Below are 219,437 nucleotides of genomic sequence, written 5' to 3'. Positions count from 1 at the left end.
CTTGAACACAGTTCAGTATTACAACTACTTAGGGTCAAACTCTACCCAACGTCCTTATGAACATCAAGCAGGTCACCCAGCAGTTATTTCAGTGCCTTGCTGACTCAGAGGTAATACAGACAAAAGAGGAAACAGGGGAGATTGTGTTTGGATTTAGATTTGCTGTTCAAAAGTGCAGCATAAATGAGGTACTACCAAGATGATATTTCAACTTGCAAAAGAAATAACGTGCAGTTCACAAGCAATTCCTGCTTCTGTAGAAACTTAAATTGCTTTTGGTCCTAATGACTTGGAATTTCTTAAGGGTAATGTGAATAGATTGCAGTTCATCTTAAATTCTAGTTATTCAAAATACATTTTATATTTCTAAGAGCAAGCTATATATTTTCATTAACTGAAGGAAATACTCTAGAAGTAATTTGAGGGCATAAGAATTACCAACATAGACCACATCATCCACAGAAATCTCACCTGTACTGGGTCTCAATAAAATCCCAATATTTAGTCTTAGTTTCCTGTAAAGAAGGAGGCATAACTGAACCCCAAGAAGGTATCTAAAAGAACAGAGGATGACCCCATAAATGTGTGGCTTTTGGGCCACAGTTTTAAAGTTAATGGCAATGTCAAAACATGTGATGCTCAGCCCACGTGAGGGAGGTTTAAAAATGCAACAATCATCCTCATTTGGCCTGATTTAATTTCTGACAACCTATGCAATCCTAAACAATACCGCCAGCCCTTGAGAAAATGTCTGCGTCCCTACACTCAGAGCCATTATTGTCACATATATAGATATGTACTTTTTGAGGCTGATAAATAGTACTTTTTGTATTATCAAACAAATTATATCTACAGCTAAGAAATATCTTCAGGTGTTTCCAAGGACTTTAATCAAAACGCCATCAGAAACAAGATGAATAAACAAAAAGGGGTTCTAAAACATCCCTTAGGATAGACTGGAGGAAAGTTACTGGCGTCACAGCAGCACCCTCTAGTGCTGCTCTCACTGGGCTGTGCCAGCACTTCCCGGATAAAATTCGACATTTCGGTGTCGGGATTAAACTTCTCTTGTCCTAGACACAGCTCACAATGAGGCCAGAATACCAAAAACATCTTATGGGCAAAATGAGACACAGATGGCTGTGGAGACAAATCCACCATTACTAACACATATTTCAAGAGAGAGCTTGCAATTAGCTGTGTTAGCAGCACCTGCAGCCCAGGAACTCCCAGATTATAGAAATAAAGACCAGTGCAAAGGCAGAGATTATTTTCTCGTTGTTCGGTGGAAAAGAAATGAGGCTGCTCCCACAGACTCCAAGTAATGTAGAGCCACAGCCCGAAAGCAACATCTGTCAGACTGCTGTGTTTTACCCCCAGGCAGCAGTGAAGCCCCACAGAGCCTCCTGCTCACTTTCCCTGGTGGGATGGGGGACTGGAAAAGTAAAAGTGATGCAGCTCATTTGGCTTTTCTTTCCCTTTTGCCCACCAAGTAGGGCGAACACCCCCGCCCAGTTCCTGCAGTTTGTATCCCATTGGCCCTCAGCATTCCCAGCCACCAACTACACACACAATCAAGAGATTAATCCTGCCTCAGAGGCTTTACCCTTGTTCCACAACCTCTCTGGCTTGGTGCTGGTACTTTAAGAAGCAATCATATCTTATCTGAAAAGCAGACATGAGCAGTCTTTATTACAGGCATCTATGCAAGCACACATGCCTTGTCACAACCAGCAAGTTGTGACATTTCATACTTACACATGAACAGAAGGGCAACAAATTGAGAATGCAAAAAACTTTATTAGCATAAAAAGTACATATTCAGGAATCAATACTCAAATTCCTTCATGGCATCTGGCGTGTTTGATACATATTCCTGTATCTGCTACAGCTGAAGGAAGACCGGATTGTAAGATGTCGGAAGCTTAAGGTTATTGTTGGGTTTTTGTTTTGTGCCTCTTTTTAAGTTATGTAAACAACTCAGAATGAAACCTGTACAAGCAGAATATTAGCTATCATTTGTACACTTAAAAGTTAAATAAAAGCCAATTTCAGCAATACAAAAAGCAATATAAAAAAGTCCTCAGGTGCATAACATGCATCAGAAGAAAATGTAGAAGAACATGGCAAGTAAGTGAACATGTCTCAAAAGTTAGATCAGTGAAAATTCTCTGTAAATATCTGTATGGCTAGACATGAAAAACACGATAAAATTACATGGTTCCCTAAGAGATCTATACAGTTTCATCTATTTCAACTTCATTAGACATGAATATATTAGAAGGATAAAGTGATTAAAGGAATAAGAAAAGTTTACTCAAGTTTCACATTTCAAGCTGCCTATTTGATAAGGTAACTAGACAGAGGTAGATATCCAGTATTAGTGGCCAAGCTATTCTAACAAGGCCTCTTAGCTGTCTTGTCAAGCTTTTACATTCAAAGCCAATGTGAAAAGGCTTCATAGATGGAGGATGTCTTTCAAAAAGGCAGCCAGAAAACCTGCATTGCTGATGGAAGTAGTGACAGTGAAGGGTGAAGGCTATTTAAGAATAAAACATTTCCCAGACCATTATGAGGACACCACTTACCAAGCAGTAGAGCTCATGCAGCCATTTTAACAAGAGTGACAGTGATTTGCTCATTTCCTATGCCTATTTTAGAAGCTGAACCATTGCTACCTATGTGGCTCATCCCTAGTCCAAGTAAGACTGCAGGGTGCCACGGCGGCGGATGTCACACGTCCAGCAGTGGAAGCCACCTCCCAGAGAATTGGCATGGCGAATGTTCACTTTAATTGTAGAAATGCCTGGAAGAAATATACAATGCACACTTTAAAATTAGACTCTCAGCTTCACGTGGCAAGCTCTGATCAGAGCACTGGATGATACTTTATATACATCATACGGCTAGGTGCAAGTGTGAAAGGTATTTCCTTCTACTTTGTTAAGAATTTATTTTAGCAAATTCTAGGTAGAGAACAAACAAGGAACATCGCTGGCTTGTTTATTCTGGTGATACCCTCAGGAATACACAGTGCCTGGAGCACAGCCAATGTCTGGTGTGTTACGACATGCCAGTAGTAAAAAGATAAATTCAGGTTTTGAGGTGTGTGAAGAATTAGCTGAAATTCTGTGACAATATATGATCAGGACACATTTTCATAAATATGTGTGAACATTTATGGTTCAGACACTGAACGTGCTCTTTCAAGTGCCTTTCAAGAAAAGAAGTATTCAAGGTAGATAGCTCTGACTCACCCTTCTCTGAAAGGGAAAAGTGGCTCTTACAAATACTACCTAGGTTAAGCTTCCTCCCCTTTTTGTTCAGCTCTGATGTTTCAGCTGTGGCTCAGCTTATACAAAGTCCTAACAGAAGGATCAGACAACTCCTCTGTTACAGAGTTTGTCTTTTTGCTTCTCAGTACTTTCAGGAGCTCAGGAGCAGCTCAGTAGAATCTATCATCTAGGTCAGAAATAGTTTTGTTCTCAGTCCTACAAACTTTCTGACTACCAGAGTTTATTTAGAACTTACATAGACTGTGAAGTTCAAGTGTGAAAGATAAGCCATGATTAGCATTAATAGCCTCATTTTTTAAGTACTTTCAAGCATTTGTAAATCCTCAACTCCTTGGTCATGCATTAAAACAACCTAAGACTGAGAAGCTGTGCATGATAAGACTTCCAGATTTTATGTTCAGTTACAGTTCTCCTGTCACTGCATATCTGAGGGAACTCATGAAGTTACATCTCACAGGTCTGAGATTCTCCATAAAGGAGCAGAAATACCTGGGTTAAGTGTCTTCATTTGACATTTTAAAGTACAATGAGTTTGCAACTAGAAAAATCAGAAGCGTTTTGGCAATGACAGCCTGCTCTGCATCATTCAGCAAGAGGTGCACTCAGCCTCTCCAAGACACATGTTGACCTTAAACTGAACAGACAGTTTGCATTAAAAAAGCTCATTCAAAGGCATTCTAGCAGTAACTTTAGTTGCTACTCATACCTTTATGTGCAGCAAAATGTAGGGGGCAAAAGAAGACGGTATTTCTATGACTGAAGTATTCAGGAGAAAAATCACTGAATGATTCTTGCTTGCTGATCCAACTGTGTGAGTCCTTTTCCCAGTGCTGCCTGCTTTGACTACTTTAAGTGAAACCTTCATTTACCCTGGCCGGTGGCACAATAATTTTCTTTTAAGTATATGTGGAAGTGAGTTAGGACATACCCAGCTTTTCAAACATCTTTTGAATTGATGTCTCGTTGGCATCCACCATGACACGTTTCTCATCCAGCATTAGGACATTCATGGAGAGCCATTTAGAAGACATCCACAGTGGGTGATCTAAACACAGGAGAATAAACCTTGTACTGTACCAACGTTACTCCACATTAATACCCTTAAGAACACTCTTGGAATCCTTAGAAAAGGAAGAGTGACTGTACCATCTGGGATGAGGGGCACTGGGGGTTGAATCACAGTCCAGCCGGCTTTCTTGAAGAGCTCAATCTGGAAGAGCAATTTAAATATATTCTCAAGAGGGTTCTTAGAGTATCACATTATGTCCTCCAGCCTTTGCCAGATTTTCCCAGAATATTCCAACATGCATGACATCCCCTGCCCTCAGTTCACTTTTCTGGCCCTCATTCAGGCTTCATCTGCAATCCCCATTCTCAAACAAGCATTTTTTTAAAGTCTTTTTAGATTTTGCATGCCAATAGCATTTGTTTCTCTTGATTTTACATATTCTAGGTATACTAAGGTATGTTAAAGACAAAAGGTAGCATTTGCAGTTTGAGTCTTGTTAAGTAAATGTATTGGTAACAACTGAAACATATTCAATTATCTTTTTTTGTGTCATTTCTTCCCATATGATTGTAAAAGCCATTGATATGAATTACACTGATGTTCCTAAAAGCAAACCCAGCAGAAATAACACTTAATTACCTTTCCTTCACACTTTATAAGAAAATTAATATGCAGTTCATTTAACAAAGGGACCAATGTAAAGGCATCCTAAGGAATAATTTCCGTCTCTAAGATTTACACAGTTAAGTTAAAAATAAGAGGAAGATAATTTGGCTCAAGGAGAATTGACTTTTGAGCTTCATTGTCTGAAGAGCTGGAAGAGTATTCGCGAGTGTCCCAGCGTTACCTCGAGGTGGAGCTCCAATACAGAACACGCCATAACCAGCCTGGCCTGCCAGCATTTCAGAGAAAAGCTCCCTTTCATCGGCACCCTTCAAGAAAAGACCCCTTTCATCCGCACCATTCAGACACACCCCCACCACTTCCCGGTCATGCAGAACTGCCAAACCAGTTTTTATGAAAGCAAGCTGCATTTATCTTTTCTATTGACACGGACAGCAGTTTTCGCTGGAAATAGTTCCAGAACATGGGTTTAATACAAGGAGACCAAAAAACATCCTCTTTCAAGTGAGATTACAAAAAACTGTGGAAGGGGAAAGGGGAGGAAAAACGAAGACTGTTTTTAAAATTAGATTCTCAGAATGGATGCTAAAAGAGGCAGTAATTCAATTAAACCATGTGCATTGAAAGCACTTGCTGAGAAGAGACTAAACACTGGTTTTGGGAGCTGTGCTCTGCACATGGCTCCATAATGTGCAGCACCCAGCTTTATCCCTCTGATTCAGTGTCAGCTCAGCTATTCCCATGTGGTTGTACAGCTTCTGAAGTCACAGGGATCCTCACAAAAGTCCTCAAGCACCGCAGTGCCGGTGACATGACTGTAACAGAGACGAGCTCTCACCCTCTGGAAGGCTTTCTGACCTCATTGTGCTGACAGCAATATTAGCTTTTTCACAGAGTGTAGTAGCAGGTTTTATATGTCTGTCCTCTTCCCTGCTCTTCAGAAGGTATTTCTTGCTCAGTTATTCAAAGCTGAATGCCTGAGCAACTACCAGCTTCCTGCCAATAGTTCAACTAACACCAGAGGAGAGGCTTCCAAAATAGGAACAAAAAGGGAGATTTCTCATCTGAGCAGCAGAAACCCTTCAATTTCTCTTAGGATACAATTCAAGTATTTAAGTAGCAGAAGTGTTCAGAGAAGTAATACATCCCAGGTGCTTGCTTTGATACATTATTAAAAATCAGATTACTTCCATCATATTTAACCATATACCCAGGAAGCAACACACAGTGGAATGTGTGGAAGAGTAGTTGCCCAGCAGGGAACTAACCCAGCTGAGTGATTTTTAAACACAAGCCACTTTCCCCCCTTGTACACCCTCACCTGATGGCAGGGACGGTCCGGGTTAGAGAGCACAAGACCAGGCCCAATGATATTAAAAGTGGCATCAATGTGCATAGGGTTGGGATCCTTAAAGGATATTATGTGCACTCTATAGTCTGGTGCAAGGTGTCGCCTCATCCATTCAATACCCATGTAGTTTGTAACCTGAAAAACAGGACAAATTAAGCTTTACTAGGCTAGAATATAAACTGCACCCAAGTTTAGTTTGTCTAAGGTTTTATTTAATTAAATATTTAAAGCCAAAATAATAGAGAATTTTGTGCCTTTAGCTTACCCCTTCGCTGGAAGGCAGTCTTATCCTGTGTATTAAACACTCTGTGATACATAGCATTCTCTTTTGTCAACACTCTTTATTTTAATGCTGCTCAGGAATTTAAAAAGACAAAATACCAATCATTAATATAGATACCAAAACTGTTGGAAAGAAAGCTTTGTTTACCTGGCTCCTTTGTACAAAGATATCTCTTCCAGCTCTAATGAAGTCAGCAGCATCAAAGCATGGCTCAAATTCAGTAGTTACAAATTTTCCCTGAGCAGCCAGTTTATGCCTGTCTTCAACAGAGTGGATTGGGTAACTCTAGTTGTAGAAAAGAGAACAACACCAACTTTAGGTTGGAGATGTTAAAAGAAAGTTCTCAAATAACTTGCTACTGAAGAGTAATTTGAAATTAGCAAAATGTGTTAATACTGATGGCTAGTATATTCCTTGGAGGTGGTTTTGGTTCCTTCTTACTAGAATAGAAAAGAAAATCTAAATGTGGACATAAAAATGAAAGGCTTTAAGCACATTCAAGAATAGGTCATGAGATAAGAGACAAGAGTTATATCAAGAAATTAATTGCTCTTCAGAATCACTGTGTGGATAATATTCTCACTTCGTGATCAAAAGTATTCATTATTCAGTACTCATGGAGTTTAACTGCCAGTCCAACAAATCACTGCACAGTGACAGAAATGCTGGAATGGAAGCTATTTCCTAATGAATGTGGACTCCCTACTTTTCCACATTTTGGAATGGAGCAGTACTTCAAATTAGAAGATGGATCTTGATTGTAATAAATAATTTTTAAATTAAACAAGGCAATTAAGAACAAGTGAGATGTAAAAATCAGCACAAATGAAAAATACCAGGTAAACAGCTACAGGGTCTAGAAGTTTTCTAATTCTGAAGGTGACTCTAAGGTAATTTTGTTTAACAAAGGCTTCTTTGCATCATTGATGACACTGTTCCCAGAAAGTTGCAATCATTCCATAATGGCATTTATTGGAAATGCCATCACCAAGGTTCTGATGCATTTGGGGGCCTAAAGGAAACTACCAAAATTGTCCAAATCAAAATTATTAGAAATAAAATCAAGAAATTATTCATCAAAATATTTGGAAGGTAAATACAGTTTAGATCCTTCACTATTTCTTTTATGTAACTTTCAAAATACTAATCATCATGCAAAACAAGGATTATGAGGGCTTGGTTTTTTTCTATGACAAAATTTATATTATTTCCCACTTTCTTAATGCACCCAGGACATATGGACATTCTCAGGGAATCTTCATGATTTAAAGTAATCTCTGGGATGTTTTTCTAGCATTCCTTCCTCTTTAGTAATGCTCAGTTACAGCCAGTAACCAAAACAATTCAAAGCAGAGGAATTCAATAGACACAACTTCCTGTTCCTTGTTGTCTAATTGCACACTCTGAGTTTCAGCTGGAAAGGCTACAGCACATTTGCATCCACTAGAAAAAAAACCAAGTCTCCAGAGTTGTTTTGTGTCATTCCCCCCCACAATTCTGTGAATTGTAGATATCAGGTTGATACTATCCACAGAATTCTGTGTAACAAGAACTGAAATTCTGAAGGAAAATTAGAACAGTACCTGATCATAGAGTTCATCTGCCATTGTGGGTTTGGGGGCAGTTGTCCACTTAGCACCACTGTTGAAATAATCTTTGATTAGTCGTCTATATGCCCTGTACTCAAAGAACCGAGCACGCCAAGCCATAGGTGCTTCAATAATTTCATTTCCCACCACTAACAGGATGTCTCTTGGCATGGCAGCATACATACCTGAAAGGAATGTGGCCATTAATGAGACAAATAGATATTTCTCAGCTTTTTCAGCTCATGCACTTTCTATCTTTCTTTTTACCATTATTTCTATCCAAAATAATTGCAAAAATCATTGTTAGCAACGTGAGGAAGCCAGCACAAAATGTCAGGTCCTTACAGTCTTCAGTAATTTTTCAGAGTAACATTTTTTGTTCAAAATCCATGTAAATTTTGCTATGAAGCCTCACTCATAACAAATTCACAGCTAGATGAAAGCCATCCACCATCAAGCCTCCACTTCACAATTCAGTTCATGAAAATTAACTAGACTGAGGCTCATGAATTACCCAGGTGACTTTAAAAAGTGATGATGGGCAGCAAATTTTCCAAGTGAGCATCATTTCTTTATAAACTATCCTTTTAAAAAGGAATAGCAAAGAAGAGGAATTTGATGGAACACAGAACTAGTGCAGAAATAGTCCCATTAGACTTTTCATTATGTGTTCCTTAATGAATTTGAATTTCACTGGAACAATTTAAGAACATATTTTACATGAAAGAAGCCTGAGGACTACACCTGATGCAAAGCTTGGTGAGCCAGTGTGCTCTCACTGCAGATAACCAAAGCCATATGGTGCTGTACATGGAGGAATGTGTGGAGGTAAAGAGAAATTCAAATTTCCTTGATACTTCTGAGGATCTTCCTGGTAAACTGTTGCCTCCAGCTGTTTTGTCCTCCATAGTTTAAGATGGATCCAACTCTAGGATCCAACCAAGAGCTGTCAAGAGAGTCAGAGGGCTTTAGAGCACTTGACTTTCACGTGGCAAGTACAGGACAAAGCAGTAACAGTCTACAGCCCCTTTGAGGGCCGTGACAGATTCACACTTCTTGGCAGTGACAGTGACAACAGAGTGGGAACCTGGCAAGAGATGCTGGTGTGGGAAGTTCAGGTTGGGTATCAGGCAAAGGCCTTTCATCAGGAAATTCACACAGCACTGAAGCAGGTCAGCAAATCAGGTGGCAGAACCTCCATCCCTGGAGATCTTCCAAGCTGTAGCTACAGAAAACAATCACTGACCTCACTCAGTGCTGGTGATAATCCTGCTCCTAGCTGGAAGGTAGACTAGATGACATCCAAAATCCCTCAGACAAGAGCTAAACAGACAAGACCTTCAACAATGGAAGAACATTTACCTGTAGACTCAAAATCAGGTGTTTTATACTTCACAGACCAGTCAATTGGATCCGGCCTCTTAACAATAATACCTTCTCCCTTCAAAATATTGCACATCTCTTCAATTTCAGCAATAGCTTTTTTTAAATGGTCTTTGGGGAAACTCTGGCCTCCAAATTTCTGGTAAAATCCCCAATATTTTTCATATGTGTTTGCCTAAAACAAAAGGACATGAAGTGACAAAGAATAAGCACCAGTTATTTTGGAGTGAAATAGATGCATAAGACACAATTTTTAACATTCAAAGTTTCTTGTTCCTGGTCCTAACATGTTGGAGTGTGCCTTTTATCTGATTCCTGCAATATTTTGACTACATTACACTTCAGTTAGTATTGACTGACTAGTATTGCCAAGTGGCCATTAGATCCCTATTACAGCACACTTGTGCAAACACACCAAACATTGTAGACTCTGCTATTTGATAAAGCTATCAGATATGTTTTTAAATTAAAACAACCTTGAGCTCATCTCCAAAGGGCACACATCTCTAGCCACCTTATTACAACCTCACTTCAGCACCGTCACAATGGTGACATCAGAAATTCTAAAGCCATCCCAAGCACAGGTAACATGCCTTGTTGGCCAAAAGGGGCCACACTTCAGGTGCAGCAGCAGTCTAGAAGAGGCAAAAGATACTAAATTCATCTGCCAGGGTTGGATTAAAGCAAGGACAACTTTTACAGACCTAAATCCTCTGCTGAAATGCTGTGGTAGCCTTTTTACATTAAAACAAATTCAAAATAATGTCCTAGCTCTCATGGGTGAGAAAACCCAGGCATATAGTCAAAACAAGTGATGCTGCTTGGGTTTGATGTGTCTGATGTTCCTCTGTCGTGTCAGGGCTAGCAGAGATGCAAGTGCATATGGAGCCCTTCTGGAATGACAGCAGAACGGGTCAGGAACAGGTCAGCACCATCTCCTTCAGGCAGCATGAGGGACAGCAGTGAGTTGCACGAGAACCTGCCCTTCCAAACATGAGGTTGTCTCCTGACACTGCAGTCCTGACTACCTCGCAGAATGCAATGTTCTCACCAAAATCAGAGCAATAACACTCTTTTGTGCTAGCACTGCCACTGAGCCTGAGCAGGCAAGGCCATCCATCTGAAGGCATGCCTGATCCCCTTTAACAATCCAGGATATTCACCCTATCCTCTACTATTTCTGGGTATTTGCCTCATCCTACAGAGGTAAGAGAGAAGAAAGGAAGTTCAGCCTTAACATTTACACAGAGAGCCTCAGCATGGGCATCCTGCACCTCCAGTACTGAAGCTTCTTCCCATCCTTCCTGAGGGAATTTGTTCTTTTTGTATAAGTTCGGTCTTGGGTAATTTGATCACCTCGAACTTGCCAGCTGGTCAGAAGTCACATGCAGATCACATGAAGTGCTTAACATTCCTATGGAAACATGTTCTGCTAATGAGATAAAGTCCTGTGGAGTGAAGCTGGTTATTTCCAGAGCCAGCTGTGGTGTATGTGAATATCATCAATCCCTAAGAGGTGCAGCTCCTCTCTCCACCACGTCCTCTAGTACTGCTTTTTTTCAAACCTGAGGAACCACACTTGTGTTGCACTAATGGAATGGTGTAATCTTAAAAGTTACAGCAGAATACAGGTTAACACTGTAACACTACTCACATTCCCTGCCTTCTGAATAACTGGGAAAAAGGTGTATGGCTGGGACATGTATTTCAGAGCAAATCATGGTTGACGTTTCAGGCCCCTTTTGTCATACACATACAAGTCAGTTCAGACTGTTCAAAAAGGACCATGGATAGGACACAGAAAAGACAACATTTAAAACAAACTCTTCCTTTCCAGGAAGAAATTTAAGAGCATGCTGTAAGGAAAGATTGGCTTTAAGAAACACCAGTATTGCTCCCTATCATTACTATTTACTTTAAACATTTGTCATGGAAAATAATTAACATTATCAAGATGTACCTTAAACCTAGTAGTGACAGTTATTAAATTTGGGATATTAAAACTTAAGTTCAGATCAAAATTCTTTTTGCCTAATTCCGTAGTAAACACACGTACACAGTCCCATCTTCTCACTCAAGATATAGTGATCTGTGTTAATAATACCTCCTCACTCAAAATGCATTATTATTCACAAAATATACTGAGAAGCAGTGCAGAGTACAAAGCTATAAAGTTCAACTGCTTGACTGTTAACTGCTTCAGAAGAATATATCTCAATTTTGGGATTTTTCACTGAAGGGCTGATTCAAAAAAGGGATCTTCCTAATTAATGCTAAGATTTTTCAAGTTTCCAAATACTGTATTTACCTTTACATAGCCCGTTTCAAGCTCTGAAAAGGATATGCAATAAAGTATCAGCTCATTAATATTCATCAGATATGCAGGGCTCCCTATTCAATTCCTTCCTTCCTCCTTCTTATGCCAAGCACATCATTCCCACATCACAGCAAAACCAGTTGAGTACTCCAAACCCTTGTCTCAAAGTACAATAGAGTGCTGAATGCAGCCATACGACCTGCATTTAAATATTTAGTAAATACACATGCATACAATCTTAAAACACATTCTCAACACAAGTATTTACCAAACTGCTATAATTTGAGATACATTTTTTAGAGTGTCTCAGGTCCAAAGCTTCAAATTTTTGTTATAAGAGCAGAATTCATTAGTTTTAAACTGCAGTTTTCATAAGCAATGACCCTCATGCACTCAGCAGACAGCATGTGATACCCATCAACTCTAGTTTTGCTACTTACGGAGGCAGGAAGGGGGATTTCTGGCTATTTTATTACACTGCAGCAACACACACATACACACCTTACCTTTCAGCCACATGGAGATTTGAACGATCATGAATCAATTAATAATAATAATAATGATGTCAAGATAGGACTGGACTGCTGCTTGGATTATTCAGCAACACCTTCCAGGTGTTACTGTTGTAGTTTCTACAGCAACATTTAAGACAAAAGCAGAGAAAACTAGAGGAAACCATATCTCAGCTGGCTCTGTTCCCATTACCTGTTCTGGACTTGGCAATTGACAGAAGCAAATTCAAAGCTTGCTTTAACCCTAAGTCATAGGTATTTGAATTGCAGAGGGAATCCTACACTTTGACATTCCTCACTGAGCTTTTGATATCACATGTAAGAGAAAGTGAAGTTCTGACCTCACGTGAGTAGTTCTGGCTCCATAGGCAGTAAAACATGCATGTGACACTTCAGCAAGTTGGACACTTGAAATGTTTTTTCTTGTGCTAAAGCAAAGCCCTGTCCACTGCTTAGGAACAGAATTTTGCCTAATTTAATGTTATAATGTAAAATGTTAGACATCTTTTGCCTTACTCTTCCTGTACATTTATTATGTCAGTCTTACATAAATGCACATACATACACTTGTATGTTAGAAATGCTAACCCTCATTCACCTCCTTCTCTGAAGCTGCTAGGATATCTTTGGAGTCTCTGAAAGACATAACCCAGATTCTAAAAAAAAAAAATATATATATATATATATATAAATATAAAAAGGGCTAAGGGAAGAGAAGTCTTCTATACAAGTCCATCTCAAACTTCCCCTAAACAACCATTTCCAGCACTTTAAACATATTTTCGGTATCTTTGTTTGCCATTCTTTCAATGTCAGATAAAAATTCTTTTTTTTCTTTTTTTAACTGAGGTCTTTTGGTCAATTTTGTCAGGATGTCCTTTAAGTTTTTACTAAGGTCTCTCAGGCAGAAGTCGTGTGCCAGCTCATTTTGCTGTGATAGCCATGGATTACATGCTGCCCTGCAGGTAGTACTTGAGTACTGTAACAATGAAAGAGAAAGACTCAAGAACATGCCCACAAATGCAAGTAACATACATACTCAGCAACTTTAAAGTCCAGGTAAAGTATACAAAAATCTGGGGCAAACCCACTATTTGAGTGTTGCTGTTTTAAATACAAGATTCCACAGAACAAAGAAACGTTAATTTATTTAGGTTGCTGACATAGTTTTAGGCACAGAAAAATCCTGAAAAAACAGTGGACTATGTATTTCCACAAAATATTTACTGTAGCACACAGGAGTTTCAGTAAACTACTTCAGAGCTCTCTAACACAAGAGTCCTGTTAGTCTACAGCGACAGAACTCAATCTTGCTCAGACTATTAACTAGAAAACTACGCTTTTCTTTCAAGTGGTAACCCTACTTAGCTTCAAGCCAAATTAAAGTTTCATCAGTCCAACCACCTATCTCAAAAGCTTGTGTGTGTATTTTGATAACATCAGGGCTATACTACTAGAGGAGATTACACATATTAGAGGTTCTCTCCGATAGTGACTTTGGTTAAAACAGCTAATTCAGTTGAAAGTCCAAAGAAAAAAGCACATCCCTCACCAACATGGCTATGCTGTTAAGTTTCACTGATGTAAACAACCATCTTGAAAGGAGAATCCTCAAGAGTAAACACCACACCTTATGCATTGTAAAGCTTAGGAAAATTTTATATATAAATTCTACATTTTCTATTTAAGGCTATTTTTTATTGTTTACCTTCACCTCCACAGAAAAAGGTGGGACACAAGCATTTTCAGCTCTTCCCACAATGACCTCTTCCAGTGGATCCCATTCATTGTATGAGCAAACAAGACAGTCCTTGGGCACAGGGCTTGTAGCCTTGTCATCAGCAGCACAGGTGTTCTGGGAGGCCGTAGCTGCCTGGGTGCTCTGGAAAGTTCGCTGCACCCATCCTGTAAAGACTCCTCGAAGCTTAGAATAAAAATAACAATGAAAGTTATGCTTCCCTTACAAAAGGCAAAAAGCTATGGTCCAGCCCACAAATGCCTTAACACTATAATCCCAAAGCAATGTATGTTATTTGGAGTATTAACAGAAACACGGCTCGTTACAGCCATTCTAATTTATTCACGGCCTGGAAGATACTTAAAGGAAATTTTGCCATTTAAGATACATTTCGTTTAGAAGCGTAAGGAGATCAGAGCACGGCACTGGCAGACCGAGGCGGGGGGATGCTGGGTGGGTGAACCTCAGTGAGAGAAGCCAGCGGCCGTCCCGCACCCTCCCGTCGCGGCTCGGAGCACCCCGGCCAAGGCGCCCCACGGGACCCCGCCGCACGGAGCATCCTCAGCCCCAGCCCCGGGCCCGGATCGGCGCGGCACCAACCCGCGAGCCGATGTAATGCGCTGCCTCGGCTCCCCGGCTGCCCCCGCGCAGGCACCGCACTCGCAGCATCTCTGCCGGCCGGACACCACGGGACGGCTCCGCGCCCGCCCCGGCCCGCCCGCTTTATGCGCGCCCGGCCCGGCCCAGCCCAGCCCGGGGGGGCAGCGCCCGCCTGCGGCTCCCGGCGGGGCCCCGGGCGGGGCCGGCCCGGCTCCCCCGCCTCGGCTCCTCCGCTCCCGGCCCGGCTCCCCCGCCTCGGCTCCTCCGCGCCCGGCCCGGCTCCCCCGCCTCGGCTCCCCCAGCTCCCGGCCCCGCTCCCCTGGCTCGGATCCCCCGGCTCCCGCCTCGGCTCCCCCGCTCCCGGCCCGGCTCCCTGCCCCGCTCCCCTGGCTCGGATCCCCCGGCTCCCGGCCCGGCTTCCCCCGCTCCCGGCACGGATCCCCCAGCTCCCGGCACGGATCCCCCAGCTCCCGGCCCCGCTCCCGGCCCCGCTCCCCGCTCCCCCACTCCGCGGCTCCCGGCCCAGCAGCCCCGATGGAGGAGCGGCTGGAGCGGCCGAGCCCGGAGGCAGCCCCGGGAGACACAGCCCCAGAGCTGACCGACGGCTTCTTCCAGCACACCTGGATTTCATTTCCACGCAGGGCTCTTCAACAGCAACCTGACTTGGAAGATTTCCAGTCACGTTTTAAAATTTTTCTCTAAAAAGTGCACTGAAGTGTATCATATGGTTATTTTTAGTCATCAAATATGCATGTTCTTCAAGAATCCTGTAGTAGACAAATTCAATTTTACCAAAAGTTCCAATATTTCATACATTAAGAATTCAGATTTTTAGGCTACAACCTTAAGAGTTTGTGATTCACCTAAAAAAATATTTAAATACTTTAATTACTGAAGAGGTGTTTCAAGAATATCCCAATTTCGAATTATGGCTTCTCAAAATGCGTATTGTGATATGATGAAAAGTCATCTTAAAATTAAAACCTAAACTGGCTAGCTCCTAATAGACCTGTACTTAAGTCTCCCTGCAAAACCTCTCAGTGATAAAATCAACAGACTTATCTTCAAAAATACCTCTATCTCAACAGAAAGAGTCTACAAGAAAAGTTTGCTACCAGCTCTACTCATATTTAGTGTATCCCCTTCAACCTATTCTGCATTTTTTTTACTTTGCACATAAGTTCATTTTTAAATCATTTCATTTTGCCAAGTAAAAAGCAGACATAGCAAAAAATTACTTTTATCCAAATTATTCTCTTTGAAGTTGTAAAAAATCTGTATCTTTCTTTCAACATGATTTTTGGTTCTGCCTGTATCATCCCTGCAGTGCCTTGCTCAATATTCCTCCAGCTACATATTTTAAACATATATTAAAACATAAGCTATAGCCTCAAAATACAACAAATTAGCCACAGTTTTAACATGCCTTAGATATACAAGTGTGTTCTATTTTACTAGGTAATTATTCATTTAGCAGTTTGTCTTTCTGGCACAGGTAAACACTACACCTTCCCAGGACAAATTACACAGTGTGAGTTCTCCATAAATTTACACAGTTCTCGGAGAAAAGTTAATTATTTTAGTTGACATGATACCAAGTATGCATTAGCCAGTTTCATACAACTGCAGAACTTTCTCATAACTCATTCAGCTTGTTAGGACTCATTTGTAACATAATTGCATCAAACACTACTCTTCTACCAAAAAGTATACCAGGATTATTTTTTCAAGTTCCAAAAAGGAATTTTCTTGATGCTATTTAATTCCTAGTTACCAAATTTTGCCATCTAATTAAAAAAAAAAAAAACCAACAAATAACCCCCCACCAAGTTTATGCTATCTCTGTTCAAATTCTTGCTTTTTGATTCAGTTGATTTTGCTAAGGTCACTCTACTCACATTGACCTTCTAAAAAAATTAATGATTGGCTTGTGGCTAAATCCAAAGGTCTTGCTTCCTTTTCTGTCCTTTTCAACTTATCAGCTAGTTTTGGACCTTTGAATCATTCTTTATCAACTCAGTTTACATAGTTTTTCTGACTCTGCACAATACTTCTTTCCCCACTTACTACATAGGTCTGATGGTTTATAGAGTCCTCACCATCATTCCAAGTTTTTGCTGAATGCTCCACCATTTTAAAAATTTTTCTCCTGGACTGCATTTTTTCTGCTCACTTTTTTTTTTTTTTTTTTTTTTGTGAAAACATTCTTTCCCATATCTCATAGGTCTCTTTCTTCCTTTTTTAGGGGCAGCTCCTCCTGGACACAAGCCAATCTTCATCTAAGTACAATCAAAGCAGCAATTCTTTCCTTTTCCTAACTGGCACATTTGCAGTCTGACCATGAAGCCTTTACTTGTGGTACATAGCATTTTCCTTCCAGCCTTTATACCAGTCATCTGAGCCCCAGACTGCCCTAACCATCTACAAAGCATTCTAGAGGTATCACTATGCTTCTGTCCTGACCTGACCATCCTCTGGATCACTGGGAAAAAAACCTCATTTGTCTCCTTAAGCAGTTTTAAGCAGTTACTCATTATTTCTTTGCTTACATCTTTTTATTCCTTAACATCCAATATGGGCCTCAGACAGTTTGCACTTGTGGTGTTTGAAAGTGTCATTCCTTACAGTTCCCTCTGGCATCAAAACAGGAGTCCTCTTGCTTTTTGTATAGTAGGCAGCTCTTTATACCTTCTTCCTCTGCTTCTACAAGAAGGACTTGATCCAGCAGTGTGCATTTTAATAGAGACATAAATCAAGGAGCAAAACACCAGTAATGATTATTCAAATTTAGAGAAAGCCAAGTTCATTCATTCAAATACAAGAAGTTTATGTAAACATGTGATTGTCTAAGCAGGCACGGAGCTTTTTGGATCAAAAATCTTTTTATAAACATCATGCCATTAATGATATTATATAAATTGCTAGAATTATTATAACACCTTGAAAGCTCACCTCACTAACCAAAAGCTTGCCAATTATTTTAAGATTATGTGCTGATTTAGTAAAGGTACTTTATTCCTCTGCAAACCTCACCTTAGTACGTAATTTTAACTTGAAACAGAAGAAAGGGTTTCATATTGCTATTGCTGAGATTTGGCTAATGAATATTAACTAGAAAGCTGTGATTTGATTTTTTCAGTGGGGCTCTATGCATATTTTGTAACAGTCTATCCATCATTTTTCAATGACACAAGGTGCCTTGCAGGCTTCTATAAAACCACCTCATTCTGATAACTAAGTAATGCATTGAAAACAGTGTGGTTCCAGTCACTGAAGAACAACATTCTGGCCCAACAGCATGAGAGAATAGGATACTAAATAGTAAAAATCACAGAACTAAATAGCAAAACTACAGAACTAGACAAAGCAGCAGGAGACACAGCAGGGAGAAGCCATCCTTGGCAACAAAACCAGAGTTACTGAAGTTCAAAGTATAAACTCATCTATGTTTTAGGACAATATCTCATCCTAGCTTCACCTATCTTATCTCTAACACATCTCTGTTAGAGAAACAGAAATCTCAATGGATTTTGCTACTGCTTAAATGTGAATTTCCATCTGTCCAGGAATTGAGGTCCTCAGTTGTTGTCTAGATTTGTAGCGTGGTACAAATGTGTGACTTGGGGGATATGATATTTAAGGTTAAGAACAGCTTATCCTTTCTTACCAGCATTCCTGCTATATTACTGATTTTTAAAAAATGGTATATCTAGCATGAGCTGGTCTTAACATTTACATCTATTCAAGTTTTTACTTTACTTACAGAAACTTAATCTGCTCAAAAACACAAATGTAAGAGATTTCAGTTCCTTCCTTCTCCTGCCTTGTCAAGGATACATCTTGCTAAATTCCAACAGACTATCACCCCCAGGAAGAGAATTTGGCCCAGCAAATCTTATCTGTTAGCTATCAGAAACACAGAAGAATCCAGTATGCTTCTTAGAAAGCAAGTTTCAAACTTCCTGAAGTTCAAAAGTCTGGACTGTTCCAAATGGAAAGAATAAATGCACCTCAAAACATTAAAATTACTTTTTCCCCCTCCTTTAAGCTCATAATTTTGTAGTTAACTATGAACTCTAAAAACAGTCAAAATATTGTTACACAAAATTAAAACGATTTCTCTAATTTAAAATATCTTACTTTAACTTGTGACTTATTTTAGAGGTAAAGCAGTGTACTATTTTCAAAGTACTTTGACAGATATTTCTATTCTAATTAAATAATATAAATCTTGCTTTATCATTCCTCACATCAAAAGATATTAATTGTGTCCAACTAAACAAGCTCCATATATAAAATGGCAAGAAATTATTTTTCCCTAATCCCAACTTCATCGAACCCAATTAAATCTTTAAATTTCCTAACAAACTCTACATGGCTTCTGCCTATTTATCTTTTATAGTTACTGAAGGATCCTGTAGTTTTCCCCAAATGCCAGTTCCGGGTACTTCTTGGAAGATTTTCTGTTCCTCCTTGTCAGGACATCTTCCCTGTGTGACATGCTAATGCCAAATTCTCCATCAGACTGAACACAATCTGCTACAATGGAGTTTTGACTACAGAATGAAACACTCCTGTGAGCACAAGAACTAAGATGAAACTGATTTCCTGTATTTTCGTGCAATTCGTATGGTAAATGCTAAATCATAAACTGGATGGTATTAACTACAATCACAGATCAGAATTTATAAGGGATCTCCACTATGTGGATACACTGGTATCTAATAGCTCTGCCCCTTTTTGCTAGGGCACTTAAAGGGTCTCTCTATTGCTACCCATTATCATGGAACTCACAGAAACCTAATACCATTGAGACCTATGACCCTTTCCCAAACGTGCCTGAAAGCAGCCAGCAGGTTCAAGTTACAGGGAGGGGAAGGAGAGAACAGACACATACAGAGGCACAGACACAACCCATGGCCGTGTAACCTCATGTTCTTGGAAGCAAGGCTCAAATCTTCCTTGTCTTTAAGAAATCAGACCTTCTTTGATGAAAGCAGATGGCTTCTGAAGATGTTTCCTATATGAAACTTAGGTAGCAACAGATCAAGTTTTTGTAAGATTGTTAAGTCTGTTCGTATGAGGCAATTCTTAGTGCATTATTTTTATTTAAGCAAATATTGTTCTTCGTATCTTTTTGTTAAAATGTCTTTAAAAATTAACTGCAAAATGCAATCAAATCACATATACAATCAAAATGCATTTCAACATATATCATTCAAAATAACATATCAATATTAACATGCACTGCATGAAGTTTCAAGCATGTCTGATAACTTAGGAAATAATTTAACTCCTTTTTTGGGAACCAAGTAGCTGGAATACTAAAAGGATGTAGAGAAATACAGTTATGTAGCCCAACCAAAGCAAGGCTTAGTAAGTGAGCCAAGGAAACAGTACAGGTAGTAGAGGTGCATATACAGGAAGGGCAGAACACTGGCCAGTGAGGAGATAGAAGTTGCATTTGAATAGAAAACACAATAACAGGGCTCTGGTGAGATAATTGTTAGACTAAATCTTTGGCTTAAAAGAAAAAAAAAGTTTGGAACTTTGAGCAAATAAAGTAGTCCTTGTTGACTGAATCCGCCCAGTTTCAGGAAGATAAGAGTTTCCACTGTCCTTCTGGTCACTCAAAAACTACGTTACATCAAAGAAATGACTGATTTAATAATTAATTTCTTTTCCTCCCTGAGTCTGCAGAAATCTACATTCTGATGAGCTGCACTCTACGTGCATATAAATATGATTTCCAGAATACATATAAATACCTGTTTTAATTTTAGATGTCACGTTTCTATTATAGAAAGGTGACAGAGCTGAATAAAGTTCTACGAAGGCAAAGGATTTGGGGGCCATAATCCCTGACATTTTACACTCTGTCATTTTCAGAGGCAGTGCAGTGCTGAGTACTGAAAAATGCTGGAGGTTCATGCAGCAAGAGGCACATCACTTGGTGGGATAGATTTCATTCAGCCCAGTATTTCCATGTGTACAGTAACATGATCTGCCAAAGTTTTCTAGGATCAGTACTGTGACAATACTTTCTCTCAGGGCTGCCAAGTGAACTTCATGGCTCTAGGACATTTGAAACTTCTTGAATCTCAAACATATGGTCTTGCAACATAGCCCACTGTACACCAGCATTTAAAATTTGAAAATTGCTTAAAGAACATTTATAGAAATTGTTAATATGACTTTGCTGTGCCCCTGAAATAACAACTGCATTCAGTTTTCTGCTCACTAGAGTTAAAATTGCAGCCATATCACATTATATGAATTCTGGCTCCTTTAACCATTGTGTGAGTGGCAAGCAAGCTACTGACCTCCGAATTTGAAGGCATTTATTCACATGAAAGAGGCTGAAGTACCCTTACACTAAAGCAGATGTCAGAGCTTGTCTGTTCAGTTTGCTGCAGCCCAGGCAATAAGGCTGTGAGAGCAAAGCCTCTTCCCCCACCCCTCTTTCTAAGAAAACAGTTCTTTGATAAGCACACCCTGTCATCTGATGCTGTTGTTGGCAGCACCTGTGAATGTTGCTCATACTGTACTGCCTTTGAAAATTTGCTGAGCATAATCTTGCCTTGATGGTAGGATAGCAACAAATTATACAAGGAGGATTTGACTTGAGTGTCTCCTTCAGAGGATTTAAGAAATTTATGGGGAGTTTTATGCTGAATCTGAGTCAAGCTTAAATTAGTGGTTAAAAACAACAACACTGGATTTAGACACGTGGATGTCAATTACTCTTCCATCATAAATGAAAAAAAAAAAATGGCAAAGCCAAAATTTGGTAGAACTGAGTAATTTTAAATTCTCAGCTCAGCTTTCTGCTTAATCCTTACCCTTCCATCTCCCTGTGGTCACTTCAGTTCTTGACAGATAAATTCTCAGCAGAGGAGAGAGAAAAGAGCTTGCTATGACTGGGGTGCCTGTACTAACCCAACTAACTGAACTCTGAGTTAACTCTGCCGGCGTAGCTCTGGAACGAGCTGCACTGTGTCTCTGTGATGAACCAACAGAATTCAGAATCTATTTATGGGATGGAAACATTTTCTCAGCTTCATGAAAGAGAATTGAGCAAGGCTCCTTTAGGAGTTTGTCTATGAAGACAGGAGATAATTCCTGAGCTTTGACAGCTCCCTTCTCTGATCCTGGAGAGCACATCTGCTCTGATGAAACCCAACCATGTCTACCCAAGAAAGATGAGGATGGGTTCAATGCCAAGAATTTAGTTACCATCCAGCACCAGGAATCTCACATGTCACTGCAGAATATTAAAATTTTGTTCCTAGAATTTCATAGCAGTTGCTTCTAACACCTCTGCAATAAAAAGATGAGTCTCACTGTGACTCAGACAGCTTCACCTAGAATTTCTTTAGCCAGTCATAAATCAGCAGAGAGCTCAATTAAGTTCACCACTCAACCCAAAACAGTTGAAGAATTTTAGCTTCAACAGCCTAAAAAAACACCATGGTATCAAGCATACCGTCCTCTGACCAGTGGGCTAAACTACAGGTTTAGCATGGTTGGAGTAGCTGAGATCCAGTTAGTAACTGCACACAGAGTAATAGTACTATCATTTTATGCTACCCTAGTCACACACCTCTCATCTTCTGTGGAGTGTAGGGGTTCTCCTGTATGTCTCCACTTTTAGGTATCTATATGTGCAGCACACAAATCTGGACTACCTATATGGCTTTGTCTAATGAGTCATGACATGTTTATTCCCAGTCATGTTGCGCCATTTTATCTTTCAAAAACAACATCATTAACGTAAAGGAACATAAAAGAGCTTGTAACAGAATGCAGCAAAGTAAAGGCACTCTGTAACATCTAAATTTCTTGATTTTAGTAGAGACCTGGGTAATCAATAAGACAAGATTTCCCTGGAAATTCTAGTCACAGGAGTGGCTTGCTCCTTTTGAAGGAGACTTTTTTCGAGGTTGGTGATTGCAAAGTATTCCATGGTGTCAAATCAGCTGCAACTGGACGAGCAAGTCAGCTCACCTGGCTGACCTACCAGACATCCTGATTGATTTGTGAGCATCATCCCTCAGACATGGGGAAAGATATGGAAAAATACCAAAAAACTGCTGATGTTAGCCCAGTTTTAGTAGTGCCAGAGCATGTATTTCACTGACCTTCATCTCCTGAACTTCTGCCAGGCAGGGAGGGTGAAAATGGAATGGCTTGAACTCTGCTGTGAGTAGGTTCAGTGGTTTATCTCTGCACAGACTATGAACCTGGTTCTTGCATTTACAAAAATTATTCTGCCTGGTTAATAGACACTTAACACTCCTTCCCAAGTGGGAAGGGAACAGAAGAAAAATTTGAGATGTAGGCATGTAGGGAAGGGAGATCAAGCTGTTGCTTATTATTTCCTGATTCCTTTCTTTGTATTAGTCCTACTATTGGTACTAATATGACTCCTCAATAAGCCAGTTCTACTCAGTGATTGAACAGAGAACTCACCCCAAAAAATACAGGTTTTTGCTGGCTTAGTGAGCTGAATGAATCACTGAACTATCAGAAGAGCATCAGAGCTGGAGCAAGGGAGGCAGTGGAACTAAAAGGGCACATAAGGCAGACAGGGAACAGCACCAATTAATTAGATCAGGTCAACCTGTCCCATCTGATCAAAACCTTAGAGAAAAACTGTGGTAAAACTGCAAATACGACTTCAATAGAAACTGAAGCAGCTATTAATTTGAAATGTGATAGAAAGACATCTGAAACTGAAAAATGAAGCTTGAAGGCTTCAATTTAGCAATCTTGAAAAATACCCAGCTGGGACTTTCCATGGGAATGGTCAGGTGGTCAAACAAAGAAAGAACAAACCCAGCTGAGCTGTTACACAGGTTCACTGACGCCACAAGTCATCCAGTCTGAATCCCATCTCTGCCATTCATCAGTAATTAGGTAAGTGCTGTTTTGTGGTATGATTATTGTCACTTGAGCTGGCTGGAATGGTGCATTCTGACTTGTAGCAGTACAGTGAAGTCTCCCATTAAACCATAACAAAACAGAAAAAAGAGAGGAGGCTGTCTGCACAGAAAATGCTGCAGCCTGAAGCATCCTATGCCAGCCAGCATGAGGAGTGCTGGGCTTTCCCATGCTCTCTGTCCACCTACCTTTCTCTTAATTACCTGTACATTGAGCCCGAATCCAAATGTAACACAAGCTTCCAGTTACTTGTTACTCTCTGGTGACATCTCGTGGATCACAGCAAGATATCTTTGCCTTGTGGCAACCCCTGCAAAGCCTTGAGCTGAAAACCTTCGTGAGAAACGTGTAGCTGGAGAACAGTGGAAAATGTTTATCTCAAAGGAGTAGCTTAGAAAAACAATATATTGTGCAAAAGCTGGTGAGCAAACCAAGTATTTATTGTGTGAAAATTTTGCAAGTTTTTAAACAAATTAGCCCTGAATAATGAAGCAGACAAAGGTCCTTCAAAACGTTACATTCATGATCAATAAATCTGAGGGTTTCAGCTCTCCAGGCTGCTGCTGACAATTCCCTACTGAAGTTACAGACCTAATACCACTTCCCATGTGAGAAAGTCAGAGACGTAACTGAAGAAGAAAAGGTTACACAAAAAAACTTCTTCAGGAAGCCAATTGCAGGGCCATAGGACAAAACTGCTACACACTCTTACGAGCAGGAAACTGGAATTAGTTATGGAAGTTCAGCAATGCTTTGGAAAGACTGGCTATGACCCTAGCTAAGAGGGTATACTAATTTCTCCTACTTTTCCCAGGCAGTTGCCATCGCATAAAGAAGCTTCCAAAAAATGTTCTACAGTGTTTACAGCTGTGAAGCAACTTCTAAAAAAATCCTAAGGCACCAGTTTGAAACAGTAGCTCTGTTACAGAAGTGTAAAAACCCTCTAATTTATCCAAATGCTAAAGTCTAGCGAGTGTCAAAATATACCCTAGGCATAAATCAGTTAATTTGCACCCCTGCCAGCTCCCTGAAGCAGCTCCTCACTTGGTCCCATGAGTTCTAAGGCTGGTCATGGGAGCAGTGGGCAAGCAGAAAGGCAGCCCTGGCTGGGGCCACCTCCAATCCACCGGCTCAAGTTTCAACTGCAGCAGCTTCCTGGGAGGTCTGACCAGCGCTAAACTGGAGGGATCTGCTCCCTCCCACCCTGCTTGGACATCCAGGGCTTGTGCTGCATTAGAGCTGGCCACAGCTCACCTAGCAGCAAAGGGAATTTACCTGGAGGGGGAAAGAAAGTCTGCACTGAAGAAGTTTCCCAGCAGATCAATGACCTGAATCGGCTCACCTTGTGCTGAAAATTATCAGATTTGACATAAAAGGGCAGCAGAAGGCTAAACAAGAGGGAAGGAAATTGTCCCCTTGGTTGCACATAGCAAAATATGAAATGAAATAATAGTACAAAAAGTGAGAAAGAAAAAGCTGTCCTTATTCACAGTAATGGCTGTTTAAACTTCAGCAAGAAGCACTGAGTCCTGGTCCCTAGGGCCAGTCAGAAGGGGGAAATTCACGGAGTTTGCTTCAAGGTTGTCTGAGTAACTAGGGAAATAAATAAGCTGAATTCAATAATACAGGTTTTATGTCATCAAAGTTACTTATCTCTACAATAAACTATGGATTTCAAAGTTTATTGAAGGGTTATTACCTCAGTGAAAGTTTATTGGGGGTTATTTACCTCTAAGATGCCAGGTCATTAGCTATTTGCATAAGCTATGCAGTGTGCCACACATATCATTAAACACCTTTTTTATTGTTTGCTAATTAAATAACAGGCAATATTTGTAATAGTATGTTGAAAATCTAAACACAAAGGGAAAGTGGGAAGCCCAACAAAAACCTTTCCTAATGAGGTCTGTAATCTCATTGCATACTAACATTAACTCCTTTCAAGGAAAAAAAAAGGAGTTTTTGGCTTCCATTAATCATTCTTTTGCATAGGGGAACAATGGCAATCCATTAATTGACATTCTATTAAAATGGCCAGAGAAAACACTTACCTTATGTGAACACTTCAGCTGCATACCAAAAAGAAGGAGTTCTCTAGAAACCAGCAGACCTGTGCTTTGGGTAGTGTGAGTTTTGGGGGTTTTGTAGCCAAAATATCCTAACCCAAGACAGGTGATCCCCAGGTGAAAGTGTTAATGTGAGTATTTAAAGAGCACCCCCTTTAAAGGTGCACTTAAACTATTGTCTGCAGGGGGATCTATTCACAGGGGTGCTTCACAGATGGTTTGGATCACTGCAATCATACCAGTTCCTCCTTCATTTCAGAAACGTGTTTGCATAAAGAGACTGTCCCAGAGGAAGAACTGCAGTTAGAATTTAGTAAGGAAAAAGGTATCAATCAGTCTCCATAGCACCTTTTGATAACCACAAGCCAGGACAGAGAATCAGGTCCACAGTTTCCTTGCAATTTATGCACATTATTTATCTTTATCCTAATGGTTCAGATTTCTTTCTTGAATCACTCCTTGAAACAGTGTTTTGCAATTCCAGTGTTCCATGCTCATCTTTGACTTCTACTATCTACTGCATTGCCCTCTGCCCTGTATTTCCTGAAAGACATAGAGCCAACATACTTATTCTGCATAAATACACATTCTAGTCTGTTGCTGACAGAAAAGTCTTTCAATGAAGTATTCCAAGTTAAGAAGCCAATATATATTTTAAAAGAGAAAAGATTTTAAAAGATTCTTAGTGTCTAAATACTATTAAACTACATAATAAGAGAAACAGTTGGAGGAAAGGACAGGAAGTGGTGAAAAGATTTGCTAAAATCTTACCATACTTTTGTTACTCACTAGCGCATTAGATATGTTTATAAATTACATATGTCTGACTCAGGTCAGTACTTCCTATTGCTGAATATAAATTTAAACATCTAAGACTAGGCACAAATGGACTGCCATCCTCACTGTGTGTCTATTGCTTCATTGTGTAAACAGAAAGATTTCATAGCACTATTAAAAGTGATATGAAATGTGGTTATCGATTTTTTAGCAGAAATAAAGTGTGAGTATGAGATTGTTTTAATGAAACACAACTATTCCAACTCTACCTGTACCTTAGCTGATGAGCTTAGCTGATGTTGTATAAGGGTCTAGACATTAATCAGGCTCATTATTTATATAAGCTGGGAATAGTTGTTCTGGATCAGATGGAAGATCCATCTGTCTGAGTGCACTGCCTTCAAGATGGGGTGACTGTAGGTGTCTGGGAACAACTGCAAGGAAAGCAGCAAGGATCTAGCAGTGCTTTCCCAGAATAATGTCCTAGTAATCACCATGCTCCCTGACTCAACTGTACTATTTCTGAATTTAAATTTGTCCTTAAGAGATTTCCCCCCCACAATTTTTTATAAACAAAAATCATTGGCCTCTTGTAGCAATACATTTGTTTGCTCTGTGGAGACCCTTTCTTCCACAATGCCCCTTTAGTTCTCTGTTATGAGAGAGAGGGAAATATCATTCCTCCTGCATTTGTGATGTACAGATCTTAGGTAATGCTGAGGAAGGTCACAGGTGCTTCACACAAGGGCAGCTGCTGTTGCAATGTGGTTGTACAAAGCCTGCTGTAGTTGATTAGAACATATGGACTGGCAGTGCTGCTGTGTTTAACTCTGGGAAAATTGCCCTAATGCAGCAAAATCTCTTAGAGAGGCTACATCCTTCTTTTTGCATAGTTCAGAACTAATGTTGGCATTGTCTGCACACACAGATCCTCACATCAGTCTAGCGAGTTCTAGTCAGGTATCAACCCCCCCACCCCCCCAAAAAAAAACAATGGTGCAAACAGAGACCTAAATAGTTTATCCCCTCCTGAGGCCAGCATACTTTGTCAAAGTGGTCCCAGCCTATGAGCTGGAAACTGTTGATTACCAGGACTGATAAGGTAGAAATTGGCATTTTCTTTACCACAGTCTACAAAACAGAAAGTTTCATGCTATATGCCTACAAGATTTATTTGACATTTTCATCTATAAATACATGAGGTTTTCACCAGTAAAAGCAAAGGAATTTTCTCAGTGGTCATTGCCACTGCTTACATTTTGAACAAAAGAACATGTAGTATTGCATGTGAATAAGCAAACCTGTTCCTTCTCTAAGACCAAGCTCTCTTACTTGTTAAACAATGGCTTGCAGAGGACAACAAGGTAGCTGAAGGCCACACTGAATGCTACACTCTGGAAAGCTTGGGACACTGTAGAACTTAATTAGTTTTTTGAAGGCACCTTTTTTGAACATCATCATGTCTTCAGGCAGCCTGGAAAGAACTCTGGCATTTGCACGAGACTCCTTGTCAGCAGCTGCTGCTTTGGGGTTACATTGCTCAAGATTACCAGTCATTGGCACACTGGTGCAGCTAAGGGAACGTGCTGTCTTTTTCTTGCCTTGAACAGATAAATAACTGAATAAAAAAGAGGTTAACTTATGTTTGGTAACATCTTGGACATCTTCTGGAAAACAGTTATCCAGAGGATGCCCTTGACCTTTCACCTGCTGACTAATCACACGTGTACTGGGACTCACTGATGACTTCTTGGGCTGGACTACTGTTTTTCTGGAAGGTGTTTTGTATTTCCCTCCATCTAAATAAAGCTGAGGAACATTACTAATGGCATCAGAACTAGGCTGAACTACTGTAGTGGGGATTCCTGTCCCATCACCAGAATTGATGCAGTGTAACCCATAATTCTGGCTAATGATTTGGGCTGCAGTGTGTTGAATGATGCTCCAGTCCTGCAGAATATCTTCCCTGGTTGTGAACTGAGAGGTTACGGTAAAGCGAATGATGAACTTGTCGTGGATGGTTGCTGGAATGAGGAAGAGCCTGCCAGAACTGCTTAGTTCTTTCAGGAGTTTTTCTGTCAGCCAGTTGGGACCCTGTTTTAAATATGAATAATAAAAAAACCACTATAGTTAGAATTCCCAGTGACATCCAAACATATCTAAGAATTCCAATCACAAATTCTTACACGGAAATTTATTCACAGTTTTTAATGTCTGGGGAGAGATAAGCTGTGGTCAGTTCATTCCAAAGAGACATGCAAAAGGACCAGTCTTTACCTTTAGGCGAAATACAACCAGTCCAAGATGCCTCTTGGCAGGAATTTCAAAGAGTGGATCACTTTTAACCAAGGATTCAAAGAATTTGGCTGTTTCAGTACCCTATAATTAATAGGAAAAAAAAAAGTTATATGTTGGTTTGTAACAAACCTACTGTAAGGCACTAAACTGGGTAGTTAAAAAGAATTCCTTTCCTTCCTAAAACACATCATTCCAATGCATGAATAAGAGCAAACAGAAAAATTACATCAAAGCTAAGAATTTTAAAGTCTGTCTCTATTTGCCCAAACCCTTGACAATGAACATGAGTAACTGGCATATACAGAGGGATTTTCTAGAGGGAGGTTTGAAAACAGAATCTGCCTTCTCATATTAGAGTCCTTTTGTGGCAACCATTGATCCACAAAGTGACCCCTTGTATTTACACTCCATCAGAGATGTAAGCCTGTACATTTTCATAGTGATGGGTTCAGCTATTCATCACAGCCTGCCTCCCAGATAGGTGCCATTTGGCCTCAAAGAAAGCTTCTCCAGATTATTGCTCAGTGAACTGCAGAAGGCAGTGACTTACCAAGCCCCTTTCCATTGCCCAGTGCTGTCAACAAGGGGGACCAGAAATGTTTTGTCTACACAGTCAGTCTTTACAGATTATTTCAGGGTAAAACCAGCACACATTCAGTGTTCACATGCAAGCTTTGCGTGTGAGAGGATTTCTGTTACCCATCTCTGTGTCTCTGAGTTTACTAACCTCACCTACCAAGAACTGAACATAACACACTGGTAATTCACATACGTGTCGGACATGAGCTTGAAGCTTTTTGACCCCAAACGAACGAAGCACAAACCACAGCTTCAAAGAACGAAATCGACGACTCAGTGGAATTTGCCAGTGCTGTGAAAACACAACAGTGCCTCAGTGAGTGCAGAAACAACAGAAAGGAGAGTTCCCCTTCCACTGCTACATCTCTTGCTTCAAACTCAGGTCAGAAACCTCTGTTGAGAGGAATAGTGTTGTCTTACTGAAAATCTGCTAAGCCTAGGAAACAGCCATCAAAGAAACACTGTGTCCACATATTTTTCAATTATTTGCAAAAACAAGATTTTGGCTATTCCCCTTAATCTATGGCCTATCTATGCTTAGAATTTTAAATTAATTACCAGCTAATAACAACAACTGTTTGCATTTAAGAGCATGATCAATTTAAGATGTGGCCATTTACATTCTAGGACTGAGTGTTCACTTCAGCTCCTGTAATTTGCGTATTTAAGTGCCATTCTGAACATTTTCCCAAATCAGCTATAAGCAGCAAGAGCTGATGCGGGGTAGACAGTTCCGGACAAAGTAACATCTACTGCAAGGAAAAGGGTGAGAAAACGTGTAAAGGAGTATTTCAGGGGAGCTGCACAATCACTTGTAGAATCCAATTTAACCACAAGAGGGACTCGGTACCTTTTTTTCCATCCCTCCTTCCACTCTCGTGAAAAGCACTATTGATTTCAAGAAAACAATTATCTTTTCAGGACTAGGGTGAGATCATAGCAGAAATAATTGGCAGTGAATATTCCTTTGTATTACTGTACTGAAACCTGCTGTAAGATGTATCTGAAGTGAAATGCCTCTTGGCTCTCCTATGAATACCTTAATCTAAAGAAAAAATGTAATTCATTCTCCTGCTGTTTCAGAGCATGGTGTTTCCATTGCTTACTCCTTTCTCTCTTTTATTACATACCAGAGAGACAAGAAATCCAGCCAAAATGGCATCAGTAGGAATTACTTCAGCAACACAAGGTACAGAAATGACCCTTTGCATTAGAAAGGCAAGGCTGGATCTCCATCTGTGTAAAAATCTTAAGTACTTCAATCTGAAAGCAATTTTATAATTAATCTTCACAACCAGGACTCACAGCAAAGTTTGACTATTTTCTCTGCATTAGGATGTCAGTATAATTTGGTTTATGTACTGACCAGCTATAAGATAAGCATACTCCGGAATGTGAGAGGAATTTCACACTCTGTTTGAACATTTTATAGGCAATACAAAGTATCATCTTAAATAATAACTTACCATGAAGTCAATTGCAGCTCCTGAATTGGCATGTCTGAGGTAGACAGGGTTAACACTGAAGGTTTGATGTAACTTGTATTTATCTTTAACCCTATCAATTGTAGAAGGAACTAGAGTTAGCAAAATAAATGCAGAGAAAAACTTTGCAATTTGCATGCTATCCTTTTGGTGTTGTTTGTTTTTTGACTATACTCACCAAAATCCAGTGCAGTCAAAATGGACCATCATCCACTTCGAAGGATTAAAAGTAAAGGAATCTGCATATTCAATTCCGTCCAAGAACAATCGAAATTCAGGACATACAAATGCTGTCCCTGCATATGCAGCATCGATATGAAGCCAGAGTCCCTCAGCATCACCTGTTGGAATTGAGATTGTTGTTATGGAAGGGACATAAGGAACCAAAGTGCATGCTTCAACTCTCCTCTCTGCAAACCAGGATTTGAAGGAGGCAGACAAGCAGTTGACAACCTAGTTTGATTCTAAAGGTGTGGATCCATAATGCCAAAATACAGGATAATGCTGAAACCAGGTGGACTGTGTAACAAAAGTCACTGTTCCGTATTTCATGCGAGTGAATCTTTTTAACATTTGATTTCTCTCACCTGCCCTTTCACTAAGTGAAGTTCCCCAGTACCTCTCAGCTGCACAAAGCCAAAATAAAGACATAGTGGCAAGCAACATAGGACCCAGAAACAGAAGCCACAATCTGACCCATAAGAGAGAGCTCCTCAGGACTTCAGCAGCTACTGGTCAGAATTTATGCTGGAATAGAATTTGCAACCATGTCAAATTTCACTGTGAAACTGGTTGATCCAAAGGATGTCCTACCAGAATCTACCTTCAAAACTACTTTGCTAGATTAAATATTAATGTATCCACCCTACAACAGCACCACACAGTCTGTATTTCCTGAATAACCACATGAAAGATTTATCAGTTGGCAAATTTCATCCATCTCAAATAGAATGTATTTTAGCATCCTAATCTAAATCTTACAGACATCACGGCAAAGTCTTTTACTGACTTCAGTGGTCCCTGAAACACGTCTGAAAAACTCAGCTCCCCTTTGTTTTGGCATGAAAAAGTCTCACACTGTCTTTTAGATATATTCACAGTTTAAAATCAGGAAAAAAAAGACACTTACAAACTGGACCCAGTTCTGAGAGATTGTCAAAAGCACAGACACCAGTTGTTCCCAAAGTTGCACAAACCTAGAAAAAAACCCCACCTGTTATAATGGATTTGTTTTCTTTTAATACGTGGATGCAGCACTTTAAAAGTGGGCAGTTTATTGCAGACAGGCAAAACATTAAAATTTTTTATTTAATACAATAGAAATTCTTGTATACATTTGAACCTTCACCTAATGTATTTTAACACAACGAGAAATTTTTCATATGTAATTTCATGTTGACATTAAGAATATAACACTATGTCAATACCCCAACCAGAAAGTTGAACATACAAAGACTGGCACTAGGCCTTTCTTTCTGTCTTCAGCAATGGCTTTCTTCAAAGTTTCACCTCTGAGGGAAAAGTTCTCATCCACAGGCAGAAATTTTATCTTCACCAGAGAAATCAAGCCAGCCTTTTCTACAGAGGAATGTGCCTTTAAAATAAGAAAAACAGTAAGAACACAAGCTCTGAGGCTGAACAGCTGTGGCAATTTATGGCTTTATGAAAGACAGTGGTGGCAAGAAATACAGGGATAACGACCTTATTGTAATCCATATTAATACAACTCTGAAAGCATCTTCTTTGTGAGTAACTGTAAGAAACACTACACTGTAATTCCAAAGAATGCTTAATTTATTTGCGTACTGGTTTCTAAAATATAATAATAGGCATCCTCATCTTGTGTTTGGAGGGCCATTTATCAAAACTCAGCTCTTAAAGGAGCCTCTAGAAATGAATCAACCTCAGTTTATTCCTTCCTCCCTGCCATAAGAAGGTAAATCCCCTGAAGTGTGTTTACTTCTGGATAGAGCAAAACACCTACAAGAAAAAGTCCTTTTAGTTATACTAAGAGAGAATCAGCATGAGTGTCTCTCTTGTGGCAGTTTTCCCAAGGGAATGTAATTGTTCAGCTCAGGAGGCCAAGGACAGAACAGGTTTGCTGGCAGAGGCCAACAGTGGAGCCCACAACCAGGAGCAGCATTTAGGTAACAATGCCTTGAGCATGCCTGTCTCTGAGGGGATAGAGGCTGGGAAGAAACATGAGCTGAAGCAGCATGAGATCAACACCTAGTTCCTGGAGTAAGGCTTTGTGAAAAACAGGAAGGAAGTGCAGAAATCAGTCATGTGAAACGAACCCTTGAGGACTGCCAAGACCCTAAAAACCTCGCCTCGCACTGATTTAGTTTCCCCATTTGCAGAAAGCAGCAGTAGAGGATCTGGTTCATGCTTGTAAGGCATTCCTGTGTTTTCCTCTTTGTACAGAAATGCAACTTCACATGGCATAGGCTGAGTGAGACAACAGAAGCAATTTGTTTTCCTTGTAATCAATCATAAGAACCTACTTGATCAGATGCATAAGCAATGAGGCGAGAATTGAGCGAGGACTCATCAGTGTCTGGCTCGGAAACCTTCATCTCCAGAATTTTGTTCTTCCTTGCTGCCAGCAGTGCAACCAAGGTTGATTCGCTCACAGTGCTCTGCAAAGACATTGCTCATTTACTGCAGCTGCTACTTCATTGCTGTTTTGCCAGGGATCTGCTGAAATCAGTGAAGTGCCCAGCTGCCCACTGGCTCTTTTATTCCTACTCCTGCTTTTCTCTGATGCAGCAGAGTCATTACCTGATGAGCAGCTCTCTGGGCCAGCAACACAAAACAAAGCCTTTTAACTGCTGTATATTTTAATGTGCAGCACTGAGTTCTGCAGAGTAAATAAATCACATTTTCCTTTTGTTCTACAGATCATTTCCCATAAAATTACAAACATGAGCAAAGCCCCTTATAACAAAGATGCAGCACTGATTCCAGGGAACTATTGCTTAGGCCTTCCAGAAGGCAGTAAAGGTTCAGGCCTTGATCTTGCACCTCTCAGAGACAAAAGCAGACAAGAGAAAAAGGAAAAGTAATTTCTTGTGTGGCTAAGGACTATGGCAGAAGGACATTGACAAGAATTCCTTCTCTAATTATCTAAGAATCACTTTAGTGCAAAATCTGGTGATGTCAAACAGATTGGAGAAATGAAATCTGACTTTCATTTTTCCTTACAAAGACCACAAGAATACCTGCTGTTTGTTCATAACACAGCACCAAAGCAATAGCAGTTTCTATTCTATAATCTTCTACATTTAATACTAAAATTTGGGAAAATAATGCCAAATTGGGATTCAGACCCCTACAGAAATTTTTGTTGGTTTTTCCTCTAGCAAAACTATCACCCAGAGAGAAATTCACTTGAAAACAAAACGCTGATGAGGCCATCTCTAATCTCCCCTACCTGTAATACTCCTCCACCCACACTGTCAGGATGGTGGTGCAGGAATTTATCTGGAAGGCCCAGCATTTTAGCCAACCAATCCATCACATTCATTTCCAGTTCTGTACAGGCTGGGCTGGAGGCCTAGAAAAAATTTAAAAAGGAGAATTAGGCTGTATTTCTCCCTGGGGGCTGATCCCTCATCCAGCTGAGAGCTCAGAGAGGCAATGAGCTCATCTGATACAGCTACGTGGAGACCACAACCATCAATTTCATACAGGTTAGTGAGCTTCTTTCCTACACAGAGGCACACGTCTAAAAATCTGGGCAACTTTGCCACTGGGGAAAACACTGGCTTCAGAAACTACTGCAATGTGCAGAATCATAACCAAGTAGTGCTGTGTAGCTGCTGCAGGAGGATACAAAATATGCATATATTCTGGGCCAGGCCACCAAACAATTACTTTCAGAAGAGGAAAAATAGGAAATGGGTTCTCTCCAAGCAGCAGGAGAGCTGGAATGGAGCCCAATCCAGCCCTGCAGTCATGGATGGTGGCTGCTCTACTGCCTACACTGCTTGTGTAACAGTCTTGGCACTGAGACTAGATGACAAGGAACAATGCTCACAGTGGGATATGCAAAGAATTTGAAACCAGACATTTCTAGTATATTTTCTTCATTCACCTCTTACTACTAGGTAATGTTTGTACTTACATATTCTTTTGGGGTTTTTTTTAAGTGACAATTTTCATTTATGCAAACAACATACAATTGGTTAAAACAAACAATTGTATTTACTCAGAGAACAAGAAAGAATGACTATGACCTACTCTAGCATATTACACATAGGAGAGAAATGTCTGAAAAAGCCCCAAAAAATTTACCCATGTGAATCCCAAGCAGTTAATTGCATCAGCCAACATATCTCCAAGGAGTGAAGGCCAGGAAGTTAGAGCTGGGAAGTAGGCATGCATGTGTGGACTTTGCCAGTGGACTACCTAGAACAGAATTATGTAGAAATCTGAAAATGTCACAAAACTCTGCATGAGATGTAGTGGTTAGTATCTGTTTGAAGGGAGGGAAAAGGATTACAGCAACATAATACGTGCAACTATACATCAGCTAGCAGAAAACTGCCGAGATAATATCAACAGGAGAGCAGCACTAGCAGATGATAACATTGTGTCATTAATAGATAAATTGCAAATAACAGCAAAAGCATTTATCTCAACTAAACAGGCAAAGATTCTGAACAGGAAAGAATGTTGTGCCATGTTTGAAAGACCAGAGTCAGAACGATTTATCAAAATATTTATCTTTATAAAGGGAATCCTTGCAACAAAGTTGCTCATTTTGTCAAACAACAGCTTGCCTTTAGATACACACAGCAGTTTACAGCTATATAAACCCTTCTATACACCTGGAGGAGCTTGTGTGTGGGACACCAACATAAATCCATGTAATCTGATTGCCTCTCCTACCAGATGAAGTTTCTGCAAACATCTATTAAAAAATTTGAGAACACACTTTGAAAAAGCTTCTTACACAAAACATGTAATTTAGTAATATGAACTCCCTTAGCAGAATCTGCAGTATTTATGTACAAGAGGAAGTAGATCTTTACATTCAGAGTGCAGGAAAAATCATGAAGTTGGGCAAGAGTTGTTTCACCTTGCTGTGCCCGAGTTTCCACACCTCTGAAATTGAGATTATACAGTTCAGCAGGTAGAGACATTGTGAAGTTAATGATTTTCTGACACTGGTGTATTTGTTTTCCTATAAGAAAATATGAGTTATATACAAAGTACTTTAAAAATACATTCACAATCTAACCCCTATAGTTAGGAACACAACTGTAGACATAACATCTACAAGATTTATTCTACATTTTTGGGTACTTTACTTATTTAGAAGAATGCTCTGCAGAACCTGTGCATTCCCAGGATTAAGTGTTCACCCCAGGTAGTAATGGCTTTGTCCTGTCATGATTATACTTTATTTCTTACCCCTGGCATAATAATCTTCTCTATATCTCCAAAGATGTTGTCCCAGCTGTCTGGGTCCATTGGGGCAGAATCTGGCAGCTGGGCTCTCATGTAACCTGGCTGGACGTCAGGAGTCACCCGTCTCTCTCTCACGCTGCTCAGGTACTGGCAAATGTAATCCACCATCTCTTTCCCTGCAAGAGGCAAACCAGTGTTTTCAGTTTCAGTTACAGAAAAACTAACTAGCAGTACCAGCACTCCACATAGTCAGTCCTTAGCATTGGACAGGGATTGCATTAGCACTGGAATACTGCTCCCAGCTCCCCCCTGCTACACCCTACTTGTCCCATCTAATAATGTAGGGACAGTTTCTAAAACAGGCTCACAGGGCTTTTTTCAGTGTCATCACTGAATAGTTCAAATGCACCTTTAAAACACAATCATGGTACAAGTACAGTTTGTTTGGTTACTGAAAGGTTAGATTTTCTTGCCTACAAATTAACTGAAACTGCATTTCACAGGAATTAAATTTTCATAATGTTCTACACTTCCTTGTCATTATGGCACAGCCCCTTTTGCATCCTCTGAAATCAGCTGCATAGCTCCACACCTTTTCTCCACTTTTTGAGGCAATCTCCTCCAGCCCTAGAACCAAAACTGGCTCTCCATCTGCAGAACTGTCCAAGTATCACTGCAGTCTCAGGGTGTCAGCCAGGGAAGAGCCACTGTGCATAACCCCTTAGCACAAGTTTATTCAGAATTACAGCTTTGCCACAGTATCTTAGATGTAAGACCAAAAAGGCTAAGTTACTCACAGACTCTAAATCCATTAATTTAAACTCAACTCTGGGACACATTTTTGCCTCAGCTGATCCAAGTCTCAAGGACAAGTACACAAATAAAGAGTGTATAGCCCATCCTAATTTTGGGTACCACTTGCAGCCCTACAACAGCTGATCTCCAGAAGCAAATGTTACTATTTGCAAGAGTCAAGGATCACTCACCTCTCTGTCTGTACTCCTCAGGCTCCATACTGATTCCTCAGAAATGCACCTCTTCAAACCTGGGCCACAACCTTTTGGGAGCTGTGGTCAGTTTGGTCTGCTGCCCTGCCAGCTGCTTCCCCCTTTATAGGTCCCTTTATCTCTCAGACTCACGCATTCTGGAAAAGGTTTAACAAGCAGGTTATTGGTGAGTGTTTATCTAACTCCTCCCAGCTGAGGGTTTTACAATCTCCCATGTTCTCATCTGTGCTCTTTTGATGTGTAAGATAGTGTATCACTAAGAGGAGGTGCCTCTGCACTTTCCCATTTTTAATCAATCTTTCAGAAGTCTCCCAGTAATCCATGCCATGAATATAAGGCACATTAATATGAGACCTGTGGGAGAGAAAAAGCTCAAGAGCTTTCAAAACCAAATAAAAGCTAGCAGATGTTACGCCAGCACACCCAGCTACTGTGCTAGCAGTAGCCATTAAAACAAGGTACCAGCACAGAACAAGTTTTGACACAGCAGACAGGGACTTTTCCTAAGAATTCTTTTGAGAACTCCTTTTTCCCCAAGAAAAGAGTATACCTACATCCCCACAAGTCTTCAGTCCTTATGCTGTCAGTCCCATGCTGCTAGAAGGAAAGGCTTTACACTTATTGCCAGTTCCAGAATTACAATATGAAGCAGCAATGATCCTCTTTGTGGATTTCCTGCCCTTCAGATCAGAGCAGGTTACACTAAGCAGGGTGATGTTCCTCCATGGATATCACCCTAGACCAGTGAGCTGGGAAAATGCATCTTTTCCCCTCACTGTGCTTGCTTTTTTCTCCCATATGATATGCATAAGCAATGGGATTTAGTCTTGTGCCTCCAGAATTCCTCCAAGTCCTCCACCTGAGTTGTTCTCAGTTTGAAAGAACAGCCTTATAGATTGTCTTTTGTTCCAGTTTTAGGACCTGAAAACACATCCTGACCTCTCTCTGGCAGCACAATCTTTGACACTACTCAATATTGAATTATCATCTTCACTTGCTCTACACTGCACCAGGCAGCCCTGGGAAAAAAAAGAGGTAGGACTTGTGGACTAAGCACCAGAAAGAGAAATTATTTCCCATACAATAATTCTTGCCTATTTTTGCCATACCCTAGGCTCCTGCTTAGGGCTGGCCCTGCTGGAGACAGGATGCCAGGCTAGGCAGCCCCTCTGTCTGATAACCTGACAGCAGTTTTGCTGTTCTCACACAGGAGAGAACTGGATGCCAGAGCAGCTTTGATTCTCTGCCCCATGTGCTCTAATGCAGCACAGACACTTCCATAGTTCTAGAAAGTTTTTATGTTGTTCTCACAGCACACTGTCTACAGAACAGTGTGAAACCTTTCCTAGTTTCTGCTGCAATTAGATACTTGAGAAGGAAGTTTTATAGATATGAGAAAGATGCTCTGACACACACATCAGATTAAGGTATTGAAATAAAAAACCCCAAATTGATAAAAAGGCATTGAGAGAAGTGCAAAAACTACTATATGCATATTCATCTGTTTTATCTCATAGTGCTCTAGAAACATTAGAAAAAAAGCAACAAGCTGCCCACACACTTAATAGGAATTTAGGAACATCTCTTGGCTGTGCTGTAAATGATCCCATAAAGGGGAACAAGATAAGAAGGGACATGCATCGAGCACAGGACCAACTCAAGAAGAGCCCAAAAGTTTCTCAAAAACTGTGCTTTTAGCTCATTACAAGTGATTAATATGCTAATATATATGGACATCTGTTCAAAGAAACAGATGGTAGCTAATTACATAAATGTTTTTAATTTGGAACAGCAAATAAGGAACACTATTTTTAACAATGTTTTCAGAGCTCAACTATACAATAAATATTTCATGTAACATATACCCTACACTTTAGCTCAAAGGTGACAGTTTCATTGGGTTGGTCTCTTGTTCTGTGCAGAGGAGAACAAACAGCAGGTCCTGTTCAGAACTAAAATAAAATAGGTGATAATGGATTACAGGTAAATATTGCTGGTGATAAATAAGGTTTTCTTATAGCTATGCTGCACTCAGAAGGCTTTTGTTATGGACAAGGAGGAATGGAGTATTTGCTCACAGGAAACAGAACGAATGGAAAAGGCTCATTTCATTGTTTGCTACCAACATCTGCCGTCACAACCGTGGGAAACTCTCCACTTGGATGTGAACGTTACCACTATCACCACTCAGACTAACAGCACCACTCTTATCATTATTTAGAAATCACAGAGATTACACTGTTGTTAAGTTTGTGGGATGTGAGGACACAAACATTTTTTTGATCACAGAATAATTAACTGGAGCAATGCTGAAGCAGCACATTTCCCTTGACTAACTGGTTCCTCAATCTGCTAGTGACATAATGGGTAGTTCCTGAAAAAATCCCTAAAATAGAGCAATCTCCAGTTAACCACTGCACAAGGTTTGCTTCAAGTCCTAGTTCCAGCATGATATCCTTGAAAACAATTCTTCTAAAACCCACCACCATAGAATTTTCATTTTTATCTTTTGATTATTTTTAGACCGAATTTGCCAATCAAAACCAAATTTGCCAAATATGTAACAATACAAAGATACTTAGAATTTTTCCTAACTGCCAAGTATAAACCCAAGTCAAATTTTGACCTGTTTGACAAAGTTTTGTACAGTACAATGCAATTCTTTCCCCATTCCTCCCTCCTACCATTTAAGGCCATTCTATGCCCAAAACTGTTTCTTCATGTTTTTCCAGATGCCTAACACGGAACAGCTTTGACCTTCTCATTCACACACACAAACCAACTGAATTGATTCTACACTATACATATGTGGAAAAGATATTTAATTGTAAAATAGAAAAAGTAGGCCAGAGTACAGTTTTAAGGGTAATTCTTCCGTGTACAGTATAGATAAACCAGACTTTTTGCTTAAGTTTATATAAACAATTCCATAAAAGCAGTGAACATGGAACAACAAAGCAAAGCACAAAGAGTTTTATCTTACAAAAAACAGATCTGCACAGTAATTCAAAATTTAATGTAACACAGCACTGAACAATCTTAAGGCAGCTCAGTCTAAGCACAGGACTAGAAGCCAGGAACTCCTGAGATCCATTCCCAGGTGACCACAGGTTCACGTGGTGTTAAGCCAGTCAGTAACACTCCCTTGTGTTGCACTTATACCAGTTACAGAATTGAGACAATAACACTCACTTACCTGCCTCAGGCAGTGCAGTAAGGGTTCTTTAAAAGATTTTACAATGCTCTGAAGATGTAACGTGCCATATAAATTTTAAGCATAATAGATCACTGCACAGACACACACAAACACAGTATCACAGTGAGAACAATGATGCTGGGCAGGAAGAGCATCGCTACAACATAAAAAAATTACTTGTCCAATTGCGTAATTAAAATGCAAAAGTCCGTTAATAAAAAAGTATCACTGAAGTAATTTCAAGGCTATTGGGGAAGAGAGATCAACAGGGATATTCTAAAATAGCTACTGTTTGTGTTCCAGTGGAGACGTTCTTTTCCATTCATTACTGAACTTTACAATGTTCATACAGAAAAATTGTAAGACACACAAAGTGAAGTTTCAACGCCTCCACTACCAAATTTTGCCTCTTAATATGTAAATTAAGATACTTTTTTTGTTCTTCTTAATTAAAAATTACATTCTTCCAAGAAATATACCATCCACAATAAAACTGGCTGCTAGCTTACTTCAAATGACCTATAGGCTAAACATTTTTCTCATAATTTTTCTCATCTTTGCTGAAAAATACCTATGCAAGATGTATGTGTAGAAATTATAAAAACATGCAGCATATGTACAAACTGAAAAGTTTAAAAAATATTAGCTTCATATACATGTAAATCTACTTGGATATATCTGAAATTAAATATAAAAATTTCACCACCTAAAATAAAAAAAAAAACCAAAAATGGTTTTCAGAGAATCTGAGATAACTACTTAAAGCTGTACAAAGATTTCCACCTGGAAATGTCTTATTCAGACTAGTTGAGTTGTTATCGTGTAGAAATAACTGTTAATTAATTTTGTCACATAATCAAATTCCATATTGTCAGCTTAAATCAACATCACCCTTAAAACTGTTCTGTTTTTCAGAAGTTAGATTCATACTAAAATCAAAAATTTCACAAAAACATTGGCTTTTCATGTTTCTGGATCCCTTCAAAAAGATTTATCAACTCATTTTGAAACTGTAAAAAAACCAACTATTTACAGTATTTAATTTTAAATACTTTTCACAATTTCTAAATTCAGAGTTTTTATGTTACAAGAAATTAATCAGAGCTCACGGCTTAAGTCCAGTTATCAACTTGTAGCATCTTCTCTATCATGAAATCCCATGGCTGTACCTATATAGCGTACAGTTCAAGATTGTACTGCAGGTTTTTGAAAGTAACAGGCTTTGCAGTGTGTTCATTTTTTATTAAACAGCTTCTTTATTAGTCTGGAGGCGGTTCATTGCCTCTAACTTCTGCCGATAGGCCTCTGCTTCTTGTTCCTTCTTTAGAAGCTGCTGACGGTATTTTTGTGCTTCTCTGTTTGCCTCATCCAGCTGTTTCTGAAGAGTTTCTCTTTCCTATTAGAAACAGAACCAGCAATACTTTGTCAAATAAGTATCAAATACAAGTTAAAATGGCAAATACTTTTCCTTTACATGCAGTTCAAGTGTTAGGGTATTGTGTAGAAACTGTTCAGTTCTTACTCGGGCAAACCTGTATGAATGCTGCTGTGCAAATTAGACCCCCATTATCACAGCAGCCAACTCCCCACATAGGGCTTGAAGTGTGGAGACAGTAAATCCCAGTCTACTGAGCTGCAAACGTACCACACAAAAAAGAGCTAAATAAAGATACCATCAAAAAAGAGCTAAATAAAAAAAGTGGAAGCATGGTGATTAAATACTAACAGAATATATTAACATTTCTCCAGTGATTCAATTCCTGTTGTAACTTTTAAAAACTGGAATCTAATCTAACAGACTTGTCCCTTGCTGTTGTATTTCTAATCAAACAGTAAAAATGACAAACTGTTACCTATCAGCCATCTGCACTGGAGAGTGTCAGCTGCCCACTGACCAAAGCATAGAGCTGACTATTTCTAAACAGTGATTGATACTCTGCAATCCAGAGGTCTAATTACATCCCCAAACACACCATATCTTTATGAATTAACAGGCAATTAGCCAGATAAGCTTTTTTTCCTTTTAGAAGCAGCAAGTAAAGAAATCCTTAAGTAACTGCAGAAATCCTGCATACAAGTATGTTGAGGATGGATAAAAAATGGTTTCCAAGCAAAATAATATGGGGAATGCCACTTCCTCTGAAGCTGCCTTAGGAACTATGGAGAACGTATTTCCATCTCCAGTGATGTAGGCACTGTCATTTTGTCTGATGTTGCTCTGAGCCCAATTGAAAAAGCAATTTGCTTGGGAAATAGTTGTGATCAAATACTCAATCAAATACCATTTCATCAAAGTGCATCATACTTTTATGAGTAAGGTAATATTGGATTTAAAATCATTCTTTCCACTGTAATTAGTACATAGGAACAGGAAGGAAGGTTGCCAGAAAAACAAGCCATCCCCCAGAAAAACAAAGCTTATCAAAAAACTGAGGTCCAGTGAAAACAAGTTGTCTTTTTACCGTATTCCCATCCCAGCAGTTCAGTATCACATTCCCATTTAATACCTCTAACAGTTGTTAAAAGTTTCAGCCCCCCACACTCCCGTAACAGCATCCCTATTCTTCACCTCTGATGCACATATTTTCATGGTCAGAAAAATACAAAATACTCTGCCCTCCCTTCTACTTGCTACTGTTCTCAGTACTTGTCACAGTCACATTTAGCAGTCACATCTCAGCTGAATGTGCTGAAATACAATGACAGAGGTGGTCAAATCATTGCTAACAGCAGCACCTGTACAGCAAAAACAACAGGTGAAGGAGATGTTATTAACACATTATAAGGAGACTAGCTAGAACACAGAACAAACTCCAGTAAGTGCAATTTGATTTTCCAAGGGGCTTTAAGAGCTGAAGACAGCAAGCTAGGGTTTGCTTCATTCAAAACATATGCTAATAAAATGAGAGCTCATCTGATTTTGCTTACTTATTTGAAAAGGAAGTTCAGCTTCCATCTCTGAAAATTTGGATTCTTGCTTTTAAGGCAACTTTATGAATGGACAGCCCACATAGCAACTAGCCTGACAGATGCCAAATGAACAGCAGAGCCTACACCTCAGAGGATCTGAAACACACCAGTGAACCTCCAGCACTAGCCCAGCCAAAACATCCTATTTCCAAAAGTTCTCTCTGCAGTATGAGGGGAACAACAGCTTATGTAAAACAGCCTCATGAATTAGAGTGTTGGTGAACAGAGCTACAAGACAGTTCTCAGGGAATTAGTCAAAACAGTTGATCCTTCCACATGTGGAAAGCAGCCTTTCCTTTTTGAGGGCTGGGATATACTGAGCTGGGCATTATGCATCCCATGAATTAGTCTCATAAAAGCCATCAAAAACCTAATACTGGCAAGAAGCAAAGCTGCTCTATCTACTGGCCTGCAGAGAAATAAGAACCACTGGTAGTTCACTGGCCAGAAGTCCTGTGCTGCACTACAAACAGCATGGGGCTATCACTGCTATGGAATGTGTGCAAACATCTGGGGATGGAATCACTGCTGTGGAGTGTGTGCACACCACAAACATCTGGGGACAGAATCAGTACTGTGGAGTGGGGGCATGCTGCAAACATTTGGAGGTGGGGAGGTTCTCGGACCACATCTGAAGAGTATTCCCCACAGAAGAGAGAACTAGAGCTGTGTACCCAAAAGTAGTACAGCACATTAAGAAAAAAAGGAAAAAACCCAAGTCTCCGTGGCATGGCCAGAAGGTAAAACCAGTATCGACTAGACAGACTACCAATACCTGTAGATTAATACAGCAGCTAACAGGTGTAGTTTTTAGACTGTCACAGTCCCAACAAACAGAATGAGTTAAGGAACTGAAGCCAACTGTTCTGTGTGACTAGGCAATGGAAAGAACCCAATGCTTCTGGAGGAGCACCACGTATCTACTGTGAACTCAATGGTCAAAATTCATTTCCTAACTTTGACATCTAGAATAGAGAGGACTCTATCTGATCTAGCAATTTCATCAAACCCAGAAAGTGTTCTTGGGACATTGGTTAGAACACAACCAGAAGCATTCTAAAGATCTGGAGTCCTTTTGTATCACCTCCCCAGGTAAAATTCAAATTAGAGGATTCTCAGTGCTCTAAAGAAATCTTCCATTTTACCAGGGAATTTTCTTCATTACATTTAAGTTTTCTTAACAGTCTAACCACTGACAGTAAGAACACCTGTAACTAAAATAACCAACCACTCTTTTAAACAATACAAAGACTCAGGATATGAATCCATGAATATAATCAGTTTACAATTATTATTTTTTTTTAAGTCTAATGAAATGATTGTCCTGGTTCTAATGCGTGTCACCTTTCAAACATGCAACATGGAAAAAACAGTCAAATAAAGAATGAAAATAAAAATCACTACATGTTAATGAATTATGCATGAAAATGAAAAACAGAGTATCTGTGTGACAGGGTTTTTCTGCTGCCATGCCATGATTAAAATATCAAACTGCTTACGAAAACTGCTGTCACTCTTCAAAATGAGCTGAAATGTTTGAACTTAACATACCCAGAATAGAAAATTTAAAAACACCCCTTCAGCTTTAGTTGTTCCACAATACTTTCACAGAAAAGTTCGTCACCTCACCCGGATGGGAGGATTTTCAACTTAGAAAAACTTTCAAACTACAGTTAACTGTTCACACATTATGCATTTAAAACAGCTGAAAAAAGCATTCAGCCTTGAATCAACTCTTTGTAATAAAATAAAGGAATGAGTTAGCATGAAGCAGAGAAAACAAACAATAAAGGTTTTCTGTATTTCCATATCCTAAAATATTTAAAAATATTTTAATGAGGGGAGGGGTCCCACTCTCTCCAATTTCAAATTATCTACCACTGTCTGTGATGAAGAAATTTGAAGTGAACCAACTTTATGTGCACTTCTTTAATGCCACTGCAACTGAAGTAAGGTAGCACCATACCCCTGTGAACCACAACAAGGCCCTAAAGTCAGCTGGCCTTCACACAGAGGCAGAGGTCTGCATGTGCATTTCCAGTTGTACAGGCAGGGACAAGAAAGTCATCAAAACTTCCACTTGAAAGTAACAGATCAAGTAACTCATCCAAACCAACTTCTTTCGATATTTGAGAAATACGTTTAACATAGATAAATGAAACTGGTAATCCCCTTAAAAGAATTATTGGTATTGTTATATCAATTATCTGTAATTAGGAGCAGGTCAATTTATCCCTTAACCAATCTGGATTTTTTAAAAATTCATTTAATGGAATTACTAAAATACTTAAGGAAATGTAATTTCCTTTATGAATAATTCAGGCAGATTTTTAAAAGTGTGAACAAAAGAAATGCTTTTATTGTAACAGTCATACATTTTTAAAAATGCAGCAAGAAAATTTCAACTGTCAGGATAATCTGTAATGACCACAAAGCTGCAAAGGCTAAAAGTATTGGATGCAACAACTTAGGGACACAGAAAGTAAATGATGAGAGGTGGTAATTACTGTTATTAGACATGGATAACATATAGCACATACTGTACAACAAAAAGCATTCAATTAGGCACAATTTCATAATATGAACAGAAGTTGGAGAATACAACCTTTGATAAATGAAATATCATGGAGTTGACAAAATGAGAACTTACAGTCTAGTCAAAGCAGACAGCAATTTTCATAAACTTTTGACCAAAACTGGTCAGCACAATTGGAAGTAACAGGAAAAGAAATGAGATGGTTGACCTTTTGTGGCTAGCATAAAAAAAGCTACAATTTTAAACTGAACAGCTACATCTATCTGTCTTATGAAAAGGAAAGAGTTCTGAACATTTTCATGTCTTTTGCAGTATAGTTTTATAAAAACCAGATGGTGCAAAGTTGTGTAATAACAAACCACTTTGGAATTAAAAAAAAAGGCAGGGGATATCACACAGATAAAAATTAACAAACGCAGAATCTCATTGTTTCACGCTTTCCATTAGCAGTTATCTAGATACCATGAATGGAAAGGAAACATTGCTAAAAATGATCTCACAATCAGGACAGGCACATGGCTGTAACAGAAAGTTGAGGGTACAGTGCTCTCATTCACTCCTAGCGGAAAGAGTCAAGTCACTCGATAACGTATCAGCACCCAGTTTTGAAAACCAGCTAGTGATCTTCAAGGAAAAACAAAAAAAATATGTTCTCATGTATTTAAACAAGTGTCACTTTTACATGCATGACCACAGGATCAAGCAAAGAGCCCTCCTATTTTCTTTTTACAACAACTTTGTAAAAGATGAATTTCACTTACAGGAGAGACTGAACAAGTTAAATGTTTCACACACTTCATTCTGTGGTAACACAGAAATTAACCTCCTGAACAACACAAAACCCACAACCAGATACTCAGTCCTGAACACTGTTTAACACAGATCATGTAATATACTCCTTACTTCTATTTCTGCAGACTCCACACGATTTTCAACAATCTCAATGCACTGTCTCTTCACTGGCGGTTCTTCACTTATCACAGTTTCTTCAGCAATGTCTGTTGCTGGAACTGTTAACACTGAAAACATATTTGTACACATAAATACATTTACTTCAAACAGTATTTGCACTATGTAAAACTAGTATTATTTAAATAATTTTATTAACAGCAAAAAAATGCAGATACTTTTGCTTACGAAAACACATCTATATAATAAAGTGCACTATAAGTTCAGTGAAAATCTACTAAAAACTTTAGTTGTTTGTATGCTGCTAAAGAATTTTAAAATTCGTTGTTATCAAGGTCTACAGTAACTAGCTCTGGAGTATCACTGCCATTTTTCACAGAGTAAACAGACATGGCAGAGAATTGCAGCAGAGTTACCAGTCTGTCAACTCTAACTTCTGTAGCAGACCATCTATATAACATTTCTTAAAGACATACTAAATACAAATCTTGCTTTTGTTTTAATACGCCTCAAGTAATTAAAAAATCCAGTAGTTATTAGCCATGAATAAGAAAAGCAGGGTTCTCAGTAAATTCATATTCTAATTCCTCACGCAGCCATCTGACAAATAAACGTGACTGTCACTTCAGTTACTATCTACACCCACTCACTCATAATGATAACTAGGTGTACTAGTTCAGGCAGACTGGGAACCAAATAATTTGCCTCCTGTGTACAACTCTTCAAGCTTCACACTGGAGTCTTCATGAAGAAACCAGAGAAGGAATCATTTTTATCTAAATAGCGGCAGAGCATCTTTAAAAGAAACCACCCAAAGCATACACATCACAAAATAGGATTTATCACACTAGCAACTTCTACGAAGTACATATGGCCCAAAAAAAACCTGGTTCTGTCAGTGCTGCTCTAAAACTTCAGGCATGTAAGACCTGACATTTATTCTGTGAAGAACATACTCCATGGGACTTGCACAGATTGCTTCATGCATTAGATTTCCAAACCCAAGCCTCACCTTCCCATAGTACTTCCAGCAAGGCAACAGTGTAAGCATTAGAAGGCGACTTTTGTTTTACTTCATCCTCTAGTTTTTGTAACAAGTTTGCAAAACTCAAACTTACTGAAGGCAAAGCAAGTAGTTTTCACTTTTCTCTTAAATGTCCCATTTCTCCTCCATACAGTTGAGTAACTCTTCCATTCTCTCTCCTAAAGCAGAGGCTCAGCTGACATGTGTTAACACACTGAACTGCACGAGCTCCTGTCTGAGCCTTCTCTAGTATAAGAATTCATAGATGTACATGGAATTGTCCAAGCTATTTGCACCTAACGAGTCATTATTATTACTGCAACTAGAACAGTTTGTCAGGCTGGAATCATACAAGTGTGCACTCACCTTGCTGCCCATCTGGCATGGTCACAATGATGGGTTGCCCTATCCCACTGGTTGGAATGGAATGCAGGTTACCCAGCTGAATGCCATCCGTAACTATAGTAATAACCTGCTGACCTCCAGAACTGACCACTTGCTGAATGGCCCCATCCACAGATTCTGCAGTCACAACTTCTTCTGTGGCCACAACTATCAACAGATTAATAAAGAAATTAAGTTCATTTATAAATGAAGCTTTTATGATTTCAAATACATTTTGGTACAGCTGAGAAAAAATTTCTTCCATGACTTTCAGAACTTGAGCCCCCCAATAAATACTTTACTATATATTATATTTTAAATAGTCTTTCATCAGGCCAACATAAAGCACTCATATTTTGAAATATGGATGCAACACCATCCTTGCTCAATATAATAATATTGATATACACCACTCAAAATTGACACTTTGAGTTCGGTGTTAACAGCAATTAATTCAGCAAGAACAGGAGTTGCTTTTAAGAACACAAATAACTTTCACATTGTACACAAGCTGGACTAAATTACACTGACTGCAGAATAAAACAAAAATTAAACTTGAAATACTACCTTGAAACTACTTCTCAACCAATATCTTGCCAGCTGTACCTCAGGACCCAGCCAGATTTCTCTACTTAACATGGTCTTCAAGATGGTAACAGACTAAAGGACCCCTAGAGAATCTTAAAAATTTTGTCTGTACTACATGGGTACTTCAAACACAACAACTTTATTTCTTATACAAAGTATGAAACAAGACTAAATGGAAAGTTCTGCAGAGCTGACATTTTTACACCTTCGAAGAAGAAAGATAAAGCTTAAGAAGTAAAATAAACATTGTATGTATATAATTTTATAGGTAAAAGTGAAAATTCCACATTAATTATCCATTTCAAATTCTTGATTCAATAATCAGTATAAAGCTGTGAACTCTCACAGTCCTGTATTACTTCTACAAATGAAGGCAAGATAAGGAAAGCCTGCACTCAGAACTACAACGCATACCCCAGCTTCCACTATCTACTGCAAATGGGGTGTTGTGCTACCACCCTTACTTTTTTAAAACAAGATGCAGAGACAAAGAGCAAGATCATTGGTAGCACAATCAAAGAAATTCAAGAACACTAGCTCTGTATTTTATTTTCAATTTGTCAGGGTAAAAGCAAACCCTTTGATTTGAATAACAGATATTAGAGTGCTCTCTATCTAGAGAGATGAAATTAAAATCCTATAGATTGTGTTGTGATGTTCAAGATGAGAGAAGGTAGATAAAACTCTGAAGCTTTCATCTTTTAAGTTAATTACAATATAACATACACAGAAAAATCACTCTGTAATTGAGATAATGACTGCAGACATTGTCTTCTGAAGATCTTTATGTTTAGATTAGTGTCCTATAACACTGCTTAAATATTCAGAGAGTGTTTACTCAGGAAACCAAAACAGCAACTCCCACATGAATAAATGGTGTTGTATTGAAGTTGATTTGGCTTCCAAGTACAGGCTCAGCAGCAAGAAAGGGCACTGTCACAAAAAAGTCCAAATTGCAAGTGCCAACACTAGGTGCTGTGGCAAACAGCTCTGATCTTTCGGTGTCAAATTCAGTTTTGGGGTTTAGCTCTGGAAGGAAACATTGCTAGAACTTAATCAAACCTTGAAAGAAAAGAGGAGATTTTGTCTAAAAAGAAGCTACTCTATACAAAAGAGAAATAGCCCCATAAATATGGTCATTATTCCTTCCTTGTTCTCCTTCTGTACCTATACCCATAGAATCATTATTTTCCACACTACTTCATGTGCTGAAGGAAACTTGAAGTTACGTCCTTTTAATTTATTAAATGAGTTTAAATGACTTGGATTTCTAACCTGGTGTTTCCGAAGAATTAGACAACGGAGCTGATGCTTCTGCTAAAGCTGCCAACGTAGCTAATACTGATGTGGATGAATTTCCAAACTGTACAGCAGACACTCCTGTTTCATCTAGAAGGATGGAAAAAAAATTAGCTGATAAATTTAAAACCAGCAAAGTCCCTTTTTCTATTTTTATTGCACTGAAACTTCTAACACACACTTCATTTTCAGCAGCATTCTGCTGAGCCAAAGTGCTATTCTGACGTGATGTTTGTTAAGCAAATAGAACTTCTGATAATTTATCCCTGTGAAGATTGTCGTTTTAGGTATGTACATATTTACAACACACAAAAAACACGGATGAGGAATATGGTAACTATTCTTACCACTGTTTTTCCTCAAACCTTTTCACTAAATGGTGAAAATCAATTAAAGTACAAAATCCCAGTAGCTATCCTATAGGCATCTAAATACCTGTTCCATTGGATGTATTTGCAGAAGATACCAGACCTGTTAGGTTCACCACCCCTCCAGGTCCGATGATGAACTGCGGTGTTGCTGCGTGTATCGTCACAGTGTCCGGACTCTCGGGATTCGTATTGATTTGGTTCTGCATTGCAATCTGGGAGACAAAGGGAACAACATCATTCCCACTGCAGCTATAAAGAAATTGGCGACCTTGTGTAAGAGCTAGAATTATTGCACACTGCACACAAACAGGGAGGGTCTCCCCCATTATACTCATGCAACACACATACATCATGTCCTATCTCCAAGTTCATAAACTATTTTTTTGGTTGAAATCTAAAGACAGAAACTCTCTTGGAGTGAAAGAGTTTAACAACAAACCACTACTTCTCCCTACCATCTACTGTAAACAAAGAAGACAAGGCCCTTTTGCAGAGATGCAAGCTCACAGATCTAAAACAGAAGTCTGAAGAACCAAGACTGCTGGGGCAGATACATGTCATGAAAAACTGCTCTGACAGCTTAGCAACTGCCATTAAATGTACGTGGCAGTCTTTTTGTCTTTCTATGAATTACTATTAACTTCTACTTACTATACCCTTTCTGCAGTCAGGAGGAGGCTAAAGGAACAGATCCAAAGTTCAGACATTTAAAGACATAGGCAGGCAACAGATTTATCCAGTGGCATAAAGATATTTTTCATTTGCTTTGCATTCCTTTCTCAATAAGACTTAACGCATAATATGCCTTTAACAGCACTATTGAACGGTCAGCACACATTTCCATAGAATTATCTATTACAATCCCAATTACAGTCACTTCTCCAACAATTGAATCCTAGCTTTTCTAATCCTGGAAAAACTGGCTTCTCTTCAGTTTGAACTCCAACTGTTAGGAAATTAACATCCATATATGAAGCTAACTGAACACTAACGTATAGTCAACATATATTATCAGAGTAAGAAATTAATTTTTCACACCTCTGTTGTGAGGAGTCCACCTACCTCTGTGCATTACGTAAGTCAAATTTAAGAAAATAAAGGACACTTATCCTTGACTTTGTAGGTGGTGAAAATGTTCTTTGGCCAAGTTATGTTTACTAACATTAATCTCATTTCCATGTAATGAACTAGGCTGCAGTATTTCATTATCAATATATGGTATCACAGCTGCTATATTAAAAGCTTGGTTTATGACATATCATCAAGTACTTTGCTGTAAGTTCCCTTAATATGAGGAATTAAAGTTACCTGCAATATTTCTGCAATGTCTTCATTTCCATTGTCTACTGCAATATCTAATGCCGTTTTGCAAAATTTACTCTGCGCATGAACATCTGCTCCATATTTTATCAAGAGTTCTACAACTTCTTGGTGGTGATGTTCAGTCGCCCAGTGAAGTGCAGTCATTTTGAGCATGTCCTTCGCATTGACATCAGCACCATGCTACAAACAAGATCATTGCATAAACTATGTCATCAGAAATATCTGAATTAAATAATGCTGGTCACAGAATGAAGCCCAAAATTGTCTTTCTCCATCAGGAATGGCCTGTTATCTTACATTTACTCATTTATTAAAAGTAATCCAATCTAACTACCAAATACTTTATTTACCTCAAAAGGATTAAAGATTCCCTAAAACACATCTTGCTTCTAAAATCTGTTACTAAACACAGGATCAAATTAGGGAGTATTCTTATTTTGAAACAGCAGTAAATAATTCACCTGAAATCATGATGATTTTAATGCTAAAATAAATTACAGTTCAATTGGAAAACAAAGCTCCCAATGCACTCAGTTTAACTATTCATGTAACTACAATGTTGGTTTCATGACTAAAAGCAAATTGCAAATATCTCATCATAAACCATTGCAATAACCTCAGTTCAGACTTGTTTCAGCAGTTCTTACCTTAAGTAAGACTTCTACTATGCTGGCATGGCCTTCTGATGCTGCCATATGTAACGGAGTTCGGTCCACTTTGGTTCTGGCATCCCGACTTACACCTGCTCGCAGCAACACTTCCGTGGTGGAGTAGTGTCCATACTGTGCTGCTAGATGAAGTGGAGATGTTCCCAACTGGAATGGAACACAAAACATGCAGTTCTAACAGATGTCAGTATGAAGCATTTCTTCTTACTCTGAAGCTACCAAATCCAGGTGTCAAGCCACCACTTCAAAACCATTTTCCCTTGCAAGGGAAAGAAACTGTTGGGGCTTTTACAGAATATGAATGGGGGAGGGAAGTTTGTCGTTGCTTTCTTTTTACTGTGTTTTTTCTGTCTTTTTGAAGTGTAACATTTCAAGGGGCCTAACCCCACTTTTAGCATTGGTCAACAGGGACCTTTGGAAGTCAATTAAGTCTAATCTCCTGCTCAAAACAGAGTTAATTTGAAAGTTTGGTCACTAAGCAGATTAAGGCTCTTAAGAGCTTGTAAATGCCCTAGGAATTTTGGGTACCTGACCTCTCTCTACAACCTATTCAAAAATCAGCACCTCCAAAAAACAACTCAGTACCCCTGTATCAGGGAACTCTCAGCTGCACATATTAGATAGCTACGACTGTTTTCATAATTCAGACTTCCTACTATACTAAGTGCATAAGCACAGTAACTAGGAGGATGATTGCTGCTTTTTCCCACTAACCAAAGTTCATCTTAAAAGTCACCAGAATGAGTTCATTCACAGTCTGTTACTAAAATCAGTAGGAGGTCATATGAAGAAACAATTTTAATTTTGAATCAGACATTAGATGATGTGACTGCAGAATTCCAAGAAGAACTGCAATATAAATGCTTAATTGTAATAATACTATTTCTTTCTTTGGGTGAAAAAAGCAAGACAATTTACTTTCCCCACTGCAAAAGTTTTTTTTTACCCAGTCTGTGGTAAAAGGCGCTCCATTTGCCATCAAAATGCGAACTTCATCATCTTGACCTGCTCGTGCAGCTTCTAAAAGTTTCTTTCCCAAATCTACTAGTGACATCTAGTGAAGGACATAAACGAATATAAAGACAAAATAATAACATTAATACTATTTTAAGTACATACATGTTGACTTTTATTATTATTATTATTATTATTATTATTATTGTTTCCAAACTACTCTGAAAAGTTCAAAAACTGGAGTTGGCATTTTAGCCATGAGAACAAGCTTTATTGATTACAATAAGCACTTTGATTTTAGAATTACTTTTGCCAGCCAAACAGAACTTATACCAGGGCAAAGATTTCAGTATTACAATACTGTAACCACAGCAGCTGAAAAGTTAAACGAAATTTTAACTGAACTGGATGTACATTTCTTATAGCAGAAGGTGGTTTAAAAGCTCTCACCTGATACTGCAACCTTTGTCCAGCTTTCAAATGGTACTACATCATGGCTGCTGTCATACATCCCAAGGCATTATATCCACTTACCCAAAATGCCTACATGTACTTAGGAGGTACCACTACGTAAATGCCCTGAGATAGATATGAAACACAACACCTTTCTAACATCTTGTCCATCACTATTTTTGTTCACCCTGTAATGTAATTTCTGTATCCCCAGATGCAAAACTACACAATTAGCAAATTATTGTACTACATACAACAGATACATGAAATAGAATCTTTGCCTGAAAACAAATATTACTACCTGCTTTAACTGTCTACAGTTACTAAAAACATGTTAAGTGCAAAGTTTTGAGACATGACTGAGATACTAGCTGAAAAACCTTCACATTCTGATTGGATAATGTCCCTTTTACACCACAGTTCCATATAGCACTTGCAACAATACACGTACACAATTCACACCTATCTGTTTCTGCTGCATCAAAGATTTCCTAGAAACACAACTTATTAAACTCACCCCATTTCATACTTGCTATTAAATTTGTTTGGTAAAAAATGTTAGAACAAAACCATAACTTATGCTACTAACCAAAAGATACTACTAACATTCTAGTATACCCATAGCTATGTTTTCCAGTAAAAGGATGCTAAAAATGGAATTGCTTTCATCAGTTTAGTTTCCAGTCACAAATAAATTTAAGCCTGTATTACTAATAACAGCAGTTGTGAGGCCATGCAGCCAATGTCCTACACAAAGTAGAGAGTATATCAGTTCAGGAAAGAAATCCCATTAAACATACAAACCTATCACAAAAACAAGTCCCTGGCTCAACTGGCACATTGCCCAATAAACTAAAAACTATTGACTTTGGAAGAAACTAGAAAGGAGACCAAAATACTGCAAATGCAGTACTCGGCACGTATCAGTAGGGCCATGAACTAGAGCAATTACCTCTTTGTCTACAGAACTGACTGCAGGCAGCAACATCCCTGCCACCAAAATACTCCATGTATGTCCATTCTTCTAGTACACATGGAAATACTGATTTGTCTCCAGCCAGAAATGGGAAGAGAAGCAGGAAGGTGGCAGGACAGGACAAATACTGACAATGGGAAAAGGAAGGAAAAAAGGAGCACAGTCAGATGCAGAGGAAGGAACAACTGCTGTCTCTCTTCCATAAAGAAAAGGAGCAAAAGAGAAAATCTAGGAAAGACCCTAAGGAATGGAATAAGAGAAAATCTGTCATACCTGTTAAAGAGAGACACTAGGAGTAACAACATAAAACATAAGATGAGATGGCATTTGGCAAGTGCAGCAGCGAAATGAAGGAATAGAGCACTCCCTTTAAATGGCTTTTTTTCCCCAGTGGGGATTGCAAGTTAAGGAGGAAAAGTACGCACACGGACACACATCTTTTTTCTGGTGGTCTAATACCACCACATCAAGGCCCTCAGAAGCAAAGGAAAGCTGGAACTTAATTCAAAATACTGCAGTTATAAACTAGCTCAGAAAGACAACGATCCATTTTCTTTATTTTTGTTTCAAACAGCAGTAGAGCAAAGGAACTAATAAAACCTCATTTTGTACTTGCAGAATAATTAAGGTTGAAGGGGACCTCTCAATGTCACCTAGTTCAATATCCCAGTCAGAGCTGGCCCAGGGCTCAGTCCTGTTGAGTTTTGAATGTCTCCCTATGGATGAACATCCCATCATTTCTTCAGCCTCATTCCAGTGTCCAACCACCCTCATGGAAGAGCTGCCTTTGGTGTATACCCGTCTTCCTCCACTAACCAAAAAGACACTCATGATAACAAGCTTGTACTTGGTGTCTGCTAAAAAGGTGAATTAAAATAGTCTGTACCTTTAACCTATTCAGAACCCACTGACCACATCTATATATATATATATATATATATATATACACACACCACTGTAATGAGCTGCAAGTTGTTATGAAAACCCTATGCAGCAAAAGTAAAGCCACGCTCCCCTAAAAAAATCAATTATGGTGACCTCAAAATACCAGTCTCACTCCCAGGAGGTGTTAGGGACAAACTTTAGAACACATTTTCAGAGCCTCCTTGAACTATTACTGTGGAGCACAGTCAGTGAAAGCACACCACTTCTCAATGCAAAACTAAACAGTTTTATACTACACTTGATAAAAAATGTTCTAATCAAGGAAAAAAATAACCTTTCATTACCACATACTCCTTACATTAACCAACATTCTCTCAGCTGATATAAAGTGTTTGTAGTTTAAACAAGCACTAAGCCTCACACGAGTTGATATATGCCTCATAATGCAGAATTTTAACTTCAGTTAAAAGAGAAATGAATTAAGTTTCAGTTCTCATGGGGCACTTGGAAGCATGCTTGGGCCATCTAGTGGAAAAAAGAAAAAAACCCAGCAAAATTACACTGTTCAACTAAAATAATAAAAATCCCATTATATGTCACTAATGCACTACCAGCAGCAAATGAAGAGGCCTTTCCAACAAAACTCATGCACGTTTAGTCACTTTTAACCAATGAATACCAGCACTCACAAAATTTCTCAAGAGTAGTCAACCCAAAGCTGATTCCCACCTGGCAGCCTATTCCAAGGACCAGTACTGTAAGAAACCCCTAAGTGACAAACACCATGCCCAACTTCCCCTCTACTCATCCATAGCACTGGGACACAGCAAGAAGGATCTGCAGTGTCACAATCTCCCATCCCAGAAAACCTTTTCAGCTGCTCTCTTGAGATGACTCAGTAACACTACAATAGTGCAGTGATACTATCACAAGCAAGCTTCTCTATATGTAATACAATAATACATTTAAAAGGGAAATGAGATTGCTATTTCAAAGAGCACTCTGCTGCTACTCCACAGTGCTAAAATCAACTCTGCTGAACTGCGTTAGAGGGTTCTCTTCACTAACTGTGTCATTTCCATCAAGCTCTGCTAACATGACAGCTGTGTAACACTTCACACAAGGACTTTTTTGGAGAATAAAAACATCATTGGCTCTGAAATAAAGACTTGAGACTGTTGGAGTTATTCTTATGGCAATGTGATAATGTTTCAGACTTCTAAGAGCTCCTACACAATTGTGTGACTCTAGAGGGTTTCATCTACAACTGAGTAAATAGGGAAAAGCTTCTGCTGGATTTAGACTTTTCCTGACCTTCCACATTACTGCACTGTATTCCGCACAGTATCATTAGCCAGATGCCACAATTAACTGGTAATTCAAAATAACATCAAATTATTATTGCTATTTTACTTCTGTTCAAAACAAAATCATACTACTTTTTTGCATCCATCTTAGGTTTAGGTTTGTATACACTCTATAAAACTTTGAAGATCATAGTGTTACCAGAAGGGTATAGAATAGCACTCAACAGGCACTTAGGTGGAACTGTGTGTGAAACAGGCTCCATGGGAAGCAAGTGGAGCTAAGAACCCTGCAACTTGGGATGCCTGGGCTACCACACCACAGTCTACAGACAACAGAGCAGCAGAGCCTGCAGTCCAAACTAAAATTAGGTTTGGCTTAAAACGTTGCAGCATCTCTCAGACTGGTGTCCTGCCCCCAGGACCCTGCCCTGCTCCTCTTCTATCACTGCACGGCTGAGCAGCAGTTGGTCAAGATCAACAGACACAAAACAGCTGTTGCAGAACATCTGCCAACATGGAGATCTCCCAGCCCAGTGTTTGTCCCAAGGCACACTCCTGAGAGGGACATCCTTACGCTAGAGGAGCATGGACAGCAGCAGTGCAACTTACCCAAGGTAACCAAATCAATGTACGCCCTAGCTCTGATAAGGATCTGCAATCACAGAGTTCCATTAAAGGCTCATTGAACACTTTTCCCTACTCAAGTGACAGATGGCAGAATTGTACTTAGAAGATAGCTGGAGACCCATCATCTCTCACATCCACTACATCTGGAAAAAGAATGTCCTTTCAGAACGTCTTTTTCTTTCCACTGTTTAAGAAAAAACCAATTTAACCTGCTTCACCAGACCTGACCTTCAGAAATGCTGCCACTCTACTGATTTCAACACCTCACAGAATTGCTAGAAATTCAAAATAGCCATTTCTAGCTAATTTTATGTGCCTGTTCATACCAAGGCCAACAATATTTTAAAGTACAGCATAGAGTAGTTAGCATCTCTTAAACACTTTGGCATCATTTTATTGTACATATCAATTAGCAGAGATTATAGCAACTTACATGGGAGAAACTCAGAAAGTTCCTGTCTGGTTTCCTACGTCAATCAAACACCTTTTGACAATGATTTCACATGTGATACTTCGAACCTTAATATAAATATCATAGGCTTAGACTATCCACGTTTCTACTGTAAGAGTGAAAATTACACTAATATGTTAATTGCAGTCAGCTTTAATTCCAGTGCTTTCAGCTTTCCTCTGTGACTGTTGTATTTGTAATTAAATTCTCTCTTGTTTGTTTGAACAGCAACATGACCTTCATGTCAGACATGCATCAGATGAAAAATACCTGATCTGAGAAAAGCAAACATTGTTGAATAGCTTGGTGGCAAAGACAGCCAGGAGTGTTATTAATGCAGGTCTGTCCTCCTGCTAGGTTCACACATTAATTTAAATAAGCACCAATCAACAATGAACTCAATTAAATAACAGAGAGTGTAGAAAAGCCTTTTCTTAAAAAGGAGAGCACAGATTTGGCCATTATCTGTAACACCTAAAGAGTGTTATTATGCAACAAGGGTGAACCACTGGCAGCGAGATTTGGACTGGCACTACCAACAAGCTACACAGTCTTCACAAATAAATTTGGCACTAGTAACCAAAAAGGGTAATTTATAGCAGCTGTGACTGACACGGAGTATCCAAGGACTTGTGATGTAGCCTTTGAACTGTACCACAGCCTTAGGAGGCTGCCTCTGGTTAATTAAACTTGAAAATACCATCAAATAAAAATCATCTGCCTCCTACCTACAGCATCCATTTTATCATAAGGAATCTTCCTCGACAGTTTCTGTCTGGCACATAGGCCTAAAAAAAAAATCCAACTGAGAAACAAAGTGTTTTCAGCAAAGAAAGTGGGTCACAAACAAGAGTCTCTATCTAGTGTATGCTTATCTGCCACATATACTCTTAACCTTACTCATATGGCACACATGTTCGCTAACAAATATTTGTGTGCCTACAAATCTCAGCTAACTGCATAGTCTTACTAATAGTTCAGAAGTAACGAATAACTTAAAACAAAATAGGCCGAAGAACTACAGGATGTGCATTCAGAACTGAGGACATTTAACTCTACTATGAAGCATTTACCGTTAAATCAAAGCTACCTTAGACAGCAGGTTAAACGAAAATACACAAATGCCTTAAGAGCTACCACAGACGACTTCCTACAGGGGATTTCACCAACACGCCACCAGTGTCCCACCAACGGAAACTACTTTGACTACTTGGGGAAAACAGAAAAAAAAAAAAAAAAAAAAAAAAAGACAGTGCGCACTAACACATCGTATCCCACTTTTATGCTCCCATCATACGCTTTATTAAAACTCCAAAGCAAGAGTTACAGACTCCGGGTGAGGGGCACTGCGGAGGGGAAACCGCTCCCTTCCCGCCCGAGCCGCCTCTCCCCAGGGCACCTTTGGCGCCAAGCTCGCGCACGCAGCCCCGCCGCCTCAGGGGCCCGGGCCGCGGCCCCCCCGGCCCCCCCCGGCCCACGCGGGGCCCGGGACCGTCCCCACGCGGCCCACCCCGCGCTGCCCGGCGGAGAAAGCCGCGGAACGAGCCGAGCCCCGCTCTGCCCCACAGCTCCCGGGTCCCTCGCCGGGCGCGTCGCGCTCGCCCGCGCCCCGCGGGCCGCCCAGGCCGCCGCTGCGGCCCTGCGCGCCGCCCGCGCCCCCCGCGCGGCGGGGTCCCCGGAAGGCCGGCCGGCCGCCCGCTCTCCCCGACAGGAAATCCTGGCTGGGCTGGGCGCTGCGGAGGGAGCCGCGGCGCCGGGTTCCGGGGGAAGTGGAATTATTTTTTACCAGCGAAGAGATCAACTTCCACATCCGGTAACAGGGCCCTATACAAAGGCGCAGACTGACCTGGAAAAGCTTGGCCGGCCGGGGGGGGGGAGTGAGGGAGAGACGGGGCGCGGGGACGGGCCCTTACCGTGCTGCCGGCCCGGCCGCCGCCGCCGCCGCCGCCACCGACCCGGGGCTCCGCAGGCCGAGAGCCCCACACGAGAGTCCGCGCCGCGCCCGGCGGAGGGACACGGCGGGCGGAGGGGAGTGGCGCGGCTTCCGCGCGGCTCTGCCCCGCCGCGGGCGCGCGGGCGGGCGCGAGGCGGCGCGGGGCGCCCCGGGCGGGCCCGGAGGGGCGCCCGGCACTTACCATGGGCGCGGGAATTACCTTATTAACACAGACATCGAGGGAAAGGGGCGCGCGGAGGGATACGGCCTCGCCGCCGCACAGCGCGCATGCGCGCCGCCGCGGGGAAAGGCGGGGAAGCGCGGGCTGGAGGGGCCCCGCCATGTTCCGTCCCGCTGCCCGTCCGGCGGGGGCAGGGCAGGCCCCGCGCTCTCGGCGGGCCCGGGGTGGCCTCCGTAGAGGCAGCTTATGGAATAAGAGCAGGGGTCGCTATCCCGGGTTACTCTGTGCCACAGGGTGGCGGGGCTTGCGTTTCCCGCCTCTTGGTTGCTGGGGCTTTGCTTGTGCTCCCAGGTGAGGATGCACTGTCTGAGCATGGACTTCGCTGCCTTGCCTGCCCGAGGCAGGGCTTTAGAGATAATCACGGCATCAGTTCGGTTGAAAAAGACCTCAGATTATAAGAGTCCAACCTGTGACCCAACACCACCGTGTCAACTTAGACCACGGCTTGGAGTGCCAGGTCCAGCCTTTCCTTCAACACCCCCAGGGATGGTGACAGCCCGTTCCAATGTCTAATCACCTTTTCTGTGAAGAAATTCTTAATGTCTAACCTAAGCCTTCCTGGCATAAGTCAAATATACGTTCTCTTGTCCTTGCAATGGTTACCTGGGAGAAGGGGCCAACTCCCTCCCACCTGGCCACAACCTCGTACCAGGGAGTTGTGGGGAGGGATCAAGTCACCCCTGAACCTCCTCCAGGCTGAACACCCGCAGCTCCCTCAGCCACTCCTCAGAGGACTTGTGTTACAGGTCCCTCGCAGCTTCATTGCCCTTCTCTGGACCTGCTCCAGCCCCAAAATGTCCTTCTTGAATTAAGGGTCTGAGAACTAGGCTCAGTACTCAAGGTGTGGATCCACCAGTTGCAAATACAGGGGAAGCTACATTTTGGGACTATAGAGATCGAATTTGATGGGATGACAGCTCCAAAATAGTCTTCAGTCCTTGCTGCTCTTTCAGAGGGCTCTGGCCTTCAGTCCCAGGCTGGTACTGAACTTGACAGCCCAGGCCCTGGAACATTTCTCTCCCAGTTTTGTTTCAACAATGCAAAATGTTTGTGCTCACATTTCTCCCCATAGCTGTTCCAGGTCATAAATCTGCTACCACTGTGAAGCATGGGTTTCATAATCATCATCCTTCAAGAAAACATACCAAGGACAAAATTCCAGTCTGCTATTTTGGAGATTATAATATGCGCTAGATAATCAGAGGAATACCTGTAAGAACATTGTTTACAGAGCCATTCTTACTTGCCTTTGACCTACCTAATGCAGTTTTGTACAAAATACAAATAATGATATTCCACGGAGTAACCAGAAGGCGGCACGAGAGAACAAATCCAAACACCTCGGGGCTGCCACTTGTCACCCAGGGCACAGAAACCTTAAATCCAACCTTCATCACATTTTTCTTTCGTTGTTGGCAAGTGTATGTGTCTCTCAACAAGGATTTAGCTGGTTGTGTTATGGCTGTTCAATTACGTAGTAGCAGTAGACACAAAATGTTACAATGTCCTCACAGGCGTGTGGCAATAAACAGGAACACTTGGTGGTGTTAGCAGTGCTACAGAAAAGCCAAACTTTCCATATTAATTATAATCTTTCATAGAGGTAAAGAATGCAGTCTGCACTTAGTCCATTAGCACTGTGTATCAGTTTTCATTATTATGAAATAATATATATCATTATAGCCATATATATCATATATAGCCATTATTGTTTATTTTTTTTACAGGATTCACCAAAAGTACATGTAAGAGAGACATTGGATGGCTGATGTAGGCAAGTCAGTACACATTTCACATCTGTAAATTACCTGGTTTCTACTTCTATATTTTACCCCGCTTTAGCAGATGTACTCTTTTTTTTAGCTAAATAATCTAATACATTCTATTAAAAAGCACACCAATTCCTACTGTTTAAAAGTATTTTTTTTATTTATTTATTTAATACTGCTACACAAGAACATATGTGCTGATAGGAAAATGTGTTCTAACCCGAGGCAACCACAGCATGTTATAACATAATCAACATAAAACATATTAGCATGTTTTAACAAGCTCTGGAGTGGGGTAAAGCTGATTGCACAGGCAGCTCCTCCCTGACACCTTTCTATATATGGCTGGGGTTTGCCCATACAAATAAGACCAAAGGTTGTATCACACAATTTTTTCATATAAGAGAAACAATAAAAGGGATTCTCTGAGTCCAGTTTGGAGAGCGGTGAGTATGAGCATCAACATCAATTTGTACACATCCCAGGCTCTGACATCAGTGGACTTACCCCTTCCATCTTGTCATAACTTTCTGGCATCGTCCACCCTGGCTAAAATACATAGAGCAGGTCTGAAAAAGGCACTTACAAGAGTGTGGTGTTACTAATATTCAGTTCAGCTTAAAGTTGTTGGAATCTGTTGACTTACTTTGGTATTAATCTCTCTGCACAATATAGAAGACGCAGCACTGTTCTCATTTCTCCCAGAACTTTTCACATGATCACTCACAGACACTGCAAATTAGAGATGGAGGAATTGTTTGAGCCTTTCATGTGCCCAATACCACCCAACGGTACTGTACCACTAGGTGCTGTGATACAGTCCAGCTTCCTGGACAAGGAATCAGAACTATTTTGGAAGGCTACATGGAGATGGGCATCTTGATGTTTTCTAAACCTCCCGTTTTTCTACAGTGGCTGATGAAAACTGCTCCAGCTCACAAGACATTTCTATTGGCAAAATTGAGCACCAGGTTGAAATGTTGTAATTGAATCCCCTCACCCTCTGACACAGTTAGGGGACAGGCCAGGACTGTGGCAGCACAGAGCACCTCTCCTCCATTTGTTTAAGAGCTCTATGGCAGGACCGGTCTCTCCCCTTCTCCCAGCAGGATTACACCAGCATGTCCACACGTACCTGCTATCCCTGGGGAAACGAGGCTTGTAGTAACACCACAAGGTGCACATAAAACACTGTCATCAACAAAACACTTTGAGTGTCCCCTGCCAATCCACTTTTCTCTAGACAAAAAGGATATTTTTATAAGGAGAGGTGTCTCGCCTTCCCACACCAGATTGCACAGCGCCGCAGTGAGCCAGTTTAAGACCCCATACAAACGCTGGATGCCCTACAGAACGCGACAGACCCCAGAGCCCGCTCTTAGTGGCCTGGCCTCGGTAACAAATCTCCCGGTCCCGAGACGAGGAGCCAGGCCCGGCGGGGCAGCAGCCCACGGAGGCCGGCAGCGCACGGCAGGGAACCTCGCGCTCCCCGGAGCGCTCTCCAGGGCTGGCGGGTGGTGTTGGGCCGAGGTGACCCGCCTCTCCCTCCCCTCACACCGCCCCAAGAGCCGTCCCAGCTCCGAGGCAGCTCCACGGCGAGTGTGGGTCTGCGCCCCTCGTCCGACCCAACGCAACCGCGCCGCACGGGGCTCGCAGGACAGCGACAGAGCCACAGCTTCCCCTCCGCCCCCGGGGCCCGAGCTGGCCCCGCGGCACGGATAGGGCCGTGACAGTCCCCGCCCCCGCGGGGAGCGGAGGCCCGGTAGGAGGGAGGGAAGCAGGGAGGGAGGGACGCCGCCGAGTTCCGCCCTAGCAGCCATGGCCGCGTAGCGTCTCCTCGGCAGCCGCGCTCGGACATGGGCCTGCCCTGGGCCGGCGGGCGGAGGCAGCGAGTCCCCGCGGCGGTGAGTGCGCGGCCGGGGCGGCTCTGGGCCGGCGGGGAGCGAGGCCTACGGGGCAGGGGGTCTCCGGCAGTGGCGGGAGGGGCGGGCGCCCTTGCAGGGATCCCCGGGCCCAGCCCCGCCGTGCCGGGGGAGCGGCCCTCGAGGGGCTGCGGAGGACGGGGGAGCCGGTCTGGGCCGCGCAGGGAGAATCGGGCCGGGCCCGGCGGAGAGCCGGCGGTGTGACCTTGGGCCGCCCGCAGTCCCCCAGCCTTAGCTCGGCCAGGGTGAGGAGCGAGCGGGGCCGGGGGAGCCGCCGCCGAACCCGAGAGCGGCCGGAGAAAGATGGCAGGGAAGCGGCGCTTCCCAGAGTGCCGCACTCCTGCGGCCGGCGAGCTGCGGTGTCATGGAGACTGCCACAGCCCGGCCGGGCCGCCGCAGCGGTATTGACCGCCCGCTTAGAAACTTGAAGGAGTTTTCTGCCTCTCTGTCATCTCCCCGGCTTCTTATCACCTCTGCTGTTTGCCTACGCCTTGCAAATGTTCATTTATCTAAATAAGAAGTAGAACTCTTTATATTTTTACATAGATAGGATAACTTTCAAACTTCCTACAGAAAATCCTGTGTATTTCTTTTTAAGAAACTTTATAGTGTCTTTCTTTCCCTTCAGTATCAGTTAAACTGTTGGATGGTTGTCTGCCAAAGGGTTTTCTCACTGTGTGGAGAGAGTCATTGCCAGGCTTGGCGGTGCAGGGTGGTGCAGGTTTCAGCAGGGTACGTGGCCGGAGAGAGACCCATGATGTGTTACTGCCCTGGTGACTGGTGGCAACCAGAAGAATGGTGAAAGTTTGGCTACTCTCTGTGAGCGTAATGGGCTTGCTATGAGAAGCCCCAATGGGTATAATCATCCTATGCACATCAGGTTACAGGACCAAGGCCTGTAGTATTAACAGTACTGGAGCCTGGAAGAGAGCTGGAGGACTCACAGAACTAAATATGCTGATTGATTGTGTAGTTCAGGCATCTTAAAATTCTCAGTCTCTACACTCACACTGATAATCTTAATAAAACCAACTCTTGTGTACTAAGTGCAGACAGTAGAACTTAATTCTGAGAATACTGGTTAATTGAATGCTCATGAGAAATCCGTTTCTCATTTTCTTAAGTGCTAGAGACAAAAATAAGTGAATAATCTTTATTACATACCTGAATTGGTGATGCCCAGTACTTATGTCAGTATTTCACAATGTGTTAGTGTGTGCACTGCTTGGAATGTAACTGCTTCTGTGCATTGTTCTTGCTGTGGTCATTCCACTTAAAGCTTACTCATATCCTTAGTAAAACTGGCATGATAATTAGATGTTGAAAAACCTGTTACCAACAGGTATGTTTCCCTGTCACGGTAAAGTTATCCATTCTAAGTGTGTCAAATGCCCATAAACATAAAAGCATGACTTCACTTATATTTTTGGGATATTGGCCTGGTTTTCAGCACTCATAGATATGAAAAAGGAGCCTGAGATAATACTTCAGCTGGGGGTAGAAAAGGTTCCAGATTTTGAGTTTGATCTTAATTTTTAAGAAAAAAGTTGACGAACCCGAAATAGGTTGTTTCTCATTCCTCATAGGGTTGATTAATAGTAGGTTTAGCTGTTACAACTTCTTCAGTCCCTTGTATTCATGGTTTTATGATCCGGTTTTTATGTTGGCTAGTTCCAAACTGTATTTGTGCAACTTACTTTGCTGGATTCCTCCACTGAGACTAGGCCAGTTAGGAATTGAATATCTGCAGAAAACTGTGTTGAAAATCAGATGGTAATATTTATTTATGAAGGATCTGATTTGGATTCTGAAATCACAGTCTTCCCAAAGCTTGCTCAAAGAGGAAGGAAATAAACCATATTCATTTGAGTATAAGGAGAAATTGAGGTAAAGCACATCTTAAAATTTAGTAGAAGCTTAAGAAGTTTTAAGGGTCCTTATGAGCTAAGACTGAGCAGTCAACTGGCAGTCAACAATGGTCAGTCTGTAGTAACTAAAATCCAGTTAGGGGATTTTTGATGCATAAACCTGAAAATGTTAGTTACAGATCCAAAGTTAAGATTCTGTGTAGAAGAATGAGTTAGAAACTGCAGCTGAAATCTCATATCAACTTGTGACATATGCAGTGTGTATTTCGATTGTGTGGTTGAGAATTTGATTTTTTTAAAAATCTAGAAAATGTTATTCCTTAGCCATTCTTGCTCATTTCACTGCAGCATATTGTATGAATTGTGGTGCTGTGGGAAGTCAAAGAGTAATACTTCATTCATCAGATACTGTGGTTAGAAGCTCATGTTTTTAAAAAAAGGTACAGAAATTTCTTTTAATCAGAAAACAGAAGTTCAGCAGTGAACTTGTGTGGCAGTTTAAAGACCTGCAGTTACAACTTAGTGACCGTAGGAAAACGTGGAAAGAATTTTTGTTTCAGGCCAAAGCTCAGAGCTGGCTTTTATTCTCTAGTTCTGCATTTGTATGGATGATGTTCCAGAAGATCTGCCCTTTTCAAGGTGTGTCAGCAACACTTGAGAATTTACTGACATCATTAAATGGTTCATCTTCCACATAATCTTGGGGCTTTTTTTGCTCATATGCACACAGCCCTCTAATGCTGTGTGCATATCTTATTCACATTGCGTATTTAGTTACAATATTCTGTCAGAACACAACCAAATGCTGCCACTTAAGATTAAGAAAATACTGGTTACATAAGAAACATTGAAGATATATTTGGAAAGGACTTAAAGCTTCAAAGGAAAGTCTATTTACAGTTCCACAGAGAAAAAAAAAAAAAAAGCCAGGTAAAGACATGCTCTGAAGGTAGAATGAGACGAGCAATACTAAAATCTTAATAAGAGTGAAGCCTTTCTTTATGAGGTTGCAAAAAGTATGTCTTTGTTTTAGGCTAAAAGGCTTTTGTACTGGAAAGGTCTTCTTTGGGGCAGGGGGGTGTCTGTGTTTTGTTTCTACTGAATGCAGTTCTGATGAATTATCTGCCTTATTTTCAGCACTTAAGTATCTCCCTGAAAGTTAAAACTGAATATATGACACATTATATAGGAAAGACAGTGTTGTAAGATGAGTGGGGTATGGGATATGTTTTTAATTTTATGTATTAAAGATAGTATTTGAGGACTTTATTGTTTACTTTATAGAATTATCTGGAAATGCGTCTCCTAAAGGGATTTTTAACAAACTTTTCCGTTTTAAAAAGCTGATACCTAATTGGAAATTAGCAAGTACAGCATCTGTGTTCAAGCAGTAAGTTATTTTGCTAGATAATTGTTTAGTCTGACCTTGGCATACCAGACCTTAAACCAAAGGTTTGTGTTAACTTAGTGTCTTTGTTTGATAACCAGTTCCTAGACCAACAACAGTTAAATTAGTAGTAACTCTGTGCAGTAATAACTTCAAGGAGTACAACAGCTCTGAGCCTTGGGAAGGGATCCCATTCCCACCTTCGCTTCTCATTCTTGACTGCACATGCCAACTGCTGCCCTTGCACAAGCTGTGTAGCCTTTCTGCCTCTTCAGCAGCCTGAATTGGCTCAGTAAGAGATTGGAGAAGTACCAGACCAGCATGAGAAACAGGGAAGGAAATTGGGACCACCTCATTTGGTGTGGCAGTCAGCTACAGATGGATTTGGTTGGGTGAAACTGGTTTTTTTGGTCACACTTGTCATGCTGATCATCACCTTGAGAGTGAAAGGGAAATGCTCTACCTTCATCTTGTCAAAAGCCATGTGGTTTTTCTCTGCTGGGAAATAACTTACTTGCTTATATCGTTTGAGTGTTTTCCTTCGAAGGAGTCCCCCTTAATTTCTTCAGTATTGCTCACGTCTGAATGTCCCACCACTTGCTTATGAGGGAGCTCAGTTCCTCCCCTGCCACCCCCAAGGCTAAAATAGCTTACTGTGCACTAGATACGAAGAGCTTTTGTTAGGCTGTCTGCAGGAGACTTCACGGACTTCCCTATCTCAGATAACATGATGTAATAGTCCCTTGTGACCAAACTCTGCTCAACTATTTCATGGCTACCTGCAGAGCACTTTCAAATGAAAGCACAAAGTCAATGCCACCAAGGAGTTGAAGACCTACAGGATGTCCAAGAAATTTCAAGTTGACTTTAAATGGTAGCAGCCTTCCTGTTCTCAGCTTATCTCTTAGCAAGACATTAGAAGTAAATTTTCCAAGGGGTAGTGCGTATTTGCAGAGTACAGACAAGTCAGCTAATTTCTGATAGTAAGCTTGTTGGCATTTCAGTAGAATAAATTTGCTGGATATGATGATTTAAGCATTCTTGAGTCAGCTTTTTCTTTCTTTATTCTTCTGTTAGCAACATATTGCTGGATGTTCTTGGTAAATTACCTAAAGTGATTTTAAATAATTCTGTCACTTTGGGAGGATTAATTTATACTGTTAATTGTTCAGACACTCTGTTTGCCAGCTCACATAAGGTGTGATAAGTTAGGTAATAAACCCACACAGGCAACTATAACTACTGTATTAAAAGTAATTGGAATGTAATTAGGCTCTTCCTACCCTTTTTTCCTCTTCCAGGAAAATATTGATAGAGACTTCTAAGAAGTTGTAACATCCTAGAAAGGACATAAGTAACAACATTAACATGCCTGCTGTGGCATCTGTACCTAAGGAGCTATATCTCTCTACTTCCTTGAAAGATCTCAACAAGAAGACAGAAGTAAAACCTGAAAAGACAAGTACAAAAAGGTATATATATGTTACAATTGATTTTGAATTAATGTTTAAAATATTAGTGGATCCAGAACAAACTTGTTGTGGATCTAAATTTCCTCCATTATTTCTGCAAGATATAAAATCTTCGACAGTCCTAGGTATGGATCTCAACTGTCACACTGGATATGCTTACTGCCTTCAGAAGGTCACTTAGCATACTGCCAAAACATGACTTAGAGCACAGTGCCTGTGAAAATCCACATACTTCAAGGAAAGGCTACATAAATGCAAATCCGTAAAAATGATAAAGCCTTTAGCAAGTGTCTGAATGCTTTGCCTCTAGTATTTTTAGACAATCAATGATTCAATTTTTTCTTACTATAAATTACTTTTTCCTAGAAAAAAAAAGTTATTCTTAGAAGGGAACAGTACCTTTTTCCATATCTCACGATGGTATTTAATTATGGATGATTTTAAATAAGGCTGGTAAACAAACTAGCAAGGATAAACATTATGTGGAGGAACATGATTGCAATTCATATTTAATGAAAGCTTTACATTAAGGTGGTAAAATCAAATGCTTAATATATGGGTGAAGTCTGTAAACACTTAAGATGGCATCTTGTAATGAAAAGGTGTTTGAGGACAAGTCAACAATCATGTGCTTTACTCCTCTTCTCTTGGTTTCAGTTATGTGCAGAGTGCCCTTAAGATTTTCAAGGCAGCAGAGGAAAGCAGATTGGACGGAGATGAAGAAAAAGCTTACATCCTGTATATGAAATATGCAGCTGTCTATAACCTTATTAGAAAGAGACCTGATTTTAAGCAGCAACAGGTATAAAAGCTTTCTGACTAATCTCTTCTGCATTGGTCAAAGTATGAGAAGTAGAGAGAATTACACTAATACACATTCAGAGGATCACACTGGTATTAGGTGAACTGTCTCACGGTGCTATTTTTTCTTTCCTGTTTTTTAACAAGTCTGGTGTTAACTGTATTTTCAATTTTCTTTTAATGTATGAACTATATAAATTGTCAGATCTGTGAATATTTTTTCATGGAAAAGTATTCCCATAATTTTTCCCAGTCAGACTGTTTTGGTGAAGTTGCCTTGCCTAGTCTTTATTTATTAGTGCTATAAAACAATTTTACTTACGAACTCATGTTTGAAAGGAAAATACTTTGATTCAAACCAGTTCCTTTTGTTGGCATTATTTCATTATAATACCAACTCTCCATACATTAGTGACTCTTGACATGCATAGAAGTAGGCACTGTTAAACTATATATCTATGTGATGTGATGCTTGTCATTTTAGGATTATTTTCATTCAATTCTGGGACCTACAAATTTAAAAAAAGCTCTTGATGAAGCTGAAATTCTGTCAGACAGCCTTAAACTCAGGTATGTAATACAGTTGATGGCTAAGACATTGTTCCTAATACCTGGAGCCTGTACCTGTGCCAAGTGCAGGTGTTCATACCATTTAGTAGTAAGCAGTTGCACTTGAGTAAACCATAGGTACCTGAAACTCTTAAAAGCTTAAATTTGTTCCCAGAAGTCTTTTACTAGAGATAATTTTCATTGCCACACACACCAATAACTTGTCACTTTATGTATTGTGTGCTAATTCCTGGTAACTTTGGTTTATTGACAGTGTTTTTTGTTTATTGACTAATAAAAAGAAACCACAAGGTCTGAAGAGCAATTTCCTCCTCAACCTTTTAATCATAAGGTCATCTGAACCCAAATATATTAATGAATGTTCCTAATAATCAGATATGTTAAAAAGTTCTCCTAGTCTGGATGTAGTTTACACTAAGAAATGCCAGGTTTTGATTCTTTAGCCACACCTTTTCTCTGCCACTTGCATCCATGTATATGGAATGCACAGTTCTGCCAGTATGTAAATGAGCAGATGCTAATGGGCTTTTGGGTACCTGATTGACAGCTGTCAAGTTATGTCTTTGTGCCACAAGCCATGAAATTGTGTTAGTCAGAAGTTGTAAGGTAGGGTCTATCTTAAGGTGATATTTGGCACAGTACTTTTTACTTCCAGCCTTCTCTGCTTCTTGCATCCTTAGTGACTCTTTCTCACTCTTTTAACTCTCTCTGCAGCTGGGCACATTTCCCTTCACAAGTGTCATGTCCCACCCCACCCCTCCCAAGTATTCTTATGAAAGCATATTTTATGCCCTCCAAAGTGCTAAATCTATAAAGTCAGTTGAGGTGAACCATGAGTGTAGTTACATGTATGTAAAGAGGGACTTCACAAAGACGTCTCATGATACTGTGTATGAAACAATCTTCAGATTTTCTTTCTTTAGGCGAGTCTTACAATTCAACAGAGCTACAAATTCACTCTAAGAGTAAACATTGATAGAATCAGAGAAACCCAAAACGTAGAGACTTGTTTAAATGGCTTATGTCTTTTTATGAAAGGAACAGAGTTTTGAAGTTGACACAGTAACTTTTAACTGCTCTGGCAAAATGTGTACATATTCAAAGGTAATAGAAATGAAACATGACTCCTGTGTAACTACAGAAGTAGTTTCAAGGAAATTATTTGTATAATTTCTTCCCCAGGCAGTAGGTCAGCAAATAGTTTGAATGTTAATTGTTAACTAAAAGTGGAGCTGCTGAAACACCACTTGTATAGGGGCAAGAATACCTACATGAATGACCTGCTATGTGTTTCAGAAGTATAAATGGGAAATTGATGGGTAAATATTTCATATTGACCAAATCAAACTAAAATCTGAAATATGCTTTAGTGTCATTAATGCCAAGTGGGAACAAAATGCTCATTTCTAACTTACAACACCTTTGCCAAATCAAGAAGCCTGTTTAAAAAATAAAATTATAGGCATGCTGTCTCCTCCCTCTTAGTAGGCAATTAATGCAGTAGACTTGGAGGTGGAATTTGATTTAATGATCTAGTTTATTAACACAGTACTTTTGAACTGAAATGCAGCTGTATTGTCATTGGTATTTTAACCCTCATTACGCAACATCTGGTTAAAATGAGCACTTACTAACACAGCCCAGTCATCCAAATTGTTAGGTCAAACATTCTTTTTTTGTTTTATGGTACTTGTAACCCTTAAACTTCTCAGCTGTATTAAACAGAAGTGAATACTATACACACCTCCAGTGGGTGATCTAAAAAGAGTAGTCTGGAGATCACTGGCTTACAATACCGTGATTGTCCTTCCAGTGGCAGAAGGCTGGGAGGGTAATTTTCAAGTCTGAGGCTTTATGAAAAGGACAGCTGTATGCAAAACCTCAGTCCCCCAAAACTCCTGAGCATTCACAGTCCTTGCATTGGCTTCCCAGTAGGCCCAGTGTTTGAAACAAGCACCAGGCACACATGTGAGCACATAATGGATTTATGGAGTCAACTTACGTTCTGAAGGGGACTACTGTATAAATAGTTCTGATCCAGCTTCTCAGAAAAAAGTAAATTTAGGTCACTGAGCTAACTTACTCCTCACTGGCTCCACTGCAAAATAAAAAATACCTGGGACGACTGCTGTAATATATTGGAGCTTACCTGTAAGTAACCAGTACCTACCCTATTCTTTGGAAAATGAAAAGCATTTAGAGATACCATAGCTAAGCATGACCTCAGGTTTAGAGAAAAAAATTAGCTTTACAATCAGTGGCTATGAAATAGGGTTCAAACCAGGATTTAACAGTAAGAAAACGAACCCAAAAGTGGGAGAAATAAGACCATGTGGTTAGGAAGCAAAACAGAGTTTGTTGGAATACAAAAACTGACAATACTTTTAACTTTCTAAAACTCTAAATACGTCCTTTAAAATTTCTGCCTGAAGACTTAATGACTTTGAGATTAGTAATCTAAGGTTAAGCAAAAACATAATATTGAAAAAAAGGCACTTTTTTCCCCCAACAGATATGAGGAAGCTGAAGTTCGGAAAAAACTTGAAGAGAGGGACAGACAAGAGCTGCAGAAAAAGCAAGAACCAAAAGATGATGGAAAGAGCTCAGCCAAAAACTCCTCAGAAAGTGCTGTGGATTCCAAAGGAAAAAGCCAAAGGGTAAGTGAAGATGCTTACAAACTCTCTAATTCAGTCTAAATGTGTAGTTTCAATCTAGAATTTGGTCTCCCCTAGTAGCTATTTCCAGTTCAGAATCAAGGTGGGGTTTTTTGAATTAACTTACACTCTCTGTACCCCTTCTTTGACATTTCTTTGGAATATGTGAAGTCCTACCAGCCTCCAAGTCTTGTATAAGATAGACTGAACTTTATGGTAAAGTCAAATTCTGTTTTATGCTAGAATTATCATGTGCAAGAAACCCAAGGTAATGGTGATAAACTGATATTAAGAATAACATGTCTCCATTTTAGGAGAAGGTTGACTTTTTAGCAGTAGTGTGGAAACGCTTATTTCTCTACAAATACTTCAAGAATTTCTTCTTGTAGATGATGGTGTCCTAGGCTGTATTACTTTTTTAACTATTTTATGTCTAGGCAGGTGTACTAGTTTGAGAACAAACCAGTGGGAGGCACCAAGTCAGAATAACAATTTATTGGGGAAATTAAAGAAAAGGGGGAAAAAAAAAAAAAGAGAACAGTGGTTCAAACTGACAGAGTCAAGATAGAACCTGACTCCCTGTTGTAGCAGTCTGGTCGAATGTTGGCTGCAGTCCTCTGAAGCAGTGATCCTGTAGAAAAGGGGTCTGCTCTTCCTCAGGAGGTCCAGTGGTGGCTGTGTAGCTCCTGTCCTCTGGAAATCCAGTGGGAATGGTTGTCTCTGGTGTTCGATGGGATGCTTGGTTCCTCCTTCTAGGTAGAGCATCTCACAATGGGGTAATGAGTCATGAGGCCAAGTGTTGATTAGGCTCATTAACAGAAGATGGTCCGGAGGGAGTTATCTCTGAGTCAGGCGGCAGGACAATGATGGGCCATTAACAGCAAGATAGTCTGGGGGGAGGAGGCAAGGAAACACTGCCCCACCTGATTTCAACAGCTGATGGGGATGGTAATAGAATACACTGCAACCCAGGACAGCAGGGCAGCAGCCTTGGTACTCTTCGAGTACATTTGTCAACACATCAGCAGCAGCTCCCTTGTGCTGTGTGTCTTCCCTGTGGGTTAACTGTCTGACCAGTTTCCTTCAGGCTCAGTGAGAGTCATTGTCTGTTGGCCAGCTTGGTTCTGAGTATTCCATATTAAACTTTTTTTTTTTTTTTCGCCTTATAACACAGATTAATGGTGAGACGAAGCATTCACTGGAAAGAAAGGATCAGTCTGATAGCCTGAGTGGTAAGAGATGCAATGCTCACACACATGTGAAAAAGGTTTCTGTATGCCCGTGCACTAATCACCTCACAGCTGCACTTCTTCTCAGGAGTTATTTCACAGTTAAAATAGTTTGATGAAATTCTAGTATCCTGCATTTCAGTTATAACAAATTAATCATTAATTAATTAAACTCTGTATTAAAGCCTTCATTACTTCTCATAAACTTAGAAGGCTGTAGTTAGTTTTTCAGCTGTTCAGTAACTAAAGTTGAACTAGCCCTGAAGTGGTCAGGTTAGAAAATAAAAACAGCTCTACAGCTCATATGCAAGGCTGAAGTATGACAGCTTACTCAGTTAGATACGAAATTTTTCCTCTCCCCTCACAACCTTTTGCTTTTTGTTCTTGTACTAAGTATGTGAAAATGTTCTTTAGAGTTCTTAAGAGGAACATCTGCAGCATGTAGTTCACAAATGCTTGCCTATATAGCTTGATTTAAATGAGACCACAATACGTTAAACTTGTTTATCACTTGAAATATTCAGTATTGTCTAATTTAACAGATCAGGTGCTGATCACTACAGCAGTGGGAGGAAAAGGTTGACACTGTTTATTCTGTAATGTCTCACCTCCATGACTTTGTGGGACTTCTTAGTTCTGTTTCATCACTTTGCAGTCTTGATTGCACCAGTCAGATACCATAGCCATTCATAGCTATCTTCATTTATAATGTAGCTTCTTACCTGTAATTGCTTCTCTCTTTCAAGGAGCAGTCACACCTGAGAAACTGTTTGCAATGATGTCAGACAGAAATACTGAATTGCTTATAATGGATGCTCGAAGATTGAAGGATTATCAGGAATCCTGTATTCCAAAATCCATCAGCGTCCCAGAAGAAGCTATCCATCCTGGGTATGAAATGATGTTAAATGATAGTGAAATATTTAATTTTCTAAAAAATTATATGCTTTTAAAGCTTGTACACCTAGTGTCAGAATCCCTGCTGTGTACCAGTGAGTGAGAGGTATCTGCACAGCTCTGTTCTTGCATGTACTGACTTCAAGACAATGCATATTTATTTTATCCAAGCACATAAACATCTATGGATTACATATTGTTGGACAAAATGTTACTTGTACATGAATCCTTAAATGCATGTTAATACATTTCAGAGATACTGCTAATCTGATTGAAGCTAGACTCCCAGAGGATTCTAGAGATCCATGGAAGAGGAGAGGACAGTTTCATTATGTTATACTGCTAGACTGGTTTAGTACTGCTGAAGACTTAAAGCTGGGAACAACTCTTCAGAGCCTGAAAGATGCACTTTTTAAGGTTGGCAATTTCGTATTTTAATTCATTTATTAATTCATCTTAGTAAATAAGGTCTTGAAGCACCTGTATTTACAAAGTATATGGAGGCCTTAATGGCTGGTTGAATTTTCAAAGCCTGCTTGTTTTGGTAGCAGAAGTGTAGTTTGAAGTTTCACATTGTACTCTAGTAAAGTACCATTTATTAAATAGGTAAACAGCAGAATGATTCAACTCACCTCCTCAACAACCAGCTCATCAACTTAGAGTTCTTTGCTGACAAAGTTATTTGGGAAAGTACTTTGAGTACCCTTTCCCAGAAACAGTCACCCTCTATCCTGTACTAGCAAAAGTAATTCCTTATCCCTCGGAGCTGACTGGCCACCTGCTCAGGCAGGCAAAGAAGGGCAGCTGCTTTGTAGTCCTATCAGCCAGGTCCTTCCTACAATGGAGGGGCTTCACTGAAGGAGGCTCCAGAAATATTTTGAGCATGGTTAACTTTTCTGCATGATTGAATATAACTTCTAGATAAACATTAATTTAAATTTGAGTTTCATCAGTGCAGGAAGCTTATAGACTCCACAGTGAGCAAATGCCCAACATTTTCAAGTCAGTCTCAGTATGGCTGTGTTGTCCCTCCTCTCTAATAAGAGGTGGTTCTTGTGAAGGACTGCAAATCTTTGTTACCTTGGCATTCAGGACTGGGGTTAGAGATAGCTCAGGCAGTTCTCCCTGTTTATTGCTTTACCAAATATTTTCTAAACCCTGTGTCTTGTTCATGTACTCATACTGAGGACATCAGGAGGAGGGCAGTCTGAAGCCTGAACTCTCAAGGGGTTTCAAAAAGTTAATATTATGCTTTCTAAATCACTAATTCCTCAGCAAACATACCAGATAAGAAACTGAAGCAAATATTGTAATAAAAATACTTTTCTGCATGGAGGATTGTTATATGAAGTAGCAGTAAGTGGTTCTTTCTGTACTGGAAATATTCACACCCTGTTGCAGGCAGAGCCAGGAACCCAACTGTGCTGGTTATTCTCCAAACACCAAGAGGATCCATATTTTTGCAACCTCTTTAATTCTTGTTTAAAAATCTCAAAAACAATCTCTCAATTTAATGACTACGCACAGAAATTTCAACAACACTATGAAGCTGTAAAAGTTTCCTTTCTATTTTTAAAAATCAATTAACTTTAAACTTTTTTTTCTCCATACAGTGGGAAAGCAAAACCATACTGCAGAATGAGCCTTTAATTCTAGAGGGAGGTTATGAAAACTGGCTCCTTTGTTTTCCCCAGTATACAACAAATGCTAGAGTAACTCCACCCCAACATGGCAGGACTGAAGCAGTGACTGTTTCTTGTAAGTATAAAGGATGACACCCCACCAAGCATTTGTAGTTATTGGATGAGTCCTTAATTCATTCAGGTGTTTTTAGGAAAGTCTTGCTCTGGCTAAAAACTAAATTTTGGGTTGGAATGTGGACGTATATTTTGCTTTTGTAGTTTTGTTTTGAGAACTCTCTTACAGTTCCCTCCCATTCTCCCCCTTCTGCAGTGGATTTTACATATCCATCTCTGGAAGAGCCAGCTCCTGTGCCACCTGTTGTTGCTGTAAAGCCATGTCCAACAGAAACAATTGAAAATGAAGAAATGGGAGATAATTTGGAAGAGAGATTAAAATCACTTAATAAACCAAACATACAGGATGCTGCTGTTCCCAAATCTGACAGTTCATTTGTAGTTAATCCAGTGTTGAGCACAAGAAGTATCCCTGAGGTAAGCTTTTTTTACCTGTTCCTTTTTTTCAGTTAGTAAATAGTTAATCTGTTAGAGACCCACCACACCCAGAACTCCAAATCCACAAGCAAACATACTCAATACATTTGTTTAAGCCTTGTACACAAGTATATTGGTACAGAGACTATTGGTGGTCTGTGGAGTTGTGGTAACTGATCTACAGAATTCTATGAAACTAAATACACTTAACAGAATAGCAGAACTTCTCATTAATGTTTCTGCATGAGCACATGAGAAATTTAAGAACAGCAATTGATCATTAATTCAGAAAGTTTATAAGCAAGCTTTCTAGTTAAAGCACATGAGATGAAATACAGAGAGGACAGTTAAGCCGTGGCTTATCTTGGTTATTCCACAGGTCTGATTTCCAGTCACGGTATCTTCCTTCAAATAATAAAATATTTAGGTGCTTTGTCACTCTTGGCCCAGTAGTGAAAGTATAGGAATTTGTTTCTTCCTTTTATGTGAATAAAACTTCGTAAAGACAGCTTTGTAGAGTTCTTACACTAAAATAATACTTTCCCTAGGAGACAAGTCTAAAAGCTCTCCACTTTTACCCTTCTAGATACAGCTTTTAATATAGATTTCATTCAAGAGACCCTTAAAGACCTTATTTCTGTTTGTCCCTGGACCAGATGAGCTTTTATTTCTTCAGACCATTCACTTCAGTATCAAAAACAACTTACTGTCCTAGATCTGAACATAAGCCATTCTTAAATACCCCTTCCCATCAAGCAGATCTGCCTTAAGCATGTGCTTTGTCACATGATTGAGAGAGCCAAGCCCAAATTAGGCTGCCTGATTGCCCTAAGATGTTCATCTTTGAAAGTTCGGAAATGAAGGGTTGTGGTAATCAGTGCATAACGCTGTCCTTACAGTTCTCTAGGGCTTGTTTAGTAGTTCACATCTGGAATGAGTACCTAATTTTACTCACAAGCAGTTTGAATGAGCAGATTCAATGAAATTGAAACATCACTCTCTCTGGCAGAAGTCAACTGCATATCATCTTTATTCTCTTATAAACCTCACTTAGGAAGAGCTTAGCTAAGGGAGCAGCAGTAGCTGTGGCGAATTGTTGTTCTACACTCTGTGTTCTGCCCCTGTGTTACAGGTGGATCGTACTAAAAAGCCTTCACTAAAAATCCTTGATGATAACAGAGCAAAGCCTCCAAGTACAGTCAGTGACAGCCAGTCTGGTGAGAATGGAAGAATAGTTCCAGACCGCTCCACAAAGCCCGTGCGTGATGCAAGGAGTGCTCTGACAGAAGAAGAAAAAAGCCGGGTCCATGCGGAAACTGCTGCTTTGTTGGAGAAAAACAGGAGGGAAAAGGAACTGCGGGAGAGGCAACAACAGGAACAGAAAGAGAGGCTCAAGAGAGAAAAAGAGGAACAAGAACGAAAAGAAAAAGAAAAACAAGAACAAAAAGCAAAAGAAGAACAGAAGGAAAAGGAACACAAAGAAAAGCTACAGCAATCCAAAGAGGACAGAGAGCAGAAGGAGAGGGATGAACAAATAAAAAGAGAACAGGAGGAAAAAGAACAAGAAAGAGCACACAGAGAAGCAGTAGAAGCAAAAAAGCAGAATAAAAATGAACCAGAAAACATTGGTGCAAAAAGGATTGAGTTTGACAAAATATCCATGGAAGAAAGAGAAAAGGGAACTCGAACACCAGAAACACAGAAACGGGCACTGGGTGATGCATCTCAGACCTTTGTGACTGTTCCAGGCAAGGTTAGTAAAAAAGAAAATAATTGTCAAATGTGAAGTAGTTATGCACTTAAATCATCCTGAATAGTCTAGATTTAATCTAGAAATTTGAAATACATAATTGGATGTTTATTTAGACCGTTTTTTACATAAAAGTAGAGGAGAGAGTTAAAACCAAGACACAAATAGATTTTTTTTTTTTCCAAGACAAGCTTGTTTCTTTCTTGTAGGTGGGCAGCATGAAATCCCCACAGGATAATAAAACTTCCCACTCACATGGAGCTAGAAGGGATGATGGTTCATAGACTGCAACCCTCTGTTTCAAAAATAGAAGCCTGGTGGTATTTTATCTCTTGTACCAGCTCGGTGCTGTGTGTGATGTTAGGGACACAATGGTGTCATAAGGAACCCTTTAGTGCCCCCAGCTGTAGCAAAGCTGACAGAACAGGATTTTGTAGCCTGGCACAGGAGCAAAGCAACACCCTCATCTAGGATTTTTGCTGAAAATGGTCCAGTTCCAGATCTTGGGGGGAAGGGAGGAGTGTCACAGTTCTTTCTTTCCTCATTCTTGAAAAAAATTGCAAAATTTCTCAATGTACAAATCATCTGATCATAAAACAGGAGCCACTTGTGAAGCTGAGTTAACAATGGAACGGATGTCTTTAAAAGCACTTCTCAAGAACATGCATTAGGATATTTTTCTCTGCTTTTCTAATTGCAGTTGTTATTTGATCAAATTCTGATGCTTGTTTAATCCAAATGCAAAAGAAAGCCAGAATAAATCTTCCTGTGCAAACTTAGCACAGTCATTCATGAGCTTTTGAGTGACAGAGCAACTTCACATAATCCCAAAATGATGGCCTGTGATCAAATTCATGTTGGCTTCACTGTTTGCCTTTTCCATGGAGAGGTTTGACCAGTCAGGAGTAAAAGGGAAAAAAAGCCTGAAATTTAACAACAAATTGTAAACCCCACAACTTTTAGGGTGGAAAACAGTGAAACTTCAGCACTTTATTTCTGAACAAATTGCAATACAACATTCAGTTTCAAAAACTATTCCAGTGAATTGCCTATAGTATATAGAAAGAATAAAAACTTTTACCTGCTTTAACCACTTTGTTGTGGTACATGCATTTAACAACCAAAAAAGAAAGTATAACTCTGCTTTATCAGCATTCTTTACTGACATGCCAGATGGAAATTGAAGCCTTCTCTCAAAATCTTTTGCAGCAAACGGGGGTTAAAGGACAACCAGACAGTGGAGCTCAAAAGCCAGGACCCCTTAGAGAGGATTCTGAACAAGATACTGAAACACTTAAAGTAAATACAAATGTATTGTATGTAGCCAAAATAATCAAGCACAGATGCTTTATGATTATTATGTTAAATTCCACCTCATTGCCATTTTTAAAGTCATCATCTTAAGAAAAGACTATGCCATGTTTACAGTGTTCATTTGCTTTTTTTCATTTGTCATATTTATATGAAAAAATACTTGAACCTTTCATTAGAAGTCTTGATGTGATTCTGGTGGCATTAACCAGCATTCTCCATGCATTTGTCATCTCATGCCTACACCTTCAAGTGCTACTTTGAGAGGGAAAAAAGCTCAGCCATATGTGTTTAACAGAAGCACATACTCCTATTATTTCCTGATTCTCCAGGGAAAAAAAAGTTTTGAGACTTTAATGAGACTGAATGGTTGGTTTGTTTTTTGGTTTTTTCTGGAATGTGTCAACAAATGGGTTTTATTTAGATTGAGTGATAGAAAATACTAAATTACCATTACAATACATTGTATTTCTGTCTGTAATCAAGGATTTATTGTACTGTTTGCACTGAATCATCTAACTCCATAGAGAAGTCACAGGCAGCTTGTTGCTCTGCATAGGTAACTGTACATACCTTACTTTTCTCTTTGTTTATTAGTCCCAGCGGGAGCCATTAATGAGAGCACGAAGTGAGGAAATGGGAAGGATAGTCCCAGGGCTGCCTGCAGGTTGGGTAAAGGTAACTCCTCTTCTGATATGAAAATCAAATTGTCTTTTGTAGTTTTGTCCTGCATTTGTCCTGTGTCTTATTTCTAAGTTAGATCTTGTTTCATTATTTTTTTACTCCCCTTTAACTTTCACACAGTTACTTTCTGAATTTTAATATTATTTGTAATGAAACTAGGACAGTTCATCTGCTGTTCCTGGTATTAAGTAGTTGCTGTTTAATAGGCATTTCGGTGAAAGTGCTCCCTTCTACTAAATTGAATCCATTGAACATTGAGGCCAGTCACAACTGTTAACATCCCAATGTCTGAAAAACTCACTTGCTGTTCTCATAGTAATTTATAAATAGGTAAGTTAATGATGGATTTTCACTTGGGTTTGAAGCTATTTGGGTTTTTTTCCCCAAGTTCCTGGATGATATCACTGGAACCTATCGTTACTATCACTCGCCAACGAACACTGTTCAGATGTACCCACCAGAAATGGCTCCTTCGTCCACTCCTCCATCAACCCCTCCAACTCGGAAAGCCAAGCCAAAGGTGACTGTTGAACGGGAGAGAGAACACTCCAAGCTGAAGCGCTCCTACTCTTCCCCAGATATAACCCAAGCCATTCAGGAGGAAGAGAAGAAAAGAATTCCTGTCACTCCTGCAGTCAATCGTGACAATAAGTATGTTTGATAAGTTAGATCACAACTCAGGCAGTATGACAGCGCATAGGACTTTGTGTTTAACCAACTGATTCATTAATATTTCCTAAGTGGGTTTGAAAGGATGCAAGAGTACTAGACTGAAATTTCATTGCTGAAAGTTCAATGTATAGAGCAGTTATCTTTGAGAAATCAATATAATAGTTATGTATTAGCAGGAATTTCAGAGGTCACAGTCTATTAATTGGATGACAGTTGCTTTAAGTTCTGTTATTTGTATTAACATACTAAATGACTATCTTCTAACAGTGTGAAAAGCCAAGTTTTCAGATTTTAAACTGTATTCCTCATCTGTGAATTAAAGAAATAAAGCAAAAAAAAACCCCATGAATCTCACAAGTGATGGTGCCTGAAACTCAGCCTCATCATAGACCAGTGTATATGGATTTCTCACTATTGCATTGGCTGGTTTTGAATACCCTAAATGATGGTATTTGGTGCCAGGATGGTCCCATCCCTGTGGGTGGTGGGGTGAGGTGGGGTGTCTGTTGGTTTATATGCACAACCTTGTCAAGTTTGAGACTCCTAAAAAATAATTTCTTGCTTATAGACCTGCCTGTTACACTAAAGCAGAAATTTCCAGACTCTCTGCATCACAGATTCGGAATCTTAATCCTGTGTTTGGGGGATCAGGACCAGCTCTGACAGGACTTCGTAATCTAGGGAACACTTGCTACATGAATTCCATATTACAGTGTCTGTGCAATGCACCTCACCTGGCTGAGTATTTCAACAGGAACTTGTATCAAGCTGATATTAACAGGTAACAATCTCTCATCTGCCTTTATACTTGCCAATGCAAGAAGATCACTTAGTGGAGTGTTTGTTTTTTTAAGTAGGAGACAAATAGTAACTTTTAGGTGTCTTAACATTTTCAAAGTTTATGTGGTCTACTAAATAGGTTTTACTGGACAATGATAGTTAAATTATGGTCACCACATTCATAAATACATGGGTACTAGAGTCTCCTAAAACCAAAATGAATATTCAAGCAGTTTACAAAACATGCTGAAAACAACTGTACCTTCCATCTTGAATATGGAACCAAACTACAGTGCTGACATAGATGAAAATTTAACTCAGTCTAACAGCCAGTTTTCCTTAGTCTAAAGAAACTATTTTAGAATTGGGATTATGCCTTAAATTAAAAACATTTATATTAAAAACCAGTTACTTGAATGGCTCCAATTTTTTTTTGTCTTTTATTATATAGGTCAAATTTCCTGGGGCATAAAGGTGAAGTGGCTGAAGAGTTTGGTGTAATAATGAAAGCTTTATGGGCAGGACAGTATAAATATATCAGTCCAAAAGACTTCAAAATTACAATTGGGAAGATTAATGACCAATTTGCAGGATATAGCCAACAGGACTCCCAAGAACTGCTTCTCTTTCTAATGGATGGCTTGCATGAAGACCTAAATAAAGTAAGCAATACACTTAAATTATATATCTGTCAGATGATCACGAGAAATAAATTTTTAAAATGCCTTCTTATACCATAAGAAGATAATGTTATTGCAACCGTGTCTAGAAAGAAGTATGAGTATTCAGAATTAAGGTAGGAATTCAGTATGAAACAGTGTAAGGTACTGGAGGGAGTCACAGAAGAAGCCTCACTAGATAAGAACTGGATGGCTACACTGACATGTTTAAATATTCTTGCAAATATTCAGTCTTACTCTTGCCTATAGATGAGACTTCTTATTTATATATATGTTAATATATTGCTATGGTATTTAAATTTCTGCTCTCCAGGCTGACAACAGGAAAAGATACAAGGAAGAAAATAATGATCACCTTGACGACTCGAGTGCAGCAGAAATAGCCTGGCACAAACACAAACAGCTCAACGAGTCCATTATTGTGGCACTCTTCCAAGGCCAGTTCAAATCCACCGTGCAGTGTCTGACGTGTCACAAGAGGTCCCGAACCTTCGAGGCTTTCATGTATCTGTCATTACCACTTGCCTCCTCCAGCAAATGTACTCTGCAGGTATGGGCAACTAGAGCGAAACAGCTCCTGGAGTGAAAACATTCCTCTGGCACTCCATTCTGATGCTGCTTCTGCTCACCCTCTGGTTGGAGGGGTTGGTCAATGTTCCGCTTAATTTACACTAACCCAAAACATGAACAGATCTGAGTCTGCATTATATTTTAATTCTTCTAAAGTTTAAAGAAATAGGTCATCCCTTAAAAGTTTTAAATTAGAAGCAGGATGGAGATACCATACCTGCAATAGCAGCATGTATATTAGTTGTTTTGGTAGGTCACAATGTAAGTATTCTGTGGATTTAAAATACTGTCTGTATATTTTGAAGGACTCTGATTAATTTCTGCAGAAAAATTTGCTTCCACACGTAGATTTAAGTCACTTTTCCTCATTTTTGTGAAATGTAGGATGCAGGTTAACTGATGCAGATTAATAACCAAACAGAAAACAAACATTTTTACTATACTTCCATAAATGCCTGCCATTCACAATCTCTGCATTTTGTTTTAGGAATGCCTTAGATTGTTCTCCAAAGAAGAAAAGCTCACTGATAACAACAGATTTTACTGTAGCCATTGCAAAACTCGAAGGGATTCTTCAAAAAAAATAGAAATTTGGAAATTACCACCTGTTCTTCTTGTGCACTTGAAACGGTAAGGAAATGGTGATTGGTGAATATTACTTAGGATGAAATGATCAGGCTTTGATGGAGCTGGATTGTTCCAGGGCCATAGCTGACCATTTTTACTTGGAGAAAGTTACCAATATATTAGCAGTTGTAATGTTGCAAGACTTTTATTTTCATCTGATGCTTCTTTTACAAGTGACCTCTTGTTATTTGTGCTAGGAGACACATGGGCAAGCATTAACAAACTAGGGGCTTTAGTTGAGATCACATCCTGGTCAAAACCAGGGAAAACAAACATGCTTAATACTCTTAAAGAGCTTGTGAACAACCCGTAACTTTTAATGATGCTTTTTAATTCTCTAGCTTTTCCTATGATGGAAGATGGAAACAAAAGCTTCAAACTTCTGTAGATTTTCCATTGGAAACTCTTGACCTGTCACAGTATGTTATTGGTCCAAAGACTTCCTTGAAGAGATACAATCTGTTCTCAGTATCGGTGAGTAACCACGTCACATTTCAAAATGCAGCTGCACTTTATGCTAGGACTCAGGCTAGCCTGTGTGAGTCAGTCAGGTTTCCAGGCTGCGTTCTAGTTGCAGACTAAGTTGTGTTCTAGAAAGAAGGATTGGTATGACGTTCTAGATTATTTCCCAACCAGGGAAGAAATGGCAGCTCTTGAGGCCACTAATTCTTGCCTTACGTTCACAGAATCATTACGGTGGGCTGGACGGGGGGCACTACACAGCCTACTGCAAAAATGCTTCAAAACAGCGCTGGTTTAAGTTTGATGACCATGAAGTGTCTGAGATCTCAGCATCCTCGGTGAAGTCCTCAGCTGCTTACATTCTCTTTTATACTTCCTATGAACAGCGAGCAGTGGATATGGCCACGTAAAGGAATGCGGGTTAAGGAAACTGGTTTTTCTTTCTTCAGGAGCAAAGTAGGCCTGGGAATGCATATAAATATGCAAAACTACAGCAGACATAGTCACTTGGAGGTGTGGGAGGGCTGCAGCAGGGTGTCTGCCAGCAGGGCTCGCTGGGGCCCGTAGCAGTGCTTAACAATCAGAGACTGATGGGTAACGCTTGTGGTCATACTGCCATCTGTGAAACCATTTACAAGCATACTTGCATTACTGTTTATTTAAAAAAGAACTATATTTTTAGTCTGCTCCAAAATTAAATTCTAGCTTAGTCATCTGAAATCTATTAACAAGTAGTTTAAAGTGTCTTAAAATCCCAAGGCATATCTTGGTTTATTTTTTCTTTCACTGTTAATGGCCTTTTCACATTTCTAACCTTAAGCTTGATTCTACTGTGAATACTCTAGAACGATGTAAACAGTTAGGAATGTAAGTGTACATATTGATTGCATACTTGCACATCAGAATTATGTATATAATAAAATGTTGTCCTTTTTGTGAGAATCTCTAAAACTCAGAGGATTGCGTTTATTTGCCAGCTCTAAGTAATTGCAACACTACTTAACAAAAAAGCAGAGCTGTATTATTTTTTCTGTTAGCTTTTGTCAATATTTGTGCACTTCAGAGTTATTCTAAACAAACAAGATTTTCCTTTTTAATTTTTTAATATAAATTTTCATGTACACATGCATTAAAAACAATGAAGAAATTATTTAAAAATATATCCTGTTAAATGTATGTTTGGGTTTGGTTTTTCATTCTCAGCTTATGTAATGATCAGGACTGTACATAATAACAGTCTGAATCATATTCACAGAGTTTCAAGTTTCTCCAGATGAAAAAAATATATATACTATTTTGCACAGAGCTGATTAGTTTAAAAATTTCTTCTAGTTGCATCTTACATTATTTCCCTGCTCTGGATTTGGGTTAGTTTTCTGTTTCTGATTAGTCTGGCATTCAAAAGTCTTACATCTTACATTCTGAGCTTTACCTGTCTGTGTCTGTCTTGCTGATGGAATGAAGACCAATATTGATTGCTTTCCAGAAGCTTACAAGCTGCAAACAAGTATGAAGTGCTAGAGGAACAAAAATGACAGCAGTAGAACAATGCCTTTTTCTTTCTTATATATTAATGGTCACTCCATCCTCTGCTCTCTCCTGAAACACAGTTTGGTCTGGTTGTGTGCTTTCACTTTGGTATCCTTCTGTTAGTTCCTGAAAGGCAGCTTAGAACAACCTACTATACTTAACCAGCAGAAAAACAAGAACTTCCAGGTGAGTGCATCTGTATGCTCAACATCTGTGTTCCTTTGAGAGCTGCAAGGGGGTTGTCATGGAAAACAACCCTCGGCCCTTGTGCACATGGAGTGGACGCCCGTTCCTTCATGGCTTAGAGGCTGTAGCTGTCCTTTCTAGGAATCACTTCCTGAAAGACCACAACAGCTGACCAGTAGTGCACATGCTCTAGTTTATTGATGAACCAGGAGTTGGTTAACGCTGCTGGTGAATTCTAGTTGCTGCCCTACTCAGTGTTGGTTTTCAAGGACTAACAGAGTCTCAATAGCCTTGGGAGGTGTAGAAGAGGAGGTAAGCTGTGTCAGCCTGCACTGCAGAGTCTGGGATCTTGGTGACATGTGCATCATCAAAGCTGTACCAGTGTTTGGTGACTGAGTGCTTGCAGAAGGCCGTGTAGTGGCCATAATCCAGATCTCCAGCGTGGTTCTGCAACAAACAACACAGTCTGTTAAAACCAGAGTCCTGTTCTGTCTCCTTACAGGCAAAGCTAGGAACTGGCAATCGTTTTATGTATGCACTTGGAAAAGATGGGAGAGAGGGTTCTAGCCCCTTTTGGCTTACAGCAGGGGATGTTAATTCAAATAAATTCTTTCAAACAGAGTAAATGGATGATGATTATGCTTATTTATTTTGCAATTACATTTGCAACCCAACTATTAGCCCTGATACAGGTCACTATAAGAGGGTCCCACTTGTTGTGAGCCATGTCCTCATTTAAAAACAGGATTCATGCAGGATCAGCCTGTGAATTTATTCTGAGGAGGCATTACGTGCCAGGAGTGCATTCTTTTAAAATTGGGATGTTGGGGAAGAAGGGGAAATTACTTCTCTCTCCTTTAGTTACATACTGGTACTGGACTATGTCCATGGCAGGTAAAAAAAGGCATACAACAAAACACATATTAAAATATAAATCATACATGAAGTCCAAACCAACACAGGCTTCATCTGCTCCATGAGGCAAGGCATTCCCAATAAAAGCAGGAAAGGCAAAGCTTACCACTACAGCACACAAGCTGTACTCTGCTTTGTTGCAAGACACTGTGGAGTAGGGAGAGAGATCCAGATCCCTGAACGGGTAGCAGACAGTGGTTGAGAGTTTCCTTCTGTGCTTGTCCTGCCAGGCAAACCTGAAATGAAATTTTGAACGATTTTAAATGATTCTCAACTCCTGTTTTCATTGTGGTGGTTGCTTAACTGACTTTCCTAGGAGGAGGGAAAACCAACAACTGACTACCCAGCATTTGAAAGAAAGATCTCTATTAATGTTGTGTATTTCAGTAAACTGACAGGAAATGCTCTAAACCCACATGAGATGTCCAGCAAGAAAAGCAAAGCTCTTGCTTCCTGATCCTTCAGTCAAAGCCTGAAGTCAAATCTTTGCATCACTCTCTCTGTGTCCTTAACATTTTGGACTAGACTGCAGTGCCATTGACAGCTCTTCTCTCATGCCAGACTCCATCCCTCTTCCCTCTGTAACTTTGAGTACATCACTGCACTTTTAAACATTTACAGTGTGGCCAAGAGCTGCAGCTGGGGACCATATGTCCTTTGAGAATGTTGAGAAAAGCAGATGCTGAACGGAAAATTAAATAATAACTTCAGATAACATCGTTCTGGGAAGCCAAATCACCCCAGAGTAGTTTTCTTTACAGGTGGAAAGTTAAGAAAAAAATTCTTTAGAATAAATTCAGCATCTGGCTATGTGTGGCTAGTGAAGTCTGCTAACCCAGCTGCTCCTTTGCAGATGCACCACTCTGTTTAAGCCTGATTTAGTAAAGGGATAAAACCAGAGTGTCTCAACTGCAGTAATGGCAAGCAAAACGTCACTCCTGCTCTTGGAACCCAAGCCACAAGTTCTCCCACTCGCCACAGGAGCTGATTCACAGGGATCATACAGGGACTGTATGAGCCACTGCACTGGGCTGTACTCAGTCACTGCTTGGTGGAGTTTTTGTTCCCTCTGGAGAGCAGATCCCAAGTATAGGGAGAAATTTGGTGGGCTGCAGTACACAGTAAGGCAGAACACTGTGCATAAGAATTCAGGAATGCAGCTTGCATGTTTGACAGCTGTATTTCTGTAAATCCCCATTTAGCTTTCAGGTATCTAAAGTACTAAACCCACTTATTTGCAGTGATTTGTTTCAGGCAAACACTAATGACTGTTCTTCATGTCTCACATTACCCAGGAACTGACTATATCCTACCCCACTTAGACTATACCTCTTCAGGTGAAAAATAATGATCTGTGGTGCCTTGGTTATGGAGGCCTTTACTGTTGCATCTTGGTTGCCTCCACACCAGTAGCAGTGGATCTGGTTATTCCGAGTCAGTGTGTCTGGCTGAAAAAAGCATTCCAGGCAGTCCTGTCAAAGGAGGAAAAAAAACCCACTCGATCAAACACATCTCCCTCCACCCCTGTAGGTGCTAAGCAAAGAGATGGATTTGCTGTAGGGAGAGGTCTCTTCAGAGCTCGCATTACAAATACATTTGCAAGACAAAGCAGCCAAGATTGGCTTCCTTTCTCCTCCCAAGGGGGAAATACTTGGATGAGTGAAAGAAACCCTCATGGCTGCTATTAAATGATACTAACATCCCTCATCCCTTGGCAACTTGTGAGCATTGCTCCTGTAACCTTACCAGCCTCCATGGTTCTGAGGGCAGTAAAGAAACCCCGCTTCCCTAAGGACCAGATCCAAGACTATGCATCAGTGCCCAGGAGACCAAAGTAACTAAACCCCTTTCCAATAACACCTATTAGTCTAAGCCACTACTCCCACATGGAGCAGAAACCAGCAGGAATGCATTGGCTGTTGTACCTGCAGAGAGCACACTGTGGTGGAAGGGATGGGCAGGGAGAGGACGGTGAAGCTCTCGGGTCTGTCAGCGAGGGCTTTGCATTTCAGACACCTGATACCGTAACTGAGCTGTCCCTCAAATAGCTTTGTTATAATAGATGTGCCACTGCCACTCCCTGTGCTTGCTCCTGCATCAGAGCTGTGTCTTCCTTGGCTTGGCTATACAGAAGAAAAAAACCAAAATGTAGATAAGCAACTGTTTGAGAAGTGCTTTCACTGGGTTTTAATAGTTGCTGCCCACTGCCTGAGTAGGTTAGGAGTTAGTCTTGCCACAGAACTTGGCTCTAAAATGCTGCTACTTTACTTGATGTTTCATACATGCAGAGTATAATTGATTCCTTTACAACAATTCAGACATTTGACAGCGTTAATTGCTTGAAAAGCTCTTCATCAGTGGCTCTGGAGGGGAGAAAGACACGGGGGCATGGCAGACATGAAGTTTTCAGGCAGAGGAGAAAGTGGAACAACATTAAGTGTGGAAGGAGCAAGGAGAGGGAGAGGTTAGGACAGTGAAGCTACACACAGCATTGTCATTTAGGTTGGGGCTGCAGTTTGATGGAGCATTAGACAAGAAGCAGATTAATAATTGTGTGTACATGGGTATGAAACAAAGGTAGAAAAGGACAGTTCTTAGCGGCCCCATCATGGAGTTTAGAAGAGGATGATAGGCAATTATTACATGGATGCAAAGTTATGAGATGCAGAGGAAACAGCTGCAGTTCCCAAAACACCACAGCTGGGCTCTTACCTCCTTGAAAGCCTCGTGGAGGTCATCCAGCACACAGATGAGAAACTCCTGCGCATCATGCTGAGTCCTCCTGCTAAAAGCTGGGTACCGCTTCCCAAAGACAGAATGAAAAGCCTCAGGGGAAACATAGTCAAACTCTCCAAGCCACATATCGGATATTAAACAGCCAAAGGCAGTTGCAGACTCCCCAGTCTCCCTTGGAAAAAAGGGGAGAGTTTCAGGTGAAGTATGAAAAAACAGTGTCAAATAGGAGCACAATACAGAAACTTAGATGCAGGCACAGTACAGCTCTGACAGCTGTCACTTGGCTTGAGGGACTCTGCAGATCCCAGAAAGTTGTAGGAATCATCATCAAACTGGCAAAAAAATATCATGCTGAGGGACCCAGCAAGGAAACAAGCTGGGCTCTCAAAGGAGAAGGAAAGCAGCTGGTGGCCAATCTGACTGGAAGTGCCTGGAGGGAGCTGACAGGTGCCTGCCTTGGACATCCCCATGGCAACACGTATCCTTTGGAAGGAAAATAGTGCCAAACAGAAAAATCTCAGAGCTGTGAACAAACCAACTCACTCATGCAGGGCTGTGTTCCACCGTCCTGAGAGGAAATACTGCACGAGGGGGGTCAGGCTGCAGAGGCACTGCAGCACCGCGTTCATGTAGCACGTGTTCTCCAGGTTCTGCAGCCCCGTGAGCCCCGGGTGCTGGCTGCTCATATCCTCCAGCTGTTCCTTGGGGGAATACTTCCATCTCCATGCCATCCTTCCACCTATTACAAGAAAAATCTGCAACAGTGGAAATCTAAAATGCTACGGTTTCTTCTTTAAGAATTACATTCACATTTGTTTTTACCAGATCAATAGTGGTGAAAACTCTTCATCTTCCACACTAAGCTCTTTCCCATATGGTGAGATACATCATTAAGAGGTATTATTTAAACACCTGAGCTTTTAGAGTTATTCCTAAAATTCCATTTACTCCATACATAATTACTCAAAAACAACAGTCACCTGTGAATAGCCATCCTTAAGCATTTTGCCCTAAAGGGCGCATATTACATTGTATTTCTTTTCCTCGGGGGCACAGTACTTACCTATTTTCTAAAGCCATAGGTTGCAGTTCAGATGCTACTATAAACAGGTTGCTCCTCAGATTTTTGCTATAAAATGCTACTTAATTCATGTTAAGAAAATTTCAGTAGGTTTGTTTTCTGGCTGCACCAGTCTGTCCTGGACCAAACTGTCCCCATCCCCAATCAGGCGGTCAAGAGGGTGAACACAGACCCTACACCACCCACATGTGCTCACTGATGTTGCTGGTCTCTTTTAGAGGCTGCTGTTCTTCTCTGAGGCAGGACAGAGAACTCTAAACCTGCAGCAACCTGTGTAGAGCAAAGATGAGCCGTGTTCCGTCCTGTGTTCCATCCTGGCCCCTTGGCTGCTCCTGCCCCAGTCCCCTTGTGATGTCACTTGGTTATGTTGGGCAGGGGAACACACCTGGCTGGACCTGCCTCCATCTCCTTCCATGTGCCAGCCAGAACAGAAAACCTGGGGAAGAGAGGGCCACCCACCCATTCCACTGAGCAGAGAGCTTCGGCCCAACACACCTTTATCCATGTTTGCTCATACTTGTATTAGGATTTATTATTGCCATGATCTGCTGGAAGGGCAGGGGTGACCGAGGGTGTTGACCATAAAAGGATGGAGCTACCTCAAACCATCATACTGAATTCGTTTCCTGGTGTTCTGAAGATTTTCCTGGGGGGGAAAAAAAAGGCATGGCAGACAAGTGGCTTTTAATTAGGTACATTAGCGGAGTTCATCTCTGAATCCCATATGCCACTGAAGAGCAGCAGTTTTTCCCTACTTAACAGGTAACTTAGGAAGTATCCACAGAAGAGGCCCATGAAATGATTTTAAAAACCCCCTAATCATCTTACTTGTTAAACTTCAAGCAAAGGATGTCTCCAGCACTCCTGGGACAGCTGTTGCTGCTATTAATCTCCCAAACTGGGTATCTGCAAACTGAGACACAAAAGCAACACCCTCCCCCCTGCCCCTACTCAAAATCTGCTCTAGTTTTGTAAATGAAACTGGATATGTTCATTCCCACTTTTTCCAGAACCTGAATCAAGACTTTGACTCACTATTTTAATGTAACACTCTACACAAATCCACATCAGTGCTACCAACTGCAAGCTCTGGGGCTGAGAATGAACTTCCCATTACTCTCACCACAAAGTGGATTACTTGCAAGGAGTACTGTTAATTGTGAAAAGAAAGATTAAATCACCAGAACATTTTTCAGAGGCATTATTGCATGTTAAAAAAATCCTATTTTTTTCCCAACTGGTCTTTTAGGAACATTCAATATGAACTGTTACTACCAAGTTTCCAGCTGTAGTCTTTTCCCCTCTCTAAATTCCTGCAGTGTTAAGAGTTATGGCATTAGTGTAAAAAAGAATTAAAGAATTAAAGTGTAGGAAGTCACTGTTGCAGGATTAAAAACCAAACCCCTCCTTTTCCAAATCAAAAGGCTACTGAGCAGCAGCTGAAGAAAAGCTCCCCAGTTGTGTGTTTTGCCACAACGCATCTGGGATTGGTTTTCTCTGAAATGTTTCACCACCTAAATATTGCAACAAAGCAGTCAACAATGCTGATTTTGGTGGATTAATTAAAAGTCTAAATTATGCAGCTTATTTATTTCCCTATATGAGAAATACTCTTTTAAATACTCTCCTAGTAGGAAAGTCACTGAAGCATTTCAGATTTTCACTAAAAAATAATTAGAGAAGGTTTGAATTATATTCCTGTATTTAAAAGCTAGGTTCTAAGAAGATATGCCAATACTTTAGTTCTTAGATAGTTATCAGAAGTTCCAGTGCTTCTGCTTTCCTCCTCTTTGGTAATCTAAAGGAAATTTAAAAGCTAAAGGATCACAACTCCTCCCTTTTTACAGAACATTTCAAGACTGATGAGGTTTCAGTAGAGGAGTGACACTTGATGTGCTCAAACAAATTTAATTTCATGGAATAATCTTCATGTTCCTACTGCCCAACATCAGCAGGATGTGGCATTGTCCAGAGTCAGGCTACTTTTTTTTCAAACCAACTTGTTTTTTCCCTTTGCCACCACACTTTTCCAATGCCTTCCCTGAAGGATACTTGACATTTATAATTTTTTCTGCAAGTATGGATCAGATCTCTTCTGAAAGTTACACATTTCTCCCCCCTCAGTTTAGACATACACTCCTCATGTAATTCTAGCTGTAAGTCACACAGAGGAAGCTACTGCTCATGCCAGGGAGATGTACAGAAATATGAACGGTGGTAACCACTCCAAGTCTTACAGGCATTTCCCAACCACATTTTCCCCTTTTGGTCTTGAAAAGCTTCAGGCCTGAGTCACTGCAAGACTGAGCGGAAGAAACACTCCCCATGATCACTCACACCCATCACAAGGTGGTCACATCTGTTTATTTTGCTAAGAAATGAGTCACAAGCAGAACCACTGAAGACCAATAACATGGCTAAAATTAACTGTGCGTAGTTAAGTATTTGTCAAGAAACAGAAAGCTTCCCAGTTTTCACTTACAATTTTCTCAATATGTTTTTCTTCTTTCATACGCTGAATTTGGTCACATTTTCAAAACAGCAGAGGCTCCTCTAGAAATCTCTCTCCATCTGCAGAGCCAGTTACAGACTCGGTGCTGCTGTTACTTGGCATTAGAAAGGTGCAAGTACATCTCGAATATCTGCCCATTCCCTCCCAGCAACAGGAGGAGATGCCATCAGGCATCTAAGAAGCAGCTCCTAATTAAACACTGTGAAGAGCTATTTTTGACTCATTAACTCATTAACCCCCTCACATGTGTTTGACAACTATGACAGTTTTCACTTTTTTACCTCCCTAGTTCCTGGTGTTGGCCAAAGTTGTGATACCTCAAAGGCAAACAACTGCCTTGATCCAGCACAGCAAATCCTACTTTTCTGCATAAAGAGTTACTTAAGTTCACCAGAATAACCTTTCAGACTGAGACGGAGAGCAGAAGTCTGTAAACAAGAATAAATTTATTTTAGATTCTTTAAAGATTTAATGATATACAAAATGTATACAGTATTATATCCTTATAACATTTTACCTTTCCCCATCAAACATAAAACACCATTTAAACAACTATTGTGTTCGTGCCTTAGGTCTGTATCTATAAGATACACTACTGAATAAAAAATTTATAGAGCTATATACTGCCCTTTTAATTAAAAATTACAAATTAGTACCTATGTAACAAAAAAAATCGCAGCATGAAACTTCAGTTGGACAACAGGTTCTTTTCTTGCTGAATGCTCAACAGTATTTGGGACAGTTAAATTACATTTTATTGGCATGAAGGTGCATTGCAATCTCCCGTACTTTACACAACGCTAATCCAACCCTAGTCTCTCATAAGTAAGTACCACAAATAACATAACATTAAAGATGTTTTCTACACAATTTTAAATACATTTACAAGTTATGTGTACATTCGGTTTCAATATACTCATTTTAGGAGATCTTTGGAAGGCAGAACTTCTGAAGCGGTCACTACATACGTACGAGGGAAAGCACTTCCAACTTGTGTTCTTACAAGGCAACTTATTTGGACCAGCACAAACTAATTCTTCTATTAAATATGATTATACCAGTCTATCATGGCTTTGTTACTATTTGACAGTGACTTGATAAAATTGAAATGTGTAAAACAAGAAATTTCATTATGCACAATTCAGGCTCTATTTCACAAAACAAAAACAACCAAGCCCAGCTTTACAGTCATGAAGCTGATAGAATCCTGATTCAGGAGACTCTCTCTCTTTTGGAACAGATCAAGTTCCTACCTTCAACTTCAGTCTATTTGCATCCTATATACACCTCATTTGGCTCTGTCCTCTTCAAAAGGCCAGATTAAAAGACACCTGGTGAGAAAACATGAGTGGAACACTTCCGAAAACACTCTAAGAATACTCTGGCATTACAGAGGTAGGTGCTTTCTCCTCGTTTTGCTTATTGACAGTAAGACAAATGCCAAAAAGACAAATGCTTTACCTTAAAACATCAACTACCAAAATCCTTTTGGTGGAAGGCATATTTCCCACCACAGGACTACAGGAAGAAAATCCTCCACTAAACCAAAATAAAATAAAAAATAAAACTTTCTGCTTAAAAAGCCCCTTTAAAAACACATCTTAAATACTTGTCATCCACCTTTAGAATGATCAGCTGCCACGCTGCTCTGTAGATGGTTATCACAAGTCGTAAAATCCTTAGATTATGGACCAGCCAAAATTCCACTTATAAGACAGTAATCCTTGTTTTGCCAAGTCTTCGTTTCCATTAAAGTGAGGGAAAGGTAAGTGACAACTTTGTGAGGTTCCATGAAGTTTGAACAAAGCCATGAGTTGGTCACATCATCAGAGCATCAGCCGAATAGAATTGGCCGGATCGGAATCTTTGGTGCAGCTTCCAGGCTGAATTGTCAATTCAGGGGCATCGTCCTGAGGAAATATGATCTTGTCAGGTGTGTAATCATTCCTCTTCAGATCTGTACAAACAGAACAAAGTCACAATGATTACTATTTCTTGAGCTATTTGAGTCAAATTACAAAACTGCTGTTTATTACTTGTTCCACTTTCACAGCATGCCTTGACTATTTCATTATGTTTCATAGAACATCTCATGACATAGGTGTCTCAGGAGGAGGGATACAGCAGCTCTTACCAGGAAGTTTCAGTTTCCTGCAGCAGGAATTACAGTGGTGCTTTGCTCTGAAGTTTTTTATTGCATCCTCTCCCAAATTGGCCGGACCAAACACCATATCATATGACCTTAGAAATAAAGTGCACATAAACATCACTTAAATGTGTTTTCCCTTTCCAGTGAAAATTTTATAATATTCAGTCTTTCTTTACCCTTACCTTTTTTCCCCAGCTTTTATCACAGAGGGATCTGTCAAATTTTCACCAACACCTTCAGACAGCACATGAAGAAAAAGTTAAATCTGATACATTTCTGATTACATAAATACATTAATATTAAAAAGCCTTGGAATCCTTAGCTATGACTTCTCAGCTTCTCCAAAAATAAAAAGAGAAAAAAACCCACAACAAACCCAACCCAAACTATATGTGATTCTCTACCCTTAAAAAATTGCTCCTAAACAAGCACTTGGTACTTCTCAGATTTCTTCCACCTATTTTTTGCATTTCCTATCTTGAGTTTTCACCCATGAGAAAAACCTCCTATACAGTTCTCACTGCCAGAATACCTGGCACAGAGTTCAGGATAAAACCAGCTTATCACATTGGTACTGCACAAATGTGCCAAGAAATAGCATCTTTTTATGGCACATTTCATTAGGAAAAGATGTATATATATATATAAAATATTTATATTTTCCATGTTGCTGTAAGATTTAAGACCACATTAAAGCAACAAAGCTGGTGAAGGGTCTGGAAAACAGGTCCTGTGAGGAGCATCTGAGGGAGCTGGGGGCATTCAGCCTGGAGAAAAGGAGGCTCAGGGGAGACCTTATCACTGTCTAGAACTACCTAAAAGGACCCTGTAGCCCAGTGGGGGATGGTCTCCAGCAATGGGACAAGGAAACGGCCTGAAGTTGCACCAGGGGAGGTTGAGATTGGATATGAGGTAAAATTTATTCACTGAAAAGGTTGCCAAGCACTGGAACAGCTGCCCAGGGAAGTGGTGTAGGCACCATCCCTGCAGGATTTAAAAGATGTTTTGGGGTGGCACCTGGGGACGTGGTGTGTGGTGGACTCGGCAGTGCTGGGTAAAGTTGGACTCGACGACCTTAGAAGTCCTTTCCAATCTATATCATTGTATGGTTAAATAAGAAAATCATAGATTCAAACTAACTAGAAGAAGCAGCACTAAATAATGCTTGTTATTTACTACAGGAATACAAATTCTTAGCAAAGTGCTATCAAAAGAAAAACCTGCATACACCTTGGCCCCAACCCCAGTTTCAAAGTCAGGGCATTACCTTGCAGATCTAGTACCAACAATTCTCCTCTTGTGTACTCGTATGTCCAGTGGCTGAAAGCCAGCATAACCTCCTCCAGCATGTTAGTTGGGATTATCTCATCACCATTATTGTTGTTATATTTTCTAAACTCTCCAGTCATGCACTCTTCAACTGCAAACCACTGGCCAGCAGAGTGGCAATATAACAGGAAAACTTCCAAGAACCTAGTAAAAAGCATACTTAATGAATATAATTCCAAAATAAATGACAGATCTATCATTACTATTAGATTTTTATTTGATTTGCTAACGATTTAAAGGTTTTTAAACCATTATACAAAGCCATTTAGATGATTACAGTATATTAGAATCAGTGCAGAAAGTATCAGTGGGAAATACTGCCAAGGACAAGTCTGCTTGCCACATTGACAGCAATATTCCAAATATCCACATGTGAGTATCTTCATATATTTGATGCATCTGCCAGCAACCCTGTAGGCCTCCCCCTGAGCCAAAAGCATGCACCATAACAGCAGCTTAAACACACTCACCTTGGAGAGTATGGGATGGATTTGGGCTTCATCTGGTTGAATGCAAAGGTCAGCTTCTGTGCTGCTCTCTGCTGCTGGATTTCCTGTGAGTCAAACCCACACTCCATTAGCTGCATTACAGAACAGGGAACAGCAGAGAGCCAAGCACGCAGTGGGAACAGTGTCTGTTCCCCCAAGACAGGGCAACAGATTACTTGCTTTTTAAATGATGTCTATATTTTAAGAGTTTGAGCTCTTTGATTAAATAACCCATTCTGGAGCAGAGTTTTTATCCCTTCTGCTCATACAGAATTCCCAGAGTAACCATTTTTTTTCTACTCTAGTAAGTATATACTAGTTTACAGGTGGAAAAATGATTCCTGTTCAACATGTAATGCCTGTCCATGTTTAATAATTGACAAAGATAGAACTTACTCTCAAGCACAAGTGCAACACAGTGTCTTCCTTATAAATGCTTGACCAAGTATTGACAACTTCAGGAAGAAAAGACTTGATGATATAGAGATGTCCTGATTTCAGGATATCATATTCTGACCACGTGCAGACGACTTTGAGAGCTCGACGTAAACCTCCTCCCATCTCCTCTTTACTTAAAAATTCAATTTTAGCACAGAGTCCCAGTTGTGACCAGGAGGACATGCTGTTGTTCAGGATGCTGGGAGAACTTTCTTCAAGGCGATACACAGTGACCGGTTCACCTATGTGGCAGCACAAAAAGAATTACTGAATTGGATTTTCCAAGTTTAATATTAAAAGCACTGAAAACCTATGATTTCTTACAACAAGTTGCAATATTAAGTCATTACAAACATCCTGAATTAACAAAAAGTTTAAACTGCCCAGTAGGACAACCCCTCTCCAGCTTTTCACAGAGATGCAAAATTTGTCCTCCTATTTAGACCTATTAATGACACTGCTCAAACAGCACTAACACTGAACAAATGTTTGTTTACAGTTTATACAAGTGGAGACAACTTTAAGGGATCCTTCCAGAATAGTTTGTTATAAAACTGTTAGTACAATACTACCATCACTGTAACACCATTTCTGAGGACAACTATAATTAAATCTACATTTCATAATCAAGTGAGTTGTCCTAGAAAAGGTGCCATACTCACATATATTTTGAGTGTTCTAAGACAGAGCCTAGACTTCTTTTAGTTCATTAAGACTTCAGTTTCACACTTGCTGTGAGAAACTGTGAACTTTGCTTTGATCCTTCTATATTAGAATGATCAAACCAAATTCCATATAAGGTTTGCTTTTCTCTTCTTCCCCAAAAGACCACAGTGAACCAGCAACAAGAAATACAGTTCTTACCTCTTGGAGGCACAGGAGTGAATGGAATGCTCTGTGATAATCTCATCAGGTTATTTCTTTCTACAGCTAGAGGAAAATTGCAGCATTTGTTGAAGTTTAAGGATTTAGAAGTGTCAATAAAAATACAAACATTAGTTCATAAGAGGGACTGACCTGAGTAATAGTAATTGATATCCATGATGGGCTTGAAAGGAGAAGCAATGCCTGAAAAGAGATTAAGGAGAAAAAGGAAGAAAAAAAGAGATATTCTTGCCACTAATTTATGTACTAAAATACCACACGCAAAGAACAACTGCCAAGTAAGTACAGTTTGAAAAGCATCTGCTGTGCAGAAAATTAAATATTGCACTTAGATCTTTAGTACCTCGGGGAAAAAAATAAAAATTGTAGTGCTTAATGATATGTGGTTTATGAAAAATTAAAAAAAAAAAAATCGCAGTATTGTGTGTCCATTAAATTCCAAATTACCATCAATTAAATACATTGTCATGCAAGACCCAAGCAGTTGGTTATATACAAAAATCCCTCACCTTTACAGCAGAAAGGAAACTTACCATTCAATGCATCTTCTTCCGATGGCCTGTGAAATGCCACAAAAACAAGTCATCTTCAAAACTTACTTTGTATTCCCTGCTTTTGACACACCATCCTAGGTCACCTTGTTAACCTCACAGTACCACTCTTATCCTGTTATCCTATTTTTCAAGGGCAGTACAGGCTTCTTAATTACAAAATAGTAATGGAAAGCTGTTAAGTAATCTCGTGTTTTTAGAGCTACACTTTAAATACCTCCAAGTCATGCACAACATTATGTAAAGTTTGCATCACAAGAGCTCGTTCCCACAGAGGTGCTTTAATTAAAACTTGTTCACAACGGCTTACCCTTCTGTTATCAGATAAATAAGGTAATGGCTTTAAGAGTTAACTCAGAGGGTAATTGTTAACAAGAGAAACGTCTGCACGATTGCAGAGGTGGTTACAGTTTGAAAGGTTGAGTAAAGACCTTTACCAGGAAGAGAGCTGCTCACCAAGTGTCAACACAGTCATTTTCATGTTTTGCCCTTCAACGTGTGTCACCATTAATCTAAACCGAACCTGTCAAAGCACGGTGAGAGCTCAACATCACCCACCCATGAGCCCCTGCAGGCCTGGGAGCCAACCCAATCCTAGGCTGCATCCAAGAAGAGTGACCAGCAGGTTGAGGGGGGTGATTCTGCCCCTCTGCTCTGCTGTGAGAGACCCCAGCTGGAGCACTGTGTCCATCTCTGGGGCCCCCAAGGTAGGAAGGACCTGTTGGAGAGGGCCCAGAGGAGGCCACAAAGATACTCCAAGGGCTGGAGCCCCTCTGTTCCAGAGACAGGCTGGGAGAGCCTTTCAACCCAAAACATTCTATGATGATCCCATGATTCCTGTGAACACATTTGGTCATTTATTAGGAAAAAAATTTCAAACTCGGTGGGGTTTTTTTTGCATTAAACGCAACTAAATACCACTATAGCCAAAGGCAACCAAAAAGAAAAACAGATCAAAATACAGAGTGATAAAATTGCTCCATTAGTAGAAAGCTTACTTACATTTGACTGCTATTTGAAGGTCTGCCTTGTAGCCAATCCTTTGAAACAATGGAGAGGAAAAACAAAGAGGGCTTCAGTTAAGGAAAGCACATTATATTCAGCTGCAAGTGGGGTGGGTGGCAATGTGTTTTAAGCTCTTGCAGTACAGCCTGTTTATTGGAAATAAACCAGGCTGTACTGAACTGCAGTTGAATGGAGAGACCCAAATACAACCGAGAAATAGTAACTACAATTAAAAGAATAAATAAGGCTATATATTCACTACTGTTTCATGGATTATATAAATAATTCTTTTCCTTAAAAGAAAAGAATTTTGGTTTTTTCTACAAACAGAAAACAGCATGGATTTTCATAGTGAGAACATACACAACTTCTTCCCTTAGTGAAAACAGGTCTCCTGTTGCCTCCTAGAACAAGCAAGTCCACAAATCAGTATTATTCTTTATCTGTTTCTTCTCCTTTTTTTGTTCAGCTTCTAGTTCTGCTCAACAATGTCACAGAAGGTCGATACAAACCGTCAGTAAGGCTGCTTTAGAGTCGACTTGCTGAGTGTCTTCACTCGATGCTCTCCTGCTCTTGCTGTACACTGCAAATGAAGGAGATTTGTAACTGGATAAAGAATGGCACATGTCACTGTCACCTATTTCCTAACAGTGAACAAATAGACAGCTTTTATGAGATAGCTCTCACAAAAAAAGCCTGACCCATAACTATCTGATCTTTAAAAGGAGTTTACAGTCCTAACTAGATCACGTTGTTTTTTACCACTCTGGCTGGCTGTGGCAAATACAAGGTAACAGAATTGAACTGCCATGGCTAGAAGAACCACAAGAAGCAGAAGAAGATTCAAGTACGATCAAACATGAAAATATTTCAAGATGATTTAAGCTTTTGTGTTTCCTTTGCATCTTCTTAGGATATCCATTAGCAAGGCAAGTTAGGGACAACATTAGGTCACCTGAACAGAGACCAGACTTACACTGCTCTGAGTGGGCTGTCAGAGGGTCAGTAAACCCACCACAAGAACTGGATTGTCGTAGACCACTGTCAGTTTGAAGACCCTACCAAAAAAAAAAAATTACATTTACCATCAGTCATTATCATTATTGCTTTCAACTACTACTCTTGGACCACAATCTGCCCAGTTTCTGCCCAGAATCCAGGATTCTTCAAAACTTCTGGATGTACTTCAAATACCTCACTGCACAGAAATGCACATGTTGAATGCATTAATTCAGTTAAAATGCTCTCCTCACAGCAGCCACCAGCTGTAACATTTTCAGGCACACATTAGGACTCCTGACCCACACCAAAAGAGTTCTTTGCAAGGGAATGTTGCAACAGGATACAACTACAGAAATGTCCATTACACCGGATCCCTACAAGCACCATGTTCAGCTCATCTGTCTCATCCCTTTGTTGGCTATCAATTCTCATACAAGAATGTGGCTCTGGCAGAAACTAAAGTTCAATTTAGTTAAACTAGAATTTAAGTTCCACTTAAAATAGGAACAAAACACAGTAAACCCTTGCCACATAAAAACGTACTGGTTATGAATGGAATTTCCTCATGGACATACTCCTTCATAGCAATTACACATTATTGGAATATATACTGAGGTGGTTAACTTTTGACAAAAAAGTATTTCTTTTGCAAAAAGGGAGAAAGGTCACAAACTAGGACTGTGCATAGAGTGACACAGGGCTGGAGCATTCCTCCCTACTCATCTATTAACTCCAATGGTTACCTGAATGAAATAGAAAAATTCACTGTGCCCTGCTTTTGATTCCTAGATTTATAACAATTAGGAAGTTGTTACCACCCTTTTTCACCCTTCCCTCTTACAGAATACACCCCACACACCTAAACACATACACAGGCCTCTGTGTGTGTCCAAAATGTGTATCTAATGTGTGATTGTGTGCATGAAGAGTATTTCTTTACATCCCTAAACACTAAAACTATTTAGACCTATGTCAAGGAAACATCCAATTTACAGATAATGAGAGAAGAACAGAGACCCGTGTCTTTACTAAAGAATACTTTTAGTATCTGTCAAAAATAATGTCCCAAATAAATGGAAACTTTCTTTACATACTTGAAGTCTGGTTGTCTCTATACCCTCCAATATAGCTTTTTTGAAGTCTTCCTGTTGCTCCTATCAAAGAAACAAAGTAAATTGTTAACAATAACACCAAAAAATCTGTGTCAAAAATACACACAAAAAGCTTTTATCCTTATCAGAAGGAGTAACTGAGAACAGAAACCCTGCAAATGGTCATAATGCAATTCTCAAGGTACATTCTCTCCTGAATGCATGATAACTGCAAACAGTAATTTGTATGTACTAATTCAACAGCTACACAGAGAAAACTAGTTCATATATATATATATATACACACACACATATATATACATATACACACACTATAGTACTTGGAAGGCAGGTTTGTTATGATTAATCACTTTCCATTTAGTCATTTTTATTATTCTTAAGGAAGCAGAAATTACTCATTTTAGTTTATGACAAATTTATAAGAAAAGCTTTTTCTTCTTGGAAACATACGGAACAATTTTTGTCCCTTTTGAAAATTATATGCACTGTCATCTTGCTCTATAAATTATAATGTAAATCACTCTAGCCTTCCCAAAGGCTGATCTTGAAATTTATGAGTGTAAAACGTTTAATTAAACACTAATTATGGGATACTTAATTTTATCTCAATTCACAGTTGTCATCATCTTAACTTTCATAACTTCAGAGCTTGTTTATTATTTCATGAGTATCCTGTTATGGAGCAAGAGTACTTGATGGCAGTTAAGGTTACATGAGTCTTCACTGGATTTGTTTTTTTGTAGTCATGAAACAGATGCAAAGTGCAGTCTGCAAGGAATGTGTAAGTTTTTTGATTATATTTGGTCTTAGACTTTTTCCAAACGAACTGTGACATTACAGTTTAAAAGAAAGTGACCCCCACTAATATATCTGACAAAGCCTTTCATGCTCACCTCGATATCAACACTTCTTTCCTTCATTTTGCTGGCTGCCTCTTTGAACCGCTGGAGGTCCATGCTGTCTCTGTGACCTTTGACACAGTGAATTCAAAAAGAGTATTCAAAATCAAAGGCAACCTCCAGTGTTCTGACCATGCCAATAGTTTGCATCACCATAGCAAAGGGTTACAAACCACCTAAGGTCTGTGTGCCTGTTTGCACTAGGAAAGGCATTACAAACACGCTAAAGTAAAGATCAGTGTAACAATATATTGATATGAGACTATTGCCTTGCCCGCACTGAGGTGTGGAGCACCACAATTCAAAAAGTAAAGCTAACGTTTTAAAACTTTACTCAAGCATATGCTCCTCACAGGAAAGGAACAAGGCCTGAATTACAGTACTTTTATGTATGCTTGACAAATGAAAGAGAAGTAGACAGTTTCCTGGAGGTAGCTTTTACAACATACCCTTCATCCTCCCAGCTGCAAGAAATACTTTTCAGAATTTTCCCAAGCATGTGGCTTTATAATGAACAAAAATCTATTTGGCTTCACAACTGAAACCTGCACGGTATCACAAGTGTTGTAAATTGTGGACAGTAAGAAGGAAGGGTATGTTCTAAATACTAGAGGTGTCAGAGGACCATATACAAAAAAATCTGGCTCCAGTAAATAAGTATAGTTAGTATTCAAAGTTATTAGTGGTGAAGTACATTTAAAGATTAGATAAGAGCTGTACAATCACTGTCCATAATTTCTGTTTAGCCTTGCTTTCTTTTTTCAACCATAAGGCACTTGTAAACAAATAGCTAATGCAGGTAACTTCTTAGAAATCCAAGTTTCACAGCAGTAGAATAAACTCTTGTCTAGAGATTTAAATTTATACAACCTCAGCAAATCTCTGGAAAACACTGAGACATTCCTAAACAACTAGGGCAAGACAACCCCTCTCTGCAGGCAACCTGACAATTCCAGATTACAATCTTCTACTAAACACTAAGCATACTTAAAGCATTATCTACTTTACAGGGATCAGTTAGTAAACCCACACCTGTATTTTGCAATGAATCTGCCACTGTTTTACCATTCAAATATGTAGGTAACTAACCAAAACCATCCACTTTTTTCCTATTAAGCAGAACTTGAGGGGAGGCAAAATGTTGTATTGAATTAAAGGACTTTGGAAGCTTCCAAAATGACTGCCCCAACATAGGTTAGCCTAGGCAACAGTGGGAGATCCCAGTTGTAACAGTGCTTAGAAATATAGTATAGGAGGAACCCTCAGCTTGACACAGATACCACAAAGATATTTGTCCAGGACTCCACCAGCCTGAGTAGTGTTCTGTAGTTACGTCAAGAAATAGACAATATTTTTGATTTATGCAATCAGAAGGTAGGAGCTTTATAATGAGTCACAATAGGTTTGTCTACAGTGCCCGTACCAAATTGTACAGCTGCTAATTGCCCAAAGCTGCTATACTCAACAACTGGATAATGTTTTTCAGAAAAATATTGTCTATGTGACAGAATTATGGAGAAATTGTAATTTCAGTTAAAAAAAACATTCAAGCAACATAGGGAAATTAGAGATGTTAAATGCAAAAAAAGCAGAGCAAAATGGTAGAATAAAGTCACCTGCAACCGGAATACACCCAAAATACCATACAATTCTTGGTAAGTCAAACCTTGTGGCTTAGATTTGGTCCACAGTTTATGAAGCAGTCCCATAAGGATGTTAGAACATAAATCTCGGGTTTGCAGTTCCATTGCATGGACATGCTGACTTTTGGAAAGTTCATCTTTAATATTCAATTTTCCACGTGAGCCGCAACAGTTGACTGTTGACATCAAGTCGCCCGTTGACAAAGAGAACTTCGTTTGGGGCTTGTTCTTCGCTAACTTGACAGGGGACTGGTGAGCACATTTGTCAACTCTGCAGCTGTAGTTATCATTAGTGTCACTCTCATCATGAATAAAACCACAATTAACGTATCCTCCATTTTCAACACAAGGTTGGGTGAAAGCAAGGCAAGCAGAGCCAGAAGCAAGAGGATAAGAGCAGCTAATAATGACTTCAGGACATTCAGAATCTACTTTGTTATACTTACCCACAAAAGCACCAAATTCTACATTATTATCTCCTTCTGTAGCCTTAGAGAAAACAGTCTCTTCATGCTTTGCTGAAGATTCCAGCTGACTTTTGCAACTGGGTCGAGATGGAGTGCTAACAAAAAACTTGGCTGTTGGGGATGTTACATGTGGCATGCTGTTGGATGAGTTGCCTAATTTTTTACTTTTACTAGTGGATTTTGAGATCTCTGCAGCCTGTATTCGTTGGCGAAGTTCTGGAGGGGAAACAGCATTTGAAAATAAGGCACTGCCTGAGGAACCTGCCTCTTGGAAGTTTTTTTCTTCTTTTCGGGGAACCAGAGCCAACTCCTGACCAATTGTCTTATGCTGGACTTCTTTGTCATCTCGTATAGAAATGTTACAGAGTAAAGCGTTATTACCCTCAAGGCCTCCTTGTGGAAAAGAGCCAAAGACATTTCCAATGCTGTGCTTCTTCCACACAGATGATCTGAGAGAGCCATCCTCAATGAGATTTTGTGCCAAATGTTTTGAAATGCTCAATTCCCGTGTGATTTCATTATGAACCTTGCTGGCTTCTGAAGCTTTCTGCGCAGTCAGTGTTTTCAGAGTATCCACAGTTAGAGCAGACAGATCCTGGAGGTGGCCAATCTGTGAATCTAAAGACTGCAATGACCTTTTAATGTAGTTGACACGATCACCAACTTCCTTTATCTGAATGCACATTTGTTCCACCCTAAGAAAAATCAAATTATGAAGTGGATATGAAAGGTATTTTTCTCAATACACAAAAGAAACATGATTATAACCCTTTCTGCCCATTTAATCGGGGGGAAACCAACTCTGAAATGTCACAATGGTATGACAGTATTGGACTGTTTTGTAGTACAACATTTGTACATACTTCTCAATCACAGAATGAAAACACTTATCAATAGAGAGCCTACAGCATTTTCTGAAATATATCAGTTTCTTAAAACATCACGGGAAACTAAATAATACAATTGCCTCAATTTACTGAGTGCTTCTACAGACCAAGAAGCATCACATTACCAGTTTCTGCATAGCAATGGAAAGATACCATATAAAATTTGCATGAACACATTATGTTCTTAAGCTGCATTTCTCCCCCCTTAAACTACATTAAAAAAACCTGTAAAAGTTCTAATTCTCTATTCAGAAATTTTACTTGTAAATATTCTACCGTTCAAATGTGACTCGAATCCTCTCCTCACTTCCAGAATGAAATTTATCATCCTTTTCATTGAAATACATCTCAACACACAGCTCTTCAAAATCATGAAGTTTCTTCTGATCTTCTTCTGTCAGGAAGAGTTCTAAAGAGAGATCAACAGTTAAGATGACACATATGTAATGAAGTTGTACAGGTGCTGAAAACTAGCAGTCACAACTCTCCAAAGGGTGTTAACAATAGAGACACAACAAAAACACCCAAACAAACCAAAAAACGCCACCAGAGTGCCACCTAAGACCCTTCCCCTGTCATTGCAAAAAAGTTCTCAAGGTCAAAGACTGGAAATAAAATAAAATGAAAATAGTAATTCTGAGAGGATCTGTGTACAATTTTATCATTCCTTATGCTCCTACCCTTTAATCCCTTTATCTTTGAGGCAGAAGCTAGATTCCTTAGCTGGATTTTATTCTCTGTGGAATTCCCTGCCATTTTTTTTTTTTTTAAAGTTTCAAAGAAGTTTTACAGAAGGAAAAAAAAACCTCTTCTCCATTAGCAGTAACAAGAAATCTCATCTGTTAGTTTGTATCGTAAGTTTAGCTTTACTGGAGATTTCTAGGGGCTGCCATTATACTCTTGAGAAAAGCACAGTGCTTTTCAAAAGAACTACCAATACTGAAAACACAGAAAATGAAGACCCACTTTGACTTTCTTCACAATACACATTATAACCAAGAACACGGCGCTTTTCTGACAGTTTGCTTTAACCATAGCAAAAACATTACTGCAATTTTTTGGGTAACTGTTCATACTTGGCCCATCTGAAGTCTTGTCTGTCTTCCTTCTTTTACATATACAGCAGAACAGGGAAGCCATGTGGCTAAGAATGATCAGTGGTGGAGGCAGAACAGGTTTTTCATGGTAGGCCATAATGAAATGATAGCGCTGATACTTCCACACAATGTTTGAAATTGCCTTGACTTGTAAATACACGTTGCTGAAAGGGAACAGAACAGTATTAACACATCAAGGTGGTTTTTGGGGTGGTGGGGAGTTGGTGCTGTTTGTTTGGTGGTTGTTGGATATTGTTTGCTTTTTTAACACTTTGATAACAATCTTGAATTCTGAAGCCAGTTAACTAAGAGACAAAAGCATGAACTTGTTTTCTGCTGCAAAATTATTTTTGTGGAAGTTGGAAACATGTTCAAGAGAACACCATGATCCAGAGCAAAGAGAGGGTTAAAAAAATTCTCCCATCAGGTAACATCTCAGTACCTTTACTCAGAAATAAATTACAGAGAGATCGAATTTCAAGTTTGCTGAACAAAAAAATTAATTATTTCTAACTAAACCCAGAATTTTGTATCACACCATGTTAATTCTGCAGTCTGCCTTCCTCAGTGTTTGTGAGCTCCTTAAGCTCATAAATCAAACACTTGCAGAGAACTGTTTTAAAAGAGAACTTAGTACAATTGGACTCAATCAACTGGAGAATGTTAAATGAATTTAGGAACAACACTCAATATAAAGACAAAGAAACAATTCTGTTTGTTTTCTGACAAAGAAAAGTTACAAAATGCCTTCAAACTTCCTGGAACTTCTGATTCCCCTGACCTCACAGATGAGATGTGAGCCAGTCACATCACACACTTCCCTAACATAGCCATGGGCTTGCAGTGAGGAGGAGACCAGCCTTGGAAACTGAAAAAACTTTCAGGAAATGGGATTGCTTTGATCTGGCATCAGTTCTTATCTTGTCCTCTTATTGCAATGAAATAGAAACTTGTCAAATTATCAGCAAAAATTAACTATTATCTATATACTCACTTGAAAAATGCAATAAGGAGATTAACCATGATTATATACTGTACAAAGAGGTAGACAGCTTGAAGAAACGGGGTCAACCATGTTCCTGGGCCACAGAGATGAGCAACTTTTTCATCAGAATTATTTGCACATACTGTGTTGGGAAAAAAAGATACAGAGAAGACATGTACATCTTTTAGATCTCCCAGCAGGTATAGACAAACACAGGAAAAAAAAAAAAAAGTCACTTAACAGTTTGCAACAACCAACTATCAAGCACTGGTTCTGCAACTCAAAATGTCTCCATGCATTTAGGAACACGGCAGAAAAACACCTGAGAATGTTTCTGGCTGATACTATGCTATAATTATATTACTGGGTTTTTAAAAAAAGCATACTACACCATCACTGCCAAAATTTTGTCATGATAGCTGTGGGGCAGTATTCCAAAATCTTGCTAGGAATAGCCTTGTAAGAAATTGTGATTATGTAGTTTTCATTCTAAGCCAATCAAGTTTGATAAAAGAAAATGAAAAGTCAGGTCACATAGTTACAGAGCTACAACCCACAAAAGGGAGAAAATCCAATGAATGGAATCAATGCCAACAGTACTGGGAATTTTGTAAGGTTTTGAGAAGACCTTATCAGAGTAAGTTTTCTCTTTACTTGCTTCATAATTGCAGTATCTTACCATCAATCTCATAGGCATAGACTTCACCAAAAATCATCCAGTATGGATGAAACACAATATCTCTAGCAAGAGTCCAAGAGGGTGCCTCATGAGGATACAGTATTGCCTTCCTGGGAACACCAAAACTAAGTAGTACAAGTGCCATAATCACCACAATGTAAAACATGTTGGCCACCTATCAACACAAAAAAGTCAGTTAATCCACGAGGTCCTAAGTATGATGTCACAACTTAAAAACTTTTACAGTGACAGTGTACACTTGAGAAATTCTATGTATTACATAAGGAAAAGAGTCCAGGACACAAATATTCACTCAGAAAATTCTGTCCAATAAAAAGCCCTGTAAAAAAAACCCAAAACTATTGGGTTTTTTTCCTGTCCTTTCTTACAGTGTATTTAGTATCCTTGGTCAAAGGCAACTGACCCTTTCAACTTGATACTATATGTACACGAGGAGCAGCTGACAAAGAGAAACATTCCTTCCTAAATGTGCTCAGTAGCTGCACAAAAACCAGAGGCAGAGTTTTCCAAGGGCAGGAACACAGAACCTATGCCTCTTGCAAGAAATCAAAATGAGAAATGAGCAACTTGGTGCCCTTGTTTTTAAGGAATGACAGGGCTCAGTTTTGTAGAAACCATTTTATAGAGGGAAGAAACACAAAAGGCTCCTTCCACATTCACATACACAGCTCTCAAGCCTTAAGATGCTTTTTAACATTTAGAATAGCTACTGACAGTAGAGCTAGGGTATTTAACTTGAAGTTTAAACAATTTTAATATTTTCTGTGTGAGATGCACATAGAGCACAATCTATTCCCAGTTTTCCATAGCACAAAACCATGAAGGTGGTGTAGGATGCAGAACAAGTTAAAAGTTTTGACCTAAAGAGCACAAAGGCTAGAAATAGGACCTAAATGGGAGGCTGAATCAAGACAAAGCCTTCATCATATTCATTTAAGTCTCTGACATCTGAGAACAAAACAGGCCAGAGAAGGAAGATTTGCCATTTTCTTACATTTGTGTGACAGAGACAGCTCCATAAGGGAAGCCTTATGATCAGTGCTTGCTTTGGAACAGTCTAAGTTATATTCCAGCTAGCTAATTCTGCACACCAAGTTGCTATCCTGTTACAGCAGGATAAGAAACTTTTTACTATTTAAAACTATGAGAAAAGTTATAAATGGATGCAGTCGGGAAAAAAATCAGCAACAAACATAGTACTTACCATTTTCCCAATCATCATAACATAAGGGCCAGCCTGTTGATTTACAGCTAGAAAATCCAGTAATCGCACATACCAAAAAATTATATTGAGACAGTAAGTTATTCTTCCAGCAACAAAGACATAATTTTCTCTGTAAGTGTTTTCTCCAAAATTCCCCTTGGCTCCAAATCTTAATGCAAACCCAATAAAGAAAGTGACAATGGCAACTGTGTCACTGATGTTGAAGTAGTCACTGAACCACACTTTGATCTTCTGATTAATCTTCCCAGCCTCCGACATAAAAATCTGTAAAAGAAATGAAGGTCAGGACAGCTCGCATTTATTGCACAGGGACCAAGAGTGAAATACATGAATCACTAGTATTTTTATGCTTGCAAAAATAAAATAGGTTTAAGATAAAGGTATTGCATCACGTACTCTGATGCTTGAAGTTTCTTAGGTTTTCTTGTTTATAGAATAGTTTAAAGCATACTGTTTTAACTGACAAAAAAAGGCTAAAATCCCAGACTGTTACAGGCATACCTCACGAATTTTCTCAATTGCTGATGTGAAAATGTAAGCAATAACAATCCACTCCTGAACAGATGGTAATTCTTCCATTTTTACAAGAACCACAAATGTGTAGAGCATGAGGAATCCTAAGTATGCCAACTGAAAAACCAAATAAAGCATATACATATAATTACTGAAGGATCCTTTACAGATGCACATGGAATCTTTTGATGTGGTATACAATAAAAGCTCCAAGTAGGATTACAGGACTATATTTACCCCTTTAAACAGACAAGTTATTATTTATAAGGAAATACAAACATTTTCATCTTAGAAAAGGAAAAATAGCTGTAATAAGCCATTTATTGTTAGAAAAGCTTTGCTCTTATTACAGCTATTTTCCTTCAGTACAAATTCTAGCATTTCTATTACAGTGATTGAAATGAAGCTGTGCATGAACACTTCAGACTAATAAATGGTTACAGAACTCCTGATAGCAAATAATGAGATTAATTACTCAGAACAGAATTTTAAAAAACCCAAATCACAGGGCACAGCACATGCATATGCAGTTTTATAAAATCAAGTATTTCTCATTTCCTGCTTAGCAAGATAAGGGGTTTTCTGTCTGCTTTTTGCAAAGTGCTTAACATTGATTCAATCAGAGTTACATGTTGGGAAAAGAACCCAAAAACCTGTGCTACATTTCCAAATAAAATACACACTACACACAGAAAAAAACTCACCGTATTAAACCAAAACTTCACAATTGGAGCATGATAAAATGCATAAAACTTCTGTGTAATTGGGAGTCTTTTGGGTTTTGCTGGAGTCTCCATGTCATGCTTTTCGAAAGTACTGTCCAAGATCCTCACTTCTTTAAAAACCTCCTAAAATAAAAGGACTGTTAACTTCCCACACAAAAATACATGCTTTTTGGCACTCAATTTCACTTCTGCTTTGACTTAAAAATGTAAAAAGTGAGGAATACTGTTTTTAATGTCTCCCCCTGCCCCACGTTACCATTGGTATTTCATCTGCTGCAGTCTGGAAGTTGTTCTCACTGTCATCCATTGCCATTTGATGTGCATCTTGAGACTGAGGAATATGTGACATTTCAGCCTTGGTCTTATATTCCAGCAGCAGTATAGCAGGAGGGAGCAGAATACTCAGTATCACCTGGAAAAGATGAAGACTAAGTGTAAATAGTTCACAACTACATTAAAGCATCAGAACACACCAATACACAGAATAGCCTCTGAAAATTAATTATTTAAATTTCACTTGCTTGTTATTTAGGGAAAAAATGTAGAAAATAATTAGTTGTTATTACTTGTATATACACTTAAGAGCTTAGGATCACATATACAGAGTGTTTCTTGACTTGAAGACACAGGAAATGGGAAAAACCAACAAATTCCAAAATTCAAGGCTACTAGAAAGAATGTACTCCAAGCCTGAAGACAGAGACCTTCTCTGTGCACTCTGTTATTTAATCCAACCCCAGAAACTCTGGAACTGTGTATTATTAAAGTGCATTTTAAAAGCATATATAAAGTTGTGGTTTGTGGGGGGAGAGGGGAACGGTGTATGTTTTGTTTGGGGCTTTTTTTTTTTAACTTTATGGTAAAAAAATGAGCTAAGGTATAGATGAAGAAAGTAAGTGAAAGCTATTTACTGTAATTAACCTGTTACAAAGCAAGCAAGAAAACAGTTAATCAGTTATAAAGAGGATTTTAGTAGGTCACAAGTTAAATGACGCTTGTAGGTATTTTGTAGGAAAGTTTTATTTCCTTATATTTCTAGCAACAATTAGGTTTTGGTACACCATCTCAAAGAAATATGCAACTCCCATTTTGGTTCAATTGATCTACATCAATTATCTCTGTCTAGATCATAATTGATCTATATCTATACCACACAAAGGGCACCACTGGAAAACCTGTCCCAGATTTGCCTACCCTTGTTTCGTTCTGTGCCCTGCTTTTACTCAGTTCCTCCAAAATAGGATATTCATAAAGCTTTTTTACATCAAGTCTTATGTTCTCCCTGTAAAAAGCCAAAATGCATGAAACTACAGTCTTACAACAGGTTTTCTATCTGTTAAGGTTTGTTACTACTATGTTTTTAGTAGTGGATTAGTATTCACATGATCTCTTTAAGCCTCTGATTAAAGGCTACTTGCCTGGTTTTTGCCTTCTATATTTCTGTACCTTATTTGAAAAGATAATAGAGTGTCAAAAGAAGAGTTTACAACAAATATTCCAGTTCTGATTATGTTACAGGAGATACAGGAGACTGGTTTACAGGATTTATTAATAAAAGCTATAGTTGCGAAAGCTTTACACTAACAGCATTTAAACACACACTTCCCTTCCCTTTAAACTCCACTGACCCTTTTCACACCAAGAAACTGCAACAGTGCTTACTTTGTACCATGAATTCTTCCTCATGTTCAGCCTTCCCATCCACATATCTGATAACAACATCTGTGTGCAGGTGTGTGCTACGAACGGCCGGAGCCTCGAGGACACTGCCAGCTTCAGACAAGTGGAGTTGCTCCAGTTTTTAAGTTCATATGTCAGTAATTTCATTGCCATAGTTTCATCTTGTCGGAAGGACTGCTCTAACAGCTCAACTGCCAGCTGACCAAACTCGCTAAAATGAAGGAAAAACCAAAAAACCAAAATATAGTAGCTATAGAAATGACCGTGAGTTTAGCGTGAATTTTCTTGTACGAACGAATTCCCAACCTGCACAACTTGAAGGGACCATTATTTGTCCCTTCTGTACAGATACACTGTAATTTGTAACTACAATATGTCAATCTGTGACTTCAGTTAAAAACATGCATGCTAAAACAGCTATTAGAACATGCACAGAGATTACACAGAAGAAAATGGCACATTGAGTCTCCTTCTAATTTGACTACAAATCAAGACTTCTAACAGCCCTCAAGAAAGAGCAATATCTATTATAAAGCTTCTACTACAGTCCCACTTAAAACTTTTTGCAAAACAGAATTGTCTCCAAGTGTGCTAACAGAACAATTTGTGCTTTTTTCAATAAGTAGCCCACTGCTTTTATTGTGGATGCCAAGAAAATATTTTGAACAATTGGAATGTAATTTACTTGGAATACTGTTTCAGTTCTTCTGAAGTATCATCAACAAGGTCACTTTGTTTTGCCTCATATGCCATGGAGCGATACACTTTGCAAGCCACCAAAGCCTTGGCCATGGACTCCTCGCCGTGCTGCCAGAAGAAAAGGGCCATCTTCTGCCTCTTCATCAGCACTGCCCACAGCAACAGCTCGTTCAGAGGATAAGCAAAACGTCTCGTTTCTGGATCATCTATGTCAACTATTTCATCTTTGGTTCTTTTCTTTTTTCCCTCTTCTGCACCAGTGTCAATCTTTAAAATAAAACCACAAAGTCACATTTCAAGTTGCTATATTTGGTCATTACGTAACTTGAAATAAAACGCTGAGTTATCCAATACCAAAAATTATAAAAAGAAAAAAGAAAGAATTTTGAACACTTGAAAAGCAGCTGGAACTTTTGTTTAAAAACTTAACAGTTGAGTCCAACTCATTTTAATAACTGTGAGACTGAATTAATTTGAATTATAGATCAAAGAAAAGCAGTAACTAACATACCTACATACAAAACAAGAAACTCATGGAAACTGCTTGTAGTAGTAACACATGGCCAAATCTTGCTCTGTCTACCAAGCCATGCAAGTCCCACCCTTATTACTAGAACTGTGTCAAAGATAAGCTGTTTGGTCCCTAACATAAAAGTTTATCCACAAGCCTACTATACAGAAAGAGAAACACCTTTTACAGAATCCTGTACAAAGGCTGCAGTTTAGAACCAAGTACAAAAGCAAAGTCGAAATTCCAGCTTTACCAAGGTCAGCACAATTGCTGCTACTCACACTCCCATGGCACTTGGATTTCCAGCAGGCTCCCCACTCTTAGGGTCTTGAAATAAACCCCACTGTGCTCCCCTCACCACCCCTACCTTTGGTTTGTACGGCTGTGCTGTTTTGATGAAATGATTATGGCGCATTTTTTCTTTCTTGTCTGCCCTGTTACCAAAAGACTCATGGCTTTTACACATCTGAGGAGTAGTACTTGAAGGATTTCGCCCAGATCTCTGCAAAAAGAAGAAGGGGTTTGGTTACTGAAACACTGATGAACTTACACAACAGCACAACCAGAATTTTTACTGGATATTTAACATGGTTCCTTGTTTGTTTTCATTAGTTTTAAGAAGTCACTAAATAGGCAGTTACACTTGTTGGTTAGCATAGCTTGCACAAGAAGCTAAAATATCTGTACCCTAAGCCCTGGTGAATCTGCATCAGTAGTGTCCATTCTTCCCCTATGAGTAGGAAAAGAGGGAATCACAGAGAAGGAATTAGGATGTGCTAGAATAAGGCTGAGGAGAACAAAACCTGTTGTTTGCCCTCAATCCCAAGACAGTTCTCAGCTGCCCTCATAGCCCTTACTACTGTGTTTAAAAGAACCAGTCCATTGACAAGAAGAACAAACCAACATGCATTCAATTATTCTACAAAACACAGAGGTTTGGGGTTTTTTAATTGAGAAGAAATGTGCTGTTACCCAAGTGCACGTACCCGATTGTTCCCGCTGAGACTGTTGTAGATCGCTCTAAAGCGTTTCCTTGTATAGGTGCATCTGTAGGTTCCTCCCATCAGATATTCAATAACCAGTCCCACATCAATCAGGTTGATTTTATATCCTGGAGGAAGATTTCCCTAGGAATACAAAAGGTATTTTTACTTTTTCGAGGTATACTATTAAACTTGCTTAGAGTGTTTCTACATGTTTTATCACAGCTCTAAATAATAATATAAAAAAGAAGCCTTTCATGATAAAAAACCCCTCCAACACAAAACCAAAAAAGCATCTGCATGCTCAACAGTTATTTTTAAAGAAAGACCAGGTTACACCTTCTTTTCTATATGAACTCCCCTAACAGAACAGATACTCATTCCATTGATGGGGGAGACACTGGAGGCTTTTTTTGTCTATTGTTTTAACAGCCAGAATTACTCCACACTGGGAGCATCAGCTTTCAATCCCCCCAAGAAGGAAAGCAGTCAAAAGAAAGACGAAAGACAACACCCTTTGGGTTTAACATCTTTTAGGCAGTGGGGCACCAAGCATACAACAGAAGTATTGCAAACTACCAAAATGTCTGCAGAGGTATAATATTTACAATACTTACAATAAAAATCAATTCATAAACTTCAGATCAAATTGATAATCAAATATAAGAAATTAACCAAACCCTTTGCTTGACAGATTTTTACATTGACAGCATACCTGTTTGACGTCCCGAACCAGATGAAAGAGCGTTGGGTTAGTTGGGCCTTGTTTCTTTATAAAAAAACAGGAGAAAAATTTGGAACGAGAAATTAGTGTGCAACAGCAACACCATAAGACATGAATTTAAAACAGTAATTAAAAATATAGAAAGATAATTTATTATATTTATTTATATTTTATTAACTTCTCAAGGAAGCTTCTTTATAGAGATATATTAACTAAAGAATTCATTCTCTTTTTTTTTTTTGTCAAAAGCAAATAATGAGACTGTTAATGCAAACCTAAGCCATACTTGTGTACTACTCACATCAGCTAATTTTTGGTGGAAGGTTCTTTGTTCTGTCCTGTTGGATACTTAACTGATACCAAAATTACCTTGGAATTCTTAGATCAACACCTACAGCAACAAAATTTTTCTAAGTAATAATTATAACTATGCAGGTTAACAAATTAAACTCTTTTTAGAACTGTTACAACTTTAACTGCTACAGACAGAATCCATCCTATGAAGCCCTGTAGACCTCATATTCTGGGCACAAGTTTCACCCACGTGACTTTCTCTCATTCTCTTCCCCACTGTGGTTTGCACACTTTGTGTGGTGTCCACAGCAGAGCTGCAATTCTCCCTTTCGTGTCTATCCCTAGCACCAAACCCTGCTGACAGACAATTCTGGTGCTGCTGGGGCAGAGCACAGTATTCACTTCCCAACTCTAACCTCATGCACAGGAGCCTTCCCTACCAACACCCCACACCCTTCAGATTGCTGCACACAACCCAGGATACAACAGGCTGAGCAACTAAAAAACTGTTCTAAAAGCAGCTTAAAAAGCAATCATCTACTTACTGTGTTATAAAGTTCTTCCAGCCTGGGAATTGTAAGAAATTTGTGCATGCTTACTCCGTTTTCAATCAGAAGTTTCACAAATGCAACTCTGTCCATCACAAGGGCATCCAACATAGCTTGTTCCAGGGAGCCAACCTACAACAAATAAACAACAAGGTAGAGCCTTGTAAAGGAGAGCTAGTAAAAAAGTGAACTTAGATACTCTATCAACCTCCTTCATTTACAGGGCTGTGAAAACCTTACATGCCTATAAAGATGTCACCCTTGGTTCAGAATATCCCCCCAACTTCACACAATTACAGGATGAGAGAATACTCTGAAGACTTGAACTGTTCCATAGGTATTGCCTCCTGAGACAGTACATGGCACTAAGGAGACATTTGGTTTAACACAGTTAAGCTGCTCTCACAGGTTGATATTGGACAAAACAAGAAGACACATAACATCCAAAGCACAATTTGCTTCAAAGATGTCAGAACCATCATGGCAATCAATAAGCCTTACACAGTATGTACTTCTGACTGCACACTCAATAAGCTCAAGTTTTATTTTTACAGTAATATGGGAAAAAGGCAAGAGCCACCAGGTAGTTCTGAAACTCATTTTCAAACTACAAGAAACAGACATTTTGTCCCTCCCTCAAAAGACACTGCAGCACTGCCAACAGAGCATTTTACTTGTTGCTCCTTAAGAACTTTCTAGGGCCATGCAACTGTAAAGAAGAGCATCTGACTAACATGAATTCAGCTTCCACCTTCTGTAATGCATTTTCTCTGCTAGTTATTCAGAACAGTTAGCACATTCCTAAAATTTTTGGACCATTTGCAAATACATAATAGCAAAACAGCTGTATGGCTATGCAGTACACACAAATTACTGGCTCAAAATAAATGTGTCACTATTCCAAAGTTTCTCCCTACAAAAGTCAAGATTCATTCTTTATAGAAAGATAATAAAATATAAATAAATGTAATAAATAAACTTCTTTACAGTAAATTGTGCTTCTCTCTATTAGGAATTATCATTCAGCTTAATCCAGACCATTACATACCAGCCATTGTTGCCCATAAACAAAAACATGATTTTTGGCTATGTCAACTCTGTCCCATGCAAGTGTAAGAACAAGCTGGTCAAATGCAGATGCGTTCGTGCCTTAAGAAGCAAATACAAGGAAGAAAATTTAAAATTAATTAGAATACAAGATAAAAAACATTCTTGCTTCCTAAAAAGGCCAAATCAAAAAAGCCGCTACAAAATTGTGCTGTATATTTCATCATTTATGTCACCTTATGGTATTATACAATGAGAACACAGATACTTACTTGTTTAAAAACTAAAGATTCCTACTGGTATTTTATAAAAATCCATCATATAAACAATAGACAATAATAGCTGCAGGTTCCAAATGATCTTAAAAAATTAAGTCTCACCTTTTAACAATGCTGTAAGTATTGCAACATCAATGTCCTGATGTTCATCTGACCCAATATGAAAAACTGTAATCTGTTCAAAATGGCAAAATGGGGAAAACATATTTAAAAGTTATTTTCATGCAAAGGTGATTGGCAACAGTCTTTTAAATCTTTTTCAATTCCTAACATAAAAGACACCTTGTCTTCAATGCAACTTCAAACCTCTCTATGCTCAATTTAAACTTTTAGTGTGCATTCTGTTTTGTTTTCCTAAGTGGGAATCTTCAATTAATTTGAACTTCTTTTCCTCCTACGATTACAATTCACCGCTGTCTGTAACATAGAATCCTGTTTACCTCTCCAGTTCATTACAGATTATGAGATTAGCCTGCCAGCAAACATGGTTAGCTGAATAAGGTTATTTTACATCTCAGAACAGCACAATGTGATGTCCAAATGAGACACCAGTCCCTGAACTCAGGCTACATATAGCCTCTATAAAGTGATTTTGCTTTAAGCATGCAGTGATAGTATACCTTTATTAGTAGTCATAACTAAGAGATCCAAAAAAAGAAAAAAAGAATCATATATATCCACAAATGTATGCACCTTGCAAAGAAAATTTTATGGCAAGATCTACTTACAAGTTCTTTTTTTTTCATGCATTCCAGCAGTGTCTGAAACAAATGAACTGCTTCACTTTGACCAAAGTTAAATGTCTTTTTGATGGTTGAAATGATTTCGGGCTCAGCACCCTCAGGAACATTCCTGAGATTGAAACAAACAAACAGGAAAACAATTGTTTTAGATGAACAGTAAGAACAATAATACATTTAATTAGTTTCAACATGTCCATTCAAAGTTCTGCTATCTATAAGCTTATTACTGCTGCTGTGGCAAAACCTTGGGTAACCTTTAGAAAGAACTATAGATTACTTAATCTACAATTTTCTACTACTGCCTTCTAAAAGTAACTCAACTCTCTCTCTTCCTTCCCATATTGAGTTCTGAGATACTCTCAACCAAAAGATTTTAACACAAAATACTAAGCAGTCACTCCTCTGAGTAAGACCCATTTCTGATCTTACCCTGGACAAAGCTGTTTGGTTTACAGCGACATTAGATCCCTGCTTCACGAGGTTCTGAGGCAGCCCCTGCTACAGGGACCCAGTGTGCTTAAGGATTTATGCAAGGCTGACAACCAACTGGAAACCACCAAGTATTGCAGAGCCCAAGCACATCCCTTTCATTATTTGAAGATGCACTCAAAACAGTCCAGTGTTTTCTGCACCAAACAGAAAAAGCTCTTGTACAGATTCATGAAGTAATGGTCTCAAAATTCATCTATGGGCGACAGACACACATGGATACCATGCATCTATACATCCTGTCATTTATCTGCGTATGACAAGAACTGTCTGGACACAATCCTGTGCCATGTGCTCTGGGATGACCCACTGTGGTCCCCTCCAACCTGACCCATTCTGTGGCTCTGTGACAGGCTGGCATTGCTGGGACTTACCCCCCCTCCTCTGTTTGCTTGTGAACATAGGCCAGGATGTCTGCAGCTCTACCAGTTCCTTCACACACGACCACGGGCACTGGAGGGCTCTCCTGAAGGAAGTCTAGAACTGTGAGGATGACATTGGGGCCACCTTCAAACACAAGTGCCACCACAGGCACACCTTGGCCGATTCCTGGAAAATTGCAAATAAATAATAAACCCCAGACAACACTGTAAGTGTGTAGTGAACGCTAAGGTCAGTTTTACATATTTAATAAATCAAGTTTGTCCTTTCTACTGAATCAAAATTAAAATGCTGCCTTTCTAAACATTAACTGTTGGTAATGCACAGTTTCAAGCCCTTTATATCCTGGGCTGGGACACAAGCACTGCCAAGCTGGTAAATACAACAGGACACAGACCACACAACAGAAGAGTTTCCTCACAGAAATATCCATGAACTAATGCAGAAAAATGAAGAATTTTTCTTTACAGACCTCCTCTTTTAACCTTGCCCAAACAGTTTTAAAAGGTGACAACAAATATACAGTTTGAACACGGATACATGGAAACCCTCTACTGATGGGAAATATTGCAAAAGCATTTCTGTGAGAATCAAAATACATGTGTTGCTCCACAATTGGGAAAACACCAAACTGCAAACTGTGAAACTGCAAGTGAGTACTGTCAAAACCATTGATCAGTCAGACCAATAAGGTCTGACAACACACCAAGACCTGAAGTGACTTAATTTGCTTTATCAAAGTAAATAGACAACTTTATTCAGAAAGCATTCCTCTGTGGTCTCAGAGAAATCCTACATCTATCAGCAATAACTATGGTCCAGAGCAGCTGCTGAAATTTGCAATTTCAGACTTGAAACATAAACAGAAGATTTCATTTTTCTATTTTGCCATTCAGATGTTTCATGCAAACACCTTTTTCATTAAGCCATAGTAACAGCCCTCAGGCACCAGAATTACTTACTTGCATGGATCCGTTGCAAATTAATCGTTTTTTCCAGTTCTCTTCGCAGTTTAACTTCTGCTCCATACTTTCCAACTGTTCCATCATCCACCAGAATGAAATGGGAATGGAGGTTATTTAGGACGTTTAGTTTACTTAATGGATTTAACAAGGTCTGATATGGAGCAACCACCTAAGTGAAAGCACACAACAATGTCTTTTACTGGCAAAGATTCACACTTGTCTCTGTGAAACTTAACTAGACACAAGAACTGGTGGCTCAACATGAAGCAACGACACAAAAGGAAGTACTGACACATACAAGCATGCCTTGGATCAGGATACACCAACAGCTGCAGCTCTGAACTTTGTGCAGGGAAGCAGATAATTATATCACTAAAGGATGCTGTTCAGAAGGACAACAGAGAAAAGATCCTTTGAAAAGGTGTTTTTGGGGAAAATTTGTGACTTCTCTGGCAAACAGAAGCCACTGTTTGAAGGACTGAAGACTCCACATCAAAATTTTTCAACTTATTATCCTCTCTAAATGTGAATCCTCTGTAATACTTTAGAATTTTTATTTGATTCAATAATATCGGGGGGGTGGAGAAGGATTAAATACTTGAGAACAAGCTCCTCCTGCAGCACATTTGCATTTTGCAACTTGTTTACAGTAATGATCTTGCATAAGTCACAGATGTCAGTGTATCTTCATAGTAAAGCAAGTATTCCAATGATGCAAAGCAAGGGAAAAATGGGCTTGAGCAGATGTGTCAAAAGTAAATGAGGTACATCGTTATTTCACTTAGGTAATTCATTCTTACATCTCTTCCAACAAGGTCATTTCTGTTTTCAATCACTCCCCACGGAGCAATCCCAATAGTGCAAATCTTTCGAGATGATCTGGAAGCATGTTCTCTTAGAGCATCACCAACATGTTTTGCAACACCTGTTCGTGCATAAAAAGATTCCAATGTATTGAATGCCACATCTTACTACGAAATACAAATATTTATTTAGGTAACTGGACCTTTAACTGTTTTATTTACATAACTAGGCCTTTAAGGATCTGGGAACTTACTGACACATTACCAAAGAAAAAGCACCATGCTACATCTACTAGGAAGAAACAAAGTAATTTAACAAAACAAATATTAGCCTAGCAAGAACTGAAGAGTTTCCAGCACATTACTGTACCTCTTTTAAATCACATTTCCTTTTCCTTGTTTCCAAAACAAAACCCAGAAAACAACCAACCAAACAAAACAAAGCCCAAAACCCAACCCCTCCACATGTTATTTCTCTTTGCAAGATGAAATAGCAGCCCACTTTCAAATGCACATGTTCAAAATGTATTCTTTTAATTTCACTTGACCAAACTCATGCAAATTTCCTTTGTTTTAGGATGAAGCAATGCATCCATCCATTAAATCTTTTGGCTCTTATAAAACTGCAATCCAGTTAATCGTGCACGTTCCTTGGTAGTTTCTTACCTGTGTTCACTCCTCCAGTTATAATCCAGGCTCCTGTGGTTACTGCTGCTTTGATAAGACCTTTGCCAAGCAACTGTTTGATGCGCGGGTGAAGTTCAAACTTCTGCATGCCCCCATGTACAGATATAACAAGCTTTGGCAATTCCATCTGCCATTCTTTAAGCATAAGTTGCAGAATAGCTTCAGGCTTAGTGTCATATGACAATCGCACGTACTGCAGGCGTAAGAACAGAGTTAAAAGCTTCAAGTGTGTAAAAAGAAGAACCAGGATGTATTTCAGGATATATTATCCTACTCCTGGCTATGGAAAATGTAATTCACTTTCTCAAAACACAGCAGATGCAATAAATGAACAAGTTTCCTTTATATCCTCTATAGTCCAGGACAAGAGAGTTTTGAAAGCAAGCTTTGGAAAGGAAACAACTACAGAAAGATCATGGTATTCCATTCTACTGGCACAGTGACCTAGAAACATGACTCTGTGAAAGCACTGGATGATCTCTAAATTAGATGAAACTCAGAAGTATCTATAAAAGCTCTGCCATCTACTGGGAGAGGCTTTCGTGTCCCCTGCAAAGAGTTTTACAGTTGCTTGGTTTTCCTTTCCTGTTCTTGGTGGGAAGGAAACCCACATTTTTCAGTAGAAAATTTGATAACTGGCAGCTTTTTAACACTCCATGTTTAACAGCGTAAGATTAAGTAGATGGTAGATCAGCTACGATGCTGCCACATCTTCAGTATGAGCTACTGAATAGAGGAGGGGACAGTAGGCAGAAATTGAACCCTTCTTGAATCAAATTCTAAATAACAAAACAACACTACTCCATTAAACTGGTTTGAGCAACCCCACTTGCACTCTGGAGAAGGAAGCAGAAATGAGTGTGGGCAGCCTGCTGTTTCTGTGCTCCTAGCAAAAGGCTCAAGCAATTTTAAGCTACACTAAGTACAAAGGAACCCATACACTGCTATTATGAACATGAAAGTGCTAAGGGCCATTCTCTCCACAGAGATGATCTGACCTGGAGCACTGGACTGTCCTCAGGGGTTCTACCAGCTGCATAAAGAACACAGCTCCCTCACTCAAGCACTTCAGTTTGACCACAGGAGTCACACTGTACAAGAACTCCCTGTAGCCTGTAACTGCACAAGCTTTAAATAATTTCTACCACAACTAAAAATCTTATACAAATGGAAATTAGAAAGAATTCAAACCACAACAAAAATGCTAGAATAGAAGAGGGCAGTGATTTGTCACAACAGAGGTGTTAATATTTTCAGCCTTCAATTTCAGAAGCTAAATGAAGCATTCAGCACCAACATGGTGAGAGTAAGACAAAAAAGAAACAACAAAACATCATACATGCCTTAGCCCTGTAAGAATGAGAGCCACCTTGAAAGTTGATGACACCATAAGCATCAGTAGAGGTCTGTTCTGTGTGTTTTTCCACTGACCATTCTTCTATTTCCTGATTATAGTTTTCACCCAGCTTCACATCGGAGTATTTCATAGCCAGACTGGCAGTGAAACAAGCATGTTGTCTGACCAGGCGGCCACAGCAGCACCTGCACCCAGCCAGATCATCGAGAATGCTTCAGTAAATACTACTTTATAAGACAAAAGAACTTCCTTTATTGATAAGAAGGATAGATTACATTTCGAAAGCAAAGATTCTAGACATTAGATAAACCTCTTCTCCAGAGCAAGCCTTGTTGCCATAAACATTTACAGCAATAGTCAATTACAATACATATTATTATGCAAAATACTGAAGCTCACTAAGGCAGCAAGCTGGAGGCCAGGAGAAATTGCTTCTTTGAAGCAAAGTAATTTATATAACACTTATAAATCTGTGACCTACTTATTGCAGACAGTTCTTTAAACATTAGTTATATTTATTTTATATCTAACCTGTCACCAGTTGTCACTCATAATATTGATCAAAACTTTTTAAAACCCTATTATGAAAGCACTTATTTAATGAGAAAATACTCATAAATATTGTAATTACAAAGACCTTTTACCTGACAAGTTGCTGACAAATCTGACATCCTGGAAGGCATCTGTAAGAAATATTTAAAGATGTGACTAAACTTCACACATAATTCACACACAACAGTGAGTAATGCACCAACAACAGCAGACCATTCTTAGAAACTGAAGGACAAAACGTGGTGGGAAAGTTGTAAAGGCCAGTGTAAGCTACAAATTGGTTAAGCTGAAAGGGCAAGTGTTAAAGACCATTCTGTTCCTTGTTAAATGCTCTGGAAATTTTAACAGCTTCCTAATTACTTTGTTTGCATTTGCAAATTTTCCATGTGCTGCAATCGTGGCTATAAATTCTAAAAGCTTCTCATGTCACATGGTTTCAAGGAATGTGGTGAATTATTTACAATAATTTTAAAATTCTACAGGGCTTAGTTCCTTTCCTGTTTAAAAACAAAGTTCTTAAATGAAAAATAGTAACCTTCCCCAACGTAACTAAAGAGACTTTTAAGTGTTTTTTAAGGAAAAGAGTGAAATAGAAGTTTCTGCAACCTCGGAAGAACAGGTTTCTCAGCTGCTCTCACATATATGAAGCTTACAAAAAAAAAGGTGACCTGAAATCCGTAATTACAATAGTAAACATTTTGGGAAAACAAAACTGCCTTTAAAATACCAATTTTAAATCTATTTTCAATTTGACTTTATTTTAGCTCTGACACAAGTGTCATGATTATGCACATCAAACTCAATCATTGTAGGAACTGTTAAATTATACCTATAACACTTGGGGAAAGTCAACTAGATATACTGGAGTTATCACTGACTTGCCCGATTTCACACCTCTAATTTAAGACAAGGTAAAAACAGCATGTGAGATATGCAAAATATTCTTAGCCTCAGCCTCCCCTCTAGAAACATATTTCCCCATTTTTCAGCCTCATTTTTTTTTCCTTTAAGAATTTAAGGATGAAAAAATTGTTACATACCACATGAAATCCGAACAGTTCTCATTTATCTGTTTTCCCTAGAAGCAAGTATTTCTTCAGTCCTTTTTTGTAACTTTTTCCCCACCCCAATTCTTGGTCTTCTTTATTCTTCTATGAATTCTTCACCTCTTTTCCTACACTGTCAGGTTGATTTTCACACTTCACCCTACACTCACAATGATGTTATTTAAATTCCAGTAGAGGATAGCTCTATGACACTGACTTCAGAAATCTTTTATTCAATCCCCCCCTCACTGTAAACAGATCACAGACATCAGCAGGAGGACTGCTAAGAAGCAGCAAAGGGAACAGGGGAACATTTTTTGGAGATTTCTGCAATGCCAAAGTACTTTCAGAAAAAGAAAAAAAAGAATCCAATCTATTCAGAGTGACAATGTCCAGTCATGAAGGCACAAACCCAAGCCAGTACCTCATACAGAAACACAGCCCAACACTCTTCATAATGCTGACTTTTTCAATTTCAAAGAGCAGCAATGAGTTCTTGCATCATTTCTCATTTACCTGTGGGGGTCTTTTGAGCTCGGTATAATATACACACACTCCCTCTTCGTGAAAGTATTTTCTATCCAGGATTTCTGGGACTGAAAAACAAAAAATTTAATAGTATTATAAAATACGAATCACATACCTTTGCAGAGCAAAATGCTTTTTAAGGAAACAAGAGCTAGAATACGAGGGGTTTGCTCTGTCTCTCAAAAACTAAAACCATATATGACCTTATAAAAGCATCTCACACATCTCTCCAAAAGCTGAGACACACAGAATCATTATGTAATCTATAAACAAATCACTTAAAATCAGAAGTAATGTTTTTCAAAGCTAACATTCAAATAGCAAAAATTTTAATATGTAAATCAAGATGCACCCAAAGAAACCCACAATTTTAAGATACACTGCTACCCTATCTTGCTAAGAAAAAAAATCAAGTAAAAATATATAAAAATTATTTGCACTAAACTGAGATAACACTAATTTCATCTATTTCCCTCTTTAATGAAGTAAGATTTTTGTCTTGAGATTATGGGTAAGGAAGCTTTCTAACACTGGCAATCTTTCTTAGTAGCAATAAATAGGTCAAAACCTTTGTTCTTCATCAAGAAACTTTTCATTTCAGTAAATAAGATTAATTGGCATCTCTGAACTGTGTTCTAAGGTTAAACTTGAAACATGAAATTAAGGATGTGCCTTACTTAAATGCTTACTATTCCAATCACTGGACATAATTTCATTTCAGTTGCTTTCAACAACCACGTTAACATTATCTTACATAATAATCTGAAGATTACTTGCTAAACAACATCATAATGCATAACATCTACGTCATGTTTCAGCAACACACTGGGAAAGGAATTCAGACAGGATTTTTAGCAATTAAAAACATGGAAAAATCTTGGAATGCTAATTTGCATCTTATGCAATACTAATTTAAATCCTTATTAAGATTACATTAAAATTACTTCATTGCTAACAGCAATGTACTTCATTGCTAACAGCAATTTACATTTTACCTTTAGAAAAGTTTGATAAATTTCACACTGTTTTATTTTACAACAAGGGGAAAAAAGACTGATGGACATTATTCACAGGTGTCTAATCAGAGGTCTGTGGAAGCTATGAAGAAATTTAGAGGTTTGTTTTGTTGGTGTTTTTTGGATTATAAGAGAAGTTTCAGCGAAGATGGACGCATTTTGCACTCAATGCAACTTTGACATCAGTTTAAGATAATACAGAGAAATGATTAGAAGTAAGAATATACCAGCTAATTTTAATAAAGACCCCTGGAAAACTGCTCCTGAACTGCCCACCTTCTTTCAAAACATTTCCCAGACTCAGCAGCTCTTTCCCACACTATTCATCAAAACCACCTTCCAATATTTTGCTTAAGTGAACTTTGACTATTAATTTATCAAGACAGCAACAAACTGCTGCTCCAAATTCTGTCTTCATATTAAGAAGACCACCAGCCTCTTCCAAGGAGCAGGAAAAGTTGCAGAGTAAAGGGACTTCCAGAGACAGAAGGAGAAAAGATGTGCAATTCACAGCAAAGAATCATGGAAGGAAAAGCAAGACAAGAGAATGAGCACTCACACAGTGCATTTTACATTTAAACTAATACTTTAAATACCTGGAATAAATTAAATAGCCACAGTCATAATTTGCTACTGTCCTACCTCCTTTCCCTACAGACAGGAATGAATGCTGTAGCAAAGGAGAAAGAAGGCCCAGTGAGGGAAAAGCAGGATATTAAACATTATATGCAAACGTTGTGTTATGGAGGATTCCATTACATTTATGGTGCTTTTCCCTCTTCTTTGTTTGTTGGCATTTTTTTGGTGTGTTTTCCTTTCATTCTCCTTTGAAGCAGATCAAAGTGTCTGACCCTTAAGAGGCTTGTGAAAGAGACCTCTTCCTCTGCTGTCCTCAAAATTCATCTCTAATCTTTTAGTAGCATCTCCTCAGTTTTTTGGTAAGAAAAGTGCACCATCTACCACAAGGGAGCTGAGTATTTCCTAGGACACCTGTGCCTTACAGGTGGGCACAAAACAGCTCTCTCTCTTCCCTACCTTTATCAGATGATTAGCAGTGCTGTAAAAATAAATTTAACATGTGTATATGTACATTTATACATATATCATACTAAATGTGTATTTTTACATATAGTAAGTGGTCCAAATTTTTAGCTCCTCACTAAGTTTTTTTTTAAAGCACTATTAAGCTTTAGCCTTTGTGAGATGAATCCCAGTTCTGCAAGCTATTTTCTCTTGCCTGAGTCCCCACTGTTTACATGGGTATTTTTGCATTTAATTTCTTAAAACTGAGCATTCAAACTTTAACACTGCAGTAGTTTAAGCTTAACTCTGCAGATCCTCCAGAATATAAAAAGATACAGAAAAGTCATTTAATACTTAGATGTTTCAGCCAGCTGGCTAAAACCACACCTTGAAGCAAGAGATCACAGGCATAACACTAAAGATGTTAAAATCCAAAGAATATAAACCACAAGCAATTGCGTCAATTGCTCCACACAATATTGTTTTATTATTAAGTGGTGATCAAAGCTTGGGACAAGGAACACTGGCTCACAATGTGCAACGCCACTTTTCATAATAAACAGTTCCAAAAAAAAGAAAAAAAAAGCCCCCAAAACAAATTAACTAACCATTCATTAATTTTTCTCTCAAAGAATGTAGTTGTAACCACTCATCAAGGATTTCCCTCTACTCTTCAGCCATGAAAGTATTTTCAGTACAGCACTACTACATCCACGTTATTTATGTAGAAGCAGCTCTGTCATGCTATTAAAACATACTTGGAACTTCTCATTTGGTAAAATCAGACTCTCTGTAGAAGCATGCCTGCATGCTTATTAATCTTTATTGCAGGCGATTTTATACAGGATTTGCTAATTCTAGAGTCTTGTTTTGAGAGGGAAAAAGAAAAAAAAGGAAAAAAAAAAAAAAGAAAATACAAACCAAGAAGAGATGAGAACTGAGTGAAAGACACTTCCCATAAATGGGTAAAAATCACATTAAAAACGTAGGAAGTATTGCCTTCCATGTAAATAAGAACTATTATTACATAATGCTCCCGCGATGACCAGAAAAAGGAAGATGATATGAGGACACTGTTAAGTATAAATGAGTTGCAGCAATTACCTCTAAGAAATACTTCCTCATCAGCTAAAGATTAAGTTAAAATAGGAGATAAAGTCAGAAGTCAAAAATCAATGTGAGTTATCAGACTGTTTTAGAAAAATTGCCTACTCTTATTAAAGCTTTTTCATCATCGGAGCAGGATACACAACTCCACCTCCCAAACTCTGCTTCCAGCAACAGGCAGCTCCTGCTGCTCCCAGTGCTGTTTTCCCAGTGTATTTTTAGAAGATGCACTTTACACCATGGTTATGGGTAACATGGGTCAGGAGCCTTTTAGCAAAAAGCACAAGTAGCATCAACATATAGAGAGTTACTTTTCAACTATTTACTTTCTTTCCTCTCAAAATTGCATCTTGTGGAAAAAACCCTTACTTTCCCATATTCTTTCCTGTGCATTCTCAATCTCTCAAGCTAAATAAAATTTAAGACTTACAAGAAAAATTTTAATACCATTTATATTACTCAAAAATTACCTTCACTTTTCCTTTCAGGTAAGCCTATGAAAATTTTACCACATTAAGACCTCTTAGCAGATAGTGCTGGCAGGATCTTATCTATACACATAATAATTCTTAACTTTTACCTTTTTTGGAAGAGGTACAACAGTAACTACTAACTCCTCATCCCGAGGAGGCCAACAAGGCTTTTGCACAGACTTTAAGCTGTAGGTTTTATAGGATACCTCATTCTGGTTGTACATTTCTGTGCAGACAAAGTTCACTGTGTCTTTCAGTACTTCTGAAAGAACTTCAAGAAGCAGAGAGCACTTCACTTTGGTTCAAAACCTAGAAGAGAGATACTCACCCTGGGATCATGATTAAAGGAAATACTGTACACTATTTTAAATAAATATGTCCTCTCCCAACAGTTTCACCAATGCTGAAATAATTTTAATTGCTATTTGAAACAAAACTTACACAAGTACTTGCTGAACTACAAACTCAAGAGAACATGCCCAACACTATTTACAACTTCTGGAAGTATCTAAATGCCGAGATAATCCCACGGCCTTTTAAAACAGGTGGAAGTTTTATCATAGCCATTTTAATATCAGCTGTGTTTAATTCAGCAGTAGCATTAGCACTCCAAAGCTCTGATAACAGAGATTATTTAAATGTATCTGCTCAAGATTTATATGTTATCTTTACTGAAATTCATACTGGATAACTTCAGCAAGTCTGTTTGTAGAATGAAACTTTACCACAAACTATAATTTAAGGTTTTGCATATAGCAAGTGAAAAAAAAATTTTCAAAAAAAGAAACTATCACCAAAGTACAGTATGAGATCAGGTCTCAGAAATAAAAACCAACCACCTACCACTCTCCCCCCTTCAGTTCATATGCTTATAAGAGCCTCTCATTCAACATATTTGAGTAAGAAGACAATTAAGTTCTAGCAATTGATGCACAACAGCACGGCAAAGCCTTATCAAGCTATTGTGAAATTTTCAAAGTTTATTCAACAAGCTTGGTCTGAATTATTTTCTCTATAGAAAGTAAGCCTGCCTGCTTGGCAAGATCTCAAAATGACTTGCATGATTTTCAATTAACACAAATACGGCAGGTATAAATAATATTTGTAGCTTACAATCCTGAACTTCTTCATGCATAAAGGGATCCCTGTTTATTTTTTGTACTCTTTTGTGATACTGTATACTGTAGTAAGATCATAAGTTACAATATTGTAACAATATTTGTTACAAAACTAAAATTTAACTTTTCCCAACTATATCGCCCTGGAGCCTGCAACAGTGCATACCAACCCAGCAGTTCTCCTGACAATTTTGTTTTTCTGTAAAGCTCCCCACTGAATCAGGAAACTGACCTGAATTAAAAAATAATTTGCCAAACTGTGACCTCTGTGGAGGGCTGATAATGGGGATTTCAGTTACTGATTGCATAGACTGAGCTTCAAATTTAGAAGTCGTATCACTTTCTACACCATCTCCCATTTCATCTTTCAAATCTCTGCTTACACCATATGGCAGTTCAACACACGCAATACTTTCTAAAGGAGAAGATCTGCCAATTTTATTTGTCCTTTATTTAAAAATTAATATAGACTCTATATTCTTTCTCCACTGCCTCAAATTTTCCAAAAAGTTTATTTTCCATTTGGACAGAAGTAAATACAGGAAAGCTTGAGCAAGCCTGAAAACAAGAAGACACAGTGGAAACTATGTGCAGCAGGAATAGTCGTGCTAGCACTGCCGCAGAGGAGTCCTATCTGTCTAGGTCACTTACAGTCAACAAGATAAATTTCAAAATATTTCTAAGAGACATTCTGTCCTAAGAATGTCCTTTAGCTTGTCTGTTCAAGGAATTGTCCACTGACAATGTTCCCAGTTGAAGTTACTGCTTCTTATATAACTATACATACCACACACACTCTTTCTGTGACTTACCAGAGGATCTCTTATCTGAGAAACCCACTCCATTATCCAAACACGTGCTACACCATGGGACTGACCTGTGATCCCTGCCCAGACAACCAACCCTAGCCAAGCACTGGGCTCCTGCAGCTATAGCTGAAAGGCAGAAATTCCAGGCAAACCTCTATCTTACTGCTTTTATGCTCAATACATTGAATAAAGCTAAATAAACCGTGATAAATACAATATCCAATTGGGTTAATGCGTACCAAGTAGTTTAGAATTTACAAAGCTTCTTGTAGGAAGACAAACCATAAATAAAATGCACCAAATGAAAACTTTCATGTTTTAATAACATTACAGAGCCTCCTCTACTTAAATAGCTCATTTAAAAGATTTCCAGCAGGCGCTTCAAACCCTTAAGGAAGAACCACACCCCAGGTAAAGCACCTGGACTTGTAACTGAATGATACTGGAAACCTGCACCCCAGGACGAGCTGAATAACTAAGCCATTGTGCATGGGGTGGAGAGCTAGCTGAAAGACAGTTATGCCTATCTACCAAAGAAAATACTTTGAATTTTGTATTAAAAATACTAGCAGAGCACAGCTCAGTTCCTCAAGAAACATTTATCATTTGAGGAAACTCTTCGAAACTTCAGCTAACTAAGCAAATAAACAGATGGAAAGAAAAAAAAATTTAGGTAGTTTGATGCCATATATTTGCTAACATTTGTTTTAAACTCTTGGCTCCAGCAAACCCCAGGCATTTAATTTACTTGCTTTCCCTTCAATTTAGTTACATGCTTCTATAATTTCAGTTTGGGGGTTTTTGTTTTGTTTTACAAAAAGGGGGGGAGAAAACAAAGCATTTAGCCACCTAGTATTATGAACTATATTTAAAAGACTGACACAGAATAACAGTGCTGTCTGTCCAGAGAATGCAAAACACACACAGAGCACCTACAAAACTTGTTCCTGAATCAGCATCTACAGTACCAGTCAACCTCAATTTTTTGTACTAACTTCCATAGAAAATATGGGTAAGTGTAACACTCAGAAGAGGCTCAGATATTATCACAGTGCTAAAAGATATTTATGCAGTGCTTTGATGTATCCCTGTGAAGAATGTCACTCCAAATGAGAGGGACTGGGCTTTAATCTTAATTGTTGTTTAATCCACTATAAATGAAACATTTTTGCAATGATATTTTACCTGCTGCATCAGGATTACTTATTACTCTAGAACCACTACCAGCTTGATCTACAAGGAAGAGGTGTGTTTTTTTGTTTTTTGGGGTTTTTTCCCCCCCAAATGCATTGGAGCATCTCTTGTCACAGAATGTGATGAGCTCAGACAGACAGACAGACCCACCGTGCACAAAAAGGTGTCTCTGCTGTGCTGAAGATCCTGTTCTGAACAGAACAGCTCACCAGGCTTCACTGGACTCCTAAGAAAGCAAACTGCTCCATTTTTCTGGATTGAAAAACTTCTCTAGTGAAAATACTGCTACGGTCCTGAAAATAGACTGTTTGACAGAAAAAAAATTACTGGGTTTACTTTAAGTAAGAACTGTTGAAGCAGGGAAGGAAAGAGGGCAGTCAGAGAAAGCCTTCTGTCAGTTCTGCACATGGGAAGCAGATCTCAAGTGAGCCAGAGAGCAAAGATATGAATCTTCATCTCAATGGCTCCCTCAGTGCTGAAAACAAACCTTCAACAATCCTATTTTTTATTAAACAGTTCAGGAGATTTGCTCTGAACAGATTTCACAGCGATCCAGGTCTCAAACAGAGTAGCTATTGTTTCATCAAGTTCTTCTCTGACGTAATGAAGCTACCACAGAACTCCCTGAATCCACGTGCAGTTTTGGATGCAAAAAGTAATCAGGATTTGTCAAAAGGGATTTCTACAGCTCTCTCAAACTTGATGAAAATTATTCCAATCTGCTATTTGGAGAACAGACTGTTTTCGTGAGAATTATTTCACCCTGCGATTATAAAGCATATAATTCACGTGTTCAGGGATTCTTTTCCTGCAGATTCATTTAATTAAGAATACTCTAAATTCACATACAGAATTTAGCATTATGAAGTAGTGACTTTTAACCCCCATGTACCAGAATAAAACCCACAGACCTAGTATTTTTGGTATATTTTTATTACATTTAATCTCAATCCACTTTACTCATATTGTTGGGAAAGTTACCTTCTAACTGCAATACAAGTCTTCCAGAGGGAAATTCAGAGCAAATGCAGCATACCTTAAAATAAATTTATTTATTTATTTATTTAATAAGTGATGGTCCATGCTGTTCTGCAGTTAGACTAGCCATCAAATTATTCCTCTTTTTTAGAGAGTATTAAATTTGAAAATGCATATACCATCCATACAAGGCATAAAATAAATATTAATACACACTTAGAAAATATTTCACAACTGATTCTACAGTATGAGATAGCTCAGGTCACCATGGAATGGACCATCAGTTGATTTCAGAAAACAGTCACACACTGGTGTAATTTCAAACTGGCTTTTTCTCAGCTGATATAACAATAAACACCTTCAAAGTTAAATGCCCAATTATAACAGATACAGTAATTAAACTTGCCAAAACCAGAGGCTCCCTGAGACTGTGTCAGCACAGCAGATGGCAAGCTGTTTCTGAACACGCCTTCAGAAAAGCCAAGGGGAAGCAAGGAGAGAAATGCATTTTAATTTTTATTTTCCAACAACTTTCATTGACAGAATTTGGAATTTTGGTAGGAAAAAGAAAATACAGCAGAAGATAAACCAATTTCATTGCTGTGAGCTAAAGTAAATTGATTTCAGTCTTCCCAACTAATGAAATACCAAGCTAAAAATTTTTAGCCTTGCTAAAGAATCTATAACTTACTTCCTCTGAGCTCACGGACCAATCACATTTTGATGCATTCCATAAAGTATTTCAAAACATATACTGAAGTTATGACCTAGAAGCAACAAACCACTTAGTTTTCAAAGGAGATGAAAATAATTCTTTATGCCCTAAAACTTAACATCATGGATGAAAAAAAAGGACAGAAAAGGAGTGTGTGGTTGTAACTACAAGAAATACAGCCACAGCTTTTCAGCCAACATTTTCACTCTTAATATTCACTCTGTTCAAATGAGATTAAAACAAAACAAAAACCAAAGAAGCATGGCAAAGTGCATAGGAATGTCTGCAAGCCTGTCATACAGTGCCTGCTTCTCTCTGATAGGGTCCCTCACTTCAAACCCACTTTTAATTTGGTTTATATGGGTCATTCAACATATCTCAAATCTTTTACATTTTTAAGCATCCAGCCTCCTTGCCCTTCCTTATCCACAGTGATACAACTGTACAGTCTCCATCCCCCTCACCTCTCTCAGCACCAGAGATCTAGCTGCAGTCTGCCATCGCTCTGACCTGACCAGATGCACATTGCCAGCCTACACTCCCTCTTAAATGGGACCAGCAGGAAGGTAGAGTCAGCTTTCCTACTCACCAACACACACAGAACGATGCCAAGTCTTTTTACGTCGGTCAAAACATTTCTGTGGGTATGAAGGCTGCTGCCTCTCCCTGGTCCTTTCCACAGGGATGGATAGGACACACTGTGCTGGCTGCTGAAAGCCCTGCACTTCCTGGCTCACCACATCTACTCTACGTGAAAGTATTCGTTTGGTTCATACCTCACATTTCTGGCAAGTGCTGGGCTTACCTTGCACATGCCACAGAGGGTGTACGAACAGGTAATCCTATAAACTCTGGATTTATTTTGGGAAGGAATGAGGCTTGGGACATGGTTTCAGCAGTAAAGCAACTCACGCAGTCTGGATCCGGTTGCTGTGCTCCTCAAGCAACCTCCAGTCCCTTCCCCATTCACACAGGGAATATTAAGTCACAGACGCAAGAAAGGAGGCAGTGGTGGCCACTTCTGGAAATAAAGCAGTGGGAAAGGGCTCATGCAACCAGCCAAATAATTAATCCTGCCCTCTATTTACTTCTGGTTTGTTCCCTGATGAAAAAACCTCAGCTCTGGCAGCCACTGTTCCTAGACAGCTTTAGAGGCAGCAAACCCCCTCACCTCGTGCAAAGGATGTACTTCAGCGATATCTGAGCTGCAGATTTAAGGAAAGTCCTCCCTTTCTAGTCCATGAAGTGCATGAACATCTGATTAATTCAGTATGAGCTGAAGCACATTACAACTACCAAAGCAAACTGGAAGGGTGGATGCTGTTTGTCCTGCTCTACCACTTTCTGAGCCTGTTCAATTTACAGATCTGACTTATTTTTCATGTCGTACAAAGGAAGACACTTCTCTATCATCACAGCAAAGATTCTGGTACCTCCTGACTTAAGTAGGCTATTATTAACTCACTAGAGCAATGGAAACTTGTTATCACTACAGGATTTTTGACATAGCTGGCCTCAGACAACTCTTTGAATACATATTTAAAAAAAAAGGAATGCCATGTTAATTATGACAGATCAATAATATTTCTCTGAATAGCATGGGTGAGAAGGAAGAGCAACAGAACATACTAGTGGGCACATGAAATAGGAGACAGCACCAGACCACTGCTAAGGATGATGAAATTTCACAGAACTTATGTTTGTTTAGGCACAGTCTCTGGGAAAACAAATTTATTGTCATAATCTAAACTACTGAAACTAGGAAAGAGGTCCATCAGCAAACACACAACCAAAGACCCACCTGAAACAGATCTGGAATTTTGGGTTCTTCCTGCCTGTACACACGTGCACACCAATGTGCCAGTATTTGCTAGGCACAGCAGGGGAAGCAAATGTTTTGGTCAACTTTTTACAGTGATCAGACTTCTTAGGAGATTAGAACAGGCTGGAGAAAGTAGGACGAGCTGGCATAAAAGCAAGCCAAAACAAGAATTTGCTATAGTTCACCTACTGTCAAATTACGAAGACTTAAGCATTTTTAAATACAGCTCATAACAAAGAGCTACTGGATTCAGTTACACTTCCACTGCCTGTCAAGACAAAGCAGCAGCTCTCCTCTCACAGCCAGCTCAGCCTGCAGCTGCTCAGTGCACAATGACTACACCTCGGGGTACAAGTAGCCTGACAGCATTCAAGAGACATCCATGTACCTAAACTCTTATCAGAAGATAAAGTCCCCCACTAAAACTATTCAAGTGGTTTCTGTTTTCTACTCCAGAAAAGTGCAAAGAAGAAACTTAACTGGGTTTATTAGAGAAATGTGAAAGCAGCTAATTACTGTCTGAAATAACATACAATGTTTATTTAGGCACTTTCAAAAATTTCCACCCTCTGTTTTTGAGGGTTGTTTGAGCTTTTGATGCTTTCAGAGGCTCTTCTATGTTAAATACCACAAGTCTAAATAATTACTCAGAAACTAAATATATTATTTTTAGAAATAAAGTACCCTTTTTTTTTTGGTTTGTTGGGGGTTTTTTTCCCCCAGGGTAGGGGAAACAACTAATTAAATGATTAAACAACTTCACATGGAAAATGTTTTCTATTTATGGTAATTTCTTCCAGCACACTAAATTCCAGTAAAACTCACTGATGCTGAGTATATGTGGCACAAAGGCCTGCCTAAGCTGAACTGGACTAATACCTGGGACAGGCTCCTCCCTGGCCTGCTGGGAAAAGAGTGAAGACAATCATTCCAGAGAAACAAAAGACATCAGCAGGGAGGTGGAGGTCCTGGCAAAGCCAAGAAACACAGGAGAAACATTTGCTTTGACAGATGCAATTCTTCAAATTATAAAGTGAGGGTGCAGTCGAAGACAAGCTGAGGAAGTTCCTACTCTGCCCTCCCACCCATTCTCCTGCTACTTCCCCCCCACCTGCAGTTGTGCACTCACCCTTTGGGGAGCTGATTGAGCTCCCTAAGCCAGCACATTACTTCTGGGGGGAAAAGAAAAAAAAGCAGGTAGCTTCAATGTCAGAATGAACTGATTCAGATGCAAACTGGACAGAAAACTAAGGCACAAGAAAGGATCCCATGGCCATGATCAGGCTGGCAACAAGGGAAGTAGGACATCCCCTTTGGTAGCAGAAAGATACTGGGTTGGCAGAAGAGCTGAGCTGATCTAAGCATATTGTCAAGGTACATCAAAATAATCCCCAAAATCACACAGGCTCTAGGCACCCAGGGGAAGACTGAAGATCTGCCACACAAAAAGATTTTTTTTTTTAATGCACATGTATCCTGATATTCAGGAAGGAAAGGAAGTTAAGACTATTTCTTTATTTCTCGAAGAGCTGCCAATGAAGCAAGAACATATTGCCTAAGGTCATGTTTTGGAGGGGCAGATGCCCTGCATTTAAGAATAGCACCCATTCTCATCTGGCACTGAAGATTTGTTCTAATTCATGGTATAATTAACATTCAGCTAACTCCTAATACATTAATTACTAAAGATTTTTCTTGTCCTATATGCAAGATCTTTATACTTGTGTCAGAAAACCCCCAAAAACCCAGTAATGACACCCAAGAGGATAGTAAAAATGACTAACCTGATCTCAGCAGTGCTAATTGTTCTACATCCTCCTTGAAGGCAGGAAAGAGCTGCTCAGAATCTCCCTTGGTCTCCACTGAGCAAGCCTAGGGACTCACTGCCTAATTAGCTCCTGCAAAAAATCCTCCCCCTCTCTGCAAAGTCTACCTGAATTCTTCAGATTGCCTGTGACCAGAAAACATCCTTCTACAACCCAAAACCAGGATTTTTTCTGAAGGCAGAAAAGCTCCACTCTTGCACATTTCTTGCACACCAGGAAGAAAGCACAGCCCAAAGCTTCCTGCATCACATTGTCCAGCAAAGTACTGTGATTATACCAGTACCAAATATTTCTCTTGTGGGCCAGAAAGCACCGAGCACAACCAGAGGATACATTCACACAATGACTCACTCGTTAGCAGCCTTCAGCACCACAGAATGCTCACCTGTAACACTAGCTGGCAGCCCAAACCAGGACAAGGATGATGAGTGTTTTCTGCCCTCTTTCCCTACATAAGCAACATAAAAAGGGCCACGCTGTTTCACTAAAGCATTTGAAATAATTACAGAGAATTTAAGGGCAAAGAGTCCCGGAGTTGCACACAGAGCAGTAAGATTGATATTCAAAACTGCATGCACACAAAGCATGGGTTTTCTACAGCTGAAAATTTTAAAAAGGATTTTTCTGCGTAAGACTTTTATAAAAGAAACCAGGACTGAGACAGACCAATCGTTTAATGAGGCAAAGGCATAAATCCTCATCAAGAGCATTTCTGAAGTTGCACAAATTAGAAGGGCAAAGGTTATTTAAGTGGATATTTCTGTTTTTCAATGCCTCTGGCTGCAAAGCCAGTTGGTGCCAGTTTAAGAGGTAAAAGTCCATCCCAACCTCCACATCTGTGCTGAGTGCCCCTGGCTGAGGCCAGGTGAGTGCTCTCAGGGCTGTCTCCAGGGCCAGCCGGCAGCAAAACCACAAACACCTTCAGCAGCAGTTACGGGGTCAGTAAAGAAGAGCCTGTGAAATCGGGAACAACGAGCCTTTTCCAACTCATTCTGCATCCAGAGGCATTGCCACGCCAGACAGTGATAAGTTCCTGGACAGTTCTCTAGGATATTTGTCAGCTAAGGTATTGGCGATCCATTACTCTTTCCCTAGTGTGAGGTTACTAGCACGAGCAGGAGTTCCTTCAAGATGAATCTCTCTCAAACTTTTTGTCCAAAAGATCACCTTCAGCCATGTACCCTTCTAATGCCTTCAGCTGAAGTGTTATTAAATTTGCTGTCTAACAGAATTCTGCAAACTACAGACAATAATGCAGTCAGGGAACACAGGACAAACTGGTAAGACTTCGACATTTAAAACATCATTAACTGCCCCTACTTGTGTAGATTAACTGATTTTTATAATTGAAGAGAAAGTTGATTAACAGTTCTGTAATTACACAACCGGTATTTTTAGGCTCCAATCATGTGTCATTTAAGCACATGCATAATTTAACCTATCCAGGTGACTGAAGTTATGCCTAAAGACTGCATGACCTGCAGCAGCACCAGGGACAGGCTTTGAAAGGAAACAGCTTTGTCAGACTGGCTCTAGCCACAAACCGGAATACAGCATTATGCTCACTCCACAAAGCCAATCTACAAGCAATTTTAACAGTGCTGTACAGCAGCATGACTGTCTTTGAACCTGTCCACATGGCTGCTGTGCTGAGCTCTGGCAGATACATTAGCAGAATGCAACTTTGGTTTTTCCTAACTCAAAGAAACAAGTCGAGCTTCCTGAGAAAGTTAAACAAGAATGAGAACAGCACTAAAAAGCAAATATGCTGTATGTTAACAACACTGAGAAAAGAAATTCAGCAATATTTTGTTACACTAGACAAGTTACCAGCAGTGAATCATTTGCCAACAGAAATAACCTGATGGGAGGGATCAAACTCATCTTGGTGCAGCTCAGTTCAGAGACAGACTGGAGCACAGCACACCTGGTAAAAACAAGTGATCTTGAATCTGTTAGCATGCATTCAGAAAAGCAGGTCAAGAAAAACATCCTCTGTGAACAAAAATTTAGATACAGGAGTGTTCAAGAATAGCTAACATGGGCTTGCAGTACAATTAGACAAGGTCTACAAAGCAATTTGGTTTATACTCTGAAGAGGCCATGGAACCTGACTTGTGCTGGCACAGCTCCATCCATGCCTGTGCACAAGGCTGTGAGACCCAGAAAACATTCATGTACCATGGGTGATACACAGAGTAACCAACACTTCCTAATGCAATAGCACAAACCAAATCTTAGGCACCTTAGAGCAAGGTTCAAATTCAGCTTCATAGCTCCTGTCGAGTTTGGGGTGCCACAACCCCATTTTCCTAAGACTCTGCACATGATCCCAACCTATCTCATACCAGCACCAGCAATTATGCAGTCACGTGGAAGCCAAATCAGGGAAATGGCCAACAAAATAATCCGCCAAAAAAAAAAAATGAAAGGTGACGAGAAGTTTATTCATTTCAGATCCCCAGTGACTGAGCATACAAGGAAACACAAAGGGACAGGTGAAAGGGTGACAGCCAGGGTCTAGAGGAGTTCAGACTGGATTACAACACACCTTTAAGAAGAGCTTTGGCAGATGTGGGAACAGCTAGCAAAGGGCTTGAACCCATAACCTGAGGTTATTACCCTGCAACATATCTCAAGCACTCCAGGTCAGTCAGAAAAGATATCGTCAATAAAATGAATAACAGTGGGAAGAACTGGGCTGCTAAATAACACTAGCTCTAAGAGTGCCCCAAGTCTAGAAACTTTTAAGCAATTAGTGCTTGTGAAGTGAAATTTTCCTAACAAAGCATCTAGAAATTAGTTTGCAGAAGGCATAAATGTAGATTTACTTATTAAATTTAAACTCTCAGAGTCAAGTTTTTCAAGTCCACATTTCACAAAAACTGCAGCATTAGAGAAAAAATCTAGCAGACATTTGGCTAAGAACCATCAGCCGGGGACATCTTGCAAAATTCGACCCAGCATAAGTCAGGGGACTACAAAGAGGTGACAAGAATCAGGCAGATAAGGTAAAGAAAATAAGTACCACTTTGGGTAGAGGTGTGTGAACAAAGCATGGAACAAAATCTGGGATTCAATTACAAAAACCATTGTGCTACGACTGACTGAGCTGTAACAGACACTTTCCCAGGCTTTGAGGATTACAGAATTATGGGGAAAGGCTGACCACCTAGATTAAACTAATTTAGAGCTGTAACTGAGAAAGTATTCTCAAGCAAGAATGCTTTAGTGTAACACAGCAAAAATATACTTCAGTAATCACCCAAAAGGTTGCCAGTAGAAAATAAACAAAATGAAAATCAGCAAACCAGAACTTAATTGCAATATGCCGATTCTCAAAAGTACAACTTCTTTCCTTTTTTTTTTTTTATGTCTGCTCTGTTTGGCAGTAAACAATTAAAGGCAGAATCCAATAGCACTGGGAGTCATCCAGACCAGGCTTTAGGATCCATAACTAGGAAACAAAAAGCTTGACAAGGCTCCTTGAAAGAGAGGTCCAGTGCTCTCCATATCAAACAGGCCTCAAATTCTTGCTGTTACAATTACTAGCAGTAAGTCTAGACATTGGTAAGATCCACATGTGCATAATTTTCACAAACTATGAGCCCACAACTACTCTCACTGAAACTGTGTATTGGCCTGGTGCATGCTCTTTGCAAAACACTCGATGTGCATTTAAACAAAATAAGCACTTTGTGTTGGACTGTTTATGATGTAAACTAGGGCTCTCCACTAACAGGCTGAAGATGAAGTCCCACTAAAGCTTGACAGAGGGTTTACAATAGCTGTTTCTGAAGTAGGATGATCTAAAAACATCCGTTGTCCAACTACACACAACAGAGTACTAACCTGATTACTGAATCAGCCTCTAAAATTCTGACTTTGCAGCTGTAGAAAAATCAACAGATATGGTACCACACAACTCTCATGCCATCCTCCTTGAGCTGAGAACAAATGAAATAAAGATGGGCCGACATACATTAACTCAGCAACTGCACATTTGCCATACACACAGAGTGTTCAAACATTTCAGAAAATGTGACAACAAAACGTATGGAACAGCTCGAGTTAGAATGAGTTTGTACGAGTCTTCAGGAAAAAACTTATACTGCTCTTAATAACATAAAGATTAAATAAACTATGATGCAACTTTTAGGATTTTTATAAGAAATACAGAAGTTCCCATCGTTAAGGTCTAATCCACGCCTACCATTTCAGAAACATCTGAACTTTGCTTAAGTCAAGGGGAAAAAAACGCGTACCTTGTTAACCAAGCTTTAATGTGCTGTCAGTCTGGTACCATACTATAAATTCTCCTTGCCAACCAACCACATTTGTCTTACAGACTAACCCTGCAACATCCTTACACCACGTGCTGTCAAACCACTTGCCACAGTTAAATATTCTAGTCCTTTCATAAAGCAGCTTTTCGGAACTACCAGCACCACGATTAGCAACACAGTTATTTTACTCCCTGAATTCCCCATATGTTCAGGACATTTTCCACCCAATTTTTGGAAAGAAAAAAAAATCCTATACAATTTTTCTCTTGTTTTTTGTATTTCATTATCCCATCAAAAGTTCACTGGCCTTTCCTTCTTGGAAAGAACAGAGGAGTAAGAACTCTCCTCTGCTCACCTAACAGTAATTAAACAACCTGTGTGGCCCCTTCTTCTGTGCAAAATAATGGCTGGGGAGAAAAACAAACTCAGGTTGTTCTGTGGGTCCAGCAAACCTGGCAGTTAAAGAACGTGGCTCACACTCTACATGCTAAGCAAAATATAGGTGTAAAGGCTGAAAGAAACTCACCACTACTCAAGAAAAATAGCATTCCTTCCATCAGTGGAACAGCTGTGATGGAGACTGCTCTTGGAATCCCCGCTGCTGCTCAGGGCTGTGGTCCCACCCAGTTAGGATGCAGCTGGTCAGCTGTTTAATGACTGGCTGCTACCAAAAAGACAAGTCACCTCCTGCACATCCTCCCTCCCCTCCTGCACAGCAGCAGGCACGTCCAGCTAATCCTCTGCTGAGCCAGGCCGGGGAGCAAGGCTAGCCAACACTAAGGTTTTGGGGGTTTACTTTATCTGTTCTTTTGTTAGATTAGTTTTCTATTACTTGAAACACAAAAACACCTATAATTTAAGCATAAGAAAAGCCAAGCTTCCCATAATAAAAATAACAAAAGCCAAGGATTAGGTAGATCACTTTCAGTGCTGGCTGTATCACGATACGTGACACCATCACCTCCCCGTTCTCATTATGTGAGCAAAAGCAATGGGATTAAATTAAAAAAAAAAGACAATAACAAGACTGCAGAGACTACAATAGAGGAAAAAGAAGGCTTCAGGCCAGGGAACACAAAGAAAGTGTGCAACAAATGTTCAGGTTCTACCACAGGTCAAGTGGACTATGCTTTGTAGAACCAATGAAGCACATAGACCCATTTGTAAGGGACCACAGCTATTTGTCAGTGTCAGAGGTAAAAAGTGACATAGCTTTAATAATTACATAAGTGTCTTATCCAAATACATACAGAGAATGAAATTATTCAGTAATGTATCTGCTGAAAAGTCAGTTGCTGAAATTTCAACCACTGAAGGCAAAATGCACCAAGACAGAATTATTCACAGAAACCAGAAACATCACCCCGAAAACAAAACTTCAATTCTGAAAAACACACACATTGATTACACTTAAATTAAACTGACCTTACATTTAAAGGTCAGTTTGCCCTTTAAAAAGTGGGACAAAGTAACAGAACTAATGTTGCTTGTTTAAGAAATTGACATGGCATGTAAATATCGCAGCCAAAGTAGACACTGCTGAAAGAAATTTGGAATTCCAAAAGAAATAAATATCAGTTAAAAAAAAAGACAAAGACATATTTTTCAGGTTAAATATTTTGGCATCAGAAGTATCATTTCACACTGTCTATGTATTTCAAAGCTTTATAATATAGAAATCCATCCTCAAGTCTTTAAGGACTGCAAAATTCTATCATCTCCCTTCACACATGCTTTTTGACAAGTCATCTTAGAGGTTTATTTGCAATATTACTGATGTCAAATCACAAACCAATATAGCCAAACTCTATTGTGTCAGAGTCAGTTATTTAAGTTCAAAACAATATTGTTTTGTTTAGAAAACTCTCATCGGTCATGACTGTCCACGAGGACTGAATGGTTAACAAAAATGCACCTCATGAATGGGCCATGAAAGAGAAGCATGAAAAATGTGGGTGTTGGTCCAAAGTTTCCAGGAAAGGGAAGCACAGCAAGTGGCAAAGATAACGATGAGAAAAAGAGAGGACTTTGGATGCTGTGGTCTATCACCAGCAGAGCAGAGAAAACTGGGCCGATGTGGTAAGACAAAATGGTAATGCAGCAAGACTAGTTAGGCAGAGCCTCAAGGGACAAGAAAAGAAGCGAAAGTTTAAAACAATGGAGTAACTCTCTTCAAGATAATCCACGTGGGGAGATAGATGATCTGATACAGTATCTTTAAAAGTGAGAGATAAGTGTCAAATGCAAGGTGATGTTTCAAGGTGCCTTTGTACAAGTGAACATTACCTTTCCACTGCTGAGCTCAAGAAAGCAAAAGAAGTATCAAAGTACATCATCAGGAAACTAAGGTACAAACAGTCCAAACCCAGCCTGAACAGCTCCACATGCACAAAGGTTTCCCCCCTTCCTGCCTTGAAATAGCAAAGTCAAGAATGGCCTCATACCAGAAGGTATGAAGGATGATCTAGCAGACACTTATCTCACCCACACAGACACATTTAAAAAAAAAAAAGACTGAACAGCCGGAATTGCCACATTGAACAACTCACTCCTTAGAATAATTCCTGATTTAATGTTGGACACCATCCAGCAATTATTCAAAGCTGCTAAATAGTCATGGAGCAGCAGGGAAATTTTTAGCAAAATGAGCTTGCATAAAATGTCTTACATTCAACTCAACCAAAACACCTGTTTAACAGTGGTTTCAAAACATTCGGTAAACGCACAGCAAATATAAAACGCTGCAAACACTACACTGCCAGAAAGGCTGCTGAGTCTCGAATTTACAAAACTATGATGGTTAAAACCAATCTGTACATTTCTAGGCTATATCAGCACCAAAAAAAACCACCAGAGTTAAACTAAAAAAATGAAACAAAAAAACCCAGACCCCCAAAACTAAACCCAACACCAAAGCACTTCAGCTGAGAAGAGCAAGTACCACATAAGTGGCAGATGCCAAGCACTCTTTTAAGTCAGAATGGAAGGTTGCATTTTCAGCTTCTTCCTAGAGGAGTGCTGGATTCGCAGTTTCTAGAAAAACACAGCCCACATTTCTACACAATTCACAGATATACTCAGAAATGGCAGACTCATAGGCACGAATCCCCGTAGTTTTGAAGAAAATACCGTGAAATAAAACACCTTTGTTTAAAATGAAAGCATCTGACTAGAACTTCAAGCAGACTGTAGAAATCCATATATTTAGATCTCACACTTATATTTCCAAAATTACTTGAAAGCACTTGATGCGATGAGTCACTCTACATTCTGTAAATATTAATTAAGGAATAAACTTATACCGATAAAGAACCGTCTAATAGCCAGAATAAAGAGCTGGAATTGAAACCGTGTTTTCTTTGGAGACACTCATACATCCCTTTCTAAGCGTATACACGTTCCCTTACACATAACATGCAGAAACTGCAAAAATCAAACCGGTGCATAGATCAGAAGAGAGAACTGCTGCAGCCCAGAGAACTACACGGTCCACCGTGCGAATTCTGGTATTAGACCAAACCACCGTGCCGGACGGAGGCAGCACCGGGAGCACGAACGGAGAGCTCGCGTTTCTGAGCCGTGCGGTGCCTCCGCCGCAGGACCCGGCGCTGCTCGGGGCGCGGAGGGTGCGCGGGACCGGCTGCGGGGCGGCGGCTGCCCCGGCCACCGTGCGAGGAGGGCGGCGGCGGCGGGAGCCTCGCCCCGGCGGCGCGGGGCACTCCCGGCCGGCAGCTCCGGGAGGGCCGGGCCCGCGGGCGGGCGACGAGCGGGAGCCGGCACCGCGGAGCCCGAGCGTCCCCTCCGGCCCGGGGGCGCAGCCCGGCGGGGCCCGTCCTTGCCGCTGGCGGACGGGCAGCGCGGCGGCGGCAGGAGGCGGACCCGGCGGCAGAGGGGCCGCGGCGGCTCGGGGCGGCCGGGACCCGCAGCAGCCGGCTGGGACAGGTCTGATCCGGCGGTCCCGTCCCTTCCCCCTCCCCGCCGGGCGCACCCGGTCCCGCCGCCGCGGCACCCCCGCACCCCGCGGCTCTCACCATTCTCCTCAGGGCCGGGCTGGGTCTCGGCGCCGACTCTGGTTCTCCTCTCGCCGGGCAGCTCCTGCTCGTGGTTCGGCGTCGGCGGTGGCGGGGCCTGTCTCCATCTATCGGGGCTGGGCTCGGCGGCAGCGGAGGGCTGGGGTGGGGAGCGGCCGGGCAAGGACGACGCTCCGGGAGCGAAGGGAGGTGCGGGACGCGGAGGACGGCGCTGGTTCGGCTCCGCACCGGGAACCAGGGCTGGCGGCAGTCTCGGCCCGGCGCCTCTTTCTCATAATTGTGCGACTCGGCCGGCGGAGAAGCCGCGGCGCTGCCGCGTCAGCGCGCACCGCCCCCGGGAGGAGGAGGGGCTGTCGGGGCGGTGCTGCGCGCCCGGGTGCCCTCGGGGAGGGCCGGCCGGGGACGGGATGGGGTTTGTCGGCCTCTCCACATGGAGCGACGAGGCCCCAGCGGGGGTCCCGAGGTACCCTGAGAAGGCGGCAGTGGCTGTGGGCGGGTGGCCCTGCCGCTCTGTGCTGCTGGTGATGTGAAGGCGGAGATGTTAAAAATGGAGCTTCCCCGGAGAGAAACCCGCCCGGCTGGGAAGGCGCGGTTCGGAGAGCGGCCCCGCACCTCCGCAGAGGCATCGGCCGCGCTTCGGGCTGCACGGCGTCCCTGAGGGCCCGGAGCGCGCCGCGGCTCCGCTCGCCGGCAACGAGGGGCACCTCAGCCCGGGCACACCGGAGCCGGCTCCTGCCTGCGGACTGGGACCCGGCCGCACTCCCACACAGAGCAGGGAACAGCGTTAGTTCAGATTCGTTCACGCTTTTCTTGCCAGCCCTGCTCACACATGGCAGTGCCGCCATTAGCACCGCGTCGAAGGCATCTTCTCACCGGCCCGAGGCAAACTGCAGGAGGAGAGCTCGTTTTGGAGGGAGAATGGAGGGTGCGTTTCTGCCACTTCAGTCAGCTCAGTTCCCAGTTTAGATTAGGAACTGCCCAGGGGAGGAAAACCTTGTCTTCTTTTGTCCCTGTATGCAATCTGCAAACTTGGAGAATCAGTACCACAAATGAAAAGCCTTATACAATAATTTCTACTATATATGTCATTATATAGCTTTTGAAATGAACCCTGTGCTTGAGTAAAAAGTATTTGTAAGGGAAGAAAGAGAGATCAAGTTTGGCTCAAATTATTTGTGTTCCTTAAATTTAAAAAAGAGATCCTAGAAAAATCTCCCATCTCTTTTTAAAATACCATGGCTATACAAGAGCAGTAATTATATATAAACTCAATGCAAACATTGAAAGTAACTTAAAAGCTTTGACTTTTCGTTGTCAGGCCTGATCATTTGTCAGCTGTTGTGAGTTGTTTATCATCTGTCTCCCGTTGCTGCAAAATACCATCATTAATACCACACTGTTGGGCTGAGCTGACTTGTGCTTACACCTGAACCGTGGGCTTGTGCATCACAGGGTAACAGAGCCCACTCCAGTCATCAGACAGGCACGAGCAAAAATCAAACCAAGCAGTAACTTGCTGCAGCCAGTTTTGCTGCCTTTTTTTTTTCTAAACAGAACTGTAGATAACAAGAAAAAAAAAACGTTCTTGCATTAACAGCCATTTAGCAGGGCAAGTCCAGCTGTAAATTCTGGTGTCAGAACATCTTTGCTGTGGACAATAGGTGCAAATTTGGGAAGGCCCAGCAACTGAGGCATCCAGCTCGAATTAGGGTGTTGCAGGGAGTTCCTCAGCTGCAGGGGAGCTCCTAATGCCTGTTTTAAGTTAACTTCAGAAGAATTTGTGCTATCTTACATAGATATGAAAATCAGGCTCTTAGGACTCTCAATTTCCATAGAAAGGGAAAATTAGGCTTTTCCAGGAAAAACTTAAATGAGTTCTGATTACAAGATCACACACAAAGAGGCTCCATTCACTCTTTTACTGTGTAGAAGTCCCAAGCCTTCTGATCTGCCACTACTTGTTCCTGCCCAGATTCCCATGTGCTAATTCTTGGCTTAGGGTGCAGGAACAGAAGGAGCAGTGGAAGCTGAGTAGAATTTTTTGGGAAATGGTTCAAGAATCTTCCGAAGTAGAGAAAATGGGGGATTTTTGAATTCTTTAGTTGACAACAGAAAGTATTTCTGAGAAATTATCTCATTCCTGCTTCCTCTCTCCCTCTTCTTCCCTTTCTAATTAATTTATCTAAAACTTACATCCCACATTAAGTTAATGAGTCAGTTCTTCTATGACTAGATCCTTCACCTCATCTCACAGCAATATTTGGGCTATACGGACTTGATTCTCATGATTATCATGTTGGCCTCTAAGTTTCATATTTGTAAATCCAAGAGGTAGAAGCAGCAAGAAAATTGGGAAAAAAGTAGCTGAAGGCCAGCCTGGGCATGAATCTTCTCTGGTACAAGCTATTAGTTTAGGAGAACATGTGTAAGGTGAGGAATTTTCATGCTTTGTTTTCCTGTTGATCCTGCAAAACTGTAGAGATCGATATCAAACTGTTTGAGAGTTCAACTGTGATAAGCTCAGATGGAGAGAGCACATTCTTTCATGGGAACAGCTTGTGATGAAAATGAAAGGAAGATGAGTCATCAACATCCTCTGCCTCATGCTGTCTGAGGGAGCGTGAGCCTTCAGTGCTGTGGAGGCAGGACACAGCACCACAGTGAAATTCATCCCTGTGACCTGGCAGTGATGGCACATGGCCTAAGGAAGTCACTTTATATCCTCTTACTACCTTGATCAGCCATACAGACAGAACATGGCATGATTTGACCCTAAGCTAGCAGAGTTAGTAATTCACAAGGTGAATTCTTGTACATTCAGATGTTAAATCTTGTAAATCACTGTACAGTAGGATAAATATTTGCTACTTGTCATGCTAAGCGTTACCTTTCAATCACACCAAAAGTCAACTCAAAATTCCTCTGCTATCTCCTTCCAAATCAACAGCTGTCAGCTGCAAATGACAAGGAAAAAATGAAGCATTATTTTATACCCAATGGCATTTAAGGACCTTTAACCTGAAGCAAGCTTCTGCAATCTCAGATTGAATATAACTGGTTTAAACAAAACTCCTTTTGTTATGCGGTTCCCATATCTCATTTTTATATCTCAAACCAAGCTATCAGTCTGTCCTTGACATGTTGAGTTTATTAGGTAATCATCTCTAGAACTAGTAAAGTTTGTGATGTCAACCCCAATAGGTTTTACATCCCATTAAACCAGCTGTAACTCGATCTCACTGTAAGTTCTAAACAATAAGGAACGTCTCTTAGGAAGCCCTTATCTCAATATTGCAATATCCACTAGCCAGGATGCTGCTGTTTGATTGCTCAGCCTCACATGGATGAAATACTGACTCATGCATAGAAAAAAACCACAGCATTCTTCTTGATGAGAAATTAAATGAGTTACCATTAAATGAAAGTAACCTGGTTTTGACTCTGTTTGACACTGTAAAAAGTTTTACCAGATCTGTGCTGTTATTCTGCAGTTTTTCAAAATAATTGCTGGAGTTCAAGTAGTTAAATAAGTTGCAAATGCTAACTGATAAGGAGATCTAGTTAATGTCCCTCCGAAGGTCAAACAGATTCTGTGTAGAAAACTTTTTTTTTGTCCCATAGTGAAGTAATCTGTGGCAGGAAAAGAGTTAGTATTTGTTCACTTTTCATATTTTTGAAACTGGTGAATTCTCCCAAATGCCTTATTCTTTTTTTGGCCACAGGTTTGTCCTTTTCCAATTTACCCAGGTAAATCATTTCTCCAGCTACAGCTGTAGTGGCAGCTCAGCAGTTTACATTCTAACTGCTACTCCTGAAAACTGAAGATAGCTTTTTTTCCATGTGGAAGTTTAAGATTTGTCAGTTAAGGCAAAAAACACACAGTGACACAGGTTAATGGGATCTGTAAGTCCCCTCCATTTTTTGTTAAAGTTTTTCTAGTGCTGATGTTGCTGATTTTTTGTGAAAACAGTTGTCCAATACCTTTCCTACAATATACCAAATAACATTACAATCACACAACTTGGCAGCAATTCAGAATATACTGTTTCAGAACAGGATGAAGTACAAACAGCTAGGAGGAGACTTCTTGCCATTGAAACTACGGAAAATAAAGTGTAGAAATTGTGTAACCTCACAGTTTTTAAATTGTTTACTAATTTTGGTTACTTTGGTAGTCTGTGGTACATCCCAGAGTCACACATCTTCTGACGAGGTCCCAAAGCTTTAGTAATCTTTTTGCATTATACCAAGATTCCTTAAAGGCAAAAAGTAGTTGGGCTAAGTAATGTGTTAGCTTTAACAGCTGACAAGATATATTCCCTCAAAAGAAACAAGTGTAAAGAAAGAGGTCATAAAATCCAAGGTAAATTCAAGATATACCAGGAGAAGAATAATGTACAAAATATTAGATTTTGCATATTTAACAGTCATTAAACAAATTATCTCCTGTGACTGATTTAGACTCCAATCTCACAGACAATGGATATCTTTAAAGCAACAAAACCTCTCAGGTATTAAAATCAATGAAATAACATTGGCATCTTAGTGTGCCACACAGCCCCAGAGAGGGAAGATGGAGGTGGCATGGCTTTGGAGATAAGAGAGCTGATCTGGTATCACCTGAAGGCCACCAGTGCAGTTCAGCTCCTCTCTAACAACTCCGCATTTAGGTGTTAACTAAGGGCCAGAGCATAATGTCAGCCACTGACTTTGCAACACAGATGCAGGGAATGGTATGTGAGGCTTCTCAGTTTTTCAGTGCTTTGCTGGGAATGGCAAATCACCACTAACACTAGGAAAGGACTGTAGGGTGGCTTTCTGATGGCAGCACAAAGGGCCCAATGACCAAACACACCAAGCTCAGAGTGCAAAACCAGTTACTCCAGTTCAACTTTGTGCTAGGAGTTGTCGCATCCAAATTAGGCAACTGAGAGTGTGGGTTTTCCAGTTTTAAAATTGGCATTAAAGATATTCCATAGTAATAGGAAGGGATGTCAAGTTGATGAGGTAATTGAGCACATGCAATTCTGAATGTTCTTTTACATGCTCCATGAGTGCACAAAAAGACATACATTACCCAAACCCATCATCTAAAGTAGAATGTAAGCACATCCTGTATTTGGGAATGTGATACCTTACTTCCTGCTCAGAAAACTGAGAGCTTAACCAACACAGGCCACAGACTTGCACAAAACTGCCAAGGGTGTGCCTCCACACATCTCTACTTAGATGTGCAAAATCAGTAGCTGCCAGGAACTGTATGGGTACATTTACAACATAATGGTGACCCTTTGCAAGATTTTATCAGTGCCTGCCTTTAAAAATATAACTAAAATGACTTTATCCCAGTTTTGTTCCTTTTGAACTTTCTCCTCCCATTAACTTTTTAGAATTTTTAAAGCTTGCCTGTGAAAATTGTTTCTGCTGCAATCTTTGAGCCCACAAATTCTTGTGTTTTCATGTGTTAGCAGCTGAGCAGATGGTCAGGCAGTGAGGTGGCCTTTGCACAGAGATGATCCATGTGCAAGAAACAGATGTGCAGCATCTCCTTCCAGGACTGTGCTGCTTGAACCAGCAGGGAAACCAACAGCAGCTGAAGGTACCTGAATTTTACCAACTAGAGAAAGTTCACAGAGCTCTGCTTCTTGATGTTTTGGGGCTTTTTAAAATCCAGGGATAGGTAACTCATAATCAAAATGTAAAATTTTAGGTGACTCTATACAGGGGTAGGTCTTAATTGTCCAATTTGAAATTCTTATTTGACAGTGACCATGACAGAACTGTCACTTTGTCCTGTGGAAGCTTGCTCTTCCATTTCTTAGAGAAGGAGGTACCAGTGGGTGTGCATTTGCTCTTGGTTCCACTGTTACTATAATGTAAACTTACTTAATTTTGAAATCAGCTCCCACAGAAATGGTCATCTACTAGATAAATATCTGTTTGCTGATTTTCTGTAGTCAGGTGCTTTAAATCCATGAGGATGGATCAGTTCTCCAGCATAAGTTTCCATTACCTTTTGAAAGAAACATTTAATCAAAAGGAGACCACTGTTATTGTAGCTTTGACAGGGACACATCAGAACAAAGGTGGAAATTAAATTAACTGAGCTATTGTTGAACTTTTAAATGTACCAATCCTGTCGAATTTCCTTGTATTCCAAAGCGTGTCCAATACCCAAGTTTACATATTCTGGCAGCCTTTCTGCAAAATATGGGGAGAACCAGCATGAGCACATTTCAGCCTCTGATGGAACTGCAAAAACCCTTTTGTTTGCAAATCTAAGCCTGGCAGTTATATCAACATGAATGCAACTCCAGAAAATCAGTGGGACCATAACACAGACAAGGATGTGCAGAAGATCAGCTTGTTTTAAGTTCCTGCTACTGGCAGCGTGAGCTGGCGGGCACGATGGCTGTGTTTGTTTTCGTAGTCCAAAAGATTAAACCTCCACATTACTGGTCTCCATACTGGAACTGAGGAACATATTATTGTCCAAAATAAAGTAATCTGCAAAGACACTTCAAATCACGCTGGTACTGCTCCAAATAGAAAAGAGGAGGAAAGAAATGAGGTCCTATGTTCATGAGCAAGGAGAGAGAACAGAAACCAGACAGCAGAATACCCATGAGCACACACCTAACAAAAAGCTGGAAGCTCTTTGATCTAAACACTTTCTTGGTTAAAAGGTCTTTGAGCTGCAAGCAAAAACCTATTCTCAGCTATTTGATGTCCTCAGTATTCAGGGAAACAGGATCTTGCACATTCTTTATCAATAAGAGGAATTCCAGAGATACCTGAGCCTCCACCATCAACCTCTCTCAAGAACACAAAACCTTGAACTTTGATTGCTCACTACTGACAAAAGGGGGAACAGTCTGAGTCGCCCTTCTTCTTTCCTCAAGAATTGTAGAGATAAAGCATTCACCCAGAATATGTGCTGTATGGGCTGCCTGAAAACAAAACAGTGCTTTAACTTCTGAAAGCATTAGAAATCCAAAGACAATTTTTAAATATACTTAAATCTAACAGTTTGGTATAGGTAAATTATTCCAAATGGAAGAAAAAAAAAAAATCAAACCCATATTATGGTGATAAAATTTGAGTTCTTCCATGAAGAAAAAAACCTGCAGATTAGTGAAGCTGGAAAACAAGCAAAAAAACCCCACCTTCATAACCAGACCAGTAGAGGTGGAATGCTCCTCTGCAGGTTGCCTAGTTCCACCCCCTGCTCAGAGCAGGCTGCCAGGCCTGTGGCCACTTGTATTTTGTCTGTCTCCAAGGATGGAGACTCTACCACCTCTGTGTGCAACCTGTGCCAGTGCTTGACCACACTCATAGGGAAAAGCTTATTCTTGTGTCTAAATGGAATTGTGTTGTAAAGACTGGACTGATCTAAACTGTTAAGCATCCCCTTCCTTATAAGAAACTGCCTCTTCTACTCGCAATTTTGAGATTTACAGTTTTGCCAGTGTGCCAAACGGAGCAGCCTTAATAATGGAATGCTTGGGGAACAGACAGTGAAAAACAAGTTTGCTGATTGCAGCTGTGTCTGTTCTTCTTAACTTCTACTTTTTAAAATAAGTAAATTCAAAGAGCATTTTGGAGAGTTTTGTCCCCATTAAGCAGTCCATTAACTGTGACTCAAAGCTACTGGAACCTCCAGTGTACAAGCAGAAGAGACTTAAAATACCTCAAAACATGTTACATACAAAACACACCATCACAGGGCTGTAGGGATGTCTCAAGGATCACATATCAAGTGCACTCAGGTTCAGTGATTTTTTCTTTTTCCTTGCCAACATTTCCAACCCAGCTCAGGTTTCAAGTCTGAGGCTTGGCTGTTTCTTGCCCTCATGGCCAAGTACCTTCAGCTGAAGATACCTCTACAGCACTACTTCCTGGCTGACTGCAGGGAGCTTGTTTCCACTGAGAAGTTTGCAGCTGCTAAGTTTCCAGCTCACTGTTTCTCTGGTGTACTTTCACCGAGCCTCAGCACTAACAGCTGTACAACAAGCATTTACTGAGCCAGACCAGGAAAACGGATGTAGCTCAATTCACTTCAGTTCCTCTCTCTGCATCCCAGGGGGAAAAAAAAAAATAGAGAAAAGCAATGGACCAAACCCATCATACAGGTACTTACTAACAGAATCATACATTGAGAAAAACTGCAACTACATATTTATGGGGATGTATTATGGATTTTAAATTTACTTGGTATTAAGAAGTGTTAACTGTTTTGCCATGAACAATCACAGTAAGAAAAGGATGAGTTAGAACAAAGCAATTACCCAACTATTTTTTTCCAAGTAACATTTATTAATAACATTCTTAAGGTGATAACTTAAGAGTCACAAGGAAGGGGGCTGTTGTCAGTAAACATACAATGAAAAGGTAGTAAGATTTTTCTATTAAAGTATGACTAACAAGGCTTTTAACAGTGTTTAGCTCAACCAAATTTAATATTAAAAACATTCAAAATTCCTAGAAGTGTTGCAATCAGTTCTATTGAACTTACAAAACCTCATTTCAGTAGTCAATATTAACCTACTATTTATATAAAATTTTAAACTCCATTTGTAATTTTTGTAAACAAAGCACCTAAGCATTTGAAAGAAAAAAAAGTTAGTTTACATCCCACTAAACTGCAGCACGTGTGTGTGAAACCTCAGGCATGATCAGGCATGGAGCATTATTAGGCACAGAACAAGACAGAGCTTCCACAGCCAGCTGCTGAATACACTTATGTTGCCAAAGGTCTTTTTTATTTATACTAATTCCATTATCACTTACAGCTGAAAATTTAATAAATCCTCCATGTGGAAGATTTCAAAGAGACAAAGAAGTCATCTTACATAGGTTTGTGAAGCTTCTGAGGGCTTTCAATTAATTGTACATGACTTTGAAAGAGTTATGACTTCTTTATCTGCTTCAGGAATTTTCAGAAACTTCTTCAAAACCACTGAACTTTGGCAGATACTGGGCTTGTCTAAGAGCACGACAACACATCAGAAGACACATTTTCAGTCTGCTATTAAAACACTGAGGTATGCTGTAACTTATTATGAAATGCCAGTTAAATAAAAAACTGCAGATGACTGAAGATGACTACTGCATTCTGAGGCTGTCAGTTCAAGCTCGAGTCGAGGGGGGGGGAACTACTAACATAAAAAACTGCTTGTAATTTCTGTTTTCTTAGGGAAGCTGCAAACAAGGTGAGGTATCTTACCCGTAACCACACTCAATCTGTGTGAATGGCTACAACTGAGAGATATCCAGGCTGTCGGTTTGTCTGCTCCTGACTCTTGCAAACAAAAGTTTCAACTTGATATAAATTACGTAAATTTGCAGTAAGCCTTTGTTAACTGCCAATACAGATTTTCAATTGTCTTAATTAACATACTTCCAAAGTAAATCTGGCTAAACTAGATTTAATCAGGGTAAATTTTCCTGAGCCGACTTGCCCCAAACTGACTAGAAATGTCTAGAGGTGACCTTCAAACAAAGGAGGCACTTGCGGAGGCACTGCAGGAAAGCCTCCACTGCCACTGCCCAGCATGTGCTTACTCAGTTGTCTTCTCCAGGGTTCTTGAACTGTACTTGCTATAGGAATGACATTCATTTAAAGAATAGGAAAAATGTTTTAACGACTACCTGCCATTAGCACTAATTGAACTCAGTGGTCTCCCCTTGTAGCCTTCTCCAGTCTTCTTTGGTGTGAAGTGTTAGCATTACAGCTATACAAATTTTCTATGCCTAATCCCCCTCAATTTGCAGTTTCCTGAAAAAAGAACAAGTGTCAAACGAACTCTTCTAAATGCAAACTAATGATTTAAACTATTTATCCTTTTCCAAGTCTTTAAAAGCAAAAACAAATTAAGATTAAACAAGTTAAACACATGCATTGGCCTTAAGTAACACAGGTACTACTAGCACTATTCAAACCTGTTTTGTCTATCAGTTGCAAAGAATTTTCACAAATAGTTCAAAAAAACGTATGGTGCAGATGCAAAAGGTAAAAAAAAAAAATCTGTCCTGTCTTCCCCCATCCCTCTGAACTGATCCAGAGCCAATGAAGACCACAAATACACAACTAGTCTCAACAGATGGGAGAACCAGGCCAGTGTTAACATTTTATCCCATCCCTTAAAATAGCATTTACTGAGCAGAAAACCTCTTGCCTTTTGCACCATCTTGTTTGTCAAATATTCCAGGAGCTGCATAGAAGTTTTCAGGACCATGTGTAAGTACCTTCCTTTTTTTATTGTTTTTAAATGTTTGGAAATGTATATAATCCAAGGCTTAACACTCTTCAGAATTAAGGCATAAGCCAGTGATACAATGAGGGGCTGGGGAGGAAGAGTTCACAACCCCACACTCATTTTGCCCTGTTATTTATTTTATGGCTAACAATGTACACAGACTTACACACTGTTTATTGAATCACTTGTAGTAATGGAACTATAGTTTCATTCTTCAGTTGCTATAGTTACATTACTATCCAACTTTGCATTCAAAATCTGCAAACAAATCCTACGAAGGATACTGTATTTTTTTTTTCCAAGGAAACTTCACTAGTCTTAATCAAAACTTTAAAAAAAACATTTCACTCAAGCTGATATGGGCAAGCAACTTTTATAAAAATATACTGTATAGAAACACGGTTGGAAAATTGCATAGAAAATATCCTTTTATTTAAATTGAAATAAGGCACGGTGTTACTAGCTATGGTTTGGCTGTAAAAATGCAACTCTATTTTGATTACTTCCATGTTATTAACAGTATTTTCCATAAAAATATAGGTGCAGGAATAAAAAACCCTTTTACACAGAGTGGGAAACACTCTATTGTAAAATTTCACCAAATTTACTGTAATTCAGCTGGCAAAAATTCAAATGCTATTTTAGATCAGGATCCCAAATATTACTGTCCTCCAGGCTGTTCAGTGGCTGATGCTGTGCTTTCTTCATTTCCTGTGTAATCCAGGTGTTCCATCATCTAAAAGTAAAAAGGAAAAAAAGTGAAAAGAGATGGCTCTTTATAAAGAAATACTCCTTCCCCCCATTGATCTAAAGTATTTGTTAGCTAAGAGAAATATAATTAAACACGTGTTAGAGTGCATTTTAGCAGCATACATTTAGGAAGTCCTCTATAGATCAGAAAAGTATTTAAGCCAAATAATCAAAGCTAATGCTTTCCACTACAGAACGATTCTCCAACCAAGGACCCGAGTCCTCTACAAGGAAATAAACCTATGAGTCAGAAGTATCTCAATTATTAAATACAAGGAACAAAAAACAATTGGGGTTAAGCAAATTTTTCAAAGATATGGCTTGCAAAACTGGAAGTAGACTCTAGGATCTTACCTGACATTTACAGGTAGCAAGCAATAGCTTGAACAGAAAAGACTAACTTTCCTCTTTTCATGGCTGTAAATGCTACCTATGTTACAGTTAGTCAAAACTAACTGTATTGGTCACATTTCTTTGTAGATTTTCCTTTTATTTTAGAAAGGATAAAGGAAACGGAACTGTAAAGTCCTGCATCAGGAGAGAATCCAAACCTGATTATTATAGACTGATTATACTTTGCATTAATGTAACTGATTAGATTGCCTGAGTAACTCAAATCTGTAGTTTTCCTGAGTAAAAAGCAGCCTGTTTCACTATCCACTGCTGCATTGCTGGAGGCAATGAGGGCTCTGGTTTTCCCCTTGAGACAAGGCATTGAATGAATTACAAAGGTAATACACGCGTTTGTTAGTGTAACAAACTGAGACCATCAGTTTAAGGGTTTCAGAATTGAGCATAATTAACAAGAGGCCAAGAACTGGACAGTTTAGGTAGCTGAGAGCCAGAGACAAAAGACACAGAAGTAGTACAACTAATGCTGAAAAAACAGAATGTGCCAAGGAGCTCATATACCCAGAGTGGCAGGATTATTAGGGCAAGGGATAATGCTTTAAGCATCTAAAGGTAGAAAACCCTACTTATGTTCTTCCATAGTGGCATATCCTGCCATTCTTTCTGTGCAACAGCTGCTCACTGTGTGGGTTCTGATCTATGCTGGGCAGATTTCCATACAATTATTTTCTTGTCTTACTAGCACCTGCTAGAGAATCCTTGCCAGGACAAAGCCAGGCCCTGAGACTGCTGTGTTGTACACGCTTTAGTGTGGTATAATTTTATGTACAGGGCAAAGAGACGAGTTCCATTAACTTTTCTCTTCTCTAGTTATGACCCAGCTCTGTGCCATTCCTTCTTTTATGCCAACAGAATTGTTTCATTGCAAAGTACACAAACATACCTTATCAAAAGCACTTTTGCTTAAACAAGCTGTTTCACAGTCCAGCTACACCAATGTGCTGTGCAGTAAACCAAGACGACAGTTCCAAAAAACAAGTCAGTGGGATTTGGGTAAGGTTTACAAAAGCCCAGTGGCCACAGCATCAATCTAAGACCAGAAAAGGTCTTTCACATCCCTCCCTTCATGTGCCAGAATCACAACAGTCAGAACTAAGGCAGGCACCAGTCTTGCCAATAGACCTTAGACCTGAGTTAGAGCAACAACACACACTCAGTCCAGCAGTGAACACCCAGCTCTTGAGCTAATGACAATCTTGCATTTATTTCAGTTTATCCAGAATTTTCCTCTACACTGTGACCAAAAATCCACATCAAAAGTCACCCAAAGCAAACACTCCCTACAATTACAGAACTCAAACCATCCTTTTGAATGAGGATTAAAGTATTTGTTTCCAGGATAAAAGAAGAACAACCTCCCCCCACAGTACCATATTACATCAAGTCATGCCATGTATCTTCCTTCAACCTAGGGAGGATCATGTAATAGCTGGCATAGAGAAAGTAATTTTGCTAAGCATTTTTGTACAATGTTTTCCTATTAAATTCACAAGGTGCTTCTAGAAATAAAAGTATTTGCAATAATTCAGTGTATTCCAAAGTCAAAGATTCTTCTATTAGTCCTACAACACTAAGCAGCAAAAAATGTACTTTTTTTGTACAAATGCTGGAGCTAGCACCTGTATTTAAATTTTAAAGTCTCTGCTTAATAATCAGATCTTAAAGTTAACTTTAAAACCAAATGCCTAGTAAAGCACTAAGGATGCTTCAGGGGGGTGTTTAAATAAATGTTTCAAGGCTAAAAATGTCACATCACCCCATTCCTAATCTTTCCTCCACACAGAAGGACAGCCCACAACGTAAAGCTGGGGACAACAGGTGCCTCTCTAAAAGTACGAGATGGCATTTAAGCAGCTTCCTCCACACGTGTATTTCCACTGTGGATTCTCTCAGGACAAACCCTTCCTCAAAGTCTCAGCAGAAGCTGCAGGAACCTTTATGGCAACCAGGTGCAAGATGAAGGCACCTTGCTACAATCCTGGACAAAGCTGTTGTTTTAAACCAAGAAAGAGGCAAAGCAATCTGACTGTACATTGTGGAGAGCTCACAAATATTTTTGAAGTGGAAGAGATTTAGAAGCTTTGCTCTCACATCTGAATTTCTGACAGTTTTTAAGGGGGAGGTGTAGACGTTTCTGTTTAACCTATCTACTAACATGGTGAACTATTATAAACTAAAAGCACCAAACCTACCCCAAAAAAACCACTTCCACAGACCCAAACTAGAAATGGCAGTACAAATCTCTCTGTAAGAGTACACAGGTACCTATGCACACAGTTGCCTGCAAGATTCATGGCAATAATGCTGCATTCACAGAATTCTCAACAACTCACAGTTATGATGAATTTGCCAAGTATCTAAAAATGTGATTATAAAACTTATGGTACTAAATAGCAGGTGCATGCTGTGTAACATGGCAGTGACAAATCTGTTGATTTATTACTTCAAAGAAGGTAAGAAGTGCTAAACACTTGGAACTGACAAACTCTAACAGGTTGCAAGACTACTCTATGTAGAAGACTTCAAAGTTGCATTAGGCCACTAGATTGTCCATGATGTTGCTAAAATTATTTCATAGATTGCACTGATACAAAAAACAGTGTTCTAAAATTAAATCAATAACTGGAAAATAAGTATGAAATTAGTTTATTGTGAAGGCATACATGAGGAGTATAAGCAATCTAGAAAACCTAGATAAACCTTTATTATACACTTCACAGGAACAATACTGCCAGTTAGGTGGCAGGAAAGTATGTTATTCTTCCAAGAAATCTCTGCACTTCAGTGAATAGTTAAAATGTTTTTCTGTGCAGCAACTCATTACAGCTCAAGACTACACCATAAAAAAGCCACACAGAGCATAACTAGAATTTAAGACTGCATCATTATGCAGAAACAGAAATGACCTCAGCTATGAATTATGGGACCTCAGAGCTATCTTGGGGAGTCAAGTATTTGTCATGCGTATAAAGTAGAAACTAAAAAACTGATTTTAACAAACCTATCCAAGAACTCGAGTGCACACAGCAGGACAGAAGAATTCTATGTTATAAAAATAGTCTGGCCATCTGCTTTTAATTTGCACTCATACCTTCCCACTTCCTAATACCATCTTTGGTTTATATCTAATTTCTTTATTACTAAGGCATTTTAATGAGACTTAAATTGTTAAAGTACTCTTTTTTAGAAGAAAGGAGCTAATGAGAAAAGTACTTTTTATTTGAGAATTTAAGACACAAGCAGAGTTCACCATCTCAAATTGTCTTCATGGCAGACACCCTATGCTTTATAAAGAGATGTACAACTCCAGCAACTATAATTCAAGATTATATTTAAATGCTCAAATTCCACAAGGAGCTGAAATTTGAAAGCCTGCACTGCTCTCTCCAAGTTGTGTGGACAGTGAAGATAAATACCAACAGTGTTAGCAGTCATGAGCTACTGCCAAGAAAGGTCAAACCTCGCTGCAGTCCAGACGTGGTGCAGCAGCAAGGCCACAAGAGCCGGTCCCAATCCCTGCTCCCCAGCACAGTGCAAGCAGTGCAGACAGGATGGGGCGAAGGACACTGCGGAGCAGGAGGGTGACAGAAGGGATGTAGACATGATTACTAAAGGCAAATTTGTAATGCTCAGTGTTGTAACAAAAGACAACAAAATTGTTGTTTAGGTCTAAGCAGGTTTTCACATCAGTGCAGCGACACAAAAAATCAGGTGAAGGGCTGCAATATAGGTAACAGAAGAGGAACTAACACTAACTGCAAATATTTGAAGACACTCCTAGGGATTTGGGAAGTTAGAGAGTAGAGAAGCATACAAAGCCTGCCTTCAGGCTTAGGAATCATGGCTTCATTGCTACTTATGTTTTCCTTAACTCCTTTAAAAAAATAAAAAACGCAAAAGACCTAAGTGTGAATACAGATTTGTATCTTGTCTTCAGTTCTACCCTCTTCTATTGAGTTATTAATACAAAAATTAAGAAGTAGATGCAAAAAAGACTGAAAAGAAGAAGCAGAGGGGGAAAAAGAAGAAAAAAGAACTGTAAGATGATTAATAAAGTTGCAGTAAAAGAAGGCCATAATCACACCTTGTAGCAAAGGCGTCCTGGAGGAGTCCAACACCTAAATAAAATTCATTCCATTATTAAAATCATATACAACAAAACCAACAAAAAATCAGAAAAACCCAAAACTCCAAAAATGTAACTAATGGACTATTCTTAGAAGTTTAGTCACCTGATGCACTGTATATGCTCTTCTACCCCTATTCTTAGGACACTTTGCTCTAACAGCTCTGCAAGGGTTTTCTGTTCCCATGAGGGCAAAGGAAACCTCTACACAAGTCTGGCCACCCTTGTCAATGGAGCAGCTCTGCCCAAGTCTGAATCACTGATGTTGAAAAAAATTGTCTTCTGACACCTTTCTGTATCTTTCCTCCTCAGAATGAGCACTGAAAACTGGAGATTTCAGCCCTGGGGCTGTGTGGGTTGGGGCTATTTGGGGTTTTGTTTGTTTACTTGGATTTTTTTGCATGTTTGTAAGTTCAGTAAGGACAGTTCAAAATACAGTTTTAGATAAGGAGGACAATATCCGAGAAAGATCAACCCTGCAGCATTTTGAGAGTGCAACTTGAATAACACTCTCTGAGAATAAAAAATTAATATAAAAATATTCTTCAGAAAGTTATAGAAAAATAGGAGTTAACAAAGTTACACAGAGGTCAACTACAGGCTCAACTACAGAGAAGTCTAACTCAGGGATGGTGGAGTGGGGGTTGAAATCAGCATTTTATATTGTGCTAGAAATGAAGTCACCTGACTCAAAACAAGTTCAAAACTACTCTGAAGTTCAGAGTCGTTTTAATCCTTCAAGAAACCAGTTGAAAGGACATGAAATAACTACTATGGCAACATAATTCTTTCAAGTATGAGTTTTGCTACAAGAAGTGCAAGAAATTTTTTGTCGCTAAGGAGACCTGCCAAATTTATTCAGGCCAATCTTACTCAGAACTCAAGTGAGGAAAATAAATTGCTAAGTGTTTTCCTCCCAACAAACCCAGAGCTACTGGGCTTCATAAATGTGACCTTGTTTATTTTAGAAGAGCTAAAAGTCACTAATTTATATATAAATGCACAGTAAGCCAAATTCATTCTGACCTACAGAGTAACATTTCTGTTCACTGCACCCATGAAAGGAGTTGATTTTGTAAACAGAAAGACAGGGTATTTAGTTAAAGCTGAAAATCTCCAGAGTAATTTCACACCTAAACCAAACTCCAGCTGAAGCAGGTGTAGAGTATTAGATCAACAAACAGTAGCATTTTGCTAGTAATACTATAGGAGCCAGTACCTGTAGCTTTACCTTTACAAGAATTACCCTCGACTTCCACTGACCCACTTAAACCTTCCAATCCAGAAGCTAAACAAGCAGGAGCTGCCCCTATTCACCATCAACTTGATACCCACGCTCCCCCAGAAGAGACTATCTCATCTCTGAGTTCAACATGCCCTAGGTACAGGTGATGGTGCCTCACTTCAAACAATACTGGACTTAGGTCTCAAGCAAAGCACAGAGTAATCTTGAGACTGGTCTGTATTATAATAAATGCCAGCTCTCAAGGGCTACTGGCACACTCAGTTACTACAGCAAGTCCCGTCAGGGAAAATGTGCACGTATCAACTGGTGGGATTTTAAGAACTGCAGTTCCTGGGTAGTGTTAGACATAACCAAAGGGAAAATAGATTATCCAAGGCAGTGTGCCCACAGTGTGTGGCTGCAATAGGAAACAATTCTATAACCCAGCTATTTTGTTCCTGAATGCTCCATACAACCTGATGATGTAGGCCATCAGTGATGCATGGAAAGTTTCTGAAGTTCTAGTTGATCACCAGTTTTTTTGAGCTGTCTCTAATACAGAACTGGTACAGTTTGGAGTCTGCATGCTTAGCTCAGTGACTCATGTTATACCACATCAAGATGATAGACGAGGAATGTTACAGCACAAGAAAACATTTCAAAGTGGATAGAACAAATTTCTTTTCTTCCCTGAGTACTGAACCAGCTATTTCATCTCCCTTGAGCTTTGTTCTGCCATATCAACTACAAGACTAAGATTTTCTAAGGGTAAAGACTATTTTTCCTTATTAGTTCCAGAAGATTACAGGAAAACTAGCAAAAACTGGATTGCAGGTGATATATCACCAAGTTCTCAGAGAAGCATATACTCAAAAGAATTAACAACAAAATACCCAAGGCATCCAGCCTACCTGGTAACTGCTTCCTTTCCAAAACTTCTTCATCTCTTTGCGCCTCCAGGCAACGAGGGAGCTCGTGATGAGTGTACATGGTACAAGGTAGAGAAGGGCAGGCTGCCCCATCTTCATCAATGCCAGTACAACAAAAGTCAGCACCATACCAACAGCATAAGCTATAAAAAGACATTCATACATACACAGTTAAGAACAGGAGGATTTTTAGATTAAGTCAATCATTTAGTAAGACAGAATTTCTTTTTAAGCAATATTTTCTTTGTTAATATAACTGAAGGAGAGACACAACAGGTTGCTCTGTATTTGCAAGATTTCTCAAAGCAATTGACTACCACAGAGAATAGTCACCTTACATATAAGCAGGTACACTAAAAAGAGTTTATAAAGCGTTTCTTGACAACACTGAACCTTACCTGAAGAAAACCATCTAGTTTTGCCATTTTAAAAAAGCTACCATGAAGATCAACAATGCTGAAATATCACATGATTTACCTATTGTGCAGGAAATGTAGTATACAGAAGATGATCTTGTTTGAACATCAAATCTTCGACAATAGGCAACCAGAAGCCCTTGAAGGAAAAAAAAAATTAAAAAGGAAAAGGATTAATGAAATGTTTAGTCATGATTTTTTCTCTCCCCAATTTTCCAAATGAAAACAGCATAAAAGAATTTATAGTAAGACTTCCCATTATTGTTTTATCTTCTTCCAATTATTTTTTCTGTAAAGGCAAGAATCAGTCTAAGAAATCCTATCATAAGTCTAGAAAATCAAAACCATAACAGAAATATGAACCAAGCAAGCTTGGAATTAAAGGCTGGGGGTTTTAAGCAACCTAATTACATTGTGCTATTTTCAGCTTTCTAATAGAGAAATGTAACCTATTTTTAATACTTTTCTTCAACAGGATTCTAATGCTCACTCTTAACATTCAGCAATTCTGCCTGCACATGCTCAATTAAAGTAATGTGCTCAAGACTCCAAATAGGGCCAAATTCAGCTCTTCTGAGAAAGATGGAAAAACTTGGCAATATTTTACATTACCTCACCTCTAATTACATAGTCTAGGATATGAAAATCCTAAGAAGTCACAAAATATTTGCTTTCTGTGGGATTTTGATGAAATTTAGTTAATTCTGACAACTGGATTTGCCTATGGGACTTGCATTTACTCAATCCAGTACAACAAAAAATAGAAAACCTTTCACTATTTAAGTATTCTGTAACATACTGAGCTTTCTTCTTCTACTCTGGCTTTTGTTGTATTCTGCATTGACTGATTAAGGCAAACTGCTGCATTCAGTTTAGTAATTACTCTGTGAATAAACTCTGCTGCAAGTCAGCTGAGAATAAAACCCAAAATATTTATTCATAAGTTACAGTTACCAAAAATATTTGCTCACCTGGGACAATAATGTCTCCAAAACCCAACAATGAAAAGGGCAAGTCACAGAGTGTCGATGCAGAGTGTTCCAGTCTAGGCACTCTAATAACCACGGGTAACTGTAAAACATTATTTCAGAAGCCACATAAATCTCATCTAAAGCATTCCAGTGTTCTGGATTTTTTTGGTTGCTTAAATTAATAAACAGTTTAAATATAATTAATTTATTGTTAATGCAGAACTTCAAAATAGGTAGAACCTGAAGTAAAAACCAGAAACCAACATAGAAAGTAGATAAAGCTTAAGGCAACTGGTAAGCTGGAATTTCAGATTTACAAATAATATGCACACATGAAAAAAAAAGTTAAAACAATATTTAACCATATAACGGGAGTAACAAATCTGGATTATTAACCTAACTATAGAATACTGATCAACGATATCCAGGCCCTAAAGAGAAATTTGGACAGTGAAGTTTTCCCCAAAAGAATAGTCTTTTCAGAGGAAATAATTTAAAAATCCAGTATCTGAAATACAATCCTTACTTTCTCATGGGGAGCTGAGCGTTCAGTAGGGACTTCCACCAAGTTTCCATCACTCTAGGATCAAACCCAAGTCAACAGGCATTTAATACTTATAAGAAAATAGCAGAAGCTGGCTATATTTTGTGAGAAAGTTATGCTGAAAAGCACACTATGAATTAGCTACACAGAGTCAGTACTTTAATGCTGCATGTTACAGTGACTGTTCATACCTTTTCACTGTTTCCAAAGGGACCAGCTGCAACTTCAACCATTATACTTGCCCCATTCTGAAATTGAAGTTATTTTTCAAAAGTTAGTGGTTTAATCACCAAAACTTTCATACTACATCTACAAAAACTGCTTGTACGTCCACTTACAATTCAGGATTGGAAAAATCCTGAATATCAAAGGGAATGCCCCAGTATTGTACAGTATTATACAGTATTGTTTTGCAATAAAAACATGTAGTCCAGCCTAAAATAATGTTAAAAAAAACCCCAAACAACAAGTCCACTAGATGTAGCTGGAATTTTAGCTAAAAACATGTCAGCTTTTTCTGCCATGAGCTTTCTGCTTCAAAATAAAAGCAGGTTAACACTTGCACACAGTTCATACCACACTGCAAGTGATCACTGCAGAAAGTACTACAGCACATTCCAAAAAATGGGTGTTCAAAGTAAAAGAAGGAAAAAAATGGAGGGCAGTAATTTCTCCTGATCACACTATCCCTCACACTAACTGGGGATGGTTTACTTTTGACCATGTGATTGCCATAAAAATTTAGGCCACTGTTGTCTTATATGGGGAAAAATGGAAATCAGCTTTTCCACCTTGAGACCATTGCAAACACTGACCTGTTAAACAAAAATACAGACCCAATGACCAGACATTTTTGTTCTTACAATAAATTTACAGACATACCTTTGTGATAAATGGTGTTATGAAGACAAAAAACACATCATATAGAAGGAGGAGGCCTAGAAGTATTACACAGGACTGGCAAAAAAAAAAAGAGAAGAAAATATTACTGTGGGTTTTCAAGTATCACACAGCTAGATTCTGGCACCATTACTGTACCATGTTTTTTAATCTGGCATAACATTTAGAACAGGATTAGTTTCTTTTAATAATTATTAAAAATTGTAAAATTTATGGTTTTTAATATGTATTTCTTGCATGTTGAAAACCTACTTCCTGACAGTAAACTTACAGATTCAAGGCAGTAGAATACTATCTCAAGGTAAGCAACTTACAGTACCTTAAAGTTGGGCATTTTCAGTGTTTTAATGAAGTTTAGGCAGAAAGCAACTCCCAAAGTATCTTGCAAAATCCACGCCCACCTAAAAAAAAACCCAAACCATTTTTACAGGTTGTTCCAACTACTGCTGAAATCTAGATTTTGCTGGAAATAGCAAGGACAATTTCTCAGCAAGCAAGAAATTAGTTTCTCAGATTTACTGTTACCAAAACCACAGAAGTCCTAGTTTCAAGATGGTCAATTTACACCAGCCTCTGATCATAAATAGGTAACTGTCTGTGCTATCCCAGCTGTAATGGCTGGGATAGAGTTAATTTTCTTCACAACAGCTGGTAAGGGCTATGTTTTGGATTTGTGCTGGAAACAGCCTTGATAACACAGGGATGTTGTAGTTACTGCTGAGCAGAGCTATTCCCTATGCTATTCTGTACCTCTTTTCTTCTGTGGCAATCGTTAGCAATCAAGCTAGTTCTTCCTCACCTTCATAGTTTTTTGTAACTTTAAATTACCACACAGTTCATTTGCATAGCTTTGTTCTCTATTACTCCCATGCTTGTTAAGCTTCAAAATACTTTCATGATCTTTTTGAAATTGGCACTGGAGTTTAGAAGGATGCTGCGCTCCAGGATTAGTTGTATGCTGGGAAGTTCATTAACACCAATTATTCACCTTACTCTTAAGTGAGAATGCATCACTTACCTATCTTCATTTCGAAATACTGCCCAGACAACAGCTGCTGCTATGCAGAATACAGCAAGAAAAATAAGCCTCACTTCAATGGTTTTGTTGCAACATGTAACCCTAAAAGAAATGAGTTAAATTAAAAGAGAAAGCCTGCAACAGCCAAGACACATGCCTGTGCTATCATGGGTTCTTAAGATGACAAGGTGTTCTCAATCCAGGAGTTTCTTCTTCTTGCAACTGCAGCACCAATCCCTTTCTGGGCTGCACTAAAAACAAGCCAAGAGGGGCTTGGATAGCCTGTCCTCATTCTAGCAAACATATCCAGGGAAGGCAGCAAGCAGATGAGCTTGTTTAATCCATTTCTGTCATGTAACAATTATACCAACTGAGCTATGTCAGTGAGGCACAGACATCTCATAATTGCACAAAATGGTACTGCTGAGAAAAAGCAATTTTAAGAAACATAATACAAGATTAAAAATTAAGTAACTATGTATTGCAAAATTGTGAGCCAATATCCATTTCTACCACTTACTCAGTTTTCTGTGACAGTTCTTGAACTGATAACTGACAGAAGTAATGCTTCTCCTGTAGCTTACACAAAACCTCTTTTCTACCTGATTACTACCTTTGATGGGCTACTAAATCACCTGACAGGAATGTCCTGCACTAAGTAACATGCAAACCACATGACTGACATACTTCCAAGTTCATAAGCATTGTTCTTTTTGGGGAAAAAGAACTACTGGTTGCATTAAATATTCAGTGAAAAAGTGAAAATGCAGGGAAGGAAAACAGGGACACTCCCATACTCCCTAATAGGTGCAGGATATTTAACTCAGAGTGGTAAGAAGCACCCATCTGTGCACTAGTAACTCACCACCCACGTGAGGACTGTAACCACGACCTCCTAACACAGATGACATGAGCAATGTGTTGTCTACACTGAAAGTTAAAACTTGGCAGGTATAGTACAGGTCAAAAAGAAGGAAAAACCCCTCTACTGCCTATAGCACAGTACTTGCCCAAATAGGATCAAATGTGCAGGATCCTCCCCTTACAGAGTTCCTTGATGAACAAAATAAGCACATATGACAGACAACCAGGATTCTGTAAAACCAAGCTCAGCCAGCCAAGCAGAGCCTTTCAAATTTGATTACAGAATGCTTTCAAAAAAAGGCAATGCAGCAAATCTCCTGCAACTATTGTAACTGTTGATTATGCTACAGATACCTTTAATATTTAATAAAGCAGCTTGTAATTTTCTTTTGTAACTATCCCACACACTAAAACCATACAGGAAACAATTTGTCAGACTGTTCCCATATTTTCATGCTGCCTTGAGTAACAACCAGAAAATACCCAGAGGAAAGTTTCTATTTTTAATAAGTGAAAGGTGCACAATACCTGCACTGCCCAATTGGGATTTCTCCTATTAATGCTGCAAGACAGTTGTACAGACTCATCGCAGATGCCAGGCAGAAGACTGATATTATAACATATACTAAATAAAATCAATGAAGATGGGAATCAGCAACAAAAAAATAGCAAACAGGAAACAAACACAATAACATACATTTGGTATTTTGGGTTCAGGAGGTGTCTGGATCTGGCACTGGGTGATGTGGTTTAAAGGTTGCAGTGACAGTACTGAGTGGACAGTTGGACTGGATGATCTTGAATGTCCCTTTCAACCTTGAGGATTCTATGATTCCATGATATAAACTGTTAACAGTTACAGCAGTGCTCAACAGCCACTGGAGACCACAGTCAGTTAATTATAGAAAATGCTGATTTCTGAGTGTTTCTGCCATGAGGAAGTTCTCATCAAGCAAAAACTTGACTCAGAGGTATCAGAATTGCTTTCTAGCCAGATCCTCACTACCAAAAAACTAAAACCAAACACCAAACCCCAACGAGCAAAAAATGTTCTCATCAAGCGAACTCTAAACACTACTAGGTTGTCACTGCCATCCTCCCAAGAACGTTGACATAAATAATATATTTTTTTTGCTCATCATTAGTCACCTCTCTTCCACATGACTTCATTCAGAGGAAGCACTGCCAACGCAGTCTTTGTAAGATAGCTGAAGAAACCTCTCCTTTAAGTAGCAACTGCACTCTTTCAACCCTCAAATCATGCATGGAGAGAACAATTTAAAAAGTTACATTCATTTTAGTTTAGAAATCTAGCTTTTTAGACTTAAACACTTAATAAGATCATGCAGAAAAATAAGTCAAATGAGATTATTCATTGTTTCTTACCTAACCATTTGTAGAAGAAATAAAGTAAGACCAGCATGACACAACAGATGACAACAAACAAGATAACTGTTACAGGGGTGAAAGTAACATTTTCTTCCTTCTTCCGTCGGCTTTCTCTCTCCCCGGGACTCGCTACTGCTTTCAGATTCTCACTGTTTTAAGAAACAACAAACACATTTACCTCAGATGACAGATTATGAAAATGTTTTACTAGGACCAGAATTGTTGGTTATGGAACATTTAGACAAGGTTTCAGTTTAGTCCTTCATACTATTGTTAGACTTAAAACCACAGAAAATGGTATGGTTATAGTTTGAGATTCTCTCCATTTTTTAATGAAGATATGCACCTCCAACCTAGCACTAATCACAAGGAAAAGATTCTTAATTGCACTCCTTTCCAATGGTGCGGTAATTGCCAACTTTAAGGGAGCACCACGAACCAAACCCCTGATCCATGTGAAAAAAAGTAGTACTATACTCTTAAACTACTTTTCAGGATGCACACACTGAGCTCTATTAGTGCATCACCTCTGACTACAAAATTTTTTGGGCTAAACGTAGACAATCTGATAAATATGTCTACAATAAATCAAAATTGTGGGTATTGCACACTTAAAACCTCAACTAGACATTAAGTGTCTGCAAAAGCCATGCATGTTAACAGAATGAAGCTAGCTAAGTACTAGTTCTTTCACCCTTACACCTCATAGAGTGAAAGAGAGGTGGTATAATTGGGGATTTTCACTGGGAATTGGATTTCTGTGCATACATACTCCATATTTATGCCTCACCATGCAAAATAAGGAGACTTAAATTGCTGTGGTCATTCTTTGAGCAGATAGCCCTTCTACTCCTTAGTACAGACCTAGTGCAAATTGTCCATCAGATAGTGTGTTCCTGAGGAATCCCAGGACCTACCTACAAAACTCTGAATTCAGCACTGAAACAGCCACCTTCAAAAGAGAATAACCCACAGGAGCAAGGCACCTTGTTAGATGAATCACCTTCTCAGAAAACAGGTTTTGAATAAGCAGCTTTTTAAAAAAAATAAGCTCACCCTAGATTTATGAAAGAGTGCTTTAACTAGTTTAATAAATTACATCTAGGTATTTTTAATATGGGAGACAGCACCACATTTTGTTATTTTAGCATTCAGTGCAGCCACACCCTGCAGCACTGCCGGGTGAAAAAGAAGCATAATCAGATCCAACCTTCAAAAAAAGAAACATACACACCTCCCCTCCTTCTACTTCTTTAATCTCTTTAAAATAGCTAGATTTGCATAACTGTGGGAAAAAGGAAGCTGCTGTTATCACATACAATCCTCTCCTTGTTGTTCTGGGGAGCAAAGCACCAGAACACCACTGAGACCCTGAAGGTACCAAGAAACACTGGCCCATTTAGCATACACAGACACCCAAGAAATACTGCAGAATAATGCCATGCTCTCAAAGGCAGCTACAGCCAGTTTTTGAGAATTATGATGCCAGTTACTGAGTGTTTGGTAATTTGTCAAAATGTTAACTCATGCCTCCTCCCAAGAGCTGCATTATCCCTCAGGGACTTTTACAATTTATGCTCAAGGTTCCTCAAAGACCTATGGTGATTTTTCAGAGGTTACAGTGCATTTCATGGAAAAGCAGCTAATTGCACTTAGATCTTCTAATTTTTTAACTACCAACCTAAAAGAAAATAATATCCCACTGATCATAGTGACAGTTTTCACAAGCTTTGCAGTCCATGTAATTTAAGCAGTTCCATTTAACAAACTTACAGTTCTGCTACTCCGCTCCAGTAGCCTCCCAGTGCCACTGTAAACACAGCAATCAGGAAGATGACAACCATACTGTAATCAAACTCTGGCAAAGGTGGTGAATACAGAGTCACATTAACTTCATTTCCAAGCACCTGAAATACAACATGCACGTTGGTTCACAAGGAGAACAAAGAAATTATGTTGCTTATTTTCCAACTAGATGTACATCATGATTTCCTACTCTTAACCTACACAATGCTGAGAAGAAGTTTTCAACTTACTGCACAAGACATGTCATATGTTTGCCAAGAAGCAATGCTTTCCATGCTACCTTTCAGGATGGTCAGGTTTGGAAACAAACCTATTACTACTGCTGTGTAAATACAGAGATAGCACAAGAGAAAATGCTACTCCCTTGCATTCTTTCCACACTTCTGAGAAGTTGTGCCTCTAACCCAAATGCCTCCCCAGAATATACCAAGTGCTGTCAAAGACATCTGCTCTGCAGGAAAGCACATCTAACTCAATCAGCCTGAAATACAGAATCACAGTACCAGCAGAAGTCTACCTCTAGCTCTCAAACCCACAAAACTCCCAGTTCAGATACAGACATGAGGCTTCAGACAGAATGCAGTGACAGCTCAAGGTGGTAGAAAGTTATTTACCAACAGCTTCACAGAAACATGATTTGAGATGGATTCAAATGAAAACAACTTCACGCTATTTAAAAAATTTAAGACCTAAGGAAAAAAAACAAGCAGCTGAAGTACACAGAAGAAAATGGGAGAGAACACTGAGATGTAACTGGTACTGAATTGCACAAAAATCTTGAAAGCAAAACCAAGGTGCTTCCATTTGACTGAAAGGAGAGATTTAAAAAACAAAAAAGGGATGATAATTTGACAGGAAATGCCAAGTAGTGGGGAAGACAAGTTTGCTGTTGCAGTCAAACTAAGTCCAGACATCTAAAATAATTGTGCAGTGAGAACAGACTTCAGAGATGCAGAAAAGAACCCCAGATTTGTTTACAGTCTGCATGTGAGATAAAAGCAGGAGAGAGAAGAACATGACAGACAGGTTTGGCTTCAGAAAGATCAAACTGGCAGTAGAAAGACTGAATGGGAAGCCCAGTAGTAGAGTGGCCACATATGAAGAAAGCTGACTCATTTCAGCATCTGAATTTCTAATTACAGATAATAACCTTCCTGCAGGCTAAAGAAGTCAGAATCATTCTTTTTGCCTGAAGTTATGGAAGTTCAAAAACAAGGAATAAAATTAAGTTCTAGTGAAACATTGCAGTTGTATGAAGTGGAACATAACATTAAAGGGAAAAAACCCTATTCAAATCACAGCATCCTCTATGTAAAAAAAAAAACCCAAACCAAAAAAATGCCAAAAACCCCAAGAGGCTTATACATTTTTAATATTCAGTTCCAACAGATCTTAATCCAGTTTTTCCTTTAAGTTTCATAAATCTTACAAAGTATGATTCACGTTAGAATCTAAAGCAATTGTTTCCTTTTGTTCCTATTGTTCCTCTCTTCACTAAAAACTTTCTAAGTCTCAACTTCCACCACAGGGAGCACTAGAATGAAACAGCCTGCATCAGGTTAAAACTCTGCAAGAGAGCTGTCCACTGACTAGAAGGTTAGTAAGTCTCTGCTATTGCTATCAAGACTCTTAACAGACCTGGCTCTAAGGGTCAAGGCTCACAGAGATGAAGTCTTGACAAGAAAAAAGAATGCTTATGCAAACTAGTCCCTCAGACTTGTGTGGTCTCTCTCTTCTAAATAAAAGGAGAAACTGGAAGCTTTAAAGAGAGTTAAACCAGAAATGCAATTGTAGTAGGAAGTGTACAATGGCTGCTGGATTCTGTGCATAGAATATCATTCAAAATAACAGCTGCCAGCAACACGACAGGAGGCTTTGGCAAAAAACTACAGCAGAACTAGGAAAGATCCCTTGTAGTCTAGGCTGTGTCCCTAACTACTTTTATGAAGGCAGTCTCATTAAAAGACAAAAATGAATTCTTTGATTCAGCAGCAGTGTGAGCCATCACCTGGCACACCAATCTAGAGCAGAGGTGCTTTGGTGAGTTACTACAGCTGTACAGAAGTGATTCTGCATGACACCACTCCTGGGCAATAAAGTGGTGCAGAGAAGATTCAGAACCATTTAGAGTCCTAACTTGCCCTAGTTCCCTTTCATGTTAGTAGGGCATCCTAAAACCACTCAGCTAAGCAAACAACACTTATCTGACTTGAAGAAACAAATCTGAAGACAGAGGACAACCTGAACCCAACCACAGTACTTATCAAGGCTGTGGCAGTCAGCACAAACCTTCAGTCATGTCAGTGCTCAGCAAGTACCTATCTTTAATCACAACAGTAAACAACCAGAGTCCTACAAATCTAGGCAGTTTCAGTTTGCATACTTACCTAAGACAACCTCCCATGGCAGCTCTGAAGATTAAGAGCAGAAATGGTGAAGTGAGCTTGCAAATTCAACTCAAGAAGCTAGCCTCTGCTATCCACAGAAAAACATGTGCAATTCAACTCCTGCTTAGCAAAACTATTCAACACTAAATTAAAACCCCAAAACAATATAATAACAACAGAAAAAGCCACACTGAAGAAAAGATACTGTTTTCCTTAAAACCTGTGCAATATTCTGTTATCCTAATGTTACATGCCAAGGAAAAGAAACTCCAAATCCTCCCAAAACAAACTGCCCTGCTTATAAAGTGTAGGAGATACCACAATTGCCACATTTTAGTAACATGCATTTGGCATCTCTCCACGAACTCACCAGCAGAAACTCAAACCACACTGCCTAACCACTCTGCAGCTGATGCTGTCACACTGTATAGAGGGAGCTCATCATCTGCCAAAGGCAAAAAAACTCTCAGTTTTTCCTCAAGATCCAACCTGCTCAGGTGCTGCTTGCCTGAAAGCTCTGGTGCCAGCAGCTACAAGCTCAGCTGTTGTAGCTTCTGCACTAAAGGAACAATCCTCTCAGGCTACAGCTCTTCAGGAATGTCAGGCACCTGCAACTGTACCCAAGTCTACTGGAAGACAGCTTATCTTGTTCAGCAGAAAGACTTCTAAGGCTCCCCATCTCCAGTTAGGTATTGTTTCCCATTCTGTGTTCTAATCAATCAATTGTTCTCTCTTGTTCACCTGATTAGGAAGACCAGTACTTCCACAACTAAATGTCCATTCTCTCCTAGAACTGAAAGCAGTATCTAAGCACATTCAAATCAGGCAGACATCCAGACCTGACCTGAAATTAATTTATTTGTTCAAATATTTAAGTTTATACAACCATAACATGCTGAAGTTCTGTTACTTACCAGCTGCATATCTACTATGTCATTATATCTTATAAGAGCAACTGGAAGAGTCACATCTTCAAAATCAGTCTTGTTATCTGAAATAGCAGACTAAAAGAGAAAGTGTAAGTGATAAGTATGTTGAGCCTATTTACAAAGTAGGTTAAATCCCTAAAAGCAGATTATCCTTTCAATTTCAGTGTATTTGTAGGAAGGTAAAAGCCAAAAAGCTCATTCATCACCCTTTGCAAAAGGTCAATAAAGATAGATGTACTTAAATCAAACCAGATGATACCAACACATCTGGATTCATACAGCTCTTGTGCTTTTATGTAATATTACAAGGAATAATCAAAACTGTTTTTAATTTCTACACTTCTAAAACAAGATTAACTTTCTGTGATAATCACACAAATTCATAAATTGTACATATTGGTACATACACATTGCAGCTGCAATAGAGAACAAAAAAGCAATGCGATTTCACAATACCTTTTTTATTTCCAATTTTGGATTATATTTTCCTAGCTTATTTTCATCACAAATGTTTAAAACAGTATCAGCTAAGTTTACATGGAGTTCAGAATGCACTAAAATTAGGGAAAGATAAAGACAAGTATTTGCATCAGAAACACGTTTGAAGATACAAAGGACATTTAAAAATCCAGCTCAGCTGTAGCTCCTCTTAGCAGATGTAACCCAGCACTGCACAGCCCCACCAGCACAGCTCTGTGGGGAGGACAAATGGCTCTGCTGGGATCCTACACATGGTCAGGGTCCTCTGCTTGTGGGGCTGCTCTCAGCTAACCCTGCACAGGACCAAATAGACAAGACTCTATTTCACTACACAAGAAAACTCTGTGTTGTAACTTACCAGCCTAGATTTACTGGCAATCAACAGCATTTTAGCACCCAAACTTTGTGCAATTCTTGCTTTTTCCAAGAAAGTGCAGTTTCCTCTCATCACTACAACTGCTTTGTCTTTCATTACGCCAGAAGGAACTTCAGATGAATTGCAGAGGACTGTAGAAGTCAGGTTTTCCAGAGTCCTGAAAGTCTGCAGAGCAAGAGGGAGAAAAGGAATTAAAGTGATTAAAGCAGAAAAATTGATATTACAAACAAATTAATCTAAATGACTCCATTACTATGCTCTTTAACTTGAGATTTGCCAGAAGGAGGTGTAACAGAAAAGAATGATTAATTCAGGAATATAAAATCACAGCAGCACTTTCTGCAGCCTGCAATACTAAGGGACACTGAGAGCAGGATAGAGCAGAAGTAATCTGGATATTTCTAAGTGCAACTTCACAGCAGTTTGTATTATAATTTAATCATAAGAAACTGATTAGACAGGAAAATCACTGCTTGTAGTTCAGGGGAATCCAGTGTACACTCTGTGATATTTCCAGGCCTTACAAGCCAAAAGAGCACTGATGGATACGACATAATCAGAGGTCCAAAGTATTACGCTTGTTCAAAACCAGCTGTTCAGTCTAATAATGTTTTACTTAGATCATCATCTCCTTATTTCTAAGTTTAATTTCATATGGACAATTATCTTGAAATTATTGACAGTTTTCTATAGTTGCTCAAGGCATCCCAGTGGCCAAAGTGGCTCAGCAAAGATGGCTGGGGCAGACAAATGATTTTTACTGTGTTTTACATTGAGTTAGTCTGCAAATGAACAGAAGGAAAGACAGAGTGCCTTGATCAATCCCAAACACAAAGTATTTCCTGTTTCTAAAAATGCCTAAGGAACATTTATTTCTGCCTCACATCAACAGTCAGAAAATACAGCATGATGGTACATTTCAGATAATCTCCTATTACACCACGTGTTTTCAAGACAATTAAATGCTACATCAAACTGATGAATGAAAATTTTTTAAAAGTTTCAGAATTTTACCAGTTTTTGTAAACAAATAAACAGAACTTTAATTCCCAAATATAAAACTTAGACTTAAGGATAACATCTGAAGAAAAAAAATTTAACAGGATAAAATGAATACCTAAGTACATTTACAACTGATTCTAAGCATACAGAGAGTATTCCTTTTGTAAATTCTAGAAGCCAACTCTCTAAAGGATAGAAATGTCCATTATAGATTTTTTTTTTTTTGAGTGGTTTGGGAGGAAGGGGACAACATGACCCAAAATGGCAAATATTCAGTGTAGCACCTATTAAATCCAAAATGTTGAAGGCCAGTTATAGTTAACCCAAATTCATACTGCAATCTGGTTTTCTTGGAGAGTATGACTACAAGCTACTTACAGCATTGTCCAAGGTTTTTGGAAGAGATACCCAGTTAGAATTGTAAATGATGCAGTAATCCTTAGTTACTGGAGACACTCCACCTCCAGAGGCGTGCAGGATCCCCTCATCAGCAGCCACCTGCAACAGATCAGGGTGTTCTGAGTTAAACCAAGATCAAAATATCAGTTATATAGATATTCTTTCAAAAAGCTTAAGAAGAGAAAGAACTGTTAGGAGAAAAGGAATTTACTCAATTATTTTACATAATGACTGATTCCATGAGAGATGGGGAGCTTGAGAGCAGGCTGGAAAACTAGTAATAAGCTAATTACGATATAATGCTGCTTATCCTCTTTGCAAATACAGTGTATTTATGACATGTACAGTTCATGTCACCAAGCAGAATACCAGCACAAAACCTGTGCAAAGGATTTCAGATTCTCTATCTTGTGCCTTCCAAAACGTGTAACATTTTACATGCAAAGCAATTAGAACAGTACCTGGAAAAGAGATTAAAATCTTTGCCTCCTTGCAGACTCTAGAATTTTCCCTACTAATAAGGTAGGGGATTATATGTATTACATATGTATGTATCATGTGACAATTACCAAAATATTTTTGGTCAAGTAACTGTAAACACAAAGAGACCAACTAGTGTACTTTAAGAAGAATTTGTGTAGTTAAGAAAATACTGGTGTTTCTTAAGATTAGACTCCCTCACATAATATGATTCCTGTTATTTACAAATACAGCTGAATTCTAAAACTTCTCATGAAGTTAGGAATAATACTTCTCCCCAAGCATTAATAAAGATCAGGTATCTAAGTGGATAAATGAACAGACTAAAGATTAGATGCAGCTACAGCTATAAAGCAGTGAAAACAAACAAACATTATTTGCATCTCAAAGAAGTGTAACCGTAAAAAACCTGGAAGATGATCTTTTTCAACTGTTTGTCTTGAAACTGACCTCAATAGCAAGAAGCATCATCAGATTAAGAAAACATTAAATCCTGCTCTAAATTCCAGATTTGTATAAAAACCCACTAACATATTAAGCTAGAAGTAGGCATGGGTATGGGGGAGAAGCCCAAATAGTTGTCAGATACACAACAAGCAGTGCTAGAGAGGCATTTCTCCTCAAGCTAGAAGATTTGTGTTCTACAGCAGGGGAGAACTGGAGAGAAAATAAAAGCATGTGACGATATTGTTTCAGAGGTTTATGTCTGCCTGGTTTGAATAGCAAAAAACCTTCTTCAGAGGAATCCATTATATTGGCCACAGCGCATGAACATCTGCTGGGAGAACTGTGTCAAAGGGCCTGAGCACATTAACTGTTTAATACAGAACAGTTCTTCAGCTGTCAGCTAAAATAAATTGTTCCATGATTTATGATCAGCACAAAAATGATCAAGCTTCCCTCTTAAGTGCACTCACCCAGAAGTACAAAGTAATGGTGAATTAAAAGCAGTAACTACCTCCAACAGGTGCAAACCCCAGAGGTTTACATCCATTAAAAGCTCTTTCTGCTTCATCAAGTAGAATAATAAGTATTTTCTGGGTTCCAGGAAATCAAGTGCTAATGCTACACAAGCATGAATCTACCTAGAAGGAGTGATTACTTGCTTATTTGATATGCATGTTTTGTTTGGCAAGCTTCCCTTCTCTGGGGATTAACCAGGGAACAGAATTCATCCTCATGAGGTGGAGGGAGGCAGGACCTGAGCATGACGTGTGCCCACACCTAGTCATTGCTAAGCTCTAAAGACAGCATTTAGAAGTTAAAAATTAAAAGAAACACTACATGATGCGCCTCACTTGGACCATCCCCACGGAAATCCTGTTGCATCCACCTAAAGTCCTGTTACTTTCTAATGGCTTCAGTATCCTTCTTTCACAACAGACAAGGGCTACCGGTTTGGGTAGGTGGCCTTGCAGTCAGCTGAACTGAACAAATCCTGCTCTCACTACACATACAAAGCTAGCATTTCTCACCAAGCACATTTTCCATCTTGTTACTTAAGAACAAGACTAAGTGTGTGGTCACAAAAACATCTCTTGAAAAGATTAACCTGCTTCCCTAGGCTGACTTGCTCTGGCATAAAAGCATTCCCACACGGAGAAGAGGCATAACAGCTGCCCTTACCTAAAGGGGCATCACCATCTCCTTTCTCTTCAGGTTCAGACAATTCCCAATGGCCCCTCACCTCCAAACAAATTCCTTCCTGTTTTTGACAGGTAGTTCTCTCATCATACTTCCTTCCCTTACAACCTTTAAATTTTTGTTGTATAAGTCCTTATCCTTGATAGAGAAGAAGTCTCATTCTGTCTCTTAATCCTTAATTTTCCAAATGTGTCCCTGTCCCTGCAGGGATATAAGCTTGGCCTGACTGCTGAGCTTTGGAGCGTATCAGTAACCCCACCATGCAGAATACAGGAAATCAGATGAACCAGTAGACACAGAGACCAAACCAAGCCTATATTTACAACATCCATCACCATTAGTACCTAGATAAGACATACAGAAACTCAAAGGTACAGACTAGGGAGATGGTAGTCTGTACATAGCAAGTGACAACATAAAACCCACAGAAACATAAAAAGGCAGGGAAAAAATAGCCATGAATAGAACAACCATCATTTTGTTGTTCTGCCAGTGGCCGTGTGACACACACAGATTGGCCCTTCTCCCTCTCTCCTGGCACTGGGACCCAGGGGAACAGGAGCCCATGCTCAGAGCAGCAGTGGTCCTTCCCCAGTCCCAACTCCCCAAGCTGTTAATGCCAAGACACTGCTCCTGAGGCAGAATGACCTGGGTCCAGTGCTCACCACTGCTACAACTGCATCTGTAGAGCAAAGAAGGAGGCAGGACACAGGGCCTGGAGTCTTATAGGAGGCCAGAAGCCTCTTCCCTTGTCAGCAGCGGCAAACCACTAGGTTAAGGAGCAAAGCCACTCTTCAGAAAAGCCCAGCACACCAGTGACAGCTATGTGGGATTCAGGAAAAGCAAGGGAGACAAGTTACTTCCCCCACAGGCATTCTCAAGGTACTAACAGACTGTGCTGTGCACCTGTTGCTGAGCAGATCCAATGGTGACTTCCTACATAGGAAAGAAGTATTCTGCATCCTGTCTTACCAAAACAAGATAAAAACTTCGTTAAAATTAGGTAAATAAAAAAACTCAACAGCAAAACAATTTCGTGGAACAGCATTTAATGCATATATGTCCTTTGTACTGCCTAAGCAGGTTACAGAGATTTCTGACTTCCCCATTTCACTACTCCATTTGGAGTAGTCTGGCCTGCCAGATTTCCATGGCAATGTACACCTGTGGAGAGGGAGAATATGTGCCATACCGAAACCAAAACGGCACTGAAGATGAACAAGACAAAAATCAGGACGCATACACACACTAGGAGCTTCCCCATTCCCCGCATCCAAATTTAAACACCTCTAGAAACACCAGGTTTATCCACGCCGGCACCCGTGAGATTTGTTATCTCAGCTCCCAAGGAGTGACCGGAGCTGGCCCGGCCTGAGCTCCCCGGGCTCGGTGGGGGGAACCGAGAGGCCTCGCCCGAGGCGCGCCCAGGAGGCCCAAATCCCCCGGGCCACACTTCAGCCCAACCCGCCCCGGGGCGCCCGGAGGCAGGCGGAGCCCAGCGCAGCCCAGCCGCGGGAGACGGGAGCTGCGCGGGCCCTGCCCGCCGCGGCCGGGGAGCTCCCGGGAACGTGTCCGGGGGATGAGGCGGGCAGAGGGAGCCGCTCGGCCGGCAGCGGAAGGAAGCGACGGGCGGCCCCATCCGCCGGGGCGGCCCCGAGTGGCGCCGCTCGGCCCCGGCCGGCGCGGCAGCGCGGCCCCGCGTCCTTACCAGCGGGAGCAGCAGGGCCCACAGCGCGGCCCACAGCAGCCCGGCCGCCCCCATCGTCCTCCGCCGGCTGCTCGGGAAGGGGCCTCGCTGAGCTCGGGCTCCGCACGCCCCCGCGGAGCCTTTCACCGGCTCCCGGCGCGGCACCACTTCCTCTTCCGTGTGCCGCGGCCGCCGCTGCCGCCGCTGCCGCCGGCCCGGTCCCGGGACGCCGCGGGCACGGCGGGCGCGGGGCGGCGCTCCCGGCGGGGCGGCGCTGGGGGAGCCGGGCGGGCGCCGGGCTGCGCGTCCCCGCCCCCGGGTGTCTTTGTGCCTCTGTGTCTCTGTTGTTTCGCTGCGGTTCGCGGGGGTCAGTAGCTGCCGTATCGGGGTGTCCGCGCAGCAGCTCCCAGTGGTTTTGGTACTGACGGGCTCACTGAAACGCCTCAGTGCCCTTACGAGTAAAAGGAAGCGGCCGCGTTTGCCCCACTCTCCCGAAACAAAGCAATCCGAGTGTTTCATCTCGGTCCAGCTCTCGCAGAGCCATGGGAGAGAGGTGTGGTGAGGATAGCAGGATGTCGTACGTGAGAGCAACAAGTACAAGAAACAGCAGTGTGACCTATAACACAAGGTGGAGGAAGTTGCGTTGTTTGCTCTTAAAAAAAAAAAAAAAAAACCAGACAAGTGCATTTCAGAGATGTCTTCCAGGCTTCGAAAGTATTAAAAGGGCTGTGATGCATCAGATGTAAGAACCAGCGAGGATTTGTGGGAAGGAGATGGGATGAAACAGCTCCGTGATTTACCAGCAAAGGAAGTTGTGCAACATCTTTTTTTTCGCTGGAGGTTTTCCAGCACTGGTTCCGCGGTCCCCCCCGCCCCTTCCCGGGGCCTGCCGAAGGGCCAACGCGCACAGGGAAGCGGAAGGGGTGAAGATAAGATTGTGTTGGGAAAAGAAGGGAGTGTGGCCATGACTGAGACGGCGGAGGCGTGAGGAAGAGGGAGACGCAAGAGGATGAGAGTTTAGCTCCACTTCAGCATCAGTAAATCGAAGCCTTAAGGGGGTAACTCACTTAGTCTGAGTTGCTCACAAACTAAGTATTTATTAGTTATTACTGCTGAGGAAGGAGATTCCTGCACGCATGGTTTTTCCCTCTTTGTGCATTTAAGGACAAAGGCATACAGAACATCTACAGGGAACATTCCCCACTGCACTATGTCAAATTGTCAGGAAGCTGTTCTGTTGCTGTAAAAATCTGAGTAACCTTTACATACCTGTACATAAGTAGTGTTTTGATCAATACCGATATTTTGATGGTAACAGACAGGCTTTTTATTTGGCTCAGTGATGATCTGCAATTCATCATTATATCAGCAACAGAACAGGCTTATGCATCTTGTAGAATTGCTGAGCTGCAAAAGGGTGTCTAACAATTTCATGTGCTTAAACAGTTAACCAGATAATGGCACACTCTTACACAACTAATAATTCAGATTCTATGCAGAATTGGTATTTAAAAAAAACAGGTTAGTACGTTGTCCATCTGTGTGTTTCTATTTTGGTGCTGTTGTCAGAGTAACCATGACACTTTACGCCAACTACTATCTCTTCTTCTAAGTCTAACAAGATCTGGATGACAAACGAATACTGATTTACTTCAATAAATCTGCCAGTTTTGTGATCTCTAATGAGCTGTGGGTATGTACATTACACTGCATTTCAGGCATGGAAGAAGTGTTTCATTTGAATTGCAAGTGCGTAGCTGCTTCCAGGATCAGAATCCATGGCGGCCTGTCCTGTCCTGCCACATACGAATCCTTCTCCTTGTGTTCCCCAGGAAAACACAGCAATTTTTATTCTGTCAGCAGCTGGAAATAAAAAAAAAAATCCAAAATATCTTCTATTCCAGGGCTGTTCTCCTAATTCTAACATTGCATTAAGTGCTAAGTTATGTCTTTTCATAATGATCAGCCTCTTGGCTTTTCAGTAAACTTATCCCAACCTATCTGCCTTTTTCTGTTCCTTTCCCTGTATCTCCTTATGCAATCAAATTTACTCTTAAGCTTGAATTATTGTTTAATTCTGTTAATTTTGCATAAAATGCCATAAACAGAAGATCGTTCCTTCCTGGGTAGGCAGATGTGGAAGGGTGGCTACCAGTATTAGGTATTTTAGAGAAACATTGCTTAATTTTTAGAGGACTAAGATTAAGAGCAACTGGACTCTGTTTATCAAAGAGTTGTGTCACACAAAAATCAGAACGGGGGGATTTGGGGTTCATTGATCAATACACAAACTTCAACAGGATGAAGGAATTTTTAAAATATGTTAATTTCTAAGAACTAAGAAAGAGCACTGACCCAATACTGCACATATTTCTAAGAAATTTAGTAGGCAGTAGAGTAATAGGACAGAATAAAGCAGGCGATGAGGAAAAGGAAATAGCTTAACCAAAAAATATTTTACTCTATCCTATAAATTCTTTCAGTGCTTCATATTTTCACAGCTTTTTGGCTGGAGTCTGGAACAAAAGAGCAAAATAACACTGTGAAACCTCTTGATTAAATGGGTACAGGAAATGTTGTTGCTGAAACCTGCTGTCTCTGTGAGACAGGCACACGTGGCAGCGACAGGGACATGTGCAACAGCCTGATGGACCTGTTTCTCCTGGCAAGAGAGCGATCCAAAACATAGAAAGGACAGCATTTAAGAATTATTTATTAATACAAACACATGTTTAGCAACTTTTCCCCATGTACCAACAGCCTTATCTGAACACCAGTAAATAGTAATTTCTGCAAGGAAGAGATACCCTAGTTCACTGAATATTATAAAGCAGAGAGAATAACTAATTTAAATGCATTTTCAAGGTAATGTTTAAACTAGTTGAAAGAAACTGGTGAAAGCCTTACTCCTACACCATTATGCAGCAAGGCCCCATTAGCTACCTTAATGAAGCACTGTAAACCTTACTTTTGAATTACATTGTTAAGATTGTATCACACCCTCAAAGGAATTGAGTCAGATTTTAATATTCCCTGGTGGTAGAGACTACAAGGGTAAATGTGGGTAACTGCATTTAAAAGGGTATTTCACCATTAATCTGCAGCTTCAGCTCATGTTGAGTCTAACTTGCATATATTACATCCATTTTTTAAAAATAGATTTCCGACTAGAGTAAGTGCCATTGTAAGTAAGTGCCATGTCTTGCCAGATCTATGAATCCTTAATTAGACACAGCTCACTAATTACTGGTTATTAGGACAGTCTTCATTCACCTTTAGACTCAGGTAAGTTATGTAAAATGTACACATATTTCTTAAGCACCAGCAAGATCAGATGCATGTAAATACACTATTATATAAAAATAAAAATAATTCTGTAACCACTTTTTCTAGCTCTTTGATGAAGAAATATGAAATTAATTAGTCATCCACTTGTACAGGCCAATGTCAGCTTTAAAAGCACATCAAATTCTCTCCCAGTGATTTAAATGTAGATTTTAAGTCCATTTTTAAAATTTTCAGTAAGCCAGAGTAATCACACTAATTTCAGTCTAAAAGAACAGTTTATTTCCTTACACATTACTTAAGATGAAGGTCTAAATATATACATATATATTAAAACAGTAAAAGACATAATTCAGCTTCTTCTTTTGCCCCTGAATTAGGGTGGGCCCTTAATAATAATAGCCTTGGTTTTGTTCAGTTTGGATTCATATGCAAATATCAGAGAAAACTTAAAATTTGTTAGAATATTCTTCCCATTTACATTGTTTTAATAACAACAAAAAATTAAATAGGTTCACTGAATAAAGTAGCTTCAATACAGTTTTGTGGCCTTGATTTCATGAGTGATTTATTGTAGAGGCCTCAACAGACACCTCAAAGCTGTCGTTCTTGTCCAGCTGTTACTACTCTCTTAGATTAAAACTGGGTTAAGAGAACTTCCATTTGAATGAAGGTTTTGGGTATCATTTTAGGATATTGGTCATGCTAATGGGATGCACATGAACAGGATGTATGGAACAAGTGACAACCACAAGGTGTTCAGTAGCCATAATGCAAACCTTGATAAGCTGGGTTTAGGCAGTGCAGGCCAGGCCATGTGTGCCCTGTACACCCCACTCTCCCTGAAAGGGCACAGGTTTTAGTTAGGAGCTTGCTCATCTCTAAGTTCCCAAGTGACGACAGCAGTTGTAGTTCAGTGTCAAGCACCTCAAGTTGGGAGCTTTTTTGGCACAAGAACACATACTAGTAACATCCCTGTTTACTCAAAGTGCTTTCACTATTTTGTTTCGTCTTTCCATTCTCTACATAACAGCAGGAGAAAAAGTATTAATGGAATTTTGGTGTAGCCATGGTGAGTTTCCGGCATCTCAGCCTGCAGAGAGTCCAACAAACTATCACCCAAACTTCCTCAGGCACAAGGAAGTCTCATGACCTTTCACTCCAACCTGTCCATATCCTCCCAATACCTGGAATCTGAATATCAGATGGATCTAGTTAGTTTCCCTGAAGTTTTGCTGTGCAGTGGACCAAAGGCAGATACCCTTTTACTACTGCTATTTTGTATAAATGCTAGATTTTATTTGGTTTGTGTTCCTTTGGGTACAGCCAGCCTTGGCATTTAGAACATCTGCAACCTCATATATAGCAGAGGAAAAAAAGAGAAAAAGCCCTCTTGTCTTCCAAACATATATGTGACATCAGTCTGCAACTGCTGAAACCACAGCAACATTTTTGGGTGGCTCTGTACTTTCTGAAAACAGCTTTGTAAGCCACTGTAGGAAGAGGATGCTACCATTCATTAAAGTTATATTGGCAATCTATGTCTCAAAGTCCCAGCTTAGTCATGCATTTAAGTCCCTGATTTCCTCCATATACCAATTATGTACATATTATGGCTATTTTCCAACTGGTATCAAAGCTGCCTTGTGCACTGCAGATAAGAAACGTCAACATGAGCATGCTCTGCTCCCTGCTCCTTCCTCATAAATGTACACCACGTTGCCTCTCCATGCCTAAATCTCCCTCACTTCCATACCTCATTTTTTCTGTAGTTCCTGATCAGCCTGTTAGCCTCTTCAACACCTTCCCTGCAGTAGGAAGAGCTAAGCAATATCAAGGGGGCTTTATGCTTTCACACAGCAAAGTACAAAACTGGCTCAGAGCTGTGTGTGATCACAAGTAACTCCACAGCTTAAGGCTCAGCTGAGGAAGCAATTGTCTAACAGGCCAGTTCTTAGAGAGGACCTCTTCTGTACAGGATGAGAAACCTTTTACACATACACTGTAACCACATGAATATTAGCAGGAAAACTACTGATACAAGTACCTTGGGCCTTCTGTGTCAGACAAATTACTGTGTGTGAAGGAAGGACAGTTTATCTGCAGAAGTCCAGGCACCAGCAGCTTACAGCATCTCTTTAGGCACTCAGGACTTCAACTTTATAGGTAAGCAGCTAAAATTTTGAATTTCAAGCATTAACCACAAAGTATCTGGAAGCCTTGCAGGAACCCACTCCCCAGAGAATATCTTAACACCACTGTAAAACAGCACTGGTTTCTTCCTGTAGTTCCACAGAGATTATGAAAGGCAGACAAGATCATTCTTATCTTCAGCTGTTGGGTTTTCAGGGCGGTGTCACAGTGCTGACAGTAAAGTAAATCCAGACATGGTCAGGAGCAGCCATTTAATCGTCTTTCACTGACAGATTGGAGTTTCTTTTTTCAGTGTTACCATATATAGTAACATATAATGAATTTCATGAACATGGAATTTAACACTGTTGAATGGTGGTTATTCTTGCTGCCATAGTAACATTAAGGGTATTTATTAATCTCTTAACAGTTTTTGTCTATACAGAGTGGAAGCTACAAGAGCACCTGGTAGTCCAATATGGCAAGAGCATACAAAGGAATAGTACCACATGTGTGGGTTGCAAGTTATCATATTACAGGCTAAATTGGAGCATAGCATTGACACCCCATAACTGGTGTAAAGCTGCTCTGCAGGAGGTGAAAAGACATACTAGGCCATGAAAAAGACAAATACCTTTTCTATATACTGCCTATGGTTTTATGCAGCATTATGGGACAGTCAGTAAAGCCTAGCAGGAACATCAAGGCATAAGACAGCCAGAGTTGAAAATACCTCCCCATCCCGGATTTTTGTTTTTCAAGGAAGTAAACAGTGCTGACACACTGCCAGACTATATAAAAAACAGTTGATCCTGCTCTGCTTGCAAGTTATTTTACTTCTGATTAAAAAAGAAACCATAAAATGGCATCAAGTTGGAGCAGTAATGTTTCTTGGTTGTTTTGATGTAAGGTCTTCACAGCCTACAATGTAGATTAAAAGTTTGATCAATTGGTATTGTTTCTGTATTTTATTTCAGTCAAGCTCAAAAAACCACCAAACTCCACAATGGAGCAAGAGCTTGCATAGAACCGAGAAAACTTGATGTAAAACTATGCTCTCTAGTGGAGAAATTTCATTCTGTGCAATAAAAGTTCAAGCCATGCTGATCCATATACTTAGCCAACAGGTTTTCAGTGCAGAGAAAATATCAAGATCTCCCACAATATGAAAAGAGTGCAAGTGCCCAGTTCAACATATTTATTATAACTAAAATAGGCTCATACTGAGTTACATGACAGATTACAGGTACATAAGGTTTCTAAATATAGAACAAAAACTACCTAAGCCCTAGGACATGTGTTTATGTTTGTTAGATTTTTAAAAGTAATGACACTTTCAATGTAATAGCAAAACATTTCCTTTTAATGATGTTGCACTTTATTGTGGTCCTATATAATACTACATAGTCTGATGAAAATAGGTTATTAGTTTTATACCAGATAGTGCTACTTGGTTTACATAATCAAAACTAGGATTTTTCTCCAAATAAATGTTTAATAACAAATTGTCTGTTGATTTATTTTTAGAGAGACAAACTGAAATGATCACCAACTCCTTTATTTCTAGTTACACCACTAATTTTAAATCTACTGAGTGGTCCTTCAAGAAACTCTAACTTCTGTTCAATGTCTTTTCTTACAGTGTTAACAAAACAACCCATTTTCTTCATGACAACTGCCCTATCACAATTCTTCCTAGGCAGGTATAGATGACTGAATTAATTAACTCAGTATAATAGCAGATGAATTAGAATCTATTCTTTCAAACAACTTGGTCACTTTATGCTTCCTCTAAAGTATACAGGATGTAGTTTCTTTAAACTCTGCATCTTAACAAGGCTGTTAGAATATATCTGAAGTTAGAAGACAGAAATATAAAAGACTTGCAAAAGCTAAATGTACAGTTAACGACGCTAATTTTAAAATATATTTAAATTTGGTGTGCATTCTAATTCAAGAGTAAGAATCTAGCAAGACATGGGTATTAGATTTCTTTTATGTGGTTACAGAATGTTATGATCAGCTGTTGACTGTTACAGAAAGTAGTACTCCCTCTTCCTTTTTGGCCCTAAAAGATAAAACATGGGGGAGGGGAAAAGCTGTTTTTTCGAACATATACAGAAACACAGAGCTACCTTTCAAGTTTTAGTTTCCTGGTATACTCAGAAAAAGCAGTCTAACAATTCAGCAAAGCCAGCAACCTAGATTTAAGAAATATCACAAGCTACCAACAGAATAATACAAATTAAAAGATTTGCCGCTATAAGTTTCTTTAAATGGAAATAAGTTCATAACTGATCTTCTGCCTAGAGCAAAGGAAGAGTTTGCTGACTTCCAGCATAACTTGTGCTGATATAGCAGCAATTTAAACATTTGTATTTAGTAAATCCCATGAGAGCAAGCAGATTTCCTAAGTTTCTACAGTGGTAGTCATACAGAATTTTGAGTTGGGGAACAATTGTCAGTGATTGGGTAAAAGAAAAACCTAGTTCTGCTTCAGCAGTTTTGTCATATCACTTAATAGAAAGATGAATAAGAACTAAGTAGTAAACTGTAGTTTGAGTATGTCTAAATATTTATCGCTATTTATTTAAATATTTATGAAGTGCTGGAACTCTGCAAAATTCTGTTTCCATTTAATATTCTCCTGCAACTTTTCACAATATTCTTTAAATGTGTGTCCTTCACATGGCCGTATCACTTACACCGCATGCAAGAAAAAATTTATTTCATATAAAAACAGACAATCTTGAAAGGAAGGAGCCAGAAAGACAAGCAAGATATCCCTTGAAGTCCTGTGTGGTTACTGTTACAGAGAGGTAACAAAGAGAGACATCTTAAATATGTTTAGTTTAAAATTCAGTGGTAGGCATGCAAAACTAGCACACAGTTGTGAGCATCTTGTAGCACCACTGGAAGTTAACTGGTAGGTGAAATTAGCTGTGTTGTAGTAATAGCTGCCAGTCACAGCAGCGTGTGTGCATGGATGGGAGGCAGCCCAGTCACTTAGGGATACATTTCTTATTCTAAGTCTCATTTGAGAGTCAGAATGTTTGCAAAAGCTCCATTTTTAGATACAAAAGTGTTATTTTGGCAAGGCAGAAGTTTCACTGTGTTTCGCAGACTCAGCTAGCTATCTTATATTAGAGTTCATTCACCATCAAAGACATAAAAAAAATACCAAAGATTTATGCATTAGGTTGTAATGTATCTAAAAAAGAGGTCCAAAGTTATCTGACAGCCACAAGATCGTACTTAGCAACTCAGTTTAGCCCATGTAAGAAGTGAAAACATGCGATACCTTCCAATTAAATCACCTCTGCATTTCCTGAGAGGAGAAAAAGACAGATGCCAAAATCCCAGACAATTCATACTGACTTCCAATCCCATCTTACATGACAGATTTGAGAGGTTTTTGGGACAGAGCTAGGAAGTCATCCACAGTGACGAATTACAGTTGCTACTACAACACTACCATGACAGACCATTTTAAGGATAATTTAAAATAACTCCTTCAGAAGATATAGTGCAAAGAACATCAAAGCTTGTACTGACCTATTTCTAATTCAGGTACTCTCCCTACTCCATGATAACAAGGTTTTAGAGAATATGAAAGCACAGTCCAGGGGGTCCTCATAGGACAGAATAGATTTCAGCCTTCTCTCAGTTTCCTATATTTCAACAGTTGCAGAAGTGCCATTTGTGTAGCCACCTTTAGACTTCATGTGGTCCTGAATTGATACAGCCTAGGAAAAAAAGCTTATTAGGACATGCATCTTATACATTCTGGTTGCCAGAGCAATTAGTAAAAGCTTCAATTTGAAAAGGCAGGCGGGTCATATGTTTACAGTGCTGAGTCCCAACTGTAGTAGGGAGAAATAACAACTAAATCCAGGACTGTTAAATACTATTTTAAGTCAGCATTTGAGATACATTTTGCTATACAAAATCCACGTATTCTTACGTCCCTCACCCTGGCACAGCTTTGACTTTAAGGTGATCAGGTTCTAGTATCAAGTGCATCCATAGAATCTCATCATGTGAAAGATGGGTTCTCATCATGTGTAAAGATACTGAGGAAATGAGCACTTCCTGCTAAGTGTATCTCCCACACTATCTCATGTTTACAAACCAAAAGTTCTGTTCTGATGCTATTCTACTGATTAAAAAAAAAAAAATCAGATTTTTCTCTCTCTTACAATTAGCTAGTATTTCATTAGCTCCCTGCTCTACAGGTTACTGAGGGGAGATTTGTGCTTTTCCCAGAGGTGCACACTTACTGAGGAATAGTCACCACTCATCTCTCTGGCCCCGACGTGCGCCGTGTGTACGAAGTTCATTGGCTCTCCTATCATATTCCGGTCCAGTCTCCGACGCCTCTTCTATGAGACAAAAAGATATCTTAGGTCTCTATTCAGAAAACATCAGCAGCTTTCAGCCAGAAACAAGTAGCCAAGATAAAAATAGATAGCCAGTACTGACCCGTAATGACACCTCATAGCAACAGGGCTGAAGTTTCAGACTGTTTGCAGTAAGACATGATGAAAGTCACTTTTATTACTGCTAATTGAATTTTAGCAAAAGCTTTCTTTAATATTGGAAAGTCAGGGCCTGAAAACTGCAAACAGTCATACAGTCTAAGTTTCTGGCAAAGCACACAAAGTTCAAACATAGTTTAACAGGACTGGTTTTAGCTTTTGCATTACTTTGCCCAAACTAATCAAAACAACAGGAAAACGAAAGCATTTTCCACGTAACTGAAAGACAAAATTTCAAATCTGATAAAGGGTGGCAGTTGTGCATCCACCTACCGGCGGGGGCTGTTCACCATTGCACCAGTTAAAACAAACCAGGAACTCAGTCATTTTATTTCTCAGTAGGTAATAGGCCTTGTGTAATTATTTCTCTGGGAGTTCAAGCAGTACAAGGACCAAGATGCAGTTCCTAGAGTGAGCTTAGAAAGGAATTGCTTGTGCAGGTTCACTGGTAGAGATCACAGAATGCATCTTATAAGTATACCTGCAAAGAGATTATTATTTAAATTCATATTAAAATATATCAATGTTTTATAAGAGTTATTGAGCAGTAGGCAGTTCATAAGACTAAACCAAGACTATTACATTTTTAAACATATCTGTAGAGTAGAGAAGCATCAATTTAAAATTAATTCATGTTCATGTCAGAAATCAGGGTTAAGAACTCTCCATATTTACTCACAGAGAGTAGTGTAAGTTCTTTACAGAAATGTAATAAAAACAATGCTAGAATTAAGTCAAGTCTTGTTTAACAGTCCATGATCTGGTTGCAAGCAGAGCTAACCAATACTTATGAATTATTTACTGTTTTGCAAGAAACCAGCTTTGAACAGATTGACCTTTTAAGATTTACAAACTGAGGCAAAAGAAAGTTTCGGCCTTACATATGATACAGTTACTCTTCTTAGATATGGAAAAGCTCAAAGCAAAGAGCCTTCTACAACTCCAAATAGCCCTTAAAAGAGAAGAGAAAAGCCGTGCATACCAGCAAGAGAAACCATTCATCAGAGCTTAGAGCTTCCCAGAATGTATAAAAATATTAACATAGCAATCCTGAACTGGAGACACAACCAGGAAACTCACTGACTCTAAGTGCCCTGAAGCCAGGACACAGCCCAGCTTTTAGTAGTTACTGACTTTTTTTTTAGTAAACGTATCTTCCTTCAAATCAAATCATGGGTTACAGAGTAGACTTTAAAATTAACTTTTTCATACCCCAAATCATTAAAACAATATTACAACATGTTCATTTAAAGGAAGTTTTGTTACTTTATTAAAGCTTACAGCGTAACAGAAGGTATAGTTTCATCAATTCAGTCTTCCTGAAACCCCACTAAACCTTTCACAACCAACCAGCAGAAGCTTCCTCCTTCATGGGCATTTCTTCTGTAGTCCCACAATTATGTAATTAGCACATCTATTTCTTTCACCTTTGTGGTTTTCTAACATTTCATCACGTCTCACTTCAAGCAGATTTCTTAAAATTTCTGCCATTTATCTTTCAAAGTATTTGTTATGTCTGCCCCTTTGTTTTAGGTAGCCTATAGGATACATTTCTGCAGAATGTGTCTTACGCCACTCCAGTTTATCCTAAGTGGTTTTAACACAACTCGTTCTCTGCCTCAATTATCATTTTTCACCTCATGCTCTCACAATGGTCTTTATCACCACCAGAAGGGACAGTGGTCCACACAACCATAAAAACATGCAGAAGTCAAAGCTTTTGCCAGCACCTCACATTAGTTGCAGATTTTTTGGGTTTGTTGCATGTTAATGAGACCCCATCAAAGATAAGATTTTCTTTAAAATCATGAAGTGTGTCACCCCCCAGAGATCCCCTATTTTGAAAGCAGACTGACTGAGACACCATGCCCATCCCAAAGCAACAGCTGAACGCCTACCGTCCTCCTGCCGCACCCCCATTTGTCCATCTCCCTCCGTGGGGCTCCGCGCGTACCTCGGTGCTGCCCGCTGCTCCCGGAGAGTCCTGACGGGATGGTGTGTCCTCATTCAGGCGCTGGCACACACCCAGCTCCCGTCTTGGCAGCTTCAGCACATTTACGGTTCATATTCCTGGGTTATAATTAATCCTGTTGGCTAAGCAGGAACGCTCCGCTGCGCTCCCGTGCCCTGCGGCGGCTCCTCCGCTCCGGGAGGTGCTGCACAAGGCTCGTGTGCGCTTCACGCGTCCCTACAGGTGTCAGAAACGCAGAGCCGAGGCCAAAAATAGAGCCCTGCTTTGGCGTCAGATTTGTGCAGCCGTGCAGTTTTCTCAGCACTCTCCATGCAGCCTGTGGCTCACTTCCACCCCTGCGGCAGCTCTGCAGGTGTCCTGCTGGCACACAGCGTGCTGAACGCCTTCCTGTTGTCTTTCACATCAGAACGCTTCTTTTCCTCTGCATGACTCAGAGAATCGTCCCCCAGGACAGGAATGTTTGTGCCAGGGCATGGGACACCACCTTGCTCCCAGACACTCAAGGTTTCCACACTAACTGGAAAAATTTTAAAAACATCTTAACGTTTTCAGGCTCACCCAGGACAAGTAAAAGCCAACAAGAATCCCCAAACCAAGGAGAAAACAACATTTTGTCACAGTTGGCACGCAGACCAGAACGGGACAATATCCTGTTGTTCTTTCTCTCTGTTTTTCACCATGGCAGCAGTATCATCGAGGCGAGGAGACAAAGGGCCTGGGAATGGCTAGCACTCGCAGACACGGATGCTGGATGCGCTGGCAGGATGCACAGCCCTGCTGGACCCCGGGGCCTTAAAGTGCCCCAGAGATTTGTGAATGTTGAGATAAACTTCCCTGAGTGTAGCAATCTACCACTGCTATGAATTAAAAGGTATTCAAAAATCTTCTTGTATTTTACTTACAAACTGTCAAGGGAAAATATTTGCTTGAATCAAACCAAAAGAATTCTCTTTGCATAGATAAGAGACGGATGATAATAGTGATAAATAACATCACTAAACGTATTTATTCTTCCCAGCTGGCCTTTAGACTCAAGGTCAGATCATGCAAAATCCTTGGCTCGAGCTGTTAGTGCAGACAACGAGGGTAGAGTTAGTGTGTATTGTCACACATTGGGCCCAGGCTGCCATCCCCCTGCCCCGAATCAGCGTTAAACTGGGATTACTGCTGGGCCCACTTGTTCTCATTTTTATTCCAGCTCTGTCAATACTGAGTTCATGCAAGAAGCAGTGCATTTCAGCCTAAATGCCTTGCTAAAAACCACCGTGCTTCTAATTTGTTCATTATCCCTCCTTTGCTCATTTGACATCAACATCACATTAAAATCCTCAAACGCTTGTATGTTTATATATTTGAATGACAAGCTGTGGCAAAAGACAGCAAAACTTGTATTTCAAGTATTAGTTTTGAGCATGAAACTTGAAGAGTACATCTTGCTTGGTAAAAGGTGAAGAGTACAAAACAATTACCAAGAATTTGGAAGAACCTTGGAGCCAAGCAGCTAAAATCCTGCTGTGGAGTGAGCTTAGCTGCTTGCAAGTAGCATCCTGATTTTACCAGTGTATGTACAGATTACAGTCTGAGTTTGGGATGCATTCCTCAAACTACATAATGATGCTGTTATGTAGCATAAATGTATATATTGGTCTGCCATCCTGGAGCTTCACAGAAAGCTCAGAGTAGGGTTTTAACTGAGCTCTTCAATAATCTAGGTGTGTAGGATTTTTAACCTAAGAAATTGGGGTGTGGGTGTGACTATGAGGACATCCTTCTTTCCAAAGCTAAGTAGAGAGACATATTTAAAAAATGACTCTTCAAAACCAAACCAACCAAACAATACCCCCACCCACCCACACACATAAAAACCCCCCAAACCACAAAGGCAGCTCTTCTATTTCAAAGTAAAAATGAGCTAAATTACCTTAATCTCAAAAGGAAAATAAAAATGTATTTCCAAATAAGCATCCATTCCCCCTCAAAAAAGAAAAAAAGTCAAGAGACTAAATTATGTGTTCTGTTTGGAAGTTAAAAACAACTGCAAAAGGAATCAACTGAGGTTTGCTTGCAGTCTTACCAGAAAAGAAAAATAGTAAGAATAATGAAAAGCAAGCAAATGGTTGGCAACACACCCACCACTGATAATGTAAGCACATTGAATGGATTAACTGGCTTGTAAATTACAAAATTAAGTGTTACTAAAAAAAAGCTATGATCATAAATTTGATCATAGCTATGATCAAAGCTATGTTCATCATAAAATCATCATTTTATTATCATAAAATGATAATAAAAGCCTTAACAAGAAAAGATAGAATTCCTCAGGCATGGTTGATGAGCAAACACGACTGCCAAGGAAAAGCATATGATGGAAGCAGGAAAAGCAGGGAACTGCCCTCATTTAGAGAGGGCTGCAGAAGAGAATCGCTCGGTGCCGAGCCGCCCCGGGGCCGCGCCGTGACCTTGCCCGCAGCGCTGCTCGCGGGGCCGGGGACAGCGGCAGGGGGCGCACTGCGCACCGCGCGCGCTCGCGGCCTTCCCTCAGGAGCCTCGCGCGCCGCCGCGGGGAGCCATGGCCGGTCGCGGCCCCAGCGCAGCTCCTCACTTCAGAACCGGGCCGGTGTCCGGAGCGGGACCCAGCCGAGCCGCCGGTAGGCCCGAGCGCCCGACCCTGCCGCAGCTCCGCCCTCGCGGGGCCGGAGGGAAGCGCGAGGCCCCGCGCTGCGCCGCCAGAGCCGCCAGGGGGCGCCAAACTCCCACATTTGCGCCCCCGCCCCTCCCCGGCGCGGAGGCCCTCGGGCGCCCCCCAGCGGCCGCGCTGTAACACGGCCGGCGTGAGTGAGCGCGCTCCGGCCAATCATCGCGAGCCGCCTGCGTCACGCCGCTTCCTATTGGCTGCGCGTCGGAGGCGGCCGCCCAATGGGCGCGGCGGCGCGCGAGGGGAAGGCGCGCGCGCGCAAGCACCGCCCCTCTTTGCGGAGCGCGCGGCGCGGCGCGGACCGGCCCTGCTGCTGCTCTGAGCGACCATGGCGCTGCCCAGCAGTTGACGTTTGGCTTCTCCCCTCTCCACCTTCTCCTCTTTCTCCGGCCCCTTCCTTCCCCCTGCCCGGGTCCCGGCTCAGGCACATAGACGGCCGGTACCGGAGACACCGGGTCCCCCCCCCGCCCCTCAGAAACAGGCAGTAGGAGTCGGGCCGGGCGGCCGCTGGACACACCATGAACATCATCATCGGCATCGGCGGGTGAGAGCCGGGACCGGGCGGGGGAAGCGGCTCGGGGTGCGGGACGGGCTCGGGTCTCTCATCCCGGCCCCTCCCGGTGCCGCAGTGGGGGTGGGGGGGTGGACACGGCCCCCACGTGGCGCTTCCCGACGGCCGCGCTCTCGCCGCAGGGTCACCAACGGCGGCAAGACCACGCTGACCCGCCGGCTGATGCGGGCCCTGCCCAACTGCAGCGTGGTGCACCAGGATGACTTCTTCAAGGTGAGCGGGCCCGCCGGCCCCTGCCGGCCGCGGGAGGGCGCGGGGTGACCCCCGCGGGCGTCCGCCCGCGCTGCTGGCGCGCTGCCCGCGGCTCCTGCGCCGCCCTGCCCGCGGCTCCTGCGCTGCCTGGCGGGGCCGTGCGCCTGCCGGATAAGTCTGCGCTATAGCGGGTCCCCATGGCTTTCCGTGGAGCGCTGTGCTCGTGTCCGTGGGAAGATAGAGGAGCAGGCTGCTTTATCTGAGCCTCGTACTGCTGGTTTATCTGCATGCAAAGGAACCTGGTGGAGGGTTAAGATTCGCCTTCGTAGCTTCAGGGTTTGCATCTTGAATCTTGCTTTGAAAGGGGTATTAAGCTTCTCAGTAGCTGTTCTGACCAAGCAGGTTTTTTTTTTTTTTTTCTTGTTACTGTTTCAGCCCCAAGATGAAATAGAAGTTGAAGATGGGTTTAAACAGTATGATGGTAAGCCTCTGTTAGTGTTATCAAAGCATAACTCAAAAACTTAAAGAGTATTTTGATTCTTTAAGTGAACTGTTCTGCACTGACTGCATTATTAGATTATATTTAATTACTTCTTAATAATAGTTGTCTGTTTTGTCTTAGTGATTAGTGCATTAGATATGGAAGCTATGATGAGTACCATAAATGCTTGGATAAAAAACCCAGTCAAGTTTGAACGTTCTCATGGGATCAACAACACACTGGATACTCAGATCTTGGAAGATAAGGAGGGAGGAGATGAAACAGTCCACATTCTTATTGTTGAAGGCTTCCTGCTTTACACTTACAGGTAATCAATTATGCCTTCATACATTTTGATTTTTACATTATTTTATGTGATGGGCAAGCCTCCAGGGGAATAAAACTACCTGTTCTAAACCAGGAATTAACAGCTGGCATTAACTACAGCCAAGTTTAGGTGTCACAAGTCTAAAGGTCACTCTAAGTACAGGAAATAGGTATAGTTGTACTTTTCTGGGTTTTGCTACTAATTAGTTGAGGTGTAACCAACACGTGTCTCTTTCAGGCCACTGATTGATGTGTTCCACCATCGGTACTTCCTTTCCATTCCATATGAAGAGTGTAAAAGGAGAAGAAGGTAAGTCTGAGTTCCCTTGCTAGCCAAATAACATCTTACTCCATTCAAGACTTGGTTTCTCTGAAGATTTTAGATGAGAAGGAATAAAGGCAAATGTAGCTGCTGTGTTAGGAGACTGTAGCTTCCTTCTGACCTAAAATTTCCTACCAAACTATTGTGTTGTGTATGTAATGCTCAGTTTCTGCACAGACCTTTTACTAGGCTTTCTCCCCTGCTGGTTTTCCAATTACAGAGTTCCCAGATCTCACACTACTTGAGGTTTTACATTTGGCTGTATGTTTGCACACATACAGTGTTCTTACTGCAAATGAAAAGTATTAATGTTACATTTCAAGAGGAATAAGCAGACAGCTGTTTTACCCAGAGTTCTGCTAAAGCTTTTAAGAGCTTATTCATCACTATTTAGATCAGTCGGTCTTAGGAACTCTCTTTGCATTTTGAACACTTCGGGCCTGCACATAAGATTTCAACTTACTTGCATAACTTGATGCTTGCAGCTCTTGCTAACTACTAACTTTTGATAAGCTCAGAAACCAAACTGGAATCAATGGGCTCAGGCTAATGTGTAGAGAAACCCAGTGAAGGAGCTGTCATTTCCCTGAACTGTCACTTGACTACTTGTGAGTAACAATACCTTCCTTAATTTACAGTTCAAGGAGTTACACTGTACCAGATCCACCTGGATTGTTTGACGGCCACGTTTGGCCTATGTATGTAAAGCACAGGAAGATAATGGAAGAACTTGGAGTTGATGTGGGTAAGTCTTTAATGACAAAAGCACTTTGAGATTGCTTTTCAAACCTGTGCAATACATTCTGGTTAGATGCATGAGAGGAGTGAATGAAGCAGGTGGAGGGACTACATTTCTCTGATACCAGTTGGGTGCATGCTTTTTAAATTAGGATCTGACTACCTTAGAGAGACATTCTATTATTGCTCTCTTATTTTACTTTCTTTTAAGTGCATTTGAATGGGACAAAATCAAAGGAGGAGCTGTTTAATGATGTGTATGGGCAGATCCAGAATAAGATTGAAGAACTACTTAACACCCAGGTATATGTTCATGTTTGTACTTAAAATTCAAAGGCAACCCTTTTAAAGCCTGTGTTGAAAAAGCATGAAGCTGTAACTTGAAATATGTTCACATTTATCTTTCTGTTTAGAAATAAGCTGCTGCTGCTGATTCTTGCAAGTGAAGATGATTCCCGTTTGCTCCACGCTGTCTACCTGACTGCCTCTAAAGTTCCAGCTTCTGTGAAGACTCAACTCTTAAATTCAACTTTATTCAACCTTTCCCTTGAAAACTGAGTTCTATATGGTCATAATTAAAAAGCACTTCCCCCTTGTCTGTGATTTCAGTCTAGTATGTGTTCTGAGGTGATTCTTTTTGTGATGTTCTTAGTGTCACAGGTTAAAAGATTATAGTGGAACTGATGTGCAGTGGCACAACTATCCTAGGAGAGAGTGTGTATCCATATACATAGACATTGCTTTGACTTCTTTCCTTTCATAACTCTGCTTGCATTCCTGTAATAATTAGGCAGCAGGTATGCTCAGAAACTAGGATTAATGCTCTTCAAAAATGAGAGTACAACAGGAGAGTTGTCAGGCCATTTTACTAGCATTGAATCACTGTTAAATCCAGTGCATGCACTGATCTTGGATGCAGACAATTCACTTTAGGGTCAGGAAGAAAATTTTACATAACAGCTTTAGAAGTATTGATTGTTATAGCAATTCCTGTAGTGACCTGTAGGGTAAGGCAAGTTGAGACTCCTGGGTAAACACAGGAGCAGTTTAATGCCTCAGTTTACACAGAAGAGCAGGGAAAGAGCACTATGAAGGCTTAATCCACAGTAGGAGGAAAGGGAATTAGTGACAAAAGCTTGATTTAAAAAAAAATTAAATGTCTTGCCAGGTATTCTAAGAGGGAAGATATGTACTGATCCAGTGTGAGAACAGTCCATTTCTTTGTAAGGTTATAACCAACACTGAGAAGCAGCAGTTACTTCAAGCCCAGATGCATGAGCTTCCTGAAAGGAGCTGGTCCTCCCCAGTATCCCCTGGAAGCAGAGAAAGTTCTTTCACATACTACTGAAGTAGGGCTTGGGGAAAGTTAAGAGTTAAGTTAATACTGTTAAGAGATAAGTGTTAGGGTGTTGTTTTGATCACAGCTAAGGATGGACTTTGCTTCTATTCTGGCAAGGAACTAAGTCAGAACAGGTGTCTATACCTGATGGTTTTTCTTCAATACTTACTTAAGTAGTGCATTCCAATAGAGCAGAGGCATCATATCAGCTTTCATGTGGTACATGGTTACTCTCTCCTTACTCTGATCAATGGGAAAGGTCTCCAAAGGCTGAGCATTGTAGTCAAACTCTGCCAGAATCACCTTGTTGTAGCCTGTTACTAGGGGGCAGGAAGTGTATCCATCATACTGCAATGAAAAATACCACTTTTCATTATTCTGACCAAAGCCTAAATGCTGAGATTTTACAAGGCATGGTTAAAATTCACATTTCCAAACAACTTCCTAGGAGACTTCCGCATTTACAGTGTAAATACCAGTGAAGTTGGAAGGCTGCTAGACCTGTTATGGTTTAACGACCATAATACCAAGCCATTCCATTTCAAATGTAGATCTGCTTAACAACATTGCTTAAATTAGACCTAACCTAGAACAATAGGGCATTAATTGTTGGTTATTGTAACTAATGGAACAGGTGACCAGAAGATATGGATGAGAGCTGGTGTTTACTTTAACAGGCAAACTATCTTTAATCTAGTGAGAATTTCCAGAGAAATGCAGGATATTTGGGTTAGTACCCCAAGGAAGCCATGTGTAAAATGAAAGTAAATGCTCAAGGACAAATTTGAACATATTTATGGGCTTAACACAGTGTAGTACAAAAGCTTCTGTTTAACTCTTTAAAAGATCATGTCCTATACAGGAGAAGCAAGTTTGCAAGAGTTTTTCTGGAACAGGGATTACCTTAACAGTGTAAATAAGTCACTTGTACTGATGAAAAACCCAGACTAATCAGCATTTAACCTTCTCTCAGCTCAGAAGTCAGGGAATCAAATAGATAATACTTTTAATGGCAGCATCAAGAGCATGAACTGTGCAATTCCATTGCTCCTCTGACATGCAGCTTGTAGCCATTTAGTACCACAGTGGCAGAGGCAAAGCCTTTCCTGCCTTCCGCTTCACACGCTCAGCTGCTTGCAAGACTTCCTGTGTAAGAAGGGAGAAAACATTCAAGAGAATTTCTCCCTAAGAGAAAGTACCTTTTTAACTGGCAACTTGTTCTTCATTACCAGAGAAATGGTTCTATCAAGGACTCCAGACTGTGCAGCTAAATAAGAAAGAAAAAGAAGTGTACTAAGACTTTGTTTCAGGCAGCAATTGTCATTAGTAAAGCAAACAGTAGTAGCCAGGCATTTTGTTGGACAATTCAGCTGCAATTGAATTTGCATGTAAGTTTACTGTCCCAGATTAAAAAAAAATGGACTGATGCTTTGGCCTCACTGTTTCGAACATGCTAAAGCTTAATGAAACTTGAGCTGGTATTTTTAGCCTATGCCCATTCTCCTATGACAAACTATACTTGCTCAGTCTTATCAAACATGAGATTCTGGCACACTGAAGTTCTGTTTCATTTTGAGTGCTGTAACTGTAGACCCATTCACTGAAGTAGTTGACTACCCCACTCTTACATTACATCAATAACATACTGTATACCCTGAGGTTTTTCCTACTCTTTTATTTGCCTTTTATTGGTTGTGAGACCATACACTTAAAAGTGTTTTAATTGTGGAACCTGTGGCTACAAGGGCAGAACATGTGATTTTTCGAAGTGACTTATCAGTTAGGTGACACATGCATGAGGAGCTAAGATAAAGCAGAAAGGTTCATTACTGAATGATGTTGTAATACAAGAATACTTCGTTCATTTTATGACATTCCGTGAACACAAAAAATAGAATTAGTTCAGCTGTGAGGTATCTGGAACAGAACTCTTGGGTTAGTGGCATTGACATGGTCTGTAGCTAGCTGGTCAGCCCATGAGACTGGTCTTTTTGAAAGCTCAAAATTGAAATCATGACCTCAGGAGTAGCAAACTAACAAAAAGCTTAATGTGACTCCACTCTTGTCATTTACACACACAAACATACACATGCAACTTTACCTACAGCTGCAGCAGTTTTTGATGTTGGAAGGTTGGTGCAGTCTCCAATACCAAAGATATTAGGATACTTTTTATGTTGTAGGGTTTCCTTATCTACATCCACCCAGCCGCTTTCATCTGAGACAGGACTGTTGATGAGTACAGCAGGTGGCCCCATTGGGGGTGTGACATGAAGCATTTCATACTAAACAGAAAGAAAAGGCACTCAGTGGTTAGTTCATCACAGCAAACTCTATCTGTTGGTATAAGGCAATAAGTACAGTGTGGAGAGAGGGTTTCTTGGGTTTGTGTCTGTTTGGTTTTTTAAACACAAGCATATAGAATGAAAATCTGTTCTCAAATTTCAAGTGCATCCTTTAATTAACATGGACCTTACCAAGCAACTCCATTTGGAAGCAATCTGCCTTCCTCCATACACACCTGAGACATTCCCATGGCATACTGGACTCCAGGCATAATTTATGAGAGATTTTTTCTTCTCTCCACCTTGGTTTCAAAATTTTTAATACTCTGCTAAAGTTAGAGATAGTACTCTAAGGGGGTAGGAACAATACACAATGAAGCAGACTATGTTATTACAATGTAGAAGTTATTTTGCAGTACACAAGGAAAAGAAATAGAATGAAATGAGGGGTCTGAAAGCTCCTGACCTGATAAACTTCAGTCACTCCAGGTTTGTCCAAGTTTTCAAACACAGCTTCTTGCTTGTCTGCCCGAACTTCTATGAGGTTGCGCTTATAGTTAACAGCAATGTTCCTCTCCTTTATTACTTCAAGCAATGCATCAGCATACTTCTTAACACCAAAAATCACACCAAGGGAAGTGTTGAACATGATGTTTGCTTTGGAACGTCTTCCTGTCTGCAGGAGGAGAGCCAATTAGCCTTTTCTATTAAGAAACTGTGACAAGCTAGAAGAGACAAAAGAACTATGCTGCACTACTAAAGAGCTGACAGAACTATTCATGCAGGTCAATTGTTAATGAACATTTAATTAATATTTCACACCATGTTAGAAGGTAGACCCCTTTCAGCATGAGGTACTGAAGACACCACACAAATGACTTATGAGAAGAGGTGGCTGCAAGGCACTGAGGAACTGCTTGAAGCAGTTTAGTGTTATAAAGCTTTCTGAAACCTTCATTTCTATGCATAATTCAGGTATTCACCCAGTAGGTAGCTCATGAAACTTAAACATATATGAAGCCTGACACTTCCACCTGAAGTTGTCTTTTGCTTCCACTAAGCTTGCTTTAACAGCCTGGCTAAGACTCCTCCTGATGCTGAGACAATGTGCCCCAAGGAGCAAGCATAGCCACTTCTCAGACTAGTAGAAAGACAAATGGTAACAACTATTAAGTACTTAAAGTAACAAGAATTACTTACTTCCAGCCAGTGTTATTTTGGTGCACCACGTGAAGTTATAAATTAGGCTGATAACAGCTGTATCTGCACTCACAGAAGCAGGGTAAGCAGTTCTTTCAGTATGGATTCTGAATTCTACAAGTTTCTCTGGTATTAAACATATGCTAAATGTTTATGTACAATCCATTGCCTGCATTCCTTATACATTAAAAATAGAAAAACCGACTCTGTCACTTTAATAATCCTGAGTCACAGCACTCTCATGTGGTTTATATTCATTTTAAAGATAATATGAAACCTTTAGAACAAGCTTCCAACTGTGAGAACAAGCACGGGCAGAGAGGGTAAAATACTTACTTTTCTCAAGTATGCGTCTGACAAATACATGATCTTCTGAGGAGCCCCTGCACACTTCACTGGAGTATTTGGAAAAGTGAAGATTGCATTTCCTTCCTTAAAATCTTGTAAAGCTTTCCATGTTTTCTCTACTGTCTGGGCTGAATAATTGGAACCTATTTTAGGGTGATTAAAACCTTCAGGCAAGCCTTTGATCTAGGAAAAGAGAAATTAAGGTTTCAAGTACAGATGGCAGAAGTTTTGTCATCATTGACATGTATTAAATATAGACTGAGAAATAGCTATATAAGAAGTTTCTACCAGAAAGAAAGCCCATACTTACTTGGTAGTTGGTGTTTTTAAAAATAGGCCTAGCAATAAAACAGGTATTTCCTTTAGAATTTAGTAGATGATTTAGTAGATGTAACATTTAGTCAAATTACTTTGGTCTGCAACATCTGAGCATAAGCCTTCAGTGCAGACCCAGACTCAAGTTTTTGTAGACTGAAATTCAGAGTAAGAATTTATAAAGTCACTGCCACATCATCACAAGTAAAAATCATGTAAAAAAAAAAAAAAAACCAAACCAACCAAACATTTACGAAATGTTTACATAATTATTACATAATAATTACAAAATGTTTACATAAACGAAAATTTATAAGCTGAAGGAAACTTTTCAGTTGCAGACACCTATATTTGCCTAGGGTTACTTTGTTTTACTAAACTGTATCCAGCTATTATTTCCCTGCTACTCCTATTATGAGCTGAGCATCTGCTTGTGAGGAAGGAAGTTGTACCCATTTCAAAATAATGGATTGCAGAAATTCCGTGAGAAAATGGGAGTCATGTTACACATGCTGCAATGTGTTTGGGATGTTCCAGTCTGCACCAGGAGTAGGCTCTTGCTAAAGAAAAAACATCCCTTTTTTAAAAGTGTCCACTTTTGTTTTAGAGGTACTATGAGTTTTCATTACAGAGTGTGATTAACTGTATTACATGCCTTCTGCTAGTGAACACTGAATTTACTTTTATCAGCTTGTGCTGGAGCAATACATGTGAAGACTGAGAGGAGGGTCACTGAACATGCTGCAACTCTTCCTTCCACCGACCCAATCGCCAGAATCTGTGTGTGACTGTAGTTAACTGAGACCAGCTCTTGCTTTACACACATCTTGAAAGCTTTTCAAAGAGATACTTAAGTATATTGTCAGGTACTACATCATATTCAGATCAGGATAAAACCACGAGGGTCAAATTGCTCAGACATCTTGCCTTTGCATTTTCCTCCTCCTACACATCACTGTGGTCATTCTTGCACCAACATTTACCTCTGAGTGCCACCGTGTGAAGTGTTCACGGAAGGGAAGGGCCCCAGGGCCTATTTAAACACAAGCCTGGTGACTCAGCTGGCTCCTTTTGAAGTGCACTCTTTAAGAAAGGTGAGGGTAGGTCAAATTAATTCTGCAGGACAGATTTTACCTACTGCTGCGTGTTTCTCATTCTCATTACGTTAGAGATGCTTCAGACTACAGTCAGCATACCTTCTTATCTCATTATTACAGGCTGCCTTAAAGTTCTAGATTTAACTTGCTGCCCCATCTGCTGATATTGCCACAGAGATGCAACAAAGTTGTCAGAAAAGACTTTCCCAAGGCTAATTTGGGTTAGGAGTAAAGTCATTTGTCTTCTAGCTCTTTAATTCATGCAGTGTTCAATACCTTGTAGTAAAAACAATACTGAAAAGCCATTTACTTTAATGAATGCACGTGATGCTATTAAAACTGGTATAAATGTGATTACTGTAAAACAAATACCTTTTCATAATGCAGACTAATTCCAAGGGCAATTATCAGATACTTGTAAGATACCTGTTGCGTAAGGAAAAAAAAGTATTTTAGACAAAGAAACCAAAGCATTACCTCAAAGTAAATTTCAGTTACCTGACAGCAACAGGGTCACAAGGGAAGGAGATATAGGGAGCATTAGTAACATAAGTTAAGCTCTAAGAATTCTAGTTAAAATGCTAACTGCATTACGAGTTACACACACAACCTTTGCTATACACGGACCCAGGTATCTGGAGCAAAATATTCTCTCTTTTCTGTTCAGTTCACTATAAACAGGGCAAAGGCTTATGATAATTGTATTTTGAGTTGATGTTATTCTAACTTAGTTATCTACTGCAATTTTTATTAGAAAAATATTTTAGGATCAAGTATTTCTAAGTTTTATTTCCTGGCCTCCTAGATGGTGGAGTCTTGCTCAATAGGCAGTTCTAGGGGGATCTGCAGGAAGTAGACAGCTCATGAGATAAAATAAAAAACTTTTTTTTTCTTTTTTTTTTTTACATTATTACCTTGATATCATTCTCCAGCCAGACACAGTTCTTATCTGGATCCAATGCTGTAACTTGAGATTTGATCCACTCAACACCTTTAGGCATTACACTTCCTGTTGGACGTCCAGAAACTGCCAGCTGCTTTGCACCACCACCAACCAGGGTCCACAGTGGCTGATAGTAATGAGTCTGAAATAAAAGGTTCAAATGGACATTTCAAAACTGTTTAAAGGGACTTAAAGATGAAGGCACATCACTCCAAATGGGAGCAATGTACTCTTAACATTGTATTATTCTTAACAAAAGAAGCTGTATAAATAACCAAGATTTTTCCATGACAAAGCTGCAGGGATGCATAAATCTCATGGATAAGCAAATGTCATGCAAAACCTTTTGAAAGATGGTTAGCTGGCTTACTTTCCACAGCTAAAAACATGTGGGGCTGGAGAGGGATGAGAATCAGACCCATCTGGTCACATGTAAAATGCTTACTCTTTACAGTGCTTTACAGCAGAGGGAGACTCACCTTACTTGGCTCAACAACAGCCACATTTGCTGCCCCCACTTTCCTCTTCATCCGAGCACTCATGGCAATTCCACCAGCACCTCCACCCAACACAAGTACTTCATAATAATCCTTGGCAGCACACCTGGCTGCTGTGTGTAAGCCAAAGGAGCTCATCTTCTGCATTCCTGGTTTCAGCAACCACACACCAGGACGGAGACAGAAGCAGGAGGACACTGCTCCAATTGCTGACATCTTTCATTAAGTGGGAAGCTAGGAGATAAGGAGAGGCACCAGCAACAATTACAGGAGGCAGAATTTATATTTATTTAAATGCCTGGGTTAGTCTTCAAGGCAAAAATTATAATATTAAATCCTGGAGTTATCAGGCAAGAATTACAGCTTTTGTACTGGTACTTACAGACCAGAGTTTCAAAATTACACCAGAAACCTCAAATATTTTCAAGAAAATCTTCCAATGCCAGCTTCAAAAATTCTCCACGACACTAGATGTAGTTGTGCAACTCATTCTGAACCTTTCTGTGCTATCTTGACATCCCTCATGTCCGTGTCCCCTGAATTCTTTATAATGGCCCATTATTAATGCTTACAGTTACAATTTGGGACAGAGACAGAAAAATCTCAGAGGCATCCAATGTAAAACAAATGTTAATAATTTTTACAGAAGGTTTCCAAGATGCAGACATTTTCTTTTCATCCTCTCCCCATTCAGAACAAAACACCCAACTCCAGAATAAGTTAGTTTCACTTTAGAAGGCTGTTTATCATCTGTGCAGGCAGCTACTTAAAAATATGGACCTCCATTCTTAAATCTCTTTTTCCTTTCACTCTATTTGTTTGCATGTTTTTAGAATAAGTCTGTTTAATACTGAGGAAAATGCACTTTAAAAAAATCACAGTTAAGACTGAGCAGGAGAGCTCAGCACCTCAGTATTTCAACTAGAGCTTAGAACAAACACTTAAGCGAAGCACGGCGGTTCATAAAGAAGCACTCAGGACAACTGCAGTTTCTTCCTCTCCGGGGCACCTACCAGATGCTAAGCTCCGCAGACTGCCCATCATCGAACCAGTTTATTGAAGGAAGTTGGAATAAATGAAGTTAGAAAAGTCCTACCGGCAAGAAGTACAGATCATTGCAACTATTCCTTAAACAGCTGGCCGCAGATCAGCAGCTTAAGCATTCCACCCATGCACGTGTGCGAGCGCGGCGGGCGGTGCCCCAGCCGGCTCCAGAGCCTGCGAGCCCCTCAGCGCCGGTCTCAGCAGCCGCAGGGGACCCCGAGGGCCGCCGCTGCTGCACCCGCCGGGGCCAAGGGACCCGGCCCTGCAGGGGGAGCAGGGCCACGACCCCAGACGCGCTGGGCGAGGCCGCTGCGGCCCGCGGGCTGCCCCCGGCACGGCGCTCCCGCCGCCTCCCTGCTCGGCCCAGCCCGGCACCTCCGCTCCCTCACGGCAGGACGGACCCCGGGCCCCGCTCCCGGCTCCGCACTCACCCGCTCGCTGCGCCGAGCAGGGGCGGAGAAGGATCGCGCCGCCGGCCCGAGTGCGATCGGCGCCGGGCCCCGGAGTGGCGGGGCGGAGCTCGAGGCTCCGGGTGCTGCCCGGCCGCGGGCAAAGGCCGCGGTCCGGCCGGGAGGGCCGGGCTGGTGTGCGCAGCCGGCGGTGGGCGCGGAGCCCCCGCGAGGGGCTGAGCCCGGCGCTCCGCTCCGGGCAGGTACCGATCGCACCTACAGCTCCAGACCCCGTTCTTCCCGAAGTTTTGAAACTCCAGTCCTAAACCTGGCCCCCTGCCAATCCCGGCTCGAAACCCTGCTGCGCATTCGGCTGGAGGCAGCCTGGAGTCCCAGCTAGACAGGCGCAGCACAGGTCGCTCGCATAGGGCTGGCCTACACCAGAATCATGAGCACTACAGTAGCTGTGATGGAGTGACCACTGATACCTCAATATCTGAACTTTCTCAGGTTACCTGTAAGCACCAGCCCTAAACCATCATCTAGTGACCCTTTTCTATAGACAGAAAAACCAGCAAAACAATTAAGCTTAATAAAATAACACCAAAACTCTTACTAGATAGATAATTAATAATAAATGAGCTCTGATGGAGTGCATTCCCCAGTGGTAGGCAAAGGCTCTCTTTTCAAAGCTGCTGTACACCCAGTGTCTGGGTTTTACTGGACAGAAAATGTACTGAAAGAAGACACAATAAGTATCTTTAAACCGTGACACAGAAATTAGACATCTTTGTTAATACAAGAAACCTCTCTAAAGAGAAAAAAGGGCTAGGGTTTATGGTTACATCCTTTAAAATATTCAAACTGCCAATTTTTATAATTTTTATGAGTTTCTCAACTTCCTGTTTCCACCTGCTTTGGTATAATCAGAGTGCAGCCTTTTTTCCACATCTTCTTTTGTCCTAAGAGGTTGATCCTCATCTCTGTTCATGTGAAAATTGTTGGGCTGTTTTTTTAACATATATTTTTAGGATTGTCTTTAAATATTGCAGTATTGTCTTTACGCTCCCATGCATATTTCCCCACAGACTGCTTACAGAGATAGCCTGCAATTTGAATTTAAAAAATCACTCAAATGAATTCCATACTTCAGAAACATCTCACAAACCAAACATGAAGAAACTCCTCACCTGTAGCACAGAGGCCTCCAGCAGCTGCAGGGAGCGCTGCCTAAACCTTTCCAAAGTCCAGGCAGGATGAGAGGGTGGGAGCTGCTGTGTGAGGGCTGGGCACACACTGCCTAATCCTAAGCCTACACTACCACATTTATCTACTCAATAAGTAACTTTTTATAAAAGCAAGCATGACTAAGTGTACACAGCAATAGAATTGCTCACTCTAGCTGAGCATGTTGATGCAAGCACACATTTTTAGATGTCAGTATCGTTAAATTCATCCAATGCAGCTTTTGCTTTTATGCATTAAGACTTACAAGAGTATTTGATAGAACATCCTGTGGAGATACTGAATTGTACTTTTCACCGAAGTAATTTAAGAACACATTAATGGCAGTTATGTAAACTGAACAAACTTCATCCTATATATTTTTATTAATTTCCCCCCTTTAGTACAGAAAGGTCATTTAGTAAAATTAGGTCCTTATTCATAGAAAACCCAGATCTTACCATACTTTTGTAGGAAAAGTTAATCAATCACATTTTTCTGTATGTGTATGTGATTACTCAGGCAAGTACTGTCAGCTTTTATTCCTTTGATTGGAAATTATTCCAAATGCTGAAATGTACCATATTTCAAAAGCATAAATTTATATGAATTTCTTAGAATTCTCTAGTTTTAATTAAAAATACCATGATTTTTTGAAACAAAACAAAACCCCATAAAACCACAGTTCTTTGGAAAAAACCAAACGGTTCTTGACAGAGAGACAGAATATGACTTGACACAGTAAACTGGATTCTACATGAGGGCATACAAATCAAGAAATATCAAAGGAATTCAATCCTGATTTGGATACTGAGGCATCTAGTTTCATGTTATAGTTTAATGAGAACAGTTTTAATTCCCAGAATCTGATTGTGAAATTACATTACAAAATAAAATACTTAGACAACATTTAGTTATGTACATTCTGCTCCAAAAAATGGACTGTGGAAATTCTTTACATTTCTCTTAGAAATACATACAAACCACAGCAGAGACCAACAGTCCACTGGCAATTAATAGACATGAGTCAACTTCAGGGAAAAATACCTGTGGAAAGTCTTAATCTAATACTGGTTCAGTAACAGAATTTCAGTGTCTGTTCAGACTACTTTAAGTAGTTTGTTCTTCTTGCCCCAAAACATTATCCCAGTTTACCTTGCATGATGGCTGGGTACTTGTTAGAGTACATCTTTCACAGAAACAGATGCCAAATATTAAGAAAAGGACATTAGGAGCTCAGAAAATTACAATACAGAAAGTCCAGGCAGGTGTACACTGTGTGAGTAATCTAAAACAGAAGAAAAAGTAAAATTGACTGTGCCCCTGTGATACCTTCCTATACATATTTTATGGAAAACTTTACATAGCTTACCCTTTATCTTACTTCAAAACACACCATTTACATTATTACTTAAAAAGAAACACAGATATACTTGAAAAGAAACACAGATATATAATAACTAGTTTGTTAGACTGAAGGAACAAATAATTTAAAGCTCTTTTACCAGTCTAGACAACTTGTACATTCATTTGAATGTGAGTTCACACCAAGTGCTGCAAGATAGGAATTACATTCAGAGAAATGGGTATCAACCTCCATTCCAAATTTATCATCAGTACACACTAATGATCATCAATTTGGGAGAGGACAAAGTAACAAAAAATCTCTTATATAGCCCCAAAGTGCAAATGATTAATTTGTTAAGGAAAAGACATTAAATGCAGTAGTTTTCCTACAGGTAGCTGAATTTCACATGAAGTGGAAATTTTTTAGTTTTGGTTATGTTTTATTTTGTCACACAAGACAAAGAAACTACAACTTCTAATCCCACAAAAATATGCTTAGACCACACAAGTCTTCCTAATAAACCATTACAGAAGCAACAGTTTCCTGGTTTGAACTAAATGTTTGTGGAAGCACAAATTCATTAATCTTTGCATTGTGCACAAATCAATTTTGACAATCTTTAGTGTTCTGCTTCCCCCCTGCCAATCATTTCAGTTGGGAACTTAGAAGTTACTTTAAAGCTGTTCTTAACTTACTTGATGACAAAAAACCTAAGATTGCTGCAATGAAGTGAATTTTAGGCAAATACACTGGTATTCTCTTCAGCTCATTAGAGATGGATCAAACTAAGGCTGCACAAGAAATCAGTATTTATGATCAAAGACAGATCCCAACTGCCTGAAACAAAGCAGTTTCAGTGAAAATGCAACCACTGGAGTCTGGTGATGAGAACTGAACTTTAAGAAGTATTCTGCATTTTGTCTGAAAAACATGTGCTAGTCATCAAATATCTCTCAGAATTCTAAACACCAAAAGAACAGATGAAAACAAAAATTGATAGGTACTTAAAACTATGATGCCTAGTTCTCCCCTACACATATATATATAAAAATTAACTTACATTATAATAATATCAAACTGCATAGCATTACAAAGGAAGGCAACTTGAATGGCCGAAAGAAAAAATGTGAGAATTACCAACTCTATTATTACCATTCTGGAATTTTTAATACCACAGAGTAGACTGTTGCTAGCAACAGCTATAGCCCAATTTAAGCAAAGCCTGCCTTAATTCCAGTGAATGCAGAAATCATTCATTCAGATAAGTTGTTGCATGCTCTGCTTTCAGGTCCTCTTTGCAGGTTTTGCTGTTAACTGTTTCTCTCTTTCAAGTTCCTTCTCACGTTGCTGCTCTCGTTCCAACTCCTCCTTCTGCCTCTTTTGTTGCAGCTTAAGTGCTCTTTTCTAAACAGAAAAGACAAGGAAATAATTTTAAGTTTTATAGATATATTCAAGTTGGTGCAATAAACAAAATCCCTCCCATTCTCCCTCTCTCCAACACACCCTCCTTATGACTGAACGTAGCATAAACTGTTCATGTTGGCTTCATCCCTCCCACTTTCAGCTTACTGTTCAGAAATGGCAAGTTTGTGATCTACACTGGGAAAAAACACACTGGAATCCCTTCAGGCTCACTAAAAGTCACCCTTTGGGTACACTTGACAAGGTTCTTAGCATGCAATTTACTGCCTCTAAGAAAAAATTCTCTTGTTGAACACACTGAAGGACTAACCTTGCCAGAATGTAACCAAGGACTGTCGATACAGCATGATGCCACTGAACTTATGCCACTGTTAATTAAATTAATTATGCCACTGTACATTAAATAGGAGAAATTCTTACATTTGTGACTATCTAGTTTCCATTGAAAAGAAACTGAAACAACAAAGAGAACTACTTGGAATGGAGTGGATTAAGCAACAGAACAAGGCATGATTCTTACACCATCTAAACATGAAGATGACACTGAAAATTAGGAGCAGTTCAGATGTGTAAGTTGCTTGAGCACCATAACGAGCAAATGAAAGTTTAAAAACATACATGGCTTGGAGCTACTATCCTTTTAAGATAAAATTCTATTTCAATCAGAATTTTCAGCATGCATCCAAAATAAAAGTTGGAAGTCAATAATACAGAAATAAATATCTGTATTGGAAAGTAAAAATATTTATCCCACTCACTTTTAACTTTGATGTCTTCTCATGCAGCATCATCATTTCATTTCTAATATTCACTAACTTGTTGTGATAGTGTTTAGCTTCTGAAAACTTAAAAACCATAACTGTTAAAGCAGTGACTGTTAAGCTAGAATAGTTGTTTTATAAAGCTACACAGCAAAATAGCAATCAAAAACATAGTGATTACCAGAACAGTTTGATAACGGAACAAACATGTTCAAGTTTATATATAAAATTTGCATATTACATATACCAATATAGAAAATTACTACATCTCAGCAGTTGTACCCAGTAATCTATTGAGTTAAGATTCACAAAACAGAACAAAAATATTACCACTTTATGCACCATATATGAGTGTTTCATGCACCCTTCCTGCTAGTCTGGGGAAGTGCACAGAGCCCATGCGGGGCCTCAATCCTACCGAAAAAATGTGTACATTTGCTCTGGCTACTGGCTTTGAACAGCCAGTCTCACTAATGCTGCCTGACTCAGCCAGTGCTCTCTTCCCACTGCCCTTCCTATTTGAGGGAAATATGCTGGTTCCCACCCTCTCCAGCAGTTTGTCCCTAATATCTGAACTGGTTTTCTTTCTGTAGGTCATTAAGGACAAGGAAAAGACACAAGCTGCTACTAATGCTTCAGCAAGAAAATCTGTGCTAATCTAGAGTTTAAAAGGCATTACTGGTACTTACCAAAGCATTAATATCAAGAATGGAGTTACAGTCTTTGAATTTTGAAATCTCTTGTTCTAATGTTTCTAGCAAGACCACTTGGTTCTGTCTAAAACAAAAAAAAGATGCATAAACCCAAAGTGAAGCACCACTTATGCTTTTCAACCAGTCCTTTAAATAGACTTTTAATCAAAACAGTATCAATATACACTTCCCAGTACCAGATTCCTCTTATGCATTGCTAGGTGATTTCAATAAAAAAATGAGTAAATTATTTTAGAAAAATCCAAGCTACTGTTTGTTGCACAAATTCAGCTGGCATCATACAGCATGGATATCCAGCATGAATATCCCTAGACTCTGAAGAGGCACTCTCCAGGTTGCAGTGGTTGAATGAAAGAAAGAACAATTAGCTCTTGACTTTCTACTTGGGTGACTCTGTGTCATGATGCAAGACTAAGTTATTTCTGTACAGAACTTGTGTGGATTCCTGGTGATTATTAAGGATCTCCATCCCACACAGATCAGCTCAAGTCTTTCCAGACAAAGGCTGTCCTTGGCAGCAGCATAACCACAACATGTGTAGTGAAACCCAAACCACGGTACCCTGCAAAACCTGCGATGGATCTGTGTAAAGCTCTTTCCAGTACCTCCGTATCCATGGCAGATCTGATCTGCATTTGAAACCAACTGCTCTCAGTTATCAGTGAGGAATCAGTGTACAAAACTCTTATCTGTTTAGCTCCTTACTTGTATTTTTCAAGTATTTTGCAATACAGTTTAGAGACCGAACAACAAACAATATATCTCACTACAAGATGCCCTGAATACAAACTGCATGTCTCCAAGCAAAATAAATCCAGCTTTTAGCACACTTTTCCATTGCAGAAGTGAATAAGCATTTAAGAAATCTACATGTCTTCTGCTCTGCCTGGCTTAGGGGACTTTAGTCTTCTAGCGTTACACATTCTTCAGCCAAAGTGCTCACAGGCTACACTGCAGCTTATACACCTGCTGGTACTCCCACAGATCACTGAATTATTCAGGCTGCTCTAGTCAGGATACAGAAATGCTGATAAACTATATTCCACTTAAAGGGAGCTGGCACATTATACTGAAAAAAGTAGCAAAACAAAGTATGCATGGATATGAAGATGGTTTCAAAAATCTGCTTACGTAAGTTCCTGCAGTGCTAATTTTGATCGCTGAAGATCAGGCAGATAGTGGGAGATCAATCCTTCAGTTAGCTGCTCCACAGCTTTCTCATCTATTAAAGGCAGATCTTCTACAACTCCTTCATCTGGAGATGCATCACTGGGACCTACACCAAAGAACAGCAAGGCTGAATGTGACAGCTCAGCACACACTTCAAGTTTCACCTAGAGCAACTGTATTTTCCTTTTCAAAAATTGAAAGCATTAAAACACTGACGTTAAAATTCTCTGTACTTTTTCAACTAAACTGGGATTTCATTTTCCTCCTCTTCTTTATTCCTCCCTTACTCCCAGGCCTGTATCACAAGCTTCTTGGTAAACCCTTTTAAAAATGGGCAACATCAGTGTTCTGAGTATGTATCAAGAGCACCTAAACATTAACAGCCCCCAACCTTTGCTTTCAAGGTCTGAGAACAAACTAGGCTATGAAAGGTCTTCACCTGTCACTCAAAACAACACGGGCTCACTGAAACACCTCATGCTGAACTCCGAGAGTTTGCAGGAGTTGGTTCACAGCAACTCTAAGTTTCGTATGGGCACACAATGATTATTTTTTGCCTGCAGTGCTCGTGGAAGACAAAGCCCTTTAACCCACAGGCCCCCCGCACCGGAGAGAACGCTGCCGGGGGCAGCACTTCGCCTCCGAGGGAGCGCGGCCGTAGCACCGGGGGGTAGCGGAGCCTCCCGGCGGGCGCCCTGCTCTGACCGGGGCCGGCGGCGGCCGCAGCCTCTCCTCAGGCCTCCCGCACCCGCGTCCCGCCCGGCCCGGCCCGGCCGCCCCTCACGCACCCAGCGAGCGCCCGGGGTCGCCCGCGGTCGCCGCCTCCTTCCCCTCCGGCCGCTCCGCGCCGCTCATCGCTGCCGCTCCCGGCGCCCTCCGGCGAGGCAAGGCAGGGCAGGGCAGGGTAGGGTAGGGCCGCCCAAGCCCGCGGCAGGCGGCTCCGGCTGCCCTCAGCGAGCGGGGCGGCCCGGCGCCCCCCGCCCCGCGCCCCGCCGCCGCCGCACCATAGAGCCGCCGCCTCCGGGACTGGGCCGCGCCGGGCGCGGAAGTGACGCGCAAGTGACGCAGGTGGTGTTGAGTGACGATGAGACGGGACCGACACCGGGGCCGCGCCGGGGCGGGGGCGGTGCGGGGCGCGCCTTCCCTCCGCTCCCCTGCGCTCCCCTGCGCTCCCCTGCGCTCCCCGGGGGTGCCTGGCCCGTCCGGGACCGTCGGAGGCCGCCTGGCTTCGGGAGCAGCCGCTGGGGCCGGGGCCGGGGCCGGGGCCGAGCCTCGGTGGGCGCGGTTCCGGCCCCGCGGAGACCCCGCTGGGGTGCAGGGGCCTGACAATGGCACCGTCCCAGCGTGCCGGGGGAGAGCGGCTGCCAGGCGGGAGCAGCACAGCGCAGCCCCGTGAGCTCTGCTGCCGCGGCAGAAAACAGCTAAAATCACTGCAGGTGCCCTTTCCTAGGGACGTCCTTGCTCATCTGTTTAATAGGTTTGTATTTTATTGTCCAGAAACCATGCAGACTATAGACTACTCGTAGCTTTTGTTTCTTAGGAAATGAATAACTAGCTTTTGTGTGTGGGTCTGTCTCTGCATCTCCCCCAACAGTCTGCAAGAGCAATAACTTCACACAGAATCACAGAGCAGAGATGGAAGGGACCCAGAGGGATCATTAAGTCTAGCTCGTAAGTGCGTGGCCATACAGGGATCAAACAGCCACCTCGGTGTTATCAGCACCCTGCTCTAACCAACTTGCAAGTATATATATTCTTTAATGAAAAATCACTTTTATATCGCATGGTAGGATTTATATTTTTTCCCTCTTTTACCTATAAAGGTCTTTTCAAGAAATGCAGGTGCAACTATAGAAAGAAACTAACGAAGCACCACTCAAAGTTTTTTTAATGCAGTATTTTAATATATTACTAAATATTCAAGATTAAATTAAATTCAGACAGTCCCCCTAATGCTCTTCGGAAACAGACCAAGGCAAAACAATGGGCTTTTGAGATAATCTGTCAACCTCAAAACTAACATTTTTAACAGCAAGATTGTTGCAAATTCATTTGCATTTTTCTTCATATGCATATTCTAATTAACTATTGATCACAATTATGTTACTATTCCATTATCAGATTAAAAACTCACCCATTTTTCTTTTTCTGTTCTTTTAAAGAAGCAACAGCAGGAAGTTGTTAATTAACTTGAACAGACTCAACTCAATTCTTAATTACAACTGGTTAGCAATTTTACTTAAAAGTTTCTTCTGGTAGGGGGGAAAAACCTCAACTTTTGTTGGAAGTTTCACTGGGAAAGACTTCTCAGCTTCCAGATGGAATTTCTAGTAAGAACAAGTGAGATAATGACTCTGAAATAGTCTCACTTGAGATGTGGGAGTTTCAGATTTGTGCTCCTGCTTTGCCTGTTCCAGGCCTTCCCACGTCTTGCAGAAATAGACTAAGGATTGGAATAGAAAGCTGGTATCTGGTTTTCTAGACAAATTAAAATTTAACTATTTGTCAACCCAAATGCTCCAAAAAAGAGACTGATGGAAAACTTTTCTTGTTCCTTTCTTCTGCAAAATGTCCTCTGTTTCACAGTAACTATTTCCCAAGTGCCTATGTATGTAATACTGTTAACACCAAATAACCGTATTTCATTTTCATTTTATGTTGTAGCAACTGTGTTCAGAAGCTTTTAATGCAACACTGTCACACATTTTGGATTTTATTGTTGCAACTGATTTAAGCAGTTACATGTATTGTAACCGTGCCCCAGCCTAGAAATCTGACAGAAATGAGTTAAGGTAACTTGTATAGCAAATAGGATGTTTTAAACCATCAGCTTTGGAAGTGCCACATGACTTCAGGGATGACAACATGAAAAGGAAATACTTCACATTAATAGGTAACCTCTTAAAGACTCTCCGTCCTTATTAAGTAAATGAGACTATAGAAAGAGTAGAGCCTTGGCTGCCACAATAAAGAAATGGAGTGTAGCAGGCTGGTACAAAAGGTTCTGTTCAACAGAGGCTCATCTTACCAATGTATGAACTGGTTCTTGACTCGACAACACTTCAGATCTGGTCTTAATTATTCAGTTAAAGGTGAGCTGGCAAAGCTCAGTGCACTGGTTTAGTGTGTTAGTCCTCCCAGCTACTACCCTTCCTCAGTGCTGAAAGTTTCTGTTCCTGTAGAAGCAGCAAAGCTCCAGTGCAAAGCCCCAACATTTTAAGACAGTTTTAAAAGCAGTTGTTTTGGTGGCTCCTGGAACCTGGCTGCTCATGTCTGTGTGTCCTACCTTGTGCTGGTGCAAGTGGCAAAACTCTTGAAACACAGATTGAGTTAAATCGCCCAAAGAGAAACATTAAAAATGGATTAACTGGAACACAGCTGGGAGGACTTTTCTAGGCAGCAAGGCTGGCTTAACTGGTTCCCAGCCTTGGCTGCTCATTCTGACTCCCACACTGTTCAGTGCCCCCTCAGTTTGACAACTGTCATATTGATGTCTAAGCGAGTTGAGATCACGGAAGCAGTCTCAGTTACACGAACAAATATATCCAAACCCCTTCCAATATGCATTGTTTCATTCTGGCCCATTTCAGGGACTCAGTTCATTGTCTGGTCCCTGAACAATTGTGCTGATAATGCTGCCAGGGGAATTATGAGGTGCGTGAAAGGGCAGGAGATGGCACCATTTTAGCCACTTGAGGAAGAATAACTTGAGATTACATGCTCAGGAAAACAGTCACATTGTAAAGTGACAAGGGAGCTCAAAGCGTCATACTGTCTATTTTTGGGCATCATTAAGAGAACAACAATAAGCAACCTCCACCCAAGGCCAGTTCCAAGAAGGGGCTCACTCCACGTTCTGCAGCACCGCCCTGATGCCTGCCAGAATCTGCTATCAGCCCTTACCAGAAAAGGAGTGCCAAAATCCTGCACTTCTATACAACTCTCCAGTCTTCACTTGGTAACTTCCTTCAACCAAGTCAAAAAAACAAGATATGTACTTTCTCTCTGACAGGCATCATTTCCCAGAAATATTTATGGCTTCGGGAACTGACTGAATACAGTAATAGAATTTGGCCATAGGTACAAACAGCTGCTGAGCACATGTCGGCTGCAAATCAGGAGAAAATTTCTAGTACTCAGACCAATGAGGAGTGGGAATAACCTCTCAGAAAAATTAATAAAGGCAAAAATCTAATTACTCTTAAGTTAGAGCACAGTTATGAAAGGAATTATACATCAGCAGGGTCCCTGCGGTTTGTTTCTCCTTACATCCTTTAAGGAATGTTCAGAAAGGCATATGAGACTTCCTATAAGCCTGCCTTAATGGAGCTATTGAAACGGTGTAAAGAGCTGTGCAGTGACAGAGAAAGAGAAAAGCAACACAATGCAAACTTCTGCCTTTCAAAATCTGAAGCCAGAGCACGGAACTATGCAGTTCAGGCTTCCAGCGTACATGGAGACAGCCTCTTGTCTGTCACAGACCACCATACCTGCATTGTATGGCTTTGGCAGTTCTTAGTCTCTACCTCGCGTGGCATTTACCCAACTCAACACAAGCGCACGGAGGAACGGGAACAGCCCCTCAGGCCACCCCGAGGGACGCGCGGGAGCCGCCGCCGCCCCGAGCGGGCCCCGCCGCCCCCGAGCCCCGCACCGCGATCCCCTCGCTCCGCGGGCA

At 40.1% G+C, this 219,437-nt stretch overlaps 11 protein-coding genes across 27 annotated transcripts; 2 read left to right on the top strand and 9 right to left on the bottom strand.

Moving 5' to 3' along the window:
• Window positions 1–1,780: 1,780 nt before the first annotated feature.
• GATM (glycine amidinotransferase) lies at window positions 1,781–14,809 on the bottom strand. Its single transcript, XM_039557960.1, has 9 exons — window positions 14,703–14,809; window positions 14,073–14,288; window positions 9,515–9,710; window positions 8,147–8,337; window positions 6,711–6,848; window positions 6,251–6,415; window positions 4,443–4,506; window positions 4,225–4,341; window positions 1,781–2,806 (listed from the first exon to the last, which is right to left on the bottom strand). The coding sequence occupies exons 1-9, from the start codon at window positions 14,769–14,771 to the stop codon at window positions 2,694–2,696; spliced, it is 1,269 nt and encodes a 422-aa protein (XP_039413894.1). The 5' UTR covers window positions 14,772–14,809; the 3' UTR covers window positions 1,781–2,693.
• A 12,825-nt stretch (window positions 14,810–27,634) lies between these two features.
• On the bottom strand, window positions 27,635–38,722 carry HDC (histidine decarboxylase). Of its 2 annotated transcripts, XM_010391123.4 has the most exons (12): window positions 37,251–38,722; window positions 36,268–36,440; window positions 35,146–35,259; window positions 34,283–34,405; window positions 33,354–33,488; window positions 32,300–32,443; window positions 31,979–32,045; window positions 31,028–31,190; window positions 30,832–30,922; window positions 29,559–29,657; window positions 28,766–28,867; window positions 27,635–28,582 (listed from the first exon to the last, which is right to left on the bottom strand). In XM_010391123.4, exons 1-12 carry the CDS (start codon window positions 37,276–37,278, stop codon window positions 27,824–27,826), a joined length of 1,998 nt encoding a protein of 665 aa, XP_010389425.1. In that variant the 5' UTR covers window positions 37,279–38,722; the 3' UTR covers window positions 27,635–27,823. The 2 variants fall into 2 exon arrangements, with proteins under 2 accessions (XP_010389425.1, XP_019136523.1); XM_019280978.3 differs by lacking the exon at window positions 35,146–35,259 and having other exon boundaries at window positions 37,251–38,721.
• A 1,354-nt stretch (window positions 38,723–40,076) lies between these two features.
• On the bottom strand, window positions 40,077–60,394 carry GABPB1 (GA binding protein transcription factor subunit beta 1). 6 transcript variants are annotated; one of them, XM_039557658.1, is made up of 9 exons: window positions 60,346–60,394; window positions 53,486–53,593; window positions 52,519–52,686; window positions 51,857–52,051; window positions 50,613–50,760; window positions 50,154–50,267; window positions 48,273–48,458; window positions 46,877–46,992; window positions 40,077–41,863 (listed from the first exon to the last, which is right to left on the bottom strand). In XM_039557658.1, the coding sequence occupies exons 2-9, from the start codon at window positions 53,591–53,593 to the stop codon at window positions 41,711–41,713; spliced, it is 1,188 nt and encodes a 395-aa protein (XP_039413592.1). In that variant the 5' UTR covers window positions 60,346–60,394; the 3' UTR covers window positions 40,077–41,710. The 6 variants fall into 6 exon arrangements, with proteins under 6 accessions (XP_039413592.1, XP_039413591.1, XP_039413593.1 ...); XM_039557657.1 differs by lacking the exon at window positions 60,346–60,394 and adding an exon at window positions 60,106–60,190; XM_039557659.1 differs by lacking the exon at window positions 60,346–60,394 and adding an exon at window positions 60,106–60,190 and having other exon boundaries at window positions 50,649–50,760.
• Window positions 60,395–63,927: 3,533 nt separating this feature from the next.
• On the top strand, window positions 63,928–102,545 carry USP8 (ubiquitin specific peptidase 8). 3 transcript variants are annotated; one of them, XM_019280850.3, is made up of 20 exons: window positions 63,928–64,039; window positions 68,614–68,784; window positions 69,442–69,586; window positions 70,070–70,155; window positions 72,668–72,812; window positions 73,984–74,041; window positions 74,785–74,929; window positions 75,190–75,352; window positions 76,549–76,693; window positions 76,889–77,109; window positions 78,242–78,862; window positions 80,069–80,158; window positions 80,768–80,848; window positions 81,243–81,505; window positions 82,095–82,307; window positions 82,758–82,968; window positions 83,300–83,536; window positions 84,044–84,186; window positions 84,525–84,657; window positions 100,920–102,545. In XM_019280850.3, exons 2-20 carry the CDS (start codon window positions 68,681–68,683, stop codon window positions 100,980–100,982), a joined length of 3,267 nt encoding a protein of 1,088 aa, XP_019136395.1. In that variant the 5' UTR covers window positions 63,928–64,039; window positions 68,614–68,680; the 3' UTR covers window positions 100,983–102,545. The 3 variants fall into 3 exon arrangements, with proteins under 3 accessions (XP_019136395.1, XP_010389428.1, XP_010389429.1); XM_010391126.4 differs by lacking the exon at window positions 100,920–102,545 and adding an exon at window positions 84,870–86,987 and having other exon boundaries at window positions 63,929–64,039; XM_010391127.4 differs by lacking the exons at window positions 80,069–80,158; window positions 100,920–102,545 and adding an exon at window positions 84,870–86,987 and having other exon boundaries at window positions 63,930–64,039.
• On the bottom strand, window positions 86,287–90,805 carry USP50 (ubiquitin specific peptidase 50). Its single transcript, XM_010391125.4, has 6 exons — window positions 90,556–90,805; window positions 89,989–90,184; window positions 89,202–89,399; window positions 88,606–88,748; window positions 87,383–87,512; window positions 86,287–86,808 (listed from the first exon to the last, which is right to left on the bottom strand). The coding sequence occupies exons 1-6, from the start codon at window positions 90,741–90,743 to the stop codon at window positions 86,644–86,646; spliced, it is 1,020 nt and encodes a 339-aa protein (XP_010389427.2). The 5' UTR covers window positions 90,744–90,805; the 3' UTR covers window positions 86,287–86,643.
• TRPM7 (transient receptor potential cation channel subfamily M member 7) lies at window positions 94,033–146,725 on the bottom strand. Of its 2 annotated transcripts, XM_039557650.1 has the most exons (40): window positions 146,419–146,725; window positions 126,009–126,088; window positions 124,539–124,577; window positions 123,881–124,079; window positions 122,517–122,730; window positions 121,848–121,972; window positions 121,045–121,216; window positions 120,076–120,250; window positions 119,198–119,321; window positions 118,572–118,644; window positions 118,193–118,293; window positions 117,142–117,276; window positions 116,294–116,347; window positions 115,582–115,722; window positions 114,963–115,097; window positions 114,071–114,351; window positions 113,368–113,596; window positions 111,962–112,117; window positions 111,685–111,828; window positions 110,969–111,097; window positions 110,447–110,731; window positions 109,222–109,396; window positions 108,552–108,684; window positions 107,537–107,721; window positions 106,737–106,869; window positions 105,553–106,268; window positions 103,458–103,534; window positions 102,547–102,606; window positions 101,427–101,508; window positions 100,963–101,033; window positions 100,448–100,485; window positions 99,428–99,453; window positions 99,027–99,077; window positions 98,874–98,939; window positions 97,968–98,251; window positions 97,554–97,636; window positions 97,022–97,227; window positions 95,937–95,988; window positions 95,740–95,846; window positions 94,033–95,562 (listed from the first exon to the last, which is right to left on the bottom strand). In XM_039557650.1, the coding sequence occupies exons 1-40, from the start codon at window positions 146,419–146,421 to the stop codon at window positions 95,432–95,434; spliced, it is 5,670 nt and encodes a 1,889-aa protein (XP_039413584.1). In that variant the 5' UTR covers window positions 146,422–146,725; the 3' UTR covers window positions 94,033–95,431. The 2 variants fall into 2 exon arrangements, with proteins under 2 accessions (XP_039413584.1, XP_039413585.1); XM_039557651.1 differs by lacking the exons at window positions 94,033–95,562; window positions 95,740–95,846; window positions 95,937–95,988; ... (5 more) ...; window positions 99,428–99,453; window positions 100,448–100,485 and adding an exon at window positions 100,492–100,854 and having other exon boundaries at window positions 146,419–146,716.
• A 7,986-nt stretch (window positions 146,726–154,711) lies between these two features.
• On the bottom strand, window positions 154,712–181,669 carry SPPL2A (signal peptide peptidase like 2A). 4 transcript variants are annotated; one of them, XM_039557653.1, is made up of 17 exons: window positions 181,432–181,669; window positions 177,579–177,698; window positions 176,181–176,363; window positions 175,328–175,417; window positions 171,994–172,127; window positions 170,218–170,369; window positions 169,360–169,456; window positions 167,968–168,069; window positions 167,269–167,350; window positions 166,932–167,006; window positions 166,241–166,297; window positions 166,032–166,085; window positions 165,506–165,605; window positions 164,596–164,673; window positions 164,101–164,261; window positions 161,923–161,956; window positions 154,712–157,413 (listed from the first exon to the last, which is right to left on the bottom strand). In XM_039557653.1, exons 1-17 carry the CDS (start codon window positions 181,483–181,485, stop codon window positions 157,382–157,384), a joined length of 1,605 nt encoding a protein of 534 aa, XP_039413587.1. In that variant the 5' UTR covers window positions 181,486–181,669; the 3' UTR covers window positions 154,712–157,381. The 4 variants fall into 4 exon arrangements, with proteins under 4 accessions (XP_039413587.1, XP_039413586.1, XP_039413589.1 ...); XM_039557652.1 differs by lacking the exon at window positions 161,923–161,956; XM_039557655.1 differs by lacking the exon at window positions 166,032–166,085.
• Window positions 181,670–187,086: 5,417 nt separating this feature from the next.
• Window positions 187,087–195,803, bottom strand: LOC104683981 (CDC42 small effector protein 2-B-like). 3 transcript variants are annotated; one of them, XR_005602779.1, is made up of 5 exons: window positions 195,260–195,803; window positions 193,265–193,855; window positions 191,640–191,847; window positions 191,109–191,210; window positions 187,087–190,574 (listed from the first exon to the last, which is right to left on the bottom strand). XR_005602779.1 is itself a non-coding variant. In XM_010391132.4 (4 exons), exons 2-4 carry the CDS (start codon window positions 191,691–191,693, stop codon window positions 190,500–190,502), a joined length of 231 nt encoding a protein of 76 aa, XP_010389434.1. In that variant the 5' UTR covers window positions 191,694–191,847; window positions 193,265–194,041; the 3' UTR covers window positions 187,087–190,499. The 3 variants fall into 3 exon arrangements, 2 of the variants coding, with proteins under 2 accessions (XP_010389434.1, XP_010389435.1); XM_010391132.4 differs by lacking the exon at window positions 195,260–195,803 and having other exon boundaries at window positions 193,265–194,041; XM_010391133.4 differs by lacking the exon at window positions 195,260–195,803 and having other exon boundaries at window positions 193,321–194,041.
• A 492-nt stretch (window positions 195,804–196,295) lies between these two features.
• On the top strand, window positions 196,296–199,277 carry LOC104684103 (nicotinamide riboside kinase 2-like). The gene is made up of 8 exons (XM_039557647.1): window positions 196,296–196,577; window positions 196,727–196,817; window positions 197,232–197,277; window positions 197,419–197,605; window positions 197,843–197,914; window positions 198,565–198,671; window positions 198,876–198,967; window positions 199,078–199,277. Exons 1-8 carry the CDS (start codon window positions 196,552–196,554, stop codon window positions 199,081–199,083), a joined length of 627 nt encoding a protein of 208 aa, XP_039413581.1. The 5' UTR covers window positions 196,296–196,551; the 3' UTR covers window positions 199,084–199,277.
• Window positions 199,278–199,511: 234 nt separating this feature from the next.
• Window positions 199,512–208,586, bottom strand: SQOR (sulfide quinone oxidoreductase). Of its 2 annotated transcripts, XM_039557646.1 has the most exons (11): window positions 208,164–208,586; window positions 207,702–207,721; window positions 206,671–206,922; window positions 206,163–206,333; window positions 205,621–205,674; window positions 203,825–204,019; window positions 202,755–202,964; window positions 202,105–202,288; window positions 201,203–201,270; window positions 200,173–200,351; window positions 199,512–199,977 (listed from the first exon to the last, which is right to left on the bottom strand). In XM_039557646.1, exons 3-11 carry the CDS (start codon window positions 206,902–206,904, stop codon window positions 199,920–199,922), a joined length of 1,353 nt encoding a protein of 450 aa, XP_039413580.1. In that variant the 5' UTR covers window positions 206,905–206,922; window positions 207,702–207,721; window positions 208,164–208,586; the 3' UTR covers window positions 199,512–199,919. The 2 variants fall into 2 exon arrangements, with proteins under 2 accessions (XP_039413580.1, XP_039413579.1); XM_039557645.1 differs by lacking the exon at window positions 207,702–207,721 and having other exon boundaries at window positions 208,164–208,584.
• A 1,126-nt stretch (window positions 208,587–209,712) lies between these two features.
• BLOC1S6 (biogenesis of lysosomal organelles complex 1 subunit 6) lies at window positions 209,713–215,748 on the bottom strand. Of its 2 annotated transcripts, XM_039557648.1 has the most exons (5): window positions 215,548–215,746; window positions 214,721–214,865; window positions 213,566–213,653; window positions 212,874–212,960; window positions 209,713–212,097 (listed from the first exon to the last, which is right to left on the bottom strand). In XM_039557648.1, exons 1-5 carry the CDS (start codon window positions 215,612–215,614, stop codon window positions 211,978–211,980), a joined length of 507 nt encoding a protein of 168 aa, XP_039413582.1. In that variant the 5' UTR covers window positions 215,615–215,746; the 3' UTR covers window positions 209,713–211,977. The 2 variants fall into 2 exon arrangements, with proteins under 2 accessions (XP_039413582.1, XP_039413583.1); XM_039557649.1 differs by lacking the exon at window positions 212,874–212,960 and having other exon boundaries at window positions 215,548–215,748.
• Window positions 215,749–219,437: the final 3,689 nt, after the last annotated feature.

This window comes from Corvus cornix, chromosome 10 (genome assembly GCF_000738735.6).
Source record: "Corvus cornix cornix isolate S_Up_H32 chromosome 10, ASM73873v5, whole genome shotgun sequence".
Taxonomy (NCBI): Eukaryota; Metazoa; Chordata; class Aves; order Passeriformes; family Corvidae; genus Corvus; species Corvus cornix.
This window is presented reverse-complemented; position numbering and strand designations above follow the sequence as displayed.

Coding starts and splice junctions, on each gene's coding strand:
- SPPL2A (XM_039557652.1), bottom strand. CDS start 181,485: ATGGGGGCGGCCGGGCTGCTGTGGGCCGCGCTGTGGGCCCTGCTGCTC. Junction 167,351..167,967: donor GTATTTCGAAATGAAGATAG/GTAAGTGATGCA, acceptor GTTTTTTTTTAG/GTGGGCGTGGATTTTGCAAG. Junction 164,262..164,595: donor CTACATTTCCTGCACAATAG/GTAAATCATGTG, acceptor GTCTTTTTATAG/CTTATGCTGTTGGTATGGTG.
- USP50 (XM_010391125.4), bottom strand. CDS start 90,743: ATGGCATGGAGATGGAAGTATTCCCCCAAGGAACAGCTGGAGGATATG. Junction 89,400..89,988: donor TCCACGAGGCTTTCAAGGAG/GTAAGAGCCCAG, acceptor TCTTCTGTATAG/CCAAGCCAAGGAAGACACAG. Junction 86,809..87,382: donor ACAGCTTGTGTGCTGTAGTG/GTAAGCTTTGCC, acceptor TGTTTGTTGCAG/AACCACGCTGGAGATCTGGA.
- GATM (XM_039557960.1), bottom strand. CDS start 14,771: ATGCTGCGAGTGCGGTGCCTGCGCGGGGGCAGCCGGGGAGCCGAGGCA. Junction 9,711..14,072: donor CTTTTTCTGTGGAGGTGAAG/GTAAACAATAAA, acceptor CTTTTGTTTTAG/GCAAACACATATGAAAAATA. Junction 8,338..9,514: donor ACCTGATTTTGAGTCTACAG/GTAAATGTTCTT, acceptor CATTCCTTTCAG/GTATGTATGCTGCCATGCCA.
- HDC (XM_010391123.4), bottom strand. CDS start 37,278: ATGGAGCCTGAGGAGTACAGACAGAGAG. Junction 36,441..37,250: donor TGAGGAGTACAGACAGAGAG/GTGAGTGATCCT, acceptor TGCCTCTTGCAG/GGAAAGAGATGGTGGATTAC. Junction 28,583..28,765: donor TGGTTGTATTTCGCCTAAAG/GTAAAGACTGGT, acceptor TATTTAAAACAG/GGTCCCAACTGGCTGACAGA.
- LOC104684103 (XM_039557647.1), top strand. CDS start 196,552: ATGAACATCATCATCGGCATCGGCGG. Junction 197,278..197,418: donor TGGGTTTAAACAGTATGATG/GTAAGCCTCTGT, acceptor GTTTTGTCTTAG/TGATTAGTGCATTAGATATG. Junction 197,606..197,842: donor TTCCTGCTTTACACTTACAG/GTAATCAATTAT, acceptor TGTCTCTTTCAG/GCCACTGATTGATGTGTTCC.
- USP8 (XM_010391126.4), top strand. CDS start 68,681: ATGCCTGCTGTGGCATCTGTACCTAAGGAGCTATATCTCTCTACTTCC. Junction 68,785..69,441: donor GAAAAGACAAGTACAAAAAG/GTATATATATGT, acceptor TCTTGGTTTCAG/TTATGTGCAGAGTGCCCTTA. Junction 82,308..82,757: donor TATCAAGCTGATATTAACAG/GTAACAATCTCT, acceptor TTTATTATATAG/GTCAAATTTCCTGGGGCATA.
- TRPM7 (XM_039557650.1), bottom strand. Junction 121,973..122,516: donor AACTGGAGGAGTGAACACAG/GTAAGAAACTAC, acceptor ATGCACGAACAG/GTGTTGCAAAACATGTTGGT. Junction 114,352..114,962: donor CACAGCCGTACAAACCAAAG/GTAGGGGTGGTG, acceptor TTTATTTTAAAG/ATTGACACTGGTGCAGAAGA.
- BLOC1S6 (XM_039557648.1), bottom strand. CDS start 215,614: ATGAGCGGCGCGGAGCGGCCGGAGGGGAAGGAGGCGGCGACCGCGGGC. Junction 213,654..214,720: donor TTAGCACTGCAGGAACTTAC/GTAAGCAGATTT, acceptor TTTTTGTTTTAG/ACAGAACCAAGTGGTCTTGC. Junction 212,098..212,873: donor AGAAGACATCAAAGTTAAAA/GTGAGTGGGATA, acceptor TTTTCTGTTTAG/AAAAGAGCACTTAAGCTGCA.
- SQOR (XM_039557646.1), bottom strand. CDS start 206,904: ATGTCAGCAATTGGAGCAGTGTCCTCCTGCTTCTGTCTCCGTCCTGGT. Junction 202,965..203,824: donor CAGACGCATACTTGAGAAAA/GTAAGTATTTTA, acceptor CTCCTCCTGCAG/ACAGGAAGACGTTCCAAAGC. Junction 201,271..202,104: donor AAAAACTGCTGCAGCTGTAG/GTAAAGTTGCAT, acceptor TTTCTTATTTAG/CTGCACAGTCTGGAGTCCTT.
- LOC104683981 (XM_010391132.4), bottom strand. CDS start 191,693: ATGACTGAGTTCCTGGTTTGTTTTAACTGGTGCAATGGTGAACAGCCC. Junction 191,211..191,639: donor ATGGTGAACAGCCCCCGCCG/GTAGGTGGATGC, acceptor TTTGTCTCATAG/AAGAGGCGTCGGAGACTGGA. Junction 190,575..191,108: donor TGAGTGGTGACTATTCCTCA/GTAAGTGTGCAC, acceptor TTTTTTTCCTAG/GCTGTATCAATTCAGGACCA.
- GABPB1 (XM_039557658.1), bottom strand. CDS start 53,593: ATGTCACTAGTAGATTTGGGAAAGAAACTTTTAGAAGCTGCACGAGCA. Junction 46,993..48,272: donor CATGCCAGATGGGCAGCAAG/GTGAGTGCACAC, acceptor ATATGTTTTCAG/TGTTAACAGTTCCAGCAACA. Junction 41,864..46,876: donor TGGAGTCTGCAGAAATAGAA/GTAAGGAGTATA, acceptor TGTTTCTAATAG/GAAAGAGAAACTCTTCAGAA.